Below are 258740 nucleotides of genomic sequence, written 5' to 3'. Positions count from 1 at the left end.
GCCTGTCAAGGCCTAGCATTGCTTATTTTAGCCCAGTTTATAACTTTAGCTCATCTAAAATCATTTTATGTTAGCCTATCTTATCCTAGCGTTTATTCGAACTTGGTTACAAAGTTACCTTACCCTGTCAACTTTAGGTTCGTTGACGTTATCTTAGCTTTACGTAGTGTAGCTTAACCAATCTGATGTAAGATCCTCTTATGTTAACCTATAGCCTACACGCCTAGCTTATTTTAGCTTGAAAAAGTATATCCGAGCCAGTTTATTTTCAATTAGCCTTGATGTTCTTATTGGCGTTGAGCTTACTTTATCTGACTTTGATATACTGTAGCCTTATATCGGATCAGACAATCTTATTTTAGCCAGCCCTAGACAGCCATGTTTTGGTTCGATGAAGCCAGTATTTTATTTTATTTGTTTCTTCTAAATCTTATCCTGTCTACTTAGTTTAGCCTCACTCATTTTATCTTACTCTTTGAGATGATTTAATTTGATCCTAGCCTTGGTAAGCATAATTTGACAACATTTTTTTCGACAAACCCAAGTGACAGAGAGCGGTCACGTGATCATCTAAATTAGCCGCCTAACGCTCAGCCGAGTCACATTTTTGTGTTAAGTCGGAGCCGTTTTGTGCTAACACGTGCTCTCGTTTATTCGACACGTGGGGCGTCATAACATGTTAAAAGATGTTTTTTCCCAGCCCGCTTTTGCTTAAAAAAAAAAAAAAGTCATCTGAGAGTCATTATGAGTAATGTATTGAGTCGACTGTCACAGCAGCGAGCACCTGCCGCCCACACGACAAAACCTTGTGAAATTTGGCAGGGCCGCTGTCAGTGTGTTGGGAATATGCAAATCATTAGCGCCTCCTCGGCGGGGACGCGAAACGACGTGGGCGGCTAATCATTTTTTTCCGCAGCCTCTTCGGGATCATTGATTGCACGTCTTTTGAGGTGTCTTCCGCGGTGAAGAAAAAAAAAATTCAACCTGGTGCGAGCTTGTCACTTTCAAATTAAATGTTTCTTTAAGCTTATGGCGCCATGAAAGAAGTCATTATTTCCCCTTTGGCCACCGCCGACCTCCCCCAAGCCCCGTTTTATCCCGATACTCGAACTATTCGGTTCCGATCAAGATAATGGTCCCTGACAAGCGGACGGAAAATTAATTTGGCCGTCAAACGTCGACCTGATGGCGGGTGGTCTGTGACCATTTTTTTTTTTTTTCCAACTTAACTATTGTGATCAATAGATTCGGACGCCCATCGACGCCAATCTCAACTTCCTGTTGAATTTAGCAGAACAGAAAAACCAAAAAATGAGCTTGCTTTTCATGAAACTGTATTTTTTTTCATTTTTATACTACTTTTTCCCAGAATTTGGGGGCTGTAGACCAGGTGATGTCATTGATCTTCGTGAACTGTGGTCTTGTGAAGGCCTTTGAGACTTTTTTTGTGATTATATGCCGTATAGCGTAAATAAACTTGACTTGAGTTGGCTTTACAAAGAACAAGCTAGAAATGCGAGCCTTGGCGTTTCTCTTTGTCTGCAGGATTTCTCTGCAAGCAAAAAACACTTATCCAAAAACCCCGGTGGCATATTGCAAATTTGGTGGCGTTGGCGGGCTGAAGCCTACGTGTTGTTCGGCGGCGCCGTTGCGCCCACTGAGTGGCGAGACGAGTGGCGGCCGGTTAGCAGCCTGGAATCTATTTCTGGTAAATAAACATGACTCAAAAGTGTGATAAAAAGACCAATGTTGCGCCTTTAAATACACTATATGGGTTAAAGTGTCTTTAATAACTTTGCTCCCATATATGGTCGTGCGGGCACAGTCCACCTTCAACTTTAATTTAAAAGCACAGAGCGAGGGCTGAATAATGAATGACTGGTGGTTTCATCTGTCAATCAAAAGTGCACAAAAGTCGTGACTTCTCACCGACAACTTTCCAAGACTTAATTATGTCGTCTATAAGTTTGAGGTTCCTAAAAAAATGGAAAGCGTGGAAATAGTCACGATACGTGTATTCGCTATGATACACAGGCATACTATACTGTACGCATACATATACCGCTGTGCCAACAGTTTTTGACGTGCAGGGTGGAGCTATGTGTGGGGCAAAAAAAGTGAGGACACGTAAAGACAAAAGTATTTTCACTGGTCGATGCAGCACTTTCCCCTTTGTAATTGGTTGAATTGAATCAGTCCACCTACGTAGCACATGCAACATAAATACTCCAAACAGCGGCCGCTGTGTTGACAACTGTACCCAGCAAACCGCAATGTGCAGTTTAGCAGGAGCTAAGGCTGTTCGCTAACGCTAATCTGTGAATTCAACAAAACTCAATGCAGCTCTGCTTACCATTTACTTTGACACCATCTTTGGGTCCTTTGAAATATGAATCAAAAGGACAAACCCAAATGCCCCGAACACGAGTTCACCGAGCAATCAAGTATGTGCTGCTCATCAGAAGCTAATCTGTACATCAAACAAAACTCAATGCAGCTCTGCTTAACTTTCAGTTTTTACATGATACTATTACACACAGTGTTGTCTGGTGGTCACTTGAAAGTGTCTCTGGCTCGTCACCCAGCCTCCCTTCCAAGTCATGATGGGTGGGGATGTTTAGGCAGTTGTGATGTAAATTATAATGCAAATTAACCACATTTTGCAGTTTGTCCCGTTTAACAGTCTTTGTCAAGGCTGCTCCATCTTTAGGAACAAGTTGCGAGAAAAGCCCAAGAAAAAGCCAAATGCAGTTAATACGTCGATGTGCGCTGATGTTCATTTTAATGGCTGACATCCCCGGATTATGCCGCTAACCAATCAAATCATGCGTTTCCTCGTCAGCCAATTAACGGTACTTTAACCCCCTTGCTCGGAAATTAGCTTTAATCTGCCACACCTGCTGCTCACCTGAAGCGTTAGCGGCTAATTGGCAAACGACACGCGGAAGTCCCTCTTTAATTAGCCGCGCCGGATGGCGTGACGCCACTGCGCTGGATTGACGCTAACGCCAGATTTCCCACGACCGCGATTCATTTGACACTTGCCAGCCTATAAAAGCGGAAATGTTCCTCCGGAGAAATTCCCCGTCGGTTACCTTCCCGCGGATGCTAATTAGATTAACGAACCCATCCCGAGGAGCCTCCAGGGGTGGGGGTTAGCAGTTAGCTTAGCGGCCGTCGCGTATCGACCGCCGCAACTAAATGCAACGCATACCCCAGGGACGCTTTGAAAGCCAGTCAATATTTACGGGAATTGCTGCCGTGGGCTCTTCTCTAATTTGGCGTCCATGTTGAGCGGAGAATGCCCTGGGGGAGGTATCGCCTGTGTGTGTGCGTGCGTGCTTGTGTGTGTTGCTTCGTCGGCGTATTGACGTGACCTTTGTCACGGCGATGTCGTAATTATCGTACCCCGACAGCCTGGATTAGAAATGAGAGCGACACTGAGAGCAGTTCTCCTGAGCATTTAGGAGGATTTCTTAAAAAAATGTCGTTTGTCGGAAAATATAGCATCTTTAGCATAGCATGGCCGCTAGGTTTTTGGAATCTCTTTTTTTCTCACACGCACATGGTAATGCTGAGAAAAAAGAAATAAATAAAAAACAAAAATTTACCAGGTAATCATACGTCATTAATTAATTAAAAACTTAAATGTGGTCATCAAAATTGTTATATTTTATTTTTATTTTGAATCCTGTGAGGAAAATTAATAGTTGAATTTAGTTGTTTTTGTCATTTTAATTTATTTTGATAGCCAGATACACGTCATTAGTCCCATGAGGAAAACTAAGGATTTTATTTTATTTAGAGAGATGTACTTTATTAATGCTGTGAGGGATATTAAAGATGTAATTTCATTTTGTTTCATTGGAGGTCAACTGGTTACAGCCTCTGCCTCACAGTTCTGAGGACCCGGGTTCAATCCCCGGCCCCGCCTGCGTGGAGTTTGCATGTTCCCCCCGTGCCTGCGTGGCTTTTCTCCGGGCACTCCGGTTTCCTCCTACATCCCCAAAACATGCGTGGTCGGTTGACTGAAGAGTCTAAATTGCCCGTAGGTGTGAACGTGAGTGCGAATGGTTGTTTATTTCTATGTGCCCTGCGATTGGCTGGCGACCGGTTCAGGGTGTACCCCCTCTCTCGCCCGCTGATGGCTGGGATTGCCTCCGGCACGCATGAGGAGAAGCGGCTCAGAAAATGGATGGATGGATTTTATTTTGATTAATAGATATATTTTAATTGTCCCTTCAGGAATATTTTGGATTTGATTTTCCTTAGTGCATTTGATTCAATTTAATGTACTTGTTTATTAACAAAATAATCTTATTTTGTTTTATTTAAATATATATACTTAATTAGACTGATGAGAAACATTTAAAAAATGTATAATTATTTTGGTGGACTGATAGATTTACTTTATTCATACTTTTAGGTAAGCTACGGAAGAATGAGAATATTCACAGGCATTAGTTTGATTTTATTTGAAAATTTGATTTATTGTTGTTGTTTTTTTCCCCCTTCCTTTTTTTATATTGATCAATACACTAGCGATATTTCATTAGTTCCGTGAGAGAAATAAAAGATTTCCTTTTGATGTTTACAATGATGTGAATTACGGTACTCTGAGGGCAAATGAAGGACTGAATGAAATGTAATGACATATTTACAGTACATACCGTTGCTCATCTTTTGTGAAATTCGGTTGCGTGTGTGCTATCGCGCCGTGTATGGCATTTGGCTTGGTCCGATTTTTGTGGGCTCATGCACGCGGCCCCTCCTGAGCAGCTCGCGGGGAGGCAAACACATTTGCTCTCAGCGTGGAAGTGAATGCATCAACAGCGGCAGCTGGAATGTGAATCCACTTTTTCAACACCGTGCGCTTTTGCGTGTCGCTAACGACGTAGCCTCCGTTCTGTGGATGTTTGTGCGTGAACGGCGAGTCCTCTGTGCCGTGAGCTGATGTAAAAGTTGTGTTCTCGTGTTATTCTGGGACATCTCCACGAAGGGGCCGCTGATGTTCACATCTGGGTCCAAAGGATCCTGAGCAGGAAGAGCAAACTGCAAAATAACAAACAGAGAGACAATAAAACTCCAGAAAGAGATGAACTGCAGACCTTTGGATATTGGCTTGATTTGAGCTAACTGGCTAATGCTAACATAATCATGAATTCCTTTGTAGAGTCACTTGTAGATCCAGAATTCCATCTTGTAGTCCCTTAGAGATCCTGAAAACCGTAAATTTTTTAAAGCCATTTGTCGTCACTTATAGAGCCATCTTATTTCCTTTCCTTTACAGGTCCAGAAATCTCTCTTCGAGTCACTTATAGATTCACAATGGCTTCTTTTCGACACTTTTAGGTCTCGCATTCCTTCTTTGAGTCACACCTTTTATAGTCCTTCGTAGATCCAGAATTCCTTCTTGTAGACGTGAATTGATCCAAAATTCCTTCTGGGTAGTCTTAGTCACCTCCAGATCCAGAATTCCTTCTTAGAGACACAGATGCATCCGGAAATACTTGTTATAGCCACTTTTGAGCCAGAGTATCCTCTTGGAGTAACTTACAGATCTAGAATTCCTTCTTAGAGTCCAGAGTTCCTTCTTGTAGACACTTGGAGATCCCAAATGACTTTAGAAGTCATTAGTAGATCCAGAATTCCTTCTTGTAGTCACTTGGAGATTCAGAATAGAGGCTGACACTGGAGTGGATTTTGACTCCCGCTTCCTCGCACTCTCACAGATCTTGATCCCATTTCCCTCTCAATCCCGAGCCAAAATGTTCATAAATCCTGTGAAAACCTTGGTTTCCACTCCCGGTGACTTTAGTTCCCGCTCCTGCCCAATCCCGTGACCAATAACGAAATTCCCGTCCATCCCACGGGAATCCTGCGGCACCCACGGGACCTGGTGGAAATCCTGAAAAAATGTCAGCCTCTAAATTCAGAACTAGAATTTAAGATAGAGCGAGAGAGACTTCCCAATTCCTCCACAATTCCTTACTATAGACTCTCATAGATCCAGAGTTCCTTTTTAGTGTCACCTATCAATTCATAATTCCTTTTTGTAGACACTTAGAGATCTCGTCTGCCTTCTTACAAACACTTATACGTAGATATTTGTCAGCAGTTTACTTCTTTGTACGCTTGCTTGGAGGTTGACGGAGCCCAGAAGGCATTATTTGTATTTCCATGAGTTCCTGTGGGTTTGTGTATTGTCCCGCTGTATAACGCCTTGCCTACTCTCTGCATGTTGAACGTTTGACTTGTGAAATGTGCAAAAAAAAAAAAAAAATGTTGTCTGAAAGTGATGATTTCCATTGGGAACGCGTTGAGGGATCAGGCCGGTGAAAGAACCCGGAATGATGATTTCTCACACGGCCCAACATTGACAACATTTTAAAACGGGAAACAAATCAACTGGAGGCTCGTCGCAGGAAACTTTTTGGCAAGGCGATGACGAGCGACGCCCGCCTCCGAGTTGTTTTCCATTAGCGGAGGAACACTCTGGAGACGCGAGGCGGGAGTAGGAGTGCTCGCACGCCCTGTCGGACAAGACGGGGAGAGTGGGGTAAAAACAACCAGAAGAGAGGCGACGAGAGCAATAAATACCTCTTGGCAGTGCACGCGCAAGATTCCCTTGCGATTCCCCCGAAAAAGCAGCTTGAATGTCGACAAGTAGTGCGTGGCCATCGGCTGAAGAATGGATGGATGGAGGAGGAGGAGGAGGAGGAGGAGGAGGAGGAGGAGCATAGTGCCCCTGGAGATGCTCACTTATTGCACCGTGATGCTACTTGACGTGTCTGCCTTGAAATACCTTCAACACATTTACATGGAAATGCGTTACAGGAATAGTCGACGAAAACGCTTGAAAAGTGTTTTAATATTCAGAGAAAATAGTCATTTTATAAGGATAAAGTTGTTTTGTCATTAGGGAAATATATATATATATATTTGTTAAAAGCATGAATAGCCTCTGATTTGTATTTGTACAAAACTAGAACAACCGCAACAAAAATATATAAATGTCATACTGTATAAAATACGTGTCGACCGGCGACATTCCCGCGCTTCCCGGCGCACCGAAAATGACGTACGACCAGAAATGACGCATTTTACCTCGCAATGGGCGGAAGCTTGTCTACCACTTGTAAAAAGCTAACTTAACATATTATTTTGCTTTTCTGTAGCAGGTAAACTCCCCCAACGGAAAATGATGGCCACCCGCTTCGTGTGTCACCAATATTCAGTTCTTTTCTAAATAGCCACAAGACACCAAGGTAGAACGGGCAAAGTTCGATCATCCCCCCCCACCGCTTGACGGTCGCTTTTCAAGGGCCCAAAAGTTCAATCAGCTCCCACCCACCCGCCGAGAATTTGTTTTCGAGGGACATCGCAAAAATGTTTGACCGCCCCACAGAAACATTTCTGGCTCCGCCCCTGCTGTGGCGCACAAAAAAAGGTCGGGGCTACTGGCCTACGCCATATCAAAGCGACAGCTCAGTTGTTGTTATGCGGAATTGCAGCCTCGGGGGCGACAAAAGGTACACACTACAACTTAACTCCTTCACTGTCAGCCCTCCACGTTAACGCAGATATTTGACTTGGATAGCCGTCAATGGCAGCAAATGATTCATGGGGAAAGTGAATAAAATCAGTCACAAACTTAGTCATGGAACAGATTACGCTCGCAATTGTATTATTTTACTTATTTTTATTAGTACTATCTATGTTTCATGTTGCACCATCAGACCAAGAAAAAATCCTAGTTGTGAATGTACCTATCTCTGCAAATGGCAATAAATGATTCGGATTCTGTGGTACCACTGTATAAAAAAGATGAATATTGAGGACGCAGTGCACTTCTTTTAAACTTTTCACTGTCAACTACGGCGACGCCTCCCGGTGATCGATAGCGACCCACGAGAGTGTTGGGGACGGGAGCAGGTTGCGGTGGTGTATAATTGAATGGCTTCGGAAGCGACTCACAGAGCTCCACGGTGTCGTTCTCCCCTCCAGGTGTCAGGAGGGTCACGGCGGTAATGGAAAAGCTTTTTGTCGGGCTCGCCTCGGCCGTGTGCTCGACAACAACAACGAGAAAAGAGAGGTGGGGGGGCTAGATCAATGCCTCGGGTCCTGCTCTTCCGCTTCATCATTAAACATCTCTGCCTCTGAAGTTGACTCCCCTTTTAAACATTCTGAACTGTTGTCAAAGTGTAAAAACAAGTCCAACCACGGGATTGGGCGGAATATTTTCCGCCAGAGTTAATTCGACAGTGAGGAGAGCGGAGCCCACTCGCCAGCATTTTTTCCCTAATTAAGGACGTTCACAGCGACAGTGGAAGAAGGAACAGTGGCCGCGTAGCTATTCATCTTCAGCGAGTGACTCCGCTTCGAGGCCACGCTGGATTTACAGACGCAATTCCTTCTTGGAGACACTCAAAAATCTGGAATTTCTTCTTAGGCACTCACAGTTACAGAATACCTTATGAGAGCACATGCAGATCCAGAATGCCTTCTTGCAGACACTTGCAGACTTCCAGAATTCCTACGTGTCCTGTAGATGCTCATAGATCTAGAATTCCTTCTTCAAGACGTGTTGATCCAGAATTATAGATTCCAAATTTCTCTTGTAGACTCCTATCAATCCAGAACTCCTCCTACTCGATGCCCATAGATTGAGAATTCCTTCTTACAGACACTTATTGATCCGTAAATCTTTCTTGAAGTTACTTATGGATCAAGAATTCCTCCTTGGAGCCACTTAGAGTCCTAAAGACCCAGAAGTCATTTTCTTAGTCACTGATAGATCCAGAAGTTGATTCTTACATTCATTTATGGATCTGGAATTCCTTTTTGAATTCACTGATAGATTCTTAATGACCTCTTATAGATGCACATAGATCCAGAGTTACTTCTTCTTGATGCTCCTAGATTGAGCATTCCTTCTTCCAGATGCAAGTTGATCCAGAATTCCTTCTAACAGACACTTATCGATTCAGAAATCTTTCAACACTTACAGATCTAGAATTAGTTCTTGTCGATGCATAGAGAGCCAGAAATCCTACGCAGAGTCACTTTTAGCAGCAAACACTACTCATAAACAATTCATAAAGCCTTTATAAGAGTGTCCACATTGTAAAGTTGGGTGAAACAATGAGGCCAAATTCAAAAAATGCAACAAAAGATGTCCTGTGTGTGTGTGTGTGTGTGTGTTGACACCAATGTCTGGTGGTTATCCTCATGAATATTGTTGAAAAGAAATGTTCTCTACTACAGCGGCTAGTGTATAAAACATTGATAAACCCTGCAGAATGTAAATATTGTAGCGGCGCCGGGCTTCACATGATGAAAAAGTGGAGCAAGAGCATCTCGCGCACACGCACGCGCACAAGGGGGTCGTCATTAGTGCGGAATATCAAAACAGACGTGTGCGGTATGCGGACGAGCGCAGCATTGTCAAGCGCGCGGGATAAGCGTGGCGACTTGATTAGCATGTATTATGTCACCGAGCTGCTACCGTCGCCCTGAGGAAAAGCGCCCCCGAGGACGCTAACTGCTCTTGGTTTAGCTCGTCACCCCGCAGCACTTACTCGCTACAAATACTTGTTTCATGGTGACCTTTGAACCCATCTAAATGCACTTTTGTTGAACTGTATATACCCAGAATTATGTCTCTACATTGTGTTTTTGGCTATAAGCAAAGAAGAAAGAATTCTGGGGTTGTATGTTTTTTTCTGTCTGTATCCAAGACAGAATTGTGGCTCTCCGAGTGTCTACGAGAAGGTAGACTGGCTCCATAAGTGACTCGAAGAAGGACTTAAGGAATTCTTTCTTAAAGTGACTTTAAGAGAGAATTCTGGAACTAGAAGTGTGAGTCAAACACAGATTTCTGGAACTACAGGTGACAAGCAAAAGGCATTATGTCTAAAAACTAAGTATAAGAAGGAATTCTAGATGTATAGGTGACACCAATAAGGAACTTTTGATCTTTAAATGTCTACAAAGGGGGACCAAGTGTGGACTGTGTTTGTTGTCCAGTGTGCAATGCAAATTAGATCGACGGATTGGTAGATAGATGGATGTATAGATGTAAAAACATGCCCCGTAAGAGGTACTGTAATTCCCACAGTCAAGAAAACAAGTGTGGGAATGCGTCGAGGGTTTGAATAAATGCATGTAAATGGGATGGAAATTAACGACGGAGCAAAACAAACAATTAGAGTGCTTGGGAAAGCAAACACTCTCCCGCTAGGCTCCGGTTAGCGGCGAGCCGTGCTAACGAGCGGCGCGCGTACGTGATGAGAGGGGAAAGGTGGCGCCTCCCTCTGGGCAGGTAGGTAGTAACCTGTCGTGTAGTAGTGCGGGTGGCGCCCCCCTAAGGAGAGCGAGCCAGTGTCACGAGCGTGTCGCCAAGCAGGCCCTCAGCACAAAACCACGGAGGGAGACCGAATGAGTGTTCGTTGTGTTCAGGGACCCCCGCTGGGGACCACCAAGAGCTCCATCTCGGGGCAAAAAAAACAAAACAACAAAAAACACCTCCTGCTTCCTTCCTTCCTAACTTTCTGGTCCCTTTCCGTCTTCTTTCCCGCTTTAGTTTGTGTTTGCTGGAGGCAATTAGACGCCGCTTCCAAAAGAGAAAAGGGGAAAAAAGCAGGAGAAAGAGAGAGAGAGAGAGAGAGAGAGAAACAGAAGTGGGTCTCTCTCTCTCTCTCTCTCCCTCTCGCTCGCCCCGTCTCATCTGGACCCAGCGGAGTTTATCGCTTGCACGAGGTATCGACCGGAACCTAATTAGATGACGCTCGGGCCCCCTGTGGTGCAGCCACGCGCTAGTGTCGTGGAGTAACATACTAGGCTAGTCTTCTAGTGTAGTGAGGCAATGCGCTAGTGTTATAATGCAGTCATTTAGTGTACTGGAGCTGTTTACTAGTCTAGTAATCTTGTGTAAAAATGTAATAGTGGAGTCTAGTAGAGCAATGTACTAGTGTAATTATCTAATGTAGTGGCGCAGTATACTAATGTAGTAATGTAGACGTGCAAGTTTTTCCCATTCTAAATTGCAATTGTTCAGCTCATTTAGGACCTTTTCAAAAACATTTGACCAGAATTCCAAATTTTTCCACACAATAAAATTCCACATTTTTCCACATGAAATTTCCCACATTAAGACATATAACATTATTATTATTATTATGATGATGATGATTATTATTATTCCCGCCTCCTTGAACATTTGTTGACCGATTGAAAGCATTCCAACCTCAACATGTTCTCCTCGTTCAGGACAGCTGCAGAACTTTTCCCATTTCCCAAATTCCTGATATTTTCAAAATAAAAGTCGCAAAATTAAGGCATTTTTACGTTTCCCAGTTTTTGACCAATTCAAACCATTCAAACTGTTCAGCTCATTCCTATTCCAATGATTATGATTTTTTTAAACACCCCATTATTTCATTCAGCATTTCAGCATTCACACATCGTGTAGTAATAATGTAGTACTTCACGCAGCAGCTTGCATAAAGACTACGTGAGTGCGTGCGCACATTTGGACGCCCGCGACGTGTGAGGTTCTTCCAGAGCGAGCTGTCAATCCTCTGGAGGCCGCCGCCGCCACCGCGTTCCTTTCATTTCCAGACAGCGGTGAACAACTACGTGGACGCCGCTCTTAATATGACGACACATGCGCGCGGCCTACTTTGTGTCTTAACGCTACTTAAACAACTTTCAAGAGTTTAGGGAAGACAAATGACTCAAAATACCATCAGACATTTAGATTTGTCTTTTTAAACGTTTTTATTTTTTTTTACGTGGTGCAGTAGTGGAGTCATGTAATCGTGCAGCCGTTCAAGCATGTAGCACAGCAATCGTGTAGTGATGTAGAAACGGAGTGCAGTAGTGTGATACAGTCGCGCAGTAATGCAAAGGATCAGGAATGTAGTAGTCAAGTACTGTAGGAATGATGTTGCGTGATGCAGTAGTGTAGTTGTACAATAGTGTAGTGCTGAAGTAGTGCTATAGTATAGTATTGCAGTTGTGTAATTGTGTAGCATTGTAGTACGCCGGTAGTGTAGTAGTGTAGTAATTAGTCGCATAGGAATGGAGTTGTGCTGTGCACTTGTGTAGTAATCACGTAGTGCAGTAGTTTTGTTGCATAGTAGCCAGTGTAATATGTCGTCGTGTAATAGTGCAGTCGTGTAGTTATGCGGGTGAATTGAGTCATTTCCCTCAGCGGCGCACCGATGCGGTGCATTTATCGAGTTTGCGTGGCCCAATCGGATCTATTTTTCGAGCGCGGCGTCAGAAGAGGAGTTCCGCCTGATTGCGGCGGGAACGACGGCCGCCGGCTGACAGATGACAAACGCCGTCGCCGTCATCTTCGCGCATCCGTCAGCGTGTCGCAACGCTAATGTCGCCGGCGAAGTCGAGCGCACCGCTGCGACCGATAACGTTTGTGGTGAAGCAGCATGTGGCTCACGTTCCTAGTACATTTTCAGACTGCTTGTGAACAAAGGGCTTTGATTCGGATCTTCCGTGGCTGGTGTTTTGGTTGTACAGCTTTTATTTCGGTAGGCTTCCACTTCCTGTTTTCGTTCCACTGTCGCAAGTTGAATTGGACTCTCAGCCGACAGCAGCAAGCACATTTTTGTGAACAACTGACTTTGATTTACTTCGTCTGTGACTGTTGCGCCACACGTGTTTGCTAGGGATCAGCAATATTTTGTGCTGTCAGCCAGTTTTACTGGGGTCGGTCACTACTTCCTGTTTGGTTCCACTTCCGTTGGCTTGCTAGGACTCTCAAAGGGTGGCATCAAAGAGCTTTTTGTAAACAAATGGCTTCAATTTGCACCTTCTGGGAATGTTGTGTGCACCTTTTTTTGTGGTAGCTCGCGACTTCCTGTTTTTGTTCCATTGCTTGGACCAAAAACAGACGGTTTCAAGCAGCTCTTTGTAAACAAATGACTTTGATTTGAAGCATCTCTGACAGGTGGTGAGCAGAATTTTAAGCTGTGCTTTCGACTGTTGCCAGTTTTATTTTGGAAGGTTGCTACTTCCTGTTTCCTTTGGCTTTACAGGACTTTCGCCAACATATTCGGCAGCTTTTTGAATGAACAAAAGATTTTTATTTGGACTGGTGCAAGCATTAGTGTTGCCTCTGTTCATCCATGTTAGTGCCATTATGGAATCCTGTTACTTCCCGTCGGGAATGCCGCTCCCCTTTAACCGCATTTCCACGACAAACGTTACAGGGTATAATTTGAAACAGTCCCATTTCCTCTCATTCCTGGTGTAGCGTAGCTATTCCCCTCAGGAGAATAGAGCCTGTTCAAAGACAATAACTCTGCTCCATAATTTATACGGAAAACTCACACAATGTGAGCGCAAGTAGCCGCGCTCACATTTCCACAAGAAACATGCAGCGAACCAGCCGTACAACCCCCAAAAACATTCGGCCTGGACCGCTCCGCTGAATGAAAAGCAACATCGATAAACCCAGAATCGATAATAGTAAGGTCTCGCCTTTTTAGCTACATTTCCTTGAATACGGTGACAGTCGGTTGTTTGTAAAAAGGTCCCGTATCCACCCCCGTTAATGAAAATAAGAAATAGTCGCAGAATCAATATTGGTAAAGTCCGCTTTTCATAAGGCACCGTTGTCACCAAAAGGGGTTCAGGTTTGACTTCAGTTCAGAAAAGGCGGCAATTGGTTATTTGCAAAAAGGGGCCCAAAATAGCTCGTCCAAATTGTCCAAAATGTATCAAAATGAAAATCAAAAGCGACCCAAACCCAACCACGACGAAGAGAACCGTAACAGCCGAATCGTACCGCCTCAAAGCGAACCAAACAGTAACACGGACAAAAGAATTGTACCGTGATGAACTCGACGTATCAAGTCAAACCAAAGAGTGCCACAACTGAACGGTACGACAACGAGCTCAACCAAACCATAGCGAACCAAACGGTTCTACGGCGAACAGAGGCACACCGCGGAAAATCGAACCATACGACAAAGAGCCCACCCGTACCAAACAAAACCACATCACCGCAAACTGAATCCCAAGACGCCACACCAGAGCCTACTAGCCAAACTACACTATGGCGAACTGAACTGTGCCACGTCAGACCAAAGAGTATCATACCGAATTGAACCGCACCACAATCTGAACCATACCACAAAAAAACGGACGATAGGGTGCCAAACAAAACCGTAGTGCTGCAAACTCAATCGTACCGTGCTGAACCAAAGCCTACTTTGGCGAAGTAACCAAACTGTACGATGGCAAACTGAACCACAACACCACCAACCGAACGGTACCACGCCGAACCGAATTGTATCACGGCAAACCGAATGGTATCACGGTGAAGTGAACCGCGTCACAATGAGCCAAACTGAACCATAGTGAACCAAACGGTACTACTGCAAAGCGAACCGCATCACAGCAACCCGAACCATACCGCGACGAATCAAACCTTATCACCGCAAAGTTAAGTGTCCCACTTCGAACCAAAGTGTACCATGTACCAAACCAAAGGGCAGCAAGGCGAACCGAATCGTACCACCATGAGCCACCATTTGTTGGAAACACGGCAGGAGTCATCCTTGCCTTTGTGGCCTCCTGCAAGTCTTTGATCTTTTCAGCCTATTTTTATCACAATAAAGTCAATCTTCTGTTGTTGGTTAAGCACAAGTTATCTTCCCGGATGTTTCGCACTCTTACCTGAGGCTTGACGATATATCTTTTTACAAGTAAATACAAATAACGAGCGGTTTCAAGCTGTGACCATTTGCAATGCAAGCACAAGTGCGCAACCAATCCGAGACGTCAGACACACGAGGCGCAAAGCGGCAGATCGTGACGCTAATGTGTTGGAATTGCGCGATTGTTACGAGGAAGCTGCTTCGTGAATAATGCATGTCGGACTTCACGCGTGCTTGGAGGAAGAGCGTACGTTCGGGAGCAACACCGCCGAATGTCATCGTACGCTGAGATCCTTCTAAGCAGTCGCTCGAGATCCCAATCCAAGTACCCTGCCCACAACAAACGGCGCTACGTGCTGCCTGAAAGGCCTGGCAAGGCAATGGAAATGGAACAAAAACAGCAACTAGAAATGCGACAAAATAGAACTGGCAACAGGGCTCAACAGAGCTGAAACTTTTGCTCACACCGCTCAGATAATATCCAAATTGCAGTCCTTTGTCCACAAAAAGCTGCACGATGTTACGGACTAGGATTAGGATCAAGCCGATGGCGCGCAAACAAAAAACAAGTAGGAACTCGGCAAAGTAAAACAGTGCTGAACAATCCATACCACAACCAACCGTTGCAACTGAACTGTATAACGTCCACCCAAACCGTAGCACGACGAGCCAAAGAATACCCCGTAAAAACTGCACAAGGACGAACCGAACCGTGCGACAAAGAACCCAACTGTACCAAGAAAAACTGAACAGTACAGTGACAAAACGAACCACACCACGACAAAGCGAGCCGTACCGCGATGAAATCAATCATCCGACAGGGGACACAACCGTTCTACAACAAACTGTGTACCGTACCAGGATGACCTGAACCATACTACCACAAACCCAACCGTGCTACGACGAACTGAAACGTACCCCGACATATTGAATCGTGCCGCAATGAACCAAATCATGCCACAATTACCCAAACCATACCACGACAAACCCAACTCTACTAGACTGAACCCGACCGTTCCACAACAAATAAAACCATAACCCGACGACCCGAACTATACCACCAGAAACTGAAGCTACGACTACGAACTGAACGAGATGACGACAAACTCGGCTGTACCACGACAAACCGAACCGTACTGCGACAAACTAAGCCATACCGTGATGAACGAAACACACGACACCACGGTGAACCGAACTAAACTACAACTGACCGACCCGAAGCGTACCACGGCAAACCGAATTGTACCGTACCACGGTGAACTGCGCCGTGCCACGATGAAACAAACCATACCACAATAAACCAGACCGTACTATGCCGTACCCGTATCGTGACAAACCAAACCGCAGCTCGACAAACCGAGTTAACGAAACCGCGGTGCGACACGTCAATCCGTAGTTCAACAAACCGACCTGAACCATACAAAGGCAACCCAAACGATACCGCGGCAAAACCGAATTGTCTGAGGGTCACCTCGGTTTCCCCTCCAGATTTTATCCCGACACTCTGCGAGTTGAACGGCTTTTTGTCTCTTCCTCCCGTCCGATTGTTTTATTCCCCCGACAAAGTTTTTAAAGAGCCGCGGGAGGAATACAAATCCACCAAGCCTCTCGTGTACGTGAGAGTCTTTCTTTTTTTCCCCTTCCTCGTGTGTTTTATAGCACCGCAGAGGATCGATCGCGCGGCGGCGCAGGTAATAGCTCGGCGGCTCTATTAGACGGCCGGCGTCCGACGGGAAGGGAGGCGTTCGAGAGCATCTGGATGATAAAGCTCCGCCGCTGCCTCGCAATTTACCGAGGCCTCGCTGTGACAAACGCACGTCGTTACGTCGCGGCGCGACGTACTCACCAAAAAGCCCAAAGTTCCGTTGGGTTCAGAGACATTTTTCTGCGTGAAATCACTTCATTATTGTGCCGTAAGGATTTCTTTGCGTATAGAAACGTTCGTATTGGAAACTTACATCTTTATTTATCGGAAAATACAATTCTTTTGCGTTTTTTTTCTCCCTCTCACAAATGTATTTTTTTGAAATCAAATTGGATTGTAATGATGCTCTCACGTTTGTGAACAATTTTTATATTTTTGGTGTAAAATTCGTTTTTGTTGTAACGTTGAGTTTTGGTAGGGTAAAGTATAATTATTTCATTTTCACTTGTAATATACTGTATATATACTGTACATTCTCAAGTTAAAGTATTTTTCTTGCTGAATTTGTCATTTTGGTTAAAAGAAAATCAAGGTCATTAATTTCCTTGTAAAAGTGCATTTTGTTATCACAAAATGACAACTTATTGTAAAATTGTGACTTTTTCAAAGTCTATCATCTCATTAAATCAAGATTTGTGTCTCATAAATTTTTGTGAAATTGCATTTTCAGTACAACTTAAAGGTTCAGTATTTGTTGTTTGTACATAATTTTACTCGTATAATTATGATTTGATTTGTTGTAAAATTCCAACTTGAAGTAAAATCATCACTTTAATTTTTTTTTCGAGAATGCTAATAAAAGTTCAACTATTTTTCTTGTCAAATGACAATTTTGTTCTTATAATTTCTTTTTAACTTGTGACGTACAACTTGGAAAACGATGACGGAATTTGTTTCTAAAAATTCACGTAAAGTTAAAATTAAAACGTGTGACACTGCAACTTCGCTAGTATAACAAAACTCATTTTTCTTGTACAATGACAAATATTTTCTTTGCAGCCGAATTCTCATGAAACTAAGATGTATTATTCTGGTACGGTGCACATTTTTTCTTGTCAAATTCTCATCAAAGTAAGATGAACTTGTTCGACTTTATTTGTGTCCGAACGGTCCGCGAAGGTTCAGCTGTGGTTATGCGACGTTACTTTTGCCCGATAACCAACTCATCGGCGTGATGACGATCCGTTTTGGAACTCTAAACGCGTCGTTTAGCGGCGCTTGCCTCGTCGTCATCTGGGAAGTGCCGGGCGAGCGTTTTCATTTTATCATCTAATCGCAAGCACTTAGTGCGCTAACGACGCGTTCGTTGGAGCCAATTAAATTCATCACTTTCGGGGTCGAGGGTCACCGTTTTCCGCTCGTTATCCGACATCCTGAGGCAAAGCCGTTTCCCGTTTTGCCGTCTGTGGCCGACCTCCGGCTGCTTGCCGCCATCCTCCTCCTCCTCCGCGTTCATCCCTCCATCATTGGTCCTCGAGGCAGACGGCGAGTCTTTGAAAGGGGGATTGATGGCAGCTGACGAGGAGGAGTCCTTAGTTGGGCTTTGGAGCGCAAAGTGTGCGGAGAGCGTCAGGAGGCTCGCTCATCCTCCCAATCTGTCGGGAAAAAAAAATGTCCACAAGACAGCTGCTCCTTTGTTCAGCATACGCATGATTTTGATCACCCATCGAGATTTGGGGATCTCGTGAAACTCAATTATTCGCTTAACGTTTTTATTCAAAGTTTTTTATGTATTTATTTTATTTTTTGCTCAAACAACTTATTTCTTGTCAAATTGAACCTTTAGACTTAAAAAATGTCAATAAATAAAATACAATTATTGTACATTAAAAAAAAAACCAACTTTTTTTGGTATAATTTCAATTTACGAAAAAAACATTTCGCATAAAGAGATGTTTTCTAGTCAAATTTTCGTTAACATTTCATTATGTTGAACTATTTTGTCTTGTACAATTCTATTGTTTCTAATAATGTTACAGTATGTTTTTTTATCAAATCAAAAATGGTCAAATTCAGAATTCTGACTGCAGCTACGTGGAAAATCAACCCAAATGTTTGAGCACAGTTCAGATCGATAGTCACCTCGCTTCGAGAGAATTCAAACTCCATAGGAAAAAAATGTTTCAGAGTTGCAGCCAAGATCCAGCCTTGTGACGATGGAATGAATTCAAATTCAAAGTCAATAGCTGTCTTGCCGGACTCCAATTCAAAATCAATCGGAGGCTTGTTGACAGTAAAAGTCCGCGGAGGAGCAGTTTAGGACGTTTGTGTGGTGAAAACACTTGGGGGAAAAAGTCATTTGTCACGGGCGCGAATGACTTTCCCGAGATGGAAATGGATGGCGGCGGCCCGATAGATTGCGCCATTGTCGCCGTCGGCGTCGGCGTTGTGGTCGTGGGGGCCTCCGCCGCCATAAATTTCTGGGCCCCGAGCGAAAGCTTTATCTGAGAATGATAAATTTGCCGCAGTCACGCGGCGGAGGAGGAGGAGGAGGAGTAGGAGAAGAGCGCCGGGGAACCTTGAGCTGATGGATGGCGGCCGGAATGACGGCGGGAGTGAGGAAGCCGTCCTCTGGGTGGAGAGCCAACACTTTCGTTACCTTTTTTACGGCCTTTGCTTCAAAAAGTCCGCCGGGAGGAAAAACTCATCTTGCCTGCTTTTCAGGAACATTTGTATCGTTGCTCTTTTTCCACTACACGTGCTCGCTTTATGTCGTGAACAAATCATCAAAAGCGTATATGAGTGTGTAATATTCCCAAGTGTTGCCGGACACATCCCCAGGATGCATTAAGTGTTTTTTGGGTTAGTTTTTGAAAGAAACGTCTTCAAACCAAAATGGAAGACTTTGCGCGCGCGTGTGTGTGTGTGTGTGTGTGTGTGTGTGTGTGCTGGGCCTGTCTCCTGGAGACATTTTTGCGGGTCTACCTCATGACAGACAAGTCTACCGAATGCCATGCTGGCTTTGGGGGCAGCATTTTTAAATGAATTCGAGAAGGTGCTACCGAAACGAAATGGCCAATTCTTCTGTATTGGAGAGCACGGCTTCTGGAGACTTTTTTGCGGGTCCACTCACGAAAGACAAGTCTACCACATTTCATGTCGATAAGTGAAACCAGTTTTGAGGGCTGAAGTTTTGAAATAGTTCTTCATTATTATGATTTATTATTTGATGATTATTTTGTTCACTTTGCCACCGAGCCAAAATAGCTTCTTTCAACCAAAATGTCTGGCTTCTTTGTCTTCGTAGGCGCGGTTCCCTAGACTTTTTTGTGGGTCTCCTCATGATCGACACTGCGACCAAATTTCACCTGGTCGAGTCAAGCCATATTTTCAGCCGTCAGCGGGAAGATGACGGCTTTGACGACGTCTATTAGCGTTGCGCTGAAGGCGCCGGTTCGCCGCGTCACTCTGCTGACCATAAACCGAGCTCCATTACGCGCAATAAAGTCAACGCTTTGCCATCCATCACGGCCAAACGTCTATTTTTGGAGCCAATAACCGCGAGCTAATAAAACCGCGCAAGCAAAGCGGCGTTAAACATAGCCGCCGATGGTACGACGAGGTCGCGGGGGTGTCACGGATCTGCTCCGTGGCGTAATAATCACGGGAGGGAGGAGGCAGAAAATAACATCTGACATTTGTTTTTTGCTTATGACAACTGAGGGCGTCTGCCTTCCTGTGAAATGAAAAGCGTGACCTCAAAAAATTGGTTCGATAACAACGCCCGGGATGAAAAAAAAGAAAAAAGATTCAGCCCCCAAAATATAGCTTGATTTAGCATGGTGTCAATTGGTGGGTACGTCTGTCATGAATAGACCCACAAAATCCATGCCTGAAAATGCACAGGAAGGCTGCCGTTTCGGTTTGAAGCAGCCATTTTGGCTCGGTCGTACGAGTCTTAGAATTGAACGAGAAAAATCTGCCCACAAAGACAGTTTTACTGAGCAGCACGAAATTTGGCAGGCACGTCTAGAAAGTTGGTCCGATTGCGACCGGGTATGAACTTTGTATACTCGACAGATAGACAACACTAAATTGGGGAAAAGTTCAGTTTTGGTCCCCGCGTGCTGGAGGAGCACGGTGTGTGTGATGAAGGTTGCGCACCCCCTATTGGCTGAAACGTATGGATGCGATAACGCTTTATATTTGCATATAACCTTCGGTCCGGCGCACCCCCGACAGGCTTTGCGGTACGTCAAGCCGTCACGTGTCCAAAATGAGGGGGAAAACCACGAGGGTCCTTTGATGCAGCCGCGTGAAAAGGTTACATCAAGTTCAAACGGCGCAGATGAATCATTTTTCTCTGCGTCAAAACGATTTTAAAAGACAGCGTAACCGTGTCAAGCAGCTAATGTTTGTGACGTAATTTGCGACGGGGTCATCAGCATCCGTCTGACGAGACCATCGCGTTCTCCTCGAATTCTTCATACGTTCTTGTAGCGCATCAAAGGTCCAATTTCGTAAGGACATTTTTGATGGTAAGGGGGAAAAAAAGCAGGGTCAATGCATTAAAACCCAAAACCTTCATCAACCTCATCCGTTTGGGTTTTGAAACAGCGTGTGTGGTATTTGTTAGCTGTGTGACAACCAGTTTCTATTTAGTTGTAAGATGTCATCAAATGCACTGCGATATTTTACGACACACCAATAAGTACAATAATCATCATAATAATAATGACAATAACCACTGGACTAGTTAGTGGCTAAAAGAGTATGTTCAAAAATAACAAAAAGGAGTAGGAAACGGTCCAGCATGCGAAGTACAATCAAGTTGCCCAACTTGAACAATTCCTCTCCAATTCAGTAGGTGGCGATATTGCAGAAATATTGCAAAGGGTGTTGACAACGGGAGAAGAAAATAATATCAAATTGTCTTTGTTGTGCAAACGATTTGGGCGTAGTTGGATTCATAGTTGGAAAGTCGGAAAGGTAATAAGTCTGGCCGAGACAAAAATGGCCGTCTTACGGAACACCACGGTTTGGCACCATTAGCCACTGGTGTGCTCTGCCGGTATTCGCTACCTTTGGATTACTGAGCATTACAGGAGGCAAACCCCTCCCCGATTTTCAAAGACTCTTCATCTGGCTCTCGACGTCAACCGCTTTGCCACTCACGCGACTTGTTGCCGAACTTGTCGCAGCTGTTACTAAAGTCACTCCCAACGACTGCATTCTTGCGGCACGGTGTACTACACGCACGCGGCCGTGTCGGTCTGTATACAAATAATTGGGACTGTGCAGTGCCTGGCCACCAAGTGTGAAATTAAACCATCAAGTGAATCTTTTGTGAGCTGCCTATTTCTGGAAATGCGTCTGCGAGCGAGCCGCTCTCAGTTTTGCCAACTGGCGTTGTCAAAGCTCCGACTTTCTCCGCCAGTGACTTGGCAGCCAGGCTGGGCGATGATCCGGAGCCGCTCTCGAGCCGTGGCCGGGCGACATTGCGATGCAAGGCCAAAAGGTAAGGAGAGCTGCACCGAGTTTGGTGGGATCCACAGATTGGCATTAGCAAGCAGCGCATTCGACACTCGAACTTCAACCAATTCCATTCACGCTAAATAGACCAAAACGTCGAACTCCGGCAATTCAAGTGATGGAATTCCACCACTCTTAACATCCATTTTGTAGTTTGATTTGGTTTTATTTTTTTTTTACTTGAAAGAGTTTTGTTTCCTCAGCTATGGGCTCCTACAAAAAATGTCCGGTCAAACGTTGTGTGTGCATGCATACGTGTGCGTGTGTGTTGTATTCCAAGCAGCTGCGCTTCTCGCGGCAGAACGCAGGTTTATTCAATTCACTGTCACTTGGACACTTTTCTAATTAGTGAGGAGAAATAATTACGCCGGCGTCACGCCCTTCAGGGATTCCTTTCCGCTCCGGAGCAGACAGGGAAAATCAAAAATGGCGGATCTGGAAATACCACTGAAAACCCAATCGCCCCCGAAAACTCAGCCCTACCCGTCGAAGCTGCGGCGAACGGGCGGGTGGAAGCGTTCCAAACATTGCCCGATTTTATTATTATTATTTTTTTAAAGACCAGTAACCTCACCTATTGGCTCATGCCGCCCATGTGACTTTACAGGTTACGTCACCTAATTTTGTGCCGGTCGGTAACATTTCCAAGCAGACGAAAGAAGAGGTTTGGTCTTTGCGTTCCAGTGAGGATGTATTCGCAAAAATAATGACATTTCAAGTTAGCCTTCATCAAGACCTCGCGTTGGAGGTATGACTTGATCTGCTTCGTTGGAAATGAACATTTGACCTTTCTACTGATGAAGGTTGACCTCAGGCGAGCTCCTTAAGTTCAAAATCTATCAACACAAAAAATCGCCCAGCCAAGCAACTAGCTAACATCTATATTTCCACCAATTTTGGAGGTGATCGGATAAAAAGGAAAATGACAGATTTTTGTGTTTGGCTTGTTTGACCTGAAAATATGTACAACAACAACAACAACAAAAACAATCTACACAGAGAAATATAAAATGGTCAAAAGCTGATTTGTGAACACGAGAGAATGAAAAGCGAGGGTTTCGGAAAACAATCTCCCAAAAAAATCCTCCTGGAACGAATTAGCTGGGAAAAGATGTTCCAAAGTAATTCGAACAGTTTGTGTTTTGCAGGTGTTTGATGATGATGTTGACGATGTGAGCGCCTCAAGATGTTTGGAGGAAACGGCTCCAACATGTCATCGGCTTCGTGCGACTTTTAGCCGTTGACTAACAACGGTACTGATTGGGCCGCTCGCCACGCCACGCTCGGACGGAGGAAACGATTTCCCGTCCCAGTGAGATTTGGTCTGTAAAAATGTGATGTCCATTTTGGGCGAATTCCATGACTTGTACTTTGACAAAGTCCTCCAGTGGAATTTGGCCAAATGATCGATCGAAAGCAGGTATCGACAAATCGAAGAATGGGTGAGCTTTTTTTTTTTTTTTTGTGCCAAAGTCGTCTAATACGGGCATGGCGTGATTTCAAATCCTCATTTTCACCGCCTAACACCGAATCGGGTGGGCGTGGTCTCCCGAAAAGATGGCCGACAGTAGTTTGTCGGCCTACGCCATCTCATTTGGGTGGAGCGCAGCGTCGGTGTTCGATGATCGCTTTGAGGGTCGGCTGGGAAAAAGCGGCGCGAAGGTCCGTTCCTCGCTACTCGCAGATTGAATTGAGTCGTATTATTACTGGCGCCTTCTCGTTGGCACACCTGCTCTGCTGGCAACTTTTCATTTGGACTCATCACAATGCTGCTAATCTGCTCCCACGCGCTCGCCCGAGCTATTTTCCCGGCGGCTCAGCGCGAGCGTCTTTTGCCGCCCGCCCACCTGCCTCAAAATTCAATTTCGGGATTCGTTTGTTGAACAAATTTAGTATTTTCCAAATCAGCTGCTTAGCAGGCGAATTTGCCATTGAAATTTATGCGAGACAAACAGCGGCAGAGCCGTCGCCGCGCTAATCTCCTTTCTTGTTATTTACCCAGGCAGCGCTCACGCAACACGGACACACACACACACACACACACAAGTGCCGCATAGTGTGCGGATCCTATATTTATAGTGTTTTACCTTAGTCATCAACAACAAAAGTTATGAACACAATGGTCTTTTTTTTTTAAAATTTTTAAATGTACAAATATGCAGCCAGTTTGACTTAGCAACATGAAATCTAGTAGGCCTGTCTTATCATGTGTGGATGCACACGCACGAAAAAGTCATGCTCAAAAGAACACAAGAAGTCCTCCATTTTGGTTTGAAGCTGCCGTTGTAGGGCCAAATTGGACATTTCCAAGGGTCGTTCGAAGACAAACTTACCCGAGAGATTGTATCCAATTTCCAACCACGTGTATGAGACGGATGGGCGGCACTAAATTGCGAAAGACAATAACATCATTCCTAACGTAATTGCGTGCGGCCAGCGCGTGGCGACAACATTTTGATGACTTGCCGTTAAACATGAAAATCTAATAACTCGCACGCCGGAGCCAGTTGGACTTAGCAACAGGAAATTTGGATGCCATGTCTATCATGAGGAGACCCACAAAAAAGTCTCAAGAGGCCATTCCCTAAAACACACCGAAAGTCTGCTGTTTCGGTTTGCAGTTGCCATTTTTTGGCTATTTCGAGAAGTCTTTAAAAATGCAAATTCCTCCCAATTTAAAGCTTGTATATGAGCAGGCACGTGCGCAGACCTTTTCGGGGGCAGGTGCTCAAGCCCAAAAAAACGGCAGCCATCTGCAATTATTGAGATCGGCACGTCCGATTTGAGGCGTGGGGGACAGATTTTTCCACTCTCTAAACACACGCGCGCGCACGCACGCACGCACAAACACTTTGTAAGCCGTATGCCACACACACGTTCAACTACAAGCAATATAAAACTTACTTGGCATACTTATTTCACAGCGTGCATTGGGGAACTCAAACACACAGATTTGCTTTTGAAGAGTTGAGGCGACATTTTTCTTGACAGTATGTAACACACTTACGCTTAATGAACATGACAACAACAATCGACCATCAATAAACAACAAGACAAGGCTTTGAAATCACATTAAGCTCGCACAGATGCCATAAGAGTGTCGTATGATGCGTGCCCGTCCCATCCCGACTCCATTTTTGGGGTGTGTTTGGGAACCGACCGTTAATCCAGTAGCCATGTCATGTTTTCAGCAGTGCAACAATCTTTTGTGTAGTATTTTAGTTACCGTAATTTCTCGTGTATAATGCGCATTCCCCCGCCCCAAATTATTTTTTTTTGGTCAAAAGTCAACAGTGTGCATTATTTATAGGTATAGGGGCAAATGGGAAAAAAACATTCACATTTTATAAATGTATGCCGCCATCTTGTGGTTATGAAAAAGATCTACACGTTCATTCCAAAATGCCACCGCCACCTAGTGGTTATAAAAAAGGTGTAGCCTACACTTTCATTCCAATATGACAGGGGTACGTATGACTGCATATATGTACAGTTGTGCTCATAAATTTACATACCCTGGCAGAGTTTGTGAAATATTGTTTTTGGGTTTTTTTTTGGTTGGTTTTTTTTAAATCGAATTTTTAATTCGAATCCCATTCAAATGAAATGCGTTTCGCCTGGCCCTTCATGTTGTCTTTCACGAATTGTACCCATCTTACAAATTCCGCCGGGTAATCAAACATATGAGCACAACTGTGTGTTTTCCCATTTACTAAATAAAAGTAGGGCTGTGAATTCCGAAATAAGAGCAAGTAAATGGAGAAAAAAAAAGGATTGCGTGTTCAAATAAAGTGCTTAACAACAGAATCAAAACTAACAAAATACAGATGATAATTCATGTTTTAATCATATGGGTAGAAGCAAAATCACGCATTGTAAAAATGCATTCTACTTGGGTAGAAGGGTTTTCCAGAATGTTGAGGTCAACTTTGGGGGTGCGTATTATATACGGGAAATTACGGGAATTTTGCACCAAACCTAGTAAGGGATTGCGCAAACATTTCCTCCGAGTCACAGTTGGAGGAAGGTGGCAACGCGAGGGTATACGTGTGGCGCACATCAGCGAGGGGCACAATCCTCTTAGGACTCAAATAAATGCTCGTCAGATATCAAAACACTTTTGGGGGGAATTGATGATGCAGAGGGTTTTTTTTTTTTTTTTTTTTTTTTTAATATGGATGAATAAGACAAAAATGGGCTCCAGGCAAAAAAGGGCACTTTGCTCATCCAGGGAAAAAGGCGTTCAATGTGTGCACGCGCGTGCCCTCTGGATACGAGACAGACGGACGAATGTAAATTGCAAACATTTCGAGACGCGTCGCTCGCGTGGAAACGTGACAAACGAGAAAAGGCCTCGGCCGAGGAAAGCGTGAACTCGACCAAAGCCCGGCCATGTATCAAATTCTCCTTGAAGCGAGTGCTAAGCTAACACGTAAAGACGCCAGTTTGGCTAAAGTGTGCCGCTCCAGCACCGTAAATAGGCCACAAAGATGCTGAATAATAAATGTGTCAGAACACAGACGCGGCGGCGTGCTAATGAGCCCATTGGAGGGGGCGGGGGGGGCGAGGAGTCCACCGGAAAAATGTTTCACGCCGACGTTCTCTTGACAGCGAGTCGGTTATTCCATTTACTAGCCCGCCGTCCTCCGAGAAACTTTTCGGAACGTGACGAACGAGCCGTCGTCCTCAAAGTTAGTAACGCGTACGTGTCCTATAAATAAAGACGACGGGACCAAAGTAGCCTCACTCGTAACCTTAGCACACTGGAATACACTCACCAAAATATTAGGTACACCTGCACAGGACAAGGCCCACACGGGGGGGAGAAATACGTGAAAAAAACGACACGAGTGACCCGACATTTTGGACGTACGAGCCATCGTTCCGCTGATTTTTGTTAGCGTTTTTTTTTTTTTTGTGAGCGAAAATGCTCATCTGCTCCCACGTGCTCTGTCGAGACAGCTAAGTAAAGGCGCAACGGTGAATCGACGACTATTTTGATAATCCATGAATCGTTTCAAGTCATTATTGAACTTGAAATTGTCCGAATTCTCTGAGTTCAGCCTGTCCACAGCAAATATTCTCACATTTCTGTCGTCCTTCGTGAAAGCTGACTGATCACACTGGTCAACAACAGATTGGTGTACGATTAAAAAAAAATGTTCTCCGCTGATTTCGGATATTTTTGATGTGCTGAATCCAAATAACATTGATTTTGCGCAACTGGCCACCTTTCTGTTGACTTGTACATGTACTTTTTTTTTGCTTTAGAGGATGACGTCCTGAATTTGGAACAATGACATTCAATTTACAGTCAGTTAAAAGTCAGTCAGTAAACTTAACAACTCGGCAAGGAAACGGATGCCATTTTCACAAAACATTCGACGGTGCCGATCTTCCCGTGAGCTCAATGAAAGTCACGTCAACTTCTCGTTACGTCATCGTAATCGTGCAACTTCCGCACTCTTCAAGCCTCGCGCGTCTTCTTCGCACCGGCCCCATCCTCACCTCCCGCCCGCCTCCACGTGGCGCACCTCTGCCAAGCGTGCCAGCTGTTTCGAAAAAAAAAACAAGTTTGGGGTTTGGTAATGAGCCGGCGCCGAGTTGTGAGCGAGCGCGGCGACGATTCGCCGCACGTCGGGGGGGGGGGGGGCTCATTTCGAACCCTAACCCTCGGCTTCAATGCCAAACTAGAACTTCATTCGAAGCGCAAACTCTCACGTCAAACCCGAACCCAGACTTGAGACGTTCATCCCTAACCCTGGATTGAAACCCTCATTTCAAAGCGACGTCCCCGCTTGTCGTCGCTTCTCTTCGGGATTTTCGTTCGCGACCGGCGGGGAGAGTCGACCTCCGATTACGGCGGAGACGTCCTCGCGCTGCCTTCCGGGAAACTGGGACGCTTGGGAGCTCAGTCCTTCTGACGAAGACAACGACCAATGAACACATATTTTGTCTTCTTCTGAAACAACAAATAGTCAAGTCCCTTGGAAGTCACTATTGGAGCCCAAATCCAAGCTTGAAACCCTAACCCAGGCTCAAGAGCCTCGTTGGAAACCTGCTCACTTGAAAACCGCAATTGAAATCCTAATCCAAGCTGGAAACATTAACCGAGACTTCGTTGAAACCCTAATTTGAAACCTTAACCCTGTCTTGAAACCCTAACTCAGGCGTGAAACATTCCCTTTGAAACGCACGGACGATGATGCGTCCCGTCAGCCGAGAAATGTCACGGGACGACGTCGAGGTCCATCATCTCAGCGCTAACTTGTTGTTTTCCGCTCGATGCGATGACATTTCCCCCGATCGCCATCCGTCCGTACGGCCCCCGGACCATTTACGGGTGAGCCGCGCGGCGTCCAAATGGCCGAAAAAAGGACTCGGCCCAGTTTGCGGGCGATCAAATGTTAAACGGTACAAGTGGTCGCTGTTAGAGGAAATGCGAGCAAGAAGAAGAGCGGAAGGAAACGGCCGTTGGGCTCCACGCCTGCGGGTGGCGCTAATCGGCATCGCAAACAGGTCGCGGACTGACAAACAAACCGGGAAGAAGACGGCGAGCCCAACATTGATGAGAAAACTCGAACCTCGCCTTGAAAGTGTCATTTGAAACTTTCGGAACCATAAACTGGGCTTCAAACCCTAATTCCAAACCTTAAGACAGGCTTGAAATGAATTTGAAACCTTAACCCGACCGTCAGTCCCCAACCTGGTTTGGAAACCCCACTTGGAAGCTTAATCCGGGCTTTGCTTGGAGACCCTAACCCGATTTTTAAAACCCGGCTTTCAAACCTTAACACAACACAAGCTTGTAAACCTTCATTTGAAACCTTCACTTTTCTTGGAACCCCAAAACCCAATCACCGCAGCTCGCAATGACTTGATGACGCCATCGACTGCGTTCTGCAAGCAGCGAGTCCAAAAGGGGGAACTCGCGTGTGCGCGCGGAGCCGGCGGGAGCGCGCACGGCCAGGCGCGCGCGCCAGTGATTCATCCGCAGTTGCCACGCGGAGCAGCGCAGGTGCGGGCGGAGAAGGAAAGGAATTTCCATCCAGGGATGCTGGAGAAACTAAGCACTTAACCCCAACTGGGTTCTTCTTTTGGTTTGGGCCGTTTCCCAAAGTTAGTTGGGATCCCCACGATGCTCGCGTCCTCCTCCTCCAGCGTCCTGCTCCTGCCGCCGCTGCTGTTTTCGCACTCGCGTGGATTTACGTCTTCCGCCGCTTTCTAGCTTCAGCCCGCGCCGCGCACGCCACCACGCCAGCATGGACCGCCTCGTGGTCGTCCTCCTCCTCCTCCTCCTCTTCCTCGGACCCTTGCAGCTCCTCCTCGCCCTGCTCGGTAAGTTGGAGACACCCGCAAACAAACAAACAAACAAACAAACAAACAAACCAAAACAACCACAACCACAACAACGATACAAAAAAGCAAATTGTCACGTTGTTGCGCGTCCGGGGGGGGGGGGGGGGGGGGGGGGGGGGGGGGGGGGGTTAAAGTTGCGCGCGTGCTCGCCAAGTCGCGGACGTGACGCGCGCACACGCTGAGCACAAGTTGAGCAAGACGGTGGAGACGAACGGCGCGTGCGCGCGCACCTTTGCAGCATGGGCGCGTGTTCGTGGATAAAAGTGCACGTGCGATTTGTGTGTGCGCGCGCGCGTCAAACACTTACACGCAAACATGTACACGCATACACAGATGGCCAACGCGAAGATCGAGACGGTGTGTGTGTGCATGCGTGCGCGCGTGCACGTGTGTGTATACGTGAGCACCTCGGCAACCCCAAGTGCCTGTAGGTGTGTGCGTGTGTGTGTGTGTGTGTGTGTGTGTGTGTGTGTGTGTGTGTGTGTCGTCCGCATCATTCCGACACACTCAAACACGCACTCACACGAGCTTGTCTCAAGCTTTGTGTTGGACTTCTGTTTGTGTTGTGTGTATGCGTGTGTGTCCCCCCCCCCCCCCCCCCCCCAAATAAATGCACCACACACACACACCCACTTGCATCAACCATACAAAAACAGTCACACGACAGTGTGTTGTTGTGCAAGAAACTATTGTGTCTTAATGATGCCAACATATGCACACGCACAGCACACGTGCACACATTTGTCCACCGACAAACGCACGCTAACCCGTATTCCATCTTTCTCAATCTTTGTGTTGTGTGTGTTTCCTCCATTTTCCTTCCTAGTGTCTTGTTGTGTGTGTTAATGACACGCGCGCACTCACGAAGGTGCGGGCCTGCGCGCGCACACGCACGCCTCATCTTTCGTGTTTTGGGGGGGTTCACGCGCCGCTCAGCGACGGCGTGAACGTGAGTGCCGACGGTTGCCCGTGTCGACGTGCGCCCTGTGACTGACTGGCGAGCGGTTCGGGGCGTTGCCCCCCTTTCGCCCGAAGTCGGCCGGGATAGGCGCCGGCGCCCCGTGACCCTGACCAGGATGAGCGCTGTTGAAACGGGATGGATGGATATATAAAATAGCTGCGCTATTTGTATTTCCCTTTGATCTTTGAGTGATTTACTGGGGGCCGTGCCATTATTTGTCCTTTTGATCTCATTGTCGTTTTATTCGGAAGGGGGTCATTACGTCAGTCATGACATTTTACACAGTTTAGTGTAACAATTTGGCTCATGTCGATCCGAAACACCCAAATGCACGTTATTTATCTGGCTTCGATCTTTTACTGCGTTATTTTGGTCGTCAATCAATCTTGTATTGGGGAGGGGTCTGAAATCAATCAACTCTGTTTCGGGTAATCGGCTGTCAAACTCATCGGAGGGCCGTTGTGACTGTGAACCACGTAAGTGTGCGATCTCCTCACACTACATATACACCAAAAATTGACGGTTAACTCGTTTTGAAATCAGCAGCCAGTAAAAAGTTGTTGGTTCAACGAGTATTCCATTGATTTTGAAAGGGGCACCGGTTACAAGAAAATGCTTGCAATATCTCAACTTTATTAAAAGTGAAGACAATTAGCAATTTTGTTATTTGAACAAGAAACGTGACATTGACGCACATGATTTGTTTTCGCAGGCCAGGTAAAATGATGTGGTGGGCCAGATCTGGCCCCCGGGCCCTGGGTTTCACACCTTTGGGCGTAATGGTTCAGTTTTTCTAAAAACATCCAGATTAGGGGTGGGAATTGAAAACAGGCTCCCAGTCACCCAATGGCTAGGAATCGTCGGTTTGCTTGGCCGACGATTCCGCTTTTCGATTCCTCTTACGTCGCAATCGAGTGTGACGTCGTTCGCGAGAAGTGCATTTTGACTCTGAACTTTTTCAACACGGCGCTCCCCTACGATATAACTCTGTATCGTCCATATCGTAATTTTGATGCGTGGGGCATTGTGTTAGCTCTGTGGGTACTCCAATTTACCGGCAGAGATCGTCACACAACAACAGTCAACTTTCCATGATGTCGCAATTCTTCCTCACTCTCCAGGCATGACCAATCGATCCACACTAGATCCAACTGCCAGATATTTGTGTTTTATTGTCTTTTTAGTTGTCTTGTATCCATTAATTGTTTTTCTATATAAAATGAATTTTGTACACAAATAGAGAAGTGATCAGCGATATCATATATCATTTGTGATATTTTGTCCCCTCACCCAATGAGAATCGAAAAGGAATCGGATCTTTGGTCGTTGTATTAGCACAGCGTTCGTAAATCACTCAGCACATTCCTGTTTAGGGTAATAACTGCTATCGTGTCAAAAACCGATAAAGAAAATGTAATGTACAACATTTGCAAACTTTTAGGCTGCTTTAATCTTTGGCCATCGTATTGGGAAGGGTCTTAAATCAATCAGCGCATTCCTGTCTTGAATAATTGATTAGCGATCGAAGTGATATTGATGTCCCATCAAAGTTAATTGCATCCAGATGTAAATTATTTATCTGTCCTTTATGTATTACTGGGTTTTTGACTTGGGTCAAAAATCAGTCTAACCTTTGATCTTTGGACCTTTTATTTGGGGTCACGCAACAATCTGTTCTTTAATCTTTGCCCACTGATTGTGACATATATATATATATATATGGTGTGTTAGACCGCGCTGGGCCTTGGGCGTCGATTCATCACCGCAGCTCGGTGGCTCGAGAGAATCGACACGTACCAATCATGACGCATAAAAGCGCAGCGTCTGGAAAAGGTCAAAGAGAAAAGCTCGTGTGAGCTAGCAGTCATCTATCATCCCCCTCGCGCGTCTGCGTAATCGCACCGTCAAAAAAATATCGAAGAAAAAAGACACCTGAAAACGTGCAAAGTGACCTTAAACTTGCTTCTTCAAACAAGAAATGGAAGACTTGCTGCTCTTGCCCGGCAGGACCTCTTGAGACTTTTTGTGGGTTGCCTGCCTCATGAAAGAAAACACCTCATGAATGTTGCTAAGTGACATTAGGTCGTTTAAAATTGGGTATCAATTCGACACATTGTTTTAGGAAAGAAATGACTTTAAAATGGCTCGTTTGAAACAAAATGGCAGCTTTTCTGTGTCTTTTTGTTGCTAAGAATTTCATGTTTCTCGGCTAAACTGCCTCCGGGGGCTCAGTTCCCCCCCCCCAAAAAAACCATGACCTCGAGTTTGGTGTTTTATGTTAAGTCGCCAAAGTCCGCCGCCATGCTCCGCCCACACGCAACAGAGAAAACTCTCCACTTATCACAGTGGTGCGTTGTCCATATGTCTGGTATACGCACTTCAAATTTGGCAGCAATCAAACAAAATTGCTTGGAGGAGTCCATTAACCCGAAAATGGCCACTTTAAACCAAAAAGGCAGACTTCCTGTGTCTTTTTGGGCATTGCTTCTTGGGACTTTTTTTGTGAGTCTACTCGTGATAGATAAGCCTACCAAGTTTCACGTTACTAAGTCAAACTGGCTCCGAGGGGTGAATTTTAAAACAACACAGCCTAAATGGCAGCCTCAAACCAAAATGGCAGATTTGCCGTTTCTTTTCGGGCGTTGCTCCTTGAGACTTTTTTTTTTTGTGGCTCGACTCGTGACAAATATGCCTAGCACATTTCGCGTAGCTAAATAGAATTGGCCGTGTGGGCTGACTTGTCAAAAAGATGACAATGAAACGCGCATGTTCATTTATGAATAATTAGCATGTTAGCTAACCCATTGTGACAGAAGGTTATCCGCTGTTTGGCTTTGTATTCATTTATAAAAGCCAAATCCTTGAGATTCAAATCAGATTTCTGTTGGACATTGAGCTGCGTCGCTTTCTCCACCAGGCAAAGCGACTCCCTTTTTACGTAGAGCCAAAAGAACGGCGGCAATTACATGCAAAGTGGCGGCCCACGATGGAGATAAAACACGCTCGGCAGTGCGAGTGAATCAAAGTGCAACAGCGACGACGGCGGTGGAGGATTAGAATTGTTTTTTTTTTTTTTTAAAAGGTTTTTTTTCCAAACTGGTTATTACGTTAAAACCCCGTCATTTTCCACCGGCTTTTATCCGCGGACCATTATGTCGCCGACGTAAGACTGAGGCTGCCGTTGCTAAAGGATACCGCATTCACCTGCAGAGCCCGCGTTTAAGTTTGTCGTGAAAAGGCTGCCGGCTCATTGTGAGATACAGAAAAGGTTGCAATTAAGTTCACACACGCACACACGGGAACTTTTTGTGTGTGGATGAAAGTAGCTCGCGAGGCTTCAAGGTCCATTGGTCGATTGCTACTTCCAACTTCCAGTGTCTCATAGCAACAAGTCTAAAAAGGAATTATCCACAGCAATGCAATAAAAGCTCGTATTGTGCCGGCGTTTTGTGAGTGTCGATCATGTTCTCAAAGCTGGAAAAAAGTTTGCATCATCTGAATTTGTCACAAAGAGCTTCTGAGGAGACGTTTGTCCACGAATCCCTCAAAGTTAGCATGGACAAATCCACAACACTCATTGACAAAGTGTAATTTGGCAGCTTGTTAATGAAGTGCTGCCTGCATGAGTGAAAAGACATTTCGGTTGTCAGAAAATACTTCCGTTTCAACGTTTGCCACCGGAATCCCTCGAGGCTAACATGGATGGATCCATGACACCGGTGCTTCTCAAATGTTATCACCTAAAAAAATACTCCAAGTATCTCCATCATGACCAACATTAAAATGCACTAGTGTAGTGGGTTCATCAAAAATGAGAACAGTTTTAGTCCCCCCAAAAATACAGCTAATATTATTGTAAGCCACTGTAACATTAAGCAGTTCGTTTAATAAAGGGGGAAAAAAACGACTTAAATAACAATTCAAATGTATGGCACATAAAAGTTCAATAAAAATTGTACCCCAGATATCTATATATATATATATATATATATATATATATATATTTTCAACAGTTGTTAAAGATTAAAAGTTAGTGTATTCACTTAAAAGTTGAATACAACTGAACTGTACTTAGGCAAGGATTTGTTTCGGGGCGTAGCACTAGAGGGAGCCTGCGTACCACACTTGGAGAATCACTGCACAACACTAATTGACAAAGTGTAATTTGGCAGCTTGCTGTTGAAGTGCTGCCTCCGAGAGTGAAAATGCATTCCGTGCTCTTACTGTCTTCCAGAAGGCTCGCTTGTTTCTTCATACTCAGGGTTGCTTGACAACAACTAGCCGCTTGCCTTGTTGCAACACCCGCGCTGAGGAGGGGGGGAGAACAGTGGCTCATTTGCATGAGACAAAACGCCTCCCCAAAACTGAGCGATTTCTACCAGATTGTTGCAAGAGGATGTAAAAGGAGACACTCGCTATTTTTGTCCACAATTTCAAACTGTTTATTTTCAATACTTTTAATAAAAAGCCTCAGTTTTAGGGGGCGCCTCTGTCTAACGCAAATGCAGAATATGGCTTTTGTTACCATGACGACCAAGGGCAAAGCTAGGGTGTTGCAATGCAGCGAGGGGCTACTCTGTGTTGCCAACCTTGCGACTTTTCCGACCCCCTAGCCAGAATTGTTTTTAAAGATGTTTTTTTTTTTCCTGAAGGCAGGGGGGGGGTGACTTTGTGACTCCCATCAGAGCAGGAGATGAAGCCACCACTGGCTAATGTAGACATTAAGATTCAATTTGATTTTCATTGGTGGTAGCAGCACTTCATCAGCAGCCAGGTCGCCATTGCAAATGAGAATCAATTCTCCGTTGTCTGACCTGGATAAAGAAAGATTGAATAAATAAAATAAGCAAGCCGCCCGATTACACTTTGTCAATTTGTGTCGCAGATCCGTACATGAGGCGCATGCAGCGGACGTATCGCAAATAACGAAGTCACTGCTTATCCGACGCTAACACTGGTAGCTTATGCTAATCAACACGTACAACAAAATGTGGGCGTTGACGTTCATTTAAAAAGTGGCTTTGGATGCCAAATCATGGTATTTTCTGGCTTTTTATTTTCACACAATTCTGGAATTTGAGAAGGGCTCGCTCACAGACACGTTTTCATAAATAAGCAGATTAAAAAACAGATCAATTTGGGTGTTTCATTTCATACTTGACGGGTGGCCAGACGCTGCAGAGACCTGAATATTTGTCTACAAATACTATTACTGTGTTCAAAAGTGAGCTTTATATATGTATATTTTATATATATATATATATATTTTGAGCAAAGAATTTCAGAGATTAAAGACACATGGGTCCTGTTTTAAATTGTGTAAAAAAAAAAAAAAAACCCACAATATGTCTGCTAAAAATGTAAGGAGGTTGACAAAGGACCTAACTCAACGAGACGTTCAAAGCGGGTAAAAATCTATTTCCGTGGTATTTAGGCCAGGCCACGTGAAAATGGGTCTTCCTTGAAAAGTGAGGAGAGTGCGAGGTGTCCCTAATCATGTTGCACCTCTGCAGGAAGAGGCTGGAATCAGGTCAAGCGCTTGTCTGCTGAAATTGCCAATGAGCAAATGGTGGAGCGTCAGTGTGACAGGGGTTAGTCACACACACGCCATCCCGCTGCCTCTGACGTTACCTTGGAAGCCAGTTAAGTCGCAGGTCCTCTTCAAAACCCCTTTTTATGTCCTTTCTCACAAAGCAGGCAGCAATGGAAAAAGACAGAAAATGCGGCTTCGATGGGCAGCGCGAAAGGGGCTTCACCGCCACCAGCCCGCTTGTGTTACGGATCTGGTACTACCTCTAAAGCCGGCGCATTTGCGCATCAACTCAAGCAGGCGACACAGGAAAGTGACAAAAAGGAGTCCGACCGCTCGTGTGAAAGGTAGCGACGCGGCTGCCTTTCTGCCTCTGATGCTTACCTTGGAGGCCGGGAAACGTGTGGGTCAACTTCAACCCTCCGGTCTGGGTCCTTTCGCAACATGGGGAAAAAGATGGAACAAAAAATACATAAATTGACGCGTTCTACACAACTGCTTTCCCACCTGTCACACCCTCTGATTGTACCTCCGAAGCGGGCAAATTTGCAGGTCGACGTTGAGCCCCCATTCCACGCTGGTACCTTTCACACTAAATGGCGACAAAGGGGAAAAAAATGGCTTAGCCAGGCCATCCCACCTAGGGTGGGTCGACTTCAGCCTCCTATTCCACATCCTTTTACACAGAACAGCAACACGGGAACAAAGATGGGAAGCAAAAACGTTGACGGCCAATGTGAAAGGGGCGACACAGAATGCATCCCACCTGTCATACTACCCCCAAAGTCTGTACATTTGCAGGTCGACTTCAACCACCCATTCCGTGTCCTTTCACACAAAACGGCAACACAGGAAAAAGCCGCCTTTAACCAGCAGTGTGAAAGGCACTGCGCAGTTGCCACTCCGCTTTTGATACTACCCCCCCTATTCCGTTTCCTTTCACACAGATGAGCGACGCTGGAAAAATGTGTTTTCCCGTATTGGCGGGATTTAAGTCCTCACTTCTTGTCATTTCTGTCATATTGGGCTCTCGCTTGAAATCCTTTTCAGCATTCCGCCTTTTGATGTTTTCCTGGCATCCCTGTCAGAGATAAACGTCATTCTTCCACAACAAATACCTCGTGTGCTGTTTTACTGCAGTTATGCCAAATACCCCCTATGGAAGGATGGGTTGCCGTCATAATAACACTCATGAATTCAGCTCCCGCTATCAGTGTCACCTCACCTCCGTCTAACTTTTCGGGTCTGAGTCCAAGCGTGTCTCGGTATCAATTTTTTGGGGGGGTTCATTCCTGCCATCTTGCAGCCGGCGTCTTCTCGCTCATGTTTGTCAATTTCACTCGGGGTGAAAAAGAAGATCTGCTTTGATCTCGGCTCGGCCGCCAATCACCGGTGAGTGACGCATCTGCAGTCGGGGGGGGGGGGAACGGAGCTGCGGCAACATTTATAGGAAAGAGCTTGACATTTTTTGACCTGCAAATTTATTTGGAGAGGCAGGACGGTGGCAGGTTAGACCCCTTTCGCAGTGCGACTCATCGTGTGAAAGGACACGGAATGGGGGGTTTAGGTTGAGCCTTGAATTTCATGGTTTCAGAGGGAGTAACTGAATTGAGGATTCATCTGAAACCGCTTTCGGACAGTGCGTCAAAGCCAGCCGGCTCTTGCCCGTCTTTTTCCTGTGTTGCTAATCTGTGTGAAAGGACAGGGAATGGGGGTGGAAGTCGACTCCCGGATTTCCCGGCTTCGGAGGGAGTAACGGGGGCAAGATGGCGGTTCTGTAGACCTGATCAAAGATGCCATTTGTTACCTTCCTGTGTGAAAGGTACAGACACCAAATTTCACTGTGTCAAAAGATGGTAGCAGAGGCGGAATGGCAATATTTGTATCCCCCTTTCACATTGTTGGCTTGTCCCATGTTGGTGTTCAGTGGGAAAGGACGTGGGGGTGAAGTCGAGCCACAAATTTCTTGCTTTGAACGTAGTATTAAAGGCGGAGCCGGCATAACAGTTGGTACCTTTCACACAGCATAGGCCAATGTGGAAGGGGCTACACAACCTGATAATACATCAGAAGCGAGGAAATCTGTGGGTCGCCTTCAACCACGATTACTTGCCCTTTCACACACACTTGAGAAAGATGGGGAAAAATTGCTTCGACAGGCTGTGTGAAAGGGGCTACGCGTCCGCCATCCCACCTCGTAAGCTGGGACATTTCCAGGTCGACGTCAAGCCCCTATTCCCAATGGGTATCTTTCAAACGGCATATCTTTTAGTCAGACACAACCTTGAATGGCGTTCCTCAGGGAAATGTCTCGGGACCAGTCATGTTCTTATGAAGGTTCTCCATGTTGGCGCCCCGCATCTTTAACGCATCGAGCGTGGACGTCGGGACGAGCCGTGATGTAACACGATACGGTGGCTTTGGCGTGTCTTCACTGAAGCCAGCGCTAAGACGAGGGTAACCCCTTCCTATTTGCGCCGGTTGGATCCTTTCCCTTTTCGCGCAGCCTCTAAATCCACCGTGCCGAGCTCTTTTTGTTCCACCGCCGCGGCTCTTGAATTCAAAGGCCTGCGACAAGCGTTATTAGCGGGCTGACATTCGCTGTCGAGTCAACCGCCGTGTGACACCTGATCTTTCGTCTTCTGTTTATTTTACATTCAATTCATTCAACAGGTGGAACTTTCTCGACGACATGGAGGGATTAGCCAATTCTGGCTAACAAGGCTTAGCCAGAAGAAAAACGCATGTAAACACAAAAAATATATCAAGTCCAATTAAATTCTCCTCAGGCACCAACTTCGTCTTGTTTCGCGGGTGCGCGTTGACGTGCGGGTCAATGCGCCGACCAACTGCAGCCAGACGCTTTCTCGCGCGGACGCTTGACGTTAATATCGACGTAGACGCCTCATTTAGCCAACACGCGACGCCTCCCACCAGAACGCTGACGGCGCGCTTTATTTAGCAGCCAATTGAAGTCGCCCCGTAAGCCAAATTAAACACATCAAGTCAAATGCCGTCTGTTTAGTAGCAGAGGCCCGATGGTGACTGTGTAGCCCCTTCCGCACAGCGCGTCAAAGCAGTTTTGAACGTTTTTGCCATCACTGATCTGCGTGAAAGGACACAGAATGTGGGGTCGATGACGATCCGTGAATGTATCAGAGGTGGGGTGTTGTTTTATCTGTTTTTTCCCGTGTCTGTGTGTGAAAGGACTCGGAATAAAGTTTGAAGTCAACCCTCGAATATCCTGGCGTCCGAGGGAGTATCCACTGGCGCGATGGTGGCTGTGTAGCCCCTTTCATACTGACGGTTGAAGCTGTTTTTGGCCCCAGAATTTCATTATTTTGTGTTAAAGGACACGCAATGAAGGTTGAAGTCAACATGCTAATTTCCCGGATTCCGACGTAGTAACAGAGGCGTGATGTAGCTGTGTAGCCCCTTTCACACAACCGGTGAAAGATGTTTCCCCCCCCCCCCGTGTCTCATTGTTCTGTGTGAAAGAACTCCGAATGGGGTGTGAAAAGCCTCATGTGTCAGAGGCAGGTTGGGGGCTGTTTTTTTGTTTTTAAATGCATTTTCTTCTGAGTACGTGTGAAAGGGCTTGCAATAAAATTTGATGTCCTCGAATAATCCTGGCATCTGAGATCAGGGGCAGGATGGTGACTGTGTATCCCCTTTCACACTACCAGTCAAAGCTGTTTTTCACGCAGAATTTTCCCGTGACACTGTTTTGATGGAAGGGACAAGGAATGGTTGTTAAAGTGAACATTTCCAGCTTCAGAGGTAGCAACAAAGGCTTGGTTTACATCTACCCGTTAATTTCACATCTTCAGATTTAGTAACAGGCTGGATGGCCATTTGTTCTCGTGTTTTTCCCGTGTCGCCGATCTGTCCTCTGATGTATGCACTCACTGCGAGATTTAACGGGTATCAGCGGCTTTCACGCCGTACTTCCGATGGCGTCTGAGGCGTGACCGACGACCCGACGCAAACCACAGCGGTCCCGAAAGAGAGAAGGGGAAGTCTGCGGCGGTCCGCCAGGCATCGATCGCCTCCTTCAAGGCTGCTGTGAACTTTTTATTTTTTTTTTCGAGCTCAATCAGCGAACAGAACAAACTTAGAACAAGACTTGCTCCAATCTGTAAAGCGGCAGATTGGATCAAAGCCTGTGAGACTCAAATCCATACCCTTTAACGCTGCGCTGAAGTGGTGAGTGCGACAATGAGTTTGGGAAGGCTACACCCCCAACAAAACAGCCACAAGTTTCAACTTGTTACGACGAGTGAAAACTGGAAATCCAATCATTTGTGAAATATGTTTTTCAACGGGCAGGCGTGAAAGAGGGTCTCGCCCAGCTTGCCTGTAAAATTCAAGCTTCTACGTAAGTGTAATGGCAAACCGACACCAGTAGATGGCAGCGTTGCGTGGCGTCGGATTTGAGATCAGCACAGCTTTCGAGTTCAAGACGAAGATTAAGGTGAGAATTTCGGCTGTTCACGTCGATTATGACGGGGAGAAATGCCAACGTTGGAAGTCGGACAGGTTTAGGCACCTCGCATTTGCACATTTCTTTGCAAAAAAAAGCTCATTTTCTTCGCTTATGGTCAGAAACCGGTGTTTTTTGGGAGGGCGGGAGGGGCGAAACCAACCCATGTTCTGCTGCTAATTACTAAAGAACGGAAAAAAACAAACTTTTTTCCTGGTGGAAGAAGCAAGTAGTTTCTTTTGGTAGGTTAGGTGCTGATATTGTCACAGAACGCAATATTCTGTGGGTCTTGCAAGATCAGTCAAAATGCTCCGAAACGGCTGCTAGCAATGATGCGGAAGTCGGCTTTGAAAATGTCTGGCAGTGAATGGATATGAACCCATTCCTTTGATATCAGCATTCATGTGAGTCTTATAAAGGTATGCAAACTACAACATTGCTGTGGTCAACTGTTGCTGTTGTTCCATGTCCCAATTTCATGGGGAGGGACACGCAATGGAGATTGAAGTCGACCTGGAAATTTCCCAGCATCGGCGGCGATGTTGCCGCTTGCACACATCCCGCCGTCACTGCTGCTTTTCTCACCTTGCTTTGATATATTTCCAGAGCATGTGCACAAATCAAGACGCGCACGCGTCACCTTGTCCAAGGTGGACCCCGACGAGGCGTCGCGGCGTTCCCGTACTCTCCGGGTGGCGCCCCGTCGAGATTGCCTCCTAAATCCCGGCCGTCAGCCCCGTCCGGGCGCCGGCGCGCTCGGCTGAGGTCGCGCAGGCTGACGCTTTTTTTGTTTCTCGTTAGCGAGTCCGCTGAGCCGTGAACCTGCGGGAGGGAAAGAAGAAGAAAAAAAAAAATACGCAACGCTTGAGGCGGGATAAAGCGGCGAAACGCTGACAATCGCAAATAGAGAAATGCGCACGCCAATAGTACCCATCAAGCCATCTACCTACCTACCCATCAATTCACCTTCCTACCCACCAATCTACCTATCCATCTGTCCATCTCCATAACTAACCTTCTACCTACCACCCCAGCTACGCATCTACCTACCCATCCACACAACTACCAACCTATCCAAGCGCAAAGAGGCAGATGCTTTTGAAGTGACAACGGCGTGCGCTGATGGCGGCTAAGTAACGGCGCGTATCTATATTGCGCCGTAAAAAGCAATGAAGCGTCACCATTCCGTCGGCCATATAATGCATCACCATCGCGGTTTTAATATGCCGCCTTGTGAGCCGACCGTCGCCGCAATTAGCCCTGGCGCAATCTTGTCTGTTGCTGACGCTGGGCGGACAAAACGCGGGGAAACAAAAAAGACGTATCGGACCTGCTGGGAAATCTTCACAAGATCAACGGCATTAATTATTCATGGCTGAATCCCGCTTTTTTTGTTTTTGTTTTTTTCCACGCGTTTGCGTTGGTTAGTGCATGCGCTGCACATGTTAAGATGTTTTCTGATGGCCTGCTGGGTTGAGACGCACCGTGCAATTACAAAGATGTGTAATACCCGCAGCTGCCACTCAGCGCTATTTCATTGACACCAAGCTACCTAACCAGCTCTTTACCTACCCATCTGTCTATTTAGCTCACTACAGTACAATCTATTGACCAATCTAACAATTTATGTACCAACATATCTTTCTGCCAACCCACCCACGCAGCCAGCTCTACCTACCTACTTACCCTCTACTTACAATCTGTCCATCCACCTACCTGCCTATCGACCAGAGTGCCTAACCATCTCCCTCGCGACCTACCCATATAATCATCGACCTGCTTACCTAGCCATCTATCAATCCATCCACCTACCTACCCATCTACCAACCTACCGACCCATCTAACAATTGGCTTAAATACTCACTCGCCAATCTACCTGCCCATCTATCAAACCTACCTACTAACCCGTATATACGATTCCCCGTTTACCTACTTACCTACCTATCTAGCCCCACCCACCCATCTATCCAGACAACTCTTGATGTTAATTCCAGTGTTTGTTGGTCTGCTGGTGTGCATCTGCACTGCCTCACGAGGAGGTTTTGGGCTGCAGCGGTTTTGCGGCGGCGCAGAGACGGCAATGAAACATTGATCAAGATGTCTTTTCAAGGTGAAAAGATCTCACTCCATCTTCATATTCTCGCCTGCTCACTCCACCTCCAAGTTCTCTGGGGACATGGAGGGAGGTGAGTTAGTGAGGTAGGGGGGGTAGCTAGAGAAGGAGGCGGCGGGTGAGCTCAAGCAGCAGGAAGTTCTCAGAATGGAAGCCAGAGAGCTTTTCTCTCCCTGAACCAATTTACACATTTGAACTGCAAACACTTCTCGCTCACCACGGGTCGCTTTTACTCTTTACTTTCTTGTCCTACATTCACCTACCTACCTATCTATCCAGCTACCTACCTACTCACCCACCCATCTGCCTACCTCCCTCCCTACACCAATACACATATATTCATAATGTAATGGACCTATTTACCTATCCCAGTATCCGTCTACCTAATAATCTAGCTCCCTACATACACCAACCTGTCCAACCAAATTACCAATGCACCTACCCGTCAATCCATCTACTTAAACCGGTAGATAAAGAGATTCAGCGTAGCTCGGTGCTGTGCAAAAAACATTTTCTATCTTCCCATAAAGCAGTAGCTGTAGGTGTCCCAATACTTGTGTCCATTCACTCAATGTGCAGGGCGGCGTCCAATTTTTGAACCTGGTACACCGGTCGACAACAACAATCGCTTCACGATAATGATCACAGAGGAACCATTTCTGTGTGTGTGTTCTCAAATCGACAGCTACCACACAACGGGGGGCCATGCTCGGCCCTAACACTTCTTCACTTCTGTTTTTAAGTGCAACATTATTACAATGATTGTTATTGTTGTGACTGGAGAGAAATAGCATTGCCTTTACTGTCAATTTATTATTATTCACATGATTAGGTCGGTAGATGGATAGATGGTTGGAAGGTAGGTAGGTAGGTAGATGGATGGATGGCTTGATGGTAACTAAATGGATCGATGTTTGAGGTAGGTAGATGGATAGGTAGGTCAGTAGATTGATAGATGTGTCATGATGTGTGTTTTTGTTGACTTGGTTTTGATGAGACTTAGTTTGTCTCATGTTTTGTCAGGTTTTCCGGTGTCACATGTTCACATCTTGTTTGGTTTTCGTCTCCACCTGTTCTCGTCAGCCCTCGACCTCCAGCCACTCGTGCCTCGTTTCGGTGTGCCTCGTTGTCTCGTCAGTTTGCGTGTATTTCTCCCTGGTTTCTTTCAGTCTTTGTCGGATCATTGCTCTACGTCACGTCCCTGGTCATGTCTTTTTTCCTGTTTTGCCTCCTGCATTCCCGCCTTGCCTCCCTGCTTCTTTGTGCTGTGGTCCCTGGTTTTTGCCATCACCAAAAACCATAACAAGATGGCTAGTTAGGTAGAAGGCTAGATGGATAGATTGTAGTTAGGGAGATAGATGGATAAAGACCAAGTGTTCTACATTATTCCTTGTAAGAAAGAGGGTAGCGGATGAAAAGCTGTTTTTTTTCTTTTTCTTAAATCTTTCTCTGAAAGCTGTCAGGGCTCAACAGCAAAGCTTTCTTTGCGTAATCCCGGCCTCTGGAAGACGCACATTTGCATATTTACCTGGCCGAGGACGACACGTGTCAAACCTCCCAGACGACGACGCCGACGACGGCGTGAAACCCTCTGCGTTGCACATTTTGCTGCTTTCGCTTTGCTGCAACGTGAGTAAATCTCCGCCTTCGGTGCGTTAGCCAACGAGTAGCGCCTTTGAAGTTCTTGTGGCGCTTATTCGCTTATTCATACATAGACACACGCACCCACACAGATGGAGTTCAAAGAGTCAGAAACGTCGACGCGATGTCAAGTTTGTGTTCCCCCGGTATTTGCGGGGAATAGGGACCAAGTTCTGCCAGTCGAGAAAATCTGTAATCGTTGCTGCCCGAAGATTTATAATTACACGTAGATGCCACAAGATGGCAGCATAACAGCGAATATGTATGTTTTTCAGCAAATCATGGAGGATAGGCTCTATGAATATGCGGGGGTTCTCGCTAACGTTGAGCTTAGCACTATCATCTAGCTAACACTTTACGTACTGCTAATGACTAATGCCTAACATGCAGCCAATGACTGACTACCAAGTTATAGGTTCGTTTTTATTTAGTTAGCTCAGCGTTTGTTGCCCAGGAGACATTTTTTAGCTAACAATTGGAAGTTAGTTGTCAGCTAGATATTAGTATTAGCTGGACATTAGCTGTTAGCTAGACATTAGCTGGACGTTAGATTTTAGTTGTTAGTTGCAAGCTAGATGTTAGTTGTTATTTAGACTTCAGCTGTGAACTAGAGCTTAGTTGGCTAGGTATTTGTTTGCGAGACATTAACCAGATGTTAGTTGTCTGCGAGAGATTTGTTGTTTGTTGTACGTTTGTTGTTAGCTAGTCATTAGCTAGATTTTAATTATTTAGCTAGCTAGATTTTAGTCATTTTGCCAGCCGCTAGTTAGGTAGATGTCAGTTGTTTTCTAGACATGAACTTTTCATAGATTGCGGCAGAGCATAAAAATGTATTTTGATTTTCATGCAAGCACAAGGCTCGCTGTGCGTTTGCCCATTTGGCAGACCGGTCTGCGCTAAGCTGTGCATACCGGCCTTTGACATCCGCACAGCGCATACGACAATTTGTTGGCTGAAAGCCAGTCTAAACTTACGCCTGCTCAGACCACGTCTAACTTTTGCCGCAAGTTAGATGGCTGGTGTAACACGATTTTGCTGAATTTGATTGGTCCACATCAAACCCTCTGAATTGTAGAAATCAATTCATTGAACACTTTATAATTATTATCACCATTATATCAATGATCCCACTGGCCAGCATGGGGCACACGAACGATCGTGGGGGAGGTCGGTCTCCAAGTGCCAATTTCACGGTAAACAGATCGGTGATCTCCCGCTGAGCCAACTTTATAGACGCCCATGGAAGTCTCCTTGTATAAACCTACTTTGTGCGCTTGAACCTCCCAGACACGAGCAAATCACTTTATTTTTCTGCCATGTCAAAGACTGTCAGTGAGTCACTCGCGCACTGCATTTAAAGGAAATGAGAGTAGTCGCTTCAATTGGACAGGATTGTTCACGCTAACAACGGCGCACAAGTGAGCGCAGCTGATACACACGAGTGTGCTGGTCCTCAAATATATAAACACCGGGTCTAACGCGCCTCCATGCAGTGTTAAGCCACACCCCACACTGGGTTTATGCCAGTAGTGAAAATAGAGCCCCTGGTGTTACTTTTTAGCTTGACATCAGTTGTTCACTAGAAAACAGCTGGACAGTAGTTGTTAATTAGCTAGATGTTAATTGTTAGCTAGTTGTTAGCCCAGCATTAGCTATTAGCCAGATGTACTGTGGTTGTTACCTAGTCATTAGTTGATAGCTAGACATTAGTTGTTAAGTAGTTGTTAGGTAGTTGTTAGCTAGACATTAACTAGCACAGTTTATTTTAAGCTTAGCTATAATGTAGTTGTTTTTAACGGTAACTGTCTGTTATGACGTGAATTGTGCATCGCCATTTTGGCCAGATCACCCATGAAAAAGAGACCTTGGTCCCAATGGGTTTTTATTTTCTGGTTATATAAAGCTTTTGATTGATTTGATTACGTTAGACGATAGACAAAGTTAAGATACAAAAGATAGAAGAACCCTTATGATGAATAATTTGTGCTGCTAACAGTGAAAAACAAGTTGGTGTCCTGTGCTTGGCGGAGGTAAAATTAAAAAGGTCGTAAGGGGGTGTCGTCACACGTGGAAAGCAAACTAACTTGACAATTACTTTTTTCTTACGTCTTTTTTATCACGATGATCAAGATGATGGCGGTGGGGACAGATTGCTTGGCGTCCTCGCCGTGGTTAGAAAGTCTGACGGCGGCTTAGGCAGAGAAAAAAAAAAAAATCAGACAACAAAAGCATTTCACCCCACGAGGACTTGTCTTTCAAGATTAAAAACTACAAACGTATTCTCTTAGAGGACCTGGGGGCCTGTCTTTCATGATTAAAAACCGCAAACGCGTCCTCTTTGTTGCACGACGGCAACAAAAGGCCACGTTAGACTTCTAATTGCCACCTCTGGGGCTAGCTAACAATTATGTATCGCCGTCAAATGACATCTGTCTTACAACCAAATACCAACAGACGTATAGCTAACAGCTAATATATAGCTAAATACAAACAATTCGAGTGCAGCTAACTAAATTCTGACCACCAACTATTAACTAACGTCTTCCTAGCAACAGCTAACATTTACCTAAAAACAAACATCTCAAGGCCAGCTAACAGCTAACATCTAGATATCAACTCAGTAGCGTGTAGCTAATGACTGACTCCTAACTGACAACAAACAGGGGCTATTGAACTTCCCCCTGCATGGACAATTGAAGTAGGATTTCCTGTCCGGCACCAAAATGCTAAATTGAATCTCTCCGGACACGGAGTATTCAGGACAAAGCTGACACTTTCTGCAATCCCGACGAGAATACTTGTAGTTTTGTGTCAAATAAAAACTAATGGATCTCCTGGCGACCTATTTACACACATTTGTCTTTGTTTTTCTTTTCAGTTGTTTTTGTTTGTTGAGGAGTCGCAGACAAAAACACTCGAGGGCAGCGGATAAAAATAATCAGTCTGGCATGTTTATGGGGGAAGGCAGCACCAGATGGGAAAAGACAGACAGACGGACAGACGGCTTCTTGATTCTTGACATACACACACATTGAGCGGATGGGTTTTTCATGGCTCACATAGCGTAGCATGGGAATGTTGCAGCAAGCAGTCGGAATATTCATCAATCCACGACAGAAAGTGGCTCCCTGGCTGCCCGCCAATCACAGAGTAGAGAAAAAACACTTGACGCCTTGGTTGACAGCCACACCGACACACCCGGAAAGTGGAGGTAAAGGAACCTAATTTATTAAAAGTGTGAGAGCCAGACACTAAGGTCTAACAACTGCTAACGTTTAGCAAGCAACTAACATATAGGTAACAACAGCTAACAGTTGGCTAACAATTAACCATTAAAAGTCCAAATAACACCTAGATCCTGGTTGACGTACAGCTAACAAATAACACATAGGTAGTAACAGCTGATGTCTTGCTAAAAAAGGACGATTGTCTAGTTAACTACTAATAACAACATATAGCCAAAAATAGCTAAGCGCTAATGTCTAGTTTACAACTAACTACCAACTAATGTCTTGCTAACAACCCATGTCTAGATAACTGTTGACAAAAATAGTTCAACTAACAATTGCCTCGCTAACAACTAACAACTGCATAGATATCAACAGCTAAAGTCTAAAATCTAATAACAAAGATCTAACAAGCAGCTAACGTCTAGCAAAAAAAACGCTAATGTCCTTAGCTAACAAAAGCTAAGGTCAAGCTAACAATTAACGTCGAACTAACAATCTCGTTGACAACTAACGTACAGGTTACAGCAGCTAATGTGTAGCTAACAACTAAGATATACAGTGGGTACAGAAAGTATTCAGACCGCCTTGAAATTTTCACTCTTTTTTATATTGCAGCCATTTGCTAAAATCATTTAAGTTTTATAATAATTAATAAATAAATAAATAACATATTGACCAATTAAGTGAAATTTGATCATTTCCCACGGCACACAAGAAGCGCTCTCGTGGCACACTAATGTGCCGCGGCACACTGGTTGGGAATCACTGGGTTAAACTGTGGTTGGTTGTAGCGAGATGCTAGTTTTAGCTACACTTGTTAGTTAAACATTTACTTGTTTGCTATATGTTTGTAGTTAATTGTCAGCTAGATGTTTGTTGGTAGTTGTTAGATGGGCTTTACACAGTGTTTAGCAGGATGTTGTTAGTTAGAAATTAGATTTTAAATGTACATCAGGGCGGCACGGTGGACGACCGGTTAGAGCGTCTGCCTCACAGTTCCAAGGTCCGGGGTTCAATCCCCGGCCCCGCCTGTGTGGAGTTTGCATGTTCTCCCCGTGCCTGCGTGGGTTTTCTCCGGGCACTCCGGTTTCCTCCCACATCCCCAAAACATGCGTGGTAGGTGAATTGACAACTCTAAATTGCCCGTAGGTGTGAATGTGAGTGCAAATGGTTGTTTGTCTGTATGTGCCCTGCGATTGGCTGGCAACCAGTTCAGGTTGTACTGGGATAGGCGCCAGCACGCCCGCGACCCGCGTGAGGAGAAGCGGCTCAGAGAATGGATGGATGGATATACATTAGTTGTAAGATACTTGTTAATTTATACTGTAGCTAGATATAAGTTGGAAGTCAGTTGTTTGCTCGACGTGAGTTGTTAGCTTGATCGTCATCGTTAGTTGTAAGATACACGTTAGGTATTTCTTAACTATACATTAGTTGTTAGCTCGTAAATACTTATTAGCTATACATAAGTTGTTTGATACTTTGTTTTTAGCGGGACATTGTTATTTTACCCATGTTTGTTTTTATTTTCATATAATTTCCTACTGAACGTTTGAGGGTTTTTCGTTGTTTGTGTTTGTATTGTTTATTGTTAGGCTGCGTCGGTTTTGATCCAATCACGAGCGCTCTTCAAAATAATGATCGTTGTGAAAGGACGCTGACGTGATTCACGGCCAGCTTTCATGTCTCATCGCAGTGTTTAGTTTAGTTTAGTGTCACCGCAGGGAAACATTTTTCTTTCTTTTCCTTTCCATTACGCTTCCACTGAGGAGGAAAGAAGCGTCCCCATCATCTTTGACGTACTGTACCAGGCAATGTTGTGCACACTAAATGATTTGTCAGGAAAACATGTATCATCGGGTATCATCGGGTCTCATCCCACAAATAGCCGCGGGAGCACACAGCTTCTCTTGCATCTTTTCCCATCGTCTTCTTCTATAAAGTGCAGCTGTGATGAAGGAGCTGGCATCCATTTTGTATCTGAGGCGAAAAATGGATACTGGTATCAGTACCTTTTCATTGGTTGTTAAAAGATTGCAATTGCCGTGAATTACAATTAGAATAAATCATAATTAAAGTATCGCTATATATTTCTCGTTAGCTGTTAGCTCGATGTTAGTAGTTAGCTAGATTTGTTAAAGTGAATTGTAATTATTGTGAATCGTATCGCTACGTATTTGTTAGTTGTTAGCTTGATGTTAGTTGTTAGGTAGATGTTACTCGTTAGCTATTGGAGTGAATTGTAATTAGAGCGAATTGTTTCTCATCTGCTGTAGATTTGTTATCGTATCGTCGGCAGTGCATCAAGTCGCGTATCGCAATAACCTCAATGGTGGAGATGTAAATTCCTACACGTATCAATACCATTCAGTGAGAAATAAGACGGTCGTATATGTCACCATATTCGTATTTCGGTCCATGCATCCTGTCTGAAGATTGCCAAATCATCATCTTCTCGTCGGCATTTCAATCTGACGTTTTTCCTGCTTGTTTTTTATTTTTTTACGTTCAAGAACTCTGTAGCTAATCGCCACACGCTCCATCTGCTTGACTTGAGGTCACATGATCACGTTTCGATTCCAATCAAATCAAGCACTGAGTGGAAAAACACAGCGTACGCGCCACGTTTGTCCCAACAGCTGCGCTGCTCGTTAAAAATATGGCAGCGTTGTTGTCGCGGGCCATATGATGATCATATTGATAAGAGGCAAATAAAGTCTGTTTACTGCACAGAAGCCGTTTCTGTATTTATGTAACTCTGAGTAGCTCCTCGACATTTTCCTTCTGTATGCTGTTTCCTTTGGCCCCTAGTCAACATGTCCCCGCTTTGATTGACAGCACAGTAAAAGACAACAACCCAGTGTGGACGGCGCTAAACATTAATCAGCTCCTGCGTCGATGGATATGCGCATGGTGCTAAGGCCTACTGAGATTTAGACTTATGCTAACATCCTAACAGTCTGTATGCGAACATTGCTAGCTAGGTGGTAGTTTGACATTTATTAGCTGTTAACTACAGTAGTTTTTAGCTGGACATTTGTGGTTAGTTTTAATTGTTAGCGAGACAGTAGTTACTTGCACGCTAGTTATTAGTTGTTGGATGTTAGCAAGACATTAGTTATTAGTTGTTAGCGAGAAGTTTGTTGTTCGCAAGATGTTAGCTATTAGTTGTTAGGGAGACGTTAGTTGTTCGCTAGATGTTAGTTTTTAGTTGAAAGCCAGATGTTAATTGTTGTTTATTATTAGCAGTTATATTGATGTAAGTTATTAGCTGTTAATTAGATTTTTTTAGTTGTTAATTGTTAGCTAGCTAGTTATTTGTTGGCCTAAAAAAGTTTTTAAGTACTTAAACGTACACATTTTAAAACAAATAACCTGGAGAATAAGTGGTAGAAATGAGAGTCATAAGTAACTATGCGAATGCTGAGATGATGGTCTGTATTTGTTGTCTAGATATTTGATGTTAACCATGTAAAAAAAAAAGAAGAAAAAAAAGACCAGGAGAAGAAAATGTAGAAATGATACGTATATACTAATGCTGCGATGTTGAGATGGAAAAAAAAAATCTAGGATAACACTGGTTAATACCTCACAGTATATCATCGCAATCTTCAGATAGCATGCTAATACATCGTCTCAGCATTCATCAATGAAGTTCCGGATGCAGGTCAGCCCATTAAAGTGGGAATCGAAGTGTGGAGCCGTCTGTGCTCCCCGGAGATAATTGGAACCTTTTCCCAGGTGATTACCTTTCACAGGGAGTTAGCATCAAAGTGAAACCGCCGCGGTGGCCTGTACGCTCATCTTTACGGATCAAGTGAACTCACCGCCACCCCCGTAAGTCCCCATTTCGTGCGGCTGGCTTCCCCCATGGGGTTCCACCTATCCGTATATGATGTCACAGTTCAACTGCCCTCTCTGGTTCAATTAGATGGCAAAGATTAGACGAACGTCCCTGAGTGGACTCCCAACGTGAGTGGATGTCCATGTGAAGGGATTTTCCCGCCGGGGAGAAACAAGGCCAACAGTCGGAATAATGATTGTTTGTTGATCTCCTTGCAGCTATTTCGGAAACGACAATTGTTTGGGCTTGGAAAAGTAATAGCACACCATTCCTGAACGAGTCAGAATCCGTTTAGTGACGTGTCTGCTATTACATGCATAATTGCACCATCTTCCAGTATTTCAGAAATGACAAAGAATAAGCAAATGTTCCCAAACAAGCTGCACATTTTCCCCTTTAATTGGTTTGGACTCTGCGAAGTGACTGTGCTGTTATTAAATGTCTAAACAATAATGCCAGAAAGAAATAAAGTCGTTGTATGTGAATGCTGGGATGAGGAGCTGATAATGCAGTTTAATCCAATCTCGCGATGACATCAGAGCAACCTGATTGGGCTACGTTTACTCGTTCCATTCCCGGGGGCCACGGCAGCGCCGCTCGCCTGCCGAGATGAAGTGCGCTATGGGATTTCGGCTATTCTTTTTGCTCTGTATTCAAGTCTTTCTAGGTTTTCTTATGGTCTCGGTATCCGCGACGGACCGTGGGAGGTCGTGACGGCTAGCTAGTTCAAAGGCGGCTCAAAGGCGCACTACGTTTCCGCCCACGTTTACCACGGTCGCCATTACGATCCCTCCCGGTCCGCCAGGTTCGGATGGGGTCCCTCGCATCTGTTACGGCTTATTATGGGGGAAACGTGGATGCATGTAGCTTTGGAGCAAGTTTGTACCCCTGGAAGAGTCGTATAAAACTGTCCTGTCTGGACCCTGCTCTAGAGTCGGCGTCAGCGCGGGGGGCAAATGTGAAGTTTCTGCTACCAAAACATGCTAAAGAGTATGTTATTCACATACACACTGCACAGTGCACTTGTGCACATGCTCGCTTGCTTTCGCTCTCTCTCTCTCTCTCTCTCTCTCTCTCTCTCTCTCTCTCTCTCTCTCTCTCCATCTCACACACACACACACACACACATTCAAAATTAAGTATTGGAAATTTAAACACTTAGCTTTAGAAGAGTTGTAGGCAGCAAATGTGAGAAAACGTATGCTTCCCGCCACACTACGCAGCACTTCCGAGTTGTGTTATGGGCTAACACATACGATCAGGTTTGGTTGTGCGCGCTGAGTTTTACTCTGGTGACTCGGTTTCTCATCCGTACCTTGACTGCCGTGGCAAACGTTTTGGACGATTTAAAGATCTCGCCGGGCATCCACGGCACTCACGAGCATCCCTTTTTGTCCACGGTGGCGTTGAAAAGTAACAGCTCACCCTTCCAAAACCAACCGAACATTTTGTCCTCACTTCAGTTGAAATTTGTTTATCGACGGCGCTGCTATTAAGCGCAAAAAGAAATACCACTAATAATAAGAACCGGAAGCATACATTTGTCCTTGTAGCGTGTTTGTGAAGGCATCTTTAATTAGGATATACAGTACATAACAATATATTCCCAGCAGTCGTTAAGAGATCCGAGCGCAATCGCAAGGTTTTTGGTCTTTGGCATTCCCGTCGTCATCCTGGTCGACATCTACTCACGGTCGCCGCACTTCGAATGCAAACCGTTCGACCCGAGGCCTTTTCCCGGTACGCCCGCCTCTCAAGGCAACGCCGGAGCAATTATTGTGATTCACCGGCGCAATTGAAGCGGAACCCCTCACGAGAGCCGGCGGCCCGGGGGAGGACGTGCGCTCGACCCGGCCTCCTGCTCGCACGTCCTCCGCCGTCGATAAATCCCGCCGCCGCCGAGGTGCGTGCTGAGCAGCTACCCGCGCGTCCTCTTTTCTCCCCATGGCGGACGCCCGGGTAGGCTGCGAGCTCACTTTACAAGCACGCACGATAAAGGCGGCGGCAATGTGCCCTTGATGTGGTAGTTGCCCGCCCGGTGGAGGAGCCGAACGGAATTATACACACGTTTACTGTACCACTGCAAAATTATCGCTTTGTATGCGGCGTCATTACATTTGTGTCTGACGGGAGGAAAACAATGCAGCGGCAAATCATTTTTAGGGTGGCATATGACTCCGAATATGACACATTCAATTCGGGGCACATGCCCGTGGCGCCAAAACATCAAAGAATTTTTGTGTGTTTGAAGTGACAAACAAAAAAAACAAAAACAAATAGCACACGTGTCCTGATTGAGCCACATTTTGTTCTTTGGTTGCATTGGCGATGGCACCGCTACAACGAAATCGGGTAGTTGCTTGAAAAACAACCTGAAACGGAACAAACATCAAAGGCCGAAAATTTGAGTTGGAAGAGAGAAAAACAAAAACCACTAGCAAACATGTTCTGATTAAGCAATACATTTTGTTGTGTGATTGCGTTTGAATCCATTTAGCGTTGCTGCTGCTATTGAGATTAAACTAAGCAAATTAATATGAATAATAACCAGAAAAAGAAATGCTTTACGTCACACGTGGCTAGGCGTTCTGTAATGTCAGCGAGAAAAGTCAAGACGTTGCATTGTTTGTTGTATGTCAAAATTGAGTGAACATTTTGCTCTTTGATGTTGTCGGAATGTTGTCGGGGGCTGCGAGCGCGACATCAAAAAATGCGGCAACATGAACAATATTGTTTGGGTGATTGCGAGTGCAGCCGAAACGCTTTCTGCAGATGATGTGCTTCTGCTGCCTTCATCAACGCGTTTCAGAATCAGAATCATCTTTATTTGCCAAGTATGTCCAAAAAACACACAAGGAATTTGTCTCCGGTAATTGGAGCCGCTCTAGTACAGACATTGAGAAAAGTTCAGAAGTTTGAGTTCAGAAAAATGGAAACCATGAGTGAGCCAAACATTGTGTTCTTTTATTGTGTTGGAATGTGTTTAGCGATGGTGCTGCTATTTAATACGTTACAAATGAGGACATCGAATAGGAACAGGAAACCGAAGCTGCTCTCGCTCACCGAAACATCAAAAGAAAAAAAAAAAAAAGAGGCCTTTGTGAGCTGAGAAAAAACGAAAACCAATAGTACGCATGCCCTGATTGAAACGCACATTTGTTCTTTGATTGCTCCGGAATCCGTTTAGCGATGGCGCTGCTATTAAGTGGGTTAAAAATGACAAAAATGAACGAGATGCTAATTCTAATAGGAAAATACACATTTGCATCAACAAAACATCAAAGGAAAAAATGGCATCTTTGAGCTGAGAATAACGAAAAATAATAGCACGCCTATTCTGGGTGAGCCTCATATTTGTTCGGTGAATGCGTTTGAAACCGTTTAGCGATGGTTTTGCTATGAAATGTGATACAAACGATGAACCACCAGGAGAAGAGAAAAATGCCAATGGCAATTCCCTGTCGTCGCGACGTCATTGCTTTTTTTTCTTTTTCTTTCCATGATTCCAGAGCCGGAATGTGGTTTGGCAAGAGTGAAAGCGAGGGTGACTCGCTGTTTTTGCGCAGTCCACAAGTGTCCGATGTGTGACGGACGCGGCCGAACATTGAGTCGAAGCGCCCGAGATGGACGACGAGCTGTCAGCACTCAGGCGCTCAGCGGCGCACGGAACGCACGGGGCGGGGTGCACGGTCTGCAAAAAGCTTCCAGAATTCACGCACCCACACACTCGCACCTCGGAAGCCCACGGTAGAATGCTAATATGCGCGGTCATGCAGGATTAAAGCGCAGATGTTTTGGGGGTAGTTTAAAGCCCTAAAAAAATCCAAAAAAAACTTCATGTTTCAAGAGGTTTCTCCGCGGTCTCTCCGCGGCGATGAATAATTACTGACTTACAAATTCAACCGCCTCGCACATGTTGCATTTCTTTTTCTCCACCCGTCCCGGCCCAGGGTGACTTCACTGATATTTTATTTAGCTTGTTTATTATTTCATGTTAAGCACACAGAGCCCGGAGATACACACGTAGGCCTACCAACACAAGCGCACCCCCAGCCCCCCTTTACACACTCTAAAAACTGTTATCCTAAAAACCGGGGCGGCTGTTGCTCCGTAGGTAGAGCGGCTCGTCCAGCGACCCGAGGGTAGCGGTTCGAATCCCGGCTCCGCATGTCGAAGCGTCCTTGGGCAATACACTCAACTCTCGCCGATTGGTGTATGAATGAATGTATGTGTGATTTGGTGAATGTGAGGTTTGGGAAAGCGCTTGGGGCACTGTGATAGTGTAGATAAAGCGCGACATAAGTGCAGTCCATTCACCATTGGAAAGCGTCATGTTCGAAAAGTACGTCAAGTGAATTCTGAGATCCAAATACATTGTGGATCTTTGTAGACAAATTGATTGCCGAAAACAATGCGTACACCCCGAAAATACAAAACCTCAGCTGACGTGGCCGCCTCGTTGCCCGCCAGGTGTGTGTGCACGTCACGCAGAGAAAGACGGAAAGCGAGGGGGGATTTTGTTTTTAAAAAGTCCGACCTGTCAGCCGCTGTGTGAACCGGTGCTTCACACTGGCGCGGCGGCTTTCGAGCGCCTCGTTGTCGCGGCAATGACAATACCCGCGAGCACCCGGTGGGATATATGCCAGCCACCGGAGGCTTTAAGCGGATATATTTTTACGGTTCAAACACCGAGCTCTGTGTGAGCAGAAGAAAGATGCTAGGCGGAGTAGCATCCTTTTTTGAGCGGTTGAGAGCTGAGACATCTTGATTTTTCAAAAATTTTTTTACAGTCTTTTTGTATTTAATAATTCATTCAAATTTGCCAGTGTTGTTCACACAATGTAAATGTAAATGTATATCTCACGAGGGGTCCCTATTTTAAATGTTATCGTTTTATTGAAAATGAATTACTGGGTGGAAACCACATTGTAAATATGTAACTGTTATACAATTTGGGATTCCCTGTTTTATTGAAAAAAAAAAATCCATTTTGGGAAAAACAATGTAAATGTGTAATTATACCAGCCCGCCATGACACTTTTAATCTCGCGCGCCGTAATGGTTGCACTCGCGCCGGTTTGGGAGTTCCTGGAGTCAATTGTATTGTTGTATTTGGGGGGAAAAAACTGTAAAAGTGTAATTATTGTACAAAGCGGCCATTACACTGTTGGTTTCGCGCAGCTCCTGGCGGGAGCTCGTGCATCCCACAGTTTGAGAATACCTGGTTTTGATTTCAATGTTTATTGTTTTATCATCGAAAGAGAGAAAAAAAAAAAACACAATGTAAACACGGAATTGTTACACAAGACCGCCATTGCACTTTCCGCACCCCACAGATTGGGAATCCCTGCCGTACGGTAAACAACGCATAAAAGGATGTAATGTTTTCCTCGTGGCAATAGTCCCCCCCCACCCAAACAAAAAAGAGAGAGGCTTTTGTGGGCTGCAGTTTAGTGCTGAAAGGACACGAGTCTTAATTGGAGCTGGGCAAGCTGAACCGGTGGCCGCCCACTCGCCTCTCGCGCCCACGTTGCTGTTGCCGCAAGGCGGCAGAAAAAGAAGGTCAAGTCTCCGGGCCGCCGGCTGCTCGTCGAGTACGTTTTTAACCCCTGACACGCGGCTTGACGTCGCATTATGCGAGCGATGGCTTGTTATTGGGCTCGTACTGCACGTGGCGCGTCTTCGAGGGCTTGTGGGTTTTCTGAGCTGTTGGAGGCGATCAGACACAATCTGGTGTTTGTGAAACTCTCCTGAAAATGGCTGCAATATCGCCGCTTCAAGAGAAAATGCCTGACGCAATGTGCATTTTCAGGCGTGGCTGCTTGATACTTTTCATGTCTGCTAAATTTCATGTTGCTAAATGAAACTCGCATTCAGGGATGAATTTAAAAAGAAATTGTGGCGCTAACTAGAGCAAAAAGGACTGCTTGAAAACAAAATGGCTGACCGACTGTGTGCTTTTGCGCGTGGCTCCTTGAGCCTTTTTTGTGGGCGTACTCATGAAAGACTTGTCGACCAAATTTCATGTGGCGAAGTCAAACTGGATTCTGGGGCTGAATTTAAAAAAAACAGAATCCTGGGAGGAGCTGCAGAGCCAAAATGACTGCTTCAAATCAAAATGGCAGACTTTCTGTGTGGATTCAGGCATGGCTTTTTATAGATTTTTTTTTTGGTGTGGCTCTACTCATGTTAGACATCCCTACCAAATTTCATGTTGCTCAGTCAAACTGGCTTTGGGGGCTGAATTTTTGGTTTAATTCTTGCGGGCACTATTGAGCCAAAATGTTCGCTTCAGAAGAAAACATCTGACTTTGTACGTCTTTTCCGGTGCGGCTTCTCGAGACTTTTTTGTGGCTCTCGTCATGATAGACATGGCTCCCACATTTCATGTTGCTAAGTCAAACTGGCTTCGGGTGCTGGATTTTCAAACGATCTGAAGTTTACTCATCTTCGACCCCCCCCCCTATGGTTCACCCCCATGCAGTGAAGAAGCCTCAAACGCTTTGCAATTTCATGCCATCCACCTGTCGAGTATATGTGCTTCAAGTTTGCTAGCAATTGGACAAAATCTCATGGAAGAGTTTTTCTTTGAAGGACTCCTGCAAATGCCCAGAATGACCCCGTGGCCAAGTTTTGCGCCGTCATGAATCTTGTCACAGTCACGTGACGGCGACGCCGCAGCTTGTCAGCGTGTTGTCTGCGAGCGGCGCATCAGCATCGCCGCGCACGTCAGACCTCGTTATCTCGTTAGCTCATCCGGACGGCCTCCTGCTCGTCAGCAATGCGTCACACTCCTAAAATGACCTCCGCCGTGCTTTGCTTTCAAGCGATGAAATATTTGCCTGTGTGTCAGCTGTGACCCATTAAAGGTCAAGGGTCATTCCCGAGACCCGAGCGGCCCTGATTTCCCCTTTTGAAGCCACAAACTGTCGATGAAACGTGAACGAGACGACACGTGGTCCCCGGACGTGCGCGCTCACCTTCGGCTTCCTCGCGTCATCGCGCTTTGAGTGACTTTTAATGAGCTCGACATTTTAATGAGCTTGGCAAATATATATATATATATATATATATATATATATATATATATTTATATTATATTTTATTTGTCTCATTAGATCGTCTCCACTTCATGCTCTGACAATTTCGTAACATGTTTACAATCAAAATGTATTCATATTTAGTTTAGTTTGATGATAGTGACACACTGAAGAAAGGAAAAATAAACACAAAAGCATCATCTTACGAGAGAATTTATTTCGGAGAGAGATGAAAAAGATTTTTTAATTTGTAAAAAAGTCGCTCTTGACGGTTGACCCCAAGTATTTCAAGTCCTCCGCCCTCGCTATCTCGTCTCCCTGTCGCCTCATTCATGCACTTATATTCTGTCTTACTTCGGCTAATCTTCATTCCTCTTCTTTCCAGTGCATGCCTCCATTTTTCTAACTGTTCCTCCAGCTGATTCCTGCTTTCACTGCAGATCACAATGTCATCTGCAAACATCGCGGTCCACGGGGATTCCAGTCTAACCTCATCTGTCAGCCTATCCATCACCACTGCAAACAGGAAGGGGCTCAGGGCCGATCCCTGATGCAGTCCCACCTCCACCTTCCATTCGCCTGTCACACCTACAGCACACCTCACCGCTGTTCTGCTGCCCTCGTATATGTCCCGTATTATTCTAACATACTTCTCTGCCACTCCAGACTTCCGCACGCAGTACCGCAGTTCCTCTCTGGGTACTCTGTCATCGGCTTTCTTTAGATCTACAAAGACACAATGTAGCTCCTTCTGACCTTCTCTGAACTTCTCCATCAACATCCTCAAGGCGAATAATGCCTCTGTGGTACTCTTTTTAGGCATGAAACCATACTGTTGCTCGCAAATCCTCACTTCTGTCCTGAGTCTAGCCTCCACGACTCTTTCCCATATCTTCATTGTGTGGCTCATCCACTTTATTCCTCTCTAGTTGCCACAGCTCTGCACATCACCCTTGTTCTTAAAAATGGGCACCAGTACACTTTTCCTCCATTCCTCAGGGATCTTCTCACGCGCTAGAATTCAATTGAACAAGCTGGTCAAAAACTCCACAGCGATGCTCGATGCCTCGATGCTTCCATACCTCCACAGGAATGTCATCAGGACCAACTGCCTTTCCATTTTTCATCCTCTTTAATGCCTTTCTAACTTCCCCCTTTACTAATCATTGCCAGTTCCCGGTCCACCACACTTGCCTCTTCTACTCTCATTTTCCTCATTCATCAACTCCTCAAAGTATTCTTTCCATCTGTCCAGCAACTACTGGCACCATCAACATATTTCCATCTCTATCCTTAATCACCCTAACCTGCTGCACATCCTTCCCGTCTCTATCCCTCTGTCTGGCCAGCCTGTATAGATCCTTTTTCTCCTTCTTTAGTGTCCAACCTGCCGTACATGCCATCCTATGCCTCTTGTTTGGCCTTTGCCACCTCTGCCTTCGCCCTGTGTCGCATCTCAATGTATTCCTTTCGCCTCTCCTCGGTCCTCTCAGTGTCCCACTTCGTCTTTGCTCACCTTTTTCCCTGTCCTGTGAGGTTCCACCACCAAGTCTCCTTCTCTCCTTTCCTGCCAGAAGATACACCAAGTGCTCTCCTGCCTGCCTCTCTGATCACCTTGGCTGCAGCGGTCCAGTCTTCTGGAAGCTCCTCCCGTCCGCCGAGAGCCTGTCTCACCTCTTCCCGAAAAGCTGCACAACGCTCGTCCTGTCTCAACTTCCACCACGTGGTTCTCTGCTCTGTCTTTGTCTTCCTAATCTTCCACCAGAGTCCTCTTCCTCAACCCCAATCCTATGCTGTCTAGCCACACTCTCCTCTACCACTACCTTAGAGTCGGTAACCTCCTTCAGATGACATCGTCTGCACAAGATGTAATCCACCTGCGTGCTTCTACCTCCGTGTTCACTCCAGCCATTTGCATCCTTTTTGCAACGTCCCTCCGAGTTCCTTTCCTGGATGCCGTACTTACCCATCACTTCTTCATCACCCCTGTTTCCTTCACCAACATGTCCATTACAATCTGGACCAATCACGACTCTCTCTCTGTCTGGGATGCTCAGAACTACTTGGTCTAGCTCCTTCCAGAATTTCTCTTTCACCTCCAGGTCACATCCTACCTGTGGGGCATAGCCACAAACCACATTCCACATAACACCCTCAAGTTCAAGTTTCAGCCTCATCACTCCATCTGATATTCTTTTCACCTCCAAGACATTCTTAGGCAACTCTTCTTTTAAAATAACCCCCGACTCCATTTCTCTTCCCTTCTACACCATGGTCAAATCATTTAAACCCTGCCCCTAAACTTCCAGCCTTACTGCCGTTCCACCTGCTCTCCTGGACACACAATATATCAACCTCCCTCCTAATCATCATGTCAACCGACTCCCGAGATTTTCCTGTCATAGTCCCAACATTCAAAGTCCCCCCATTCAGTTCTAGGCTCTTTGCTTTCCTCTTCTCTTTCTGCCGAAGAACCCGCTTTCCGCCTCTTCGACTTCGCCCCTACGTAGCTGAATTTCCAACGGCGCCCCGCAGGTTGACGGCGGCGGACGTTGTTAACCCGGGCCACGACCGATCCGGTATGGTATGGTATTCTTCGGATGAACGCTCATATTTGTTTGGCAAGGTTTTAAGCCGGATGCCCTTCCTGACGCAACCCTCTGCATTTATCCGGGCTTGGGACCGGCCTACGGTTTGGACTGGCGTGTGCCCCCCATAGGGCTGCATTCCTACTGCAAAAATCATTGCAGCAATTTGTTTATAAACAGTCATTGAGAGCTTTTGACACATTTTTTTTTGCGATGAAAGGTGTCTTTGAATGTGAAACACTCACAGCAGCAGCAGCAGGTGGAACAAATTCCGAGTATGAAAGAAAAAAAGAAAAGCAGAATGAAAGTGCATCTGAGCTCCGCCGCCGAAGGAAAGCAGCGGAGCTGAAAGGAGTCGTCGGCGCAGAGCCGGGCTGGAAATGGAGGTCATCGATGTGTTTGTTTGGGGATTAGAACCAGATTACCACTCTAATTCCCTGCTCGAGTCTGCATAATTGAAAAAAAAAAAAAAAAGAGCCGCGAGGAAGAAAGAGACGAGGAGGACAATCAGTCCAAGTTCGACATCAGAATTCTGCCCGAGGCTCAGAGAAAAACGAGCTTTTTGCTTGGTGGTGCACTTTGTTATGGTAAGATTTTCTTGTTTTTACTCTCCGAAACATCAAGAAAATATCAAGAGAGGAGAAATTGGACGGCCTCGATCCGGGGAATACAGTAGGACGCAATGTCTTCTGACTGACACGTCGCACTTAAATATGGAACGCTTGTGATGACAAGCATACAAAATCAAATACTTTTACAGTGAGCAAAACGCCGTTGCATTGTGGGAATCGATTTGCATTTTGAAAACAAATGTATGTATTGTCCTATTGTACCTTTCATGTTCAAAACGTTCTGATCACACATTTGTAGCTCAAGGAAGCATGTTTTTTGTATGTTGATTGTAAATTGTTGGATTATTCTGAAGAGAAGAAAAACAACAACCTTTTTTCCTCCGAAAAAGACGTATCAGCTGGCGAGCTTTCGCATCAAATCAAATGTCAGCTGGACTGCGGGGAGCACTGATCAAAAACTGCGCACCTTGAAGAGAAAGTTTAAAAAAAACACACAAAAAAACGTTCACACATTCAGTTGACACACGCACGCACGCACACACACACACACACACACACACACATCTAGCCAGCACGGCGTTTGACTGGTTCGCACATCCGCCTCACAGTTCTGGGGACCGGGGTTCAAATCCCGGCCTCGCCTGTGTGGCGTTTGCATGTTTTCCCCGCGCCCGGGTGGCTTTTCTCCACGCGCTCCGCTTTCCTCCGACACCCCAAAAACATGCGCGCTCGGTTGATTGAAGACTCTAAATTGCCCATGAGTGCGAATGGTTGTTTGTGTGCATGTGCCCTGCGATGGGCTGGCGACCGGTTCAGGGTGTGCCCCGCCTCTCGCCCGAAGATAGCTGGGATAGGCTGCAGCAGCCCGCGTCCCGCGTGAGGAGAAAGCATTGAAGAAAATGGATGGAGGGATATATATATATATATATGTAAATAGATGTACATTTTGACAACAGTATTTTCCTTTTTACTGCAAATAAATATCAGCTCCAAATATCGGTTATGGGCCTCCTTGACGACTAATCATCGGTATCAGCCCTGAAAAAAACCAAAAACATATCGGTCTATCTCTAATCGTCATATCGAAATATGGTCCCGTATATGTTCTTCTGTCGCCACAGAGCGGAGGAGGGTATCGCTAGATGCCAACCGAACGAGGAACCGGAATTTCCCGCTCTCGCCAGAACCGGCGTGTTGATGGATGGCTTTAGTTTGTTTCCACGCGCCGCGTGAGGCTTTTCAAACGGAGGAGATGTTCGGAGAGATTAGCTTTGCGCGGTGACGCGTAGTCCAAATATATGCGCTGGCGAACAGAAGGAAATAAAGGCCTGGTGCCAAGCGTATGGTGGAGCCCGGGGCTTTCCCGGTGCTGAGGTGGCGTTTTCACGCGGGATGAGCTGTCAGTGAGAAAAATGGACTCTTGTGGGACTTATTACACGCGTGATTATTGTTCCTCACGGCGCCGTCATGTCGCCGTCATGCCATGAAAATATTCTTATACCGAGAGAATGAAGTCGTATTTCTTGGAGGAACACTTTGTATTTTTTTTTCGATAAAAGAGTAGCGATCTTCATTAAGAATATGTATTGATACGGTACAAGAAACACAATTATATTATGAGAATAAGGTCGTATTTTCGTTCCGTTTCATTTGTTTTAGAAAACAGTCGTAATCTTAATTAAGAATATGTATCCATATCGTATGTTTGGGGAAAAGTACTTTTTCTAAAGAGTGACGTCATAATCATGCAAAAACAATTATTGTAATATTACAATAGTCAGTTCTTTTAGGAAACAAGCAATTTAAAAGAAAAAGAAAAAAAAGTAGTTATATTACAAGAGCAATATATACGATATTCCCGGGCTCAATCCCTTCTCTTTGAGCGGCAGGTGACGGGCGGTCGTTCGCGTCCCCCAGGCGGTAACATTTGACAGCCGCGCCATCGCGTCAGCGGGCCGCTCGGAAAGACCCGCCGCCTCGCTGACGGATTTGACGGACGCACGCGGCCGTGCCGATCGATGGCGACGAGCAAATTGGAGCGCGAGCGATTAAGACGCTCATCGATTGTTGCATTAAAACGGCGGCGGCGTCCGCGGGATTACGAGCAAAGATCAAAATGTCAGCTGGAACGTATTTATCGACCAGACTGCAAACCTGCAACACAAAGTTGGAAGACACGCCGACCCTTTATAAACTATCCGACGGATCGCTGTCTTATATTAGTTATGAATCAATCAAATTAATGTGATTAATATAGTGTTGTACTCCTGAATTCGTTTCTTTCTACGGCAGTGGAAACGCAAACTGTTTACACCGTTGGACTTAAAAGTCTAATTCAACTAAATGTATTTAAAAAATGTACTGTACTACTTGAAAAGTCAAAAAAAAAAAAAGTACTCGTACTGTGTTGGATTAAAAAAAAAAAAAATCAAACACATTAGAAATGTCGTTTGGGATGCAGAGGTAAGTGAAAGACAACTGAATGTTTTCGGGAGAAATAATCCACTGGTTTGTCCTTTGTCCTTAAACTAAACCCAAGATGTCAAAACTTTATTTATATGCACATGTCTTCTTCATTAGCTGCTGTTTACTTAAATCTAAGTATTTAAAACAAAAGTTACAAACTGAGGCATAGATCGAGGGGCTCCGTACTGGAAATGAATCGAAGATGAAACATCTTCAAGAAACGACAACAGTCCAGTTGCCTTGATTCAACGTTTGCCGATTCCACCGTTTGCAATTTGGCAACCGAGTTCAAAGGTCGCTCCACGTTCCGCAATGCCGGGCGCAATCCCGAAGCGACTTTCCTCCGGATTGTCGCTCGTCTGCAGATGGAATGGATTCATCGGGTTCCCGTTTTACGCAGCGCGTTCCTCTCCTTTAATAACGTCATCGTGTCGCGCTGAATAATCGGATCGTCGGGTCACGGGGTCAGCTGCTGCCCTCTCCGCCGCGGGTAGGATACGTGCGCCGGCAGAACTGGAAATGCCGGCGCCGGCACGCGGTCACTGTTTGGACGTTTCGCTCATAAAGAGAACACCTCGCGGGATTGGCCGCTGCTGTGAAAATTGCTTAGCGGCCTGACAAACGCGTATAGCGCGGACATCGGCGCACCGCACTGCTAGTTGAGTGTTCCTTTGAAATGAACATTGATCACACGAATCGAAATCTGATGCTAAGCTAGCATAGCAACGGGCCACAGGGATGAGCTGTCAGTGACACAAATAATAAATGTCTGACAACGAAAAAGCAAATAAGAGAAATGATGATGCACTCGTAAGCGTTCGTCCCGAAACGTAATTAAAGACGCGGGCGTTCGAAATGACGGCCGGGGCGGCTGCGGCGCCCCCCCTGCGGACACGTTGTCCACGTCGAGGGTGGCGTGAAATGTTGGAAGGCGTGGCGCGCATACGGCAAGCGAGCCGCGGGTTAAGAGTTCACGCCACGCGACGAGGCCACGCCCATTTGTATTCCGCCGCGAATCGCGATGACGCACACGCGTAATGAATAATTGACTTGATTCTTCAAAGTTGCTGTGGGAACACGTTGACGTCCACGCCTGCCTTGTTTTCTCTCTCCTTTTTTCTTTTTTTTTTTTTTGCTTACATCCCCAGAAAAAATGTGTGCTGAATTGTCGAAAAATAATTTAATTAATTAATACAAATAAAAAAGTGCACTTTTTTAAAACGTCAACCGATATGACAGCCGGTAGATCGCGAAGGATTTATTGAGCTCAGATCGCAGACGTAAAAAAATATTTCATGAGTCCATTTTCAAATAAACCCCTGAAATAGACAAATACAAACAAATGCATTGAAAATAGGTTAAATCTTGTCAACTGACAAAGAGGAAAATAAATCAATAAATACATTCAAACATTAGATGAATAAAGGCACCTAAAAGTAAATAAGTATATTTGAAACTCTATTGATAAAATCTTTAAAATACATTTTTTTTAAAAGTTTGAAGTCAACTTTTTTTTACACTAAAATGAAGTGAGTCAATTTTGTAAAGTAAAAAAACAATTTAAAAAAAGACAAAGTATTGAAAATGTTAAAGAAAATAGATAACATTTTGAAATGGACCTCTTAATTTTAAGAGGTCTTAATTTCTGAAAAAAAATCATTAAAATAAGAAATAAGTGAAAAATGGCTTCACCTAAAAATACATTTAAAATAAGTGTATTTTAAACGTTAATATATAAAATACATACTTTAAATCAGTAAAAATCGGGTATTCCCAATGAAGCATGATCACCTTTTTGTATTAATTATGAGATAAACAAATGTGAAAATAAGGTAAATAAATACACTTATGAAAAATAAGCATTAGAAATAATTGCATAAGTAGCTATTGAAAGAATGAGATTTTTTTTCCCCAGATGTCATTTATGAAGTCTCTCTAACCAAAGTCAAAATGAGAAATAAAAAAATACATATTAACATAAAGTAAAAAGAGTGAATTCCTATTTTAATACATACATGTAAATATAAGTGGGGAAAGAAAGAACAGTGTAGTTTTTGGATCGAATTTATCTCGCGATCATTTCTTTGAAATGATTAGGCCGTTAACGATCCCCGCTTTGATTTGTCCTCTTGAAGCAATCTCCCAACTATTCCGCCCGCCGCTGAAGCCGCGGCGGCGTTTAACGGCCACCGACCCAGCGGGGGCCCTTCGAGGAGACCGAGCGACAGAATTCACGCGGCGTGTGGCCAAGCCGACTGCCGGGAACGCTCGGCGTCCTTTCGTCAGCTGCCGCAAACACTCCAAAAAAAGAAAATCCAAATCATTTTCCAAAGCAATCTTATTTCACTTAGCGCTTCTTTGTTTCCGCTGTGATGGAGCTAATGTGTCCTGGGGAGAAACGTTTATCACCGCAAATATGCAACTTGTTCTTCTTGAAAATATGCAACTTTTCTCTCACCTTTACAACTTCTATTTATTTATTTTTTTTAAATATATGACTTTATTTTCGCTGGAGAGGACTTTTGTTCTTAGAAATGAGAAACAATAGATGACATTATTCTCGTGGGATTACTTTTTTCATAAATCGGATTTTTCTCACAAATGACTTTTCTCCAAACTACAAAAATCCTCCGTTTTTTTTCCTCCAAAGATTCTTGAAACAAATGACCTGATTCTTGTAATATTAACAAAAAAAAAACACTTTATTTCCTGAAAAATGTGAAAACATTCTCCAAAAATGTGAGAAGTGAAAGTGTCAACAAACAGGTTGAAGCCGGCCGAGCAACGGCTACGATCTCGAAAAACTCCCAAATGGTGTCACTTGAAAGTGGTGGTGGTATCACACTCGAGACAACTTTTATTTTTGTAAGATGAAGAATGTTTTCGTGATCTGCTGTCACGTACTGCGCCTTTATTCACACTTCCCTTCATGCCAGAGTTACTGCGTCGCGGGGAGACGATAAGTGGATGTGACGATTCCTGGAGTGTCCTCCTCGTACCGCGGTTGCCCCGGGAGCAGGGAAGGGGGGGGGGGGGGCCGGGGGCAGGGCGGGGTGGGGGTGGGGGTTCTATTTTGGAAGCACTTCCGAGCATCGGGCTTCTCGCAAAGTGCGTCGCTAGGGAGGAGAGTGACGATCACTGAGTGGGAATGCATCAGGATGACTTCATTCGTCCTTTAAAAGGGAAGGTTTATTTTTCCAGTAGGACAGCTTAAAAAAAAAAAAAAGTCATGTTAGGGAAAGGGGACTTTTTAATAGCTGGTTTCCAAATAGTTTGCTCTCTGGAGTGCCTGCCCACACGTCAACCCTTTGACAATTTTATGTTAAACAGGGTCTCTAAACGATGAATCAATTATCAGACTAGTTGTAGGTTAATTTGATAATTGATAAGTTGTCCCCCCCCCCCCGCAATCAATTCCCTCGAAGAGTCTTCCCGAAGTCTTTTTAAATATAAAAACCATTTTAAAAATAAATGACTTTTTTCACTAAAATATTCAACTTTAAAATCGTCAGTTAATGATTTTCCTCCCAAATGTATACAACTTTATGTAAGATAGGCAGGGGTTCAATGTATTTGTTAGCATTATGCAAAAACGACCTAACTGCAGCCCCCTGCAGGGCAGTGGTGGAACTTTATCAACCGCAACTTGGGACGAGAAATTTGTATGAACAGAAGTTCAACACGTAGGACGTCTTGCACGTGTTGAATTTTTGGGCTTATATCAGCTTTTTAATATAACGTTTTTCGGAAAGAAAAATATGACTTTATGCTCATAAGATTCAAGCATTTCTGTAAGAAGAAGAATATTTTATTCTTTTAAGATTTTGTCAAAAATAGACAAACTTTTTCTCAAAAAACGTGAACAAAATTCAACTTTATTCTTGTAGGTTGATGACTTCCGCCCAAATATATACATTATTTTTGTAGATTTACAATTGTTTTTATTCTCATAGGTTTACAAATTTAAGATCACACATTTTTGTCTTGAAAAAAAAACACAACTTTATTCTGGTTAGATTAAGATTTCCCCCCCAAAAATATAAAAACAATTTCCCCCGAACATTTTTATTTTTCCTCAAAAACATCAAAACTTTTTCAAAATGACCTTTTTTTTTTTTTTTTTTTTTTAATGAAAATATTCAACTTTATTTTCCCACTTTTACAATATGTAAAGGTTTGGGTGGGTGCTCCATCATTCACTGTATTTGTTCGTGTTACGCAAAAAGTGACATCGCTGCTGCCCCCTACAGGACGGTCGTAGAACTTTATTGACTGCGCTTCATGGCCCATTGCCCAGTTCCCACTTTTCTTAACAGAACTTGTGCATATTGGACATCTGGCACACGTTTGGTTGTTGCGGGAGGAATGTAAAAACCTTCTGGCGTGATTGCGTCGCCTCGGTCGAGGTCGGCAAATCTGCAATTGTTTGTTTTTGTGTGTGAGACAAGTGCATCCCGGCTCCTCGTATTTTGGTAGGCTGTCTTTGGGCTTCGGATGTGGTCCAAAATAAAGCTCGTTTTATTATCATTTTGGAACTGGGCTTGTTTTGTTGCTGTGTAACTCGTGTGCAGCTTTTCCTCAGCGGCGTACCGACGTAATCAATATTTCATCCGCTGTCAAGTGATAACATTCCTGTGTTGGCTTTACAGGCTGCACAAGTGGATGAAATAATCGATGCTGCCGAAAAAAACAAAGTTGTTGTTGTCATGCAGAGGGCGAAGCGCACAAGATGTTTTATTTGTCCGTGTCTTACGAGACGGGAATGCTAGAATATACGCTAACGTGATAGTGGAATAAATACATACAGTAGGAACATTCACTGATATGCTAGTCAAGTACGTAAATACGTTTATTTTAGAAAAAGTGCAACTTAATTCTCGTATGATTAGAACTTTCTCGAAATTAAAACTCGAATAAGATTATGGAGTTTTTCCCCCCCCCCCTCAAATATACAGTGTTTGTATAAAAAGTCTTCACATTCTTCATTCTCTGTATATATATATATATATATATATATAATTATTATTATATATATTTTCACACATACACACACACGCATACATTTTCTAAAATAACCTTTTGTCTCTTCATAACTATAAAACATTTTTCTCGGGTAAAAAAAGAAATCTTTTTGGGGTACCAAATACGACTTTATTCGCTAAAAAACATCCAATATTTTTACCTGAAAGACTGTTACATTTTCTTGAAAAAACGTATTTTCTTTCCCCCCTCAAAAATATACCTTAAAGAAATTGTGTGTGTGTGTGTGTACAATATTTGAATTTTCTCCAATTTCAACTTTTTCCCCCCCAATTTATTACTTAAATGAATACTTATTTCCCATGTAACATTATTTTTTCCACCTGGAAAACATCAAACGTTAAAGCGGGAATAAATAATACTTTTTCTTGAAAAACATACAAAATTAAAAATATATACATTTACAGAGCATCATTTTTTATATATCTAAATTTTCTCAAGCAATTGCAACTTTTGCCCTGGAAAACTTTGGACTTTTTTTTTCTCTTCTCTCTTTTGTAATAAAGGACTTCCAAAATCCAACCAAAATAATACTTTCTTAAAAAAAACAACAACAAAATTAAATTCTCGATACATATGCGACCGTTTCCCTCCCAAAAGACCCCAAGAAATGTTTGAAAGATTACGGCTTTAGTAGTGAACTAGTTGAGTATTCTTCTTATTTCTCCCCAATGTGTCCTCGGTAGAAACGTGCGCGGCCATCGACGGCGTCCTTGTGGCTTCGTTTCTTTGCTGGCGTTCCCCGCCGACGTGATTTGGAGGCGCGTAATTGGGCCAAACGATGAGTTACGCGGAGAACATCCTGTTCTACTTCAACAGGAAACGACACGTACAGAACGATGTTCTCTCGGCTGGATGCGACGTGTACGCGCGCACGAATTTAGCAAATTCAGCAGCGCTGGCCGCACAATAATACATCACACACAAACCCCATCAGTTACGACCCGGCCGGTGGTTCTTTGATTTCGACACTCCACGGCCACATAAGTCGTCGTCTCGAGGTTTCTTTGAATAAAGCAATGCAGAGGGAACAAAAACAAAAACATTCAACTTTGTCAAGCTCAATGCAAACTCGACAACGATTGGCCTTACCGACTTTAAATAGTGCTTGACTTTTTTTTTTTTAAAATGGAATTTCCCCCCCTCCAACCTCGTAGATAAGCCCCGATGAAGAATCTGTGCTGCTCCGACCCTTTTTTCTCGGCAATAAATTGAAAACATTTGTCACCCCGGCGGACCTCTGCGCCGTCATTGGGATCCACGGCGGCAGACGCATCGCAGCTTCAAGTTTCCTTTGCCTAAGTTCAGCTTCTCGCGCTGAATTTGTACTTAAAAAAAAACCAACAACAACAAAAGAATAATTGTCCTGTCAGGGGAAAACCACAATTTGTCTCCAACTGTGAACTTGCTGCACCGCTGCCTTTAAAACTTTGCAGAAGAGTACATAAACACATTTGCTTTCTATAGAAATGGGAATATACACTCTTAACTTAAAGTATAATAATACATTTTGCAGCAATACAAAGGGAACATTGTTTTTTTTTTTTTACATCATGATATTTCCCACGCAGGAGTGAACTCATGCCGGTGTTCTGTTTATTCTGTTGTGTTTATTGGATGAACAGGTGTTAGTCAGACTTATAAGAAATAGTGCATTTTAATTGCCGTCGTGTTGCAATCAACACATTTCCTTTCTGTCGGGATATATAAACTATTAAGTTAAACTATTTGCCTTCACTGGTGTGATTATGAGATCCCATTTCCCGGATCCCGCTGCATACGAACGCGTTCGTACGACATTGAGCTTTCCCGCGCTCCAGTTGTCTGTGAACGCCTCGTGCCTGCGTTCTGCTTGTTTATTGGATAAGCCGGTGTCAATCATTGCTATCGGCGAATCGGTGTCAAGTTTGAATCCGTAATGTGTAACCTATCAGGGATTTGAACGCGCCGAAAGTAACTCTTGAAACATAGCAACTGTAAATTGGACTCATTTATTCAGTTAGTTTTTAAACCTAGCTTAGATTGTGCCTTGAGTAAATATGTAGAACAAAATAACAATAAAAAATACATTTTTGTCTTGATTATGTCCAGAAATGAGCACAAAACAGGTGGCGAACGTGGTTAGTGCAGCGAGCGGTGTGGGCGCCAAAGTTTGTCTTTTCTCGACACATTTGTTGTGCAGAAATAGTTTCTTTTTCTTTTTCATGATAGTCATACGCCGTCTATATTTGCTGAAATGATGCTGTGAACATCTTGTTGGTGTTCTGCTTGTTTATTGGATACACAGGTGCCAATCAAATATCAGCGAATCAGTGAGAAATTGAAATGCTCAGTTGAGCCTATCGGAGTGACGAGGCGGGGCTAAACCGAGACCGACGTAACCTTTCGAGCATGCCGTAAATGTAATTCACTTATTCAGTGATTTCTTTCACTCCACTTTCAGTTGCGCCTTGCGGGAGTAAAAAAAAAAAAAAAAAAAAGTGAACTTTTGTCTGCTTTCCGTCAAGTAATGAGCGCAAAAAACAGGCAGAGACTGCGGGGAGCGCGGCTAGCAGGTGGCTAGCCGGTGGCTAACGAATACAAATGGCAAATTAGCCTTTCGCCAAACTGTGAGGATAAACCGTGAGAAAGTCCGATACAATATTTGCCGGCAAGAGGCGAGCGGCTTACTCGGTCGGGGCTGCGAGGGGAGCGGTTCAGCCCCGGGCTGACTTTCTTTCCCTCCTCCTCCCCGTTGCTGCGTTTTCAAGTGGATTCGAAAAGCTTCGTGCTGCCTTCAAGGGACAACTTTTCATTTGATTTCAATCCAAAAATGCATGTTATCTCCTTCATTTGATCACACAAATGCAAGCAGATTGAGGGGGGGGGGGGGGGGGGGGGGGGGAGAGATTGCAGTGTGTGGGAGTTGGCAGCTGTTTTATCATGCGTATTGCCGCCACCTGCAGGACTGGAGTGGAAGGGGCCCGACTGCGGTGTTTCTGATTGGTTGTCCTGGGCAGAGGCCTCTTGGCGAGTAGCATTTTACTTGCCTGTTCGGGAAAGATGACTTTGTTCAGTCTCCTGATTAGCTAAAATGACTCAGGGCGAGCCACATGCTGCTACACCAAGTCAAAATTTCCATGACAATCCGCTAGCATGCTTTAGCACTGGAGCTATAATAGCAAAGTCTATTTGAAGCTTTTAGCGGCTGTTTTGAGACCGCTTTAGCTGGTCTGTGATCGACTTCCCATTTGTGTTAATGCTCATTATCGCCACCTATAGGACTGAAGGGAAACACATGATTCTGATCTACTTGAGAGTCTGTTACTCATTTTTATTTGATATATATTTTCTATTCTTGAAGTGTTTTTGTTCCTGTGCACGTGACAATAAACATCACCATGTCTGAATTTCCCGCTGGCTTTGGTGCAGAAGCAAATATTGCAAAGTCCGTTCGGGGCTTTTTTGAGATTGGCGTGCTGGCTAATTACCGTATCACTCGAATGTTTGTTTTTTTTCCTTTCCCACAACAAAACGGCAGACAAAAACGCTCTCGGTATGCTCACACACGCACAGAGTTTGTTTTTTTCCCTTTGTGTTCCGAGCCCGGAAATCCACAGACGGCTCCTCGGATCGCTTCTGACGTCGGACCGGGCGTTCGCATCGGACTCCGCCTTCCCGCGCCGGGGCCGTTTCGGCTCAGCCGGCTCAACGCCGCCCTCCCCCTCGCTCGTTAAAACGCCGCCTGCGGCGGCGAAGGCGAGACCCGCCGGTGAAACGGATGAATAGCCTCCTCCTCCCGCCAGGCTGTCGCGGCGCAAAACTCGGACAATAACGCCTCCGAGAATGGACAGAACAGCTGGAAAGAAAGTGTTCGAATTCTCTTGAACCTCGCAGTACGCGGTAGTAACTCGACTTTAAAGGTTTTCAAGTTACGAGCCGTCGCTCGGTCGATTTATTTTGTCAACATTTTTTTGGCGTGGGGCATATGTGTTACGAACCCAAAAACGGAATTTGTAATTGCCTACAGATGCCACAAGATGGCGACAAAGTACATTTTCTGTTAGACATAGCTTAACAAAATGAAGGTCGTCCCCGCGTGTAACATTATTTCTTAGTCCCAACCAACCGCAAGATGGGTCCAAAAGCAATATTTGTGTTTGACAAGGCTTTGACCTGAGCAAAAAAACAGCAAATGGGTGAGTTTTTCACCGAATAACAGAGTACGGGTTCCCCCAAAAACACCAGCGACGAGGCCAAATTGCGACTGCGCGGCCCAAATATGTGGCGTTCGCTGCCCGTGGAACTCGGGCCCGAGTTTATGACGTTACGGTCAGCTCACAGTGGTTGAAAAAAAGTCGGTGGTGTGTGGCAGTTCAGCCATGTTGTTAGCAGCCATTTTGTAACACGCATTAGCGCCACCCACAGGACTGGAGGGGAACACGTAATGATTTGAAGAAAAACAAACAAACAAACAAACAAAGGAGCTAAGTTTGCGATTGCTCATCCTCTTTCCGGCGTTGCATTCTAGTTTGTTGCGCCGTTTCGGGCCGTGACCTTTCGCAGGCTTCTGACTGGTTAAAATCGCTCGTCAGCGGTTGCAGCGCCACCTGTTGCTTTGGTTTTGATGATTTGTTTTTAACGACGCCTCGGTTAAGTCTGCCGCGAGCGAATCTGTCAATACGCATTATCGTCATCACGGTATTCCTTCCCGATCTCGTACGAAGCGGCCCTAAACCTAAAACCCACCGGAGCGTCGCGGAATCCGCTGGCCCGCGTCACACTCCAAACATTTGCCAGCAGCGGTGTTGCGACATCAAAGTCTTTTGGAATCTCTTGCCAACGATGCCGTTAATGAGCTGGTAATCGCTCATTAATGCGCCGTAGATGTCTGGGCGAGACATTATGATAACTCGCTAATGATGCGGTGTTCTGTTAGCCCGCGTCAAGGTTAGCGTGCGCACCCGCCTCAAACTTTTCACCTCGCTAATTGTTGGCCGGCAGGCGCCGCGCGCACCCCCTCCAGGCGGAAGGCGCCCCCTACCCCGTCGGAATTTCAATTGTGGAGCCACGGACGGATCGAATAAGCGACGTTTGAAGAGAGGAGAGGGAGACTTAAAGGCAGCGCTTGGAAATGTTGAATAGCACACGTGCAGGCGACCGGGAGATATAATTGATTGCAAAATGAATGACGAGATTGCGGGAGATGTTCGACACAAGCGAAACTAATGTGTGCGTAAAAACCAGCAGGATCATCGATAAAACTGACCCAGAGCGGATAAAAACACATCTTATGCGTACGTTCCGTACTTATGACGGCCACACCCTCATGGTGAAAAATAAGCCATTGGGAAAAAAATTGTCCTCATTTGTCTTATAACTTTATGATTTACAATGGTGAAACAGCAATGACTTGAAATGCTCAAGAATATCGATGAAACCATCTGAGAGTGGACAAAAACAAGCCACGTTATTGTGCATTTGTTTTTTCTCGTAGTTTGCGAGAAGAGCAACCGGAAAATGTTTGTCCGTCCGTCAGGAGCGGGGGGGCGGGGGGGGCGGGGGGGCCGTAGCGCCGCACCGTAAATAGACGCTGACGCCGGGATGCCGGCGGGTTAACAAACGAAACGAAAGCACATTTGCGCTCAAAGAATTGCATTCAAACGCAATTGCACATCCAAATGTTTCTCCTGGGGGAAGGTGAAGTCAAGGAGGGTTAGGGTCCGTCGGGGTTTGCCTCCCCCCCAAAAAATCTAGTTCTTGTTTTTTTTTTTTTTTTTACACCCCCCGATGATTTTCATGATCAGGAGGTCTGTAATATTTGTTGCATTGATTAAGCTGTTCGCTGTTTTGTAAAGGGTAAAATTGAAAAATGTCAAATGATTTTTTTCTCATCAAATTATATTATGAAATAATTTGATGATTCATTTTCATAAATCGGCCCGGCCGTGCAACAGTGGACCGGCTCTTCGCCCTCGGTCGGCAGGGTCCTCGAGGGTGCGTGGGAGTTGCCCCAACCGGTCTACATGTGTTTCGTGGACTCGGAGAAGGCGTTCGACCGTGTCCCTCGGGGAGGGGGGGGGGGGGGTCCCGCGGGGGGTGCTTCGGGAATACGGGGTACCGACCCCCCTGATACGGGCTCTTCGGTCCCTGTACGACCGGAGTCAGAGTTCGGTCCGCATATCCGGCAGTAAGTCGGACTCTTGGTCACCGATTCTGTTCCGAACTTTTATGGACGGAATTTGTCGGCGTAGAGGGGGTCCGGTTTGGTGGCCTCGGTATGGCAGCTCTGCTTTTTGCAGATGATGTGGTTCTGTTGGCTTCGTCGAGCCGTGACCTCCAACTCTCGCCGGAGCGGTTCGCAGCCGAGCGCGACGCGACTCGGCACCTCTGAATCCGAGACCGCGGTCCTCAGTCGGAAAAGGGTGGCGGGGATGAGATCCCGCCCCGAGTGGAGGAGCTCAACTATCTCGGGGTCTTGTTCACGCGTGAGGGAAGGACGGAACGGGAGACGGACAGGCGGATCGGTGCTTCGTATCGGTCCGTTGCGGCGAAGGAGGAGGAGCTGAGCCGGAAGGCGAAGCTCTCGATTTACCGGTCGATCTCCGTTCCTCCCCTCACCCGAGGTCACGAGCAAGATCTCGGATACGAGCGGCCGAAATGAGACCCGAGCTCGGATAAGCGCTAGGAGATGGATGGAACTTTCATCAAATCAATTATAAATAATAGAAATGAATGATTTTTTAAAAATAAATATTGGTGGAATAAAGAGATTACCTTTGTAAAAATGCTTTGCTAACTAACTAATCAAGCCACTGATCATTTTCATGATCAAGAATCCTGTAATAATGGTTGCATTCATTCAGCCTCTTTTACCCCAGAATAAAAAAGATGTTTTCAATTAATTTCATTTAAAAAAAAAAAAAAAAAGCATTAAATAATCAGGATAAACAACATTTTAAAATAGTAAAATCTAAATTATTTTGTACATTACTTTTACTTACAATGAAGAAATAAGTGATATTTTTAAATTGGTATTGTAAAAAACTTTTTGAAAACTTATTTTTTAAATAGTTGGTACATTTATTTTAATAAAATTATAAATAATACAATGGGAAAATGAGAACAAATGAATATGTTTTAACTTTTGGGCGCAAAAAAAGCCACATCACTTTTTAATGTAATCTATTCAATATGAGTATAATATCATTTGAATAAATACAAAGGTATTTATTCAAATATTAAAATGATAGAAAACATTGATATTCTTCCCTTTTTTTTTTTTTTTAAACCGATCCAATGAAGTAGGTCAACACACACGAAGCCGTGTAAATATATTATGGACAGCTTTCTGGTTGTCATGTTGGGTCCACCTCCAAGTAAGCGGTGTCTCGTGGCAGGCTGTTGGTGAAGCAGCATGTGGCTCAGCAGCCCCAGCTATTCTGTTCCAAGTCAACAACTGCATGTTTGAAATCGCGAGGCGGCTCATCTTTCCCAGTGTTTATTCCCGTCATACAACGGAATCTTGCCTGAACGTGAACAATATTTTAGTGTAAGACTTCCAGTGTCCAAACTTCTTCTTCTACTTATCAAACCGTCACAGAGACGAACGACATTGTCGTAATAACGAATGAGATCCTCGTAAGGAGGAGGTATTAATGCACGGCGCACTTTTTATTCACTGCAATATAAGCGCTTCTTCATTGCTCTCGGGTCAGATTTATTCCCTTTAAAAATATCGGTAATTATCGCGCAATTGAATTGAAACCACTTCGTGACGCTAATTGAGAGTCTGCGGCTTCCGTCTTTTGTTTCCGTTATCATCTACTAGTCAAATTTCAATGTCATAATCTCATCATTTTCCATAACGGGATGGCCAAAATCAACTTAGTGAGCTCGCAATTCATAAATGCTCGACTGCTATTGTTGCAATATTTTCTATAATCCTGCAATAAATGTCATTTTCATTTTAAAGGGGAGCGGTTGCATAGAGCAAACACAGAACACCGAATGCAGCAAAGCCTGATATTGGCCGCCAAAACTCGACCGAGTGTCTTAATAGTGTTTCACAACCTTTATTGGGTCCATATTTTACATTAAAAAAAAAACAAATCTCATATCACACCACAAAACCAAAAATGTCACAAAAAGTAGATTCCGTGAACAATCGCATATGCGCGGTTCACAAACTTACCATTCAGCTTTTTAGTTCACGTGGAAGCTATCCTCAGCAATTTGCTGAAAAACTCACAAATTCGCCGATTTTTATGCTCTTTCTGTGATGCCATTCGATGCCACAAGATGCCGCCAAAGGCCCGTTCGAACAGGAAAATGTTCCGTGAGTTGGTGTCAAAGAAGTATGTCAAAGTCATACGTTTCGACCGAGAGACTAAAATCACATTCGAGGGAATTGCCGCGCCGCCAATATTTTGTCACACTCTTGGGGGCTTTCCTTCATAAGTTCGTAAATGGTTTCTTCAGAGTTGTATTTGACGAGCGAACTTCAGACATTCCACCAATAGGTGGCGGCAGTCAACTTCACAGCATGCGTCAGTTCACGCGGTGACCTCGCAGTGAATGTACAGGTACAGGTGTCAAAAAAAGAAAGACTTGCACACAAAAATAGATAGATTGCATTTCTTTTCATTTCAATGAGGAAAGTTGATTTTGAATAGGAGTTATTACAGCAGCTTTGTTGCAAAGTCGCCAAGATTCTGACTGGTCTTAGAAAGTGTTCGGGGGGGGGGGGGGAAATAAAAAGCGCTCGGCATGAAGTCAGTCATCGAGGAATGTGTTGGTTCGAGTCCAAAACAGGTCTGAAGGGTCTCGACAGTGTTTTTCCATCAGTGCGTGTGCGTGTGTGCGCACGTCTCCGTGGCAACCGGAAGGCAACGACGCAGCTCCCGGCAGAGCCGCTGAGTCATCGCGGATAAAAAGCGTGCGGCGTATGCGCGCAAAGAAGGAAATGCAATGAAAGACATCCAAAGCGGCGGCCGCGTTCCCGACGTGGTCAGATTCGCCAAAACAATCGGAAGATGGCGACAAGTCAGTTCGCATGGCAAAAACGCAATATTGTTAGCCTAATAGCAAAATTGCTCTTACTGTTCCCGGATCAATCAAAAAATATCAATTGACTTGCTTAAAGTGGCTTTTTTGCATATTTTCTCTCGTAGTCCGAAAATATGAGTTGGCTAACGATATGATCTTTGATGGCACGCTCTGGCTTTTTCGATCGGGGCTCATTTGGGTGGAATTCCCGAGAAGGGCTTTGATGCAAACTGAAGTATCAGCCCTGAAATTTGCCCCAATGGCTGCTTCAAACCAACATGGCTGACTTCCCGCCCAATCAGCTTCCGCGTTTGGCGAAACAGGTGAAAGCGCTTCCTTCCGGCACGGGAAAACGGAGACCGGGACTAAGCACCTGTAGGATCGTTAAACGCCTACAATGTCTTTTTTGAAAACACAATATGTCACCATAGAAACGCCAAAGATGACAATAGCCGACGTTTAGTCTTCGTTAAATAAACGGCATACGATTAACTTTTGTCTGAAGACACCAGCCATTAAGAAAACAACAGTTCGTCTTCAAATCGTCATCTCATCTACCTGTCGTTATGCTCGTCAGCGTAGCACACAAAGGAAGTTTGCTAAGGTGTTTTCTGGGTTCGGTCATGTGACGTTCCGCATATAGCGGATTTTGTGGGTGTCATTGGGTAAAAATGGCTGACTTCCTGTTCACTTTCGGGTACTTGCACACCCGTTTTCTTGAAATGATGGTCTGATGATGACGATGATGATGGTCCACATGAGATGGAGAGAAAATAAAATTAGCAATTTGGTGTCGTCCATTTGACTAGGATCGCTGCTCGCGATCGGGGCTCATTTGGGCAAATTCCATGGTAGCACTTCGTCAAAGTACGACCCGGAACTCGCCCAAAATTGTTGCTTGAAACCAAAATAGGCGACTTCTTGTTCAATTTTGGGCATGGGTCCTTGAGACTCGATTTAGGCGTTCTGTTACGATAGACGACGTCCACCCGATTTCACGTCGATACCTGCTCCAACTTTGGATTCCGTGGGGCGAATTCCCAAGAAAGAGTTCGCCAAAGTATGAGACGTTGACGACAGTTATTCGATGTGGCTGGAGCAGGGTGACAATCTTTGCTTTTTACTTCAGGCCCCAAAGCTAGTTTGACTTAGCGGCATGACATTTGGTCGACATGTCTACCTTGAGCACTCCCACAAAAAAATGCCATGCCAGAAAAGACACAGGAAGTCTGACATTTTGGACCCGAGCGGTCAATTTTAGCTTGATTATTAAGCTAACGCCGTGTTCGTGTTAGTTTGGCGACATGTACGCAGCTCTCGAGCTGCGACTTCACTAAAACGTTCTGGGTGACAAAACGATATGGGAAAAAAAAACCTGGTGTCCGTCGGCGTTTGCGCACCTGGAAGGGGACAATTAAGCTGTCCGCCATTAAGCTGTCAATAAAAGTCCAGACAGACAAGAAGATGCTGCAAGAAAGCATCTGCGGGTCAAGCGAAGAGTTACTCGGCGTCGCCGTGCCAAAACAATTTCCCCACACGTCGTTTACGCCGACCTTAAAAAATAGGATTATTCTGTGCGAAGTATACGCAAGGTGACCTGGTGTCGCTGGTTTCGCATGCAAAGCAGAGAATTTACCGCAATGAAAGGCACGCGTCTTCCTCACTCTGCAAAACTCATTTACATTGGAAACACGCAACGCTATGTCAACCCCTGCGGCACTCCCCCCCCCACACACACACCCCTCCGCTATCATTGTTTTTCCCGCTGCAGCTGGAGGGAACGGCGTGGGTGGTCGGCGGGGGCGTGAAAGGTAGAGCTCAAAGGCTCAAAGGACGCCGCCAGATTGGGCTGCGAGGCGGGAAAAAAGCAAGGCCGAGGCTCCTCGGGCGAAGGGTGCAAATCTTGTTAAATGGCCGCTAATCCGCCGTGGAGAGCGCTCGGTGTGATAACCGTGGCGCTGCGCCAGATAGCGAGTGATAACGCCTTGAAAGGGAGGCTCCCCGCAGCGCAGGTTCAAAGAGAGACACTCGCAAGCGCTTAATTAGGGCCCCAAGGAAGACCCATTCGGAACGTGCTCCGGTTCGTCGTTTCCAGGCCGAACGCTCCGAGGACCGGTCGGACTTGGCTCCGTCAAATTTGAAAGCTAAGCAAATGTATTTATAGAGCGCATTTCATATACACGAGGTAACTCAATGTGCTTTACATGACTAAAAGCATTTAAAAACAAAGGGAAAAAACAGCTTACAAACATTTAAAACAAAGAGAAAAAAACAATGAAATACAATTCAAACAGCGTACAGTGCAAGAAATATCATTTAAAAGTGGAAATGCTCTAAAAAGTATGGAGAAAAAAAAAAAGAAAAAAAGAAGAGTTTTTAACCTCCTGGACTTGAAAACATGCCCACTTGGGGCTGACGTCACTTCAGTCGGCAACTCATTCCATTTGTGTGCGGCGTAACAGCGAAATGCTGCTTCGCCGTGTTTGCGTTGGACTCTGTGCGCCGCTATCTGACCTGAGTCTGTCGATCTCAGAAACCCTACTGGGTTTATATTCCGTTAGCGTTTCATTCAATGTATTCAGGATTTAAAGCGTTTAGTGATTTGTAGACCAGTAGCGGAACTTTAAAATCTATTCTGAAGCTGACTGGAAGCCAGTGTAAAAACTTTACAACTGGAGTAAGATGCGCTGACCTCTTTGTTCTGGTCCGAACCCGAGCTGCAGCATTCTGAATGAGCTGCAGCTGTTTAATGCTCTTTTTAGGGAGTCCAGTCAGAAGACCATTACAATAGTCAAGTCTACTTGAGATAAAAGCATGGATGAGCTTCTCCTGGTCTGCTTGACACATGCAAGCCTTCACTCTGGATATGTTCTTCAGATGGTAGAAGGCTGTTTTAGTCATCGATTTGATATGACTGTTGCAAGTCAGGTCGGAATCGAGCAGACTTGGTCTTTGGTTTTTGAAGAGAGCGACTCCAGGTATTGACTAACAGCAATTCTCTTTTCTTTATTGCCAAAAACAATCATCGCAGTTTTGTTGTGGTTTAATTGAAGAAAACTGTTGCTCATCCAGATATGTATCTGTTTCGGACAGTGACACAACACCCCAATTGAACTGGAGTCATCTGGAGACACTGCTAGATAGAACTGTGTGTCATCTGCATAACTACGATAGTCAAAATTCAAGTTCTGAAGAATTTGACCCAAGGGTAGCATATACAGGCTGAACACGAGGGGCCCAAGAAGTGACCCTTGAGGGACCCCACAGGTCGATTCGATGAGATTGAACACTTCCAATGGTTCCAAAATAACTCCTTTCCTCCAGGTAGGGCCTGAATCATTTAAGGACTGTTCCATTTAGTCCTACCCACGTTTCCAACCTGTTCAGCAGTATATTATGATCGACGGTACAGTACAGAAGCCAAGCGAGCAAAAACGCGTCTGCGCTGCATTCTACTAGACAGTGTCCATCGTGAGTAGATCGCCCCCAAAAACATAGGGAAGTCTGCCATTTTACTTAAAAGCAACTGCTTTTGTTCAGTAGTGCTTGCAGACTTTCCTTTGAATTCAGCCCCCAAAGCCAATTTGACCAAGCAGAAGGAAATTTGATAAGCATGTCTATCAGGAGTAGACCCACAAAAAAAAAAAAAGTCTCCAGAAGTAATAGCCATAAAGACACAGGAAGACCGCTATTTCGGTTTGAAACAGTCATTGTTGTTCGGTAGTGATTCAGCTCCCGAAGCCAGTCTGCGTTTGACTTGAAATTTGGTAGATCTTTTCTATCACGAGTAGACCCGCAAAAAGGTTTCGAGAAACCGCGCCGTAGAAGACACGGGAAGTCCGCCATTTTGGTTTCAGTGTTAAGGTCATGTTGGACATTTCCAGCCCCCACCGCTAGTTTGCCTCAGCAACATGAAATTTGGTAGGCATGTCGATGTTGGGTAGACGCACAAAAAAGTCTCAAGAAGCCTTGCCTTCAAAGAAACAGGATGTCTGCAATTGTATCCGTTTTAGTGTCACTTTTGCCCAAATTTCTCGGGGTCCTTCCAGAGCGAACTCATCCTCGAAATGTTGTCCAATTGCTACCAAATTCGAAAACAGGATGTGCAATTTTGCTTTGACGCAACAGTTTCGGGGTCATTTGAGACCCCAAAAAACCCCGAAACTTCCCGCAGACTTTTTCCAATTGCGACCAAATTAGAAGCGCGTATACTCGACAGACGGGCGATGGCAACTCACGAAAGCGTCGTTTGTTTGTCAGTGTTTCATCCTTGAATGTCGCCGGCGCATGACAGCGAAGTTTGCGCATCCTTATTTGTCCGCTCACTTTTTTTGCAACTTGCTCGAAGGGGAAAAGACAGAAAACGACGGATGACGACAGACGAAGAAAGCGGCGGATGTTATGAATTAGAATAATAGGACATTTTAAAAAAGAGTCGGACAACCTTCAAGCTCAATCACTGTCACCGGACTTCATAAACGTCGTCGTCGCCGTCTTCAAGGTTGTTAAATGACCACAGAGAATACTAAAGTGGTTCACATCAGTGTGACACGCCGGCTTGTTGTTCTTTTCGCGGATAACACCATCAAGACAGAATTCGTTTTCGCTTTCAACGAACTCATCGTTTTTGAAATGCCGCAGCTCGTTCAGCGACCTAGCCGAGCCAAATGCGAATAAACACAGTGATGAGCACGCGCGCAAGGAAAAAACACGCGCACTCGGTACTTGTACATGTGCAGAAAAAAAAAAAAAAGAGACCGGTAAAAGTAGGCGTAAATAATTCAACTCCTGGTATAAAAGAAAAGTAGTTTCAAATAAGTCAAAGTCAAATCTATACAATATCCGTTTTGATGACACAACCAAAGCCAAACTTCGCTGCACATGAAATAGTTTCCCTCTTTTATTAACCGACGTAGTCGTCGCGCTGAGAATAAGAAGGAAAAAAAGTTAGCGTTGGCTCGAGTTTGATGCTAACAAAAAAAAGTGCTCCCATAGCTTTGTTGATGCCGCGAATGCTAAATTCTATAATAATAACGACTGAAATAATACACCTTCATTTTGTTGTTGTTTCAAGCGAATACCCAATATCGCTAACTTTTTGGCGAGTAGTGTGGACGTGTTCGTAACAAAGTACACGACATGTAAAAGACGCAGATAGAGTGAGGTCAAGTCGATCCATCAATCGACATCTCGATGGATCGATGGATCGATTGAGATCCTGCGGTCTTACGAGACCCAAAAGCATTTTGGCTGGATTTTGCGAATGTCGCCCAAAGCTGCATGTGGCTAACGTTTGGCGAGCCGTGTCTATATTCCCTCCTTGCGCCCATCTAACAAACATGACGCTTTGTTTTGACTGCAGCCCAAACACTAGCGAGCGCTTTGGAGCGATGAATGGTGGCGTTACATCCGGACGCAGTCATCCTGTCAGCGGCGCTTGACGGATTGCGCGCGACAACCCTCGGAATTCATGAATAATCGAGCCGCGGTTCCCTCGGGCGGCGGCGGCGCGCATGCAAATGAAAACGGCGGATTGCGCGTGACGAGCGCAGCTCAAAGGTTGCGGCTGAAAGGCCGCCGTCGGCCCTGCGGCTCGTTTGCCTTCCGATTCGCTTCATCCGTCACGGACGCTCGCGATCTGTTGTTCTCGGCTGTCGTGACCGCTGAGAGGGTCGTCGTCGTCGTCGTCGTCGTCGTCATGGGGATGATGTCTTTGGGGTTTGATTTTGTGCTATGGAGACTTTCAAGCCAGGGTTCGGATTTCAAACAAAGGTGAGGCGCGATGCCAATTTTAGGGTTTCAAGCCGGAGTTAGGGTTCCAAACAATGGTTAGGGTTTCAAATTAGGGCGCGAAGACAAGGTAAGGGGTTTAACTTCAGGTTTTGAGCCGAGAGTTGGGGTTTAAAATTCAGGTTTCGAGCCCACGGAGGCAAGGTATCGGTGTCGGGCCGATGCCGGCCCAATTGCAAGCTATCGGGCGCTCGTGACGGTTGCCGATACCAGCCACCGATACTTGCGACTTGGTCCTCCTCGCCGGTAGTCGGCGCTACACTGCGGCGGTTTCGCTCGGCCGCCAATCATAATGTGCACCAGAAAGAAAGCGACGTGTTTGTTCACAATTCTATGCCATTGTATGACTTGACATTTTCGGGTTAAAACGTGCCAGTGGTATCGGCGCTCGCTATACGTAAGTACTGGTATCGGTTTGAAAAGAACAGCCCTAGTTTCAAGCTAGAGGTTTAGGACTAGGTTAGGGTTTCAAATGAGGGTTCAAGCCAGAGCGAGTTTCAAACAACGATTAGGGTTTCCATTTAGCCAAAGTTAGCGCTTTCGAAGAGGCTTTCGGGACAAGCGCGTGGCTTTCGAATCGGAGTTTAAAGACTCAATTTGGACTTCAGACAATAGTTGGTGTTTAGAGAAAGGGTTCGGGTTTGAAACAAGAGTTTCAAATTTGAGAGAGTTTCAAATTTGGCTTTCAGGTCAGGGTTTGAAATAAGGGTTAGTATTTCAAATGGGCCAAGGTTAGCGGTTCAAATTAGGGTTTCAAGCCAGGTTAAGAGTTTCAAGGTCGGCTTTCAAGCCTTGATTAGGACTTGAAGTTTCAAGGTAGGGTTTTAAATCAGAGTTAGACTGTTGTCGATCCCTTGCTGCCAATGAAGCGAAACGGTCGATTGCGTTTGCCGTCGGCCAATCATCACCGGCGCGCTCGTGTCTTTGCAGGACTCGCCGGCGCAGTCGCGGCGGACGGCGGCCGCGACTGCCTGAGCGCCGGCGACGCCTGCTCCGGAGACGACGCCTGCAGCCCCCGCCTGCGCACCCTGCGGCAGTGCGTGGCCGGCGACGGCAGCGTCAAGCTGGGACCCGGCGCGCGCAACCAGTGCGAGAACGCCGTGACGGCCCTCTCGTCCACGCCGCTGCGCGGCTGCCGGTGCAAGCGGGGCATGAAGAAGGAGAAGAACTGCCTGAGCATCTACTGGAGTCTGCAGCAGGCCGTCCTGCACGGTCAGACTACTTTCACATTTTTAGCGATCGAGCAAAAGGGACGGCGCGACTTACGGCGTCATCGTCGTCGCTCCTTTTCTTCGCCCGTCCGTGTCGCGTCGCTTGTTACGTGCTTGGGTCTCTTGATTCTCGAGAGTCCAAAATGGTTTCTCGGGGACGACACCAGTACCGATTATTCGTGATCGATGCGGCCGAGAACCGATATCTGGAGCCGATATTTATTTGCAGTAAAAGGGGAAAATATTGCTGTTAAAAATGCGAATAATACAAACGGCAACAATTTATTTTGTCATTTCTTGACGCGTATGTTTATTCAGCAGAATTGATCTCTTCTCTGCTGTCGGATTTGGGAAACAAAAGCGTCGTTGAGTTTGCTCGTTTGCGTCACTTGCTTGGATCGCTCGTTGATTTCAGGTCATTGTTCCTCGCTTCTGTCAACAGTTTCTCGTTTACGTCTCGTGTTAACGTTTATGTCGAGACGCCACAATTGAAGCGAGAGTCCGGTGCCGCTGTTCCGGTTGGCAACGGGCTCCAAACGGGCTCGGCCTGTAACGCTCTCGTGTCGGCACGTGAGCGATCGCGTCTGCGGACCGGAAGGAGATTTAAAAAAAAAAAAAAAAAAAAAAAAAAAACCTTCATCCGGCACTGTATTGAGGAAATGGAGGCAGAGGTTCCTCAGGCTTCTGATTTGTAAGACGATTCGATTCGCTCAGCTGACCCCCCCCCCCACCCCCCCCCCCCCCGCCACCTCCTTTGAATTGTTTTCTTTTTTCTCGCCATAAAACTTGAATTGTGCAAAAGCCGACTTTTAGAAAGCAAGGATTAATCAATACTTGTTCATTGTCTGCCGACGGCGAAAGGAAATCTCCTCCAATGGCCGGTCGCCGGCGTCCGGAGAGGAGGGTGCGTGGCGGTAAAGGATTTCTTTATTTTTTGAAGTGAAGTTGAAGTAAAAAAGTGATTGTCGCAGTGCAAATAGCGAAAGGAGGAGGAGGAACGCGAAGAGGGCAGGACGATGTTATTCATTACGTCGCGGCCACGGTGGCGGCGGTCGCATTCGTCGCCGCGAAAGGAAGCGACTCTCGATGCCCAAGATGACTTTGAACGCGGGACGAACGACAACTTCTCAATCGACTGACTTGCGTTTTTTCACCAAGGTCGGGTTCCCAACCTGCGGTTTAAGGGTTTTGACTTGACTCGAAGTGTTTGATTTCTTCCAGTGTCGTCTTTCGGTTTTCTTCTTCGCGGACGCGTTTGCCCTCGATGGCGGCCCGTTGCCGCGCCGACTTTTGTTCTCGTCTTTCCGCAGGCCTGAGCCTGGTGGAGGACTTTCCCTACGAGCCCGAGGAGAGGGGCTCCGACTACGTCCGCCTGGCCTCCATCGCCGCCGGTGAGTTTTGAGGCCCGGCTGACTCCTTTGGGTGTCATCGTTTCGTAAAAAAAAAAAAAAAACACTCTGCAGGTGCGTGCGTGTTGCAGCTGCAGGCCACACCCGCCGGCCCCTCAGGCCACACCCTCCGCCGGCCCCTCAGGCTCGGATGAATTGCCGCTTTACTCGAATGCGTGTGCGAGGAAGAAATGCTTCGTGGAGAGGAGACCGATACGGATGCTTTGCGTACGTAAGATGAGGTCACGCGCGTACGAAGTCGGAAAGAAGTCTTAAAAGACCACGTAAAGACCCCCCCCCCATAAACGAGCGCCGTCTCGTCAAGATCCAGCACTTTGCCGACGACAGCTTTTGCTAATTAGCCTAATGACGCGTTAGAAGCGCCTTTGGTGCGGAACGGCAGTTAGCGACATTAGCGTGAGCGATGAATTATAGTTGTGTGAAAATATGTCGCGGAGGCGACGCCACGAGGGTCCGCGAATCGCGGCGGTCGACTCGTCGAGGTGGAGGGTGAGGGCGGGTCGCGGGAGCAAGACAAAACACTCAATATGATACCTGGTGACATTCGTATCGTCGTCATATTGAGATTTATGACCCGATGCAACAGAAATGGATTAATTTATGGATATGTCATGATAACCTGATGTGTTTTTCTCGTTTTGTTGTTGTATTATTTTTTAAACAGACAAAAAGAGTTTCATCTTCAATTGCGTTGTAGTTTTTGAAATGTAGTATCGGGCTGAAATTAATTCCATTGAGATCTTTTTTTTTTTTAAGTTGTGTTAGTTTATGTACAAATTCACCGTCCCTGTAGGGGGATTAATTTGATTTCATACAATTTTTAAAAGGACGTGATGGTTTGATATATGTACTCATTTTAAAACCAATCAACATATACAATAAGGTTCTTTTCAAGAATGTAATATTTCAAAACACACATTTTTATTTCATATTTTCACTTAATGTTATACAGGATTTTTTTTTATCGCCTGAATGTTAATAAGTATAATAAAGAAATGCAGTCAATTAAACTGTTCGTTTTTCTTGGACTAATTTGTTTGCGTCAAAGGAAAAATGCTTCACCGCTCAAGAATGCGACATTTTGAAAGAGAACCCCGACGGTCAGACGCTCTAACCGGTCGTCCGCCGTGCCGCCAGCTCAAATTCGATGTATCGAATATGAATGGGACGTTTTGACACGCGGCAACGACGATATTCTGTTGACTTTTGAAGCGCACGTCAGCAGCCGGCGGCCTCGCCGCGAGATCGGCCCGCTTGCGGCAAACGTGTCAAAAAGGAGCCGCTTATTATCTCGGACGGCGCGGATGAGGCACGCCGGGGGGGCGGTGACGAGCAATCCCGGGCCGCTTTTCACTCCGCGTCGACCCGGCCGGCGCAACGATATAATCGGCCGTTCGAAGTCGGGCTGAAAGGCGTCCAGCCAGCCAGCGCAGCGCCCGCCGCCGCCGCCGCCGCGTGCGTGCGTGCGACATTTGCGCACTTTTCATGTTGTATTCATGGCAGCGCGCCGCGATGATGTCGAAGCGCCACGTCGGCTCGGTTTGAACGCCTTTTGCACGCAGAGGGAGAAGAGCGTCAAGTCAACAGCATCTGCAGCGGCGCAGCCGAGTCATTGCTAAACATTGGCCGGGATTTGCCGGACGACTCTCCGGAGAGAAAACGTTCCCCGCCGCCGGTTCGGTTTCGAGCGAGCTTTTCCGGCGGCCCTCCCAAAAGCGAACGCTTCCCAGAGATTTCGGCCGACGGCGACCCAATTCGAAGCGCGTCTATGAGACGCGCAGCCGGAAAAAGGTGCGCTGTTGTCATTTTGCGAGGAGGAAGCACGGCGGCCAGCTTTCGGTCCGGTCCCTGGAGCCAGGTTCTCTTAGCGCCGTGCACTTCGGTGGATATAAGGTCCGAAGAAACACAGGACGTCGGCCAGTTTGGTTCATTTTGGCGCAACGTCGCACTCTAGAATTGAACAAAACATTTCCGGTTTGACTTAGCGACTCACCCGAAATTTGGTAGGTAGGTCCGTCATGGCTACGCAGCCCAAAAAGTCTGGAGAAGCCACACGCCTGGAAAGTCGGCCATTTTCATTTGAAGCGGTCGTTTCTCTTCGGTGGAAACCCTCTCCGATTCAACCCAAAAGAAATCAACGCAGCGGTTTCCGTTAGAAACGGGAAATTTGGTTGGCTTATCCATCACGAGTAGACGCAGCCAAAAGTCTCAAGAAGCCATGCTCGAAAAGGCGATGCCACAATGGCATCGTCGACGAGCGCGAGCCATTTTCGACGTTTGACCGCTGACCAATTCGGTACGGATTGACTTCGCAAATTTGGACATCGCGGGTTTCTGCCCGATGTCGGCGCGATGCAATAATCCGCCGCGTCTCCCCTCCAGAATCGGAAGCGACGACGGTCAACCGCTGCCTGGACGCCGCCAAGGCCTGCAACATCGACGAGACGTGCCAGAAGCTGCGCACCGAGTACGTGTCGTCTTGCATCCGGCCGTCGGCCCGCTCGGGCCCGTGTAACCGGCCCAAGTGCAACAAGGCGCTGCGCAAGTTCTTCGACCGCGTGCCGCCCGACTACACGCACGAGCTGCTCTTCTGCCCGTGCACCGACACGGCGTGCGCCGAGCGCCGCCGCCGGACCGTGGTGCCGGCGTGCTCCTACGAGGACAAGGACGAGCCCGGCTGCCTGGCGCAGCTCAGGGTCTGCAAGGCCGACTACGTCTGCAGGTACGATTGCGTCGGCGTCGGAATCGACGCAAATTCTGCCGCTTTGACTCGGCGACGAGAAATTCGGTGGACGTTTCTACCTTGAGTCGACCCAAATAACAAGACCATAATGGTTTTGGTTCCGAGTGACCATTTCAGGGTCCTTTTGGTCCTTTCCACACTACGCCGCCACCGACACGAAACGTTGCCGAAGTTCCGCTGCTTCGTTTGCCAGCGCCGGATGTGACAAAAGGGGCCTCGCGAATGAGCTGCCGAGTCTCGTGGATGACGATTAATGTCGCCGTCCGGTCAACGCTTGAGGAGAGATGATGATGATGATGATGATGATGATGATGATGATGATGATAAAGTGATTTATTTTTTATTTTTTTTGCGCTCTTTGTCTGAGGTCCCGCTGGGCTCAGTTCCAGTACGACTGCCAGCCCTGGCCCGAGAGCTCCAGCGGGTGCAAGCAGGCGAACCACGCGGCGTGTCTGCTGGCGTACACCGGCCTCATCGGTGAGAATCGGACGCAATCCTCGATCGGACGCAATCCTTCAGCGTGTGTGTCATGTCGTAAAGCGAGACGCGTTAGGTGGTCGTTTTCGCTTATCAAAGGTTTCTTATCAAAGCTGCGTGACGACGAGAAACGGCGAGTCAAAGACGGAACCGGATCAGAGAACGCGTCCGGCGGGAGGTCGCGTCGGGAAAATTGAGCCGTCACCGAGGATCACGGGCTTATGATGGGATGATGTTTTAATAATAATAGGATTCATCCTTTCACATTGCTAACGGCCGTGGTGTGTTTCCCCCCCCCCCCCCCCCCCCCCCCCTCCCGTCAGGCAGCACAATAACGCCCAACTACCTTGACAACTCCACCTCCAACGTGGGACCCCGCTGCTCCTGCGCTACCGGTGGCCACCAGCGGGAGCAGTGTACCAGCTTCCTGGGTTCCTTCCACGACAACGTCTGCCTCAGTGAGTCGACGCCGCCGATCCCGACTCGTCTCGCGAGGAACCGGGAGGAGCCGAGACGCCGACGCCGCGTCGCCTCGTTCTCCTCGGCCTTAAATACAAAAACAAAGTTTGAGCCGAAAGTACAAAAATGCAAAAATATCATCGAAAATACCCGAACAGAATAATCAAAAGAATCCGAGAAAAATACAATATACAAATATTTGAGATTAAAAGACAAAAATAGATTCTTCTTAAGTATAAAAACATTGGACAAAAGTACAAAAATGTTGGGAAAAATATAAAAATATTTGAAAAATGCAAAAAATCTAGAAAATACCCAGAGATGCAAAATCATCCCAAAGAAATACAGTGTCAATTCTGCAAATATTTGATGACAAATATTTCTTAAAAATAGAAATATATTAGAAAAAAGTATAAACAAAATATTAGATTTATTTTTAGAAATACAAAAGTATGGCAAATATACAATAATTATTCAAAGAAATACAAAGGTATTAGGGACATGGCAAAAAGATGAGAAAAACTACAACGCATGTGACGTCGTCGTGCGGTTGGACGTTTTCTCGCTTTCTCCGTTTGTTGCGGCACAAAAAACGAAATTGGGAGGAGCGGAAAAACGACCGCGTCCCCTCCGAGTCGCGAATCACGCTAGCCGGCAAATTCACACGCGGGATCCCGGAGGACGTTCCGCGGCGACGCGCCGACGTTCGCCGCGGAACTTTTGATCAAAGTGACTCCGGTGGCACGTAATTAGCGTCAGCCGCGGGAAGACGAACGCGCGGGCGGATCTGAATTGATCGTGTGATCTTCAGTCGTTTGGTGTTCAACGAAACATCTCGATGGAAGGAAAGCTTTGCATGCCATTTTTTTCCTCGGTGAAGTGAAACATAAACGTTGACCCTCGATGAACAGAAACAAGGCACTCCAACGGCACCAGGACGTTTTGGGCCGCGATTCCCCTTTTGCTTAATGGCCACTGAGTGGCCCCCCGTGGCTTTTTCGATGAATGCTGCACTGAATGTCATCTTCATTGATTTACATGGAAACGGTAACATTATGGAAATAGGATCTATATTTAGAAATATTTTGTCAAATATTATCTGGAAAGAACACAACGCGCTTAGCTGATGGAAGGCAGCCACGGTCAAGTTCATTTTAATCAGCGATGCGAAAGCCAAACCTTAACGAGTAACCTTTGAACCCGTTCGTCCGAGCGAGCGCTGCCCCGGACAAAAAAAAAACAAAAAAAAAACATATATATGTATTTTTGAAAATGCCGAAATACTTGACCATAAACAAATACATTAAATGAAATAAAAAAGGACAAAAGTACATCATATTTGGTCATAATACACCATACTGGACAAAAACAAAAAAAGCATATCTTATGAAAAGCTATCATACACAAATAAAAGATACAGGAAATACGAGAAGAACTATCCCATTACTGTAAAAGGATATGACATTTGACAACGATGGAAAACAGGAAAGTTTTAGAAAACAAATACACAAACATATAACAAACTATAAGGCAAAAGATTCGAAGAGAAGGCAAAAATATTCGATGGAAAAATGCACAACTATGAAAATACTCAAAGTACAAATTAAAATGTTATACAAAAATGTTGGATGAAAACTAAACTAATAAATATGAGAAAGAGAATGCAAAACTATTTGATGTACAATTATTCGGTGGGAAAGAAATGTGCTTAAAAGTGGATAAATATTAGATACATCTTTCTAATATTTGAATAATTGGGGGGTTTTCTTCACATTTTTTGAAATATTTGTGGCATTTCTTTTTCTAATAAGTGTGTTTTTCATGGAATATTTTCAGATTCCTTTGGCCGAATATTTGTACTTTACATCGCATAGTTTGTTTTATTTTTGTGCTGTCATCAATCCTAGCATTTGTAAATGTTTATAATATATATGTTTATTTCTGTTGACAATGTTTTCCTTTTTTGTCTAATATTCTTTTGTAATAATTGTGGATTTTTATTTTTTGGAACGTTCATTTTACATTTTACTTTCGGATTTCCCTCCCCCAATCGCTTTTATTTCCATCGTATGTTTTGTCAATACTTATTTTGTCATTTTCGATCTACAGTATTGCTCACATTATTCCACTTTTCTAATGTACCCAAATTTTATTTAGGATGTTTGTTTTGGAGCGCTTGAGTGCCCAGAGAGTCCTGTCAGCAATTTGTGTTATTAACGTATTATTAGTAGAGTATTAGTACAATTTCCAATGAAATATGATCTGAAATGGTCAGAGGAATAAATCAAAACAACGTTGTTGTTGTCTTTTTGTCGTTCCAGAGAAGGCGATCGCGGCGTTCGGCGACAGCTCGGACGTGAAAACGGGCGGCGGAATCCCGAGCCCGGCCGCTACCCGGGCCGCCGGCGTTCCGGGCGTTTCCGTGGAAACGGCGCAAAACATCCTGAGGGCGGAGATCCCAACACAGGTGGGCGGAAGCCACCGTTGTCTCGCGACGTCTCAAACCGACGTCCCGTAATGCTTCGCTGCGCAATCGATGGTGATGCGATACGGGAAAACAAGAGCGGCGGTCGAGTCGAAACATTAGGCACGAAATGATGCAATCGTTCTCCACGGCGGAAGACGAAAACAGTCGAGAACTCGCGACGCAAACTTTGGATGGAAAAATACGCTAATAGTAAATAGTAGTCCAAAAATGGACACGATGAAAAGCATTCGAAAAGACAGCTTGCTAAAATTACTAAAAGAACGTACAGTGCAAGAAAGATTGGTGAAAAAAATAATAAATAATAAAATGCAGACAGACAAAAAATGTATTTGAAATACAATACAAAAACTTGACACTACAAACAAAAATCTGAAAAAATGTAGTAGGGTAAAAGTAGGGTTTCAAACAGGGGTAAGGTTTCAAATTAGCGTTAAAAGAGAGTTTTCGGGTTTCAAAACAGAGTTTTCAAATTAGGGTGTCAAAATTGGGGTAGGGCTTCAAATTAGCGTTAAAAGAGAGTTTTAGGGTTTCAAAGTAGGGTTTGAAAATAGGGGTAGGGTTGCAAAACAGGGTTAGGGTTTCAAATTAGGCTTAGCGTTTCAAAGTTGGGTGTCCAAATAGAGTTAGTGTTTCAAAATGGGGGCCAAGATGGCTGGGATGGGCTCCAGCACGCCGCGACCGGCGCGAGGAGAAGCGGAACGGAAGATGAATGAATGAATGAATGAATGAACGAACGAACGGTTGGCACAGGATCCCAAATGCGTCAATCGAGAAAATGCTGACTGTGTGTCAAGCGTGGCCAACAAAAATCGCAGAAAGTCGTCACGTCCTCCGGGTTTGCGCTTCATTTGCATGAGCTGCATTAGAGCTAGAATCTTCTGGAAATGATTTATAATGGAATAGAAAGAAGCAGAATGATACACATCACAAATTATTGGAATGTTTTACCGAGAAATGTCGGCAATTTTGAAATCTCAAATGTTTAGGAACCCTGCAGATGAATACGGTTCAAAAGCGTTCGATAAAAATCTATACCCACAAATGAAATATATTGGAAAAAAATGATAACAAACGAAATGCACTAATGTTAATACAAACATTTCAGATGAAAACTACAAAAATATCTTTGATGAAAATATAAATTATGAAAATACAAAAAGAATTAAATGAGACAAGAATGAAGATTTTTTTGAAATGACAAAAATTGCTCGATATTAAGATACTTATATTGATAATTAAAATATGTGATAAAAACAAGAAAATACAAAAACAAAAAAATGAGGAGGAAAAAGAAAACCTTTTGGAAACAAAAATAATTTTGAAAAAGACCCCAAAATCTCTGTAGATTAGAGCAAAACGTGATGAAAGTGCATGTGATGTGGTTTTTGCTTTGCGCGATTGCTGTTGAAGGTGAACGGCAACGAGCGACTTTGGGACGACGGCGGCGGCGACTCGACGCCGCCCTCGTCGCCCGACCTCTTCGAGCGCAACGCCGGAGCGACGCCCGTCCGCCCCGTCCCGCCGCCGCTCCCGCTCGCCACCTGCTGGCTCTTCCTCCTCCTCGGCCGCCGCTAGGGGGCGCCGCCTCGCTCGACGCGGACAACGTCGCCAATCGTGACTCGCCGCTTTTTCTACGAGCCGCAACATTTCTCGCTTCACCAGCCACGGGAGGACCGTCAGATAAAGACATTTTATTGAAAACAAACGATATTATTTTTGCCGTCGTCGTGGAAAGATGCTTGACGCCGGTTAGCGCCCGTCGCTAACAGCTCACGTTGTGTTGTCGTTATTGTCGTGTTGCGGCAAAGAACCTTTTATGGGCACTTTTTAACGGACAAAAAGCCAAGAGTTTGTGTTCGTGTGGGTGCTTTGAAAAACGTTTTGTGTTCTTCACGTGCTCAGCCATCCTTCCTTCCTTCCTTTCCTTGGCTTCCTTCCTCCCACGTGTAAAAAATAACAAAAACATTTTTGTAAAGACGTCTTGGTCCAAACTGCTAAAGCACAACGGGTTATTGCGAAACTACAGGAATGTTCAAAGATGGAAACTTTCCATGAGAATTTCTGGGAACAAAGTGCTTCAACCAGGAATTGACCAAATTAAAGGTCGCTTCTATTTCAGTGTAATCGTGCCAACAGCAAGCAGAAAAGCGCAGAGGTTTAAATAAATAAATGAATAAAATTCAGTTGCAAGTGTGTTGCTTGCTCAATTTAATGTTTTATTTTTCTTTGTAGTGCGCTAAAATGTGAGTTTCAGATCGAGTAGTACCCAAAATGGAGCAGCCGAGGTACTGCGATGCCCTCGCATGTGGGCAAGGGGAGCTATCCGTTTTGGATGGATGTCTGCTTAATACACAATCCAACGTATGCTCGAATATGATCCTTTTCCATGACATAAGCATCAACTCCCAATTAATTCCCACGGAATGTTTCCAATTTGGAATATTTCAAGATTCCCCGGCTTGCCAGAATTTTTGCAACCCTAACCAGCACCGCTGGAGCCATCTCCGAGAAGAGAGCTAGCTCGTTAGCCCGTTAGCGTCACGACTTCACGGAAGCGAAAGACTTTTTAAGTGTCGCTCTCCCGACACTACTGTCGCTCTTTCACCCCACTTAATTGTGTTTTTGTTTTGGACCATTCAAATAAACATTACTGCTGCTGCCGGTTTTGAAGTAGGTTGCCATGACAACCAGGGGATGATTGACAGCTGAGGGGACAAAAAAAACGATGTGAAGACTCTCTTCTTCTTCTTCTTCTTCTCATGTTGTTCAACACTTTCACTCAATAAAAGTGGAAGGTCCAACTACACACAGACTGCCGTCATTTGTCCAAATGCTCGCTTGCACTCCGGAGCTAGCAAATAGTTTGACAATCCGCTCGATCGTTGAATATTGTTTTGCAATTAAAGCTTATTGCAAAATATTTTTTTACCCCCCCCAATTGGTTTATGTGGCGGTGGTGGTAGTAGTTTACTCGTCGTAGTAGTGAACAGTCGTTTACTTTAGAATGTATTTATGTCATTATCAGAGGTGGGTCGTGATGCGCTACATTTACTCAAGTGACATTTTGGATAAAGTGTACTTGTCAGAGTACTTTAAATGCACCACACGTTTGACTTTTACTTGATTAGCCGTTACATGCTGCTCGATACTTTTATTTATCCATTATTGCATACGCGATGTTTTTCAAGTCCATCTTGGACTTGCGCATCGGGCGCCGTTGCCTCAACCCAACGTGATCACTAGTGTCATCTGACTCCAATTCACCAATCAGACAGCACAAGGCAGTCACATGACGCCACGCACCTTTGCGGGCCAATCAAAGTGACTCATTTCGGGGGGGGGGGGGACAGCTGCGCGAGGGTTTACTTTAAAAGACTCCAGAAAAATAAGTTTTTAGTCTCGCGTCTGCGCAAGCGTGGATATTTCAGCCCACTTCTAACTTGAGAAAACACCTTGCCATAAATTCCAGATGTTGGCAACGTCGTATTATTTCTTTGCATTTTTCACATTTTTTTTTTAGTATTGATAGTATCAAATGAAGTGGCTACGGAGGTTCAATGTTTTGCTACACGAATGGCTAATTATGTGTTTGTGTGTCATTAAAAAAAAAAGACCAAAAAATGCATTTCTTTTTTTTTTTTTATTTTCACGTAATCAGTCCAAAACATTTTATCTTCGTCTTCTTCTTTATGTACACTCAGTAAATTACAGGATCTCTAGTTCACTTTTACATTAGCATAGCAGCGTAGCTTAGCGCACTTGGCTTTACGTCTTTATTTACAAAAGATTAATTAACTAATTAATAAACGCTGACTTTTGACTATTTTTTTAAAGGCGCATAAATTACTCAGTTTAAAAGCATTCAACAAAATGTCATTCACAATACTTTCCCATTATGTACAAAAGACATGAATTATACATATGAACAAGCTCATACATTTGAATGCCGCTAGATGAAGACCAACCAAAAGGGGGCGACGTAAATCAGCTGCTTGAACCAGTGTGTTACCATTTAAATACTTTTTTATAGTTCATATTATAGAGAGCAAAGAACGCAGCCAGTGTTTTTCACTAAAAATGTCAAGATTATCACAACTCGTTGAGTATTTGCTGTACAAGGACACTGGCCTCCCGAAAAAATGTACAAAAAACAACCAAAATCCAACCCAATTTGTTTTTCGCTTTTCACGTCTTCAAATTGTGCTCCTCCAATGTTGCCATTTCCTAACATTGTGGATTACGCTTTACAAAAAAGCAAAGTTAAATGTTTGTGCTCACGCAAGAGCTGACAGGATTTGATGTTAGCATTTGCATACAGCCAGTCGCTAACGTCAAGGTTCCCGTTTCCTTGCGTAATGTTGAGGTCTGAAAATTGAACCGCTATGCATGAATAACTATGTAAAGTTAGTGGTAAAAACAATTAGGAAAAAGAAAAATCGATTTTCAGTGATTCAGTTGAGAGTGGACAGACTACATTTTACATTATATCATCAACAATCGTTTTTCTTTTCAAAAAACCCACAACGGTTTAACTTTGTCATTGATATGTTAGCATTATATTGATGACTTTCGTCCTTGAATTGGAATGCACTTCTGACACCTTCGACTTGGCTTGAAATATTACACTGGGGAACAATTTGATTTGTTTTTTTCGGAGTTAGATTGTTATGCCGATTAAAAGTAAAATTGGCAAACTGATTCCAAAATCGCAGTCAGTTTTTTTCTCGCACGTCACGGCTTCATCCCCACCGATTTAGCTGTCGCAGGACTTGCCAGCTGATTACGATTGGACTCATCTTCAGCGACGCGGCGACTTGTTTGTGCAGTCACAATTGAGACAGTGCGGTGAGGTGTGTGTGCAGCTCCCAATAGGTCAGTACTACCAATATCTGCAAACAGAAAGCTAGCATAGTAGGAATTAAGAGATTTGTGCCATATCCTTTGTAAAACATAATAGTGTTAAATAAACACTGCAGCCTGCCAAGCCTGTTTCTTTCTTATTTCATTGTATGGCAACATATGAAAAGTTTGAGAAAATAAGCACATATCTGTTAAGTACAGTATAGTTCAATTTTTTTTTAAGAAAACGGGGATCTATAGTTCAAAAACTTGACGTGATAGAGACAAACTGATCAGTTTTGGGATCCGCACCCAGAAATTTGTTAAACCAGCTGTCAGACCTAACTCAGCAAAAATTGTGTTCCCCTGTGTTATCGGAATAAGCGACGGCAACTTCTTCAAATGATTCCATCGAGAGAGGACAGACTCGCAATTGTTGGCAAACTTTCAGCTAGCATGTCAGTTTCCTGCTACATTACACAAACAACAAAAATCGTTCTTCTTACATAAAGTGTCACCATCGCAGAAATTCAACGTTACATTTTTGCAATGAGTGCGGAACAAAAAAAGATTAAAAAACAATTTTGTAGTTGACATTTCAGCGTTATGATGAGTGTTATTGCAGCAGTTCAAATTGCACAAAACGATCGGTATTTACGTTCCGAATCCCGAATGTCGCTACAAATTCTGCCGCGCATTCTTGTCCAGTCTTACAAATGATCACATTTTGTTCATTTGTTGTTGTTTTTAATATTGGAGTATGACTCATTTAAAAAAGTAAACATTGATGTCATGTATGTATGTGTGTATATATATATATATATATATATATATATATATATATATATATATATCCCCCTTTTTTAGGGTCATAAACTATCCACAGGGAAACTTTCAAGCATCCCTGACAGCGTAAGAATGTTTTCTTTGCTCTTTTCTTTTCATTTTTCTTTTACATCAGGATTAACACTGTATGAGACAAAGAAAAAAAATTGCCACATGAAATATTCGTCAAGTAGGCCAAAATATGGATTCAACATATTTTGTTGTTCTTTTGTTGCAAAATCTCCATCGTTAACCTTCCAAGAATTCCTGGATATCAAATTTGATTTTTGTTCTTTGTGTTCTTTTTTTCACGTTGGGATTTACACTGTATAACAAACACACACAAAAAAAACCCTGCAAGTTAAAAATGTGTCAAGTATGATAAAGTTAGGATTTTTTTAATACTTCCAAGCATTCCCAATGGTTTAAAAATAATCCAGATGGGAAAAACCAGCAAAAACAAGACAGATAATTTAAATTTTTTTTTTCTATAATTAAAAACTTTCAAGTGTTCTGACCTTTTTCCCCAAACACTTCTAATCCGACCTTTAGTTCAATGAGGCCTTCAGGGCAAACTCCATTGTTTTTATTATTACCGCTGTATGTTATGATTCTTTTTTCCCCCCCTATTTACTGGTTTTCTCCGAGGGTGAAAAGTTAATAAGGTCGGTGTTCGGTCTGGTGTTAGTTTTAGTCCGACACCCGCAGCCGACGTTTGTGTGCGCAAGAAGATAAGGACGTTGGCAGATAAAAGGGTTGGGGGGGGGGGGGGGGGGCACACCGGGAAAAAGAAACATGCTTTGCAGTGTTTTACATCACTTATGGTTTGCTTATTAAATAGACGACAAGGTAATAAAAAAAATAAAAGAAATGCAGGTATGTATATAAAAAAAATAAAAATGTTACTGCGTTTTGGGTGAAATGCGGGAAACAAATCGGACACGCTGAACACGCTAAAGCTTAAGATGTGAGTATCCAACAAAATGTTTGTCAGCTTTTTGGGTGAATTTATTTTTTTAATGATTAAAAGCGACATTCAAGAGTTGGCTGGCGAGCGAAGTAACGGTAGGGTCATCGTGTTTTCCGTTTGTTCTTAAACGGTAAATTGAGAACAAAGGACTTTAGTGTACAAAGGTGGATCAAGCGAGGAAAAAACTGGACACCTCGTCAACGCTAAAATAAAAAATTGGAGATATCCGACAAAAAAAAAGTTGAACAATTAATAACCAAAGTTCAACCGTTGACTGGTGAGCGAAGCGGGGAAACAAAGCAGCGGGACAATCGCTTGCATGTTTTCGATGAGTTTTTTTTGCTAGGTAGCGGTGTGTGAAGGCGCCTCAAGCGGCAGAAAAATAGATGTTAGTATAAAAAAAATTGGAAAAGGGGATATGCGTTTAAAAAAAACCCTCTCATTAAGAAAAAGCAACGTTCAAACATCGACTGGTTAGCAAAGTCAGGATGAGGGATGACGACGACGTCCCGTCCGCTTTCATCAATTTCGTGTTCAATTGTTTGCATTTTTAAAAACAACATTCAAGTGTTCAAAGTGGGAGAAACAAAGGAAGCGATGTTGACGTTCGAATGTTTTCTGCTTGTTATTAAACGTTAAAAATTGACAACATATTCCGGGCTTCAGTGATTTTCACTTTTACAAAGTGCTCTCATACACAGAAATCTTGTTTCTTATGCTAGCGGGCAGCAAAGAAACAAAACACAATAATAAATATTTTACAGAAGTCGAAAAGCCAACCAAAAAAAAATATTCGCAGCGTTTATGGATTTGTTTTTCCCCCCAACGATTTGGAAGTCGAGTCACAAATGAACAATTTCAGCATTTCACACCACATTCCCAAATTCTGTTTCCCAGTTTTTTGTGTAAAATTCACATTTTTGTTTTACAAACACCTTCTAAGAGCAAACTGGTGCGTGAAGCTGGAAGATAGCAAATGCCGTCAAAAGCGAGCAAAGTTTCAGCAGTCGGACGCGTAATTCCGAGTACAGTAGAGAAGCGTTTTGCTAACGTTTCCCCCAAAGAGGGCGCTCCTGAAGTCTCATGGACGTCAAAACCGTTTGTTAGCTAGTGCCGTCCAGCCGTCTCATCCGTGTGAAACAGCAACAAAAAAAAAGAAAAAAAAAAACTCAACACTAAAACATACTTTGTTTCTTTTTGCACAATTGCGACCGAGAGCTAAGTGCAAAAAAAAAAAAAAAAAAAAAAAAAAAAAAAAAAAAAAAAAAGCGATTTCAGCATATTGACAGTGTTTCACACACATAATGTTGGCCAAATAATAAATGGTCAAATTTGTGTTTTTAAGGGGGAATTAGTTGGAATCACATTAAATAAACTGCGTGTTGTTCTTCTCAGTTAACAAAAAACAACATTCAAAAGTCACAAATGAACAAATTCAGCATTCAAACAGTTTTCGCTCACAAATCCAACAAAAATGTGTAAAATTTCAAGAGAAGACGCGGAACTAGCTGAAATCACATTAGATGCTAAACTTTTGTTTTCCCCCAGTTAAAAACAAACAATGGTCGAGAGCTAACTGCTAGCTAATATTTATGACACTCTCCAAAAGATGCCAGATGGACCTGGACCAATAAGAGCTGGTTAATCGCCACAGTTACCACTACCGGAGACGGAATTTGCCGGAAACCCTTCCGTTCGGACACGAATCCGTCCGGTCCATGAGACGGCCGAGCATCAGTCCTCCGGATGTCTACAATTAGGAACCGTCGGACTCTTGAGGAAGCTTGTAAGAAGGTTCTGGGGTTCCTCAGGGATCCTACTTGGGACTCAGTCATGTCTTTTTGGCTAAAAAAATTCCTGCCAACTAAGCCAACCGTCACTAAACAACAAGCCAAGTCTCGGATGGGATGAGATGAAAATCTCTTCTAGCAGCATGAAAGTGGGGTCAAAGGTTTCTAGTCGTGCATCCCAGCATGCACCTCTTCCAGGTGGAAGTCTCTGAAGAAGGGAGGAGGCGGGCGGGGTTTGGCGGGTGAGCCGGTCAGAGGTCAGATGCAGGTGGAAGGCTGAGCGCTGGGCTGCTGCTTGCGGCTCCTCAGGCCTCCGGACTTCTCCTTGAAGCCCAAACACATCTGCTGGGAAACGTCCACCAGAGCGCTCGCCACCGCCAGACCTGAGCAATCGAACGCTGATGTCGATCAAACAGCAGCAACTGGACGTGAATGAGAAATCTCGTACGAGCAGATGTGAGCGGAAAACAATTACTCGAGGTGCGCCTTGAGATACGAGTTTAGTTTGTTCCCTTCCCATGCTTGAGACTCAAATCATCTTTCCCTTTTGAAATGAATAGTAATGACGTGAATCTGTTCCAGCAAACCCCACCCACACACAAAGAAATTGTAGTTTTTTTGACTTCAAATCAATGGCCTTTGTGCTGTTCCTTATGGTGTGCGCACCTTGGCCGCACGGGGGCAGCATAATGCAGCAATAGCGACACGAACGAAGAAGAGTTTCACAACTGACTCGGTAGGCTGTCGCGATATTATAGTATTAGTCGTTTTCACAGAGAACAACGAAGGGCCATAAATATCGGGACGCGGACAAAATTCTCATCTCTTTGGGCCGCAAACGCCACCACAATGGATTTGAAATGAAACCAACTCGACGCGCTTTCACTTGGGGCTATTTGGAGCACAGGCGACGAGATCAAATCGATCGACTGACGACGGCGGCCCGTCGCCGAAGCTGCCCGGAGACGGCGCTGCGCGACGGACGCTCCGGTTCGTCCGTGACGGACAGAAGCTCCTTCGCCATCCTCCTTTCTGCCGCCGACGTCGGGCAGAGGAGGTGTGGAGTGTGTGCCAAGTGTCGTTACGTTACCCGACTGTCCCGGTGGCGGAATTCCGCCGCTGCCTCTCGGTAGACGAACAAAGATGGAAAGAACGGCCGCTTTGTTTCCGAAACACGGCTCCAAAGCTATGGGCTTGGGAACGCACTGGAGACAAAAAAAAAAAACAGCATTACTATTATTTTTCATATTCACAGCGTGGCGCCAAGAACATTATAGGAAGGCAATTTAGTTAACACCCACGTATTCACGCTTCAGCTTTGGCAAAATTGCGCATTTTTGCGGGGGAACCTAAAATCCGATGTTCGCCGAAAAGGTCAAAGCAATTCAAGAGTCACTTTCGTGCCAAACACAAACACAAACACAAGCACAAACATACATGCACACACGCAAAGACACACAAACGTGTAAAGCCACACCCACGTGTCCATGCCCGAACATAAACACAAATGCGCACACGCAGGAGCAGGTAATGTTATTCAGAGTTTGACCTATTTCCCACTTTCACACACTCAATCTTTGCTGATGTTTACTTTTACCAGCAGCTGTGACAAGCGTGTGCGCGCGCGTGCGCGATTGTGGTTAATGCGTTTGGTTGAGTGCGTTGGTTTTATCTGTGCTGCCTGAGGCCGGCAGTAAAGAAAGGATCAACTTATTGTGCGAATGAATTATTCAACCACTTGCATTTGTATATTATATGTATGTTTGTACATTTTTGGGGGGTTTGTTTCACCGCTGGGGTATTTTCAATTGTATTATTTGATATGCTTTTTTCCCTCCTCTGTCTTATATTGTGTGTACTCGTTCTCGTGCATCCCTGAAGGTGTTCTTCCACATCCGACCCATACAAGCGAGCAGTAAATGTTATGTTGATTTTTTTGTGCACGTGTGCGTTGCAGTGACCTCAGCACTCCATGACTTATGGTTCAAATGGAACAAAGTCAGGCTGGACTATCTGAGTGTGTGTGCTTGTAGCCAGTGAGCGTGTCTGTCCATAATCTCATTTGTTTGCATTTGAACTCTTTTCCCCTCTGTCAGCTATCAAGACACACACACACGCACACGCGCGCGTGCGCACTCTCTTTCTTATTTCGTCTTTTCCATGCACTCTTCTTTCTTTCCCAATTTTCTGACTTGTGCCTTCACTCACGTTCAGTCTCTTGCGCTCATTCACTTTTTGTCACCCTCACTCATTCACTCACTCTTTTCCAGTCACCCTCTTTCTATGGCCTGGTCCACACACACACACACACAAAGACAATCGGGCTGTTTTTGTCCTGATTTGACCTCTTCCCAATTTGATGTATATTTAATCCCATGAGATTGTCTTTAGGGTTCCGGGGTGTGCCAAGAGGGGATTTGTCCTGATTTTAGGGTCCGAAACAGGTAGGGCAATCTTAAATATTAAACGTGTTCAATATTTACGACGACGAATCTCGTGCTTGGGGAAAGCAGACAAATCCCGAGTCACGATGCAGTAAAACAAAATGTAGCCAATCAAGAAGTGACTCGGCTGACGAACGAGGAAGCAGCCGTAAATCAAAACAAACGTCTTACCCGATTGTTGTTGTTTGGTTTTTTTGTATAAAAAGTAGGTTCTCCAGACGACGACGAAGTATTTTCCAAAGCAAGCCGCTTATTGTGAGGACATCACCATTTTGCAAGGCTCCGCGCTGCGGCAACCTTCGAGAACGCTCGGGAAACATCGGCGCGTACCCCGAAATGTTTCTTCTTCTTCAGTTTTGTGACATCACGACGAGTTCAACATCAGCGGGAGAATTTTTTTTTTTTTTTTTTGCGTGTGGTGACTCGAGATTATCGGAGCACACCACACACACACACACACACACACACACAACGGGCAAAACTGTTAAATGGCAGATTTTTTTTATCGTCACGTGTGGGGTCTGTCAATAAAAATAAAAAAAAAACAGCTTTTAAGATTTGATGTGCGTACCAGGCCTTCGTCCCGCTCACTTATTTTCTCGGTCGCTCACTCTGTCGCTCAGTATCAGGATGAAGAGAAATTTGCTCACTCGTTCACTCATTCACCTGTTCCCTCTCACTCGTTCACTCATTTATACTCGTTCCCTCTCACTCACTCTCGTTCTTTCCCTGACTGTATCCATGATTCACTCTTTCACCTTCACTCATTCCTTCTCACTCGTGCTTTTCAATCGCTGACTATTTTCCACCCACTCTCATTCATTCACTCACTTTCTCGATCTTCCTTTCTGCCTCACACTTTCTCAGTCACCCAGTCATTCTTTCACAGGGGCGCGCGCACACACGGTCGCAGTTTCTTTTGAATTGCTCCCATGAATGTCGTGTTTCCCTCAGCCTTTTTTTTTTTTTTCTTCCTCTCACAAGAAATGCTGCTTCTTTGCTCTTCCATCGCATAGAAGTCCGCCCGTCCCCTTCCCCAGCACAACAACACGCAGCAAGCAGACTTATTATCTTTCCAGCGCAGGCAGAGCGACGCATCCTACTTCAATTAAGCTGCAGTTAGTTGCCTCTCCACACACGCACGCGCGCACGCACGCACGCCGCGCGTCTTTCATCGCTCGCCGCTCGAAACGAGGATAGGGAATGGCGATGAGCCTTCATCGCGCGATGTCTCTTCAGTTTGTCAACACGCATAAATGAGCATGGAAGAAGAAAAAAAAAAAACAACAACAACTATCAGCTTGTTTAGCTGGAAGCAATTACAATCCTTAATTGGAGTTTGATTTGCTCAGCAAAGCCAGATCAAAGACAAGGACATGATGATTCATCAATTATTCATTTATGGTTAATTTGTTTAGTTAAGTATATATCTATTTAATATAGATGTCGGTTGTTGAGTTCGGTTAAATCCAAATGTTTGGTGGTTTAAAGCCTAAACTGTATCCCAATTGAGTTCATATACTGAAGCAAAATAGGATGTACACATAAAGACATGATTTGCACACTTAATGTTGGTTAAGGTACGAGCTATTGCTAAAAACAACCTCAAAGCGCAACACACCCGCAAATAACCTCCACTAAAATGCTGATGTCCTGCGAAATATAGCACTCTACAGCATTGTATTTTAAAAACATAGTCATAACATCATAAAATACAACGCTAAGAATGAATCCGTTTTGGCAACTTTTTTAACTTCACCTTCGCTGAAATCGCCACAATTATTCCCAGCACGGTTGCTCATATATTTTTTTTAGGCTTTAATTCAGTGGACAGCATCCGCTTCTCTTTCTCAGCACTCACGTTTCATTAAATGAGCCGTGGTTAGAAAAAAAAGAAATTTGCCAAGCGAAAACCACAAAATATGGAAAATGCTGTGTTTTCACAAGGTAACCAACGTTAAAGGACGAAGTCTGGATGGTGAGAAGTTCGCTGCCGCCATCTATGGGTGGAGTGTCTCAAGCTCACACAAAAGTCACAATTTGATATCACTTAATTATTTTTTGTATATAATTACAAAATATATCAATAAATAAATCCTTATAATTCACAATTCAGTTTTTCTGGAAAGCACATTTTTGGCTCGCCATGCAGTGCAGCGCCCGCACTCTCTGTTCCCGCAGTCTTATTAACCGCTTTGTTCCCAAAGTCCTGATCGATCTTTTCGATTTTCTGCCCCAAATGATTGAAAACTGTCTGTTTGTTTCAAGTTAGTCAGAGATACCGTACGTGATTGCTGCAACTCTTTTCAGCCTGTTACGAACCTTTGAAGATACCGCACGCTACGACGTAATGAATTACATTTTACGGTTTGTATTTGCATTTGCTTTCCGCTCTGCCGTCTGCAACCAGGTCGACATTGCAAATGAAAATATGTTCTTAATTGCCTTACCTGGATAGTTAAAGGTTAAATCCCAAACATTTTTTGGGAACGGCTCGAAACCCGAAAAACTCGTAAGTTGGGGGCACGCGGAAGTAAAGGCAGCATTATCATGCTAACTTGGGGCTTAATTCCAATTAAAAACATCAATTGGTCAACAATCAAACATTGTTTTTAATCAATTGTTGCCACGGGTGAAACGTGCCGCTTGTGTCAGCTCTAGAAGCTTCCGCCGCCACTCGCGGACCGCGGTTTAAGGCCACCGACGACTTTTAATGAACGTGAGCCGGCGCGGCGTGGCGTCGCTTTTTAAACGGCAGCGTGGCGGCGTCCTGATAAACGAGCGGCGAAACAACGCCGGCGAGCCTCCGAGAAGCTCAATCTGAGCCGCCGCGCAGATAGTGCGGACGGACAGACGGACGGCGTGCGGCCCGGCGCGGGAGGATCTAAATTGGATCGTGGCTGGCGGGAGAGCGGGAGAAAGAAAAGGAGAGCGGAGGCGGAGGGAGAAGAAAAGTCAAAGCGCAGATGGAGGAGGCGGACGAAGACCGGCCTGATAGCGGCGGCGAGCTGCTGTTTTGACTTGGAGAAATAAATACAGACACACACACACACACACACACACACACACATGCAGAGTGCAGATAAGGCCCACACACAAGAGCAGACATCACATGATAAGATCAGCAAAGGGTCAGTAAATTAGAGGGAAACGCCGTGTCAAGTAAACATGGCCGACACCAGGCTGCGAGCGACGACACACACTAAAGTAAAAGGAGCAAAATGCTTGCTTCAAAGCCAAACGGTGTCTTTCCAGGTATTGCTGCTTGAGACTTTTTTTGTGTGGGTCCACTCATGCTTACCAAATTTCATGTTGCCCAGTGAACCTGGCTTTAGGGGGCTGCATTTTGGTGGCTAAGTTCTAGAGGGTGTAACAAAAAAAGGCCTGTTTCAACCTAAAATGACTCAAAATGTCTTTTCGGGCGTGCCTTCTTGAAACCTTTTGGTGGGTCTAAACATGACAGACACACCTACTAAATTTCATAATGCTAAAAGAAACTGGCATCTGGGGTCTTTTTTGGGGGGTCAAATGGTACAGAGTATAAAAATGTCCGCTTCAAACCAATATGCGTCTTTTCGGGCACGGCTTCTTGACATTTTTTGTGGGTCTACACATGAAGGACATCCCTACCAAAATTTACATTCCAAAGTCAAATTGCCTTTAGTGGCTAAATTTATCATAAAAAAAATGGATGGTAGTACAGACTTCGAGCAAAAATAACGGCCTGAAACTAAAATGGCAGGCCTCCTGTGTTTTTTCAGGCATGGCTTCCTGAGACTTTCGAGGGTCTCCTCAAGACAGACGTGCCCACCAAACTGTTTTTTTGGGGCACGGACTTCCCGCGTCTTTCAGCTTGATTTCGTGAGACTTGTTGGTGGGTCTCCGCCTTTAAAAATCTTCCAAGTCGACACGCTGAATGTACTTCATTCCGCCATTTCCTCAGCCGATCTGGTCCGCAGGGCGGCTACGGCAAACTCGCTTTTCTGTGTCTGTTCCGCAAAATTCCCTGGACAATCCAACTTTCTCCACATCCGCTTTACCAAACAACATCTGCTGCGGAACATTTTTGCTTTGTAGCACGAAACGGAAGCAGGACGTGGCACAAACAAACAACATCGTCATTTTTTTTTTTTGCTTGCTTTCGAGCCTTTGGATGAACTCGCACTGACAACCGGTTATGCAAGTCATCCTCTAACAAATTCCACTAATTTACACTTCTTGATGGCAACTTCAAACTTCTTGATGGAAACTTCAAACAAAGGACGTACAAGAGAAATAAACGATGGATCGAAATAGTCCACAATAAAAAAAAAAAAAATGTCCTCGGGACACCGCTACAACGTACTTGTCGTAAAATTACAGTCATGCGACGGTTGCTTGCCAATTGATCATAATAAACAAAGTACGTGGAGAAAAATCATCCAAAGGTCAGAGCTCACTTTGACGTTTCCTCCAATCAGGTCTGGCGGCTCCTCGTCCGTCTCCATGGCGACGTTGATGGTGGCGAAAGGCCGGCTGGCCATCTGCTGCATCTCCCTCAGCAGTTGCTATGGCGACAGAGAAGGTCGTCGATGGTTAGCCGCAGGCGCTAGTAGCTAACATAAACACTCAGGTGATGTCACAACTGCACCAAATTAAACAAGGATGTCAACAGTACAAACGAGTCGTTTAAAACTATGAACAATGAATTAACTTTACAGCTCCATTTTGCTTTTTTGCACCTTAGAAGGGGAAATGGAACTCATTGCAACATCGGATGGAAAAGGACAATCGTTCCCATGGTCCAAACCATGCAACAGTCCTCCCAAAGTTCCTAGTTATTGGGTAAAGTTCTTGTGGTCAAAATAAAGACCTAAAGCATTTTAACCTAAAGTTCCAGGAACTTTCAGTTTTTCAAGTAGTTCCTGGAAGTTCAAGGTTCCAATCAGATATGTTCTGCGCAGTCCCAAATGTTTCTGGACCTGTCGAAACCACTGCTCCCCCTCTATAAAGGTCTTCTTTTTGCCCCAATAAAATGACACCAGGACTCACTTGAGAATATAGTTCTCAAACTTCCAGGAACCTTTAGTTCTTGGTGCATGTACAGTAGTTCCTGGAACTAAAACCTTGGTTTCTGACATATGACGAGTGCAGGCCCCAACATTCCTGGATCTCCCAAGAATACTGACCCCTTGCGTCATCTTTTTTTGGCCCCAGTAGATTACCCCGCAACTACATTTAGACAGTTTTCCCCTGGTCTAAACGCACCAACGTTCTTAGTTGCGTTCCTGCAATCAAAATAAGCCAACATGCTGAATTCTCCTCCTAAACTTCCAGGGCCCTTTCGTTTTTAATACATGAACAGTTCCTGAAACTATTTGATTCCAATCCGACATGCAGTCCAAAAGGTTCCTGGACCTCTTAAAAGGAAGACCTTGTCTTTTGTCCCTGGAACTAAATTTAGACAACAGTTGCTGCAGTCCAAACACTCAACAGTGCTCCAAAAGTTCCTGTTGCGGAGGAAAAAGCCAATAAAAATCTTTATCTACAGTTGACAAAACCCCTCCTGGATGCGCGCACCTTCATCCAGATCTGCGTTGAAATGTACTTCCTCTTTGCTTCAGTGTTTGTTTTTGGGTGGTCTTTAATTGAATCTCAGCTGCCTGTCAGTCAAAAACCGATAAGACTTTCCCGCATGTCGGGAGCTAGCTGCTAGCTTATCTGCTAGCCTCAACGTGGAGGTGGTGAGAAGGAAAACCTCATCCCGCCTTGTGGACCAGGGATTTTGGAGGAAGGTTCCATGTGAGTGAAGGGTGGCTGCTGATAAGTTTAACGAAGCACGAGGCCAGCAAGCAGTTATCGACAAAATATTTTATCGTGTGAACGTGTTCGCGTGTCATCCCTCAATCACTAAACAGCCACATGTTCACTAAACCTGATGCATAAAAACACCTAGTTGGAATCTTTTAGCTCCAGGAATGACTGTAAACGGAACAGAAACCTTCAGTAGTACCGCAACGTCCGAGTCAGTACCGATACCAGGCACCGGTATTGGGCAGAGACTTGCCTTAATTTCAAGGTAGCAGGTACTCGTGAAGGCTGTCGATATCAGCCACAGATACTGCAGGTAAAACACAAAAAGATCTGTCATTACGGCCTCCTTGCCAGTAGTTGGCGCTACACTGTGGCAGTTTAACGCATCTGTGTATCACAAGGAAAGAAATGTACGCATGTATGTATGTATGTATGTATTAAAAGTACTAGTAGTATCTCTACCTGCATCAGTGACAACTCAAGAGTGAACACTTGCACTCGTATCGATCTGAAAAAAAACTGCTATTGAACATCCTCATCCTTTTCGAGATACACTTGGCTGATTTTTGTCTTAAGTTGCGAGCAAAATTATGAGGGAGAGGCGCAAACGTCCCACGAGAGGTTTAAACAAAAAACAACTAAACCTTGTGTATTTAACCAAATGACATAACTTCTGAAAGTCCGCTAGCTTAATACTAACACACAAAGCAAAACGCCATAGTCAGGCTAACGGAACATGCATTAGTGTTGCAGTAAACATAACCCTTTAAGCAACAGATATTTGAACGCAAACAGGCAGCAACACATGTAGACAGAAAATATAACTTAGTTGTGAAACTCTTCTTGGTGTATTATGTTTGTTTGTATTATTTGGCCCCCTGGTGGCCAGAAGGAGCAAAATGTCAGTGGACAAAGGATGAGAACATGGTACACAGTGTTTACCTTCTTTACAGTCTACTTGTATTTGATTATGTGATTACTATATTTTTTTATGAAGTAAAATACTGTAGAGTGCCATTTCTAATTTAAAAAAAACAAGTTACAAACATTCTTGTTTGTGTTTTATGAGGGGCTGGAATGGATTAATGCCATTTTCATTTTCATTCAATTTTAGTTTTGAGTTACTTACGAGCGTGGTTACGGAATAAAGTCATATCTCAAGGCACCGCAGTACAAGCTCCTGGAACGTGAGGCAGGAATGCACTTTTATGGTTTATTTTGACTACTATAGGCACTTTACCCCAGAACCAGGAACCATTGAAACTATTGTTTAAATTTAGTTGCAAGGTAATTTTGCCATCCCCAAGAAGATCCTGTTAGAGGGGCAGTACTATCAAGAGGCCGAGGAACCATTAGGACTGTGCTGAACACATCCAACAGGAACCTTTAAGTTCCAGGAACTACAGGTACCATGAAGTAAAACATTCCTGAAACCTTAGGTGGAAATATGGCTGTCTGATTTTGCCCACAGAAATTTTAACTGGACCTTTGGAGGTCTAAACTGCGCTCCGGGTTAATCTATCGGGGCTGGAAGAAGACACCGGGTTGGGGGCTCGTGCTTTTGACAGGTCCACGAACTTCCGCACTGCACATATTTCATTCAGACCTTTCATTTCCAGGAACTACAAGTAGGCCTACAAAAGACAGAAAAAAGGACCTGGATCTTAAGGTCGAACGAACACGCTACGACAGTGGCGCTAACAAAAGATGCTAAGTGTAGCAGCTCGATGGCCAACGCGCAAACTTTTTGAAACACAAAAAACCTGAAAAAAAAACGACGTTGCTCAATGCTGACAACCCTTTGTCGCCATCAAGGCTAAAATAAGATCAAATAAGATATAGATAATCCCCTTGCTGTAAAGAACCTCGCGATGATGACGGGGTCACCAGAGGGTGATGGAATGGCGGATTACAAGCAACACGAGCCACTGGAACGTGTCCAAACGCTAATGATGCGCTACATACTCTACAGTAAGGAAGCGAGATTAGCAGGATTAAGATGCATCGCGGGAGCCGTGAGATACAAAAAGACACCCGTTCACACACGCCGCGAGCTAACATACATGCTAACAGACGCGCGTCAAAGTCAAAGTGGTATTGGTTTGGGTACCGGTTAACGCAAAGGGCTTTCAGTTTCATACACACTTCTGAAATAACAAATTTGCTCAAAATATTTGGGGCACATCATCTCCTCATCGTCATTCCATAGCTTGTTTTCGCAAATGCTACGGTTTGGTCACGCGCGCAAAAGTGACCTTTGAATTACTATGTTCAAAAAGAAAAGTCATTTCCAGAGTTCCAGGTGTGATTAAAAAAACTAAACAATAGGAAGAAAAAATGTTAGCTGCAGCTAAGTAATAAGTGGCGGTATTTCTCCCTTCTCTTTTTTTATTTCTTTTTTAAGAATAGCAGCTATTTTTAGAACAGGCCCAATGGCTACTCATGTGGAACTTGTGGGCTACCTGGTGCTCGCTGATGACACCTGAAAATGCTTGGCAAATAAACAATTACAAATATTTGAAAGAAAGAAAAAAAAATTGAAAATACAACGTGTCCTTTGACTGGCTGGCAACAAGTTCTGGTTGGAATCTGCCTCTCGCCCAAAGCCAGCCGGGAGAGGCTCCGGCACACCCGCGACCCTCCTGAGAATAAGGGCTTCAGAGGACGGAAAGATAACATTCAGTGGTGCCTTGGGTTTTGGGAGATGCGCCGTTTAGCCATTGTGGGGCAAAACTTGACATACAAACGCTGCATGATGGCAGGGACTCAACTCACTTCACAACAAGCGACAGTTTGGCAGATAGTGAAGAATTCTTCAAGAGCCGACAAGCGTTTTTGGGGTTGGTTCAGCCCTTCCCCCCAAAAAAAACAAAAAAGAAAGGATAATTTTTTAGAAAAATGAATCCGCCAACAGGTGAGCGCCAAACTGCAAATATGCGTGGTTCACTGTATATTCTTTATCCTCTGCAAAAAACGACTAACATTAATACTGCAGATTATTGAGTCACAATAGATGAGTGAGACTCTTCTTCTGTTTATCTGCATGACTATATTGTACTGCCGCCTGGTGGCCTAGTCACACACACATCAGAAGGAGCCGCATGTTTTAGAAAGTCACTAACAGAGTGAAAAAAACTCATGACACAAATTAAACTTGCATCTCAAGGCCCTACTGACTAGTGTGCAAATCCATGTAGTAAAAATGTACTCATTAAATTTGAATGAAAACAGCTTCTACTGCTTTATAAGTACTACCAAACATAGTCAAAAAATGTTTATTAAATGGGGGAGGGGAAAGAAAAATAAAATAATTAATTGTCCACTTAAAAAATGATGACGATTTTTAGTTTGGTAATGTTTTTAAATTTGGGCAGAATGGTGGCCAAACACATTTCTCTGCAGGTTATCCTGAACGAGGCCTGGATGGGCGAGGGGGTGACGGAAAGAGGCGAGCTGGAGGGAGGAAGGTGACCTCCGAGAGGCTCTTCAGCCAGCTCTCCACGCCAAACACAAGTTCATGACACGCCGCGTGCGAGTGGATGCCTCGCCCTCTCCAAATGCAACACTCAAAAACAAAACAAAAGAAAACAACACAAAAATGCCAGGAACAAAAACCAACGAGGGGACAGCTAACGTGCTGACTGACGCGCACAGTTTGATGTTTACAAAACCGTTGGGTTCATTTAATACTAAACCGTTGTTGACGTTTAGAAAAAAACATTACAAAAAGTAGTTCATGATGCTTACAAAAACAAGTACGTGGAAGGTCTAAAGAAGACCAACTTGTTTATGAAATTGTGTATTAGGTTGGTAGAAGACGAAATTGTCTTTGCCGTTTACAAAACGTTTATGTTGGGTTAGTAGAAGAGTCTTTGATGCCTACAAAAACCATTATGTTAGGTTGTTATAAGACGAGATTGTCTGATGTTTATGCAAACGTGGATATTTGGTTGGTAGAAGAGTAACTTCTCTGATGTTTGCAAAAAAACTAAAGTCTCTGGTTTCAAAGAAATGAGGTCGGTAACTTGGATGCTAACAAAAAGCATGTGGATTAGTTGGGTGAAAAACTAATTGTCTTTGATGATGACGAAAACTTGTTAGGTTGGGAGAGGACTAAATTATCTTTGACTGGGGATGGTAGAAGACTGAAAATGGTGGTCATCGTTTACAAGACGGTTACCGCTGGAGGCAACAAATTTGTCGTAGGAGCACCTCGGTAGTCACAAGAAAATATGACAAACTGTAAAAATGTCAAAGAAACAAGAAGGCCGCCTTTCATTTTGTCACGCGGCAACAAGAGAGGAAAAACGACGGCAGTCGGAATTAGCGGGACAAACCTCTCGTCTCCGAGACGCCCAGCAGCTCTGCTTGATCTTCCAAACCACGGCGGCCACCAGCAGCAGAGACAGAAAGCAGCTGGGGACACGCAGGAAGTCGCGTCAGAAACAGCAATCAAACGCACAGACAGACCAAAGAAACACAATTATGAGGCCGTTCGGCCCAACTGGAACGAAGAAGAAAGTTACTTCCGGAAAAGACACAACAGCGATGGAGGAAAAGAAGAATAATGTAAAGTGGACTGAATGTGAAGCCGACTGACAGAAAATAATGTGACACACAAAATTCTAGACAATCAAATTCATTACGCAAATCAAATCATTTGTTAGCTAATAATTGAAAATGTAAAAAAAAAAAAGGAAATACTGTAAACGAACGAAATTATTAATGATCTAATTTAACTATTTTAAAAAGATCTAATGAAACTGAACTTAATGAATAAAATTTTATTAAATTAAAACTAAATGAAATAAGCAATTAAATAAGTTAACATCTTTATTCAAAGTACAACCAATCAAAAAATAAATTCAAAATTAATTAAAAAATATAAATGATATGAAATCTTGGGGTCTTGTTCACGAGTGAGGGAAGAATGGAACGGGAGATGGACAGGCGGATCGGTGCTTTGTATCGGTCCGTTGTGGTAAAGAAGGAGCTAAGCTCTCGATTTGCCGGTCAATCTCCGTTCCTACCCTCACCTAAGGTCACGAGCTGTGGGTCGTGACCCAAAGAACGAGATCCCGGATACGGGGGGCCCGAAATTAGTTTCCTCCGCGGGGTGTCCGGGCTCCCCCTTAGACATAGGGTGAGAAGCTCGGTCATCCGGGAGGATCTCAGAGTAGAGCCGCTGCTCCTCCGCATCGAGAGGAGCCAGATGAGGTGGCCGGGGCATCTGATTCGGATGCCTCCCGGACGCCTCCCCGGTGAGGTGTTCCGGGCACGTTCCGCCGGGAGGAGACCCCGGGGACGACCCGGGACACCCCGAAGAGACTACATCCTTCGGCTGGCCTGGGAACGCCTCGGGATCCCCCCGGAAGAGCTGGAGTTAGTGGCTGGGGAGAGGGAAGTCTGGGCGTCCCTGCTAAAGCTACTGCCCCCGCGACCCGACCTCGGATAAGCGGTAGGAAATGGATGAATGGGTGAATCTATTAAATCAAACAAACTTTCAAAAATGTACAATACATCCTGGAGAAAATAAAAAATAGAAAATCAATAAATTATATACATAAAATTGATATTTTAAATCAAAGAAATTAAACAAGTATTTTTTTAACTCCTGAGTAATAAATAATACTAAACAAAATGAATAAATAGTTATGATCACAAACTAAAAATAAAAATCCTGAATAAAATCTTCAATAAATATTTTTTTTTTAAAATGCACGTTTTCGGCACATTATGAATCGACATGCAGAAGAACTTTCACATTGACATTGACAATGTTGATGTCACTTGTTGCCAAGCAAACTCCAGGGCAATGAGGACAAATGTATCCATGCATCAGGCACTTAAAAAAAAAAAAGATGAACATCATTTTGCACTTTTACACAAAATCCCAGAGGAAGTCTGAGCGGTGACGACGACACATCGTGACACCTTCTGTGTCAGCAACACACACATGCACACGCACGCACACGCAGCACGCATGTCAGGCCACCATGTCCAAGACTCCAAAACCTTGATACATTTCCATTTTGATGATGCCACCTTTATTGCACAAATACATTCACTCAGCTCTGACACATCAGAAGCGCCGACATTGTTTGGCAATCCCAAGCTCATTGAGCGAGCGTCACACCTTTTTGATGATTACCTGTCAACCTCTCGCCCGCTCGCCATGTTCTGTCTCGCACCGTGTACAACTTCAGCGAGGGGAGAAAATAAAATTGAATTTCCACGTTTCAACTGGATGCATTGGCGGGAAGAATAATTTAAGAAGCAACTCTTAAATTTTTTTTTACAAAAACACGTATGTTGAGTTCAAAGACTACAAAGCATTTGCTGTTTACGAAAGACAAGTTCATTAATGACCCAATTTGTTGTTAATATTGTCCAAAACGTCTTACAGTAACAAGACTCGACATTGTCTTTGATATTTACTAAAACACTGTTGCACTAAATTCAACACGACGGTGTCAGTGATGCATACAAAAACACTACTTTTGTAACGAAGTCCTCATAAAGTTTACAAAAGCCAGTGAATTGGGTCCATTACACACTAAAACATCTTTGTTTTTTTTGTTGTTTTTAAAAAAGTTAGTTATCTTGTTTACAAATGCCTGGATATTTGATTTATTGAAGACTGAATCATCTTTGTTGTCTATAAAAACGTGTGTTGGGTTGATCAAAGACTTAAGAACCTTTGATGAATTGGGTTCATTGAACACTGAATCGTCATTGCTGTTTATGAATTCACGCTTGCAAGGATTGCAGAAGTCTGTAAATTCTATGAAAATTGGGTTCACGAATCACTAAATCGCCTTTGATTTGACGCAAATTGCTTAGGTATATAACTGTAAATAATCTCGTTCATAAAAATGCGTAAACTAAGCTGTCTTCGCTGTTACATATTGCAGACTGAATTGTCTTTGTGTACAAAAACAATTTTGTTAGGTACATTGAAACCATATTTTCCAAAGACACATCAGATTACTAAGGACTAAAACATTGAGGTTTACAGAAAAATGTCAAAATGTATGTAATTCGTGTTTAACGAGGTCAAAACGGGATCGTCTTTCGGGTTGCGCTAAATTGAAGCCTCTAATCACCTAATGTTTACAAAAACACAAAGATAAACAGAAATGTTGCGATAAATTCAAGATTAAATTGACACGTTTACAAAAGCAATTACATTAAAAACTTTTATCTTTGATGTTTACAAAACCATGCACTTCCAATAAATTGAAGAATACATATTTTTTGGGGGGGGTGTTTCCTGAAACATACATTAGTAACGTTGAGGACTAAATTGTTATATACAAAAAAAAAACCAATAATAATAATTGTCTTCTAAATTGTTTTGTTTGTTTGTGCAAACCTTTGGGGGGGGGTCCGATTTTAAGGTTGACGGGCCCGCGACCCTAGTGAGGATAAGCGGTACGGAAGATGGATGGATGGGCTTTCAAAGGGAGCTTGTTGCACAGCAGAACGGACCGGGGCCGGAGAGAGGAAAGTATTGCGGGGGCGAGAAGCCTGTCGGGATGAGCTGACAGCGGGAGAACAGCCACGAGGCAAACGGCAACACGGCCGCGAGAGCTGAATACGGAAAACCCGCCAGACTAAAATCAAATCAGCAAGGCACTTCTCTCTCCTTTTCTTCTCCTCCTTTCGGCTGGTCACAAGATGGTGGCAAAACATCCATCCATCCATTTTCCGTACCGCTTATGCTCACGCGGCTCGCGGGCGTGCTGCAGCCTATCCCAGCTGACTCTGGGCAAGAGGTGAGGCCCACCCTGAACAGGTTGCCAGCTAATCGCATGTTACTAGATAAATACTGATTGCGTACCGCTCAAGATGATGTGCGTTTTGGTGCAGCCCAGCTACCAAATGCAAAAAAATCCCACCTGCCCGCCTGTTGCAAAGCGTTCCATTGGTGCATCGTCTCGCTGCTGTTTACCTAGGACAACTTCCCCTCTAAGCGCCCTCTCGCACCACTAATTAGCCTCGCGTCGCCGTGACACCTGACAGGACGGGAGGGGCTTTGTCAACCTGCCAACTGCCATTTGACTTGAAATAATAAATTCATTAATTCATTAATTAACTCTTCAAGATAAATTACTTTAGAGGGGAAAGGAAGACGGCCAATGGAGAAAAATAAATGTCAGACATAAAAGCATTTCTGGCGGCACGGTGGCCGACTGGTTAGAGCGTCATCCTCACAGTTCTGAGGACCGGGTTCAATCCCCGGCCCCGCCTGTGTGGAGTTTGCATGGTCTCCCCGTGCCTGCGTGGGTTTTCTCCGGGCACTCCGGTTTCCTCCCACATCCCAAAAACATGCATTAATTGGATACTCTAAATTTCCCGTAGGTGTGAATGGTTGTTTGTTTGTATGTGCCACGCGATTGGCTGGCAACCGGTTCAGGGTGTACCCCGCCTCCTGCCCGATGATAGCTGGGATAGGCTCCAGCACGCCTGCGACCCTAGTGAGGAGAAGCGGCTCAGAAAATGGATGGATGGATAAAAGCATTTGTCTGACGATGAGACTGGAAACATCTGTGGTTATGAAAACATGTTTCGTTCAAACAATACTAAAGAATGATCGATGTTTACGAAAACATATAGGTTTGGCTCGTAGTAGAGCTGTCGCTATCGGATCTTTTTAGAATCGATTCTCCTATTGAGTATTGGTCAAATAATAATAATTATTATTTGACCAATACAACTATAATTTTTTTTTTTAATAGTTTTTTTATTTTTCCTACTAACATGCATTTTATTCTTATTTATGAGGGATGGACTTCGATCCTTAAAGTGCATATGTTTGCACTGAGTTAATGGCATAATTTTGGTGTCGAGAATTTGAGACAGCAAAATGCTAAATGTGAAACGGTTAGCAATGACAATTAGCACGAGGGCGCTAGCGATGACCATTTTAGGTCAAAAACGCTAGCTGCTGTTCAGCGCACTCATAAATCATGTGATATGTATATTCCACATCTGACAGTGTCTTCAAAATCACTGACAGGCGCTCCGTCATTTATGGCAACACTGCGTCCGTCTACAATGAATGTCTGTGTGAAACATTGGTTCCGGCGGCCCAAACGTGATTGCGGCCAGAACATCTTTGTGTGTGTGTCCTGGCGCAGCTTCGAGAAAGAAATTTTGCGTAAACCTATTTTTGAAGTCGACTTCGCAGAGTTATTCTATTTTTTCAACGGTTACAAAAACACGTATGTTGGGTTCATTGAAAACTAACTTAAACTTCAATGTTTACGAAATGTCATGCCAGGTTTATACAACATTAGATACTTGACAGTGTTTAGGAAAACATACGTCAAATTTGGAGATGACTAAATTGCCCCCTCCCCAAAAAAACAAAAAACGGTTAAAGATGCTAAATTGTCTTCAATATTAACGAAACCCAAACATTAGGTTAGTTGAAGACAAATTTTCCATTAATGTTTACAAAAACGCTGTTAGGTTTGTACAACACTAAATGTCAAAGTTGACAAAACAACTTGTTTGCGATGTGGACAAAAACCTGCACGTTAGCCTCATAGGACACGGAATTGTATTCAACATTTACCAAAAACACAGTACGGTACGATAGATAATTGTGTAAAAGTGTACAATTCTACATAATGTTCAATGTTTATGAAAATACACGTTAGGTTAGATAAACACTCAATTGTCTTTGATGTTAACACGATAGGGTCTTTGTCTTTACTGTCTTATTAGCTTTTTTAGAACGGGCATCAAATCCCCCAAAAATAATGTTCATCAGTTTGAACATTAAATATATCGTCTTTGTAGTGTATTCAATTAAATATAGGATGAAAAGGATTTTGAAATCATTGTATTCTGTTTGTATTTACATTTCATTGGAATTGGCCGAGGTTTCTGACATGCTAGCTTGCTAACTATCTGGGTGAGCTCAGCATTGATGTTGCGCGCAAAAAGCTATCCTGGGCTGTTAGCGGTGTTTTTGTTGTTAAGTGAATGAAATAATAATGTTATCAGTGCACAGCTAAACGTGTTCTCAAACAGCTACGACGTGTGTTAAAGAGTTGTGCGCACACACAGGGGTGAGCTAAAGAACGGCACTGGGCTTCCCACCGGGATGCCGTCGTAGTAAAAATACCCCCACCGAGTCACCCGGAACCAAGCACGGCGCAGCCGTTTTAAAAAAAAAATATATATATATATATATATATATTAATGGCAGCCGCAGTGGCCACAACAAGTTTCAGAAGAAGAAATAAGAATTTTCTGGAACATCAGGTCTCACCGCGGGATAAAGTTGGAAGGCATAAACACAGCGGGAGGAGCAAAGACAAACACTCACACTTCACCTGACTGCTAATTACCAAAACTACTAGCAAGACAACACAAACGCAGGCTGCTGGAAAGCGCACTTTCAAACCTGAACTTGAAACCTTAACACAGGCTTAAACCCCTAACTTGAAGAGCTCATTCTGTCTTGAAACCGTATTTTGAAACAGTGACCCAGGTTTCAACCTTAACTCGAAACACTAATTTTAAACCTTAGCCCATAGAAATCCTTACTGCGTCTTGAAACCCTAACTTGAAAACTTACAACAATCTTATAACTAGTACTACGTTGAAACACAAAGCTTATCTCGACATAACATTTTCAAACCTTGTCTTGTAAGCATTCTGTGCAACCCTAATCTTAGTTTGAAATCTAATTTGAAACTCTAAAATTTTCCATTGAGAAACTCTGACTTGAAACTCAAACTTAAAACTGTCTTGAAATTTGCCCCATACTTTTAAACCTTAACCCTGGGATGAAACCTGAAATTGTGCTTGGATGTGCAAATTTGAAACCCTAACCTGGGCTTCAAAACCAAAATTGAAACCCTTAATTGGACTTGAAACCATAATTAATCCTAGTTTGAAAACCTAATCTGAAACTCTACAATTGTCATCTTGAAAATCATTTGAAACCCTAATCCTGTCTTCAAACCCTAACCTTTCCTTCAACTCTATTTTGAAACCGTACTCCAACATCTGCCTGAGAGTGTCAATGTGAAATTTCCGTTTCCTGGCCAATGCTCACTTGTGTGGAGAGTGGCCGCACGCACACACTTCAATCGAGCGCGCAGCTGACACGCCTCCGCACTCAATCTTTCGCAGTCATTTTTAAAAATCAATAACACATTAGAGCACTTCCTGAGGAGATTCCATGCACACCGCTGATCGTTCAACACACACGACATCCCTCAAAACACACACGCACACCGCTGTACTTGTGCGTGCTGACCTGAAGAACGTGACGAAGAACTGAACGAGGTCCATGAAGTTGCTGTGCTGCGAGAAGGCGATCTGTGGAAGAAACACAAGGCGACATCAGCGCATCTGGATACTCAACTGCAGGGTGGGGGGTGTCTATGAGATGAGGGCTAAAACTATGTAGAACTATATAAACTTGGTCCACCATCAATGGGAATTCTTACTAGAACAGCTGAACTTTATTTGGGGTGAACGAGCGCTGACTCCCATTCCACAAGTTTGAATGCGATTGGTTCATTCTGAACAAAGCATTTAACATTTGTAAGAGGGTGTGCACACTCGTGCAACCACAATTTTTTAGTTGTTTATTTCGAATTCCCCTCTTGAAAAAAATGCCTTTTTCAATGGAGTTGTAGAGGTTATAGGTCACGCCGTCTATTCCATGTAGGGTTCAAACAACTGATTTGAAACTGTAACTTATGTTTCAAACCCTGATCCTGTCTTGAAACCCCAATTTGAAGCCCTAACCCGAGCTTGAAATCCTAACTTGAAACTCGAACCCTATCTTGAAACCTGCTTTCAAAACCCGACAACTGTCTTATAAATACTACTACTACTTTGCTTATCTCCAAACAACATTTTAAACCTAGTCTTTAAACCATGTTTTGGAACCCTGACACAGGCTTGCAACCCTGCTTTGAAGCCCTAACCCTAGTTTGAAACCATATTCCAAATCAAACCCTAACACTTGTTTGAAACTCTGAACTTGGCTTGAAACTACGGACTTTGTCCAGACCGATACCAGAACGTGATACCACTAGTACCCCTGATGCATAAAATTAACACAATGATATATTAATGCGAACATAGACCTTTCTTCTTTCTAACACACGATGAATCGCAGATGTGTCAAAATGCCGCAGTGTAGCGCCAACTACTGGCGAGGAGCACTTAATGTCTGATTTGTTTGCCTTGAGTGTCGGTGGCTCGTATGGGCAGCCGTCACGAGTACCCGATACCTTGAAATAAGACCGGTGTCGCGAACCCCTAGTTTGAACCCGTAATTTGAAACTCAAAAATGATCTTCAAACCCGAAATTTAAACCCTATCGACTATGAGAGGAGATACAGTACAAACATACTGTATATGTGCAATTAATGGTATTGCTGCGAAACAGGTTTATGTGAGCTGCACAATGGCGTGTGTGTGTGTGTGTGTGTATGCGTGCACACGCGAGACCACATTTGTGAGTAAATACGTGCATGTGTGCGTCGGTCTGTGTGTGGCTATATGTATTTGGATGTGTGAGAGTGCATTTGTGTGCATGTGTCTATATGTGTGTGTTTGTGTGTTGACATGCGGCGAGCAGAAGAAAAAGTCAATCATGACAAAAACAACGAGCTCCTTAATCAAGGTTGCCATGGAAGTGGGCCTCTAATCCTCCCCACACCTCATAGCCCCTCGTAGCCCCCCCCCCCCACCCAGCGCACATCAAAACCCTCGCTACCACCACAACACCGCAGCGCCCCGCACTGGCAGCGTTATGTACCTGCGGCTCCCGTCAGTGACAACTCTTCAGCGCGGCTGCTATTGATTCGTCAGCAAAAGCGGGATTAGCATCCGAACATGTGGGATTATTGTTTAATAACGTTTGATGTGCCATAAAGCTATTTAGGTATGAATTTATGTTATGGGTCAAGAGTGTTTTTTAACCAGAATGGGGAGGGGAGCGCCATCTGACAACTGTTTTATACGCTACAACAAATGAGTCTAATCGGTTAAATCCAGGATGCAGTGTGTCTGTGTGAAAGCGACATTCCGTTTCTATGGTCATCTATCCATCCGTGCATTCAACACGATTTTCATTTCATTGTCATGTTCTTTATCTTTGTGGTTTGGCATTTTCGTCATTCTCTGTAATTTGATATTTTCTCTTTTGTTTTTATTTTTAGTTAGTCTTTATTTTTTGTCATAGTCAATGTAATTCCCCCCCCTCACTTTCTTCTCTGCGATTACATTTTTTCACATCTTTTTCTTTTTGTCATATTCCATGTTGATGATGCAATCGGTATTAAAGTATTTTGACCAAGATACAAGCAGGATGTTACAACATGACCTAGTGAGAGTTCTTCCTTTTGACGTTTGCCTGTTCCTGTCGCCGTGGATGTTGGAGATTCTGCTACGAGTGCGAGTTCCGTGTTCAGCTCTCTCTGAATCGTGGATTCAGACAAAAGTGAAATCTGAGAATTTACAGACCTGCTATCTGTGGATTACGTACCATAGCATCGTCTTTGTCAAGACCAAGCCATCTTCAAAGCCTGACCCTCTCAACTGAGACGCGAACTGCACTGAATGCTGACTTTGATTTGACCTGTCACAGTTGATCACAAACGGATTATTAAAGTCTTTTCCAACTTTCCAGGTTTGCTGGTCCCAAGGCACACTTGTCCCGTGACAGGTTTGGTACATAACATGTCAGAAAATAGGGATGCCACTGGGAAAATGTGGATCAATGCTTTCCAAACTAAAAGCAGATTCTTATTTTTATTAAACACAAATATAATCAGTCTGCTTTTACGGCAGATTGCAAAAATCTGAGAATATTTACAGTCGAGACGCTGAAATCAGAGGATTTGGACAATTTAAAGTTCAAACTTCAAATGATTAATCGATTATCAAGATAGTATAGTATATTCTATAAGTTGTCAATTAATCGATCAATTGTTGCACCTCTAAATCATCATCAAATTTACTGTAATGGTCCCGAACCATTCTCCTCACTGTCTGTTACTTTATCTTCTCCATTAAGGCCATAACCGAAAATAAGCTTGGTTAATGTTTGACCAGCTATCGGTGAGACGTTAACGTAGCTTACCTGTCTTAGTAGGTTATACAGAGACGCATGACAACAGATGTCGCAGTTATTGTCGCATCTTTGAGTTGCAAACCTCACGTTGCCATTCTGCTCTTCCCGATTTTATCCAAAACATAATCCTCATGTCCAAATTTACCACATTTCAGATTTCTCCTGGAAGAGTTCTGACGGTGGTAAAACCCCGGCGTGTTTGGCCGGAATCACAGGAGTTGAACTGGAAAAATTGCATGCCGGCATGACTTTGTTATTCTGCAAAACCAAAGGCAGAGGTTGGATTTGCTGGCAATGTCAACGGCTCGAGCCGCGCTAGCCACTCGCGAACACACGCAAAGTGCTCCCCCGCCATGTGAGGCGTAAAGACGCACATTGAAGCGCGACCGCACGAGTCCAGACAAGAATCCTATTCATGTGCTTCACGTTCCAACGCAAAACAAACACAAGCCTCAAGTCAAAGCCACAAGGAAAAGGAACCCGAGATCATTTAGACACTCACAGGACAAAACATTAGGTACAGCAAGTAAGAGCCAATGCAAGAGCTGCGTCAAAACACAACTTGTGTTAAATCTCAATAGATGCTACACGTGCACCTAATTAAGTGTAAGTAAGAGAGTGCACCACCCAAAGCATGTCTCACGTAAACCTGATATTAAAGTTTTATGGCTAATTTATTTGTTTTATGAGTCCAATATTAACTTCATTAGCAGTATATGCCTCTCGAGCAGTGCTGCCTTATTGCCCTTGTTACAAATGCACATAAGCACGCACGCACGCACGCACGCACGCACGCACGCACACACACACACACACTCTCTTTTAATTCTTTGTATTTTCTTGTCCTGTTTTTTGTGATTTTTTTATTTGTATTTATGTAATTTTCTTTACTAATTTATTTCTCTTCATGTTATTTTTATTTTCTGGGACATTTAATTTTTTTGTCATTTTTTGTTTGTATTTTTCATTTTCCTTTTTATTTGATGCCATTTAATTTTCCGTCATTTTCTTCATTTATATTTTTTCATCAATTTATTTTATAAATTTTGTTATTGTAATTTTATTTTCAACTGGTGATATTCCTATTCATTTCCCTTTGTCATTTGCATGTTTGTAATTTTCTAGTTTTTATTTCTTATTTTCTTTTTATTTGCAATTCATTTCAGTCAAGTTATTTCTTTACTTTTCTTTGTCACGTTCTTAATTAAATTTTTTAATCATAATCTTTTTTTATTTATATATATATATATATATATATATATATATATATATATTTATATATTTATTTTTGTCATGGTCTATTTGTTTTTATGTTTCGTCAAATGTTTTATAGTTTTATTTTTTATACCAGTTCATTTCTTTTATTTGTATTAATTTATTTTAATTATTGTATATCTTTTTTTATTTATGTTTATAGTTTGTCATTATCATGATTCAAATAGTAGCTCAATTTTTTATGGGGAAACGGTTTGGGCGACTCAACCTGTATCTTGATGGGCCAGGTGAAGTTGCTGACGTAGACGAAGAAGGTGATGTTGGGGCTGTTGCGGAAGTCGAAGTTCTCGTTGGAGAAGCTGTCCTTGAACTCCTTGATGTTGCTGCGCGACACGATGGGAATCTCCTCGCCGCTCTGCGTACCCGCTGGACAACAACAACAACAACAACAACAACAACAACGAACAGCAAATACACGTTAGCATTTAGCCGCTTAATCCATAAATGAACTAATTAAACTCATTCATTAGGCGCTTACCTGTGAAGCTGGCGGCCCAGGTGATGTTCAGGTTGAAGTTCTTGGACGCGTTGATGAACATGTCCAAATCTCGGTTTGGCTTGAAGAGGGACGAAACGGAAATTGTATTCCCAAGCAACGGGTGGCGCTAAAGAGAGCAAAAAGCGCAACAGGTACGACTCACCTCCTCCGGCGTAGCCACAAAGTTAATGGCCGTGTAGTAGCGGTCGTCTTCCTGAGACAGGCTGAAGGTGAACTGGTAGTCAATCAGCAGGGTGTCTGAGGTTGACAAAAAAAATAAAAAAATACAAACTCTTTTGCACTTGTTGAGACCACGCAAATATCTACTTATGTTTTTAATAACCAAGATGCAGCTTTCTGAAGACGGGTTATGTCCAACTCAGTTAAATTTTGTAAGAGATTCAATTGCGATGTTTATTCCGATTTTTGGCACTTGTTGCACAGCTGTAAGACCATGCAAATGTCTACTTTTCTTTCGAGTGAACAAGATGTAGCTTTCTGAAGACGGGAGGTACGTCTATGCTGCTTTAATTTCATAAGACATAAATGGTACTTTGATTCATTTATGATTTTTCTCTTCAAATTTGCACTTTTTTGTATAGCCATAAGACCATGCAAATGTCTCTTTTGTTTCTAGGGAACAAGATGAAGCTCTTCCAAAGATGAGGCGGTCAATCACTTTTGATTTCATGAGTCTGAAATGTGAGGGAGATTCAATCATGATGTGTCTATTTAAGTTTGCAGTTGTTGCACAGCTGTAAGACCATGCAAACGTCTATTTTTATTTCTAGTGACCAAGATGTATGTAGTTCTTCTGAAGATAAGTCAAAAGTCGCTTTAATTTTGTAAGGCGTAAATGTTACAGGGATTCAATCATGAGGTGTCTGCTCAAGTTTGCAATTGTTGTACTGCCGCAAAACCATGCAAATGTGCATTTTGTTCCGACTGACCAAGATTCCAAAGACAGTCGTCTTTTTTCAGAAAACAGACATTTTAGAAGGACTGAATGATGACATCTATTCAAGTTTGCACTTGTTGCAGGGCTGTAAGATCGTGCAAATGTCTACTTAGTTTCAGTAAGCAGTATGATTCTCTCGGGAAAATGAGGGCCGCCCGAGTTGCTTTCAATTCATAAGCATTACCGGGTTTAATTTTGACATTTGTATTCAAGTTTGCACTTTTTTGTATGGCCATAAGACCTTAAATATGCCTATTTTGTTTATCATTTTTGTAATTTACTTACAAAAATTAAGTAAATTAATTTACTAAAAAAAATGTCTCTCTCATTTTTTTCATTTGTATATTTTTGTTTTATTAATTATTTTGGGGTGGTTGTCATTTTGTTTTTTAATATAAATGTTTCTTCCATTTTTAAATGTAATTTTAAAAATTATTTTTAACTTGTCATTTAAAATTATATATTTTTTTTTTTAAAAAGTCACCTTCCGTAAGCACTTGGAGATGTAGTCTGTGGTGTACAGAGTGTATGTAAAATGTATTCCAGTATTATGATTGCAGTACGAGATCATTTTAATGGGAAATAGACTGGGTGACCGCCACCCGCCTGGAAGGTATGAAATGAAGACCGTTATGTTCGCGGACCCTCAGGCTTAATGAGATGCTTGACGCTAACCTGCTGCTGCCGCTATAAAAAGAAAGTGACTACCCGGGAAGAAAAAGCGGCCTCCAAAAAAGTTTCATCAATTGACTTTCAGTCGCACTCCGAATGCAGATGAGCGCCATCTGCTTCTTGTCGCGCCTCCCTGGCATCAAACCCGAAGAGAGGCGTTTTGATTAAAGTGGAGTGTAAGTACACGTTAGAATCAACCCCATGCTGCCATTAGCGACGTCTGAATCAGTTACCCAACGCAGATATTTTACTTTAGAAAAATCTCACGGCACATCACCAAACAAAATGCCGTTTTTTGTGCTGTCTCTGTGATGAGGTAAGATTGCACCACAAGATGGCACCAAAGCCCAGGCTCAATAGGGAAGTAGTAATTGGTGTCAAGATATTTGTTAAAGTGACTCATCTGGACCGAGTCACAAGCTTTGTAAATCGGGGCGGTGCTAAATTTAGCCTGGGGTGTTAGTGGTCGTGACAGACACGCATGTGCAAGTCATTAACACTTCCGATGTACTTTATGGAATTCAAATCATCCATAATCTATTTTAAGGGAAATGTTAGATGAGTTTGAAATGATAAAGTGTTTTGGATCACAGTTTGTAGTATGTTTACAGTTTTAACTATTCATGTAGGCCAGGGGTGTCAAACTCATTTGTGTCGCGGGCCACATTGTAGTTATGCTTTCTCTCAGAGGGCCGTTAAGATTTTGAAATCATATAAATATTGAATCACCTGTTTATATTATTAAATAGACAACAAATTGATAGATGAATAGTTTGGAAACCCAAATTCAAAGGTAATACTTTGTAACTATTGTTAAAGTTACTGTATTGTAAAAAGAGTTTTGGTAACAAAAACATGGTTGGAAATATTTATTCCATATGACAAATGTTTTTCTCCATATTTTAGCAAGAATCATGGCGGTTCAAGCACATGATTTGCTTTCGCGGGCCACATAAAATGATGTGGCGGGCTAGATCCGGCTCCCGGGCTTTGAGTTTGACACCTGTGATGTCAGTATTCATATGGGCAGGGGTGCACATCATTTTGGTCTGGTGCTCCAATGAGTACCAGTGGTGGTTAGTTGGTGCTAATTTTTTATTTATTTTTTGAATGACCCACCGACCTAACTGGAAGAACTGATGTCCGTTTGCAGACCTATCCGTGACTTACTTATTTTCTGTACAAATAAAGGAATGAAACTTGATTTTTTTTGTTCAACGGCCTTATAACTGTTTTTGCCCCCATCCAATCTGAGCCAGTCCACAGCCTGTACATACATACCTGTAGCAATAGACTTTCATTTCCACACATTTTAAATGATTTAATTCCTAGCATTCTGTATATGCCTGTAATTATTGATAGATACTTACTTTATAATCCATGAGAAAATTGTCATATTTCTAATTTCGGGCAAAAGGGAGAGCTCGGACTGTGGTTGTGACAGCCCACACTGGTATTAGCAATGATGATGATGGGGCTAGGGGTCAGGGGGGCACCATCGGGGGTCTCGCACAGGGCGCCATCCAAGCTAGCATTGCCCCGACTTGCAGTATGGGACCGTGCAATCAGCTGATTTGGTGCAACAGGTGCCTACACACAGGTTAGTTAGACCGACTGCCATCTAGCGGAAGAGCATTGCATTGTTCTGCCCATCACTGTATGTGGCTGGCATAGATAGTCATGGAAAAAATGATTAGACCAGCCTTGTTTCTTCAGTTTATTGTTCATTTGTAATGCCTGGTACAACTAAAAGGTACATTTGTTTGGACAAATATAACAACGACAACAAAAACAGCTCATAATAGTTGAATTTAAGAGCTGGTCTTTAGCCATTTTCCATAGTTTTCTTGATACTAGCCCAAATCACTGGGAATATAATTTAGCTTAAGCATGTCAAATAGGACAAAGTATTATGGACTCAGCTACATTTTTGTCACGTTCATTGTATTCTTCAAGTAATAAACCTTTAGTGTTACCAGGCATTAAAATGAACAAGAAACTGAACAAACACGGATGGTCTAATATTTCTTTTCCCATGATTGTAGCCGACATTATTTTTCGTAAATAAACCATCATCTTCGGACCAATTAAGTGAAATTGGATCATTTCCCAGCACAGTGGTAGGGAATGAGTGTTCTGAATGGTACTTACAGTAGCATGTGCCTTTCAGTGGGTTGCCTTGGTAACGGTTCTCTAGCTCACACCTGGAACACAAAATTAAAAATGATGAACAACAACAAAGTTATGAAGGACGGACAACAAACATCATTGTTACTTCTTTCTGCTCCATCGAACCAAAAAACTGAAGATGACCATTAATGGCATTTGTTTTGTGTGTATGTGCGCACCTGTGCGTGTCTGTGCGCACGCATGTGTTAAAACGTAATCGCAATTCATCCAAAGGCTTTAATGAGCAGATGCATAATGTCCGACACCCTGCGCGCAAGCCTGGTCTTCGCGGCGTGTGGTCGGGGAAAGTCAAGCTGGGCCTCGAAATAGCGTCCGCCGTCCGTTTGATGGCGCTTATTAAATGACAACGGCGCGCCACGACGGAACCCGCTGGGACGCCAGCGGGGACGACGACAATCCGTGACAATATGCAGGACGGTAAGAGTGAGAGCGCAAGACGGACAAAGAGCGGCGAAGACAACATGGTGGACAGTAAAGACGGGAGAAGGGCCGTCACCATCAAAGATTTTTAGAATCCATTATTATATCCATTATTCCATTGATGAATCAGAGAAGAAATTATTTTGAATTAAAGTTTATTGCAAAATGTTTTCTTCATGTTTATTAACCAATTATTGGTGTGTATTGTTTGGTATTGTTTAATGATAAAACAAAACTAAGTAAACAACAATAAAGCAATATCACACGAGGGGAAGTGTTGTACTCACTAAGACTTGAAACCGAGCGCTACCTAATCGGAAAGGCTACTAGTTTGATACATACTTCTGGGCCAACTCCGCAAATTACAGGTTTTTCATACTAAGGTAAATAATGACTATTTTTGCAATAGATTAAACTGACTGTTATTTTTTTTTCAATACATTGATGCTGATTCAGTTCCTGGTTTGGTCCGTAACATCTGTCAGAAAATAGGCAAACATGTTGCTTGTTTTCCACAGTAAAAGCAAATGTTTGCAAATGTCTTATTACAATATTTACTGTTGAGAGGCTGAGATCAGGATTTGGACAATTTTAAGTTCGACAATGGCTCTAAATGATGACTCAATTATCAAAATAGTTGTTGATGAATTAGATCATCGATAAGTTGTCGATTAATAGACTAAATGTTGCACCTCTAGTAATGAGTATGGAGGCCACTAAGGGAAGATATTGTGCGCTGGTTGCACTTACAGGTGGCAGCGGTCTCCTTTGATGCCCTTGGTAGTACAAAAACATTTGCCATTGTTTGGGTTACACATGCTGGCGTGGCCGTTACACTTGCACGCTGTACCAAAGGGGGGAAAAGAGTTCCACGTTAATAACCAATCACGTTGATGTTCGTTTCAACGTCATTCCTACGGACGCTGGCAGTTGCCGCCGTTGGTGGGGTCGCCGTAGAAACCCGAGATGCAGCTCTCGCAGTGGCGTCCGCCGGTCAGGTCCTCGCACTTCTCGCACACGCTCTCGTTGACGCAGCGGCTGTGCCCGTTACACTGACACGCTGACATGAAGAGGAGAACAAGTGGCAATTATTGTGGGAATGCTAATGAGCACGCGTAGGAACTGTTTTTCAAATTCCCGGAATTCACAATTTTTTTTTCATGTCAATAGTCCCAGATTAATGCAGACATTTCACATGTGGGCCTCCTCCTTCCACATTTCTCCACCGATTGGCACCATCTGCGGCATTTTGGTGCCAAGGAACTATGTTGAAGTGAGAGGAGGAGCTTCATTTAGCCAGGCCACAGTACTGTCTAATTTTAAAATAGTCCTTTGGCACTTGCAGGCAATCATACTTGTTTTTATTTTATTTGTTTTTATATGGGGGAAGGGTCAATTACTCGCAAATTATCTCTGACTCAAGCCCTTTTTTGACAAAAATATATTTTTTGGCCGAAATCACCCGATGATGCTGACCACCTCTGCTAAACTCGCCTCCACCCTCAGTTGAACCGATCATGCAATTCTACCCATGATATTCAGATATTATTATATTATATATTATGATATTATACATTTTTTTAATATATCCTGAAATAAATTGAAAAAGAAAAAGTCATTATTTTAGGAAGGTAACAATGTTGTTCTCTATCGATTGGACGAGGACTCCTTGAATATTCTTTGCAATTCTCCCTAATGGAAAACAGGATTAGGAAGTCCTTCGGCAGGTCCCACCTGGGCATCGAATGAAGGACCAGTTGTAGAAGGCCTCGCCGGGGCACATGCTGGCATTGAGGGCAGGCGGCGGGTTGGCGGGCAGGCCTGGCAGAGAGGAGGGCGCCGGCACGGACGTCTGGAAAGGTCCCCGGTACGAACCCTCCATGCACTGGCCTTTGCCCGTGTTGCTGGCGTCCGTGCACCAGCCGCAACCCGGCTGCTCTAGACACTGACCGCACGTACGGTAGCCGGAACAGTTCTCTGCTACAAGCACAAAAGAGAATTTATAATCAAATCTGCTCTCAATAGGCATGATTTCTTCATGTATAGTTGCAGACGGTTGAAGAAAGTTTCAAAACAGTATGCCCAAGTTTTACTACGGTGTGACAAGGGTTGAAGTAGCGACGTAAATTCTATTTTTATAGCACTCTTCACAGGGAGGAGTAGTTCAGGACATTATGTTTCAAGACAATGACTTCAAGATGACATGCCGAAGTTTCAAGGCAGTTTGAAAATGGTATGCTGAGCTTTCAAAATGGCATGGCAAAGTTGCAAGACCCTATGATCGAGTTGTAAGACAATATGCCCAAGTCTTAGGACAAAATGAGCTCAGGATGATATTATTGTGAAACAAAGTTTCAAGCCGGTGTGGAGAAATTTCAAGGTGGCGTGACACATCGTTAAGATGGTGAATGATTGTATGACTTCATGATACCGTGGTGAAATTTTAAGAAGGTGGGACAAAGTTTGCATTAGGGACGATGATTGTTTCAAGACGTGTTGATCAAATTTCACAATGGTATAACGTACTTTCAAGACGGTTTAAGAAGGTATGACTGCAGGACAGAATGGCAAAATTCCAAGGTTGTATGACAAGAGTTTCAGGACAATATGCAGACATTTTAAGACAGTATAACTTCAAGATGATATGGCAAAAGATGGTATGATGAAGTTTCAAGACTGTATGACAATGTTTAAATGCAGTATACAGAAGTTTTAAAACAGTACAGCACAGTTTCAGGGCAGTATGACTTCGAGACGATAAGACAAAGTTCCAAGAATGGCAGACAAAGTATTTAAAGAAGTTTGACCAAGTTTTAAAACAGTATGCCAACATTTTAAGATGGATGCGGACGTTTTAAGACAGTAGAACGTCAAGATGGCATGGCAAAGTTTCAAGACGGTGTGGCGGAGTTTCAAGAGTTTCTTACGCGGACATGTGCTCAAGGTGTACCACTCCATGCACTGGCCGAAGGGGAAGGAGGCAACGTAGGCGTTGGAATCCACGCACTGCTTCATGTTGCTGCACCACATACACTCCAAGCTGCCGCTCGTACACTCGCTGCACGTGGCGCGCAGGGCGCACGGCGTCCGGCACTGTTTGGCGCTGTGGTTAGCTGTGGAAAAAACGGCACAGCAACACGTTAGCTCGGTGACGTTAACAACGCAGTTTGTAATTTAGCTACAATGCGGCGTAAACGGCCAATTGGTTGACATAAACGGAACGCATGTAGATATAATGTTAACCATGCTAACTCTTGTTGCGCTTCCACAAAGTGGTCCAGTTTGGTTGGGTACGGTTTGAAAAGGTAAATGCTGATGAGTCATGTCTGCTTTGTAAATGCTGATGCTAACGGAGACAACAACAGGAAGTTGACACAAAACAAACTGTGTCAAAGTAAACTGAGCCATACCGCTGCTGCCGTTTCCACCAAGCTGTCTGCTTCGATACAGTATGCTTTGTAACGGCAAATCCTGACGCGTGCTGCTGCTAGCTGCGTAAGCTATAAGTGTGAGGAAGTTGACCCGGTCAACATATCGTATCAAAGTAAACCGAATGGTACCGCTTGGTGGGAATGGAGCTTTCGGTTAGGAGACATTTTCAAGTTCAGCAACAAGCGCCACAATAAAGAAGCATTCGCGTTTGATGAATGCTCATCATGCTAACGAGAGGTGCAGTTCCACCAAGTGGTCCGGTTTGGTACAGAACAATAAGAACAGAAGAGTAAATGTTTGTGTACATAGAATGACATGAGGTATGACACTTTCAGAGAATAGTAGAGCTCCAAACTGTAACGCTTGGTATAAAATGACTTTTTAGCCAGTGCCGCTCAGGCAAAATTCCCTAATCCTAATTTCCCAGAAATTAGCCCATCAGCATAGCATAGCGTGATTCAGCGGCCCCACCTGGCCGCTCGCACAGGCTTCCGTTGACGGGGCTGATGCAGGTCTGCGCCTTCAGCCCACTGGAGGCGGGCTCTGCCAGGTAGCCGCAGAATCCGGCGTCGCTGGGCTCGCCAGGCAGCCACTGCAGCGACGTGTTGGTGAACGGCGACATGTCCTCCCAGCACCAGTACGACACGTTGATCTTACGCAGGCCCACCCAGGGAGTCACCATCGCCTTGTACTGCGGCAAAAGAACATGCGATACGACGACGTTTTTAATATGCTATGGCCAAGTTTCAAAGAGAGCATGGGGATGCTTTAAGACGCTATGCTAATGTTTTAATACAGTATGATTTCTAGATGTCACGACAAAGTTTCAATACGACAAGGTGAAGAAGGTTCAAAGAGGGCAGGATTTTAAGATGTGTACCAGTACTCATGTTTTAATACTGTGTACTTACAGGATGGTCCAATGAGGGTTGAAGATTTGACAAAACAAAATAGCATGCTGAAATTTAAGGATAGTTTTACAAAATGTCAATACAGTATGAATACAGAAAAATAAAAATTAAGGCAGCATGGCAAAGTTTTGAAGACGTCATTCCAAAATATCAAGACAGGATGCCACCTTTGAAAATATGACAAGGTTTCTGATATTTCAAGACAAAGTTTCAAAGTAGTATGATGACATTTTAAGACTCCAATGTCAACACGGTACGGCGAATTTTGAAGTTTCAGGATGGGATGCCCAAGTTTTAAGACCATACGCTAACGGTTCAAGAAGGTATGACAACGTTCTAAGATGGAAGGTGTTCTGAAATTTCAAGGAGGTATGATGAAGTTTCATAGAGAAAACCAAATGACAACTTTTGAAGACAGTATGATGATGTTTTAAGACTGTATGATGCAGTTTTGAGAGAGTATTAGTCCAAGACTGTGTGACGAAGTTTCAGGATATATGACAAAACAATAAATTGATATTCTGAAGTTTCGAGTCAGTATGATGACATAGCAAACGGTACGCTGAATTTGACAGCGGCTCGTCAAGTGGCCTCTCGTCCCTGAAGTGCTCCACATTTCAGGACATTGTGGAACATTCCGGGATGCTCCGTGTCCAAAAATACACTTGGATGGTATGGTCTCATGACGACTAAACAACAACAAGAAAAGGACGTGAGAGGAAACTTGGCCCCGCCATCAATTTCACAGGCTGCGCTGAGCGCTACGATAAAAGTGCGCTATCGGCAAACCGTCCCATCTTCAAATCAATTTCCATGGAGCCTTTGCGCTGGTAAACAAAGAAAAGAGCTCCATCTCGCTGGAGCGGCGCTCCAATTACACTCTCTCCGGCACATCCATTGCGGTGCAATTCTGGGATTGATTGATCGTGTCTGGAAAGGGCGCTCAACGTGGTGTCAACAGCCCCCAGTCCTGCCACCCAAATCTCTCGATACCTCGCCACCACACTCGTGACCTGCGGGATCGTGTGACGTTTCATAAGGGGAAGTTTCAAGACTGTTTGCTGACATTTAAAGACTGTGCGACTTCAAGACGGTATGGCGAAATCTCAGGGATGTATGACAAAATCTCAAGACGATATGGTGAAGGCTTTAAATGGTCTGCGTATGCCGTAGCCTCAAGACGGTATGGCGAAGTTTCAAGACGTTATAACAAACTATCAAGGCTGATGAGTTTCAAGGTGGTATGGTGAAGTTTTAAGACAGTATGATGAAATTGTAAGACGGTATGCGGACGTTTCAAGACAGAATGATTTCAAGGCGGTATGGCAAAGTTTCAAGACAGCATGAAGAATTTTCAAGACAAAGTGAGTTCAATAAGGTAAGGCAAAGTTGGAAGAAGGTAGGTCGCCAATGAAATATGAAAATAGTGTGCCCAAGTCTCAAGACGTCATGATGAAGTTTCAAGACAGTATCACAAAGTTTCAAGACAGTGTGATGAAGTTTCTCGACGGGATGCTGATGTCGAAATTCGGTATGACTTCGTGACCGCAATGCGAAGTTTCAAGACGGCATGAGGACGTTTCAAGACAGTAAGGTGCCAATGAAACATGAAAATGGTATGCCTCAGCTTCAAGACCGCTTGATGAGTTTCAAGACAGGATGATCGTGTTGTAATTCGGTATCAGAATCAGAATCAGAATAATCTTTATTTGCCAAGTATGTCCAAAACACACAAGGAATTTGTCTCCGGTAGTTGGAGCCGCTCTAGTACAACAGACAGTCAATTTACAGAACACTTTGGGGACATCAAGACATTGACAAAAAACAATTGTGCAAAAAGATGCAGAGTCCTCTTGCACTTAGAGCAGTTCGAACGACTAATATTGCAATAGTCCGGTGCAATGACCATTGTGCAAAGGGCGGTGAGACTTCAAGGAGTGCATGCGGTTTACAGTGACGAGTAGTGCGATCATCTGGGACAATGTCGGTTGTGCAAATGTTACAGATACTCCTCAATCAGTGTGCAAATGGAGCAGATGCTACTCTGGCACGAGTGGCCAGTATATGCAAATAGTGCAGCATGGCGAGACAACTACAGTGAGTGCACGAGTAATACATAATTGGCCCCACAGAAATGTGACAACGAACTCAAGTCAAAAAATTGCCAGCTTGTTGTAATGGAATTATAGGTTAGGTGTTTAAGAAGTTGATCGCAAGAGGGAAGAAGCTGTTGGAATGTCTACTAGTTCTAGTTTGCGTTGATCAGTAGCGCCTACCTGAGGGAAGGAGTTGGAAGAGCCGGTGACCGGGGTGCAGACGGTCCGAGAGGATTTTGCACGCCCTTGTCTTAGTTCTGGCAGCGTGCAAGTCCTCAATGGTGGGTAGGGGAGTACCGACAATCCTTTCAGCAGTTTTGATTGTCCGTTGCAGTCGGAGTTTGTCCTTTTTTGTAGCAGCACCAAACCAGACTGTGATGGAAGAACACAGGACCGATTCGATGACCGCTGTGTAGAACTGTCTCAGCAGCTCCGATGGCAGGCCGTGCTTTCTCAGAAGCCGCAGGAAGTACATCCTCTGCTGGGCCTTTTTGAGGACGGAGTTGATGTTGTGCGCCCACTTCAGGTCCTGAGAGATTGTAATTCCCAGGAACTCGAAGGTCTCGACGGTTGACACAAGGCAGCTGGACAACGTGAGGGGCAGCTGTGGCGAAGGATGCCTCCTGAAGTCCACGATCATCTCTACCGTCTTGAGCGTGTTCAGCTCCAGGTTGTGTCGGCCGCACCACAGCTCCGGCCGCTCCGCTTCCTGTCGATATGCAGACTCGTCACCGTCTTTGATGAGGCCGATGACAGCGGTGTCATCTGCAAACTTCAGGAGCTTGACAGTCGGGTTCGCTGAGGTGCGGTCGTTCGTGTAGAGAGAGAAGAGCAGCGGAGAGAGGACACAACCTTGGGGCGCCCCAGTGCTGATGCTGCGTGTGGATGAGGTGGCCTCCCCCAGCCTGACCTGCTGTGTCCTGCCCGTCAGAAAGCTGTAAATCCACTGGCAGATGGCAGGTGAGACCCTGAGCTGGAGAAGCTTGGTTGAAAGGAGTTCAGGGATGATGGTGTTGAACGCTGAGCTGAAGTCCACGAACAGGATCCTCGCGTAGGTCCCTGCACTGTCGAGGTGTTCTAGGATGAAGTGCAGTCCCATGTTGACTGCATCATCCGCAGACCTGTTCGCTCGGTAGGCAAACTGCAGGGGGTCCAGCGGGGGACCTGTGACACTCTTGAGGTGGTCCAGCACGAGACGTTCAAAGGACTTCATGACCACAGATGGCAAAGCGACAGGCCTGTAGTCATTCAGACCCGAGATTGCAGGTTTCTTGGGGACTGGAATGATGGTGGAGCGTTTGAAACAGGATGGAACTTCGCACATTTCCAAAGATCTGTTAAAGATCTGAGTGAAGACTGGAGCGAGCTGGTCCGCGCAGACTTTGAGGCGGGATGGGGACACATGGTCCGGTCCTGTCGCTTTGTTAATCTTCTGTTGTTTGAAGATGCGTCTCACATCCTGTTCATGGATGGTTAACGCAGAAGTCAGAGGTGTGGTTGTGGTCGCGGGTGCGGCCGGGTGGGTGTGTGGAGTGAAACTGTCCTTTTCAAATCTGCAATAGAAGGTATTCAAGTCGTTGGCTAGTGTGCTATTGTTCTCAGCTTGGGGGGATCGTCGCTTGTAATTAGTCAGCGATTGGAATGCATGCCAGACTGTTTTTGAGTCGTTCGCGCTAAACTGTTTTTCCAACTTTGCTGCATAGATCCTCTTTGCAATGTTAATTTCTTTAGTCGGCTGGTTTCTAGCTCGATTATACAGGGCCCTGTCCCCGCTCTGATATGCGTCTTCCTTAGCTTGGCGAAGCTGCTTAAGTTTAGCAGTGAACCACGGCTTGTTGTTGTTGAATGTCCGAAATGATTTTGTTGGTACACAAACCTCTTCACAGAAACCGATATAGGATGTGACAGTGTCCGTGTATTCCTCCAGGCTGCCGGCTGAATTTTCAAAGACACTCCAGTCTGTGCAGTCTAAACAGCTTTGAAGTTCCATCTTTGCTTCATTGGTCCACTTTTTGACTGTTTTCACTGTAGGCTTCGCACAGTTAAGTTCTCGCCTGTACGTCGGTATTAAGTGAATTAAGCAGTGATCAGACGAGCCCAGGGCTGCACGAGGTATAGCACGGTATGCGTTTTTTACCGTAGTGTAGCAGTGGTCTAAAGTATTATTTTCCCTGGTAGGACAGTCGATGTGCCGCTTGTATTTAGGGAGTTCGTGGTTGAGTTTAGCTTTGTTAAAGTCCCCGAGAATAATGAGGTGTTTTTTTTCAATTTCGTTGACTTGTTCGGCGAGCGTTAGCAATGCGGCGTTCGTGTTAGCTTGCGGTGTAATATAGACTCCAGCCAGTATAAACGATGCAAACTCACGTGGCGAGTAAAATGGTTTACAGTTCAAAAACAGCGACTCCAAATGCGGGCCGCAGTGTGTGCTGAGCACCGTGACGTCCGTACACCCTTTTTCGTTTATATGGAGGCATATCCCGCCGCCCTTCGTTTTCCCCGATGATTCCATGTCGCGGTCCGCTCGATGAATGTTGAAGCCGGGAAGCGTGACGGCGCCATCGGGTACGGCGTCGCAAAGCCAGGTCTCCGTGAAGCACATGGCCGCGGAACGTCCGAAGTCTTTACTGGTCTTTAACAGAAGATGAAGCTCGTCCATTTTGTTGGGTAGGGAGCGTACATTCGCGAGGTGGATCGACGGGAACGCCAATCTGTGTCCTCTCTTGCGGAGTTTCACCTGAATGCCGGCTCGTTTTCCTCTGTGGCGCCGCTTCCGCATCCATGCGCCGAAAACCGCGGACGTCGCTCCGGTGAGTAACTCGGGGAAAAAACTGAGCGGATTTTCGAAAGTTGGTGACAGAAAGTCCGGAGTAGCCTCCTTGATGGTTAGCAGGTCTCCCCTTGTGTAAGTGAGTCGTGTAAGGTCTCCAAAGACGGACGAAAAACACAAAAACAAAGACAATACTAGAGAGCGCGTTACCGAGGCGGCCACACTGGTAGGCGCCATCTTGGAAAAAGATGGTTTCAAGACTGCGACTTCAAAAAGGTATGACGACCTTTGCAGAGTGGTTGACAAAATATGAAACTTGTATGCTGAAGTTTCAAGATGGTGTGACGTTTCGAGATAAGATGCTGATGTTTTAAGGCGGTATGACTTCAAGACGACTATTAAAGCCAATCTATCTGAATGAGATAGAGGTTTCAAGATGGGATGCTGACCTGGCAAATTGACATGACTTCACCATGGCACGCTGAAATGTACCGTATACCCCCTAGAAGTTTTCAAGGGTGGAATGACAATGTTTAAAGACCATATAAGGACGTTTTAAGATGGGATGGCTTACCACCACGCTCATGATCTGCAGCTCCTTGAGGACAAAGTCAACCTTCTTCTGCGTGGTGAGGGAGGCCAGTACGGAGTTGTGGCTACGGCACGCCAGCTTGGCGTTGTCGTAAGAGTCCTTGGCCGTCAGGAACTTCAAGCACGAGTTGCCCACCAGGTGCCAGCTCTCGCCACACACGTTCTCTGCAATGCAACACAAGGCAACACACTTGAGTTGCCAAAGCGAAAGCAGTTTTATTCAAGAGAAATTCTTTAGCGGTCCCGCGGAGTTCGGTACGGTTTGGAATGGTAAATCAAAACGTGTTGTGTGTTTTTGCGATATGGCGCTAGCTGTGTAAATCCACCTAACATTTTTTATAACCGCAAGATAACGTCATGCTGTACCGAAACTAAGAAAACTGTACTGCCTGAGGGCTCACGTCAAAGAAATTGTACTGTTTGGCAGTACATTTATAAAACAAAATTGCAACTGTTGCTCAATCAAAAATCCTAGTCCCAATTTTTAGAAAGCAGTTTGAGAATTGAGTGAATTGATTAATTTAAATTCATATAAATTATAAGATGAGCCACTGTCGTTTCGTCAAAATTCCTAATGGCAAGTCTCACAACTGAGGCCGTTAGCATAGTTAGCATCATTCTGAGCTGGGTGATAGCCACATCTTGGTTCACCACCGTCGGCGTGGTTACCAGGCAGCGAGATGCACGCCTGGTTGCGCGGTTCCCACTGGCAGTTCTGGTCGGCGGCGCAGCTCTTGCAGCTGGTCTTCTTGTTGCACACGTCGGACGGGTTGTCTTTAGGGCAGCCGTCAAAGTCCGCCACGGGTCCCTGGAGAAAAGACCCACAAAGCAAAGCGCAACATGAACATCACGTAGTTATGGTGGTGTTGATTGGGTCGTGTGTTGCGGTTGCTACCGAGACGGAGGTGCAGTTGCTTCCCAGGGAGACGCACTGCACGGAGCACCACTGGCACCCGTTGGTGTTGGCAGTGCAGCTGTAACAGTCCGTGTACTGGTCGCAGCGCTCGTTGTCGGCGTCTGGGAGGCGAGCGGATCAAGACTTCAAGTCAAGTCGGAGTTTCAAGACAGTATGCTGGGGCTGCACAATTAATCGAATTGTAATTGCGATCGTGATTTTGGCTGCCACGATTAAATGAGCCTGATCGTCTGCGATTTATTTACATTTCAAATGCATTCAAATGAAAAGCCAGTGCCGGCAGCCTAATGTTATTGCATTTTATGCATAAACTGCATTTGCTTCTATTAAGTTGCAGTTCGTGATTGTACTTTGTAACAGTTTCAAGACAGCTTTCATGATGACATGACATGATTCAAGACTGTATTATGAAATTTCAAGACTGGAAGCTCAGATTTCAAGACGGCATGCTGAAGTTTCAAGACAGCACACCCAAGTCTCAAGTCGGTATGCCAAAGATGCTAAACCGTATGAAGTTGTAAACCAACACATAAAGATAGTATTCCAAAATCTCAAGCCTATATGACGAAGTTTCAAGCTGCTTTCGTGAATGTAATTTACAGTGTAGCAACGCGTCTCATCAAAACACAGGCTTTGCGGCGCCACCTACAGGATCTGGTGTTGCAGGATGCGGGCATCTGCTGCTGCTCTGTGTTGGGGATGCCCTTCCAGGGCAGACACGACGCCCGGGTGTCGTTCCACACGCAGTGGAGGCCCGGAGAGGCCTGAGAGCAGGAGGCAGCCGTGGAGAAGGCGGCGCAGCGGGGACTTGTGTACGACAAAACGTCACTCAGAAGAAGGCTGTTGAAGCCTCCCAACACGTACATCACCCTGCAAGCAGCAAGAGGAAAAAAAAAAAAAAACAATCAAAGCGGTAAATACATATCGAAGATGTGCAAAATGTTGGATTTGAGGAACAATAATATTCAAATTAAAACAAAATTATTATATTAAAAGTAAACTAGTTTACTTTTTTTTTAACACGCATTTACTCATTTTATTTGTCTTCATTGATATCATTAAACAATTGGTTAGTTGATTTACCGTAAATTACAAAATGACCAATTTTACATACATATTCAACAATTTAGTATTTATTCTATTGAATAAATTGTAAACTATAATTAAATTATAAATAAAAATGGATCTCTCTCTCTCTCTCTGTCTCTCTCTCTCTCTCTATATATATATATATATATAATATATAAAATTAGTTAATTATAAAATTATTTTAATACAATAATTATTTTTTTTTATTTGATATGATAAAATAGTTTATTTTAATAGGTATTTTAAAATATTTAAAATTGTATTTATAAATTATTGTAAATAAGCAATTATTAAATAATATAAAGACAAAAGTTGCTGAATGTGCTGTACATGTAAAATAGTTTTTTTGTTTTGTTTTATATTTATTTATAATTAATGTAATTATCATTCGTAAACTCATTACTTAAATAAAACGAATGGATAGGTAAAACATTTTTACTGATATATGTTTATTTCCAATAAACCAATTAAATGATTATTTAATTACGAATGACAAATATAATGTAGAGGATATTTAGTTTATTCTAATAAAATAGTTGATCATTTTAATTTTTTTCTCTCTATAATTATATTGAAAACAATTATTTAATAATAATAATAATAATAATAATATTTTACTAATATACTTTTATTGTTGATAAATCAAGCCAATATTTAACAAGGTGAATTTGGAAAAACTATTCTCATGAAATAATTCATTTTCATTTCTACATTTGATTTTTAAATAATTTAATTATAATTTTGTCGCTCGTCCTTGCTGGTCTACGTCTCGGCTCCAAACGTATTGCACGCCATCTGGCTTCTCACTGGGAAGTTTTGTATCAGACAAGCAGCTGTGAGGACGCAAAGCGATGAGACTAAAACGACCTTGGGGTCGTCACAACCAGCCGAGTGATAATTAGCCAAGAGCTAATCGAGAGAAAATGTGCTGTCGCGAGTCCTTAAAAAGTCTCACACAAGACAAATTGATATCATTAAAATGTGACATGATTCACATTACAAGTGATTGAGTAAAAAAAAAAAGAAATCCAAGACTCTCACAGAATTTCAAGACGGAGCGATGACGTTTCAAGACGGAGCGATGACGTTTTAAGGATGGAGCGAGGAAGTTTTAAGATGGAGAAGATGGATCAAAGTTTCAAGACAGCGTGATGAAGTTTCAGACAGCGAGTTAACCCAGAAAGCTGTGACGTCCCTCTGGCCCAGCATCAAGTCTTCTTGATGTTGATGATAATTAACACAGGCTTTCGACCTATTTTTTTCTTACACACGTCTGAGAAATCACAGCAGAAACATGTACTAATATGATATTCTATGTATTATATATGTACCCGTCACTGGCGACCGCCGAGTGGCCAAAGCGGTTTGGGTGGTGAAAGAGTTCTGGTCGCTGAAGTGGCGTCCACTCGTCGCATGCTGCGGAAAAAAAAGAAACATTACAATTACGTTTTTTTCCCCCCACGTCGTGTTAATATTTAAAAATGTGTCTGAAAGCCGCTGCTAAATTAGAGCAGAGCATCATTGCGTCATCCATTGTACAAAGGTAAACCGTGCCATCTGGTGTGAAAAGGCGGTACTGCAGGCTGTGTGAGTCCTATGACGTCATTGGTGCAATGTCAAGCAAGGCCTTAAAAATGCAGCACGCTGATCGGATGCAGATTGTCAAGGAGAGGCAATTAGCGTAATTAGCAAATAGTCAGCTAATGAGGATGACCCCTAAAGTTCCAGGAACACGTGTAGTTTTTGCTACATGTAGTTCCTGGTACTAAAAGGTTCCAGTTAGAGCAGAGCTGTTCCAAAGGTTCCTGGACTCTTCCAAAGTCCAACTCAGTGAAGGCTGGACCAGATTAATCACCCTGTAACAACAGTAGCTTCTGCAGTTCAAACACAAGATTGTCCTTCAAACGTTTCTCGTTACCGAGAAAAGTTACTGATGTCAAACCATAAAGCAAGTATGCAGTTCCAGGAACTTAGTTTTTGCTACAGGTAGTTCCTCTAACTGAAGGGTTGCAATCAGATATGTTCAGCGCTACAGTCCCAAAGGCTCTTAGGACTTGCAGAAGTACCATAACCCTAGCAGGGTCATGTTTTCATTTGCATTCCTAAAGTTCCCAGTTTTGAGGTTAAGTCTGCAATGCAAACGTAAGAATGGTGTTGGTGGTTGTGTATGTGGCATTCGTGGGGCTGTGACAGGGTCTACCGTACATGGTTTACTGCAGTGCTTCTCAAATATTTGACACCTACAAAGATTCTTAGCTCTCCAAGTACCACCATCTTAATCGACATTCAAATACAGTATTGTGTTCATCAAAACAAGGCAGAGATTTTATTCTTTCAAAGTACAATTAATAGTATTGAAAGCCACTGTAACATGATGGAGTCTTAACATTACAAAAAAAAAACTGTCCTCAAATGATTCAATTAAACAGTACATACCATAAAAAATTGTGCCTAAATAAAAGTTTCAAAATAAGCATTTCATATTTTTTTCCAAAGCCCAATTTTTAGGGAAAACAGACATGGAAAAAAGTTGTCAGAATTAGGAAAAAGAAAAAGAAAAACAAGGGCAATCTTACTGGATGAAACATGACCTTGTGAAAAATTGCCATTTTTTTCCCCAAGAAAATTATACCATATATAGGGGGGGGGGGGTAATCGTAATCTTACGAGAAGGCAGTCATTCATTTATTTTTGGAAAAAATATTTTTTCATGAAATACTATTTTTATGACAAAGATGTTATGGTACAAGTTAAAAAAAGGTTTTTTTTCAAGAAAAAAAAGTTCTGTTTTAGGGGGGAATTTTTTGCGTGTGACAAGCTGTGGGTCTGCCACGACCCACAGCTCAGAATCTTACAAGACAAATTCATCATTTCGCATAGACTAGAGAGGACCTGCGTACCACACTTTGAGAATCACTGGTTTAATGGTTGTGGTGTGAAATGGTGTTACTTGGCAGTGGGAGCTGTGACTGTGCACGTGGTGTTAGAGGGGATGTGCCCGCGTGTACGTGGTGTTCGTGGGGGGTGCTCTGTGTGTACCAACCCAGGCTGTAGGCCATAAAGTCAGAAGAGAAGCACTTTGCGCCGTGACTCATGGAGGTGTCGTTGTGCGTGTTTCCACCAAACACCAGCATGGTACCGCTCACAATCACGGCTGTGTGGAGATAGCGGAAGAATCCGCTGTCCCTCATGATGGTCCTGGCACAAAAAAAACAGCGACCGATACAGTACGGAAACCGCCCTATTTCGCCAGCCACCGTTCACGCCGTCCACTCACCACTTCCTGCTGTCCACGTCCAGCCGGTAAAGGTCTCCGGCAAGGCCGCACTTACTGGCGCTGAAGGCCTTGTAGCCTCCGTGCGTGTAGATGGCTCTGGTGGCGGCGTCAAACACGCTGCTGTGCCCGTAGCCGCCCTGGATCAGAGCCCCGTCCGTGGGCACCACGCTCCACTGGTTACGGTCTGCACAGGGAGGAAAGAAGCAATGAAGATCCGTGTCAAAATGTGCTGGTATGACAATGTTTCAAGATGGTATGATGAACCTTCACGTTGGTATGATGACGTTTCAAGAGGGTTTAACGAAGTTTCAAGATGGTATGATGAACATTCAAGTTGGTTTGACAAAGTTTCAAGATGGTTTGATGAATTTTCAAGATGGTATGACAAACTTTCAAGTTGGTACAATGATATTTCAAGATGGTATGACGAGCTTTCACGCTGGTATGATGATGTTTCAAGATGGTTAGACAGTTTCAAGATGGTTTGACCAAGTTTCAAGATGGTATGATGAACCTTTAGGTTGGTTTGACAAAGTTTCAAGATGGTTTGACAAATATTCAAGATGGTATGATCAACTTTCACGTTGGTATGATGACGTTTCAAGATGGTTTGACGAATTTTCAAGATGGTATGACAAACTTCCACGTTGGTATGATGACGTTTCAAGATGGTTTGACGAATTTTCAAGATGGTATGACAAACTTTCACGTTGGTATGATGACATTTCAAGATGGTTTGACGAAGTTTCAAGATGGTATGATGAACCTTCAGGTTGGCTTGGCAAAGTTTCAAGATGGTATGATGAGCTTACACGTTGGTATGATGACGTTTCAAGATGGTTTGACAAATTTTCAAGATGGTATGACGAACTTTCACGTTGGTATGATGACATTTTAAGGTTGTTTGACAAAGTTTCAAGATGATTTGACTAAGTTTCAAGATGGTATGACAAACTTTCACGCTGGTATGACGAACTTTCACGCTGGTATGATGACGTTTCAAGATGGTTGGACCAAGTTTCAAGATGGTTGGACCAAGTTTCAAGATGGATTGACAAAGTTTCAACATGGTTTGATAAAGTTTCAAGATGCTTTGACGAAGTTTCAAGATGGTATAATGAACTTTCATGTTGGTATGATGACATTTTAAGGTGGTTTGACAAAGTTTTAAGATGGTCTGATGAATTTTCAAGTTGGTATGACGAACTTTCAAGTTGGTATGATGACATTTTAAGATGCTTTGACGAAGTTTCAAGATGGTTTGACGAACTTTCACGCTGTTTAGACGAACTTTCACGCTGTTTTGATGACGTTTCAAGATGGTATGGTATGACGAAGTTTCAGGTTGGTATGACGACGTTTCAAGATGGTTTGACGAAGTTTCAAGATGGTATGACGAACTTTCACGTTGGTATGATGACATTTTAAGGTGGTTTGACAAAGTTTCAAGATGGTTTGACTAATTTTCAAGATGGTATGACGAACTTTCACGCTGGTATGATGACGTTTCAAGATGGTTTGACGGAGTTTCAAGATGGTTTGACAAAGTTTCAAGATGGTTTGACAAAGTTTCAAGATGGTTTGACAAAGTTTCAAGATGCTTTGACGAAGTTTAAAGATGGTATGATGAACTTTCACGTTGTTATGATGAAATTGTAAGGTGGTTTGACAAAGTTTCAAGATGGTTTGACGAACTTTCATGCTGGTTTGATGACGTTTCAAGATGGTTTGATGAATCTTCAAGATGGTATGGTATGACAAAGTTTTAGGTTGGTATGATGACATTTTAAGATGGTTTGACAAAGTTTCAAGATGGTTTGACAAACTTTCAAGATGGTTTGACGAACCTTCACGTTGGTATGATGATGTTTCAGGTTGTATCAAGATTATTCAAGTTGGTATGACTAAGTTTCAAGATGGGATCCTGAAACTTCAAGATGGTACGCTGAAGTATCAACACGGTATGCTTAGGTTTCAAGGCAGTATGGAGACGTTACAAGATGGTATGACAGTTTCAAGATAACATTTCAAAGTTTCAAGACAGCATGCTGAAGTTTTAAGACTATAAATAGAATTGGAAGACCGTATGCCAAAGTTTCAAGATGGTTTGCCAACATTTCAAGATGGTATGACAGTTTCAAGACAGCATGATTAAGTTTCAAGACTGTAAACTGAAGTTTCAAGATGGTATGCTGAACTTAAAAGACTGTGTGGGCAAGTTTCTGAAACTGCAAAGTTGGACTTGTCTAACTTACGTATGTTGTACTCTTGCACCAAGCTCATGTATCCGTAGAGGGGACAGTGTCCGAAGAGCACCAGCATGACGGGGGCGTCGCCCTCCTGCAGGGGGGGCACCACGTGGGCCGAGTGTCCCACCACGGCGTATTGATCCTTAGTGCGCGGGCTCAGCAGAACCCACGTCTGGTTCTGAACGTGGAACACCCACAGCTGGCTGGACACATTCCCCGTAGAGTCAATCTTACCGCCGTAAATGTACACTTTGTTCTGTGGGAGAGGGAAACATTTCACACTTCTTGAGCCACCAACCACTTTTTGCAGCCCCTCTTGGGGAAAAATTCCCAAACATTTTAAGCCAAATACACACTTCAACCTCCCAACAAAGTTGGCGCATCCTCTCTACCTGCGCACACCCTAAAGAAAACTAGTCAAAATGTCCCAAAGCTTTTCAGCCATGCACCCTCGCCATCCCTTCAGGGTGCGCACACAGTCCTCCAAAATTTAAGAAAAACTTTTGAAGCAAGGCACCAGAGTTGGAGCACTGCCTGTGTCCATGCACACCGCACGCATTAAAAAAAAAAAAATAATAATAATAAATTAAAAAAAAAAAAAAAGGCCAAAAATTCCACATTTTTTAAGCCCGGTGCCCTTTTCAACAAACTGACAGTTGGTGCACCCCCTTCTCCCCTGCACATTTGAGGTGAGAATCTTATTGGCATTTCGTGGGGAAAAAAAACCCTGAGTGAAGTGCAGTAAAGGTGAATGTCCCTATTAACAATGTGGCATTTTGCTTCCCTGCCACCTCAAAGCGCCCTCAACAATCTTCAGAACATCAAATATCGAAAGTTCTTCTTAGCTTGAATAACTTGGACTGACCTCATAGAGCGCCACCGAGTGTCCGTATCGAGGCGGGACGGTGTTGACGGACGGGTCCAGCGTCAGCCACGACTTGCTGCTTAAATTAAACCTAGAACAACAACAACAACAACAAAAACATTATTATTATTATTATTATCATCATTACGATTCCGATTATGATGGTGACTCACGCTTTGACCATGTGATAGTCCGAGGCGTTGAAGACGTATCCTCCGATGACCCACATGACGCCCTGGTCCACCACCGCCTTGTGCGAGGCCCTGGCCAGGCCCGGCTCAGAGAAGGCTTCCCGGCTCCAGAAGCCCGAGTCGGCGGGAACGGACACGGAGCAGTCGGGACCTAAATGTGATTTCAAAAAAAGAAAAGACTTTGCTTTGGACCGTTCAGCCATATTTAGTGCAGTTTACCAATGTTATTTGGTAGATTGCCAATTTCTGTTTTTGTTCCATTCATAGGACTCAGAATCAGAATCCTCTATTTGGAAAGTATGTCAAAAACACACAAGGAATTTGTGTCTGGTAGTTGGAGACGGATTCTAAGAACAAAGGACTTTGATTTGGATATTATCTGACTGGTATTAGCCGAAGTGTTGGTTCTATTGCTTTATTGCGGTATTCTTTTTTACTTCCTGGTTTCATTCAATTGCAATGGCTTCGTAGTACACTTGGCCACTTTTTGATAAGGAACTTTGATTTGGATCATCTGTGAGCGGCACGGTGGAAGACCGGTTAGCACATCTGCCTCACAGTTGTGAGGTTGCGGGTTCGAATCCCGGCCCCGCCTGTGTGGAGTTTGCATGTTCTCCCCGGCAGGCGAGTTTTCTCCGGGTACTCCGCTTTCCTCCTACTTACCAAAAACACGCATGCTAGGTTAATTGAAGAATCCCCGTAGGTGTGAATGTGACTGTTTTTTTTATATGTGCCCTTTTGTGGCTGGTGTGAGGTTTTATTTTTCAAACTTCCTCCGTTTTCTTTTTTTTTTTGCATTGCCGTGGTATGGAGCAGCTTTTTTTGGGGGGGGGGGGGGATTCAGACGCCACGTGACCGTCGCATCGGAGCGGCTGGCTCACCTTGCCACCCGCGCGAACAGTCGCACGTCTTGTCCCGGCAGCGCCCTCGCTCGGGGGACCCGCAGTCATCTGGGCAGTAGGGCACGTCGCAGGCGTCGCCTTTCCAGCCGTCTCGACACTGGCATCGCGGCGCCCCCGTGCCGTCGGCCAGGCGGCACTCGCCTCGACCCGAGCAGTTGTTGGGACACGTGTTCACCCTGTCGGGGAGGATACAACTGCACGTTGCTGAAAAGCAAAGTCTGAATAAAACATCACAGGGCCTCTGCTGAATTATTGACGCTCGCATCTGCTCTTGTGGAATCTAAGGTCTGCTCGTTTGCCACTGGAACAGGCGGCTAAAGCCAAAAAAATGAAAAAGCTCGCAAGGGGAATTGTGAGGATTTATTTGCGCAAAACAAAACTCAACGTTTGACCTCCAGCATGAAAACAAACCTGGTTCATTCAGGTTGATGATTGACAGCGTGTGTGTCTCATACGCAACCTTCACAAAGACTTGAAGCAATTTCTTTTTTCCCATTTTTCAAAAATGACGTCATTGTTCAAGTGTGATTGGAGAATGTGACCGTGTCAAAAGTACATTTCCATTTCCTTATTTTTTTTATTTTTGTTACGGTCTATAATTAGTTTCAAGTTTCAATGTGAAATTGAACTATTATTCTTAGATATTATGCATATCAACAGTTATGTCAATGCCTTTCCTTCCATCTCCCTTTTGTTTTGATCATTTTACTGCAGTTTGCATTTCCCTTGGTGTCATGCCTGCATTCTTGTCTACTTGGTCTACGTGCTTATCTTTTTTAACTAGTCTCACCTTTGCATTTGTATGAGTTTGTGAAGCACTTTGTAACTGTGTAAAAGTGCTATATAATTGAAACATGACTTACTTACATATTGGGTGTATTACAACTTATCATATACATCACGGTCAATAATATAGCACGTACAGTATTACCCACTTAAGATTAATTGTACGAAGGCTACTGTTGGATAATTAGACTATATGAGTTAGTTTGTGCCGTTTATTCTTGTTTAGATTAGATCTAAATGTATTCTGATTCCTCCTCAATGCTACTTTTTGTTTTTGTTTGTAGCTAGTCTTACTTAAAATCATTAGTTTACTTGATCACATTAAAACAGAGGACGCAATTGATGAAAGTCACCAAGTTTATGAACAGGAATATACACATTTGCTTTCATTAAGGTCTCCACCTAACATTCAGATACTTGCTTTATGCTGTCAAGCATTAAAATATTAAATTGCCATATGTCTCAAGGTTCAACTATTAAAATCCAAAACCGCAAACATCCACAAATACTGCACGTCTACAATCATCACAATTTGGTCAAATTAGAGGAAAAGGACTCAGTTTTGTGTCAACATGTGGAGCAGAGTTCCACGCGCACAAAATGGGTTCCGGCATTAAGTCCTTAAGGTTCTCACCTGTAGGAGATGTTGAATCCGGTGAGGTTGTAGGCGGCGTCACTGAAGAAGTGCAGCAAGGCGAAGCCCGACTGCGACGCCACCTCGGGAACCGTCTCGTTACTGTAACTCTCGGGAATGATCAGACCGCTAAAACAGACAAACAAAAAGTCGGTTAGCGGAAAACCTTTGGTAGTCACCGTCGAACGGCGGTGCCGGCGGGAGTACCTGAAGGCGGCTAGCAAGGGGGCATAGATGGAGTCCCCGTCATAGACGTAAAGGTGGTCCCAGCTGCACTCCGTGGCAAAATGTTCGAAGCGTAAGTGAAGGACGGAATTCGGACTGAGAAAGAAAAAGGAAGAAAGGTAGGACAAATGTTAGCTTCCTGTAAGCCTGTTAGCTTACCATTAGCTCCCTGGCAGCGTATGGTCTATAAATTTCCTTTAAGATTATGTCAGCTTCATGTTCGCTCATCCCTGGCCAAATATTAGCTTCCACTTAGCATCCTGGCTATGTATGTTAGCTTCCTGTTAGCATCATGGCAGCATAAAATAGCTTCTTCAGATAGTTAGTAGCCATGTTAGTTTTCTGTCTGGGGCTCGTTACCTCCATGAGAGACTACCGGTATGTTAGCTCCCCAGAAAGGTATGCTAGCTTCTTGTTAGTTATCTGGGAGCCTGTGTTAGCTCAATGTTAGCGCCCCGGTAGAAAATGTAATGCCCAGTAGCTACACATTAAAGACAATTGGACAGTTTTTGTCCCGATTTTGCCCATTCCCATCCAAGGACATCAAACGCCAGAATATCTTATGTCTTCTAACATTACCCTTAAGATTATCCTTTGGTCTGAGGTGTGTTCAGAGTGGATTTGTCCCGATAATAGCGTTCAAAACAGGTCGGGCCTGTACTTTTAAATATTAAACATGTTCAATATTTATGACCAAAAAACCTTGTGTGTGTTTGAAAGCAGACCATTCCAGAGCCACGACTCGGCGAATTGTGACGTGAAACGGAATGCAGCCAATCGAGAAGCGACCTGACAGAGGAACAAGAAAGCGTGTAGTACCCGATGTCGTGTTTTGTATAAGCGGGTTCATCAGACGGCAACAAGTATTTTCCGAAGCAAGTCTATATTGACGACATCACCATTCTACCACACTCCCAATTCCGGTCCCTTCAGAAACACTCGGAAAACATCGGTGCACCATATCCTGTTGTCAACACAAAGTCCAGTAAACCTCAGAAATGGAGGAGATCAGCTTGCGGAGCTATGGGAAGCCCGAGATTGCATATTTAACATCTCTGCCCAAGTTCTTCCGGCCCAATTTCTGTCCCAAGACCACCATCATTTCCTCCTCTCATGTCTCTTCTTCGACGTTGCGTTGCTTGGGTTCTTCTTCTTTGTTTTTGTTTGATCACGCGAGATTTTGGTCTCGGCAGACTAGATTCGAGACTGCTTGTGGAACTGAATGTTTGTGTGTGTGGGGTTCTGCGTTGAGATACTGTACAACTTTTAAATCCCTGATTTTTTTATTTTTAATCTTCTTTGTGGGGTTTGTAGCAGATAAAAAAATATTTTTATATTTGAAAAAATCCTTAAGTGTACCAGGCTTTGGTTAGCTCCCTGGCAGACAATGTTAGCTTTCCATCGTTTCCATGGAAAATTATGTTAGCTTTCTGTTAGCTCCCCAGAACAGTATGACAGCTTCCTGTTAGCCCTCTGGCAGCCTATGCTAGCTTTCAGTTAGCTCCCCAGAACAGTATGACAACTTCCTGTTAGCTCCCCAGAACAGTATGACAACTTCCTGTTAGCTCCCCAGAACAGTATGACAGCTTCCTGTTAGCCCTCTGGCAGCCTATGTTAGCTTTCTGTTAGCTCCCTGGCAGAATACGTTAGCTTTATGTTTGCCCCAAGAAATGAAAGCAGCTAATGTGGATGGATACCTATTTGGCAGACAACATTAGCTCCCAGGACAATGACGTTCGATTTTTTTCCCCCATAAAAAAAAAAAAAAAAAAAAGAAAAGAAAGTCAGTCACCATCCAGGAGTTTTTATATGCGTCGTCATTGTTTAAACACACTGCAAGTTGATAATTAACTGACTTATGGTGAAGTCGTTTTCAACAACAACCTCAGTGTACTTTTGTCAATTATTAGACTATCATTGTGTCATATCTGTGTTATCATAGCTGACGTACACTGAATAAAATGTCGACACACCCTGCCCTGTTTCAAATACCGGGTTTTTGTAATGTGAGAGATGAATTATTTAAAGCGTTTTCAGCTATTAATGTGACCTCTAACCTGTACAACTCATTTGGGGGAAAAAAGGAATCTTTTCAAGAGGGGCAGTAAAAATTAACAACGGAGATAATGTGTTTGCAAAAGTGTGCACACCCTCTAATAACTGGGGATGCGTCTGTGTTTGGAATTAACCAATCACATTCAAACATGTTAAACGGGAGTCTGCATTCACCTGCCACCATTTAAAGTGCCTCTGATTAACCACAAATAACCTTCATGTGTTCTAGTAGGCTTTTCAATGACACGTAAACCTGACCATTTTAAAATGAAAATCAAATTCATTACCGTGGCCCATTTTATCATGATGGATTTTTTTTCATCTGAGCCTGAAATTCAAATATGTAAAATCAGGCCTTGGTGTTAGTTTAATAAACAGATGACAAAATAATCGGTCACTTTTTCATTTTTGGCTTTTCGATTGCCAAGTGTAAATGGAAAGTACGAATGATACACAGATGGGACTCACTGTCCTTCAATGAGCCAGGTACACTTGGTCTTGTACTTGTAGTTCCCAGGTCCGTCCGACAGGAAGCCAGAGGGCGCCGTCAACCTGAAAGCCAAAGAGACTGCTTGTGGGAAACCGCTTTTAATCGACCGCTTATCGAAGCCATCGGGTGGCGGAAAAGGACGACACGCTGTAGCGAGCCCTGACGGGACAAGCCGAAGGGGAAGGAAGATGATTATCGACGCCATCGGGTAAAGGCGACGTGGTTTTGGGGATAAATGGTTGGTGGACTGTAGGGGTGGCCATTGCAGACAATCTCACAATACCGTAACATCACCGACCATACGGCCATTACTTAATAGATTACAGTCATAACTGATATAGCAAATAAAGTATATTCATTGGGGAAAAAAATACAAAGCCACACTGCTGCCCTATTTGTAGTTGGGAAAAAAAATCTTTGTCGTGTTTCTAGTTTGCATCTTGTACATTGCCAGTCTCTTATGGTTCGCGTCAGCATCTTTTTCCATCACGGTTACGATGTTCTCCATGTCTTCTACAGTTTGAATGAGAATGAGGTGAAATAGTCGGAATATTTTGAAAGTCACTTTCTTTTCACGATTAGAGAATGTGTTATTTGAAAAAGTCTGTGTTTTCGACTCAGAAGAGAATAAAGATGTATTTTAAGAATAAAGTCTGCTTTCATTTTAGAAACAAGTCCTATTTGTTCAAGAATAAAGGCAGATTTTATGAGGGAAACAAGTCAGAATAATACGAAATGAAATCAGTTTCCTTCGAGGAAAAAAAGTTACATTTTAGTGGAAAGAAGTAGCGATTAAAAACAAAGTCATAATTTTACAAGACAGAAGATCACTTCTGTTTTATAAGACAGAAGTGGTATTTTAGGTGAAAAAGTTTAAATGTTTTGAAACGCAGTAGTCAGATTTTTAAAAACAAAAACAGAGGGAAAAAAAATATCTTCATTTTCTTGTAGTCATACTATTTTTTTTATTTTACAGCAAACATTTACTTGCTGAGAGAAAAAATGTAATCCTACGAGACTAAAGTTGTCTTTTAAAATTTAAAAAAAAAAAAAAAAAAAAAAAAAAAAAAAACGCAACATGAAATGTTGCGTTTACGTGTTTCAGGCGATAAGAAGGAAGGCCGGTTGCTCAGGTAACGAGAGGCGCGCTTAAATGTGGGCGGCTCGCAGGCGCAGGGTCTCGAACGAGCGTCTCCGCCGGTGTCCGTACCTGAATCTTCCTCCGCAGTGCTGGCACTGGTCCCCGACCCAGCCGGGGGAGCACACGCAGCCGCCCGTCGCCGCGTTGCACTCGCCGTTCACGCACGGCTTGTCGCACTCCTTCGCCGCCGCCGTCGTCGTCGTCGTCGTCGTCGTGGCCGCCGCCGCGAGCACCACGAGCAGCCCGGCCGCCAAGCTCCGACGGCCTCCGGGGCCAGCCAGCGAGCAGGCCCGCGGCCGCCGCGTCGTCCCGAACATTTGTCTCGCTAAAAGATGGCTGCTCGAGCGAGCGCCCAGACGCTCCGCTAGCTTCGCGGTGGGCGCCGCCGTCGGGGAGTGAGGCGGGAACGCGACGGTCGCGGTCCTGGAGGTGACGAGGAGGCGAGGCTTTAGGGTTCCGTCGCGGGCTCCATCTTCCAGGTTTCCAGTGGCGGCCGCGGTGCTCCTGTTTGTGTTGCCCAGCTCGCCGCACCGAGCCGCAGATTGAGGGTCAGCTGTGACGTCACGACGGCGGAAGTGCGTCCAAGTGGCAAGGGGAGGGGCGACAGCGGGGTCATGCACATTTCCCACAAAACTAATAGAAACGCAAAACGAAAAAGAGAAAAGAAGCTCAAGTGGAGACGTGCTGAGAAACATTTGGAACATTCCTGGAAAAATAAACTAAAAGTTACAATTTCGGGAGAAAAAAAAATAATTGGAACAATACTAAAAAGGTAGTATCAGGAAAAAGCTGCCCTTTTCGGAGAACAAAGTTGAATTTGCAATATTTCAAGAATAAAGTTGCAATTGTACAAAAACCTTATTTAGAAACCCGTGGACACCAACGGTGAGGGATGCCGTCAAGCTGAAGAAGGAGTCCTATCGGGCCTTTTTGGCCTGCGGGACTCCCGAGGCACCTGACGGGTACCGGCCGGCCGAGCGGAATGCGGCTTTGGCGGGCGCTGAAGCAAAACATCGGGCACGGGAGGAGTTCGGTGAGGCCACGGAGAAAGACGTCCGGACGGCTTCGAGGAAATTCTGGTCCACCGTCCGGCGTCTCAGGAGGGGAAAGCAGTACGCCATCAACACTGTGTATAGCGGGGATGGGGCGCTGCTGACCTCGACTCGGGACGTTGTGAGCCGGTGGGGAGAATACTTCGAAGACCTCCTCAATTCCACCGACTCGCCTTCCCATGAGGGAGCAGATCTGGGTTCTCTGAGGCGGGCTCTCCTATCTCTGGGGTCGAGGTCACCGAGGTGGTTCATGGACATCGGGGACAGTGCCTCTGGATTGGCAGACTGGGGTGGTGGTCCCCCTTTTTAAGAAGGGGGACCGCAGGGTGGGTTCCAACTCCAGGGGGATCGCACTCCTCAGCCTCCCTGGTAAGGTCTATTCAGGGGTGCTGGAGAGGAGGGTCCGTCGGGAAGTCGACCCCGGGGATGACCCAAGACACGCTGGAGAGACTACGCGACCCCCCGCGACCCGACCTCGGATAAGTGCTAGAAAATGGATGGATGGATGGATTTTTAAAAAATCTTACGAGTCATCATTTTATGAGACAAAAAAAAAGTGGTATTATGAGAACAGTTGGAACGTTGTCATGACTTCAGTCCTAATTATTGAAAGAAAAGTCATCATTTTAGAGAAATGTTTATGAAAGTAAAGTTACGGTTATGCGATAAAAAGTAAAAATTAGCTCCTCATTTTCTGAGAAAAGTCATAATTTTCCATGAACCCATTTGGAAAATGAGAACAGTTGTGATTTTATCACAATCAAATCGTAATGTGAGAAAAAAAAGTTTAATTTTGCGAGAATTCAGCTGTATTTATTGAGAAAAATTTTATTTTCAGCAAAATTATTTTCCAAGAATAAATTCAGAATGGCTGCAATTTTGCCATTATAAAGATTAAATGAGTCTCCATTTTCTGAAAAATGTAAAAAAAAAAATAATTAAAAAAAAGAGGTAAGGAAGTTAGAATTTTTAAAGAACATTATAGTTAAAAAAAGTAAATTTTCTGAAAACAAAGTCGTACTTATGAGGAAAAAAATGAATTGTTCAGAGAATAAATGCGCTTTGATGAGGAGCAAAGGAAGGCACATTGCAAGGTTATTGGTATTTTTTCCCAAGTTTTATTAAAGTCAGACTTGTAAGAAGTCAAATTCTCTTGTTAATAAATGCCAACCCCAAATGGATTGATCAACAGCATGGGAACATAAATAAAAAGCTAAATCAACATATTTACAATCCTTTATGCACAGAAAAGAACATGTGCGAGACACCTTTTTTTTTTTTAAATTATTATTATTATTATAATTTTTTTTAAACAAAGTAGAACAACTTGCGATTTCACATTTTCTTTTTTCCTTCCTCTCAGTCAGAGCCCAACAAAAGGCAGCGAAATCTCTGCAAACACAAGAGGAAGCATCCACGATGACTTGACTTTGACGACGACGATGTGGCGATTGTCCGCAACGTTGTGTGGCTGACTCACTTTGAAGAAGCAGCACGGAAGGCCCAGTGCACGAACGTCACTTGGCTTCCAAAAACGCTGCATAACAATTAGAACAACAACAAGAATAAGAATTTTAAAAAAACGCTCTTATCCCAAAAACGTTAGAAAATGACAATCGCGGGAGCACACGACGGGGTCACGTGACTCTCAGCACTTGGATCACGTGACCGACACCAGGTCCAGGATTTCAACAGAGATTCGGCACATATTGGACAATCTGAAAAATCCTTAATCAACTCATACAATTAGGCCAAAAACTTGAGAATATTCTGAGGGACAAGTTTTTTTTTCTCTCCCTAAGAATGGAGTCATAATATGAGAAGCAAAAGTCATCATTTTACGAGAATATAATTGTGATAATGAGGGGGGGGTTAAAGAATTCAGTGGGGAAAAGTCATTAGGTTATGAGAAAAACGAACATTTTAGGAGAGAACGTTGGAAACCTCCCGAGAAATTAAGTAGAAATTTCCTGACAATTTAATTGTAAATGTCAAACTTTTCCACAATAAAGTTGTGAGAGAAAAAAGTTGCATTGTATGATAATGAAGTCCCAAACCAATGACAAAGTCTTTTTTTTTTTTTTTTCTTCCCCGGAATAAAGTCACAATTATTACTTCTCAGATTACAAGAGAAAAGAATTAATGTTCCAGAAAAAAAAAAACAAAAAAAAACATGACCCCATAAAAAGTTTACATTGTTGCACTTTTCCGGGAATCATATTACAACATGTAAATAAATAAAAGGTTCCAGAGAAAAATTAAACATTTTAAGAAAGACGTGATTATCAGTTGTAATTTTGGTAACAAAGTCATAATTCCATTCCAACTTTTCATAGTAAATCTAAGACTTTTAAACTTTATTTTCCTACAATTCGATTCAATTCCAGCGAGGCTTTAAATACTTCTTCATACTTTGGCTCATGTCCACAAATGCAAAGCTACATTTGAATAAGAATAATGACAGCACAGTTTACGAAAGAAAACAATAAAAGTGATTGCAGGTTGTCATGTACATCCCAAAGCACTAGGGGGCACTGTAGGACCGAGAGGCCATTTGATCTGATGGCGAAAGAAAAAAAAATAATAATAATACAAAAGCATTTCTACAAAATAACATAACAAAAATAGCAGCTTTCTTGTGGACACGGCATCAGGATCTTCGATTGTGAAAACTGCAATGAGAGGCGAGCGGTCGCCACGCACAGACATTCCGAAAAGTCGATCAGATGATAAGTCTTATTTACAAAAACGTCCTTCAAAAAGCTCAACGAGGCCTACACGGACACACAAACAACAACACCCACCGAAACCAAGAGAACGCTTTCACACTGAGCCACTGCCAAAAAGTTGCTATTTTGCCACACGACAAAGTCAATCTATTAAGACGGAAAAACGTGAACGGAAAAAGAAAGTATTTAAATTCCCTTATAATTTGCACAAAATAAAAGTTGAACAGCAGTCCAATTTACAAAAGTAGAAAGTTCGCATATTTTGAGAAAAACATGATCATTTTCCAAGAACAGGCGAAAAACTATGGAGAAAAAAAGACCAAAAAAAGTCAGAAAAAGTGGACATTTTACGCAGAAGAAAAGTGTTCTAATCTGAGAAAAGTCCTAATTCTCAGAGAAATAACATTTTGGAAATTTTATACAGAAAGGTATTCGTAAACGTTGGCAAGTGTGCTATCAGGCTAACTAGTTGGAGATGGCGCTACCTGTTAACCAGCTCAGTGTGAAAGGGCTCGCAGAAGTAGTAGAAGAAGAAGATAAAGTAGAGGCTTGAACAGACGGCTGGGCCATTCCTTCGGCCCAAAGGCAAATCGGATCCTGTCTACTGCGCATTGAAAGAAAATAATACAAGTGAAAAAAGAGGGTCATGCTATTTTTGGGGTCTTCCAAACCAGGCATGTGACTGAAGGCCTCTCCCCGTGGTTGTCATACCTGAGGTGTACCACATGTGCGTGCGTGAAACCGTGCCGCCAAAACAAAGTCGTGATGGGGGGGGGGGGAGGACAAAGTGTCCACAAGCACGGGAAGCACTTGGCTGAATTCAGTGGCAGTAGTGAAAAATGTTTTTTTTAAAACATTGTTTTCTGGGGGTCCGTCACGTTAGCGGGGGTGCGTCAGGTGGCACAGGGCTGTCGCGAGGGTCGCCCCCCGCCCGCCGACGATGCGCTGTACGTACGCGAGCGCTGTCGCGCCACGGTCAGCCGGCACGGGAACTCCAAGTCCTGGAAGAGCGGCAGGCCGGTGATGTCCGCCGCCTCGGGACGCTCGCCGGGGATGCGGGACAGCATGCTGAGCATCATGCTCAGCTAACACACAACAACAAAAAATATTAGCAGCTATGCCCATTTCCACAAACACACTGACATTTAAATGTGAACTGAGTTGTAATTTTAGGCGAATAAAGAGAAAAGAATATGAAAAAAAATCTAAACTAAAAGTTGCATGACAAAAAGTAAAACTTTTGAAAGAATAAAGAAAGAAAATTGAGCATAAAGGTGTAATATAACAATTTGTAACTTTCCAAATATATAGTTGTACCGTAATTTCTCATGTATAATGCGCACCCATGTATAATACTCACCCCAAAAGTTGACCTCAAAATTCTGGAAAACCCTTTCACCCATGTCGAATGTATTTTTACAATGCATGATTTTGCTTATACCCAAATGATCAAAACGAAGTTATTATCTGAATTTGGTTAGTTTTTTTCAAAGAATTATTCTGACGTTAAGCACTTTATTTGAACACATAATACTTTCTTTTTAGTTACTTGCTCTTATTTTGAAATTCACAGTCAGGCTTTTATTTAGTAAATAAGAAAACACACAGTTGTGCTCATATGTTTGATTACCCGGGCAGAATTTGTAAGATGGATACAATTCTTTAAAAAAAACATGAAGGGCCAGGCGAAACACATTCCATTTTATTTTAATGGGATTCAAATTAAACTGTCAAGCATTTCAGAAAAGCATCATCATTAAACAAAACAAACATAAATAAAGTAATGACTGTTGTTGTTCAGTCATCAGTCGCATTTTAAAAATAAATAAATAAATAAATAAATTCACAAATTCTGCCAGGGTATGTAAACTTATGAGCGCTACTGTACATATATGCAGTCATATGTACTGGAATGAAAGTGTAGGCTACACCTTTTTCATAACCTCTAGGTGGCGGTAGCATATTGGAACGAAAGTGAAGGCTACACCTTTTTCATAACCTCTAGGCGGCAGCATACATTTATAAAATGTGAAATTTTCCATTTTCCCCTATACCCATGTATAATACACACTATTAACTGGACAATTTTTTTAGGAAATAAATGCGCATTATACATGAGAAATTACGGTAGATCTTGAGAAAAAAAGTCATTTTTGCGGGGAAGTCAAATATTAATTTTATAAGAGAAAAGTCTCAATTTTATAAAAAAAAAAAAAAAAAAAAAGTCAACATTCCCCCAAAAATAAAAAACGTCAGTAATCTTGTCCTTTCAATTTAATTTATTTGTAATCCACACGTCAAAATGTATTTCAAACAAAAAAAGTGTTTCCAGTAGAGGGCAGCAGAGGGCCACTGACCTCATGGAAGTTGTTTTTGGAGAAGGATTCCGGGAACTGGAGCGACCGGACCTCCGTCAACGTCTGCAGGAAGACAAGACGAGTCCAATGAACAAATAAACGCAACAAAAGTCTCATTTCTTTCTTGGTTCTTTTTGTCAAACCACTGACACAATGGGAATTATCATTTAAGTCCATTTTGTTGCATTGTGAGTGGATGTTTTTCGTCTTCTGACTTTTCTATAACGGGTACAAAATTAATGGAGTGAGGTTCCTCAGGCAGGTGAAGTTAGCGCGATATTTCATCCCAAAATACGGTCAATTTGAACTCAGAGAAGATTTTTTTCATCTGTGGTTTTAAAAAAAAAAAAAAAGGGTGTCAAGTGAATGGAGTGAGGTTCCTCATGCAAGTGACGTTAGCGCACAACAGTTCATCTGAAAAATCCTGTCGTGTATTTTTAACCTTTTAAGTGGAAGATTTCATTGTGACTATGCAAAAAATTGGTGCAAAGTAAACAAGGTTCCCTCGGTGGTTAGGTTAGTGCAAACTTTTGTCACTATACTAAAAACAGGTACATAATGAGGTTCCTCAGGCGAGTGAAATTAGTATATCAAACACCTGAATAATCCAGAAGGCTTTGCTACATTGCAAGTGGATGATTTCATCTGATTTTGTTAGAAATTGGAGCAGAGTGAATTGAGTTCCTCAGGCCACTAAAGTTAGCACAACACCCCCCCGCCCCAACCCCCCCCCCCCCAAAAAATCCTCACTTTTGTTGACTCACCCTCACTCTTTCCATCTGCGTCCGAAACGGGTAGAGCAGCTCAAACAGGATCAGGCCCAGAGAGTAAATGTCCACTTTGTGCGAGTACGAGTGTCCGGAGAGCTACCGGGGGAAGAACCGGGATTATAGTCTGAAGTCACCTGGGAAGCGCAGAACAAGTTTTTGCTGTGGTGACTCACCTGCTCGGGGCTCATGTAGAGCTTGGTTCCCACCTGGCCCGTGTGGCGCGTGAGGAGCGGCGCCGGCGTGAGGGCGCACTGCTGGCGCTCGTCCTCCTCGTGCTCCATGGCCGTCACCAGGCCCAGGTCGCCCACCTTCACCACGTCGTCCACCGTGAAGAAGATGTTGGACGGCTGAGGGAGACGCGGCGCTTCAGTACACCACTCGGCAGAGTCACCGAGTCATTTTCACATTAGCAGCGGATCCCCGACTCGAAATTACATTTTAGGGGGAGCGAAACATTGAATTTGACACTTCTTTTTGTGTGGCCAAATTTTGTATACATTTTTTTTTTGTTGTTATCTAGAGATAAGGCACAGAATAACGTGTTTTCCTACAACACAAATTGTTGTTTAGTGAATGGAGTGAGGCTCCCCTGAGTGGTTGAGGTTAGCACAACCCTAGATCCTGCAAAATGCACTCAGTTTTTTTAACTAAGTGCATTTTTTATTTTCTAATTTCTTTTTTTGAAAGGGTATAAGGTGAATGGAGTGCGGTTCCCTATGCGGGTGAAGTAAGCACACCAGTAAATCCATCAATTTTGTTGCATTATGAGTGAATGTTTTCATCTTTTGACGATGCTAAAATCTGGTAATGGTGAATGGAGTGAAGTTAGCCCCACACTACATCTGAAGAACTGTCAATTTTTTTTACCTTGCAAGTGGATTTTTTTCATCATCTGTGTTAAAACAATCGTTAAAGTGACTGGAGTTATGTTCCTAAGGCAGGAATAGTTCAATTAATTCTACATTTCAAAAGTCCTGTCAAATAAAATCTTTTAAGTGGATGTGTTCAAGTTCTGACGATGCTAAAACCGGTATAAGGTGAATGGAGTGAGGTTCCGTGGGGCTGGTGAAGTTAGCATACTATTACATCTGAATAATCCCATTAATTTTGAACCTTGTTCAAAATTCTGACTACTCTAAAGCTGGTGAAGAGTAAATGGAGTGAGGTTACCCGGGCAGGTAAAGTTAGCGCAACGCAGCATCTGAAAAATGGCGTCAATTTTGTTGCCTAGTGGATGCATATTTTCGTCCTGGCTATGCAAAAACCGTTATGAGGTGAATGGAGTGAGGTTACTCAGGCTGTTGAAGTTAGCACGTCAAGAACTGACTGGCTTTCACATGTTGACATGTTTGGCTAAAGCAGCCTTATTTTTCCGCTTGGCTTCTTATATATTGAAATGAGTAGGTTTTACTCTGAGCCTCAAGTTCCACTGCTTTTCTGTACATTGTTTTTCCAGGGTTTACCTTGAGGTCCCTGTGCATGAGGCCCTTGCTGTGCAGGAAGTCGACGGCCTCTGCGATCTGGAGGAAAATGTCCAGACACTGGTTGCGCTCCCTCTGCTCAGGCAGGCAGCGCTGGGCCATCCAGTCCTTCAGGTTCTCCTTGCGGCACAGCTGCATCTGGATGTACAGATACACCTGCGGACGGAACGCCTCCCTTTAGCGTCGTTTGCTCAACCTTTACGCAAATTAGTGTCGTCTGCCTGTCTGGTAATCGCAATTAAAAGTTGGTCGCAATGGGACAAAAATCTCTAGGAGGAGTTTGTCGTCGAAGGACACCCAGAAATGGCCAACGGAACCCTAAAATGGCTGCTTGAATCCAAATTGGCAGACATACTGTGTCCTTTAGGGCATGACTTCTTGAGACCTTTTGGTGGGGCTACTTGTAATGGACAAGCAAACCAAATTTCATGTTGCCAATTGAAATTGGCTTTGGGGGCTGAATTGTTTTTTGTCCAACTCTAGAGGACGCAAATGAAAAGCCGGTTAATAATGACAAAGAAACAAACAGAAGTGGCATCAAAATGGCTAACCTTGGGAGAAGATAGCACTCGCTGGCAGGGAAGAGTGACGGGCAACGCCAGGGCGAGCGAGTTGGGCCGAGGAGGCGAGGAAGAGGAGGGCTGGCTGTTCACAGGCTGTCGGGTGCGCGAGGAAGACAAATTGTTTTTTCCGACGCCGGACGGTTCCGGACCGGTGGCGCCGGAGGCCGAGTCCTCCTCCTCGTCCACTTCCGCTTCAACCCCGGCGTCCCGGTCGCATCCCGAGTCCTCGAAGACGATGTCGAAGGAGGACGAGGTGCAGTCGCTGGGGCGGCGCGGCGGGCACAGCTCGAAGGAGTCGGGCGTGTCGGACGCATCCGGCTCGGCCTGGCTGTCCGGCTCCGACCCGAGGCTGTCGCAGCCCAGGAGAAGGTCGAAGGACGCGCCTCCGTTGACGCCCGACCACACGGTGGCGTCGGAGCTGCCGGAGAGCGGCGAGTGACGATTGTGCCCTATCGCCACCGGATCAGCGGCGCCGGGATCCGGGCCGCCGCTCGGCGACAAAGAGTAGGACACGGGGACTTTGACGGACAGCGCCTCCATGCGGTCTACAAAGCTCATTGGGGACTCGGTGGTGCTAAAAAACAGGAAAACGTCAAGTCAGACCGAGGTCATGTTAAACATGCTTCTTGGCAAAAAAAAAACCTTACACCGATGGAAAGCCTGTTAATTACCCTTTCAAATTCGTTTGTGGGATGAGCAGCAGAGCTAAGCATGCGTGTAGTGCTTGTGAAAAATCTATTGTACCAATGCCAAACATCTCATTTTGCTAATGCCATTGAGTTTTGGTGATTGGATGGTTGACGGGAGTTTTTTTTTTTTTTTTTTTTTTTTTTTTTTTTTTTTTTTTTTAAAATCGCTCCGCCATGTGTCAGTGGTGTAACGAAAGCCGTACTCGACTTTGTCCGAGGAGCAGCGGGCCCACAAAACTGAGAAACGGGGCATGAAAAGTGTGCTTCTTGATAGCTTACACCTGGGAACTCTTAAATTGTGAATATGTCAGTCAGTCTGACCTGGTGTCTTGCAGCCACCTGTGGTCCATCTTCTCCTGCCAGCCCTCGGGTGGGCTTTCCTGCCAGGCGTTGAAGTAACGGATGATGCCGGGATGCTCCAGCTTGGCCAGCGCCTTCACCTCCCGCATCACCTTCTCGCGCGCCACCTCCCTGGAGGACCGAAAGACCGCGTTTGAACACCAATGTCAGGACCCGAGGACTGCGGACGGCAGGGGCGCCACCTGTTGGGCAGCCGGATCCTCTTGATGGCGTAGTGGCAGTCGTCCACTTTGTTGCGCGCTTCAAAGACCACGCCGAAGCCCCCGCGGCCGAGGCACTGCACGGGCTCGAAGTCCGTCAGGTACCTGCAGAGAGGTAGGCACACATCAGGATGGCCGCTTTCCGCTGGGGCCCATTTGGGCGAATTCTCCAGAAGGAGTTCAAAGTCCGCGTCTTGGAATTCGACGATTGGTGGACGTCGTGTGCAATTTCGGTCTCCTTGAGACTTTTTCCTGCATCCTGTCATGATCTTAGTAGTCGCACTGAAGCGGTTAGCGGGACTGGTGATTAACGCCAATGACGTACCTGGACACATATTTGCTGGAGCGCGTCTCCTCGGCGACCGGCTCTTTGGATTCGACAACCTCCAGGTCGGTCTTGTCGGTCTGGCACTGCGTCTCAGACTCTTTACGTTGCTTTGGATGGGCAACAAAAAGGAAGACATGAAATAAACTTGAAATTGACTACCAAATAAAGACAAAATGACCATGTTGAGTTCCAAAATCTCCAGTTCTGATTGTTGCTCTTGTAGAAATGGATGGTGGTTTAGTCTATATGTACCCTGTGACTGACTGACGTCCAGTCCAAAGCGCTTCTCTGGCCTCAATTTACTTGCCTTCCAAGGTGTACCCAACTTCTCTTGCTTGAAGTCAACTTGGATGGGCTATAGTTCAGGATGTACCCTGCTTATTTCACCAAACGTCAGCCGGGATAGGCTCTAGTCCAGGGTGTACCCCACTTCTGTCCGCTAAAGTCAACTGGGACAGGTTCTAGTCCAGGGTGTACCCCACTTCTCTTGCCAAATGTCAGTGTAGGCTGCAGTCGAGGGTGTACCCTGGCCTTCCTTTAGGGTTCTGATTGGCTCAAATGGCCTTGAGGATAAACTGCGCCACCTGTTGCTTCAACATGCGGACTGAGGGTCCTTCTGGGGTGCGGTCTTACCCTGACGCCGACCGCTGCCGACGGGTGGAAGAACTTGCGCACGACGTAGGTGGTGGCGGTGATGCAGAAGACGATGGTGCCCAGGATCTCCTTCCACCAGGGCAGCAGCAGCACGGGGTCTTTGTCCCTGGCGCTCTCGGGCTGCGCGCCGCTTCTTTTGATGACACTCACCGCGCTGTCCCGCTTCTCCCGGTAGCGCTTGCCATAGAGGAAGTAGTAGCCGTTGTCTGCGGAAGAACGACACGCGGGTGCGTGAGCGTCTTAAGTCGACGAGCTGAGCTTCCGGGGTCCAGAGCCTCACCGTAGGGATACTGCAGGATGGACAAGGCTCCGTTGCTGTACTCGTCATGGGAGAACTTGTCGTTGTTCAGACACTTGTCAAACTCGTCGGAGCCGACCAAGGCCGGAGTCCGAGACGGCGAATCTGTGGAAAAACAGTGCGAGGCTGGTCACGTGTCGCGATCCCGGCTTTGCGCACATGGAGAACGAAGCAGAAGGAAGCCGCTCGACTCACGGATAAGAGGCTTCCATTTGACTGTGGGAAGCGGAATGATGTCCTTCTCGGACCCGATGGCTTTCGACGGGAACTTTTCTGTGATCCTCACTGAGGACTGGAGGTAGAGTTGTCCCTGGAACATCCCTTCAAGGGAACAACATGAGCAAAAGTAACTTTTCTCTTTTTTGAAACTGTTTTGAAAGTGTGCTGCAGTTCTCCTGCAAGTGGGGGTGTCGCTACGGCTGCTATTGGCTCGGACGTTCCCGCTGCATTTCTTTTTTTTTTGCCATTGCCATTCAAAGATTTTAACACCGTTTTGAAACACCTAATTTCTATTTTCATTTTATGTCCAATACATTACCGTAATGTTTTCTTTCGCCTAAATTTAAGCAGTGCTCATGTTTAAATTGTGCATGATGCTACATTGGGTGCCAATAATATTCAATATACTTTTTAGGAATACAAATCTCGTGTCTCGCTTTTAATAACCAGGCAACTTGGGTCTACTACGCTATTTCATCTTTTTTTTTTTAAATGTCGGTCGTGCGGAATTCCGAGATTTCCTGCGATGAGCACGGCCGCACGCGTACCCAGGTAAACGCTGGACGCCGAAGCATCTTTGGATTTTTCCGGACCGCCGTCGTCATCCTCTTCATCCGTTTCCGACTGGTTGCTGTAGGCCGTGTCGTCAAACAGACTGATCGGGGTGACCTTCCCTCCGGCCACCAGCCAGGCGGAGGCGATGGGAGTGCAGAACTGTAATGAGAGGAGTACTTTAAGATTCAAAGTTATTATTTTGCCATTGCAATGGCATATTGGACATGGTTCCTGTATTTTATTTTGCATTTTAGTTGAATATATAATTAAAGAAAACGTTAACAAACAAATGTATGCAAGTACTTGACTGAAAATTTTTTTGTTTTGAGGCGGCGGGGCGGGGCGTCCGCGCACATTCCCGACTTTCCCGTCCACCCACCTGATGTTCCCAGACCAGCCGTCCACCATGCTCGCCGCTGAAGGCCATCACCTTCCAATCGGGCACCGACACTTTGATGACCAGGTCCAGGTTGTGGCTCTTCTTCTTGTGCGCCTGTTCTTTGGACTCCTCCGTGATAATTCTCTGCCGCTCCCCCCGCCACCAGGAGTCGCCTTTGGCCACCTCGCCCTCCAGCAAGTTGATGGCCGACTGCGCCTCGGAAAGGAGTTTCAGCTCAAAGTTTCCCACGCTGAAGTTCCATCTGGGGACACAAAACGGTGACATTGTGATGGGAGGTTGTGTACAAAAATGCAGCAAAAGGAAATGACGACGCACTTTTCCATCCCTGAGCGGGGCCTGATGGCTCGGACGGTCTTCTGGGTCCTCTGAAGCAGGAGCACGTCTTCGCCTTCAGTGTCGTCGGCGCCCCAGCGGCTGCAGCCGACCGCGGAGCAGATGTAGCGCAGCTAAAGAGGAGAAGGACGACGCAATCTGGCTTCAAATGGGCACACGGGTGCCGATAATTAGGCACAGACAGATTATCGGCCGGGCCGATTATCACCGCCGATATTCAGCAGCATTTTGACACATATCGGCAGCAGCCTTTTTCTTTTTTTTTTTAATCCAATGCCAGTTCAATATCCATTTAAAACTGGCTAAACTAAAAGGGAAGGACTTTATAACATGCAGTTGAGCCCGGGAGCTCCCTGCACTTTTTGTTAGAATTTTAAAACAAAGATGTCTTACGTCATTTAAAAAAATAAAAAATAAAAAAAAAAAAACACTTGAAAAGGTTTTACAGTTTTGAATTATTCAAAATTTTAACACCAGTATTTTTGTCTTTTACCGCAAATGAATATCGACTCTCAGCCTCCTTGACTACCAAATATCGGTATCGGCTCTGAAAAAAACAACAACAACAAAACCTATCGGTCCACTTGTACCGACAATCCGGCTGAATTTGAGCCTTTTTACTTTACAGTGATCAAAGTCAGCAAATTGCCAATTAAAAAGACGATCTCGAGAGGTCATCCTTTGGTGCGGGTTTCCTCGTCACGTGTGGGGTCTCTCGAGTCTAAAAAGAATCGCCATGCGCGTATCCCGTTTGAGTCAGGCCGCTCGCAGACCTTACCTTGCCGCTGTAGGCGCCCAGGCCGTAGGTGGTGAGCGACTTGCCGCCGACCAGGACGGTGTCGTCGCCGATGCGGTAGGACGACTCCAGCAGGGACTCCACGCTGAAAGGCACCGCCTCCATACTCTCGCGGTCGCGGTTCCACTGGAACAGGGCGCCGTCCAGAGAAGGGATCACCATCTTGCTGCCAAACACCTGACAGCGGAGACAAACAGGAAAATTGATCGATAATAAATAAATAACTATGTAATATACAGGATATGCCAAAATCAAAAGAGCACTTTAATATTACACTCGTAATCGGGAACTTTAACGTTATTGGCTGCGGACGCCCGACCTCGGCGATATCTTTTGCAATTTGTACATGACCCCGCCACGCGTGTGCCAATTTAACACGCCGGTAAAACGGCAGATTTGCCCACGCCGGAAGTGACGTCGTGGTATTGCACAGCTGCGATCAGACCTATCAAATTTGTCTCACATTTCTTGCAGCTACATCGTGATAATAATACTAAGAGTGATTTGTTTTTTTGCTCCCTATAATTGCGATATCACACACTCAAGAGTTTCGGTTCAAATCAAGCAACTCGTGCAAGTCCCACAACAAGATGAGATGCTAAAAAGTGGCACGCATCCACCCACAAACGGCAGCTCAGCACTCAATCCACAAGCTCACTTACACAATTAAACCACTGGTCTGCATCTTTAGCAGCAGTGGCTATTATAGAATAAAGTGCGTAAGTGTGTGCGGTAGGCTCGACAGGATGACATCATTGCTAAAATCTGACCCCAATCCTGACAGATCAGCATCAGGGATTGACTCATTTAGTGACACAATCGCAACATTCCGGTGCATTTTTTTTCTCCCTGCGTCCCAGTTCTGGAAATCTGCCAGACTGCAAACACCGAGCGAGAGTGGAAGATTTATGGTGGAATGAAAGCGCCACAAGCTGATTTAGTGGCCGGCGGGTAGAGGTGATGTCATCTCTTCAAGATGATGAGATTTCGTGAGCTAATTAAAAGCGCGTTAACGACGCAGGAGGCAGGAGGAAAAGGTTTGCGTGCCTTAATTCGCCCGCAACGCCGCTCGACCCGGAAGCCTCCAGTTGACGGACCGCTCCAGTTCGTCCGTCACAAACGCTCGGACTCGTACGGGATTTTCTTGAGTTGTCGTTGGTTTTTGAAGTTGGAACTATGAAAGAACATTGCCATTTTGATGTCTGAGGCTGAGAGTTTTTTTTGTTTTTTTTTTCTTTAAATAAAAGTATTGATTGTATTTGGATGTCGAAGGCTCGGAACTAATCGCCAACCAGATTTTTGCAACAACATGCAATTGAGTAAATAAAGCAAACTAAATAAATAGAGAGACGCAAATTGGAGCAAGTGGGGAGGAAAATGTAGTTTGTGCTAAAAATATCCACGGTCTGGCCTCCTCCGCTTCCGCCACGCTGGAAGAATAATTACTCGCCAGCTGGTTCGCTCGGACGCCATCCATCACCGCCGGACGCTCGCCTATTCATTCATTCATTGTGTGTGTTGTCTCCAATGTGATGACATCATCTCTAGTCCAGAGCATTACCTCACTTTCCTAATCACACACACACACACACACACACACACACACAGTTTATCCCTTTACACTCACCAGCATGACTCACTCCGCTTTGATTGACACCTTCGTCCTGACCGTTCAACACACACACACACACACACACACACACACACACACACACACTTCTTTTTCTGCAGACAAAGCTGTTTTCTGTTTGTCGAGCTAAAAAAGAGCAATAAAAAAAAGAGAGCGAGAATCGGCGCACTGCGGGGGGCGCAGCAGGTGACTGGCTGCCTCCTCCCACGGCATGTCGGGGGCCAGCCAATGGCGCGGCGGCAGACCCCTCCCCGACGAGACCCTGATCACCGAGCAGACTGTCTGAGCGTACGCACGCGAGTGCACCCCGACATAACCGCGTTAGCCGGGGCCCGCGGCGGGCCGCGCAGCGTTCATAAGAACACGCATAAACACAATGACACACACGCGTACACACTCTCCAGGAATCTTAAAAGATGTCACGGAAAAGTTGCCAAGTTCATGGCTGAAAGGCAGACTTCCTTCCGCTCTGTCACACTTCCAACGCGAACACGTCAAAATATTCGAAGTTCACACACACACACACACTTTATTCCACCCCAAATCCAAAGTGTACGACTTCGGGGGGGTTTGAATTCAGAGTTTCCCGTGAGTAATTGTGATGCTGCGAACGACTTGAAAATTTGACACAAACATCCTCAGAGGGCTACATCAGCAAACCTTGGAGGAGGTAATCAAGTTAATTCATTAGTGTGTTGCTGAGATGCCTAAAACCATCTATGTGAGGATTAAAGCGTCCGTGAAATCCTGTTACAAATCCTTACATTATCATTTAAGGACCAGGAGGATTTTTGACATTTTTATACACCGTTTGAGGAAACGGGGGCGAGAAAAGGCGCATCAAATAAATACATGTGGGGGAAATATGACAGCCAGCGTGACAGAAAAATCATTTGGAAAGTGCGCCAAAGTTTTTCGCTTGCTTGTTTTTTTTGCTTTGTGTTGCAAACCAAAATTTTTTGTTCCAAGCGACCTTTGGAAATGCCGCCGCTCAATTTAAGGAACGAGACAAAACAGCTAAACGCACAACTACAAAATGAGATCACTCGCACGGAGCAACTGAAGACTCCAGGTCCTGATGTCACTCACTAAGGCCACGCCCCTTAAAGGCATACACCTGCTCTATCATTTGCAGATATTTTAGGATGTTTCTTATTTCTTATTCGTCACACTTATTCCCTTTTTAGTATGTTTGTAACTTGTCCATGAGTTTCCAGAAAGCCACCTATGTAAAAAAAAAAAAAAAAATCATAATAATAATAATAATAATAATAATATGAATGGGCCCTCGCAGTCACGGGCACATTGGGGATCCACTGAAAATGAATGGAAATGCCATTCATACATTCCAGGCCCCCCAAAAAATACATCAACATAAATTTGTGGAAGCTTTTATTATAATAAGAAAATTAAAACTTCACAGTATTGTGCTTGACTACAGGAAGAACAAAAATAACTTTTGATGCGCTCTGATGCGAAATTAGGCCTATTGGGGCCCGAGCAGCGAATAATAAGAAGAATGTTGGCAAATACAATCGGGACGTCGCAGTGGCTGCTGCTCAGGCCCTAATAATAATAATAAACAACAATAATAAATCCAAGACACATACTAATTATGTATAGTACTGACACTTTATAAAACCAATTTACTTCTTTACATTCTCTTTTATTTAGTTTTTTTTTGTTTTATGTTTTTATACATGACAGTCATGACAGTATCTTCTCATTCACTGCCGTGGACGTTTACATTTGTCAACCGGAATCGAATCATTCACTGCCATCGACGTTTCGATTTATCAAGTAAAATTTTTATTTTACTTGATAAATTTTATTTATTTAGTTGAATGAATTATTTATTTATTTAGTTGAATGGCAACTTTTGCAGCACTACTCGTGCTGCAAAAGTTGCCATTCAAGGTGACATCGACGTTGAGATGTAAATCGGAGTTTGAGCTGCACGCCGCTGCGAGGTTCCTTCAGGGGTTTTGACACTTTGGAACCTCGGAGGAGCACGCAGGGAAGAAGAACATGAAAAAGTGCTCCTGACGTCTTACATCCCCAAACAAAATTCTAAAAAACCCCAAAAAAACAGTACGTCTCAAGCAGGAGCTTTACTTCTAAATTGAGAACAGCAGACTTGACGAGAGCTGCTCACGTCTGTGTTTCCACTGAAGTATTAAGTTGGAAGAAAATAACAGATCCATACAACACCAGGCTGCGCTATGCTAACTGCAGTGGGGCGGGCCAAACACAGTGCTGAATGTTGATTGGTGGACAGAGAATGGTCAGTTAGAGAAGACATTATTACATTATTAAACCAAGACTAACCTTTGCTTGAAACCCTCATTTTTGCCTGAAACCTTATTTTAAAACCATAACCTTTACTTGAAATCCTAACTTTTGCTAGAAACTCGAGCAACAGGCTTGAAACCCTAACTGCAACCATTATTAAACCCTAACCTTTGCTTTTAGGCCTCATTTGAATCCCTAACCCCGGCTGCATACCCTAAATTGAGCTTGAAACCCTCCAATTTGTTTCAAACTCTTACTTGCAACCCCTTTTACAGCCTAATTTAAAACAGTAACCTTTGCTTGAAACTTTAACCCTTTAACCAGACTTTACACCCCAATTTAAATCCCGAATATTTGCTTGACAAACCCTGACCCCGTCTTGAAACCCTATTTAAAACCCAAACCCATGCTTGAAACTCTGAGCCTGGTTGTCCCTGGTGTGTCACGTTAGGGCTTCAATCCTGGAATAGGGTGTCAAGCAAAGGTTAGGGCTTCATTAGCCATCTCGTCTACACGCGGACGGACGGGACCACTCGGTAGAAAGCGGTCTCTTGAGACCGTGACTTTTAGCGCCTCCCTCCCAACACCACGTTAGCACGCCGGGCCGGAGTTGACATAAGGAAGCGAGCGGCATCTGGAGCCGTCGCCGCGGCGCTCCGATGCGGGCGGTTTAAGACGACGCGTGTGCGCGTGGAACCCGGGCTCCGACTGCGTTTGAGAGTGTAAACCTCGGCGCTGAACAATAGAGGATAATCCTCCAGGCCAAACGGCTCCTCTTCGGGGTGGGGGGTGCGCAGCATGTTTACATGTTCCAAAACGCCAACGCCTGCTCGACTGTTCAAAGTGCAGCGAGTTCAGTGGCTGCTCTTAAAGGATTGGGGGGGGGGGGTCCTTTGAGGAAAAGATGCATCCTTGACCCCCAAATGGGACGTCAAGGCGATGGGAGGTTTTAATCTTCAAGAATAATAGTATCGAGCATACGGCCCGTCGCTTATGTGACCGTGAACGGCGGTCCATTAATCCCACGGCGCCGGTTTTGGAAACTAAGATCAAAGTCAAGTGGTACCTCGGGCTTGCTGAGGCTGGAGGACACCAGGCACCCCGAGCCGATGTCCAGGTCCCACTGCTTGCGGCCCTGACGGTGAGGATCCAGCGCGGAGATGCGCCCGTCCAGGGTGCTGATGATCACCAGAGACCTGCACAAATAAGACTTGGGATTGGCTTTCCAAATTGATAGTTATGGCACTAATCCAGGTTTCAACTCCTAATTTGAAATTTGAAAACTTAACCCGGGAACGAAACCCCAATTGTAAACCCTCACTTGAAACACTAGCTCCAATATGAATCCTTAAATTTGTCTTGAAACCCAAACCTGAAACCGTTCAAACCGAATTCGAAACCCGGTCCCTGTCTTGAAATGCTAATTTGAAACAATTACTTGAAACCTTAAAACTGTCTTGAAACCAAACATAGAAACTTTAACCCTGACCTGAAACCATAATTTGAAACCCTAACCCTGACCTTGAACCTTAAACTAAAACTCCAGTTCGAAACCCTATCCGTGGCTTGAATTCCTCATTTGAAACAATTACTCGAAACCCCAAACAGTGGTTTGGAAAGCTAATTTCAAAAAGTAGCTTGAAACCCCAATTTGAAACGTCACTTTAAACCGCATCCACTCCTTGAAGTCTCAGCGCCCTTTGCACAATGGTCATTGCACCGGACTATTGCAATATGAGTCGTCCGAACTGCTCTAAGTGCTCGAGGACTCTGCATCTTTTTGCACAATTGTTTTTTGTCAATGTCTTTATGTCTCCAAAGTGTTCTGTCAATTGACTGTTTGTTGTACTAGAGCGGCTCCAACTACCGGAGACAAATTCCTTGTGTGTTTTGGACATACTTGGCAAATAAAGATGATTCTGATTCGGAAACTGTAACCCTGACTTGAAACCCGAAATCTCACGCACTATCTTGAAAGCTTATCATTGTCTTGAAACCCTAACCCTGACTTCAAACACAATTTTAAATCCTAAACCTGGCGTGAAACCCTAACCCTGTCGTCTCAAAACCAAAACCGGAAACCGGAAACCTGACTTAAAACCCGAACCATTGCATGGAATTAACACCGAAAGGACTGAAATAATGTGACAATAACTCACGAAGCACTTGGAATCCTACGGATCATCAACACGAGTTGAGAAAGTTACGAAAGAAGCAAAGGCAAGTAGATGGACTTTCTTTTCGGTTCTTTTCCTCCGCCGGCTAGCCGGATCACATGGTCTTATTTCTACTCGGTAACAGGCTCAGGAGGACATTTGGCGGCGTTTTACGGCGAGTGCCGCCCTGTTGGTGGGCAGGACTTTGCGGCACCTCGGGGACGACGGCAGCACAGATGGTAAGCAGGGAGCGAGCGCGCACGTTGCAACTTTCCACAGGCCATTACTGACATAAAAGACGCCTCATTTACATTTCAACGCCCCAAATAAATGTTTGAACGACCAAGTCTGCTAACTGAACGGAAACGCCGGCACCGCGCCGGCTGTCAATCGAGCGCGAGTCTGCATGGGCCGACGATCGATCGGACGGATGTCGGTGTCGATTTGTAGTTAACCTAGCAGAAGACGGTTTGGGGGGGGAGGGGGTGTCAGCATTTTTAATTGCTCAAGCGGAAAGCCAATAAAACAGCAAATCTCTCAGGTCAATTTAATACGGTGAGTTCAACTGGCTTTTTGCGACCAAAAGGATGTTCTGAAAATTCTGCCCCCCGACGCCAGCAGTTTCATTTAGCAAAAAGAAATGTGTGCATCATGAGTTGGCCCACAAAAAAAAAAAAGCCTCAAGAAGCCTCGCCCCCAAATAAAACAGGAGGTCAGCCATTTTGGTTCGAAACAGCCCGATTTGGCTCGGTCGTGCTCTGTGAAATTTCATGAAAATTTCTGCCCCGAAAGCCGGTTTCATTTGGTAGGCGCGTTTATCGCGACTAGACCCACAAAAAAAGTCTCAAGAAGCCATGCCTGAAAAGACACAGGAAGTCATCCATTTTGGTTTCAAGTGGCCACTTTGCTTCAGTTACGCCATAGGTGTCAAACTCAAGGCCCGGGGGCCAGATGCGGCCCGCCACATCATTTTATGTGGCCCGCGAAAGCGAATCATGCTCGTCAAACTTTTGTGATTTTTGCTCAAACCTGTACCCAAATTCCAAATTGCCATAATAATAAACAATGTTGAGATATTGCATTTTTCTGTTGCCTTCTACAGTAACTTAAACAATACTTGAACAAACCCTTATCCTTGTCTTCTGATTTCAAAACTAGTTACCCCGCAATTTGTTGTGTAATGGTAATAATATGATTCGGTGATTAAACATTTCACCGTTCTAACGGCCCTCTGAGGGAAATCATAATTACAATGCGGCCCGAGACAAACATTTGTTTTACACCCCTGAATTACGCCCTCAGAATTGAACAAAAACAAAACTCCGCCCCAAACCCAGTTTGACTTAACAACAGGAAATTTGGTAGGCACATCTATCCTGAGTAGACCCACAAAAAAAAAAAAAAAAAAAAAAGTCTCATGAAGCCATGGCAAAAAAGAGACAGGAAGGCTTCCATTTTGGTTTGAAGTGACCATTTTAAGTTCATCCAAAGGGAAACTTCTCCTCGAGAGTTTGTCCAAATGCTACCAAATTGTCGTACTAGAGCGGCTCCGGCTACCGGAGACAAATTCCTTGTGTGTTTTTGGACATACTTGGCAAATAAAGATGATTCTGATTCTGAAATTTCAACCGTGTATACGAGACATAAGTGTTCTGATGAAATGTGAACAAATGTTTTTGTCATCGGCTATAGGCGAAGTTTGATGAGAAAACCTGAAACTCTCAAAGTCAACTCCAGAATTTTGACCAAACCTCTGGCGTGTGGTAAAGGTCCTGACCTAGAGAGCTATCCGGCGCCCCCTACTGCCTGCAATGTATAAATGCACTCACGCTGCTCCGATTTCTTTCAAATGGTCTCCTCTGGGTAACTTGTTACACTGGATGGATAAGAACGTGAACATTGGCTGTACACTTTCATTCGTCGATACGGAGAAAAATGTTTCCGAATCAAATTGCCGTGCCAGGAACAGATTGCGCCAGCATCCCTCGCACCGAGCAGGTGCTATTGATCCCAAATCAATTTGTCAGCGATGGCGTCTATTGAACGAGCTCTCAAGCTTCAAGGAGCGCGAGCGTGTCGGCCCGGAGACGACTAAGACGTGGCTTGATCGAGATCGATGGGAGGAAGTTTCTTCTGGTTTTGCGCATCCTACTGTTCACACATTCTGCCTGTGAAACATTTCCGTCTTATTGAAAGGAGACTGGATGCTGTTGTGGGGGATTTAGAGAATACCTGCAATAAATATTTGAAGACAAAGTAACGTGCAGTTTATCAACTTTCAAAATTGCCCATTTTAACTTCCCATGGAAATTTAACAGAAATGTTTCCACTCCTTCGCAACCTCCAAACAAATGATCCGGACCAATCCACATAATCGCAGGCAGGTGGTGAGATGGACAGCAAAAGGGGTCCCCCCCCAGGGGGGTCTTTGGGTAGATTTTCACAGACAGATTTCCAGGTGCTGCCAAGTTCTGACCAGACCAATTGGACTTCCTTTCATGTCATGTAATTAGCCCAAGTGAGACTTGACCGTGGTTCACTCTTGAATGCCGAGGGACAACGGAATTTACAACGCCCAAAAATGAAGAGCCGAAGACGGGAGGACCCCCCCCGCACCCAGCCCCCCCAAAAAATAAATAACAAATCTTCTGCTCCTGGCATTATCAGGCATGCTAAGAAAAAAAACATTGTTTTTGCCTCTCTTGGCCGCCAATGAAAAAAAGAATCAACTCGCCCTTTCTATTGGCTCTCGGAGCTTGCTGAAAACATGAAGCCGATTGGCTGTTGCTAAGCAGTGGGTTCAGGACCCGCCCCTTTCAAGCCCTGCTGAAGAAGAAGACACAGAGTACGAGTTGAGCGATGGAGATCAAAAGCTTTTGTGGACTGCTGATAAAGGATGAGAGGGGGAGGCGCGGCGGCGTCGGTGGTTGTAGCATCGTAGCGAGACGCTAATGGAGTCAATGAGCAGCGGCAAAGCCAAACAAAAGACGAGAAAAAAAAGGCCCACAGCACTGTTCACAACTGCGGGCGCTTTATTTCCAACAGTGGTTGTCAAACATGTGGGCCCGTGAGCCGTTTCTTGGGGCGCTGCAAAAATAATTGTCAATAAATGATTGTGTTGAATCATTTCAAAGAGGTTTATAACGTACATACGGGAGCCGGCGCGCCAATACATAGTAAACCCCGTGTCGGCTTTGAGCCAATTAAGGCGCTGATATGATTGTGATGTTTCATCACGTAAAATTGACATCCCCAAATTAATAATTTTTTTTTTTTTTTTAAAGAACAAAAGGGGTATTATAGGAATAAAGTGCTTTTATTTCAGAAAAAAATATATCTACATATTTCTTTTAACTGGGAAAAATAGCACAGTATTGTACTTTATATATATATATATATATATATATATATATATAAAATTACAGTAATAATATCATTTGCTGTTTGCGGAATGTCGCGTGACCAAAGCGGGAAAACAGGCTAGCTGACTTCTTGTGTATTCTACGCTACAAGCATGACTGGTTCGACGGGTTTTGAAGCCGAACTTGCCGAAATGTTTCCTTAATGGCTGGTATTAAGTTAAAGACGTACAAATATGACATCTGTAAACAGGAGCAAAGCCTAAACACGGTCTATTGTCATCTTTGTTGGCTCTGTGCAGACATCTTGTGTTTAAAAACAAACAAAAAAAAGACATTGCAGAAGTTTAAAGTTCCCACAGGTGCTACGTCACGGTCCCCTTCGCCATTCACCCGAGCGAGGAGGAAGTACTTTTACCCGGTTGTAGGTTGCGCATATAGTGGACTAAGTAGTATGTAGACAAAGTTTGTGCGTCATGATCTCATGCATTCAGTGTGCAGCTCCCACCTCGGCCACCAGGGGGCAGTAAAATACATATACACAAACAAAACATGCATACAAAACAAAGGAGCCGGTCACTACTCGGGAAGCTGCAGGAGTAAGAGTCGTTTTCGCAGAGGATAAAGAATATGCCTGTGAGTAATGCTATATTGTCTGTCTGCATGCGTTGCTGCAATGTCTGTGTTCATCTATCGGTTGCTCAAACAGTTCTAAAAAGCAACATCAATGCTAGTTTCGTTAGCCCGTCTATGGCATTTCATATTGTGTCTATTAAGATGGCACTTGCTTAAAAGGCAAAGTGGTTGTTCTAAATAGACAACTTGTCATTTTTGTTTTGTTTAGTTTGACGGTAAACTTCAACTGGGAATTTCAATCAACAGCTTAAAGCAAGCACTTGACTACGACTTTGTCGATGTCGACTTTCATCACATCGGTGTTGACTTGAAAACAATCTGAGGTCTTGGAAGGCCTACGACTACTGCCAAATTGAGCGCAACCCTTCAGCAACATTTGCCTCTTGAAACAAGACAAAGTTATTTTTCTCTGTCAGCACAGTCAGAAAAACACACGAGCTGCTAAAAGTGCATTGTGAGGTGCTAAAAATGGACTTGATGCGTTGAAACAGCTCAACAAGCATGATTAAAACCAAACGCGGTCAGTTGAAGACATTTGCAGTTCAGCATTCGCAAATTCACACATTTGCCGACTTATTTTGGGAATCTATCCCCCGCTAGTCACATTGTGCTCCGGCCGAAAGCAATTTCAGTATTGCTTTGCCGCCAAACTGTGTTGAAATGAGTTGAGGAGCTTTTTTGAGACATTATTATTGCTATTAATGCCATCTTGGTGCCAAGGAACTACATTCAAATGAGGTGACCATGTTTGTTTAGGCATTAGTAGAGGCCATCTAGTGGCATATTGCCGCCGCGGAACTATGTTGAAGTGAATTGAGAAGACGCATTTAGACAAGTAGTGTCCGTATTGTGGCCTTTTTGCGCCAAGGAACTACGTTGAAGTGATTTGAGGAGCTTCGTTTCCACAAAATTACCACCATTTTGCTTTAGGCAATTACAAACCTTTTTACGAGGGCATCAAGATAAATTTGAACAAAACAAAGCTACTTCAAAACATTTTTTTGCTGTCAATTTGAGTCGTGCCTTCGCAATGACATCATCACGGAACATCAATGTCATTTGGCAACAAAAAGAGTCCGCTTTGTAAAGCTCCCCAGAAAGTGAGTTGGCAGCACTGGTGGGAAGGGAGGAATGATGAAAAGGAAGAGGGGTGAGGGTGAAGAGGGGGGAGGCTGCCAAACGGCGGCTCGTTAGCCCAACGCCGTCGACGTGTCATAATAGCTTCTTCGATCACGACGGAGAGCGAGCAGAGGGCAGCCAATTAGCCTCGCTCTCAGCACTCCTCAGAGACAAGCGCGCACTGGCAGGAGGTGTGAAAGGGAGCTGTAAACACACTCCATTGAAAGAAACGAGCGGCATGTTTACATACGCCAGGTCTCCGAGGAGAGCCGGTTCGACCAATCGCCGGCCGACGGGGCCCGCGTTGCTCTCCGGCGCACGGCCCAATGGGCGGGCGGCTCGGCGCGGAGCCGGCCAATGGCGGAGCGGGGCCGCTTGTAACCATGCGACAGGGCGAGCGGCGCCCTAGATGAGCCGAGAGGAGCAACAAAAATACGAGCGCGTGGAGAGCACGTGGGGGGAGTTATGGATGCGGCGCTCGCTCGGCGGCCGCACCCAACATCGGCATCGAGCGGACGGTCGCGCAGAAGCAAGACATTTCTTCTTGTTGCCTGCCTTGCTGTTCAATGAAAGTGCAAAGACAGATTACAAACAAATTCCTATCACAAAAAAGATATACATCATACTGTTGTTCCATCATTATTAGGTCATGAAAGTGTGATGTAAAAAAAAAAAAAAAAAAAAAAAAAAAAAAAAAAATGTATATACTCTTGTAATGTTCTTTTTTACAAGGAGCCTTATTTGGCAGGTAACACTTGGTTATTATAGAATGCAAGTGGCCCTTCTCAGGGCAACTATATTTTTATTTCTATAACAAAATAAAAGTCTACTTCGGCATTACTGAAAGTGATTCAAATAGTTCAATAAAATGACCAAGTTTTGGACAAGTTATGAGTTATGTTTGGGAGGTACATTATTATTGAATACAAATGGCACTTTAAAAGGCGAACAGCCATTTTGGCAAATTAAAAACGACACAAAACGGACACAATAGTACTATAAATTATAGATAGATAGGCACTTGAACCATAGGATATCTTCCATACAATCAACAAACATACTTCTAGTTTGTGATGAAGTCTCTGCACAAGCCAGTGGATTTGTGATTTCCTTCACACAATACACACAGAAAGGTTTAAATATGATGAAAGAATGATATCCTCCTATAGTTACCTTAGTATGAACATAATGATAATGATTTATTTTTATTATTATTTTTTTTTTTAAGTGTGTAAAGTACGTAAAGACACAAGAGCCCTATTTAAAAGATGCCTTTTAACTCCATCCAGGTCAGGTTTAGATTCCGAGCATCGTTCATCTTTGTCGAACTGTAGAAGTCAAGGTGACTGCAGAGTCAAGGGTGTGGCTTTTAAGGGGGTGTATAAAATTAAAATTAAAAAAAAAAAAAAAAACACATCAAGTCGACGCTCCTTCCTCGCCTAAGCGCACCGGGCTCCTCTCATCCCATGTCCGCTCACACGTGCTCAAATCCAAACTGCGTGGCGCCACGCTCCTGACAGCTCATTGGACGAGCAGCCGCCGCGCCATTGGTTGTTGCCAAGCGGTAAGGGGAGCGAAAACAAGACCGCGTGGTCCGGGTAGCTGCTGGCTAACGGCTTGTTTTTCCTTCTCGGAGCGTCCCACCTTTTTTCTTTTTTTTGCCTTTGCCTGCCCCACCCAAAGTGCTGCAGTGCTGCTGCCGACTTGTCAAAGTAGCCCGTGACCTCGTGAATCTACTTGGTGCAAGGACAGCAACTTTTCAATGCAGGCAAACAACAACTAGAAGCCATCTGTGTGTGATACACAAGCCAGAATAGAATCCGAGTTTTAGCGTGTGTTATGGAGAGTCATCAAAAGCAAGATTTCCTGCAACCCGCGACACCCGACCGCCTAATATACGTGCGTCACATTTGGTAGCGATCGGACAAAAACTCTTATCACTTCATCTTTGAAATCAGACACCCGAAAATTGGCCAAACTCACTCAGAAAGCAGACAAATTTCCTTGTGTGTCTTGTAACATAATTCGCCAATAAAGCTGATTGCGGTTGTGATCGGATTAGGATTCCTGTGGATTTTCAGGCATGGATAAGTCAAACTTTCTTCGGGGTCTACTCATGATAGACATGTTTACCAAATTTCATAATACCAAGTCAAACTGGCTTTGGGGGGTGAATTCTCGAGTTTAAATTATTGAAGATGCTCGAGAGCCAAAATGTCCATTTGAAACCAAAATGGCAGACTTCCTTTGTCTTTTCCGATTCGTCTTCTTGAGACTTTTTGGGGAGGCATCGGCCTACTGTTATGTGAAACTGGCTTTGGTGTTGTATTGTTTTGTTTCATTCGAGAAAGGGGTACCGAATGAAAATGGCCACTTCAAACCAAAACAGCCGACTTCCTGTGTCTTTTTGGGGATGGCTTCTTGAGATTTTTTTGTGGGTCTAACCATAATAGACATGCCTACCAAATTTCCTGTTGATAATTCAAACCGATTTTTGGCAGCTGAATTTTTTCCGGGTCAAATTGCCTCAGATAACATTTTTTGTCTTCTTGTTGATCCTGTAAATGGGAAAAAAAAAAAAAAAAAAAAAAAAAAAAGACCCTAAAATGGTCGCCTGAAACCAAAATAAAAGACTTCCTGGGTTTTTTCCAGGACTTTTTTGTGGTTTGATTATGCCCCCAAAATAAAATGTTAAACAATTTAGAGGGCATTCCGAGCCAATTTCCTGTTGCATTTTGGAGTGTTTACACAATTTATCTGTCCTGAAGAGTAAGAACAACAACAAAAACACGAAGCAATTTCAAGCGCGTTAACTATGAAACGATAACGAGGACGCACTAGATTAGATAAGATGACATGACGTAAGCTTGTTAAGAGAGAGAGAGAGAAAAAAAAAACACCAGCTTTACGTGTGCTAGAAAACTTTCCCTCGCACTTGATTCACATCCTCTACTGGCCTCTTATTTTGGGGGCAGCCTCGATGACTAACATCTCATACCAAGACCGAAACTAAGACAGCAGAGCAAAAAAACTAACTATAGCCCGACCCATGCGGCCCCGGCGCTCATATCCTGAGAAGCGGCCCGTCTCTTTAACGCCATTGGCCGACGGGGCGGCCGAGCCGGCCTATTGGCTGTCGCCGAGCAGTAGGGCCGCTCCGCGGGAGCCCGGGGCGGCGGAGCCGTCGGAGCCCCGAGGGGCGGGGGGTGAAGGGCGGCGGTACGAAGGAAGGTGGGGGAGCAGGTTGAAAACACGGCGCCGTCCTCTCAAGCTCCCCAAGGGGGCGCCGCCCGGGCCCGCGTCGGGAGCAAGTGGGACCGGGTGCCGCCGGCTTGAGTGTGCGGACGCTGTTAGGTTACACGAGTTAGCTCACCGCTAACAACCAAAGGTACTCAATCGAAATTCATTTGTGGCTATCATTTTGCGAGCTATAGCGTTTTTTTCCATTTTTCCCCATTTTGTGCCGTGTGGCTAAAAAAATACCGAATGTCGTAGCTGCGGCCCCGCATGTGTCGCCCCTCCCCCACGAAACACTTGAGCGCCTTTGTTCACGTCAGGGCTCTCCCGCCACAGTTTCGCCTTGCAGTTAGCTAGCTAGCTATGCCTGCACCCCGGAAATACATCTTCCCTTCAAATAGTCCGCTTTAGAGCGCCTCGTTGTCGGGCGGGGGATAGATAAGTCAGACTTGAGAGCCAGCGCGCGGACGGGGGCTTCAGACTGCTCGCTTTCGGGCGCCTCGTTGTCATGGCGCGGAACAGCCCCGCGACGACCCGGTGGGAAATATTCCAGCCCCCGGAGGCTTTAAGCGGATATATTTTCGAGGCTCCAACGTAGTTTGAGTGCAGGCACCAGAAAGATGCGAGACGAAGTAGCATCCATTTTTCCAGGTGGTAGTATTCGCTTGACATTTGAGCCGGGCATGGTTTCGAGAGCATTTTTCCCAATTTTGAAGCCTCATTCTAGCCTATTCCATTTTATGTCGAATATTTTGTTGGAAAACTATTGGATTTTTTCTACCACGTTCACATCTGCAGTGTCACACAACAAGAAAACCATTCCGGTGTGAGTTAGTGATTTTTCAGGGCATCAAATGTCAACATGCGGGAAACAAAAATACTGTACACAGGACACTGCCTGTGGTGAAGCTCGAGAAAAAGTGTCAGACATGCATGAGCGTGCGCGAAAACACGGCATCTCGGGGGGGATGTAGCGCGTGCAGCGTTTACAGGTGAGCCGCTGATCAAAGCAAACAGATGCAATATTTATAGATGACAGGAAACCACGCACACCATAGAAATGAACAAATGACAACTTTCTAAGTGTCACAATAACATTTTCATGGTCCGATTTTTATCAAATGACATAAAAAACATGTCGCGACAACAGCAGCAACCAGTTTTTAGTTTATTAACTCAAATTTACTGTACTTTTTATATTCCCCCCCCCCCCCAATTCGTATACTCTCCATAATCCCTAGCAGGTAAATAAATCAATTCTGCTCCGACTAAATTTAAAAAACCCACAAAAAAAAACGGCTCAAAACGATTAATCGATTATCAAGATAGGTTAATTTGATGTTCGATTAGTTGTCAATGAATGGATGACTTGTTGCACCTCTAGTAGAACGTACTTCGAAACAAATCTCTCAATCCACTTACAGGGTGTTTTACTATAAAATTAAAATTAAACCAAAAAAATTTAAAAAAAGCAATATGGCGGGGGTCGAGCGTAATTTCAAAAGGTTCCTCAATAGCCTGTCGCGCTTGGCTGTAACGCATCGTGTTCTTTTAGGCAGCATCGATGGGAAAAAACATCCCAATGATTTGTTGTCGTCGGCATCATAAAGAATGAGCGTTTTCTTCATTGTGTTTGTTGTCTTACATCTCTCTTTTTTTTTTTCTTTTTCAAATCATTCACACGTCTGCTCTTCTATGTGTTTGATCATGACGGGCCAGCGTGTTTGTGGTTTCCCTTTTGGACTTTTCCGTGTACGCCGCAAAGTTTCTTTCTTCCAAGCCTTCAAGAGCGCAAGGCGAAGGCGGACGACAGATTTTCCATCGTCGAGATTTCGGTGCGGACGTTTTGGGGTAGACGACGACGCTGCAAAATCGGAAGACGAATCCAAACCATCATCCCTCCTCACATTTCCAAATAAAAAATAAAGATATAAAAAAAAAATAATAATAATAGGTTTGATGTAGGTTTATCAATAGATCCACAACAAAGACTGGTGGGAACTAACCAAGAGGTTGCTGCTAAGGTTAGCATGCTGTTACACTTGCCTCAATTTTGCATCGTTTCTAAATTGCAATAACAAGTTCAAGCAAAAGCGGATCATTCCGGGACCGATTGAGTTGGCGTGTTAGGCTCGCATTCCCTTAATTTAAATCACCTTCGGCTGTTAAAAAAAAAAAAGATACAGTACATAAACTATGTAACGCCAATGAAAACTGGTGAATAATTAATGAAGTCTGGTTCCCCAGGCTGCTGAAGTTAGCTATTATGTAAATCCTTTTGAACCAAAAAAGAAATAATCCAAATTTGACAATGTCGTACAATATTAAACTACAATGAAGACTGGAGGGAAATGAATGAAGTCAGGTTCCCCAGAATGCTGACGTGTTATTACCTTTAAAGAAAATATAACAAAATAATTGCAATACATTCCACTACAAGTACAACAAAGAGTAGTGGACATTGAATGGAGTGAGGTTCCCAAGGATGGCCAAGTTAAGCCTATTACATTTGCATTCCCTCAACCTTTAATCAATTTGAATTAAAAAAATAAAATTAAAATTAAAAAAACGAAATATCGCAATGGCGTACAGGTCAGGATACAACTACAATGAAGAAGGAGGGAAAATGAACAGAATCAGGTTGCCTCGCCTGGGGAAGTTAGCATTTTATCAACTTATTACATTTGCAATCCCTCAATTTACCGTTTGTTCTAAAAGATAAAAGTACTGCAATATCGTACAGTGTAACGACTCCAAAGACTGGTGGGCAATGAATGGCGTGAGGTTCCCTGGGCTGCTGAAGTTAGCTCGTTATTAGATTTGCATTCCGTCAACTTTGAATCATTTTGAAGCAAAAACGGACAAACACAAAAGTACAGCCAAGACCAGTGAAAAATAGTCGGGTTCCCCAAGCGGCTGAAGTTCGCATGTCATTAGCGTGCCAATGTCATATCAGTATTGAAAAACCACGCATAAGTACAACATGGCGGGAGATGAATAGAGTGAGTTACCCCAGGCTGGCGGGAAGTTAGCATATTACATATACAGCATATTAGCGCATCCATAACTTTGCTACCTTGGGAGTGTTTTTTGGTCACTATTCTAACGCTTTTGCATCTCCCCCAACTAAAAACAAAAATAAAAGTAATACTACATAACTACAACAAAGAATGGTGTAAAATGGCTGGAATAAGGTTTTCAGAAGGGCTTAGGTTAGCGCATGAATAACTTTGCCACTTTGGGGGCTTGTCAAATACACACGCACTACTTTTTCGTGTATATTCTGCCATGTAAAATTGATACTACATCAATCAAATATGTAACTTCAAAGGCCCTCCTCTAATGAATAAAATAATCGTGTCGGTAGAGCGAGGCGCAAGATTCCGGCGAGAACTTTTGAGTTTTGTGCTTACGAGCTGTCACTCGCTCGACTTTGTTTATTTTGGTATTTTTTGCTGCGTGTTGAGGGCCAACATGTTTGTTCCGAGCAAGCTTTGACCTGAAACCCACTCGGTGTACAAAAAAAAAAAAAGAACCTGTAGAACCTGTAAAAAAGACCGACATTTGAAAATAGGTTCATTTTTGTGTATTTGGGGTTACTTTAGGTCAGACGGACATTTTGGGTAACACTTGTATCTCAAATCATCTTTCCTTTACTGGAATGAATAGAAATGCCACCAACTCGAATCGCCCCGTGCGGCCCCTCTGCGTAGCGCAGCAACCATTTTTGTCGGCTGCGCGTCCAACGCCGCGGAGATCGTCTCTCGTGATTGGTCCGTTGTAGTCACACGCCGCGATGACGTCCCGGCGCGCCCATCGGTTCTACGTACCGTCGACGTCGCCGCCTTCTCGATCGATTTTGCAGCATAACTACACGTATCATCTTGTCATCTCGGTCCATTTGTTCTGTCGCGGTCGCCATTGTTGTTGTTTTGTTCCTCGTTACTGAAAGGGAAGTAAAAACGGCGAAAAAACAAAAAAAAAAAAAATGCAGAGGAAACTCCAGCCTGTAGCGTCCGAGCCAACGCCGGCCGTAGCGACACCCCCGACTTGGAGGAGAACTGCAGCACACTTTCGAAACTGCGCACGTGGGTTGCGCTCGAGTAGAAAGGCCAACTACGCGCGGGACTGCCGCAGTGACGTCAGCGCGGTCGCCGCCCGCGTGAATATCAAGAAGCCTTTAATCTTCTCTGCTTTTTTAGTCCTCCATGTAAGTAGACTGATTATCTTGGTGTTTCATCAAAATAAGACATTTGCAAACATCTGCTTTTACTTTGGAAAACAAAAATTTTGTCGATTTTCTGACCAAAAAAAAATTGCAGCTTTTTTTTTTTTTTTTAAATAAAAGAAATATTGTCAACAGATTAATCAATCATTAAATTAACACTGGGTTACAAAAAAGAACTGGGCGGGAAGGTGTCGATGTTTGTACAACTTATTTTTGCCAATTTTGCATCGCTGAATCTCAAAACATTTGTTTCTCTTCTTCACGTCAGGTTTGTATGCTAAATTTATTTTTTTCTAAATCAGATTTTCTTACTAAATCGATTACATTTTTGTGATATCGTTTGATTTTTTTGTTAATATTTCTCATCTGATTTGAAGAGTAAAAAAAATATTTTTCCAACACAGTTTATTAGTCAAATGTCACAAACTTCCCTTACTGAAAATTGAATAGCAGACATTAATAAAAGTAAGTAACCTTCTGACCGTTAGTGTATTTGCTTTCCTACAAGGAAGGCCTCACACCATCCTTGGGGGGCGCGCCCCCAGGTTGAGAACCCCTGATAGAACGCTAAAATACCTCCACATGTAAACAAAAACATAAAAAAAGAAACAGTTGACCTGATCAAGTAGAATCAATGCGATATTTAGATTCAGCACATGAAAATGGACCATAATTGGCAAAAAAATAAAAATGCATTGTTGAACAGTGGAATGGTTAGTGGCAGTCCTCGACTTTATAAAGGCAAAGGTGTGTGCTTGTTTTCAATTCATGACGTATGTTTTTGCTCGCCTGTTAAAGCAAAAAAAAAAAAAAAAAAAATTTTTTAAAAAATTAAAAAAAATCAGCCAGTCGAGGGCTCGTGCCGTATCTCGGAAAACTCGTGAGTCGGATCACTTGCGCCTCAATGCACCACGGTTAAAAAATAAAAACATTTTTAAAAAAATTATTTTTTTTTAAAAAGGGAATTGCGGTGGTGTTCGGAGGTCTGCAACAGAATATTAGCATTTAAACTCATTTGAATGGGGAAAGGGGATTTGATATACATGTAAATTGAGTTAGGAAATTAGTCAGGGAAGCAATACAACTGGTAAGTGGAGATAGGACGAGATTTCAGACAGCGTTAAGTGGAGCACACTACAATTGGCCTCCTGAGGCTTGTTGTGGATCTTTACAAAGGGGAAGCCTCATCCATAAAAACTTTGGACAGGAATGCCTCCAAAGCTTTCGCCCCTGCCTTCTTTTGATCCACGGCACCATTTTTGATCCCGATCCGCTAGTCGGAAAAAGACACCGACGACCGCGTTTAAAATAGCAAACAGAGGGTCATTTAACAGTAAAGGTCAGATTGATCTGAGGCGGCGGTCGGGACTCGGGAGGGAACACCACACTGCGGCAGACGCAATCAAAGTGATGGGGGATTCAATCAATGTACGGCGAGACCTTAAGCTCTCTCTCACTTTGGAGAGCAGCTATGTTCTCCGACGCAAACTATTTCACAACTTTGGACACAAAACTTCAAATCCAAGCCATGAAATGGAGGATTCCATGCAAAATGATTGAGGATAACAAAATGCTCTGTTTTGATAACAATATGGTTGACGTGGTGTACAACTACGAGGAGCTGTTTTGAATGATTGTAGTTCCTTATTTTGCTCCGTTAAAGAGCCAAACAGTTGCCAACTCTAATCGCAACAATAAACATGTTGATAAAGTCAGAATAATGCTTGGTTTTGAGGAGTTGGCTCTGAAACGTGCTAGTGGCGAGCTTTGTCTGAAAAGAGACCACAACCACAAACTCTACCTTGACAAAGATCATCGTGCTCGGTTTTGATTGTAGTTTGCGGTGCAGCGTGACAACAGAGCTTTTTCATACGGCAACCTCATTGAGCTGCAAATTGCTCCCAGACCGACGCCGAACAGTCGTACGCACCTGCAAACTACAATTCCGATCACAACCAGACGAAGAAACTCCAAACAAGCCTCGGTTTTGAGGGGCTTTGCCCCAAAAAAGCTGAATTTGCGATGCGGCTCTGGCAGTTGCGGGTTGTGTGCCTATGCGACCGCCGGCACGATTTTCATCACACAACAACATCACGCGATGTCAACTTTAATAGCAAAAATAAATAAATACAATTCAAATTCAAACATTTTAAAAAGGGGGGTTTTGGAGGGCTGTTGTGGCTGCAAATGGAGCTTGTTGACTAAAAGTTTGCTTGGGGCGTGTTGCATTCGTCGAGCACAACACACGCCAAAATCAGCACAACAACTTTCCACGTTAAGGGACGTGAGGTGTCACCGAAAAAAAACAAACAAAAAAAACTCGCATCCAAAATGAAAAGTGAAACGTGAGGTGCAAGTTGCCTCGACTCGGAGCCGCGGTGGCGGCGTTTCTTGCGGGCGCTTGAACTCGACGTCCAAATGTTGTCGAGGTCGCCGAATGCGAACAGAGTTGACTCCACCGCACAACACGTGTGGTGGTGGTGATGATGATGATGTTGTTTGCTAACCGGCTAGCCGGCGTCGTGTTCCGAGTCACATCCGCCTCGGCTTACCTCCTCTGGGGGACTCTTCCGCGGCGTGCCCCGTCCTCGCCGCCGGGCGGGCCGCTCGCCACGTCCTCCACTGTCACGTCGGCCGCGACGACGCTCTCCGGCGGGCGCGGCTTCGCCGCCCGCTCCGCGTCGGCCGAGCCCCGGCGCTCCCTGCCGGCGACGACCAAGCCCAAGGCGTGCAGGGTCCCGAGTCCTACGACCGCGTTGAGGAGGAGCAGGAGCACCAGAGAAATGCTCGCGTTTCCAAAGCGAAGCCCCCTTTCCATTTGGAAGGCTGGCTCATTAGTGAAGCATGAGATTTACATGCCACTGGCCGCCCGTGTCAATCTTAACATGCAAGAAAAACGGATTTATGAATGTACGCGACAAAACAATGCCGTCATTTGCCTTAAGTACCCTTTACTTGCGTACTTTATGTACACAGCCACTGGAACAGAACACAGTGTTTGTTATTGGCTTTATACTTGACGCAAGACTCGACTCAAGGTGCCGCCTTGTTTCTATGCCGCGATTGGACGACGGAAAGCATGCGTTCGTAAAGGCCACTTTTCATTGGCCGACGAACAGGCACTCGCGCAGGGCGTCGTACTAAGCCCGAGGTGATTGGCCCGCTCTCCCGTCACTCAGCGGCAGAGCTGCGGAAACGGCCCGCTTCAATAACAGTGCATCTCATTGGCCGCGGCATCTGGCGGTCGAAGCGACGCGTGCGCGCGTTCGCCACGCTTTGATTGGCGGGGATGCGGCTCGGCCCGTCCAATCAGGCAGGCGATCTTGGTAAACATTTTCCGTGAGTGGATAAACGCGTTGCCTGGTTTTCTAGATGTCACAACGCCGTTGGATACCGCAGCTGTCAATCATCGGCGGTCGTCAAGTCGGCCGAGGACGCAAAAGCACCAACGTGGCTCCTCAGTGGACGCCTGTCGCGATATTTCCTCTTCCTGGTCACGAGTTGTCCTCCAACTCTTGACAAGTAAAAAAAACGTAAACGAAATAAGTTCACTAAAACTAAAAGTTGTTTGCAGAGGAAGCGTAAGTACTCACATTCACTTCTACACAATTCTTGTGGGTCGGAAAAAAAAAAAAAAAAAAAAGACACCTTAAACTAAAAGGAGAACAGACAGAAATGTACTACTTCAGACCGCACTGAAATTAAAGTTTTAAAAATAATAATAGGATTAGCAGTGTGGAGAATGGATAGATAATTGCCTTACATTTTATTTCTGTATTACCAGTACTATTTTTCTTATCTTTCATACTACAGTAAATCGGTATGCCTGCTTTAACTTGTTTTTATTGTGGAGACACTGAAACATTGAATTTCCCTTGTGGATGAATAAAGTATCTATTTGTATTGACGGTGTAAGATTTGGCAGGACTGTTTTGTCTAAGCTCATACTAAAGCCCACTTCAGTTTTTGTTGTATTTTTTTGAAAGGTATTTTTCCAGTATCAGTTGGCAGTTGGCTTTTCAGCGCCTCCAGTGGCAAACAGGCGAATGATATTGCACTCATGCCTCTCAAAATAAAAACAACAACGTGGGCATTTCGGCTCGGAATGTAACTTAAATAACAACCAACTCCAATGTCACACGATGAAGTTTATTTGAATAGTTCTTGGCGCAATAGAAAAACAAAGGAGTACTCGATACCGTCAAATTCATCGATCACAGTCAGGTTTGGAATTCTTAAAAAGTTGGTGCAAAACATACACTTTGGTGTAGCGGAAGATGTAGGCGTAGTTGTGGCGCAGGCACCAAAAACAAGATGGTGGAGAGGCAAGTTTTTTTTTTTTTTTGGGTGTGAGAAGTGGAGACACAGGAAGCGCTACCTGTACATTGGTTTTCATATTACAACATCCAAGTGTCTTCATTTGACTTCCTTCTCAATACAACTGCAGCTACGATGTCAAGGCACATACTTTATATCGGATCCATCGGATTCAAACACTTGACTCGATCGGGACGAGTACAATGTGGCGAGATGAGCCCGGGTTGCGGTCCTCAGTCGATCGGCGCGTCACGAACCTGCACGCGCCCGTCTTCCGTGCCGAAGTAGACGCGCTCGGCCATGGCCACAAACAGTCCCGTCTCCACCACCCCTGAGGAGCACACCGGAGGGTACGCTTGATCTTTCGGCACGCGGGTTCCTTATCTTCCGGCCGAGCGGAAGCAACGTACGGCTGTTACGATTGAAGCGTTCTTGAATGTGCCAAGTGTCAGTCCAAAAGAAGTTATAAATTGCTTCGAAGTGAGACTTCGCAACTGGTGAGGCGATTCAAAAACAGATGTGGAAATTCAGGGGAAAAAAAACTGCCCATTTTAGAGTGGCCTTTTATCGTGGGCAGCCAAAGGCTCACTTGTGCAATAAATGTGTTGGCACTGTGTGAGGCAAACGGTGCTCACACCAGATCCCTCCTGGCTGGTTTTGGGGTTTCTGACCTCCGCCAATACTGTAAAACTGCACATTTTGTGTACGTCGAGAAATTCGTAGATCTTTGGGTATGAAAAACGGGAGTAAAAATTCACTCATCGTTAATGTGACATGCACAACTCAATTTGGGGAAAAAAAAAATTCGAGACGGAATGTAAATAAATTATATTGTACAAGTTTGTACACCCTCTTATACCCGGGGATGTGGCTGTGTTCACACCTGCCACCATTTAAAGTGCAGATGTTCTAGAAGGCTTTTCCTGACGTTTGCACGACCTCACCCGGAATCATCTTGATGGCGCTGTTGACGTCCTTCCAGTTGTGAGGGCGCTCAAACTTCCAGTCCAGGATGAAGTTGCTGTTGTCCGTCACCACGGGACCCTGACACGACCGCAGACACGTACATTACAAACAAACAAGGTTCCGGAACAAAAGGTTCCAATCAGATCCGTTCGCCTCCGCAGATCCCCCCCCCCCCACGACTCAAAGGTTCCTGGACCTCTCAAAAGTTCTACAGCGCAACCCCCATTTCCGAACGTCTCAATGTGCAAAGTATTCCCTTTATGAACCACAGACCAGACAAAAATATTGTCCGATGGTCGAACCTTAGCAAGGTGTGCGAATGTTTCATTCATCCATTGTGTGCTCGGCGGTGCCGCCAGGACTGAACAACCAAAACAAAAAATAAAGTTCATATTTGCGCCGCCGGAACCAACGTTTCACATGGACAATTATCGCAGTTGGACACAGTGTTGGAGCAGAGATAAACTTTGCCATAAACAACCACGGAGGGGCTGTAAGTGATTCTTCAGACGCTGTTAAATGCAACATGATTTATGAGTGAATGGTAGTGTTTTTTTTTTTTTTTTAATAAAAACCTAAAACGGTCATCTGTAGCGCGCTGATGCTAATCGCAATTGCAACCCATTTAGCATTTTAACAGTGTGTGGTGGCGGGGCGATTATGACTCAAGTAATAATCAATACGAGAATCGATTCTAAAAAGATTCCATAGTGACAGCCCTAGAAAATTACGTTCAATTTACAAATCCAATTTAAGAAGCAATTAAGTTTGCAAATCGAGGTTCCGCCGTAGACCCCTCTGACCCTGGAACTTGACCTTTTGGTCACATTTCATTTCCCGTAGGCGTCCTAATACTTTTGTGTGTATACATGATTTTTGTACTTACAGCTTTACTGACCGCCATACGCAAATTGGCCTCCCCTCCGAAAAGTCGGACGATCTTCCTAGAGACGGGGACGTAGGCCATGGGGACCACCTCGATGGGAACGCCCTTCTTCCACTGCTGGCCCAGAGCTTTGGAGTCTTTCCTACGAAAATTTGAAAACCTTCGGGATCAGTAATGCCTCTTCCTTAAAAACGTCGCCTTCAAACGTGATTTCTTGAATCCAAACCTGTAGTCTGCGATGACGACGAAATGTCGGGCGCAGCCGGCGACGATCTTCTCCTGAGTCAAGCAGCCGCTAACAAACAAAATGTCGACGACGATCGTGAACAAAAAGATCGGGAGGACACGCGCAAAGTGTTGTTTTCGTTTATGTGCAATTTACCCTCCGCCTTTGATCAGCGTCAGATCTGCGTCCACCTCATCCGCGCCGTCGATGGTAACATCCAGCTGAGCAAAATTCACCACAAACAACTTAAGAACAAGAGCGGACCTCCGGCAAGGCCAAACTATGACGCCACCTAGTGGTGGATGACTTCCTCCTAGCTTAGCCGCTAGTGTCATAGAGTTTGGAAGAGACTCAGTCAGACCTGTTCGCTAACTTCATCTATGCTTATGAAAGTACAACAAAGGTTTACAAACTTCTTCTGATGTTAAGTTTTATAATTGATGGTAAACTTGGTCTGTTAATGTTTTCATATTAATTAAATGACTTCAAAAACGTCTGATGTACTTCTGCTGTTGATAAAGTTTTCAAAAGTGTTTCCGAACCAGTTGCGTTCTTAATAAACTTTAAATGTGACTTGTCAACTTAGTCTAATGCTAATGTTTAAAATAAATTGTACACTTGTTTTGTTGGTAAAAAACGAAACTTTTTAAAAAGTTAGTAAACTTATTCTGATGTTAATAGTTTTTAAAAATGTTTGTAACTTTGTGCTGCTGTGAACTAACTTAAAAAAATAAATAAAAAAGGTTTGTAAACTTGTTCTGCTGTTAATAAAGGTTCAAAAATGTAAACGTGTTCTGCTACAATTTTTTAAAAATGTTATAAAACTTGTTTTATAACATTTGTAAAAAAAAATTTAAAATGTTTGTAAACTTGCTCTGCTGTTAATAAATGTTAGGAATGTAAACATGCTCTGCTGTTAAAGTTTAAACATGTCTGTAAAATCGGTCTACTGTTAATAAGGTTTGAAAAATGTAAACTCGTTCTTCTGAAAGTTTTCAAATCTTTGTAAACTGGATTTGATGTTAATAAAGTACAAAAATGTTTTTTAACTTGATCCAGCGTTTAAAAATGTTCTAAACTTGTTCTGCTGTTAATCACATTTGAAAAAGTTTGTAAACTTGGACTACAGGTCAATAAAGTTTGAAGAGCGTAAGCTTGCTCTGCTGTTAATAAAGTTTAAAGAAAGTTGAGTCAACCTTTTCTGCTGGTTGTAGTTTCAAGTTTGAAAATGCGTTTTAAGATTTCTTTTTTTTTTTTTTCTCCCCTCAACAGGCTTAAAATGTGTTCTTGTGTTCACCACGTGTAAAGATTGTTTGTAAACTGAACAACCTCAGGCAAAAAGCCCACAAGCGTCTTGGTCAGACTTGACGCTTGCCGGAAGTCAAACTAATCATTGATGTCAGTTAACACAACCTCGGGGTGTCTGTCCAGATCCGACAGCATCAGTCCATGCTGCACAATCAGCTGACGGGCCTGGAAGAGGACAAACATCAACAGCGTTTGTTTTCCCGCAGAACGAAAATGTGAAGAAACCAACGGCAAAGTCACCTGGAAGGAGGTGGGCACACAGATGATGTTCATCTTCTCCTGGCGCACTCTCGCCGCTGAAACGCAACCGCGAAAGACTCAAGCACCGATTGCCTAAAAAACTAAGTTCAGATACGTTACCTCGGGAATCGGGCGGTGGGGTTTATTATGATCTTTCTGACAACAAGGATCTCACCAATGTTTGCAAACGAGCAGATGATGCGTATGCATTGTAGGGGTCCCCGACACCAGCCCCCGGAACGCACTCCCTCCAAACTTGAGGCTGCCATTCGCCTCATTTTCTTACATGTTACGGAACAAGCCAGTGTGCATTTTCCGTACGTACATTTGAAATAATGTTCTGCTTTTGAATAAAGGGATGGACATTTTAAAAAGTGTTTTTCATCCAATTCGGCCCCCAAAAATAAATCCACAGATTAATTGCAGCCCTAATTATTATTCTTTTCAGTGTCGTGCTGATTCACTCACCCAGTCTGTCCACTGCATAGACGATGGTCGAGCCACTGCCGACTCCAACCACCTGATTGTTCTGTCGGACACCCAAAAAGTAGTATTTCAAAATAAATCAATAAATGGCACGAACTTACTCCAGGGCGGACTCGCTGATGCTTCACAAACCTGCTCGCCGATTAACAGTTCAGCTGTTCGGATCAACTTTTCCTGCCTTAATTTATTTCGTATTTGGAACTACTACGACGAAGACCCCAGTTCCAGCTGAAGAAAAGCAGCCCCTGTTCATGCTTCAGAATCACTGCTGTGTCTTTTTGGTGATGAGCAGTGTTGTGTTTGGACCTTTTGGAATTTTCAACCTTGGTTGAAAACGTGGTGTTTTTGTTGTTCTTTTTTTCTTGCCACCCTACCTCATATCGATTTTGTTACAACACAAAAACAATGCATTTGAAGGCTGGTGTGTACTACATAGACGTTTTGGATCCACTTTATGTGCCTCGCTCGGGGCTTGTGGCAGATTAGAGCGACATGGCAACACGTGGAGGCTGAAATCTTATTGGTCAAAGAAATGAAACGTCAACATACGAGTACACAAAGCAGCGCAGCCAAAAGAAACGCGACGACACGAAGACGTTAGTGTACTGTTGACAATAAATGAAGACAATTTAAGGGAACAAATATTACAATTGATGCTGTAAATGTAGCCCAGCTTGCTAGCTAACTTTACAAGCTTAACCCAAACGTCAAGCTAGTTAGAAAGGCGGCTATTTCAAAACCTTCACCCGTGGACAGAAGAGATCATAAATATAAGAAATGAAAGTACTACTAGATACCTTCACGTGGTTGTCCACCGCAGCGTAGGCGGCTAGTTTCTTCGCCTCCTCCGCCATGTTCACAGCAACACGCGTGTTTGTTTTCGGACTGGCGGTGACGAGAATCGGACGACGACTGCAGGAGGCGGGCAGCAGTTTAGCGACGCCGAGCCAGCCCCGAAAACTCATGAGCCACCCACACGCACAAAGAAACCAGCAAAAAAAAAAAAAAAAGTCCGCCCTCGAACACACCCTACCGCCGTCCACACTTCAGTCCGCTAGGTGGCGCTAACGCATCGTAACGCTGGTTGCAAACCGCCATTCAAATCAAGAAGAAGAACGTGGCGTCACCTAAGGCGCGCCCCGCTGCAACATAATTGGCTCCTACGTCGCGGGAAGGGCAGGTAACGCAGACGTAACGAGATAAAGAAAAAAATATATATTTTTTTGAATGGTTAAATTTATGGCTGGGATTGGGGATGAAGCCGTTTAGGATGGTTTAGGGTTAGTGGGATTCATATCAACTCCGCCGGACTAAAGTTCCATATTTTTCCATCTCGAAGCAGTAGGGCGTGTTCTACCGGGATACAGCAGCCAATCATAGTGTCTAAATGTATTAAGTGGGAAAAAACATATGTCAGTGTAACTAGTTTGAATTCCTTGTCTTGCTGAAATGTTATTAAAAACTGTCTTAAAATAAGTACAGTCAAATCTTTTCACTACAAATAAGATCAATTCACTAGGCGAGATTTTGCGTTTTGGCAGCGTAACATTTGAAACAGATCATTCATGGGAGAATCACCGGAACATGTTTTTCATCAAATCTTGTCTACGTTTCCACGTGAACTGGAGCGAGTTTTTGGGAACATTTTGATGGGCTCGCTTACAAAGCGGCCAATAAATATGGAAAGGTGAAATATCAACTCTAGAGAACATGCCAACAATAAATGTTGTCAATAACAACAATGGGTTTGTAAAGCCCGTGAGGTTCACTTGACGGCCTGAGGGTGGCGCAAGAGGACAGTTTGAAGCCAACGTTGCTTGAGTCAACCGCAGACGGGACAAGGCGTCCGAGGCCGAAGCTGTTCATTAGGCTTGAGTTGAATCATGCATGATTGTCATCAAATAATTTAGATTCAAGATTATATCAAACATTCTTTTAGTCAATGACGAGGATGTCTAAAAGCCACTATTTGAGGTGAGGCGAAGGCGAAAGACGATTATTTGGGTCATGGTGTCTATTAGGGTTGTCATATTTGAGGTGAGGTGTTGATCTGTTCAAGCAGGCGGCAATTAATTGGGGCGCAGCCGCAGGTGGAGTGGAGGCGCTTTTTTGTTTTCGGGACAGCACGGCAAGGCCACTATTTAAGGCGAGGCTTTTATTTGCTCAAGCGGATGCTTCTCAATTGGGGCACAGCAAGTGAAGGCCACTTGTATTTGAGGTGAGGCATTTGCAGGTTAGCACGATGCTGTTGTTTTTTGCAAAGAACAAAACTAAACATTACTATTGGTAATTTTTATTTGGCAAACAGCTTGAGATAGTCTCTTTTTTCCAGTGTACTATATATATATATATATATATATATATATATATATATATATACACACTTATATACTTATTTATAGACTATATAATAAACCAACACTCTTTTTTTACATCATATTCCATCTTACAAATATAGCTGACATTTTCCACAACAAAAAAAAGACCCTTAAATGTGTATGATATATATAATAAAGAAAATAAACACCCATCTTACATTCATGGTTAGAAAAGTAGGCTATATGTAAGAAAGAAATATATCACCCTTTACAGAAAGTCAGGGAGAAAAAAAAACACAAAGTTAAGCACAGAAATAACCAATAATACACAATAAATCACTTTAAGAGGAAGTGAAGAACCCAAAAGACTTTTTGGGGATGATGACAAGTTTGTACATGTGACTCCTCTGGTTCGTCGTTCCCGGGGAGGATTATGCAAATGTATCGACGTCGGCTTACCACTTTTCCCGCGTGGTCCGACCGAAGCGACTGCACGAGGGAGCTTTTGCTCCCTTGTCTTCTCCAAAAATAGAGGTGGCTGAGCTTTTTTCTTTTTAATATATATACACACAGTATTGCTGAATCGTCACGTGTTGCATTCAAGGACCAACCGTCTGTGAATTGGCATTGGGATGTAGGAAAAAGCAACATGCGTAAAAATCTTTTTAATCCAGGTGTCAGGGCTATTACGTGACGTTACTTTACAAAAATGTTTTGGTTTTTTTTGGGGGGGGGTCACTTTCCAGAGCAACTGTGGACGTTGGAACAGACAAAACATTCCCAACACATGAAAATGATGAGCAATGCAATCATATATTGAGAAATGTCATAAAACTAAGTTTTGGTTTGTGCTGCCGTTATAAATAATGACCCACATTATATATAATGTACATGTTTTCATTTCCATTCCCCATAAAACGTTAGATGAGGGTTGTGCTAGGGAGAGGAAGGTCAGGGGTTAGGGGCACAACGGGAAGCTACCCCTCACGACATCCTGAAGAGACATTTTATCCCATTTTGATTGTTGAAAACTTTTTTTTTTATAGCCGTGTCGAATGAATATAAGCCGAGTTTGACAGGCTAAGAGGATAATTATTATGTTCTTGAATTGGAAAATAGCGAATTGAATTTTATGAAAATGCCTTTTTCATGTAAAAATGCCCGCCTTTAACAACACTCAATTGGAGTGGGGAACAAATATGAATATGCAGTGGACCCCCGCAACTTCATAGTTCGCCATTTGTCAAGTCACCAATTTTTGGAACCTGCCCCCCGTTATTTGGAGAAACACCCCCCATATTCATGGATTGTTTTTTTTTTTTTTGGTTTTTTTTACCAATCTTTGATTTTTTTGGGGGGGGTAGGGAGGGATTCGAAAACAACCCCTTTTCATGTGCCTATCCCCCCAAAATAGCGGGGGGGTGTCCACTGTGTCCTGCTTTTGAGGAAGCTAGCTGACGTTTTTGTCCTAGTTGGGGACAAACGAGGGAGGATATTAAAAGGGCCTGTTGAGGGCAAGATAACCCGCAATGACGCCAAGCCGCGCCTCTTCGATGGAACGTTAAAGGAATGAGTTAAAAAAAAAAAAAAGACATCCGTGCTACCTTTTGGATCTAGTATTTAACTACTCATCAACACAGTGTAAGTATACGTCACGTGGACCAAACACCACCAGCAGCGTAAAAACACAACACGGGCGTGAAAAAGAAGTTGTGCCGTTACACCGTCTTCTCAATGAATCGTCACTTACACGCCACGAGCGAGTAGTTCAAGTACTCGAAACGCACACAAGGACAACGATGCCGATGAATCCGGGAGTTCTGGACCTGTTCCTCGTGCGACTTTTCGGCTTTTCCGGCCTGTCGGAAAGTTCCCGGTTTCACGAGAGTTCGCTTTGGAAATTCCTCTTCCCCCGCCGCAGTTTGGCGTTAAAAAATACCCAACTTTTTCTTTGCCCTTTTCAGTCAGTCTTTTAGGTTTCTCCGCATTTGGCGCCACCTTTCGTCCTCGGCGGCTACATGTGTTGGGCATCCATGATGTCCAAGTATTTGGCCTCAATGATGTGAGGAAGCACCCTGTTCCTGAACACACACACAAGAAGAAACGTGCGTGTGATACCCTTTTTACCGCAAAAGTACTGCAACAGCAGAACATAATAGGACCGCAAACAGTTCCCTGAGGAACTGCACACAAAATGTTTACTTTCGATCATAGGTGTCAAACTCTGAAATTTACAACAAGAATTTGTACTTAACATAATGTAACTTTTACACTTTCTAAAAATGAATTTGTTCGATTTTGTTTTGACCAGTTTTTGATGAAAACTTACTTTAAAATTTTAAAATGTTTTACTTGCATTTGATATCTTTTGCTGATTTTTAATGTATTTTTAAATGTTCCTGATCTATGAATTTTTATTTTGAAATGAATTGTAACGTTTTCTTTATGAACTGATTTTATATTTATTACATACATTTTTACAACTTTGAATTGTCGAATTTGTTTTGTTTTCCAAATTGTTGAACGTTGCTTGTTTTCTTTTATACCCTTGACTTGTTTTATGGTGCTGGTGGTCGTTGTTTTACTCTCCTTTCTCTCGGAGTGTTCCGCCTTTATCGAAAGACAAACGGACCTGAAACGTTTCCACGGGGCGTTCACAGTGGGCCAGAACACTCCACAAATTCCTTGTGTGTTTTGGACATACTTGACAAATAAAGATGATTCTGATTCTGATTCTGATTCTGACTTTGAAGTGCAAATGTTCATTTCTTATTGAAAACAAGCGCACTAGAGTGCGTGTGAGGCGCTGTGCACAATTGACACACAGCGTGGTGCGTTTCTAAATCATATATATATATATATATATATATATAATGCAGAGCAAACATCTGCTCGCTTTCATGTTGTCTCCGAGCGAAGCAGCCGTGAGGTGTTTTCCAACAAAATGGCCTCAACTGAAACAAAACTGGTATGCAGGATTCTTTCTTTTTTTTTTTTATAAAAAAAAAAACATTGTGCGAGGGGGTTTCACCTGCATCGACAAAGAAACTTGAAATGTTTTCTTTGGATGGATGTTGCTGCAAAGTACATTTATTGTCATGTACACTATATGGACAAAAGTGAAAGAGAGAAAATATGAGTTTTTAAATGAATTGTTACTTGTATGTATGATTACTATTTTTAATTAACTTCTACTTGTTTTGTAATTATTATTATTTAAATGTACTGCTTATATTTGAATGAAAGTGTACATGTTTTTTCAATGAATTCAAATATTTCTACTTGTAATTCATTTCTGATATTTTTTATTTTTTTAATGAGTTTTGTCATTTTTACTGCTGTTTAAATACAATTTTTTTAAATGCATTGTGAATAATTTTCCAAAAACAATGGCATGTTCTACTTGGTTTTAAGTATGCCTGATCTTTTTAAAAATGAATTTGTACTTGTTTTTTTCAGTAAATGTTTTCTCATTTTTAATGAATTTTGGAATTTGTACTTTTTTGATTTTACTCTGTTTGACTTTACATTTTAACATGTATTTCAAAAATGATTTCGAATTTTAGAATTTGTACTCGTTTAAAACATTTTTAAACAAATTAGTTTTTTATAAATTCTTTTTGGGTGTAATTGTTTTTATGAACGGTTTCGTTTTAGTTGTTTTTTTTTTTTTTTTTTTTAAATGAATTGGTAACAACACCCCAGAAAAATCATTTATTCATTTTTGTATGTATTTACTTATTTTTTTAAAATGAATGTTTACTCGATTCCATTTTATGAAGTGTTTGCAATTTTGGACAAAATGGCGTTTTGTTTTTTTCCTGTCACCTGATGGGGATGAGCATGATCATGACCAAGGGGAAGATCATCTTCATGTAGGGAATGGGGTACATGCCGAACGTGCACAGCACCAGCAGCTGCGTGATCTGCAGGAAGGTGAAGTAGTGGATCTTCCTCTGGGGCACTTTGCGGATGTAGTGGGTGGGCGGGTACGCCGTCTGCGGGGAAGGGGGGAACGACGGCAGAAGATCAGGAATGATCCGGAAAACTATTTTCCCTCCGGCTGTCGCGAAAGGAACCGCTCGATCAACCGACCAACGTAGGGATTCGCCATGAAAATCACACTTCGTTAGAATAAAGCTCCCTTTCCGCTTTGCAACCGTTTGAAATGCAGCGACGTAAAACGGGGGCACCGAGGCAAGCCGCTAATTTCCCGACTTCGGCAGTACTCGGGAAAGGGAACGGCGTGAAGCTGGAATAGGGGTGTAAAGTTCCCCGTCGCTATAATCGACGAAGACTGGGGTGAGGGTGACCCACAAATTGGACTCTGTGAAGGGGAACAATTGTGTGACGTCCCTTTCCCCATCCCCCTTCAAAACCAGCTCTTCCTCGTGTTGCTAGACGGCGTGAAAGGGTCTGGCGACAAAGGGGAGAGGATGTGCAAATGTTCCTGCTAGACAGGCTCAACGGCAGCTTTGTCAAAGGGAGTCGCGTAAAGCTGGAAAAGGGGGGGGGGAAGAGTCCCCTTTCACACTGGCAAATGTTTTGATCGTATCGTTTTGGGACTGTGTGAAAGGGTCCGACACCAAATTTGGGAGGTGGAGTGAGCGAAGGCAACCTGCAAACTTCTCTGTTCAAGAGTCTAAATGGGCAGTTTCGGCAAAGGAAATATAGCATAGTCCCCTTTCAGAGCTTTGGAATTTTGGACCATGTCGCTGGACTGTGTGAAAGGGTCCGACGCAGATTCTGGAGAACGACGGCGGCCTACAAATTTGCTAGCTTTGGAAATGGAACCGTGTGAAAGGGAACAGCCTAAAGCCAGAAGAGAGGTGTGAAGTCTCATGTGGCGCTTTTCCCCGATGTTGCCGGAGTGCGTGAAAGCGGCCCGGTGCGAAACGGGAGGAATTTGTCAGCTTCAGAGGCGGAATGTGCGGCTGCGTGAAAGGGAACGGTCGCGGGGGTCACCTGCTCCTTGAGCAGCAGGGCCATGCGGTCGCACATCTGGTTGCCGTCGATGGAGGTGAGCGCGATGTAGAGGAAGAGTCCGTACAGGACCGGCTTGGGGATCCACTGCAGCGGCAGCGGCAACAGGAACACCGAGGCGCCGATGAAAATGTTGGCGGCCAGCGACGTCACGCGAGTCTCCTTCACCTGCACGATGCTGAGGACGCACAAAAACGCGTCAGGACACACGACGGCGGCTCGTCACTGTCGTACGCGCTTTTTCCGAGGCGGAGGAAGTCATCGAAGTAGTTGCACGACGTCTGCCGTTTTCAACAGGGTAACTCGTAATCGTGAGCGACGGCGGTCGAGGTTGCGTCGATTGTGTCGCGGCGCTCACGTCTCGTAGAGGTGCCCCCCCTCCACGCGCTGCTCCACGAAGGCCAGCTGGCGCACGTGCAGCGTGGAGTGCGGGAAGGCGGCGTGCATCCAGGGCAGCCCCAGAACCGACATCAGGATGTTGATCAGGCCTGACAGCATCAGGTCCCAGTGGTACGCCGTGCCCTTCAGCAGCCTGCGCACCGCAACGACAACAACATCGACATCAACAGACACACTCCCACGGCAGCTGAGAGCTCGTATTTCCATCCCGAGTACCAGGGACATTTTGCTACCGCCGCTAAAAGGTTCCAATCAGAAATCTTCAGCGGTCTCAAATGTTCTCGGACCTCTCAAAAGTACGACCCGCCTTGGCAGGGTCTTACCGTCGTTTCATCCCAGAAATCAATCGTGTGTATTATACATGGGTATAGTCAACGTTTGACATTTCTTTGACAGTCAAATGTGGTTCATGAGTAGTTATGTGTGACTAAAGACTAGAGTGTGCCGCAACATTACCGGTAAATACATTATTAAAGACCAAGTATAAATAATAATAATAAGGGCGGTCCTGATTTTTGAAGTTCTTTTGGGGAATGTGCGTTATACTCGAGTGTGTATTATACACGAGAAATTACGGTAATCTGGCTCCAAAGAACAAAACAAATTAGACAATATTCCAATTGGATTAGAGAATATTTAGAACTGGAAATAAGATAAAAAGCTGCATTTCCGACAGAAATTCCAGGAACGTTCAGATTTTGGTACTTGATTCTTCACTGGCCCCAAAACATTACCTTGTAACTAAATGTAGACACTTGTCGCTATGGTCCAAACACAGACTAGTCCAGGCTAAAGTTGCTGCAGTCGAAAAAAAGCCATATTAACGCCGCAGTTATGGGAACTTTCAGTATTTAGTTCCTGGCAGTCAAAGGTTCCCATCAGATATTTCCAGTGCAGATGGAAATGTTCAAAAGTACTACCCTCACTAGAAGCGTGTTCTTCATTAAATCAGAAGCAAATTTAGATAATAGTTCCCCTGGGCCAAAACACTCCATGGTCCTTTAAAAGTGTCTAGTTTTGGGATAAAGTCCATGCACTCAAAATAAGACCATAAAGCAACATTTTATACCTTAGGTTCCAGGAAGTTACATTTTTTCCTACATGCACTTAAATGAGCCATAATGCATGTCCACCTAAAGTTCCAGGAACCTTTTGTTATTTGCACATTTGTATTGGTTCGTAGAACTCTAAATATGTTCAGCACAGTCCAAAAGGTTCCGAGACAGCACCCAGAACTAAATGTAGACAACTCCCGCTGTCAAAACACAAAATGCTCCTCCAAAAGGTTCCTCGTTCCTGGGTGAAGTTCCTTCAGTCGAAATAAGCCCAAAAAATGCATTTTTTGGTACTTTGACTTCTTGGTACAGAGTAAAGCACAGTAGTTCCTGGAATTAGGACGCTGCAATCAGACATGTTCAGCGCAGTCCAAAAGGTATTTAGGACCTATAGCAAAGTTCTCGCGGTCCAAATACAGAATGGTCCTGCAAAAGTTCCTAGTTCCGAGGTAAAGCTCCCTCAACTAAATGAGCCGGAATGTCCGCTCGAGTTAATAGTTCCAAAAACCTTCCGGTTCACGTACAAGTAGTTTCTGCGACTAAAAGGTTCCAATCAGATACCCTGTGTTTAGCTCAGTCCCAAAGGTTCTTGGACCTCTCGAGCAGGGTCTTCTTTTGGCCCCGCAAGTGTATTTGGGTAAGAGTTCTCCCGGTCCGAGCACTCAGTGGTCCTCCATATGTTCCTAGCGCCGGAATAAAGTCCATGAGGTATGGACATAGTAAGGCAGAAACCTCACTTATGGCTCTGATCCCACCTCAGACCACATTGGGGCTTTTTTTGTTTGTTTTGTTTGCCGGGTCGCTCTTAGGTACTCGGTCGCTCACTGGAAAAAAAGCTAATCTTTTGCCCCTCCTCCGTTTCTATGTCGATACCTTCAGAGGAAAAACGCACATAAAACGAGACCCTCACTGACTTTGAAACGTCCTGAAAACATTTGTGCGCTTCACAGACTTCTCCTCCATAAAAGAACGTCCGCCGTGCGTCGGCTCACATGTGCCGTCGCATTCATCGATGTCGGCGCCAGGAATGAAGTTACGGCTGACTTTTAGCCAGCCGTAACTTTCAGGGTGCGGCGCGGCTTTGGCGTCATCAAATGGTCGAAAACTCAACTCTTTCGCAGTTGAGTGGCGTCTGCCCTACATGTGGTTCAAATGTGGTAGCAATCAGACAAAATCACAAAATGGCCGACTTCCAGCGTCTTCTCAGGCATTTTGGTGGGTCTACTCTTGATAGACGTGTCGACCCCGTTTCATGGTCCGAAGTCAAACTGGCTTCAGGGGCTGAATTAAGAGAGAGAAAATGTCCCAGAGGCTCTTGTAGCCCTTCGAGCCCGACAAGGACGCACGGACATGATCAACATGACCCCAAATGGCAGGAGTCCATTGTCTTTCCAGACATGGCTTCTCCAGACTTTTTTTGTAGGTCTACTCATGATAGACATGTCCACCAAATTCTGCGCTGCTAAGTCAAACTGGCGTTGAGGGCTGATTATTATTATTATTATTATTCTTTTTTTAAACGTACGAGGGGCGCAAGCGAGCTAAGCTGGACAAATCACGCTGGAGCTCATCCCAAAATGGCTGCTTCAAACCAAAATGGCTGACTTCCTGTGTTTTCAAGCATGGCTTCTCGAGACTCTTTTGTCCATCTATTCACGATACGCACGTCTACCAAATTCTATGTTGCCGAGGCGAACCGGCTTTTGGGGGCTGACTTTTCAAAAATGTCATTGGCCAATTTGGATCGGAGTTGAGAACGATTCTCAGGAAAACACACGGAATCTGTTTTACTGCTGTCCATCGCCCTTTCAATTATCAACATAGTTTATATTTTTCATACTATTTTGAAGGGTCTTGATTTATTACTTGTAATAATAATCCAATAACAACAATCCGGCAGCCGCGCTCGTATCGGCCTGCGGGCTGCCCTTCTGCGTCGAGGGCGTCCGGTGACGAGATAAGAGAAGCGCGGTCGTCACGGCGAGGGACGGGCACGCTGGAAAAAGGTTAGACTTCCGGTTTTGCCTGCGAGGATTTCTGACTCAGATGTCAACTTTTGTGCCTCACTTGTCGCTAACGAGCCGACGCGGCCAAAAGCCCCGAAGGTCCTCGATGGATTTTAAAAACAGACAAAGTCAACCACATCGTCATCATTATTATTATTAATAATAATAATATATAATACATATAATAATATATAAAATATTAAAAAATATTAACCAGCTCCGAATCCGAGACCGTGGTCCTCAGTCGGAAAAGGGTGGCGTGCCCTCGCCGGGTCGGGGATGAGATCCTTCCCCAAGTGGAGGAGTTCAAGTATCTCGGGGTCTTGTTCACGAGTTCACGAGTGAAGGGAGAACGGAACGGGAGACGGACAGGCGGATCGGTGCTTTGTATCGGTCCGTTGCGGTGAAGGAGGAGCTGAGCCCAAAGGCAAAGCTCTCGATATACCGGTCGATCTCCGTTCCTCCCCTCACCCGAGGTCACGAGCTGTGCGTCGTGACCCAAAGAACGCGATCCCGGATACGAGCGGCTCAAATGAGTTTGCTCCGCAGGGTGTCCGGCCGGGAGGATCTCAGCGTAGAGCCGCTGCTCCTCCGCATCGAGAGGGGCCAGATGAGGCGGTCGGGGCATCTGATTCGGCGGATGTCTCCTCCCGCCGGGACGTGCCCGGCGAGAGGAGACCCCGGGGACGACCCGGGACTACGTCTCTCCGGCTAGCCCGGGAACGCCTCGAGCTCTTCCCGCTGGAACAGCTAGATGAAGTGGCTGGGGAGAGGGAAGTCTGGGCGTCGCTGCTAAAGCTACTGCCCCCGCGACCCGACCTCGGATAGGCGATAGAAAATGGATGGATGGATAGATAGATATTAATATTAGGGCCCGAGCAGCAACCACTGCAAGTACCTATTCAGTGCGTACCGATCGATGCAAACTAGAACTAGCAGACATTCCAACAGCTTCTTCCCTCTTGCCATCCACTTCTTAAACAGCTAACCTACAACTCCATTGCAACATGCTGCCAATTTTTTAGTCTCGAGTTTGTCGTCACATTTGTGTCGGGCCAATGACATATTACTGCTGCACTCGCTGTCGTCGTTTGGCCACGCTGCGCTATTTGCATATCTGTTGTTGACCAATACCGGCCACTCACGCCAGAGTAGCATCTGCTCCATTTGCACACTGACTGAGGAGCATCTGCAACATTTGCACAATCGACATTGCCCCAGATGATCGCGCTACTCGTCACTTTAAACCGCATCCGCTCCCTGAAGTCTCGGCGCCCTTTGCACAACGGTCACTGCGCCGGACTATTGCGAGATTAGTCATTCAAACTGCGCTCAGTGCTAGAGGACTCTGCATCTTTTTGCACAATTGTCCCCCCCAATTTTTTATTTTTTTGAAATTTAAAAATTGTACCGGCATTGCCGGTACTTCGATTTGGATCTCATGTGCACAATAGCGTTACTTCTGCTCACTAATGGCTAACATTGTTAAGCTTGTATTTTGGTAGGTTTATGTTTTTTGTTTTTTTTTTGCTGTTGTTTTTTTAAGCGCCGTCACCAGTTTTATTTTGTGAGCTTGCCGCTTCCCGTTTGTATTGCAGTCCTGTTGTCCAGATAGGACTGTTAGCTGTCATATCAAGCAGCTTTTTGTGGACAAACGACTGAAATTTGGATCTTCTGTGACTGGTGTTAGCCTCAGCGTTGCTTCTTTTTACCCGGTTTTATTTTGCTAGCTTTCTCGATCCTGTTGGTGTCCCTGTCCCCACTGACGTGATCCGATTCTTAGATGTCAATCAGCAACTTTTTGTGAACAAAAGACTTTGATTTTGATCTTTTGTGATCGATATGAGCATTAGTTAGCATCGGTTGAGCAAGGTTTCCGATTAGATTTTGGAAAGTTGTACTTGTTGTTGTTTGTGATCCATTCCTGTTGTCACTTTCTTTCACCTGTTCTCGGGCGCGTTGGTGAGCGACACCACGATGTTCTGGTCGATGAAGATGAGCGAAGCGAGGAGGAAGCCCAGGCCCATGGCGCTGATCACGTTCAAGGCCGTCAGACGCTCCAACGGCGCCACGCTGAACGTCGGCTTGTTGTGGACTTTAAACACCGGAACTGCTCCCGCAACAAAAATCACAAAGAACGCTGTTTTCATCATTTTTTCCCACAGGTAAACAGTAGGAAATTCATAAGTAATAGTAATAGTAATAGTAGTAATATATATATAGTCATATTTTGGGGGTACAAAATATTTTTAAAGTATAACATTGCAATCTTCCTATAAAGTTCATTTTTTAATCAGGTGTTTTTGTTGTTTTTTGTTTTTGTTTTTTTTTGTTGTTTGGGGTTTTTTTTAGCTAAAAAGTAAAAAAAAAAAAAAAAAGGAATTCAAGGTGAAAGTTAGAGGAAAAAGTCTTAAAGTTTTATTCTTCAAGATAAGTATTTTTTTCTAGAGAGTAACAATTTTAATTTTTTTTTTTTTTACAAAAAGTGATATTTTTTCAAGGTAAAGTTATCAAGAAAAAAAGTTGTCATCGTCCAATACATTTTTTTTTTCAAGAATAAAAGCTACATTGATAGAAAAAAGGTGTAATCTACCATTATTTTGTATATCGTAGGATTTATTTTCGTTTTTTCCAAGATATAACATTTTGGATTTTGATAAACGTATATTTTTGTGAAAAATCGTTATTTGAACAATATTTGTTCATTAAAAAAACCTTTGTTCTACATTTAGAAAAGCAATCTTCCAACAAAATGCTGTAATCTTAAGAGAATTTTAAAGACAAAAAGTCCCCCAAAAAATGTCACACTCTTCCGATAGACATTTTCAAGGTAAGATTTTGAATGTTAATTGTAGTTATGTTTCTCAGCCAGTTATTTTTAGTATTTTGTCCCAGAAGAAAAGATGGAATGTTCCTACAGTAACGTCTTATCTAGCAAAATAGTCTTTTTCTTTTCGTTTTGTTTTTTTCTTGCAGTCCTTGTTGGCCAAGGATCTTGAGGTGGGCCAGTAAAAAAAACAAAAACATGTTTTTCATGTTTTTTTTCCCCCCCTCAATGATGTAGACTTGAAGTGTTTGTAGGGCAGCGAGGCCTTGAGGTGTTTCCCTGAGAGACGCGCGGCAGACGCTCGTCCATAAAATAAACATTTTCATGAACAAACATTCAGAACCAACATTAATAATAAGGCAGATGCTTGATATCCGTGTTGAATTCCCTCGACCTGCCGTGCCCCACTTAACACGCGCGCTCGTCACTTTGTTGTTCGTTAAACGCTTGTTTGTGTGCACCTTCGCATGGCAAAACACAACACAAGCAACTCATTTCAATTTCAAGCTCTTTTACTTGAATTATATATTTTTGTTTTATTATACAGCTTTAGGTGTTGTAAAAAGACAAAAAAAATCCAATTTTTCCAAGATATGTTTTTTTTAAATCTTCTGACAAGTAGTATTTTCCAAGCGTTGTTTTTTTTTTTCTTTTGAGAAAAAAAAGTAATGACTTTCAAACAACAAAGTCATAATTTTATTTTTAAGATGAAATGTCATGCGAGCTAAAACTCGGATTATTTTCTAAGAATAGAATCTTCCAACAGTAAAGCTGTATTTTTTCAAGATAAAATCAAATTTGTAAAACAATCTCTCAAGAGAGTCCAATTTTTCAAGATGAAAAATGTATTTTATATTCAAGAAAAAGCATGATCTTCTGACAATTTAGTATTTTTCAAATACAGTCGTTTTAGAGAAAAAAGACAATACAGTCGTATATTTTTAAGCCAAAAGGGTATTTTCTTTCCAAAATAAAACAGTCACACTGTTTATTTTAAGATTTAAATCAGATTTTGGTGGTGAGGTTGTGTTTTCTTCCTTGATAAAATCCATTTGGAAAGAAAAACTAAATCTGTCCTTCTTTTTTCAAGATCAAAAATTCATTTTCATGTCGGGTTTTATAGTTTTCATTTTGAAAAAAAAGTCAGTTTTTTTAAAAGCATTCAGAGAAAAGTCATGCTCCAAGCAAAGTTGAATATTTTTGAGCCAATTTTGCATTATTCCAGCTCAAAAGTCATTTTTCAAGATTGAAAGTTGTTCTTTTGGGGGAAAATAGTCATAATATTTCAACAATGAAAATAAAATTTGAAAAACAAACTCTGTTTCAAGTAATTTTCTTTTCTACATACTTTTATGAAGAAAAATCTAATTGAAGCCAGATTTGTTTTCGTACTTTGCATTTTTCGAGAACAAAACATTGTCTGACAATAAAATGGATTCAAAAAAAAGGTATATTTTTCAACCATATTTGTATGTAATTTTCTGACAATCATATTTTTTCAAGAAAAACAACAACGCAATTTTGCAGTGGTTGTGAGATGCGACAAGACAGCAGGAAGTGGTACTGACGCTCGATGTCGCTAAACAGGTAGGATCCGATAAAGGAGAAGAGAAGGACCGAGATGGGCAGAGCGCAGTCGGACAACACCTCCCTCACTTTGGCGTGCAGGAACGGACTGACAACACACACAAAAACACACGCACGCAGACAATTCAGTCATCAGGCCCGACTTTGCCATCAGTCAGTCGCTGGTGTTCTCAAGCTCATTTGAATATGCACAATTGTTTTTGTCATTGAATAAAATGGAAATTGCATGCTTATACTGTATGTTGTTGTCATCAGACCCGACCAGGCAGTCAGTGGTGTTTTCTGCCACAAGTACTTGTCCTTGTATAGTTCCTTCTGTAGCGTCTTACACTTTTACTCGGCCCGACTGTGCAGCGATTGTTTTTTTCCGAGCTAATTTGAATACCTTTAATACGACAACGTCAGACCCGACTATGCACTCAAGAGTACACGATGATTCTTGTCGTCCAGGCAAGTCGGTGGCGTTTTCTACGTACATTAAGATTGTTGTTGTCGTCAGGCCCAACCACGCAATCAGTCAGCAGTGGTTCATGGGTCATGTTGACACTTTTAAAACAAGTACATTAGAGAGAAGACAATGAGAAGTATTTTGTTGTCAAGCAGTCAGTCAGTGTTGCTTTCTAAGTGCACTGAACTTATTGTTTCACGCCCGAGCACGCCGTCGGTCCGATGTTGTTTTCTGGATCATTTTTAGAACGCATTATGGTTCTTGCGTGGCACGTACCTCCTCTTGAACTGGTAGAGCGTGTAGCCCATCCACAGCGTGCCCATCATGAGCAGCAGGCACAGGACGGGCCGCTCGCGTGTGCAGTCGATCAGCGAGTCGGGGATGGCGTGCAGCGCCGAGGCCACGCCGAGCTCGCTCCCGTTGCCCCCCGTCGCGCCGACGCGGGCCGACGACGGGTCGGCTGCGCTGGCGTTGCCCAGAGTGGGCGGGTGGTAGTACCTCTGAAAGACTGCAAGGATGGCGCAATTGATTTTTAATTCTTACGATGATGAAGAACACCTTCCCAAAATGGCGTCCTAATGTCTCCGATCCGTCAACAAAATAAACGGACGCCTCCGTGTCGGGAATGATTATTAAAAAGGTGGTGCTCGTCCATCAATGTTGCAAATGTATCGAAAAGCAGAAGGAATTAGCATTAGCGGCGTCGGAGGTTAATGTTATGCTAATGGCGCAGCAGCTAGCGAGGTCTCCATTTGAGGAAATTCAAATGGTGTCAAATATTTCTAAGGCGCTGCGACGGGCAGCGGGACATTTCGGATACCTGAACCTCGCCATCTGATGACTCAAGTTTGTTTTTTTTTTTTAAACAACAAGACACGAATTGCTGGTGCACTGCGGGTGTTCAAGAGAACGACCAAACCTATCAGACCTTTGTATTCCCCAGGAAAGCTAACGGGTCAGCATGACGTGGAAGCTAACATTAGCGTCGAAGTTCATTAGCTGACTCAGGACTAAGTGGACGTTAGCGTTAGCATCAGAGCTTGTTCGGTGACTTTAGCTGCAGGAAAGGATGACGCCGTCGCTAGCGTTAGCATCGGTGATTGTTAGCTGACCCGTCTATTCATGGCCCTGGATGTAATTAGCATTGGCGCTGGCGTTAGCATTTGTCACCCACTTTTCACGGTTCCTTTGACGGCGTCCACCGCAAACGCCGTCGAGATGAAGAGAGCGATCACCTCCTCTGTGGACCTGCACATACGACAACAAAAATCATCAATAAAAAGGAATAAACATAACAGATAAATAATAAAAAGTCCGTTGACCTTTTGAAGAGCTTCATGACCAGGCTGAGGTTGAAGACTCCTCCCAGGATGAGGAAGAGGCAGTTCCACAGCCCGATGCAGGCGTAGAAGGCTGCAAAGTCCAGCTGGTAGTCATCGCAGATCCCGCGGATCACTGCCAAAAAGCACATTAGCATTATCCTCGGTCTCAGGCCCGAATACGCACTCGGCGGTGTTCTGCAGCTCAACTGCACGACTATTGTCTATGTAGTCGGGAGTGCCGCCTCATTTTCATACTTGTAATACAATAATGACCATTATTGTTGTCCTCAGGCGCAACCACGCAGTCAGTTTTGAATACGATGATGATAATTGTCATCAGGACCGACAATGCCGATACAATGACCGATACTTCGAATACATTGAAAAGTACGTTAAGATGGCGATAGTTGGTTCTGATCACAAGCATCAGGCCCAACTATGCAGTCAATCTCATTGGACTATTTCTAACGCATTACATTATCTAATATATTATTGATGTCGTCAGGCGGTCAGCGGTATTTTCTGGTGCATTTCTTACAATAAGTACATGAACGTGGCAGTCGTCAGTAAGCGGCGTTTTCTGGCGCAGCGGAATACTCGTAATACGGCGCCAAACTCATGATTGGTGTCATGCAACCAAATGACGTTTGTGTCTCAAGTATATTAACATGCAGGCTACTGGTGTTTTCTAGCTCATTTGAATATTTTTCGCGCAATGGCCGGTAAATGTTCACGGCTGTTGTCAGTAAGCAGTATTTTCCGGCTCACCTGAACATCTTTATGACAAGTTCACGATTAGTGTCATCAGGCCCGGTATTGCTGGATTCTTGCTTTCAGAGTCGAATATGCAGCCAGTGGTATTTCCTGCCTCATATTCTTGCTACGTGTTTAGTGTGGTTATCAAGCCTGACTATGCAGGCGGGCTTTTTTTTTTTTTCTTCTCTTTTTTCTCTCGACTTTCTGGAGTCAGGCCGCCTGCACCGCCGCTGCCAGGATGCTTTAAATTCCAGGGAAAAGCGAAGCGTTTGCGCACTGATGTGCGTGTGTGTGTGTGTGTGCGCGCTCGCCAGTGGCCATCTTCCCGACCTGCGGGGTTCTAAACAAGCTGTTATGTAACAAAACCGCTTCTTATTCTCGGTTATCGCTGGCGCGTGGAGCTGCGGCTGCCAGTAGGCGCTCAGCAGGAGCAGGAACAACAATCATCATCATCATCATCACACGAGTACAACAGTCCACCGCTGTTGACGTTTGTGGTGTGAAAAAAAACAACAGCTGCTTGACGGCAGAGGTTGTGGCAAAAATAATGGGACACCCAGTGAAGAAAACGTGGAGTTGTTTTTCATGTTTAGAACTATTAATATTATTCCCATTATTTCCTATCGGTGAAAATGTGTCAATTTATGGCCAAGACAATAGTAACTTTACATTTTATTTCCATTGTACTGTTTTTCATTTTTAAATTGAAAAGGTAAGCTGATTTATTGATACATTATTACATTTATTATCATAATTTAAATGTTTTTTTTTATGTTGTAAAAATCATTATTAAAAATGCATTGAATACCTAAAATGAATTAAATACACAAATGAATTAAACACACAAATAAAATTAAATACATTGCTACAGTAAATAAAACAAAATCAATTAAATTAGAACGAATACAATCTTTATTGTATAATAAAATATATATTTTATTTTATCTAATTTGTTTTAGATTTTATTTCACGTTATATTTTAACATTACTATAGTAAACACAACCATCTAAAATAAATTAAGTGTAAATAAAATGTAAAAAAAATATTTCTTTTTACTATAAAATGCATATATTTTGAAGCTACATTTTTTATTTTTATCTTACTAATATTTATCTTGTGAATTCATCCATCCATCCATTTTCTTTACCGCATCTCCTCACGCGGGTCGCGGGAGCGCTGGAGCCTATCGCGGCCATCTTCGGGCGAGAGGCGGGGTACGCCCTGAACCGGTCGCCAGCCAATCACAGGGCACATAGAAATAAACAACCATTGGCACTCACATTCACACCTACGGGCAATTTAGAATCTTCAACCAACCTACCACGCATGTTTTGGGGATGAAGGAGGAAACCGGTGTCATATTTTTTAATCCTGATTTTTATCAATAAAAATAAAAAGACAAATCAATTTAAGTTACCATGAAACATATAAAAATATGTCAAATCAGATGACTGTTTTTTTTTAATTTAAAAATGATGAACAAAAAACTAAACGTAAAATCACTTTTTTTAAATGCGTAAAAAATTAACCACTATATAGTTGGTTTCGAATTTAAAAAAATGAAATGAACATAAAAATAAAATAGAAATACAAATTACTATATTTTAAAAACAGTATGTTAAAAAACAGTATAAAGTTGTTTTTCTGTACATTAAATAAAAATACAATAAATAATAAAAATACAATAAATAATAAAAAAACTTATAGAATAATAAACATGCCTTTTTTTTTTTTATGTTAGTTCAGTTTCATTTCTACCCACCATTATGCGTTGCTCATTTGGTGTTTTCTCAAAGGTTGTACATGTTGTACGAATTTTTATTAAACGCACGCAGTGCCCCGGATGGCGGAGCGTACCACTTATGAAGATGGCGAGGGGGGCCGTGGTCAGCGGGATGACGAGAGGGGAACCGGCGAACAGCGAGTAGATGACGCCGCCGATGGACTGCCCGACGATGGTCTTCTTCACGTCTACGCGCACAGACGGAGATAAAACACAGACGGTCAAATGTGGAATATTGAGAGTGATAATGTGGCAAAATGTGCCCGAGAGATAGTTTGAATGTAATAACAGCAGTCATAAAATTAAACCCATTTTTCATAGCGAGTGTGCTGCGCGCCTTTCTGTGTGCGTGCGGTGCAAGCTGCACGCTTCCGGCCCGTCTCCCAAACGCGTTTTGTCACGAGTCACAAGCAGACGAAGCGCTCGCTAAATTCACGCTAGCGCAGGAAACACAAACCTGCTGATCAGGCCCGACGGTGCAGTCACTCGGTGTTTTTTATGGCAAAAGTACATTCAAATGATTGTTTTTGTTTTATGGCTGAATTCAATGAAGATTTTTGATATCGGGTCCGGCTGTGCAGTCAGTGGCGTCGTCTTGCTCAAATACATTCAGATTTTTGTCGTCGGGCCCGACTACGCAGACGGTCAGTGGTCGATTGGTAAGGCGCGGCGGGTACCGATCTCGCCGTGCGTGCTCTCGTCGTTGAGCGAGCCGAGCGCGATGGCGGGCAGCAGGATGACGATGTAGAGAAAGATGGCCGTGGTCATGTACTTCAACAGCGTCTTGTTGTGACCCACAATACCTGCAGGGGGACAAAACAAGTGCACACCAAAAAAATAATGAGCAGATGCTAATGTGGCTAAAAAAAGAATTGGCTCATGGAGTTAGCATCAAATTTGGGCTCATTATTGTTTCACACAGCAAGAAGTAATACCATTGTTTGCAATCATATCAAAAGGCTGTCGCTAGGGGCTAGTCACCTCGCGGCGATGGTAACTCAGATTATCCGGAGAACACGAGCTAATGTGGCTAACATGCGCTACCACGTGGTTTACGATCATGTTAAGGGAGATGATTTGAGGAACCCATGCTAATGTGGTTAGCCATCAAGGTTAGCATCACATTTGGGCAGATTATTTGGGGAACAAAAACTCATGTGGCTAACAAGTGCAGGAAGTGGGTTCGCGCCAGATTTGGTGCGGATTCGAGTTAGGCCTGGTACACCCAAAGATAATCGGGACGTTTTCGTCAAGAAGCGATCTGACTGGCGAAGGAGGAAGCGGGCGCAAATAAAAACAAGCACGTCCTACCCCATGCAGACTCTGCATCATTTGCACAACTGTAATTGTATCAGCATTACCAGTAACTTTTTATTGCTAAGTGACTCTCCGTAGTGTGTTTTTATGTCTCAAAAGTATTTTTTGTCAACATGGCTGTCAATTGTCGTGCTAGAGTGGCTCCAACGACTGGAGACAAATTCCTTCTGCGTTTTTGACATATTTGGCCAATCATGTGGATTCTGATATCCGGTATCTTGTAAAATCTTTTGGTTTTGTTTTTGTTTTTGTTTTTTTTTTACACAAGAAATTACAACATAAAAGATAATGACATTCACACATTCGCAAAAAAAAAATCATCTGCAAAAATCCGATGTTTTTTCTTGCTGTTATTTCTCTCTGTTGTAAAGTTAAGTGCTAAAGGACAAAGTATTATCATATGTTCAGCCTAGTAATTCAGATCTTTATTGCTGTAAGTGTTAAGGGACCGAAGAAGTTATACGTTTTTTTTTGTTTGTTTGTTTGTTTTAACTTGACTGTCCGATTAATCGGTTATGGGAATTTCTGCCAAATGTTGTAATCAGCATAAAAAAATATCCATATCGGTCGGGCGACGCAGGTGACACATGGACACAGATTAGTTAGCAAATAGCATCATGTGGACGCGTCAATATTAGCGTTAGGTTGCTAACATGCCGTTCGGGACAGACGCGAATCTTAGCGGCACTTAGCTTTGCGTAGCTTCAGCCACACAGGCAGCGGGCGAATCCTACCATCTGTGAAGTCGGAGGCGTAGAGAGGAAGGCGGCGACACAGGTCCTCGTAAATCCCCCGGCCCGCGAGGAAGAAGTCTGTACACTATGCACACAAGGGGTCGGGGGGGGAGTTGTCGTTAAAGAGGTCGTTGCGACCCGACGGCGCACGACCCGAAAAGCTCGGTGCCGTCGACATGGCAACGAGCACCTGAGCGACAGCAGACACTTCATTAGGTACACCTGCTGCTTTGTTAAGTTTGGATATATTCATTTCAATAATCGTGTTCAACTCTTTATTTGTCATTATGTACTCGTTTATTTGTGTTTTGGGGATTACTATCTATTGTTACATTTTGAAAATTAATTTAGGCATGGATTATACTGTGAAATAATACATTCAATTGCCCATTCATTGATTTAAATAAGAAATATAATCAGAAATATTTGTACTGAGCTTGATATATTTATCGTTAGTCACTTAAATAATGGTTTTAAACTTTACACACTGTAAAAAATGATGAATTATATAATCTAAAATATATAATATATTCATTTAATTATCTCTTATAAATTAAGTTATTAAATGGATGTTTCCATCACATTTAAAATCAATTAATTTGTATATACTGTATTAATCAATTACTTATTTTAAGGAATGAATGTGTTTTGTATGTTGTTATTTGTAATGTGTATCATGTGTAATGTGTATATTTCACATGTATAAACCAATTAAATAATGCTTAATTATTTCAGATTATATTTTACATATAGATTAAGTTAATGGCTGGCCAATTATTTTTTTTTAATAAATCAATTGCATTTACAGTAAACCATACGGTGGACCGCAGCATATTTGCATACACAGATTCATCTATTTCAAGATGACTTTTGTTTAACATATCCCCCGTTATTCGCGGTTTTTGACCTGACCCCTGCTTAAAAACAACAATAGTGGTGGGGGTCCACTGTATTTATTGATGAATGAATTTTAAGTTTAGTTGAGTTTTAAGAATGTATGTATTTTGTATTCATTTGTTGTAATTTCTTTAGATTACATTTAAAATTTAAACAAATCATTTTCAAATAAATTCATGTCCTACTGTATATATTTATAAATGAATCAATAATGTTTCATTATATTGTATTATATTTCAGATTTAAATTACTGTAGTTAAAATTTTTATAAATGCACTTTAAACAGGACAAAATTTTAAAAAATAACGATATTGTATCAACCATATAGTGAATTTAAAGTAAATATAAATAGTAATTTACTCATATATATATATATATATATATATATATATATAAATGAGAAAAACAAATTGTTAATAAATATTCATTGATATACAGGTGAACCTCGATAAAACGGACCCCGATATAACGGATACAACGGACTGTCGGGACCGATCGACGCGTTCAAAAATAGTTTCCATTTGTCACTTAAACTGCCTTTGACAAAGTCTGTGAGTTCCAGAATTGCCCACTGTGTGGCGCAATGCAGGCAGAGAATGGGACTGATGTATTTCCAGGTCACAGATGTACAAAATGACTAGATGGAATTCCAAAAGACATGCCTTCTGTGCCTATGTGGCAGCCATGTTGAATCTGGGGCATTGACGTGGCGGCCGTGTGACGGTGGTTCTTTCTACTGTCTACTGTGCGTAAAGCGCTGGCAAGGAGATGACAAAAAACAATTCTCTGAAATCTGGAACATGCCATTTTTGGTAGAGTAAAAGAGTTTTGTTTTTTTGGGGCTCAAGCCGTTCGCCTTTGGCAGTAGATTTGGAACAAGGAAGCACACTAATTCCTTGCGGCTCATGAAAGCAACTCGCCTATGTTAAGTACTGTACGTCAACAATGTCACCCCGACCAAGCACACCGAATGTGAAACTTTCAAACATTTTCAAGGTTTATTTATTGCTTTATTTACAATAACTTTGCACTGCACTGGGCGTTTTAGGCCACGAAAAAATCCCCTCGAAAACCACAAATTTGTAGTGTGCAATACAATGGGTGCATATGGCCTCAAAAAACAAAAAAAGTGCTACAACGTAACGGACAATCGGCTATATCAGACGACCCCCACCCCTGCTCCCATTAGTCCGTTCTATCGAGGTTCCACTGTATCATATATTCATTCTTTCAATTGAACTGACTTTTTAGTTTTCAAATTTGGATAAAGAAACCTCCATAAAGCAACCGATTTTTTTTTTTTGTAATTGTGCTTGGATTTTACCCTCTTTTTCCTGATACTTCCTTCCTACCTCTACTTTGTCTTCCTCTGTGCTTCCTTCCTTCACTGAGTGACACTTCTTGCTTTCCTGTCTTTGCTTTGCGTTCTTTCTTTTTTGAGCCTGAGAAAGGAGACCCAACAAAATGCTCGACTGGAGGGAACACACAAGTTGAAAAGGTCTGCAAGGCCTCAACTGTCAACATGACGTGCGTGAGTGTGTGTCCATACGTGCGTGCGTGTGTGTGTGTGTTGGTGTGCGTGCAGTGTGTGCGCGCGTTTCCGAGCTGTGAGGGATGTACCGTAAGGTCCTTGGAGCGGAAACCGATTGATCGTGTGCAGAGGAAGAGATGTTGGCACCGAAAAGGGAAGCACAGAGAGTCTTAATGCAAGCTCGGGAAATGTTGAGGTTTGTGTTTTTTTTGTTTAAAGTGTGTGCAAGGCAGAGGGGGTGCGCCAAATCTTTCAGGATGTGAAGGGGGTGCATGGCTTAAAAAGTTTGGACAAGTTGTTGGATGGGGAGCATCATCTATGCAGAGAAAAGGAAGAACATCTTGAGAACATTTCGTGCCGGGGGGGACTGGGTTTGCCAACTGTGTCAGGTGGTTACAGGGGATGCGTGGGTTAAAAAGTTTGGCAAATATGTGGGGGAAGATGTTAAAGGAGGTGCGCAGCTTGACATTTTTGAGAAAGGTTCACTTTTTTGAGGGTGTGTGCAGGTGGGCTGGGGGTGCACCGCAGTAAAATGGGATGTTGAAGGGGGGTGTGGATGAAAAAGATTGGGAAATGTTGAAAGAGGGGTGCGCTATCTGCGCGTATGTTCAAAGGGGTGCCCGCTGAGATTCTTTTGTGATTAAGGGTTATACAAACAAAATTGACTTGACTTGTGCGTTGCTTAAAAACTTTGAGAAATTGTACAAGGGAGAGGAAGTGCGACAACTGTTGGGATGTATAGGGGGGGTTAGACTTTTTAGGGGGTGCGCCGCAAGACAATATGTTGAAGGGTGTGTGGCTTATGTTTGGGAAACCTTATGGGAGAGGGGGCGCGCCAACTCTGTCAGGATGTTCAAAGGGGCGTGTGACTGATGAAGTTTGGGAAATGTTATGGGGGTGCCACAAATGTGTGGATATTGAATGGGGTGCGTTGCTTATAAAGTTTTGGACATTTCACGGTGGAGAGAGGGCGGAGAGAGAGGGGGATTTTGATGGGGGGGGTGGCTTAAAATGATTGTGATGATTTGTTCAGGGTGTGTGCAGCAGAGAGCGGGTGCACCGTATCTTTTGGTGGGTTGTGCGTATAGATTTCTTGCAAGGAACAGGGTGACGATTTGAGCGGGTGGAACATGAAATTGGCATGTGCCAAAATGAGAAGTTGCGGAGGGCGGGGTCTAATCTGAACATGACTGAGTGTCACGCTAGGAAAAGGTGCGCACGCTCACCTTGAGGGGCTTGTGGTTGTAGGGGTCCGTCTCCTCCTTGTCCAGCGCGGTGAACTGCTGGTTGGCAGCCGACAGCTGGTGGCGCTGGAACATCAGAGCCTCCTTGAACTCTTCCTGGGTTTTGGTCTCCAGAAGCTTCTGGCGGAAGGAAATGTCCGAGAAGAGCGTCGCGAACGTCCTGCCCAGCTCCATCGCGGTCTTGGTGCTCTTCTGCAAGACGCACCACCGCTGTTAACATTGGGAAAACCATTCGGCGCACAACTCTCTCCCCTGTAAAATATCCTAAGTCTTTTTAGTCACGCATCAGCTTCTACACGCACCCCTTCAACACACCATGGTAAATCGCTATAAAAAAAGTGGAGTTAGCCCACTGCAGTTCTCAGTGGCTCATTTGAATAGAGGCAAGTGGACTCTACTTTGTCGTTGATGACGTTTCAACTTTCCAGATGAGCGTCACCTGCGTGACTGACAATCTACACGAACATTTTACCGATTCCTATTTCGCATTCGGCAACCTCACAAGGCGTCGCTGGTGTCGCAGCGAGCATCGAATCGCTCGTGAAAACCTTGCGGCCGGGTACGGCGCAAGAGGAGGAAAGCTCATTTGTGGAATGCGACGCGCCACTTTGCCGCACTGGGATGAAAATAATTGCTGCTGCGACCCGGTGGGATCCCCGCGCTGCTGTAATTTGTTTTGGCCCCAGTCGGAATACGAAGTGACAGCTCATTCACACAGCGCGTGATGACATCGGAGCACAAATCCAACGTTGGGATACGAAAGATCAAACGGAAAAGGGGGGGGTCTGCAACGTAACCCCCACGATGGAATTTATGTCCAGTGTGAGTAATAAAAATGTGCTGTGTGTGTGAGGTAAGAGGGTGGAACCCCGCGGGCCCGATCCAGCCCGTCCGGCTGGAGGGCCACGGGGGGGGGGCGGCCCCTCCCCACCCACGCGATGCACTAAATCCGCAATAAGTGAACCACTGTTCACTTCTTTTCCTATATAAAAAAAACAAAAAACAAAAAAACACCTGACATTGAAACGTAATTCTTTTTTGTACCATTTTGCGCGGCGCCAGGACCAGGATGACGTAGCGAACCTCGCAGCAGTTCTCACCCCAGTTCTGAGGCCTCTCCAACCGGGAGATACACACGTGGCGACGCTGCAGGTCCTTCAGGTTGCACCTACGCACGAGCACCACACGCGCACACACAGTAGAACGATGTCAAGGCATCATTTGCATAAGCTCTCATCGGGTAATAATCGAGAAGTGCCCACCGTCAGGATCCTATACATCCTACTGTATACTGCATGTAATGTGGACGAGAGGAGCGGGCTGTGATGAAGCAGCGTGCGCCTCATTATGTACTCACAATATGCAGAGCCACGACTGCTGGTAGTGAACTCCCGTGTCGGTGGCCGTCACACCCTGGATGGTCTCGGACAGAAGGTGAACTGGACGCAACCACATCACCACGACAACGACACGTAAGAAGCAGGAGAGCAGATAGCGCACGCACGCACACATGCAATTCAAACCCTAACCTTGACATAAAATCCTAATTTGGAACCCGAACACTTAATGGAAACCTTAACCATTATTTAACACCTCAACTGTGCCACAACAGCCTCATTTGAAATCCTAACGCTTCATGGAAACCTTATATTAATATCAAATCATTGTATAAAACCTTCATTTGAATCCCTAACCCTTCCTTCAAACCTTAATTTGAAAGGTAAGTCCTTGTCTAAATTGCTAATTCGAAACCCCAACCCTGTCTTAAAACCTTCATTTCGAACCCCAAACCAGACTTATCTTATCTGTTGCTTAAAACCGTCAAACTATCGCGATACCCCGAACCCTTGTTTGAAATACTCTTTAGAAAGACTAACCCAAACTTAACACCCTCATTTGAAACCTCAACTCTGTCTTAACACCCAAGACTGAAACGTGAAAAAAATATAAAACCTGAAACCTTAAAAGAAATAGTAGGCACCGTTGCTGGTGTTAGCCTCTGCCTCTGTTTCCTTTGCTTTCTGCTAAGTCTTTCTCAAAGCACGCCGGTTCAAAGTGATCAGCACAGTTTGGAATGTTTGCCGGGCACCCATAGCCGTTTGGCCAGCTGGCGACAGACGAGCGCCGCTAGTCACGTGCTTCATTCCGATTGGCCGGGAGAAAGGAAAATTAATGACTTTCGACCCTCTCTCCATCGGCGGGTCGGTTTGCTTCGATTCGATTTCGTTTGGGTTCGTTCCCCGTCGTCACGTGCGCGGTCTTCCTTTCACGGCGGAAAATGACGGCCATCGCCATGGCGACCGCTGGCCGGCGGGAAGGCGGAATGAGGCGGGCGACCGTGCGCTGATAAAGGAGCGCGAGCGGGAAGAAAGGATGAGCCAGACAGAAGAGGACGAGAGAGACGACAGGCAGGAGAAGGGTTCAATTCGCTTATCAAAACCGTCATATAAAATTACTTAAGAATTCGCCCTGACTCGCCCCATTTGAAACCCTAACCAAGGCTTGAAACCCTCATTTAAAACCCTAAGCTTAATCAGAAACCGTCATTTGAAACCCCAGTCGTGCCCGGAAACTCTACTTTAGCGTTTAGTTCTCCAGGCTGTGCTGCAAAGCAAGTCCAGTTCAAATAAATAAATAACATTTTGAAAAAAGACAATTAGTCACGTGGAGCAGATTTGCGCTCGGTTTGCTCGCTGATGCGTTTGTGCTCATGTCAGGATGCTCTGAACGCTAAACATAAAACACAAGAGAAAAGAAGGGGAAAAAAGAGAAGCAAAAACAAAAAAAGAGACGAGTGAGGGAAAAAAAGAAGACGAGAAAAAAAAGGAGAGGAGTGACGAGAAGAAGAAAAAATTGAAAAAGGGAGCAGAGAAGAAAAGAAAAGAAAAAAGAAGGGCAAATGAAATGAGCTTTTTCTTTCCCAGCCAGCAAATCAAAAGCGTCAAACTTTGAATTTCACCACACGAGAAGCGGACGTCCCCAAACAGGACTTGGCGCAATCCACACGAGACTTTGTGGGGAAATTACAAATCCTGTCTTGAAACCGGAACTCGAAACCCTAATCCTCCAGGCCCTCTCTTGAAATCCTCATTTGAAACAAAGACACATTTGAAACCCGAATCCTTGTTTAAAAACCTTTACTTAGCCTTCTAACCCCAACTCTGACTTGAAACCCAAATTCTAAAACCCTTACCTTTGTTGGAAACCCAAACAGGAAACCCTAACACTGATTTGAAAACATGAGCCTATGTTTAAAGGAAAAAAAAAAAAAAAAAAGATTTCCAACCCTAAACCTAATTTGAAACCCTAATTTTAAGTCTTAAGTCAGGTAATCAAAACGCTTGCTTGAAACCCTAATTTGAAAACTGTCTTAAAGGCTTGATTAAAAACCCTAAGCCTAGTTTGAAATCCTCACCAAGGCTTGAAACCTAAATCTAAACCTGATTTGCCCTCATTTGAAACCCTACTTTTGCACAAAACCCTATTTTAAAACCCCAAACCTGTCTTAAAAACTTGACTTAAAACCCTCACCCTCGTTTGAAACCCCAACTATACCTTCAAGCCCTAATTTGAAACCCTAAACCCATCTTGAAAGCCAAAGCTTCTTTTTGAAACCTTAACTTTGGCTTGAAAGCAACTGCGTGTCGTAATATGCGTCGCATCGGCTGGAGGTGTGCGGCAGGTTGAAGAGCATTTTTGGAGGTGACCTCAATAAAACCCCGCAATCTTATGCAGCCTCAGAGATTAACTGTCTGTCACGCGCGCGCTCACGCACACACACACACAAATACACTGAGGAATGATTGGTTTCCCTCATGGCCGGCGGAGGGCCCGTTGAAGGAGGTGATTAAATGAGACGAGATGAAACACTTATCCTATATGGGAGGCATACATCACAAGCCAATCAGCACGCGGCATGCCGATGATGTCACACCACGTCGATGAGAGGCGGTATGAGGGTGGCGGCAGGGACTTGGTCGGTGTCGTCGAGACGGGTGCAAAATCCACGAGGACGCCGACCGTAGGTCGAGTGGTGCTGACATGCGAGGCTAAATTGCAATTTTCTAACGTCGTCACGCTGGGAAAAGCACACGCGACACAATCGATGACGACGACGCTAACGTGTCGTGCTGTCTCGCAATTATAAAACACTGTCCAACGAAAAGCGTGTATGTCCACATTCTACGTTAGTCTCCGCAAACCAGGAAAATGCTTGCAAACTAACATATGACAAAAGTGATCAATTTGATGCTAACCTGTTGTGCTTCATGAAAAGCATGTATGTCCACATTTTATGTTATTCTCCACAAACCGGGACGTTTGCTTACAAACCAACATGATGAGGTTGAGTGACGCTAACATGTCACACTAACTCACAATTTTAAAACATTCCCCTATGAAAATCTTGTCCATCCACATTTGCCGTTTTTCTCCATAAACCAAGATATAGCTTGCAAACCAACATGACACGAAAGATAAAAAAAGATGCTAACCTGTTGCGCTAACTCGCAATTCTAAAACGTTCTCCTACAAAAAACAGGTACAGCCACATTTTATGTTGTTTTCCATGAACCACAAAGTAGGTTCATGGAAAACCACTAACATACAATACAAATGATAAATAGCGTCCTAGCTCACAAGTCGAATACATTCTCCTACGAAAACCATTATTCTCCAATAAGCTTCCAAACTAACATACGACACACGTGATAACTAAGATGCTAATATGTCGCGCTAAATTGCAATTCTAAAACAATCTCAGACGAAAATAATCCATGTCCACATTTTACGTTTGTTTTCACGAACCAGCAAGTAACTTGCAAACCAACCTACGACAAAAATAATAAACTGTTAACATCTCGCACTAACCTGCAACGAAAACCACATACGTCCACATTTCATGTTATTCTCCACGAACCACGAAGTAGCTTGCAAACTAACATATGACGAGGTTGTGTGATGCTAACATGTCGTGCTAACCACGCATGTTCATATTTTACATTAGCCTCCATGAACCAGGAAGTTGCTTACAAATGAATGTATGATGAGGTGGAGTGATGCTAATGTCGCGTTAACTCAAAATGATATTAAATGGCTGTCATACGAAAGTCATGGATGTCTACATTTTTATTTTTTACGATTCTCCACAATCCGAGAAGTATTTTAGACTCTCCTATGACACGAATGACAAATAAAATGCTAACATGTCGTGTTTAGCGTCGTCGTCCAATAAAAAACCTGTCCTCCTCTAAATATTAGTCTCCATGAACCAGGAAGTAGTTTACAAGCAAAACAAAACAAAAACACGATATAGTTACTTTCAACTTTTGTTGACAAATTGTCATCAGATACGAACGAGTGCATTGTATTTTTAACAACAGTTTGACAATCAAGGGCTAACTGAGCTGCAACACGGGCGGGAGGCTAATCGCGCCCAATCCCGACGCCATGCGTGGAATGGCGCCGCGATGGATGGAGATGGTGATGATGACATGGACATTTTTTGCTCCTCGCTTACCGTCGTCAAAGACAACAAAACTGTCTGCGTGCAAAACAGAAGAAGAAGAAGCAGACAAAGAAGGAGGAGGAGGAGGAGGAGGAAGAGAAAGTCACAGGTCATTTCCCTTTTTGGGGTTAGTACAATGCAGATGAAGGAAAGGTCGAATGATAAGAAAGGACGCTACTTCTAAAATGCTATTAGGAAGCCTAATTTGAAAACCTAATTTCAAACATCAATCCTAATTTGAAAATGTAATCCTAATTTGAAAACCTAATCCAAATTTAAAACACTCATTTCAAACATCAAACTTCATTTTCAAATGTAATCCTATTTTGAAACCACTACTTTGCAACCGTAGCCCTGGCTAGAAAGCCTAATTTGATTTTGTAATGCCACAACAGAAGCGTACCAGTAAGGAGTGCGACGATAACCGGTGAGATAACCGCGGCATGGGAAAACTCTTTTTACACATTTATGAGCGGGCAAAATGTGAAAACCTGGCTTCAAACATTTTCCTGCCTCACAAATTCTGCCTGGCAAAAAGTTTTCAAACAAACTGGGGAAAAAAATAATAATTGAAGCGCCCATTTTTTGGGTAGTTTTGGGTGATTTCACTACAAAATATAAGATTGGAATATAAGAACACGATTGTGCCTCAGGAATTCTGCCTAGTAACAAGTAGTCGCCTGACCAGGAAAAAAGCATCGGCGCTCCAATCGTCGTCTGACATTTTAGTGATGTACCCGACAAAAAAATTAGCTATGATAGCAACCCCACGAATGTTGCCTAGCAACAAGTGGTACCATTACCAAAATATATATAGATTTTTTTTACTGTTTTCATTACTATACATGGGGGACAAAGGCTTTTCTGCCCCACAAATTCTGCTTGGCAACAAGTTTTCCCGAGCTCACAATTTTCTGTACTTTTTGGTGATTTAACGACAGAATGTAAGTTTGGGGGGGCACACACGTTTGGAACACACATGATTGTGCCCCAAGAATTTTGCCTAGCAACAAGTGGTCAAATTACCTAGGCAAAAAGGCTTCCATTTGTTCTGACTTTTAGTGATGTAATGATGTTTTTTAAGGGGTTTAGGAGAACTAAAGATTTGTGCCTCACAAGTGGTAATGACATTACTAAGAAAAAAACATCACAAGCTAATAATCATTTCTGCGGCATTTCCTCTTCTTTTCAATCAGGCGCGCTGACGCCACTGTACTCGAGCCCCTGCGAATTCTGCCTGGCAGCAGCTGACCAGGGAGCGTCACGAGCCATTTGGTTGCGAACTGGATATATTTTCTGATCAAAAACATCTCTAATTTGCTTCATCATTCTGCCTGAATGCGAATGTGCGGCAAATTTGCTTGCGTAACCGATGTTACGTCACATCTGCGCCGCCGCCGCTAATTAGCTTCTGGCTGGCTCTCGTCAGCCGTGATTGTTGTTGTCGCTGCTGCTGCTGCTGCTAAGATGTTTCCTCGGGAGGAAAGAAAGCTGCCCGAGTTTTTGGGCTGAATTCAAAAAAGTCTCCCCCACCAGCTCCGTGCCAACGAGAGGGTTACTTCAGTGCGTCTCCTCCCCCATTAAAAAGTTGTGGAAAGTAAAGTCCTGCTTAAATATTATCCCCCTCAGAAATGATACACTGACCTTCAATGTGTGACAACACTCGTACTCCCCGTTAATGTAACATAAATATTCATTCCCCCCCCCCCCCCCATATTGTGCAGTAAGCAGTGGTGATTTTGCAAAAAGCATCCATCTGATGGTGCTGTGGTGAAAGAAGGCAACTTTTCTTGCTTTTTAGGGATTTCACAAAAAAACAGAATTATGCCTAGCGACAAGTGATCACTGGACCAAGAAAGGGCATCAGAGTTCCCATTTCTTGTTACTTTTTAATACTTTAACGACAACATATGAGCTGTGAATGCGCTCCATAAATTCTGCCGAGCAACATGTGGTCACGTGACTAGGAAAAAAACATTCCAGCCCTCATTCGTTCTTACTTTTTGTGGTTTATCGACAAAATACGAATTATGATTGTGTCCCACAAATTCCACATTGCAACAAGTGGTCACATGATTAGAGAAAAAAAGCATCTGAGCTCCCATTTGTTCCTACTTTTTAGCGATTGAATGACAAAGTATAGGTTTGGGGCCACACATGCTGTTGCCCCACGAATTCTGCCTAGCAAAAGTGGTCAAATTACCTTGGAAAAAAAAAAGCCTCCAAGCTTCCATTTGTACTGACTTTTTAGTCATGTAATGGCAACATTTTTTTTTAAGGGGTTTAGGAGAACAAGAGATTTGTGGCTCACAAGTGGAAAGAGTATCTGAGCCCCATTTTAAAAATAAATTGTTCTACGGATTGAATAAAATATGGGGATGGGGCACAATCAAATTCTGGCTAGCAACAAGTTGTCAACTGACAAGTAAAAAAATACATCTGAGCTTCTGTTTGTTCTTACTTTTTGGGGATGTAATCACAACATACGGGGCTTAGACAAGTTTTGCCTAGCAACGAGTGGTCATGTGACTTTGAAAATAGCACAAGGGCTCTCTATTTCGTCTTACTTTTTAGTGATTACAATGACAAAATAGAGGCACGGGGGCACAAATCATTGTGCTCAATGAATTCTGTCTAGCAACAAGAGATCACATGCTCAGGAAAAGTTCATCCAAACAATGCTGGCTAGCTAACATATAATTTTATGTTGAGTATAAAAGTGAATTGGCTGTAATTGTGCACGTGAAGACCATCTCCTCACAGGAAGGAGATGGCGGCGGCGGCCACATGCGTGCGTCGGGAGACGAGCGTTGGAGTGGCGGCCGGCTGCCGTGTGACAGAGGCGTTCGAGGAGCTCAGCCAGTGACGGGTGACACCACTTATCACCTGGCCTACGTGTCAACTGCGCGGGCGCCGGGCCGAGCGTCGGCCGGCCTTGCCCGCCGCCCGCCTGGCGGTGCCACCGGCCGGCGAGCGCGCCGAAACGTGACAGGCGGCCGTCACCTTGGCAAACCCTTATCCGCAGTGCCTCTGATCAAATCTGCTTCTTGTCAACAAGACCCAACGCAGAGTTTGAGTTGATATCCAGTTAGACACTTAAGATGTTACCATCCTGCTGGGACATACTATGACATGATTTTAAATCAAGTGCGGCCTGTGGGACCTTTTCACTATTTAATGTAAACAAAGCTGCACATATTTACAGTTACAGATAGTTGCAAATAGTTTCAGGTAGTTGCGGCTAATTGCAGATTGTTGCAACTAGTTTAAGACACTCGTCAGCAGTTGTAAACAATTTCCGGTCATTGCAAAATGCTGCAAACAGTGGTAAATAGAAGTAGCTGTAGATAGTTGCAGTTTTGCAATTAGTTCACGATACTTGCAGATCGTCTAATTTCCCATAATTGCAGATAGTTGGAGACTGTTGCAGTAAATTACAGATAGAGCTTAGTGGAGTGTTTCAGATCATTGTAGATCATTTCAGATAGTTGCGTATAGCTTTAGAAAGCTGCAGATAGTGACAAATACTTTTAGATATTTTCCTATATCTTCAGCTACTTTCAGAAAGTTGTAGCTAGTTTCAGGTAGTTGTATTTTTAGTTTCGATAATTGCGGATAGTTTTAGTTTCAGATCGTTGTAGATGCTTTCGGATAGTTTCAGGTATCTTCAGATAGTTGTAGACAGCTGTAAATAGTTTCAGATAGTTGTAGCTTGTTGCGATCAAAGGTACTGGTTCTATGGAGGTTCAGATATTTGAAGATAGTGGTAGAATAGTTGCATATAGCTGTAGCTACAGTAATCGCAGTGGGTGGCAGATAGTTGCAAATAGTTCCAGGTAGTTTCAAATAATTTCAGGTAGTTGTTGATAGTTTCAGAGTTGTGGCTAGTTTCAGGCAGTTCTATATTGTTCAAGAACTTTCAGGTCAATATTAGATTTCAAAACTGCAGATATTTTCAGATAGTTTAAGATAGTGTCAGTTAATTCTATATAGTAGTAGATGGGTGCAGATAATTGTAGATCATTTCTCGAGTTGTAGATAATTGTAGACATTTTCACATAGTTGTAGGTGGTTTCCGATAATTGAACTTTGTTTCAGCTAGTTGTAGCACTCTGGGTCATTTCCGATAGTTTTAAGTAGTTGTAGATATTTGCAGTGAATTACAAATAGTTGTAGATTGCTTCAGATCATTTCAGGTAGTAGTTGATAGAACTCACCGTTGACTTCCTGCGCGCCGGCGTCAGTGAAGAGCAAACTCATGATGTCCTCAAAGTTCCACCCTGGCTCTGGGGAGCTGTATTCCTGTCCAACATGTCTCAGCATTCTCTTCAGGACTTCATCCAGCGTTGCCGCAGTCTCGTCCAATAGGATGCTGGCACAAGCCAGGAAGCCGTCAAGGTCCCGGTGGGGGCGGATCTCCTCCTCGAAGTTCATCAGCTTCACATACTGCGCCACACACACACACACACACACACACACACACACACACACACACAATATCATACATTGGGTTACATTTATTGTTTTCATACAATTACACAAATAATGCCCCATAATGAAAGAGTGAAGCCGTTTCTTTTTTTTAGAATTTTTTGTTAATTTATAAAAAATAATATAGTATTAATCCCCCCTCACTACTTGGCCACCAAATAAAGTCAAAAGACTGCCTGAGAATCTTTCAAGAGACGCTCGAATGGACGGCCAGATGATTACGGTTCGATATAGAGGGAAGACATCCAACCCGCATGCGCACCACCAGCGCCCCCCCCCCCCCCCCCCCAAAGTATTGACAAAAATCCCAAAGACGGGTGAAAGCCCCTGCTGCTCTGTGCAAAACATGAAAAGATGTCTGTATGGAAGACATAGTGACACACTGCATTGTCACGTTGTGTTTGTTTGCGTGTCTGGAGACGCGGGTGGGCGGCTGTTTTGGGCGCTCATCAACTGCGGATATTTTTTTCATTTTTGGGAAATAACAACGTCTTCAGATGATGTGCAGCGTGCACAACAAATGGAGTTGCTGCAGTGAAGGTATGCAGACAAACATCAAAAGTGTTCATTTGACGAAAACGTGCACGTAGGTCACCAATTGAGCTCAGTTTACAAGCTATATAGAGTTAACATACAGTGGGTATTGTTATATTGCAGCAATTTGATAAAATATGTTTTTCTTTTTTTACATACAGCCAGGCAATTGCAGGGCCCATATAAACAAACAACCATTCCCACTCACATTCACACCTACAGGCAATTTGAGTCTTCAATCAACCTATTATGTCAATAGTTAAATCTTAATCTTATAAAGTATACCCAGGTTATTATTGACTTATATCATTAGGCAGTTCTTATATGTATAGTTCGTAAAAACCTAATATGTCACGAGCAATTTCCTCATGGTAGACGCTGCCTGGAACACGCTGGGACTATTGGATGTGCTCCATCGTTGACTTGGTCTACGTTTTAATGCACGGCGCACGTTTTAAGACGCTACGCGAGCGATGCAGCAAGTCGTCATACCATATCTACGTAAGACCTGAGATATACATAAAAGCATTTGACATTGACAGACCATCTGCGTTGTCAAGATCACTCCCACAAATTGTGTTTACAAAAGTTGTGCGACTCAACTTTTTTGACGAAAAATGATGACGACGTTTGTGGAACATCCGTTTTTAAGGACGTGGGCTTTTTATCTCGGGGTGTGCATCTTTAGCGCGTTGCCGCTAACGAGCGCTACGCCCGCTAGCTCGTGAAAGCACTTTTTATTAATGAAGTGATTTGAGCCTTACCCTCCTGGACGTGTTGAGCAGAACGCAGCCAGAGTCGTTGCTCTCTGCACGGGAAGCAAAACAAAACACAATTAGGGAAAAAGTTAACCAACACACACTTTTAGACTATGTTGTGAGGTTTCAATAACAAAAAGTAGAAAAGCAAAACAAGACAACTTGAGAGGAAAAGTCAAGTTTATTCACATGGATATTTACTAACAGACTCAGTGATGCGCGGTGAGGCTCATGGCTTGTGAGGCACTGACATTTGTGCCAGAGTATCTGCACCACTTTCACACTGATGGAGGAGTATCTGCAACATTTGCACAATTGACATTGTCCCAGATGATCGCACTACTAGTCACTTCAAACTGCGTACATTCCTTGAAGTCTCGGCGCTCTTTGTACAATGGTCATTGCACCGGACTATTGCTATATTAGTCATTCAAACTGCTCTAATTGCTAGGAGGCCTCAGCATCTTTTTGCACAATTGTCCCAAAAAAATAAATTATTGTACCAGCTTTACCAGATTACTAGCAACCTTTTATTGCTCAGCAATTGTTTTTGTCAATGTCTTTATGTCTCAAAAGTATTCCCTGTCAATTGACTGTCTGTTGTCGCACTAGAGCAGCTCCAACTACCGGAGAAAAATTCCTTGTGTGTTTTTTTTGGACATACTTGGCAAAATAAAAATGATTCTGATTCTGATTTACAAGTTTACGAATAAGCTACACAGAGTGGCACATTTGCCATTACATTAGGAGCCTGACTTTAAAAACTGATAAAAATGATATTTTCTGTTTGAAGGAGATCATTGGCAACAGTTTTACTTTATGAGTTAAATCCCATTTTGATTGCTAGTCCAGTTTGTATAAATTTTTATGGTTAGTTATAGCTTCCATGTTTGGTTTTAATTTCAAGTAAAATTATAGAATGCACGGACTGCAGCTGCCGCTTTGTTTTCCTCACAACCGTGCCAACAAGTTTGTTTTGTCTTTGAATGAATCCAGCACATTCGGAGCAAGACGGAATAGTCCATTGCAGGAGAAAATATGGAGTAAACAATCGAAATGATCGTGATAGATCGCTTATGTAAATGTGTTTATAACTACATGGCAAAAACAATAATTGGTTTAACTCTTTCAAAAACAAAATTAGATTTCGCCTTTATGAGGCAGAGTACTTGTCTGCCTCACCTTGCGCTTTATCTGCCTTTTGATGTAATCAGCAAAACTAAATACTATATGTAATACATAAAAAATAACTACATTAGCCTGACTATGGAAAATTACAACGTATATTAAAAGTGTCTGGAAACATTACTATATATTGGCGACATCCAGAGCGGCAGAAATCAGGGCTTCGCTAATTCCAAGCCTTCTCAAGCTGGTGAGTGATTGCGCAATCTCAGGTGAGGCCGCTTGCTGCTGGACTTCCTGTCTCGCCCATGTATTTAAGCGGGAAATATGCAAATTCTGTCATTTTGACTATGAAATCATGGCCATTATTGGATTAAAAAAGAAGACCAATATAAAGCACAGTCCTATATATCTATCAACATTCCTACATGAATATTTTTAGAAATATTTCGAAAAGCTTTGCAAAGATTTGGATTTTATTTTATTTTTTTAGGAGCACACTAAAAAAATTTACCCCCCAAAAAATTTTATAAATCAGTCCAGCTGTGACAAATGATAATTTTTAGAATTTCTTTTTAATATGAAAATACTATTTGTGAGAAAGTATTTTGACAATTTCTGGAATATAAAAGATGTGATATGTATACATATTTTTTTATTACTAGTAGCAATTAATACATTTAAATTAAAAATGTATTGTTTTTTATCGAAAATATTTATATAAGCTCTGAAAATATTTGGAAAATGTTTAGAAAATATCTTTAAATATTTCTGAATTTCTTTGCTCCGATATTCTTGCTTTATTTTCTCACCTCTATGGCAGCTAGCTGGGGATATTACATCATGCCTTGGAATTGTATACTATTTCAAAAGGCTAATGTTACCAATTGGTATGCCATTATACGATATACCCAGAAAGCAACTTGCATACAGAAGTGGCTTCGGCAGTTGGGTAAAAGACTTTACATCATGCTTGTAACTGCTGCTCGAGAGCACTTTGCTCAGAAAGCAGGCCCATCAAAATCATAATAATTCAAGCAAATCAGGTCGTGAAGAGAAGAAGCAAGATCCTTTGCTCCAAAAGGAAGAAGAAGAAGACGACGACGAGGAATCGTTGAGATGTGAGGCTGATGCTCCGATAACACTTTTAATTTACACGTGATTCCGAGCTTTGCCTCGATAAAAGACAAACGAACGAATAAATAAAGTCTGGCTACGGAGGGAAAACCTTTCATGCTGGCCGTCGTTACGTAACGGCGCTTAGCGACGTTAGTAGCTTTCGCGCGGGCTTTCCTCCGTGGCCTGTCGGGTAATCAATGGGAGCTTAAGGAAGACGTCGTCTCTGCTGCGTGACCGGGATTTTATTAAAAAATGTTCGCGCGGGGGTGCACGCGGCCTAATCGACACCACGCTCTAATTGCTGTCAGGCAGGCATGCTAAGAAGATCATTTTTACATCCATAGAAGAAGATTAGTAACACGCCTCCGCTGATGTTCAGTAATCCTTTTTTAACAATCGTGACAATGAAGGATGTTCATCAAAGGAGGAACCAACCAATGACATTACACATTCACACTAACTCCAAGTTCAAACTAAGTCTTTATAAGAACTGACTATTATATAACTCTAACTTTATGTTAAAGAAGACAGTACTGAATATTGACGTAATATGCTTAGATTAGGTATACTGTATACAACAACTAACTTCACTTAATTACTTAGACTAATTCTATACAAGAATTATAAGCATTGACGAGGGACAGGATACGCATCTACTAACGCAAAGGAACTGACTATCGACATGAAATGACATTAACTCGACATACGAACTACTGAAGTAATTGCTCATAACTCTCTCTAACTGTAGACAATACACTTAAGAGGATATCAAAAGTCTGCACACCCTTAATTCAAATGCCAGGATTTTGGGAAATAAAAAAAATTAGACCAAGATAAAAAAAAATTCCACCACTGATGTGACCTTTGACCTCTAGGCTACGACTCAACTGAAATTGTTTAATCATTTCGAGAGGGGAAGTAAAAAAATAAACAAGTGAAACAATACGGTTGCACACTACTTTGCACACCCTCTGAAAACTGAAACACTAGAACAGCTGAACTTTATTTGGGGTTAATCAGAGGCACTTTAAATGGTGGCAGCTGTGTGTCAACTCCCATTTAACATGCGCTTGAATAGGATTGGTTCATTCTGAGCACAGCCACATCTTCAGTTAGGAGAGTGTGTGTACACTCGTGCAACCGCATTACCTCAGTCGCCTATCTTTACTTCCCCTCGGGTGGAAAAAGTTTGGAAATGATTTTTCTTGCTCTCATTCGTTAACACATTCACTGCCATTGACGGCTTTAGAAGTCAAATATCCATGTTAACTGGGAAGGCTGGCAGTGAATGAGTTAATAACACAAAAACCTGGCATTTGAACAGGGGTGTGTAGACTTTTTATATCCAGTATAAGCTAACTCCGTAATATTGACAAAATATGTTCATACTAACTACACAAGAGCTGTCTAGTGACTGTACAAACACATTGGATGAGGCGATGATAAGCAATCATATTATATTACGGTGGACGTTTATATTACGATTCGGTCGACTTTGTCCCGTCCAACGGGAAAGCTGTGAGATTTATTCCCGCTCCGACCTTTGGGTGAACAATAAATCTGCGCCCAATGAGGCGACACGTATTGACGACTCAATCGCATTTGACAAAATGATGAGTCAATAATATTGGACGGCGATGAGGTTCAAGCACACGTCCTCACGTCCCGCCGTCCCTCTTTAACGTAGCGTTAGCCGGCTCGCCTGCAGTTGAACATCCGGCAGACACGCAGCGGCTGCGTCGCTGACGCAAAGGTCGCCGTGGAGAGGAAAAAGAAAATGACACGGAGGAGAGAATGACTGCAGAATGCTAACAAAAAAGCCGCAGAGGATGACAGCTCGAGCTACCACTACCGAATATTTTTAGAATCGATTACTATATTAATCAGTCCATCGATTAATCTAACAATCGGAAAACATTTATTTGGCATTAAAGCATATTGCAAAATATATTTTTTCTGATTACTGTTTTTTAACTGACTATTGTTGTTTATTAGTTATTGTTTAAAGGCAGCACGGTGAGACAACTGCTTCAGCGTCTGCCTCACAGTTCCGAGGACCGCGGTTCAATCCCCGGCCCCGCCTGTGTGGAGTTTGCATGTTCTCCCCGTGCCTGCGTGGCTTTTCCTCCCACATCCCAAAAACATGCATGCGAGGTTAATTGAAGACTAAATTGCCCGTGGGTGTGAATGTGCGTGCGAATGGTTGTTGGTTTCTACGTGCCCTGCGATTGGCTGGAAACCGGTTAAGGGTGTGCCCCGCCTCCTGCCCGAGGATAGCTGGGATAGGCTCCAGCACTCCTGCGACCCTTGTGAGGAGAAGCGGCTCAGAAAATGGATGTTTAAAGACTAAACAAAGCCAAATAAACAACAATGAAGCAGTGATGAAGAAGTGATCTTTTCCACTTCTGTAAACATTTCTGAAATGCACCGCAAAAAGAAAAGGCTCAGAGGATTTGGTTTTGATTGTACGTTATCATCTCTCGGTGCGCAGTGTCTGATTTCGAGCTCCGCGCGCAGTTTTTCTTATTTTATCTGAAAGCGTATCATCACATTTGAGGCTAGAGGGCGTCTGTTGCTCTCCGGGTGCACCTGGGACCGTTACCGTGGCAACCGTTGACCTAGGAGGGAGTGGGGGGGGGTCTTCAAGGGTCCAAATGGTGTGCACCTGCAACCGAGGAGCCGTCAAGACTTGTCATCCCGTCGCCATGGAAACACAGTGCACCAACACGGCAAGAATGATGTAAAAAGTTTTTTTTCCCTTTTTTTTTTGCCTCGTTTAGTATTAGAATTTAACATTAGCATTTAGCAGTATAGATAGTGTGTGTGTGTAACAGAGTGAGAGTGTATTTGTTTCTGTATGAGTGTGTCTGTCCAAGTGTGTGTGTGTGTGTGTGTGTGTGTGTGTGTGTGTGAGAGAGCATCTGTCAGTGTGTGTGTATGCGCACGTGTCTGCGTGTATGTGTGTCCGTGTCTCCGAGTGTGTGTGTTTTTGTGTCAGTGTGTCTGTGTGCTTGTGTGTCTGACTGAGTGTATGTGTGAGTATGCGTGTGCTTTTATTTCGTTAGTCACAGTTTATTTGCGAACAAACGCACACTTCATTGAGATGCTGACCCACATACGCACCGAGGAAACACACCATTGTGCAACATCGCACGGCCCCAAAAATAGTCATGCTAATTTTACTAGCGTCAATCACAAGACGACGGCGGCAAGGAGTCGAAACAACTTAAAAGACCTACGCCGAGGCCAAACGCTCCCAGTTTAGATCAACAGCATCAGGATAAGACAACAAAGGTGCATTAAAGCTTCCTTGGATCACACCAAGTGTTAGCATCTGTGATGACATTACTGTTGCCAAGTGTGGTAGCATTCTTAAATGTGTTCACGTCTCTAAATGAGCTCGCATTTTTGCGTAAGTGAGCGTCTCTAAACGTGTTAGGCCTGGTACACACATGATTTTCCAAATCTCAGAAGATTGTTTATCTGTAACAGACCCCACACATGAAGACAAACAAATCTGGCGCGTAACAGTCGTACTGTGTGAGGTGTGCTCCGATAATCTGTGCACAGAACACCACAAAGGTAACGATTGTGTTCCGCTAGCGATCTCGAGCCAGTCCTCGCATGCTTACACGTGAGCTAAGAAAAACGAAAAAGAACAAACCCTTCCGGATATGTGCTTCCGAAGGGACCGCAGGTGGGAGTGTTGGAGAATGACGTCGTCGTCAATAAAACGACTTACTTTGGAAAATACTTCTTGCCGTCTGGTGGTCCCACTTACAGGCATACCAAATCGGGTAGGACATTTTTGTATATGTATTTATTTATTTATTTATTTTTTACGGCCGCTTGCTTGTTCGTCAGTCAGGAATCTTCTTGATCGGCTACATTGTGCTTCACGTCACAATTTCCGGGGTCATGACGCGCGAAGTAGTCTGCTTTCCCCACACGCAAAGATATTTGGTCTTCAATATAAGATTGTCGGCCCCGACCTGTTTCGGACCCCGTTATCGGGACAAACTCACTCTTAAGTCTTAACACACCTCAGACCAAAGGATACCCTTCAGGATAATCTTATAAAACATAAAATAGTCTGGCGTTTGTTGTCCTTGGTCGGGAAAGGGCAAAATCGGGACAAAAACAGCCCAATTATCTTTACGTGTGCACCAGTTAGTTAACATCTGCCAAACTGTTAGCATCTCTGAGTTAGCACATGTCATGGTGTTATGATCGTGAAGTGTGCACACTGACCTGATCCAGGGGTGACCTGGCTGTCGTAAAGTTGGACGTTGTCCGCGGAGGCGATGGGCGAGTCCTGGACCTCCTGTAGGTCCTCGTGGGCCTCGTCCGGCTCCGCCTCCCGCTGCTCTGAGAACACCAAGACACAGCGTCAGTGTTAGCATTGTTAGCACTAGCAGGTCATTTCTGGGACCTTGCCATCATGTTTTGTTAGCAGTGGTAATGCAAATTGGTCATCTCACGGACCTCCGTCATATTTTGTTAGCATTATGAGCACTAGCAGGTCAGCTCATGGACTTCTGTGACATTTTGCAAAATATTTTAGCACTAGCAGGCATCTCTTCCGTAACATTTTGTTTGCATTTTTAGCAGTAGCATATCATGTCATGGACTTCTGTCACATTTTGTTAGCATTGTTACTGCAAACAGAACACATGTCCAAGACAAACAATGTACTTGTATTATCTGTAAAACAATGCTAAATGTTTTGTTAGTATTGAAAGTGTTAGTAGGCCTAGATACTATGTGTAGCGCTAGCCAGCATAGTCTTTTGCTAAGCTAACAAGGCTAGCTCTTGGTTGCACTGTTTGTACCTTGCTATCGCTTGTAAATGATAGTAATAGTAACTAGAGAGCTAAAAGTGTGTTCCAGTCCAAACTCACCCATTTCCTGAAAGAAGTATCCGTTCTTGGACATGCCACAAGGAGGCACCTCTGCAGGAAGAAAGGAAAACCACATCATTCATGTGACCTGCAGGGTGGCGAGCTACATTACGATGACATCGTCGTCATCATCATGAGTGTCATAATAGAAACTAAAGTGCAACAAACTGCTTCATATAGCTATGATATAATTACGATATCATTACCAGTGTTGCGAAAGTCCATTTTCTACGTGAACTAGTTCAAAGTTCAGTTCACCTTTCCAAAAATTAACGAGTTCAGTTGATAGTTCATTATTAAACATTTTGAACTAAGTTCCAAAAATTAAGTAGTTCATAGTTTGTTTGTTGTTGTTGTTGTCTTTTTACCCAATATATTGCTAACGGTCTAGCACCCTCAACATAATTATTTTCCCCATTGTTGCCACCCATCCAGTCCACACTAGTGGCCAGCTGCACCTTTCAGCCTACAGGCTCAAAAAAAATGAGGGGGAACTTGCTGCTTGAATGGTCTTTTTTTTAAATGAGGAATAAAAACAAAAACAGGATTTCTGTCCTTAATGTGCAAACGAAAACACGCAAAACAGTATGACAGGAATTATGGTGAAAGGACATTGATGACTTCGCATTCCTCGCAGCTCTGGCTTACTGCATTGTCCATCCATCCATTTTCTACCGCTTATCCGAGGTCGGGTGGCGGGGGCAGTAGCCTTACCAGGGATGCCCAGACTTCCCTCACCCCAGCCACTTCATCCAGCTCTTCCGGGGGGGTCCCGAGGTGTTCCCGGGCCAGCCGAAAGACGTAGTCTCTCCAGCGTGTCCCGGGTCGTCCCTGGGGTCTCCTCCCGGTGGGACACGCCCGGAACACCTCACCGCGGAGGCGTCCGGGATGCGTCCAAATCAGATGCCCCGGCCACCTCATCTGGCTCCTCTCCATGTGGAGGAGCAGCGGCTCTACTCTGAGATCCCCCCTTCCCATGGGCTCACCACCTGTGGGAGGGGCCATACGGGTCAGGTGCAGTGCGAGCTGGGCGGTGGCCGAAGGCAGGGACCTTGGCGATCCGATCCCCGGCTACAGAAGCTGGCTTCAGGGACGTGGAATGTCACCTCTCTGGCAGGGAAGGAGCCCGAGCTGGTGTGTGAGGTCGAGAATTTCCGACTAGTGATAGTCGGGCTCGTTTCCACACAGCTTGGGCTCTGGTACCAGTCCTCTCGAGAGGGGTTGGACTCTCTTCCACTCTGGAGTTGCCCACGGTGAGAGGCGCCGAGCAGGTGTGGGCATACTTATTGCTGCCCGGCTCTGCGCCTTTACGTTGGGGTTCATCTCGGTTGACGAGAGGGTAGCCTCCCTCCGCCTTCGGGTGGGGGGACAGGTCCTGACTGTTGTTTGTGCCTATGCAACAAACAGCAGTTCAGAGTACCCACCGTTTTTGGAGTCCTTTGAGGCGGTGCTGGAGAGCGCTCCCTCTAGGGACTTCATCGTTCTGCTGGGGGACTTCAATGCTCACGTGAGCAATGACAGTGAGACCTGAAAGGGCGCGATTGGGAGGAACGGCCCCCCCGATCAGAACCCGAGCGGTGTTCTGTGATTGGACTTCTGTGCTCGTCACGGATTGTCCATAACGAACACCATGTTCAAGCATAAGGGTGTCCACACGTGCACTTGGCACCAGGACACGCTATGTCGCAGTTCGATGATTGACTTTGTGGTCGTGTCAACAGACTTGCGGCCGCATGTCTCGGACACTCGGGTGAAGAGATGGGCGGAGCTGTCAACCGATCACCACCTGGTGGTGAGTCCTATTGGGCCTTTTTGGCCTGTGGGACTCCTGAGGCAGCTGATGGGTACCGGCTGGCCAAGCGGAGTGCAGCTTTGGTGGTCGCTGAAGCAAAAACTCAGGGATGGGAGGAATTCGGTGAGGCCATGGAGTAAGGCCTCCGGACGGGTTCAGGGAAATTCTGGTCCACCATCCGGCGTCTCAGGAGGGGGAAGCAGTGCACCATCAACACTGTGTATAGCGGGGATGGGGCGCTGCTGACCTCGACTCGGGACGTTGTGAGTCGGTCGGGAGAATACTTTGAAGACCGACACACCTTTCCGTGAGGGAGCAGAGTCTGGGTTCTTTGAGACAAGCTCTCCTATCTCTTGGGGTGAGGTCACCGATGTGGTGAAAAAGCTCCTCGGTGGCAAGGCCCCAGGGGTTGACGAGTTCGCCCGGAGTTTCTAAAGGCTCTTGATGTTGTGGGGTTGTCCTGGTTGACGCAACTCCGCAACATCGTGTGGACATCGGGGACAGTGCTTCTGGAATGGCAGACTGGGGTGGTGGTCCCCCTTTTTAAAAAGGGGGACCGGAGGGTGTGTTCCAACTACAGGAGGATCACACTCCTCAGCCTCCCTGGTAAGGTCTATTCAGGGGTGCTGGAGAGGAGGGTCCGTCGGGAAGTCAAATCTCATATTCAGGAGGAGCAGTGTGGTTTTCGTCCTGGCCTTGCAACAGTGGACCAGCTCTACACCCTCGGCAGGGTCCTCGAGGGTGCGTGGGAGTTCGCCCAACCAGTCTACATGTGTTTCGTGGACTTGGAGAAGGCGTTCGACCGTGTCCCTCGGGGGGTCCTGCGGGGGGTGCTTCTGGAGTACGGGGTAACGAACCCCCTGATACGGGCTGTTCGGTCCCTGTACGACCGGAGTCAGAGTTTGGTCCGCATATCCGGTAGTAAGTCGGACTCGTTTCCGGTGAGGGTTGGACTCCGCCAAGGCTGCCCTTTGTCACCGATTCTGTTCAGAACTTTTATGGACAGAATTTCAAGGCGCAGCCGAGGCGTAGAGGGGGTCCGGTTTGGTGATGTGGTTCTGTTGGCTTCATCAAGCTGTGATCTCCAACTCTCACTGGAGCGGTTCGCAGCTGAGATGAGAATCCGCACCTCCAAATCTGAGACCGTGGTCCTCGGTCGGAAAAGGGTGGCGTGCCCTCTCCGGGTCGCGGATGAGATCCTGCCCCAAGTGGAGGAGTTCAAGTATCTTGGGGGATGTGAGTGAGGGAAGAATGGAACGGGAGATGGACAGGCAGATCGGTGCGACGTTCGCAGTGATGCGGACTTTGTACCGGGCCGTTGTGGTAAAGATATTATCCCCCGAAATATGAAGGCGCTCGTATATAGTATGGAGTGGCATAATTGCACCAATACCAAATGATGATCATTAGCTTTGCGGGCTAGCGGACAGTAGCCAGGCCTGACGTACCACGTATTGTATAAACTATAGAGGTACGTTATTTACCTCGGACATGTTGTATTATTCCTAAACTCGCAAACAAAATACAACGAGGGTCGTCGAGTGGTCTGCTCGTGCTGACAATGCTAACAAAATGTGCTAGAAGTCTATGAGGTCACCTTCTATGTCAGTGCGGTGACAATGCTACACATGATGGTGTGGTTAGTGCTAACAGTTCTAACAAAATGCAATAGAGGTCAAACAAGGAGACCTGCTAACAATGCAACAACAAACTAACAAAACAATGCAACAACAAACCCTGAAGGACGTGCCTTAGGGTGACCTCTTATTGCTAACAACGCTAAAAAAAATTTAAAAACAAATTAAAAAAAACATGGTAGCGGGCTGTGAGGTGATCTGCTAGTGCTACAAATGCTAACAAAACGTAACCATAACTATGGCACATGTACAACAATGTTAAGTAGCAGCATGGCTAACGTTACATAGGATTGAGCAATTTATATTGCTAAAAGTAAATTATATTCTTTGTCCTAAATTAACAACAACAATCTATTAAACATTTTTAGCTCCAAAAACTATTATCTAAAATTCGTAAATCAACATTAAAGCTGATGATGTCGGGATGAGTTTTTTTTCCCACCATGTGATCGCTCATCACTCATCCGGAAGTAATTGACCCATTCGCCAAGCTTCCAGTGCGTCAGCAGGGCCGCTAACGTCGCTGATGTCGCCTTAAATGTCGCCGACCTGGGAGGTGACATTTTGTAAATGCCGATGGGAAAAAATGAAACTGGCCATTTTCACCTTAACCTCGCTGAAGTGTCGCAGCTGTCACACTGTGCGACAATGACGATGAGATTTACTCAAGCTAAAGGTAGTCAAAATACAAATACAGAAAACAAAATGACCAACTGTCACAGTTGGATCGATTGCGAATCGATGAGTCATGCGTGGAGAGTGATGATGTATAGAAAGGCGACTGTTGTTGCGTTACGCTAATCGTATGAGCCGAGTTCAATGACTCAGATACTCCTCAGTCGGTGTGCAAATGGTGCAGAACCCGGAACCAGCATTGGTCAACGACAGATATGCAAATAGCGCAGCGTGGCGAGACTACGAAGACTTAAAATATAATAGAATGAATGACTTCGCATCATATGTACAAAACATTTGAAATTCTTTTATTTAGACTAAAATATGTCTGTCCCTTAAAGTTGCCGTCATTAGCGCCACGTTGACCATTTTCAGATCAATCAAGTTTATTCAACATCTGATTCTTGAATTGAATGCGTCATTTTGTCTCGAAAAACATGATAATCATAAAATGTTGTACAGGACTAGCTAGCTAAAAGAAAAATGTAAGATAACTCTACCAGCATAGCACAGTGAACTAAAAAATGTTGAAATGTCTTTACCGTCACAAAATTAATCAATTTTTAATCAAGATGCCATTGTGGCGGTAATGACATTTCTCTGGGGAATCTGACAAAAAAGACCCAAAAAAACCAACATCTTACCTGAAATGTATTTGGTCACGAACAGATTCTGAGTCACAGAAAGATGACATTTAAGGTAAGGTTGGTATGTATAGTTTTCGTGACATTTTATTTTTGAGAGAAACGAAAAAATCAAAAGTGCCCGAAATCAAATAAACACCCTGGTGCCAAATGAGATAGAAAGCCCCCTCTGGCGCGCAAATAAATCTTCAAGCACAAAGTTAGACTCCAGCATGCAACTTGCCCTGCAGGAGTTCACATCAGTCGGTCGGAGACGAAACAAACATCAAAAAGACGTAGTCAACTTAAAAACGCAAATCTTTGACTTTACGAGGGAGAGGTATTTCGAGGCGTTCCCGTTGCCTTTATTTGGTCGTGTACGAGGGTTGGGGCGGTGCCCTTTTGTCGGCTAATTGCGCCCGAGGGCGCTCTGGGCACGGGGACGGGCCAAGGAACAATGAGTGAAATTTCAACGCAGATCTGGTTTGATTCCAAACTAAATGTACAATGTCGACCCAATATACAGTGCAGCCTGAACATATTCATAGCGCTTCACTTTTGGGATAGACCGATTATCGCCATACCGATTATCACCCGATTATCATCTTATATTCGGCATTTGGACGGAAATCGGCATCAGTGCTTTCTTTTCTTTAAAATTTTAGTTGACTTCAGGAGATGCTGGGATGATGCTCCCTGCACTTTCTGGCTTTTTCTTTTAACTTAAAGACGAGTGAAAGATTAACATTTGAGTTATGAACAGTATACGTTCAACCAAAACATTTTGGGGGGGATTTATTTATTTGTCGCACTTTTTGATAGAATATAAAACAAAGATGTCTATTATCTAAGATTGTTTTTTTTTTTTTTTTTTAAATGTTGCAAATCTGATCAAACCAGTTTAAAATCTTATCAAACCAGTTGAATAAACATATGCTTAAAGACATTTAAACATAGTATTGGAATTCGAATTACAATTTTAATGCCAATATTTTCCCTTTTAGTGCAAATGAATATTTGCTCCAAATATCGATTATCAGCCTACTTGACTACTAAAAATTGGTACCTGCCCTGGAAAAAAAAAAACAAAAACAAAACATATCAGTCAATCTCTACTTCACTTTTTCCACATTTATGTCAGAGCCTTGTTCTAAAAATTTAACACATTAATTTTTCCCTCTAAATTCTTGACATATGTTTTTGTAATTTTTTCCAATAATTTATAAAAATTAAACAAACACAAACAGTTTCTCCTTTTCCTCATTTTATGTTACATCCTTAAGCATTTTTCTTCGCCACCGACATAATACCGTCGGGAAGTTGTAGCATTAGCGTGAGTGCTAACAAAAGACAACGAAGAAGAAGACAACGATGTGGTTGCCATGGAAACTACAGAGACAATTTTCTCACCAGTGAAGCATCCAGAGGAGTTTGAAGGAATACGTTTAGGTTATACAACTCTCGTTTTGACGAGCTTAGCGTCGCTAGCCACTGTTTGACCTGACGACAACAACAACAAGCGGAAGCGGGGAGGCTGCAAATTTCTAGTGTAGCACAAGCACAAGCTGAACGGCGCATTATTTGATGGATGTTTCCATCCCAACAACCTTGAAGTGCCGTGACTCACAGGCGATGAACGGGAGGGGGGGGGAAAAAAAAAAAAAAAAGAAAAATTATAAAATTGTTCCCACCCGCCAAAGCATCATTGTGATTGAACGACGCAGCCTTGCAGCTAATGTTTTGAGATGTTTTTACTCGCTAAAAACTTACGTTTGCATGAAAACACATCGACAGGATAGCAAATACATGCCAAAGCAACAGGGGGCGCTGTAGGCACATCACTTTAGACAATCAGAGGAAGTAGTCGAAACGCACCATACACGTAAAATGTATGTAATAAACAATCACATTTTTTTATTACATTTGTCACATGACAATCACTACCTTTCCATGTTTTTCCACACGTCATAGATATGCACTCCAGACTACACACAGTCAGAGTCAAATATTTTATGACTTTTGTAAATACAGGTACATCTCAATAAATTAGAATATAGTTGAAAGGTTTTTCTTCAGTACTCGTAGAGTGATTAAACACGGAAGTACTTTTCAGAGGGCAAATTCCAGCCTAATTTCTACATTAAAAAAAAAAATCACTTTTTTCTTGAATTAATTGAATATTTCGTTTGACGTTATATTTTAGTTTCTCGATATGGGGATTTTTTTTTTGATTTGCTATGTGGTACAATCATCAAAATAATACATATTTTAAATATGAAAGAAATGCTTCACTCTGAGTGTGTGCAGTTCATCTCTATAATTTCACTTTTTGAATTGACCTACCTAATAAAAGATTTACACTATTCATGTGTGAGCATGATCGACTTGAACTCGTGAACGCCAGTGATGTGTGCGAGAATGTGACGGACGTGCTCGCGCGAACGCATTCGAGTGGTGTTGATGAGAGCAAGATGCGTGCGTATCAGAGCGTTTGAGTAGCGTCAATGAGAGCGTTTGAGTAGCGTCAATGAGAGCGTTTGAGTCGCGTCAATGAGAGCATTTGACTAGTGTTAATGAGAGCAAGACTCGTGTGTGTGAGAGCCTTTCAGTAGTTTGTGTGTGTGTGAAAGCATTTGAATATTAAGTGTGAGAGCTAATCGTGAATAACGTCCCCTCATATGCAATGCCTTCTCATTCTTTCCTGCCATGTCAAGTCTTATTGCCAATACATTTGACTGAAAACAGTAGTCGATTGCCTTTTCCACTCGTACGCCACTTAACAATATCAAAAATGACGCGTGATGTGCATTTTACCGTAATCAGTGTTTTTCTACTTTTTGCGCTTGTATTACAGTTAAAAACATAAAACGATTCCAAACGTGAGAAACGAGTGCGACATGAATCACCTTCACATTATGCCTGCGTTATTAAAGTTGCAACTAAGTGTCTTATTGTTTTGACATTTTAGCATAAAAAGTGTTGAACTTCTGGTTGTGAGGAGAAGCTAACAGTGACGCTGATGTTTGACTGCGACGTCGCTTCCTGTCACACTATCTTTTCATGCTCGCGACAGTCGGGTGTTTTGTCATGATTTGGGCCGTTACGCTGCACTGCAAAAATTTGGGCTTTAAAAAAAAAAAAAAAAAAAAAAAAAAAAAACCTCAAAAAAGGTAATGAAATTATCGATTATTAAATTATCGGACAGTAGAACAGGAAAATGTGACTGCGAGATTTCTTAAAACAAGTAAATGAAGCTAGCTTCAAAATCATTCACTCATGTCCCAAAACTAGTGACTTTATACTTCCTACACTTTATACTGAACCTAGTCAGAAACAGTCATGTGAATTATAGTACCTTATTACGATTTTTCAGAGAAAATATCCTTGAAATGTTTTCACACAAAAACCTGCCTGCTAAGAAGAAATACGTCAGCATAAAAAGATCAAGAACAATTTGATTTGATATATTTTGGCAGGAAACCTCCAAATTTCGTAACCACTACAAACTTTGAGAATGTGAAACTAAAATGGCTCTTTCCCCACTTCCACGTCACGCGAGCTGGCTGTGGTTTTTCTTCTCCACGTTTTTGCTTTTTGCGTGCAAGGTTACATCTCGTACTACACGCGCACGCAGTGTGTAGCCCACACGACGACATGCGGCATTTTCTCCTCACGGGAAGGAAGGCGGCGCGCCACAAATGAAAAGCGGCCGGCGGGGGAACCGGTGGGCTTTTGTGCTCGGTGGTGGCGGCGGAGAAAGAAAAAAAACAAACAAAACGCAACAGAGGCAAGAAGACACTGCTGGCGCCTGGATTTAATTGAAGCGAAGCAAGAAGAGAATGTGTAAGCAATTAGCAGGAATTCCCTCGCCTTGGCTCACACACACACACACACACACACACAGGACTGTAGCACACTTGTGTCATGTCACATAAAAGCCTTTATTCGCAGTCAAGGCAATGTTCTAAGTCACATTTTCAAATACTTAGCTGTCATAAAAAAAAAAGGAGTTAACCACTGTTTATAGTCAAACGTAATAACAATAAGACACTCCGTCTTCCCTTGAATGACAAATGTACCGTGCAAAATTCAATTACGTTACACTCGCGTTTCACACGTGTCATTTTTATCACTCTTAACTGTCATACAAGTGTAAAAACGAGTGTCCCGCTGTTTTGAGCAATAACAATAAGACACTCGGTCTGACCTTTAATGGCAAAAGTGCAGTGAAAAGTTTCATTATGTTACACTTGGCTTCACGCGTCCCGTTTTTAACATTTTGAACTCATACAAACTCATACATACCACAGTTTATAGTCAAATGTAATAACAATAAGACACTCAGTCTAAACTTTAATGACAAAGGTACGGTGCAAAGTTTAATTTCATCACAATTACGATTCACGCGTTTCATTTTTTAGCATTCTTAAGTGACATGCAAGCGCAAACTCTTTATAGTAAAATATAACGACAACGAGGCGCTCTGTTAATTTTTATGATGAAGCCGAAATGCGACACCTCACGCGCCTCACATATCTCATTGTCAACATTTCTGTGTAAAAAGAGTTTGCAAAATAAACACTGTTAATATTAAAACGGAATGGAGGGCTGCAACGGATTTCACGGACTTGGAGGATTAAAACAAACAAAAAAAAACGCTTGAGGATATTTTCCTGCCTCGGGGATCGGCTTATTGAACTCGGGTTGATCCAGTTTGTGTATACGGTAGCGGTCTGTTAATGGCGGGAAAGACAACGCGCTCACGTCGGACGCACATATTTGATTCAAGGAGCGGGAAAATGGCAAAACGCACTTTGAACACAACAAAGAAGAAGATGGCGGCGACGTCGGAGAAGAGAAGACAAAATGCCAAAAGTGCATTTCAGACTGAGCGGAAAGGTGAAGAGCAAAATTGGTCGTATCGAGCACAGAGCTGTGACTTGTTACGCTGCCGTATTTGGCTTTGTACGGCACTGCAGTCATCGCGTGCGTCTTTCCACCACAGCGAGTACGCGATTTACTCAGAAGCTTGAACTCCGCTCATTTGTCGCGCCGTTGCACTTACTGCCCTTTTGCGCGACTACTTTTCCTCCCCGTTGCCGATTTGATTGACGGCCGCGGCTCATTTCTTCGACGTCCGTCACGACGGCGCGGCTTTGGTCAACAACGTGGTAACGTTTCGCTTTAGAAGCGGCGCGCTTGTTTCCACGTTTGAGTCCGTCAAGTTTGCCGCAAGCTTGGCCACGCGTGCTCCGTGGCAACAAAAAAAAACACATCTTAGTTCATTTAAATTCAAACTTAAATCTCACTTATCCAAATACTCGATACCATTTTTTTAGTAGGACACTTGAATGCTAAAATGCAGCCCTAATGCAATAACAATAGGACACGGTCTTTATTGACGAAGGTGCTAACATGCTGTTATTTGATTTTATTTTCAACCATTTCCACTAGTTTCTTTGATTTAAAAAAATAAATAAATTGATTTTAGTATACACCAGTCAAATTTGAGAAACTTTGGAGCACCTGTACAAAATTGTTTTGCCATTTTCACATTTTTCGTGGTATTTTGGGTCACTTCAGGAAAAGTCATCAAGTTTCGGAAAGAATGAGATCACAGCGGACGACTGTTTGGCACATCCGCCTCAGAGTTGTGAGGCTGCGGGTTCAAATCCGGCCTGGCCTGTGCGGCGTTTGCATGTTCTCTCCGTGCCTGCGTGGGTTTTCTCCGGGTTCTCCGCGTTCCTCCCACATCCCAAGAACATGCACGGTAGCTTCATTGAAGACTCTAAATTGTGTGAAAGTGTGAATGTGAGTGCGATTGGTTGTTTGTTTGTTTTCTATGTGCCCTGCGATTGGCTGGCGACCGGTTCAGGGCGTATCCCGCCTCTCGCCCAGAGTCGGCTGGGATAGGCGCCAGCGCGCCCGCGACCCGCGTTGGGAGAAAGCGGTACAGAAAATGGGTGGTATTTTTATTGCAATTGTCCAATGTCTACTTGGGTCAACTTTGAACAGAACAGTACAAATGTAAAAAAAAAAAAAAAAAAAAAAAAAAGGATAACCGCCTCTTATATTAAAAAAATAACAATATACTAACGTAATAACAATACAATAAGTTTAACTTTGATGACAAGGGTGCTAGTATGCTGTTAACCGCAGTGTAAAGGGTTTTTCAATGTCTCAATTGCAAATATGAGTGCAAAGCCGTGAACAATTTGTGTACATTTTCTGCAAACTCGCCAATGATTGTTATTTCCCGACAAACATCACGTATGTGTCGGGAAAAGTCTCATTTAGTGCCAAAACCAACAATTAAACATTGTGAAGAATCACATTTGAACCTTTTTAAGTGTTGTACAAGTTTAAAAAGAAGTACACCATTGTTTCTCGTCAAATGTAATAACAATAAGGTTTTAACTTTGATGACAAAGGCGTTAACATGCTAGCTTTTAAGCAAACCCTAAAGAATCTCACGCGTCAACGCCATCGCAGCTGTTAGCCAAATTTTGGCAAACTGCGCAAATTCACAGCGACCTCACCGTGACTCCAGCCGAGCTCGTCGGCGATTCCCGACGAACGTCATGTTCGCGGCGTCGTCGCACGAGCAGAAAACTCACATTTCCCACCGAAAAAAACAAAACAAAGGATCATGAAAAATTCAACAATGAATGTGAGCGTGTGCATGTGTCGAACATCCCCATGCTAGTGTGTGCGCTGCTTATCTCGTTTGTTTATATTTTGCGTGTATATTTGCATGCGTGTGTCTACTGTATAATAATTTGCGCGGGTGTGCATACAGATGGCTGCTTGCAGGCTGCAGCGTGTGAGATGTGTTGCCAGCGGTGAATACTGATCACAGATCAGTGTCACGTTGACACGCACACGTTCAAATTATTACACAGTACACACACATGCAAATATACACACAAAACAAACGAGACGAAACAAGAAAGCACCGCACACTGGGTTCTTATGCACGATCACGCACACACCCAGGCGCGCGCGTGGGCACGCACACTTCTCTAATGACTACATGCACACAAACATACAGTACACGCTTGATGACAAGAAAACGGCACACACACACACGTGGTTCTAATGAACACACACTATTCTAAATGGTTACACACATATGTACAAACACACACACGCGCTGGTATTTCAGCTCGACAGGTGACGATATATATATATATATATTTCCATATTTTATTCAAATGTATCGAAATTGAATGGCTACATGTTGTGTGCGTGTTACTACCGTCGGCCTCGAGCGAGTCTCAATGTCATTGGCACTGAGGCCGCCGATGCGAAGGATAAACTTTTTATCACATCGATTAATCGAATAATCGCACGAAACCAGATTTATCGTGAAACACAAATTACGCGCATGTGGAGTGTATTTTAAAAAAAAAAAAAAATTTTTGTCCACTCAGGGTCGCCAGCTTCACTTTCGACAGGACTATTTGTGACTGAGTGTGTATGGCTTTAAAAGGCGGGGCCCAGCCCGGTGAGCGACGTGGGCGTCAGCCCACGAGCGCGCGCGTGTCGAGCGACTCGGCGCAAGTCGCGGGCATCGGCTGCTCGTGTGGGGATATCGTATGTATGATGGTATACTATGGATATCCAAAGTCTACACACCCCTGTTCAAAGGCCATGTTTTTGTGCTATATAAAAAAAATGAGACCAAGATAAATCATTTGACAATTTTTTCCACAAGTGATGTGACCTTTAACCTGTAGAATGCCATTGGAAAAAAAGAAAAGTCTTTGTGATAGGAAAAGTAAAAATAAACAACTGAGACAATGTGGTTGCTAAAGTGCGCACACCCTCTCAGCACACAACTGCCTCTGATTACACCCAAATCAAGTTCAGTTGTTCTAGCAGCACCATTTTTGGAGTCACGTTTACTTCTGCTCTCAAAAATATAATTTTTTTTTTCAATTAAGGTGTGCAACTTGTAGGTCACATTAACGAGCGGAAATTAAGAAATTTGAAATTGTTCGTCTTGGCGTAATTTCTCTATTTTTTTTTTTATCACAAAAACCTGGCATTTGAACAGGGGTGTGTCGACTTTTCATATCCACTGTACTATGTGTGCGTGGAAAAAGAGCAGAATGTAAGAGTCGCGAGTGTTTTGTTGTTTATTACAGCGTCATAGGAACGGCGCTGAGCTTCTCGATTCCACGTGTATGACTGGTGAACATGTTCAAATGTGACTTTCAACATGGCCTGCGTAGTCACACATTAGATTAGATTAGATTAGATTAGATCAAAGGATTTGCTATTGTTCTGGATCGCATTCCTACTACCCAAGTAAACCTAATGAAGTGTCCGTCGACGACAACAAGCCTCAAGGGGACTCGAGGTCAAGACCACCCGCGGCCCTCGGCAGCGCTAACGCTAACGCCGCCGACAGAGACGTGACGCTTAGCGCTAGCGTTCGTCATCCACTCGTATGCAAATGAGCCGCGCGCACGCACGCAGAGGAATATTCTGTCATATTATCCTGCAGGGGACACACGGACGCGCACACTCGCTTCATAATCCTGTCACACACACACACTTGTATGGTGCCTTCGCAGAAAAAAACAAAGTGAGGAGGCATCCGCATCGCACCTCTAAATTGACTCTCCGAGGACACACAGACACACACAAGACCCCCCCCCCCCCCCCCCCCCCCCCATCACACACATACAGAGATACAACCTCTCACACAAGACCCTTCAACATACACACACATTCACTGACACACTTAATACACGTGTGCGCACACCCTCACACACATGCACACAGCACCACTCAACACACACATCCTCAAACACGCACACACATGCAGGAGAAAGTGTGTTATTGCTTTTTGTCCGCATTCCAGCTGTTCCTGCTGGCCAGGTACGACGTGTGTCAGCCTCGTGACATCAGGAAGAAGACGGGAGGGTGTGTGTGTGTGTGTGTGTCTTCCTGGAAGACCTCCCCCAAGCAGGAAAAAGTCCAACATGAGTCACTCGCAAACGAAACGAAAAACAACAAACATCTGGTGTGGAAGTGCGTTAAAAAAAGATGGGGGGGTCCTCTGGTTTGAGCAGGAAGGGAACCCCAAGGTTCTCCCCCAAGAAGAAGGAGGTGGGAGCGCTGCGTTCACTTACCCGACGGCACGAAATGAAGAACTTTGTTGGTCTCCATGACTGAGCGCGCGGCGGCGGCGGCGGCGGCGGCGGCGTGGCGTGGAACACGCGCGCTTCCTCCCCCCTCCCTCAATCCGCCGCCCGTCCCGCAGTCAAGCCATCACGGTGCCGCCGCTATCCTCCGCGCGCGACATCACCTTCCCGCTCGCTCGCGCGCGCGCAAGCACACGCGCACGCGGTGACTCAGCCCAGACACAAACACCCGCCGCAATGACGGCGCGCGCTGGGTCCTAGCGCCCTCCCGGCAACGGCAATCGGGCTTTTTTTTTTTCTCCTTCTAATTACACATCGACCGATATGTTCGGGGCCGGTAACCGATATTTGGAGCCGATATTTATTTGCGGTAAAAAGGGAAATATTGGCATCAAAATTTGGAACAATGCAAACTCCAACACAACTTTGTTTCAATGCCTTAAAGCATATCTTCATTAAATAGTTTTTCAGATTCAGATTTATTTATTTTTAAATCTAAGACAATACATATCTTTTTTTTTTTTTTTTTTTTTTTTTTATTCAAACAAAAAGTGCAGGCTCAGCAGGCTCCCTAAAGTTTTCAACAGTAAATAACCTTTTCCAAAACTATTTACTCAATTCCAGCTCGCCAGCCACTACAACCCAACAGATCCATCCATCCATTTTGTGAGCCGCTTCTCCTCACGCGGGTCGCGGGCGTGCTGGAGCCTATCCCAGCTGTTTCCCAATTTAAGTTTCTCAAAAATGTATTTGTTCTGATGTATGATGTATTTTTTTTTATTTTTATTTTTTTTAAGAATAAAGTCATTTTTTCCACAAAAAAACCTTTTCAAGGGAAAAAAAGCTGTAACTCCAGGAGAATAAAATCCTATTTTTAGAGAAATAAAATCTCCATTTTTCAAGGAGGAAAATATACAATATGTGAAACAAAGTCACATTTTTTTGTAAGAATTAAGTTTTATTTTTCCAAGGGGAAACAGTCATATTCTGAGAATAAAGTTATATGTTTTTCAAGAATATTCTGTGAATAAATTCATATATTGCCATTTCTCAACAAATTCCCGTCCGCGCGTGCGGTTGTGAATTCGAGCGACGCGAGCGCCGATTCCCCTCGCGGGTGCGGCCGCTCGACGAAAGGTCGCTCATTTGCATCAGTCTGCGTACGGAAAGGTCCGCCGGCCCCGCTTTGCATTTTGGAGCGTTTGGCGCCGCCGGCGCACGTGCGTCAGCGCGCACCCGTTGGGCCGCGTGCGTTCGGCCTGCCGTTGACGGCGCACTCTTCGCAGCGGAAAACCCGATTTCAGATGTCTTACGACGGCAACATTTGAAGACAGAAGAAGCCGCACGGTCGGCGCTTCCGTGTCAGTTCTTCAAAACATTCCTGACGAATACCAGAAGGCAAACATTTTTTCAATTGTCATCTGCGAGAATAGTGTCAGGCGTTTAAAGAATTACAAAAATAAAAATAAAAAATCAGTCTTATAGGAATAAAGTTCGATTTTTTTGGGGGGGGGGGGGGGGGACAAAGAAAGTAATAATCTTACAAGAATAAAGGATTTTCACAAAGGAAGGATTTTTTTAGGACAAAGGAGGAATGAGGAAAAATAGGAGTCATTTTAAGTAGGGCTTCAACTAAAAATCGATGATTCATTTGAATCATCGATTCATCTGTCAATGATTTTTTTCCAATCAATCGATGTGTTTATTCAAAACATTTGAAATTATGATTCAGCTACTGGTTTGGTTTGTAACGCCGGTCAGAAAAACTAAATAAATACATCGCCAAAAGTGCTGTTGATTGTTTTCCAAAGTAAAAGCCGATGTTTGCAAATATCTTATTTTGAAAAAAGCGACTAAGGAATATATCGGAGAACATTTGAAATTCTGAGGACTTGGAATATTTTAAGTTAAACAGGGTCTTGAAAGGATTAATCGGTGATCAAAATAGATAGCGGTTTATTCATTTGGTGATCAGTAAGATTTTGTTGAAACTCTAAAAATCAGGAGAATAAAGTGATTTATTTTGAGGAAAGCAAGTATTATTCTGAAGAGTATTTACAAGTACTTAGCAAAATGTCTAATGACCAATGAAGCAAGGCATCCAATGTACCCCAGCGGGAGGCGTCCAATAAAAAGTTGCGAACGAGGACGCGCCCCAGCAACATTTTTGGGCCGCCGACGTGGACGGCGGCGCTTTTGGACAGGTCAAAGGTCAGGTCAACAAGCTCGTCGACGGCAGCATTCGCCAGCGCTAAATACGTCCGCTGGCGCTCGCGCGTCCTATTTAGCGACGCAAGCGCCCGTCGCTAACAGAAGAGGCGAGCTTCGGAATGTTTCAATATTTCGCCACAAATTACAGACGCGGCGAGCGCTCTTCTCATGAAGTCATTTGACTCGCAAATGTCGGCGAGAAGGCCGAGCGGACGGCAAATGAGAGACCGGCGGGTCCTCGCGACGCCGTCTGCCAAGACCTGCCGCGGTTAAGCGTCCTCCGCAGCGGACCCTCGCTGTCTACTTACTGTCCGCTCTTCGTGTCGGCCAGCAACGAGGAAGCCGCCGGAGATGATTTGCAAGCCTCTTGTTGCTTTTTGAAGACTGCCCTCTTTCAAAAATAGCATCCCTCTCCTTAAGTGCTTTCAAAGGCAGCTGACAAAAGGTAACAACAGCAAAAAGTCTTTTGGGTGGCCTGCCTGAGGGCAGTTACTGGGTGGGACTAGTTGGGTTAAGAAGGTTGTTTGCTTAGTTGGACCACAAGGATAAACGTCTGTGATTGCAGACGGTCGGTTGGAATGGTTTGACCATGTTCTTACTTGCATTGTTTGGACAGATTGGGTGAGGATAATTTGTTATTTGGACAGGGTTGGTTAGTCAGTAGAGTGGTTTGACCTGTTGGATGGTTAAGATGTGTGGTTGGACTCAGTGGGCTGGTCGGTCGGTCGGTCGGTCGGTCGGTTTAGACCGGGTGAACTTGTTCGGGTTGGTTGTCGAGATTTGTCGGACAGGTCGGGTTGAACAGTTTGGGTTGGTTCATTGGAATAGTTAAACAGGTTAGGTAGCGCTGGGTGGTTAGTTGGACAAGTTAGGTTGGGTTGGACAGGTTGAGTTGTTTGGTTAGACAGGTTAGGATGGACTGGCTGTTTAGGTGAAAAGATTGGATTGACCTGGTTGGCTAGTTGGAAGAGTGGTTGGACTAGTTGAACGGAGATGATCTGTTGGGCTGTCGTGGCTGGCTATTTTGGTGGGTTAGCTGTTTGGGTTGGATGCCCAGTTGCTCGGGTTAGACTGCTTTGACTTGTTAAGTTTGTCAGTAGGGTTAGTTAGTTGGTTAGTTAGTTAGTTAGTTAGTTAGTTTGGACTGCTTGGAGAGATTTGGTGGAGGTAGTTGGCTAGCTGTAAAAATTACATTAGTTAGTTCGTACTGGTTAAAAAGGGAAATGTTGGTTGATTAGGGTCAGTTGGTAGGTTAGCTGGAATAGCTTGGCCAGTGAGAACTAAAAATCGCAAGATTTCCTACTGTATGGAGGACATCAAAGGCATCTTGTCATAACCAATATGAAATGTAACAACAAACGAAGTTGTGAGTTTGTGTCTGTTGGACAAGGGGAAAAAAAATTTAAAAAATAAAAAGTTCAATCAACTGACTGAACGAGCAGCATGGAATCATCATGTTTTCATCTCCTGACATCAACATCACATGAGCGCTAATGCGCCACACAAGTTAGCCTTGTCATCCACTTTTATCATCAGAGGCACGTGAGCAACCGCTCGCTCGCCGCCGCCTTCATATCCTGCGCCAGGCCGCGCTGATAACCCTTCGCCGCCGGCGACCGAGCGGAGGAGGCCGGAGGCTAGCGCGCTAGCCGGCGCGACGAACCGCCGACCAGCGCTAGAAAGCAATAAGGGGCGCAGCGAGACGTCTGGACGTGTGACACGGACGCCACGCCACCCCGATTAGGGTTACGACAAACAGGGCCTACAAAAACGCAACAATGACGCACACAATAAACATGGAAAACTGAATGAGACGACGACCTCGCCTGTGCAAAAAAGATTCCCAAGCGATTTAGGAACACACTCTCGTCAACATCCTGGCAGAGTTGACACACCCCTTCCCAAAATGAAAACAAATAAAGCAAAAAATCCTCACATCGCCTCCAAAATCCCAACAAGCGTTGGGCACCCCTCCTCCTTGTACACAAACCTCCAAATGTAACAAATCTGATCAGAAAAAAAAAAAAAAAAAAAAAAATCAGAAGTGTAAAAAGTCAGAATCTTATGAAATAAAGTTTGATTTTTGGCAAGATTATCGTCGGATTATTTCAGGGGAAAAAAAGTCATACGGAAAGAATCCCAAAAAATTCCCGACTGGAACGGATTAACGGCATTTCAATTCATTTCAATGGAGAAAAATGCTTTGATATGCGGTCGCGGGGGCTAAACCACCAATAAGTGTTTTCAAGGTTGGTTCCCCCACCCCCCCAAAAAAAGAAAAAGAAAAATGATGAAAGAAAATAAAAAATAAAAAAATAATTAAAGCAAAATGTATTTTTTTTTTTTTTTTTTAAATCCGCAAATGGTTGAATTCGCAGGTGCGGAACCGCGAGCATGCGGGGGTCGGCCGTACGGCGCCTTGAATCGATTTGGAGGCCGGAGCGGCTGGCGTGCGCCTGGCGTCCATTTTGCCCTCGCGTCCCGTGTGGCGCCGCTCATTTGGATGCCGCCGTCGTCGCCGGCTTCACAAATTCCCAGCCGCCGTTCCCAACGTGCGGCCGCCGCCGGGAAAACGGAGGCCTGCCGAATCACCGGTCGGACAGAAAAAATGGCAAATAAATAAACGCAAAAAAAAAAAAAAAAAAAATGGAGGCATGAGGGGAATCCTGGGAACACCCTTCATTAGCACAGTGTGTGTGTGTGTGTGTGTGTGTGTGTGTGTGTGTGTTTGATTGACACTTTGGAACCAGCATGAGGATGAAGATGATGATGAAGAGTGAGGAGGAGGAGTGAGATGAAGATGAAGATGAGAACGAGGGGAGCAGCTGGCGCTTGCTACTCGGCTGCCCGCACACACTACATCGCAATCTGCGTGTGCGGAGATCACCGAGAATCTTCATCATAAAATGATCAAATGAAAATTAAGTTCAATTATTACTCACGGACGGGATTGGAATTTGAAAAACAATCCATGAAATCATTGATGGAAATCTGGAGCTAGAAAAGAATTCAAAAAATAAATCAATTGAATAATGAAACAAATAGCATTAAATAAATGTTTTTTTTAAAAAAATAATAATCAAAAGAATTCAATATCCCTTTAAATACAAAAATGTAAAACAGTAACAAAACCACGGAAAAAAATGAACAAAGGCCATTAAATAAAATGAGAGATCATGATGAATATTAAGAGTAAAATAACAACAACAATAGCAAAGTCCTCATGTGACGGATTCAACTGGAAATTTGAAAATAATCCATTTAATCTTCTTTTTTTTTTTTTTTAATCCGATAAATATATGGAAATGTCATTCAATGAAAAATCCATAAAAGAAATTTAAAAATAGCGTTCGTTAATTCTCAATTTAAAGGCATTTACAAAGAAAAATCCTCAAAATACTTCAGTATTCTGTTAAATGCATAAAAATGTCAATAAATAACAAAAATGTTCATCTTGGAGATTTTTTTTTTTTTTTTTTTTTTTTTTTTTTACATCTTGACTTTCTACTTCCACATTTCCCAACCGATTCCAACTCCAAACTCTTTTCAGATCATTCCAACTCCCCAAATTGCGGAATTTCCAAAATAAAACGACCAAATTAAGAGATTACGTAGCGACTTCCTACTTCCCCGTTTCCGAACTGCTTCAAATCACTCCTCCAACTTAAGAATGTTCCGCTCGTTCGGGACATCTCGGTCGTTATTTCCATCCGGAAAATTCCCCCGTTTTCAAGATCAAATTCCCAAATTGAAAGTTAGCTTTGCCCACATATTTGCCTCGCCCGTTCACGTTTCCCCACCGATTCAAAACTTTCCGAGTCTCACGTTCCACACGTCAGCAATTCCGCTGGCTTTAGTTTTTGAGCGGACTTCCCGGCCACACGCGCAACCTTTCACCTTCGATTGTCCTGAAGCGTGCACGCGCACACGCAGGAAGCGTGTCCTCTCACGCTTACAAACGTCAACGAAGACAAACTTCACAACACACGCTTGCGAGTCACGCGCGCGCTGTCGACAGCGTTTGGTCAAATAAAACGCGGAGCCATAAAGGGTTGCTAGTAATGCCGCTACAATCGAGTCCTCTAGCAATTAGCGTTAGCGTGACGTCATTGCAAACGACGTTGACGTACCGTCCAAAGCGGGCGCGAGCCGTGACGTCCTCTCGCCAGAAGTCGAGCCGCGGCGCGTTTGTTTGCGGAGTAGCACGAGACGACACGTTCGCCGCCGTCGGGACGGACGGACGCGTCGGCCGAACGGCGACTAAAAGCCGTCGGAGGCCGGGCTGACACAAAAACAACAACGCGACGCGGAGTGCACGGAAAGGTGCGCCAAAGGAAAAGCTTCTCTCCTGTAGCGACTCATCCAAATATTAGCAACAGCGCTCAGTCAGCTCTCATAAAGCAAATAAAAAAA

General features: G+C 44.0%; 5 protein-coding genes across 10 annotated transcripts; 1 reads left to right on the top strand and 4 right to left on the bottom strand.

Annotated features, from left to right (window-relative positions):
* The first annotated feature begins 28848 nt into the window (after nt 1-28848).
* gfra4a (GDNF family receptor alpha 4a) lies at nt 28849-95627 on the top strand. Its single transcript, XM_061695658.1, has 8 exons — nt 28849-29202; nt 84479-84760; nt 86070-86150; nt 88551-88890; nt 89279-89388; nt 89712-89846; nt 92169-92314; nt 93746-95627. Exons 1-8 carry the CDS (start codon nt 29127-29129, stop codon nt 93908-93910), a joined length of 1335 nt encoding a protein of 444 aa, XP_061551642.1. The 5' UTR covers nt 28849-29126; the 3' UTR covers nt 93911-95627.
* Nucleotides 95628-100955: 5328 nt separating this feature from the next.
* atrn (attractin) lies at nt 100956-154270 on the bottom strand. Of its 4 annotated transcripts, XM_061696123.1 has the most exons (29): nt 153792-154270; nt 152560-152643; nt 150019-150132; nt 149812-149940; nt 148371-148567; nt 147472-147640; nt 147299-147389; nt 146440-146689; nt 144185-144368; nt 143951-144105; nt 142239-142323; nt 140468-140688; nt 139798-139919; nt 139572-139710; nt 138886-139067; nt 133009-133228; nt 132033-132218; nt 130840-131085; nt 130028-130165; nt 129856-129949; nt 128647-128699; nt 125029-125123; nt 124866-124944; nt 124596-124753; nt 120278-120339; nt 113334-113412; nt 107643-107750; nt 101850-101964; nt 100956-101142 (listed from the first exon to the last, which is right to left on the bottom strand). In XM_061696123.1, the coding sequence occupies exons 1-29, from the start codon at nt 154037-154039 to the stop codon at nt 101018-101020; spliced, it is 4128 nt and encodes a 1375-aa protein (XP_061552107.1). In that variant the 5' UTR covers nt 154040-154270; the 3' UTR covers nt 100956-101017. The 4 variants fall into 4 exon arrangements, with proteins under 4 accessions (XP_061552107.1, XP_061552106.1, XP_061552109.1 ...); XM_061696122.1 differs by having other exon boundaries at nt 101051-101964; XM_061696124.1 differs by lacking the exons at nt 100956-101142; nt 101850-101964; nt 107643-107750 and adding an exon at nt 108234-109303.
* Nucleotides 154271-156823: 2553 nt separating this feature from the next.
* eif2ak3 (eukaryotic translation initiation factor 2-alpha kinase 3) lies at nt 156824-189667 on the bottom strand. Its single transcript, XM_061696126.1, has 18 exons — nt 188716-189667; nt 172495-172624; nt 167489-167683; nt 166693-166823; nt 166357-166618; nt 165971-166136; nt 165399-165524; nt 165186-165308; nt 164885-165111; nt 164249-164358; nt 163906-164028; nt 163685-163834; nt 162663-163248; nt 162094-162267; nt 160804-160977; nt 160625-160726; nt 159861-159923; nt 156824-158588 (listed from the first exon to the last, which is right to left on the bottom strand). Exons 1-18 carry the CDS (start codon nt 188979-188981, stop codon nt 158397-158399), a joined length of 3300 nt encoding a protein of 1099 aa, XP_061552110.1. The 5' UTR covers nt 188982-189667; the 3' UTR covers nt 156824-158396.
* Nucleotides 189668-190298: 631 nt separating this feature from the next.
* On the bottom strand, nt 190299-195578 carry rpia (ribose 5-phosphate isomerase A (ribose 5-phosphate epimerase)). Its single transcript, XM_061696127.1, has 9 exons — nt 195390-195578; nt 194575-194635; nt 194107-194162; nt 193972-194031; nt 192715-192779; nt 192559-192627; nt 192333-192474; nt 191425-191524; nt 190299-190811 (listed from the first exon to the last, which is right to left on the bottom strand). The coding sequence occupies exons 1-9, from the start codon at nt 195555-195557 to the stop codon at nt 190714-190716; spliced, it is 819 nt and encodes a 272-aa protein (XP_061552111.1). The 5' UTR covers nt 195558-195578; the 3' UTR covers nt 190299-190713.
* A 2163-nt stretch (nt 195579-197741) lies between these two features.
* Nucleotides 197742-252326, bottom strand: slc4a11 (solute carrier family 4 member 11). Of its 3 annotated transcripts, none has more exons than XM_061695771.1 (21): nt 252105-252326; nt 238235-238285; nt 237585-237701; nt 231096-231139; nt 229524-229752; nt 225319-225342; nt 221158-221239; nt 220845-220968; nt 219783-219992; nt 216129-216213; nt 214755-214880; nt 214152-214265; nt 211538-211670; nt 211390-211463; nt 210492-210723; nt 209749-209855; nt 207298-207463; nt 202252-202425; nt 201876-202071; nt 200739-200908; nt 197742-198991 (listed from the first exon to the last, which is right to left on the bottom strand). In XM_061695771.1, the coding sequence occupies exons 1-21, from the start codon at nt 252139-252141 to the stop codon at nt 198925-198927; spliced, it is 2562 nt and encodes an 853-aa protein (XP_061551755.1). In that variant the 5' UTR covers nt 252142-252326; the 3' UTR covers nt 197742-198924. The 3 variants fall into 3 exon arrangements, with proteins under 3 accessions (XP_061551755.1, XP_061551759.1, XP_061551758.1); XM_061695775.1 differs by lacking the exon at nt 252105-252326 and adding an exon at nt 249501-249565; XM_061695774.1 differs by lacking the exon at nt 225319-225342 and having other exon boundaries at nt 252105-252325.
* Nucleotides 252327-258740: the final 6414 nt, after the last annotated feature.

This window comes from Phycodurus eques, chromosome 14, assembly GCF_024500275.1.
Source record: "Phycodurus eques isolate BA_2022a chromosome 14, UOR_Pequ_1.1, whole genome shotgun sequence".
In the NCBI taxonomy this organism is placed as follows: Eukaryota; Metazoa; Chordata; class Actinopteri; order Syngnathiformes; family Syngnathidae; genus Phycodurus; species Phycodurus eques.
Note: the sequence above shows the minus strand (reverse complement) of the source record. Positions and strands in the feature narration are given on the sequence as shown.

What these genes read in the sequence shown, in the direction of transcription:
- gfra4a (XM_061695658.1), top strand. Translation starts at nt 29,127, where the DNA reads ATGGACCGCCTCGTGGTCGTCCTCCTCCTCCTCCTCCTCTTCCTCGGA. An exon ending in AAGGCCGACTACGTCTGCAG is followed by an intron (nt 88,891 to 89,278) that starts GTACGATTGCGT and finishes TCTTTGTCTGAG; the next exon opens with GTCCCGCTGGGCTCAGTTCC. An exon ending in CCACGACAACGTCTGCCTCA is followed by an intron (nt 89,847 to 92,168) that starts GTGAGTCGACGC and finishes TTGTCGTTCCAG; the next exon opens with AGAAGGCGATCGCGGCGTTC.
- atrn (XM_061696122.1), bottom strand. Translation starts at nt 154,039, where the DNA reads ATGTTCGGGACGACGCGGCGGCCGCGGGCCTGCTCGCTGGCTGGCCCC. An exon ending in GACGTGGACAGCAGGAAGTG is followed by an intron (nt 144,106 to 144,184) that starts GTGAGTGGACGG and finishes TTTTTGTGCCAG; the next exon opens with GACCATCATGAGGGACAGCG. An exon ending in TTGTGGCTACGCCGGAGGAG is followed by an intron (nt 124,945 to 125,028) that starts GTGAGTCGTACC and finishes TCCCTCTTCAAG; the next exon opens with CCAAACCGAGATTTGGACAT.
- rpia (XM_061696127.1), bottom strand. Translation starts at nt 195,557, where the DNA reads ATGAGTTTTCGGGGCTGGCTCGGCGTCGCTAAACTGCTGCCCGCCTCC. An exon ending in ATCTGGACAGACACCCCGAG is followed by an intron (nt 192,780 to 193,971) that starts GTTGTGTTAACT and finishes AATTTTGCTCAG; the next exon opens with CTGGATGTTACCATCGACGG. An exon ending in GTCGTCATCGCAGACTACAG is followed by an intron (nt 192,475 to 192,558) that starts GTTTGGATTCAA and finishes AAATTTTCGTAG; the next exon opens with GAAAGACTCCAAAGCTCTGG.
- eif2ak3 (XM_061696126.1), bottom strand. Translation starts at nt 188,981, where the DNA reads ATGGAAAGGGGGCTTCGCTTTGGAAACGCGAGCATTTCTCTGGTGCTC. An exon ending in GGAAGAGTCCCCCAGAGGAG is followed by an intron (nt 172,625 to 188,715) that starts GTAAGCCGAGGC and finishes TTATTTGTGCAG; the next exon opens with GTCTCTGGTGATCATCAGCA. An exon ending in GGCGTCCAGCGTTTACCTGG is followed by an intron (nt 165,525 to 165,970) that starts GTACGCGTGCGG and finishes GTTCCCTTGAAG; the next exon opens with GGATGTTCCAGGGACAACTC.
- slc4a11 (XM_061695771.1), bottom strand. Translation starts at nt 252,141, where the DNA reads ATGGAGACCAACAAAGTTCTTCATTTCGTGCCGTCGG. An exon ending in CGGCGCGCAGGAAGTCAACG is followed by an intron (nt 225,343 to 229,523) that starts GTGAGTTCTATC and finishes TTTTGCACGCAG; the next exon opens with ACAGTTTTGTTGTCTTTGAC. An exon ending in CAGTCGTGGCTCTGCATATT is followed by an intron (nt 220,969 to 221,157) that starts GTGAGTACATAA and finishes GCTCGTGCGTAG; the next exon opens with GTGCAACCTGAAGGACCTGC.